At 39.9% G+C, this 288,358-nt stretch overlaps 1 protein-coding gene across 3 annotated transcripts; it reads right to left on the reverse strand.

Annotated features, from left to right (window-relative positions):
- Positions 1-20,083: 20,083 nt before the first annotated feature.
- On the reverse strand, positions 20,084-207,444 carry GLRA2 (glycine receptor alpha 2). 3 transcript variants are annotated; one of them, XM_059050859.2, is made up of 9 exons: positions 206,813-207,444; positions 204,527-204,660; positions 169,169-169,236; positions 160,780-161,003; positions 140,105-140,187; positions 137,277-137,414; positions 135,457-135,671; positions 59,942-60,091; positions 20,084-21,673 (listed from the first exon to the last, which is right to left on the reverse strand). In XM_059050859.2, the coding sequence occupies exons 1-9, from the start codon at positions 206,878-206,880 to the stop codon at positions 21,395-21,397; spliced, it is 1,359 nt and encodes a 452-aa protein (XP_058906842.1). In that variant the 5' UTR covers positions 206,881-207,444; the 3' UTR covers positions 20,084-21,394. The 3 variants fall into 3 exon arrangements, with proteins under 3 accessions (XP_058906842.1, XP_058906841.1, XP_066880125.1); XM_059050858.2 differs by lacking the exon at positions 169,169-169,236 and adding an exon at positions 169,006-169,073 and having other exon boundaries at positions 206,813-207,414; XM_067024024.1 differs by lacking the exon at positions 169,169-169,236 and having other exon boundaries at positions 20,086-21,673; positions 206,813-207,410.
- Between the last annotated feature and the right edge of the window lie 80,914 nt (positions 207,445-288,358).

Consider the following 288,358-nt stretch of genomic DNA (forward strand, 5'->3'; position numbering starts at 1 on the left):
AGGGCCCTGATCTGATTATCTTTGTGAATCATCTTAAGCCCCATTATTTATTGCGTGTGCTGTGACAATGTAATGTAACTTAATGTAATTTAGCCTTTGAAGCTCTTTGTTCTTTGTGAAGAAAGCCATTACAGAATGAAAAAAAGGCCTTTCCGTGGCAGCAATGGAAAACTTACTGGATATATACCCATGAATTTGTATAGCTCTTTGTTTTGTTTGTTTGTTTGTTTCTTTCTGTACGCGGGCCTCTCACTTGTTGTGGCTTCTCCCGTTGCGGAGCACAGGCTCCGGACGCGCAGGCTCAGCGGCCATGGCTCACGGGCCTAGCCGCTCCGCGGCATGTGAGATCTTCCCGGACCGGGGCATGAACCCGCGTCCCCTGCATCGGCAGGCGGACTCTCAACCACTGCGCCACCAGGGAAGCCCTGTACAGCTCTTTTATGCTTTTCAAACTTCAGACCTCACAGCTTTGTGACACAGGACAGGCAGCTTTTACAATCTCCAGTGGGCAGTTGAAGAAAATGAAATACAGAGAAATTCAGTCATGCTGAACTAGAAACCAGACTAGTGACTTCAGTCCACTGTCCTTTTGGTTCCTCTGTGATGCCCCCATGTCTGTGTCAGGAGTTGAGGAATTATGGCAGAATCTACCAAACCTCATGATTGGCTGTTACATGTGAGATTGTTCAATCTGGGTCTGAAGAATTAGTAATTTGAAGAAATCAATTTCTTTTTTTTTTTTTTTTTTTTTTTTTTTTTCCGGTATGCGGGCCTCACACTGTTGTGGCCTCTCCCGTTGCGGAGCGCAGGCTCCGGAAGCACAGGCTCAGTGGCCATGGCTCACGGGCCCAGCCGCTCTGCAGCATGTGGGATCTTCCCGGACCGGGGCACGAACCCGTGTCCCCTGCATTGTCAGGCGGATTCTCAACCACTGCGCCACCAGGGAAGCCCAAGAAATCAATTTCTTAATTTCTTTAAAGTGGCCTTCTTGTGGGCTAATTTTACATGTTAGTTCCCAAAGCCTTATTAGCCTATCACAGGGCTATGTTGTACAGCTGTGTACATGGATCACTACATAACCATATCTGGCAGCTGATACGGTCATACAATGATGATACAATTGCCACAAGATCCAGGTGAGGGTTTTGGCACATTCTAAGCACAGATCTGAGCCCTCTATCTATAGGTGTAAGCCCTTCCTCTTTCCTTCTACTTCAAGACTGGGAAGCTAGCAAGTTTCCCAAATTCTGATGCTCACTGTCTCTTCCTGCCTGGCCATTTTTCTTTTTTTCCTCCCAGTTTTATTGAGATGTAGATGACATACAGCACAATATAGGTTTAAGGTGTACAGCATAGTGATTTAACTTACATCATGAAATGATTACAAGTTTAGTGAACACCCATCATCTCATACAAAGTTAAAGAAATAGAAAATTTTTCCTTGTGATGAAAACTCTAAGAATTTACTCTTAACAACTTCTGTATATAACAGCAGTGTTAATTATATTCATCATGTTGTACATTACATCCCTAGTACTTATCTTATAACTGGAAGTTTGTACCTTTTGACTGCCTTCATCTAGTTCCGCCTCCCCTGCCTGCCCATTTTTCTTACTTCCAGACTCACTCTGCCTGCCTGCCATAAAGTCTCATGCAGATATTCCTTCCCTGGTTTGCCTGTCCACCAAGATTTGTCCTTTCTTCTCTGCTGACTTCTCCTCCTTGTAGGTACCATTTCTTTGTAAGACCTCCCCACCCTTACCTTTCATATGAGCGTCAAGAAGGGCCTTCCATGGTGGCACAGTGGTTAAGTATCCGCCTGCCGATGCAGGGGACATGGGTTTGAGCCCTGGTCTGGAAAGATCCCACATGCTGCGGAGCAACTAAGCCCCGTGTGCCACAACTACTGAGCCTGTGCTCTAGAGCCCACGAGCCACAACTACTGAGCCCGAATGCCATAACTACTGAAGCCCACGCACCTAGAGCCTGTGCTCCACAACAAGAGAAGCCACCGCAATGAGAAGCCCGTGCGCTGCAACGAAGAGTGGCCCCTGCTCGCTGCAACTAGAAAAAGCCCGCACACAGCAACAAAGACCCAGGGCAGCCAAAAATTAATAAATTTTTTAAAAAGTTAAAAAAGAAAAAGATAATTGACCAAACCATGGAGATTTTTTTTTTTTTTTTTTTTTTTTTTTTTTTTGCGGTACGTGGGCCTCTCACCATTGTGGCCTCTCCCGTTGCGGAGCACAGGCTCCGGACGCACAGGCTCAGCGGCCATGGCTCACGGGCCCAGCCACTCCGCGGCATGTGGGATCTTCCCGGATCGGGGCATGAACCCGTGTCCCCTGCATCGGCAGGCGGACTCCCAACCACTGCGCCACCAGGGGAGCCCAACCATGGAGATTTTGATTCTCATGAGGTACAGTCCCATCACTTTTTCTGTCATGCATCCCGTGTATGTAATGCCTTCCCTCATCCTACCCGCTCTTCCAAGCCCTGCTTGAGCCATAGTTTCTTTTTCTTTCTTTCTTTCTTTCTTTTTTTTTTTTGGCCACACTGCACAGCTTGAGGGATCTTAGTTCCCCAACCAGGGCTCGAACGCAGGCTCTCGGCAGTGAAAGTGTGAGTCCTAATCACTGGACCGCCAGGGAATTCCCGAGCCTTACTTTCTATAGTCAGGGTTTCCCTAGCCTTTCTGATATTCCTGTCCTCTAAACACTGCCATGGGATGCTGCAGAAGAGCTCTGAAGAGGGAACCAGAAGTCCTGGATCTAGCCTGACACTTCCAAGGACCCTGTGGCCCTGGGCAAGTCACTTAGTGCTTCGGAGTCTCAGTTTCCATTTCTATAAAATAAGGGCATTTGGCTGATGACCTCAAAGTTCCTTTCCAGACAGAAATTCTCTCAATTTAGGCTTGATTTACACTGATGGGATCCAGCCGAGTTTTGGACTCATGCCCTATTTAGTTTTCCATCAACACCAGAGCAGACTCAGAAAGTCTTGGTTTATTTCCTAGCCGTAAGTACCTAAGGATCCAAATCAGTTGAGCTCTTTAGGGAATAAGTTGTCATGCATTTATTCTTTCTTCAGCATACATCTGAATGTATTAGTTATCTATTGCTGCATAACAAATTGCCTTAGAATGTAGCAGCTTACTACAATTAACATGTATTATTGCACAGTTTCTGTGGGTGAGGAATCTGTGCAGGGCTTAGCTGGATCACCTGCCTCAGAGTCTCTTACAAGGCTGGAATCAAAGTGTTGGCCAGGACTGCAATCAACTCAAGGCTCAACTGGTGGAGGATTTGTTTCCAAGGCCATTTATATGATTGTTGGCAGCCTTCAGTTTCTCATAGGCCTCACAGGTCTGCAGGGCCTGAGTTTCTCACTGGTTGTTGGCCAGTGGCCTCCCTCAGTTCCTTGCCACATAGTCCTCTCCATAGGGCAGTTCAAAACATGGTGGCTTGCTTCTTGAGAGCAAGCAAGCAATAAGAGCCAGAGAGAGCAAGACAGAAATCACAGTGTTTTGTAACCTGGTCCCAGAAGTGACATCCTGTCCCTTTTGCCATATTTTATTTATTAGTGGAGACCAGCAAATAGCCATCTGCTTTTTCCGTTGAACTGTGAGCTACTTGAAAAATCAGACAGATAGGTGAGGCAGATGGGAGGCCCAAATGCAGACATCTCTTGCTTGATGCTGGTTTTCTGTGGATGAAATTAGATGTTCTGCACAAAAATTCTAAAGGAGACCTTTGTCAATTATTTTAAATGGGAAAAAGTACTAGGCATTACAAGTCAACCCACACCCCCAACCAACTAAAGCACATTAAAATGCCCTTATGTGAAGAACAAACTGTCATATCATGAGGTAAAATGCTTAAAACATGGCTTACTTGACACCAAATAATTAATATGATTGTTAACAAGCAGTTGCTTCATCTATAGTCACGTCATTCTTAGTGCCAGCAACATCCTAGCCACAAATCCCCTCTGTTGACACTCTGGAGAACTTCACAGTATCTGTGCATGCTTCTGATCCATCCAAACTTGGTTTATTCTAAATGCCAATTATGTTAGGAGTGAAACTTGAGACATTCCTTGCATGCTCTTTTCTTTAAAAGGTTGTATTGATCTTTTAAGGCATAAATGTAATTTTTTAATACAACCCTCATTCCCCTGAAAAGTATTCAGGTGAAGTTTGGATATTAAAAACCAAGAGACATTTTCCTGAGAAAACATTAACCAAAGATACATTCTGTGTGGTATATACCTGTGTCACTTTTATTGGAAGTAGTGCTGATATTGGAAAATGTGATTTAAATCTGTGGGCGAGCAGGCTCTAAAATTCTGCTCTGTAGAATGGACTTGAGGACACGGGGAGGGGGAAGGGTAAGCTGGGAGAAAGTGAGAGAGTGGCATGGACATATATACACTACCAAATGTAAAATAGCTAGCTAGTGGGAAGCAGCCGCATAGCACAGGGAGATCAGCTCCGTGCTTTGTGACCACCTAGAGGGGTGGGATAGGGAGGGTGGGAGGGAGACGCAAGAGAGAGGGGATATGGGGATATATGTATATGTATAGCTGATTTACTTTGTTGTAAAGCGGAAACTAACACACCATTTTAAAGCAGTTATACTCCAATAAAGATGTTAAAAAAAAAAAAAAGATGGATCAGGCCAGAATTGTAAACTGGAAATAAACTTAAAATAAAATAAAATAAAATTCTGCTCTGTAGAATTATTTAGACTTATCTGTTGAGTCATACTTCATGCCGGAGAACCGTGGGCTTTCCCTGAAGGGAAATGTTGAAAACATTTCCTTTATGGGAAACATTTCTATTAGGTTGAAAGCACATGGCAAGACCAGAGCACAACATGTAATTTTGGAAAATCAGTGGTCCCCGAAGAGAAAGGAGAGAGGAGGGGGCAGGAAAACACTTTCAAACTTCACAATCAGATTCAGTCACTTTTCCTTTCCAGGGAGGGGCTGAGAGAGGCCAGAAGAAATACCCTAGTGAGTTCCCTCCACATATAAAGATAGCCCAGAGTTTGGGAGACAAGACCCTTGCGACAAACCCTGTATTGTAGGTTCTAACTCTTTACGTGCGTGAATCTCACAGTGGCGTTGCAAATCAGGTGTTGCCATCATTATTGCCATCATAGATGGAGGAACTAAGAATGTAAGAGATTAAGCAACCCATCAAAGGAACAGGAACAAATAGGGACAGAGAGTGACACATTTGAGACTTGAACCCAGTCCTACCCGATGCTAAATCCTGTGTTCTTAACCACAGAGTGATAATACCATATTGTTTTGCATACCATGTTTAAGTCTTGATTGTAAGCGGAAGTGGAATGTTGCTGAATTTTTAGCTGATAACATGGTGAAACTAGTAAAAAAATTTTATCCACGTTTCTAGGGTCCATTTTGTTTCTGTCTTTGTCTAGGCCAGAAGTTTTCCTCCTTTGCTTAGGTTATGTTCAGCAGTAGATGGATCTTGTCGTTACAACAGGAATATTTAATTTCAAAACTTTAGAGATCACCCCGCTTTCATCTTTGTCTGATCTCCTTTATACTCTGCAGCCAAAATTATGTTCTGAATTGCAAAATCAATCTTGTTCCTCCCCTGCTTAAAGCCTTATAATGGCATACCATTACTTATAAGAGAAATCCCAAGGTCCTTAGCCAGGCATGCTACTTCATATTTTTCATCCCCGCTTTTCTCTCCAGCCTCATTTCTCATTCCCATTCCAGAATAAGATCCAGCCATTTTAAACTATCTGCAGCTGGCGTAGTTTCTCTATGCAGGAGGATGTAGAACACTAAGAGTTTTCACCGAATGATTTGGTAAAAATATAACCATAGAAACAGATCCCCCAAAGAACTCAAGTACATCTCCAATTTGCCCACCAACTGCCCCAGAGTACCCCTAGTATATTCATAATGAGTTGACTGTTTCTTAAAAAATCCAGAGTCCCCAGTCATCAGTCTCAAAGCTTTTATTGGGTTTAGGGGTGACCAGAGGCTCCCAGCAAAACATTGGATTATGTGTTTGTTCAACCAAATGGGAAAGGTGACTGTCGTCATTGGATTCCTAACAGCTAGGAAAGCAAAGAAGCTGAGAAGGTATAGCTGGAATCAAGAAAAGGCCATCTCCTCAGTGGGGCTAGAAAGGAAAGTTGTAAGTCAGCCTTAATTCTTTTTAAAAAAATTTTTAAATTAAAAAAAAAATTTAACATCTTTATTGGAGTATAATTGCTTTACAATGGTGTGTTAGTTTCTGCTGTATAACAAAGTGAATCAGCTATACATATACATATGTCCCTAGATCTCCTCCCTCTTGCATCTCCCACCTTCCCTATCCCACCCCTCTAGGTGGTCACAAAGCACCAAGCTGATCTCCCTGTGCTATGCGGGTTTAGGGTTCTCTCACCTGCAGTCAACGCACAGGCTGGACGGATCCAGGTCATGGTAACTTCAGGTTGATTTGCAGCCCAGTGTTGCCTTACCGCTTCATTAGCAGCTTGTTAAACCAGTCGCTAAAGCCATGAAGAAAATTCTTGGTAAGAGGGAACCAATGGGAGCATCATGTATTGAATGTCACTTTGATACCTCCCAGGATCCACTAACAGGACTTTTTTTTAAACCTGTCTTGATGTGTGCTGTTCCAATATTTACAGTCTGCAGACCCTTACATGTGAGCCCATTTTAATAACACTGGAGAGGAAAAAAAAATAAAGATCCATCCAAGGCTTTCCTGAAATCAATACCATAATTACATTTTAAACCCTCCAGGTATTAATCTCCTTTCTTTCAGAAAAGCATTCCATTTTCCTAGCATTGGTCTCTTAGAAATAATACTGCTTCTCCATGGCTCTGTTGAATTTTTTTCCCCCTGAGGGAGAAGGAAAAGCAAGCTTTTCCTTTTCACCTTCTTTTCTCCTACAGCCATTCTCTCTTTAAAATCGAATGTTCATTCATGCTCCAAAAAGACTGTGCACAGACAAAGGGCTGATGTGAAAATATTTTATAATGTCAACGGCTTGAATATAAGCTCTTTTCAGTGCTTTCTGACACTCCTTGATTTCATTATTTTTTTAAACAAATATTATGTTTTTTTCCTCTAAAAATAATGCTAATACTATTTGCTGAACACTTGTTACAGGCTAATGGTTGTTCCAAACACTTGACATGAATTGACAGATTTAAATCTCATTAGAACTCTGTAAAATCAGTACTATTTTCACATTAGGGCTCCAATGCATGGAGAGTTTGGAACCTTTGCTCAAAGGCTCACAGCTAGTAAAGGCAGAACAAAGATTTGATCCCAGGCAGTCTCAGTCCAGCACCTGCATGCCCAACCACTAAGCTATATCTGGCTGAATCTGTATGTACCTTACACTGGGCTACGTGCCTAGAGGACTGTAAAAAATTAAACACAGTTGGTGCCTGTACTGGATTGAATAGTGTTCCCCTGAAATTCATGTCCACTTAGAACCTCAGATTGTGACCTTATTTGGAAACTGGATCTTTGTAGTTATAATTAGTTAAGATGAAGTCATACTGACCTATACTCTGAAAACTATAAAACATTGATGAAGGAAATTGAAGATGATACGAAGAAATGGAAAGACATCCCGTGCTCTTGGATTGGAAGAATTAGTATTGCTAAAATAGCCATACTACCCAAAGCAATCTACAGATTTAATGCAATCCCTATCAAAATACCCATGACATTTTTCGCAGAACTAGAACAAATAATTCTAAAATGTTTATGGAACCACAAAAGACCCTAACTTGCCAAAACAATCTTGAGGAAAAAGAAGAAAGCTGGAGGTATCACTCTTCCTGACTTCAGATTATACTACACAGCTACAGTAATCAAAACAGTATGGTACAGGCACAAAAACAGACATATAGATCAGTGGAACAGAGTAGAGAGCCCAGAAATAAACCCAGGCACCTATGGTCAGTTAATCTACTACAAAGGAGGCAAGAATATACAATGGAGAAAAGACAGTTTCTTCAGTCAGTGGTGCTGGGAAAATCAGACAGCTGCATGTAAAAGAATGAAATTAGAACATTCTCTCACACCATATACAAAAATAAACTCAAAATGGATCAAAGACCTAAATGTAAGACTGGAAATAATAAAACTTCTAGAAGAGAACATAGGCAGAACACTCTTTGACATAAATCGTAGCAATATTTTTTGGAGCTGTCTCCTAAGGCAAAAGAAATAAAAGCAAAAATAAACAAATGGGACCCAATTAAACTTCAAAGCTTTTGCACAGCAAAGGAAAGCATCAATGAAACAAAAGGACAATCTACAGGGCTTCCCTGGTGGCTCAGTGGTTGGGAGTCCGCCTGCCAATGCAGGGAACGCGGGTTCATGCCCCGGTCCGGGAAGATCCCATATGCCGCGTAGCGGCTGGTCCCGTGAGCCATGGCTGCTGAGCCTGCGCATCCGGAGCCTGTGCTCCGCAGTGGGAGAGGCCGCAGCGGTGAGAGGCCCGCGTACCGGAAAAAAAAAAAAAAAAAAAGACAATCGACAGAATGCGAGAAAATATTTGCAAATGATATGACCAACAAGGGGTTAATATCCAGAATGTATAAAGAGCCCATACAGCTCAACATCAAAAAAACAACCCAATCAAAAAAATGGGCTGGAGACATTGCCTAGAGTCACACACTAGGACATGGTGAATGGATCTGCCTCTGTGACAGTGGATCAGTCCCTTAACTGTGCTATGTTTCAGTTTCCTTATCCCTAGAATGATGATGGTGATGATGATGATGGTAATGACAGTGGTGATGCTGCTGCTGATGGCAGTGATGATGATGGTTGTCATGCACCACAGGCTAACTCCATGCTAGGGAGTTAGAGGGTTGTGGCGTGGAGGGAGGGAAGGTCAGATCATGTGGCCACAGTGAAGGTTCTGGCTTATTCTCTGAGTAAGATGGGAAGCCATTGGAGGTTTACAGCAGAGTGACATGATCTGATTTATGTCTTGAAAGGAGCTTTCTCGCTACTGTCTTCCTTCTATCTCTCCTGCCTTTCTCACTACCCTGCCCCTAAATCTTTCTCCTCAGAAAGCAGGGATAGCTTAAGAAATGATTATACATTGAGGTAATGAAGCCTTGGTTAGTTCTAATCCTTGCATATGAATGGTCTCCTAGCTCTTGATTCTATCAATTTTGAGGACCTGCAGCTTCTGATGAGGCTTCAGTGTGCGTGAGGACTGACCAAGCTGTCCACTCCATGGCCAACCCTAGGGCCTACCAGAAAAAGGCTGGCATGGCACACACTTCACAAAGAGCACCGCAGAGCTTTGCTCTTCTCTTTGAAGACAAATTCACCTATTTATGAATCATTTATGTCAAAGTAATAATGCACCTTCTAAATGCTGACTTGTGGTCTAAAAACATCTAATACACACTACCCTCAGCTTGGGGGAAACTATATTACTTGTTATTTTTGAGATGCATTTGCACCAACATAGGAATATTCCATCTTTCCTTATGTGGGGACATGTGTGACGATGTGAAGATCATTTCCCCTCCTTCAAAAATGGAAATAAACACCTTCTAAAATGAATTCCACTGGTCTTTTATTCAACTCCAGTATCTTTTGGGCCATTCAATAACACGCGATATTTACTGTCACTGAAGATGTTCTTAATACTATATACACCATTTGAGCTACCTCTCTTAGGCATGTTCAACAGAAATATTCTATTGTACGCTGTCCTTTACCAGTTTATTTTGTTATCCATGAGGGTGGGTCAGTGATACCATGACTTCTTACTTTCCAGGCTTTTATTTTCCTAGACAGTGTGGATATAGTGAAAGGATATAGTCTGAGGAGTTAGGAAGCAAATTATGCCAGATGTTCAACCTCTAATATGATAGGTGGCTTGGGTGAGGTGTCTGATTCATGGACCGTCTGTTTATCTATTGACTCTTTGTGATTGGCCACCTTGGACAATTATTAGAATTGAATGCTGTTGTAGACATCAAAACATGTTGATATGTTGAAAGCACTATATGAATATGAAGTTACGGTGTTATTTTTAATTCTTCTACTTCGTGATCTATGAAGAGTATGCATTACTTGAATCATTCAATCTATACCGAAGGGAAAAAAAAAAGGAAAAAAACCAAACGCAAATTGGTGAAAATAAGAAGTTTAAAGCAGAGGTCTAAACATTAAAAAAGGCTATTTGGCAGATATATGGTTTACATTCATTCCACAAATTGGCTTCAGGCTTAAACTAGGAGATGCAAAAATCCTAAAAAATATTCTGAAGAGGCTTTTCTTTCTTTTCCAGAGCTGTGAATCATATGATATGGAATTTTATGCTGTGCTTTGGTTAGAACCTACTTATTTGATGTTAATGGAGTAAGCAAAATGTAAACTGGTACTCATTTAATCTTTATTGGAAAATCTGCTTTCAGAATTTGGCAGTTCTCTTCAGTGGCATAGATGAGGAGCTTAATGCTAATACTGTTTGCGAGGATTTTTTAAAAATCCACAGCCAGTCTGGTTTGTAGCATCTGTTTCGGACCAAGGTGTTTGAGAATGCCATAAAGAGCCTTAAGCCTTAAGTCATCTCAATCTGTTCTTAAAACCAAGTGGTAGGAATTGAAAAGTGTTTAAAAGACAAATCCCCCAGTAATCCATTATCTGAAAAATGGTAGCAGTAGTTGGTTACTTCTGGTCATTGCCTGGCTAGGAAAAACTTATGTAACTTTGTCAATAGGCACAGCATAGCCTCCTTCACCAGCTTTTTCCCTAGTGATAGTAATAATATTCATTGAGCATCTGAGCTTTGGCAGGCAGTGCAGAAAACCCATGGAACCATAACCATTTTCTTCCAGGAGCTTCCAGTCTAATGAAAGCTGGTAGTAAGTTCTCTATGTCAGAGTCATGATTTTACTCTTGAACTATTTTCTTTCAAATACTTTTGTGAAAGAAAAACGTCCTCAATAAAATCTCCAGTAACATTACATGGGAATTACCTATTTTGCCAGAGTATGTGGTGCTCAAAATCTTTTTGCCGAGATTTTATTTATATAACCCCAATTTAAGAGTTCTTTCCGCTGAATGTGGACTAGAATTACAGAAAAGTCAAGAACCCCTCTTGCCATCCAGGATGCCTTTACCTACTTGAGTGGCTGGCAGATAAGTTTAGAGGTGAATATATATATATATATAAACATCTTTATTGGAGTATAATTGCTTTACAATGGTGTGTTAGTTTCTGCTTTATAACAAAGTGAATCAGTTATACATATACATATGTTCCCATATTTCCTCCCTCCTGCGTCTCTCTCCCTCCCACCCTCCCTATCCCACCCCTCTGGGTGGTCACAAAGCACCGAGCTGATCTTGTGCTATGCGGCTGCTTCCCACTAGCTATCTATTTTACGTTTGGTAGTGTATGTATGTCCATGCCACTCTCTCACTTCGTCACTGCTTACCCTTCCCCCTCCCCATGTCCTCAAGTCCATTCTCTAGTAGGTCTGTGTCTTTACTCCCATCTTGCCCCTAGGTTCTTCATGACCATTTTTTTCCCCTTAGATTCCATATATATGTGTTAGCATATGGTATTTGTTTTTCTCTTTCTGACTTACTTCACTGTGTATGACAGACTCTAAGTCCATCCACCTCACTACAAATAACTCAATTTCATTTCTTTTTAAGGCTGAGTAATATTCCATTGTATATATGTGGCACATCTTCTTTATCCATTCATCTGTTGAGGGACACTTAGGTTGCTTCCATGTCCTGCCTATTGTAAATAGAGCTGCAATGAACATTGTGGTACATGACTCTTTTTTTTTTTTCTTTTAACATGTTTATTTGAGTATAACTGTTTTACAATAGTGTGTTAGTTTCTCCTTTACAACAAAGTGAATCAGTTATACATATACATGTTCCCATATCTCTTCCCTCTTGCGTCACCCTCCCTCCCACCCTCCCTATCCCACCCCTCTAGGTGGTCACAAACCACCTAGCTGATCTCCCTGTGCTATGCGGCAGCTTCCCACTAGCTATCTAATTTACGTTTGGTAGTGTATATATGTCCCTGCCACTCTCTCACTTCGTCACATCTTACCCTTTGCCCTCCCCATTTCCTCAAGTCCATGCTCTAGTAGGTCTGTGTTTTATTCCCGTCCTATCACTAATCTCTTCATGACATTTTTTTTCTCAGATTCCATATATATGTGTTAGCATACAGTATTTGTTTTTCTCCTTCTGACTTACTTCACTCTGTATGACAGACTCCAGGTCTATGCACCTTATTACAAACAACTCAGTTTCATTTCTTTTTATGGCTGAGTAGTATTCCATTGTATATATGTGCCACATCTTCTTTATCCATTCATCTGTCGATGGACACTTAGGTTGCTTCCATGTCCTGGATATCATAAATTGAGCTGCAGTGAACATTTTGGTACATGACTCTTTTTGAATTATGGTTTTCTCAGGGCATATGCCCAGAAGTGTGATTGCAGGGTCGTATGGTAGTTCTATTTGTAGTTTTTTAAGGAACCTCCATACTGTTCTCCATAGTGGCTGTATTAGTTTACATTCCCACCAGCAGTGCAAGAGGGTTCCCTTTTCTCGACACCCTCTCCAGCATTTATTGTTTCTTGAGTTTTTGGTGATGGCCAGTCTGACCGGTGTGAGGTGATATCTCATTGTAGTTTTCATTTGCATTTCTCTAATAATTAATGATATTGAGCATTCTTTCACGTGTTTGTTGGCAACCTGTATATCTTCTTTGGAGAAATGTCGATTTAGGTCTTCTGCCCATTTTTGGATTGGGTTGTTTGTTTTTTCTTGATATTGAGCTGCATGAGTGTCTTGTAAATTTTGGAGATTAATCCTTTGTCAGTTGCTTCATTTGCAACTATTTTCTTCCATTCTTAGGGTTGTCTTTTGTTCTTGTTTATGGTTTCCTTTGCTGTGCAAAAGCTTTTAAGTTTCATTAGGTCCCGTTTGTTTATTTTTGTTTTTATTTCCATTTCTCTAGGAGGTGGGTCAAAAAGTGTCTTGCTGTGATTTATGTCATTGAGTGTTCTGCCTTTGTTTTCCTCTAAGAATTTGATAGTGTCTGGCCTTACATTTAGGTCTTTAATCCATTTTGAGCTTATTTTTGTGTATGGTGTTAGGGAGTGTTCTGATTTCATACTTTTACATGTACCTGTCTGGTTTTCCCAGCACCACTTATTGAAGAGGCTGTCTTTTCTCCATTGTATATTCTTGCCTCTTTTATCAAAGATAAGGTGACCATATGTGCGTGGGTTTATCTCTGGGCTTTCTATCCTGTTCCATTGAGCTATATTTCTGTTTTTGTGCCACTACCATACTGTCTTGATTACTGTAGCTTTGTAGTAGAGTCTGAAGTCAGGGAGCCTGATTCCTCCAGCTCCGTTTTTCTCTCTCAATATTGCTTTCGCTATTCGGGGTCTTTTGTGTTTCCATACAAATTGTGAAATATTTTGTTCTAGTTCTGTGAAAAATGCCAGTGGTAGTTTGATAGGGATTGCATTGAATCTGTAGATTGCTTTGGGTAGTAGAGTCATTTTCACAATGTTGATTCTTCCAATCCAAGAACATGGTATATCTCTCCAACTATTTGTATCATCTTTAATTTCTTTCATCAGTGTCTTATAATTTTTTGCATACAGGTCTTTTGTCTCCTTAGGTAGGTTTATTCCTAGATATTTCATTCTTTTTTGTTGCAGTGGTAAATGGGAATGTTTTCACTTTCAGATTTTTCATCTTTAGTGTATAGGATTGCTAGAGATTTCTGTGCATTAGTTTTGTATCCTGCTTCTTTACCAAATTCATTGATTAGCTCTAGTAGTTTTCTGGTAGCATCTTTAGGATTCTCTATGTATAGTATCATGTCATCTGCAAACAGTGACAGCTTTACTTCTTCTTTTCCGATTTGGATTCCTTTTATTTCTTTTTCTTCTCTGATTGCTGTGGCTAAAACTTCCAAAATTATGTTGAATAAGAGTGGTGAGAGTGGGCAACCTTGTCTTGTTCCTGATCTTAGTGGAAATGGTTTCAGTTTTTCACCATTGAGGATGATGTTGGCTGTGGGTTTGTTATATATGGCCTTTATTATGTTGAGGAAAGTTCCCTCTATGCCTACTTTCTGGAGGGTTTGTATCATAAATGGGTGTTGAATTTTGTTGAAAGCTTTCTCTGCATCTATTGAAATGAGCATATGGTTTTTCTCTTTCAGTTTGTTAATATGGTATATCACATTGATTGATTTGTGTATATTGAAGAATCCTTGCATTCCTGGGATAAACCCCACTTGATCATGGTGTATGATCCTTTTAATGTGCTGTTGGATTCTGTTTGCTAGTATTTTGTCGAGGATTTTTGCATCTATGTTCATCAGTGATATTGGCCTGCAGTTTTCTTTCTTTGTGACATCTTTGTCTTGTTTTGGTATCAGGGTGATGGTGGCCTCATAGAATGAGTTTGGGAGTGATCCTCTCTCTACTATATTTTGGAAGAGTTTGAGAAGTATAGGTGTTAGCTCTTCTCTAAATGTTTGATAGAATTCACCTGTGAAGCCATCTGGTCCTGGGCTTTTGTTTGTTGGAAAATTTTTAATCACAGTTTCAATTTCAGTGCTTGTGATTGGGTCTGTTCATATTTTCTATTTCTTCCTGGTTCAGTCTCGGCAGGTTGTGCATTTCTAAGAATTTGTCCATTTCTTCCAGGTTGTCCATTTTATTGGCATAGAGTTGCTTGTAGTAATCTCTCATGATCCTCTGTATTTCTGCAGTGTCCATTGTTACTTCTCCTTTTTCATTTCTAATTCTACGACTTGAGTCTTCTCCCTTTTTTTCTTGATGAATCTGGCTAATGGTTTATCAATTTTGTTTATCTTCTCAAAAAACCAGCTTTTAGTTTTATTGATTTTTGCTATCGTTTCTTTCATTTCTTTTTCATTTATTTCTGATCTGATCTTTATGATTTCTTTCCTTCAGCTAACTTTGGGGTTTTTTTGTTCTTCTTTCTCTAATTGCTTTAGGTGTAAGGTTAGGTTATTTATTTGAGATGTTTCTTTTTTCTTAAGGTAGGATTGTATTGCTGTAAACTTCCCTCTTAGAACTGCTTTTGCTGCATCCCATAGGTTTTGGGTCATTGTGTCTCCATTGTCATTTGTTTCTAGGTATTTTCTGATTTCCTCTTTAATTTCTTCAGTGATCACTTGGTTATTAAGTAGTGTATTGTTTAGCCTCCATGTGTTTGTATTTTTTACAGATCTTTTCCTGTAATTGATATCTAGTCTCATAATGTTGTGGTCAGAAAAGATACTTGATGCGATTTCAATTTTCTTAAATTTACCAAGGCTTGATTTGTGACCCAAGATATGATCTATCCTGGAGAATGTTCCATGAGCACTTGAGAAAAATGTGTATTCTGTTGTTTTTGGATGGAATGTCCTATAAATATCAATTAAGTCCATCTTGTTTAATGTATCATTTAGAGCTTGTGTTTCCTTATTTATTTTCATTTTGGATGATCTGTCCTTTGGTGAAAGTGGGGTGTTAAAGTCCCCTACTCTGATTGTGCTGCTGTCGATTTCCCCTTTTATGGCTGTTAGTATTTGCCTTATGTATTGAGGTGCTCCTATGTTGTGTGCATAAATATTTACAATTGTTATATCTTCTTCTTGGATTGATCCCTTGATCATTATGTAGTGTCCTTCTTTGTGTGTTGTAATCGTCTTTATTTTAAAGTCTATTTTGTCTGATGCGAGAATTGCTACTCCAGCTTTCTTTTGATTTCCATTTGCATAGAATATCTTTTTCCATCCCCTCACTTTCAGTCTGTATGTGTCCCTAGGTCTGAAGTGGGTCTCTTGTAGACAGCCTATATACGGGTCTTGTTTTTGTATCCATTCAGCCAGTCTATGTGTTTTGGTGGGAGCATTGAGTCCATTTACATTTAAGGTAATTATCGATATGTATGTTCCTATTACCATTTTCTTAATTGTTTTGGGTTTGTTATTGTAGGTCTTTTCCTTCTTTTGTGTTTCTTGCCTAGAAAAGTTCCTTTAGCATTTGTTGTAAAGCTGTTTTGGTGGTGCTGTACTCTCTCAGCTTTTGCTTGTCCGTAAAGGTTTTAATTTCTCCATCAAATTTGAATGAGATCCTTGCTGGATAGCGTAATCTTGGTTGTAGGTTTTTCCCTTTCATCACTTTAAACATGTCCTGCCACTCCCTTCTGGCTTGCAGAGTTTCTGGTGAAAGGTCAGCTGTTAACCTTATGGTGATTCCCTTGTTTGTTATTTGTTGTTTTTCCCTTGCTGTTTTTAATATTTTTTCTTTGTATTTAATTTTTGATAGTTTGATTAATATGTGTCTTGGTGTGTTTCTCCTTGGATTTATCCTGTATGGGACTCTCTGCACTTTCTGGACTTGATTGACTATTTCCCTTCCCATATTAGGGAAGGTTTCAACTATAATCTCTTAAAGTATTTTCTCAGTCCCTTTCTTTTTCTCTTCTTCTTCTGGGACCCCTATAATTTGAATGTTGGTGCGTTTAATGGTGTCCCAGAGGTCTCTAAGACTGTCCTCAATTCTTTTCATTCTTTTTTCTTTATTCTGCTCTGTAGTAGTTATTTCCACTATTTTATGTTCCAGCTCACTTATCTGTTCTTCTGCCTCAGTTATTCTGCTACTGATCCCTTCTAGAGAATTTTTAATTTCATTTATTGTGCTGTTCATCACTGTTTTTTCCCCTTTAGTTCTTCTAGGTCATTGTTAAATGTTTCTTGGATTTTCTCTATTCTATTTCCAAGATTTTGGATCATCTTTACTATCATTATTCTGAATTCTTTTTCAGGTAGACTGCCTATTTCCTCTTCATGTGTTAGGTCTGGTGGGTTTTTGCCTTGCTACTTTATCTGCTATGTGTTTCTCTGTCTTTTCATTTTGCTTAACTTACTATATTTGGGGTCTCCTTTTCCCAGGCTACAGGTTTTTAGTTCCTGTTGTTTTTGGTGTCAGTCCCTAGTGAGTAAGGTTGGTTCAGTGGGCTGTGTAGGCTTCCTGGTGGAGGGGACTAGTGCCTGTGTTCTGGTGGATGAGGCTGGATCTTGTCTTTCTGGTGGGCAGGTCCATGTCTGGTGGTGTGGTTTTGCGTGTCTGTAGCCTTATTATGATTTTAGGCAGCCTCTCTGCTCATGGATGTGGTTGTGTTCCTGTCTTGCTAGTTGTTTGGCATATGATGTCCAGCACTGGAGTTCGCTGGTCATTGAGTGAAGCTGGGTCTTGGCCTTGAGATAGAGATCTGTGGGAGATTTTCGCCGTTTGATATTCCGTGCAGCTGGGAGGTCTCTTGTGGACCAGTGTCTTGAACTTGGCTCTCCGACCTCAGAGGCACAGCCCTGATGCCTGCCTGGAGCACCAAGAGCCTTTCATCTACATGGCTCAGAATAAAAGGGAGAAAAAATGAAAGAAAGAAAAGAAAGGAAGAAAGAAAGAGAGAGAGAGGGAGGGAGGGAGGGAGAGAGAGAGCGAGAAAGAAAAGAAAGGAGATAAAATAGAATAAAATAAAGTAAAATAAAGTTATTAAAAACAAAAAATAATTATTAGGAGAAAATTTTTAGGACTTCCCTGGTGGTGCAGTGGTTGTGAGTACGCCTGCCCATGCAGGGGACACGGGTTCGTGCCCCAGTCCGGGAAGATCCCACCTGCCACGGAGCGAATAGTCCTGTGAGCTATGGCCGCTGAGCCTGTGTGTCCGGAGCCTGTGCTCCACAATGGGAGAGGCCACAACAGTGAGAGGCCCGCGTACCACAAAAAAAAAAGAGAAAATTTTTTTAAAGTAATTTAAAAAAACCCCAAAAACCCAGACAGACAGAACCCTAGGCCAAATGGTAAAAGCAAAGCTATACAGATAAAATCAAACACAGAAGCATACACATACACACTCACAAAAAAAAAAAAAGGGAAAAAAATATATGTATCGTTGCTCCCAAATTCCACCTCCTCAATTTGGGATGATTCGTTGTCTATTCAGGTTTTCCACTGATGCAGGGTACATCAAGTTGATTGTGGAGATTTAATCTGCTGCTCCTGAGGCTGCTGGGAGATATTTCCCTTTCTCTTCTTTGTTCGCACAGCTCCCGGGGTTCAGCTTTGGATTTGGCCCCACCTCTCGGTCTTAGCATTGACACAGAGATCTCCAGGAGAGTTCTCGCCGATTAATATTACATGGCACTGGGAGGTCTCTGTGGTCCAATGTCCTGAAGTCACCTTTCCTACCTCAGAGGTTCAGGCCTGACACCCGGCCGGAGCACCAAGACCCTGTCAGTGACACGGCTCAGAAGAAAAGGGAGAATAAAAGAAAGAAAGAAAAATAAAATAAAGTTATTAAAATTAAAAATATATTAATATAAAAAATTTTAACAGTAAGGGAAAAAAAGGAAGAGAGCAACTCAACCAATAAACAAATCCACCAATGATAACAAGCGCTAAAAACTATGCTAAGATAAACATAAAAATCAGAAACTAGTCAGTCGCATACAGCAAATCCCACGTCTGCGGTTGCCCCCAAAGTCCACTGCCTCAGTTTTCAGATGGTTCGTTTTCTATTCAGGTGTTCCACAGATGCAGGGTAACTAAGTTGTTTGTGGAGATTTAATCCGGTGCTCCTGAGGCTGCACAGAGAAATTTCCCTTTCTCTTCTTTGTTCGCACAGGTCCTGGGGTTCAGCTTTGGATTTGGCCCCGCCTCTGCATGTAGGTCACCTTTGGGCGTCTGTTCTTCGCCCAGACAGGAGGGGGTTGAAGGATAGGCTGATTAGCAGGCTCTGGTTCACTCAGGCCAGGGGGAGGGGGGGGTAAGAATGAGGGGCGAGCCTGTGGCGGCAGAGGCCAGCATGACGTTGCACCAGCCTGAGGCGCGCCATGCGCTCTCCCGGGAAAGCCGTCCCTGGATCACGGTATACACTTTGATTAGACATGATCGTTTACCTTAGGATTTTCCCCCAAGGTGCTGCCCATCCCACCATATGTAGCATCAGGGCTCTTCCTAGGACACTTATGGGGTCAGGCCCATCTTTGGGAGGCATTTTAGCCTCAATTTTAGAGGAAGAGAATTGAGACCAATCAAAGACTTTGCCTTATTTGTTTGGAAAGAAGCAAGCAATAAGACAGAAATAGTGTTTAAGGAAAGAGGCACAAAGCATGGCACTAATCTTGCCAAAGCTAGGAATTGTGTAGCTTCTTACCCAGTGTAGTGCAATTCATAATAATAATAATTTTATTATCATCTGTTAGTTAGTGAGAATTTACGATATGTTACACACCAAGCTAATGGGTTTCCGTGCATTTTTCTCGGTTCATCCTCTTAAAACTCTATGAAATAGGAGCTACGCAGAAAAAACAGGTAACTTATCCAAGATAACCCTGTTGATAGGTGGCCGAGCTAGTCTTTCTATCTCCAAAATTCATGTGTTTAGCCATTCTGTGATATTCTTCTCTATGGAAATGATTCAATATTTGAATCGGTTTAAAAGGCTATAAACATCAACTGAGGAATCCACATCTTCCTGAAAATTTTATGAAGGATACCTTTAGTTAAGGAAAATCTACAAGGGCTAAGATGAGTTATCTCTATTTCACTGAGGTTCTCAGAATTGTTTTTCATCATGGAACTCCATTCCTGACAAGATCAGGATGGATAGGTGGACAGGTTGGTCTTTTAAATTGCTTTTCACTTTGGTATTTTATGATTACGCAGTGCTCTTGGAACTTTTCCATATCTCATATGAAGTATCCAGTATTAGAGTCTGCTCACAGTGACTACTGATACTTCCATGTGTCCATTTCCCTGTTTCTACAATGAGAATAATGTACTCTTTTCTTTCTTCATGGTGATACTATAAGCTACTCTTATATTACAACAAAAATATAATAGATATATAAATGCTTCAAGTTTTTGAGCAATACCAGAAACAAAAATCCAAGTTACCATTGTCATCTAAATTATTTACATTGTAATGCAAAAATGGAAATACTCATAGCTTCTGTGGCACACTTAGCTTTATTGAAATTGAACAAATATTTTTAATAACCCCTTTTACAGCACATGTAAAATTTAATTTTTTCATTATATTTTTTACAGGTTGTCTTTTATCTGAGTAAGCAAAAATACATCTTTTTTTTTTTTTTTTTTTTTTTTTTTTTTTTTTTTTCTTACTTAAAACATGTAGCCAGGATTCAAACCACGTAGCTCTGGTACCAAAAAGGCAATGGGTTATGAAAATCACAGTACCATTTTAAAATTCTTTAAGTTAGTTAAGGATATTTCAAACAATATTCACTTGGATTGACAGTAGAAATCATAGGTCAGTTGAATTAGGACTAATAGTTACACCTAAAATGAGAGCAGAAATGGGAAGTTCAAGCTAATATGAGCTACACCGTTCAGGACACATCATCTCCATAAATACTGTTGCTGAGAGGCTGCGACAGCTAAGTCACACTTGAGTACTTAATTGCATGTAAATATAGCCAACGTGAAAAAAAAATGTAGTGTGCTAACTTGGATCTAAAAGAAAATGGGCATTTATTTTTAAGAGGGCATACGATCAAATCAATATCACAATACACTATTCAAATCCCCAAATTACATCTAGGAAAGAAAAAGAATATTAAAATGCACACCTACACGGACTGTAAAGTATAAACCTGTTCTTTGTGATTGGTATTTATTTTTTGTTGTTGTTTTCTCGATAAGTAGAAATTATTTATGACCCACAAAAGGATTCCTCAGGTGAAACACTAATTACAGACATTGTAAAGAACGTAGCTCAGGAGGCTTGTTTTAAAAACGAGGCAGCATTTTCCTGAAAAAGTTTGGTCCTCAACTCACTATAGGCTAGTCACTATGGTCAGATGGTAAGCATTTTCCTTGTGTGTGTGTGTTTGTGCGCACGCGTGTGTGCACGCACACGTGTATGTTTAAGCTGTCTTTTCAGTACCAGAATTAGTCAAAACCAAACCAAATCAAACCGAACCAAAAGACAAATAGCCCTCAAGTACTTAACTTTGCATATCATGTGTATTTAATGCATCATCTGAAAGAGCAATGCTAAAGACTGTGAAGGGAATTATGCTCACGTGATTCTGCAACACCGTAATTTTGTGCAAACATTTTCCTTCATTGCCCAGATAACTTATCTTTTTTCATGTAGGTGCCAGGAAACCCGCCCCCATGATCCTCCCTCCCCCCTCCCCCAGTCTTCTCCTCTGTCAAAGTGATATAAAGACAATTGCACTGTGTATTTACAAGCACAACAGTTAAGCAAGAAGGTCCCAGGGTCTGAAGAGCACATCTATTTCTTGTGGACATCTTCATGCCGAATGATCTTGTATGTGATCCAGTAAAAGATGTTGAAAATGAGGAAGGCCAATGGGAAGGCAGCTCGAGAAATCGTGTCAATCCTTTTTGCCCGGTCCACAAACTTCTTCTTGATGGCATCTGCATCTTTGGGGGGCTGTGGGAGCTGGCTGGCAGGTGTGGCCTTGACAGCTGTTCCATCTTTCACTTGAAGGCAGTGACCCATCCCGTAACCACTGAAATTAAAACGACTTTCACGAGTCGCATCTTCTTCCTGGAAGAATAAAGACAGGGAAGGCACAGATAGGTTGTCAGTCAAATCAGATGGAAGGTACTTAAAATTCTTCAGAAGTAAAAGGATAAATCACAGTTAACTGGTAGTGTGGAAGGCTTTTGGAATGGGGAGTTGTCTTTCAAGTTCAACTCAATTATTCATGGAACAGATGCAGTTCATTAACTTTTCAGGCTGAGAAATTAAGTGTAAGAATAATGACCCCGTGGCCATTTTAATTAATTAACAAACAGAAATACCTACATTATATTCAGCACTGACTGACGCTCCCAAAATCTAGTTTATTGATCCACAGCTTTGAATAGACTGTTTTAAAGCTAAATCTCCAAATCCCAGTGTTATGCTCTAAATCTAAGAAGAGGACTATTCGTTCATTCACTCACTCATTCATTCGTTCACCCATTCTTTCATTCAACAAAGCATGTACTGAATCTCTGCCTTGTACCTGGCTCTGAGCCAGGAACTTCTAGTATTGTGGCTCATTCATAGCCCAGTTCCTTCCATTAACACTGGCTTTAATGTTTGTGTTAGATCTAAGATTAACCCCTTAAATGTATAACTTTTCCCCTCCAGCCCTCTAGTTCACCTCAGTTATATAGCAGAGATTAAATATTCAGTGTTTGGAGTTGAATATTTCTACCATGGTTAGTTTTTCTAGTGTCAACTTTTTACATTGACTCTTTGGCTATTCATATTTACCATATGAACATATGTCGTTTTAGCTGATGTCAGTGGTTTTTTTGTGTTATTTCTACATGAATTAGATAAAAGAGTGAAACATTGTAACCTTATGGTAAAGAGCAAATACCCTACATAGAGACAAATGTATGGAATTTGGGTGTGTGGTTGGGTTGAAAAGATGGGATTGAAATGACCTGCTTAATAAAAATCTAGTTCTAAATAGCCATCGATTGAATCATCATCTTCTGCAACTAGATTACTGTTTTCTACAATACTGTGCCACCCCTTTGAAACACCAAAGACACTGCACTCTTTATCTTGCTAGAGAAGAATATTATATTAATTAATTTGGTTATATTTTTCCAAAAGACAGTAAAATTTGGTATTAATTTTATTTCATCAAGGTTTATTGCATGTCAGTTGTGCCTTCACACACATAAAAGATATACTGAATGAAGAACTTTTAAAAATTTTATTGGAGTATAGTTGTTTTATAATATTGTGTTAGTTTCAGGTGTACAGCAAAGTGATTCAGTTATACATATCTATATATCTATATTCTTTTTCAGATTCTTTTTCCTTATAGGTTATTACAAGATATTGAGTAGAGTTTCCTGTGCTCTACAGTAGGTCCTTGTTATTTCTCTATCTTATATATAGTACTGTGTGTATCTGTTAATCCCATCTTCCTAATTCATCCCCCCTGCCTGCCACATTTCCCCTTTGGTGACCATAAGTTTGTTTTTGAAATCTGTGAACCTGTTTCTGTTTTATAAATAAGTTCATTTATATCATTTGAATGAAGGACTTTTAACATAACATTAATGTGAGATAGCCCAACTGTAATCCAAATGGTACAGCAAGGACAAATTTAGGTCAGGAAAATCAGGCCAAAGCTCTTCTAATAAAATAACTGTAAAACTACTCCTTTATAAAACCATCTTCCCAGTACTTTTATGTATATGAGATTGTCCTGCACAAGTTGGTTCAGGATACTCTGTCTCATTTGTTAACAAAATGTAATAAGGATTTTTCATTCAACAATTAATTGTTGAGTGTTGAGTCTATGGCGAGCATTTTGCTAGATGCTGGGAGACAGTTGATGAAGTTGGACAAGAGCCCTACCTGCATGGAGCTTTCAGAACCCAGTGGAAGTGGCCAACCTAAAGGCATTCTCATATAGGGAAGCTGGCTAAGAAAACCCAGCCAGACATTAGAGTACTTCCATGTACTCAGCTCTATAAGCTCTATAATGAAGACTTCAATTGGGCTCAGATTCAAAGAGTAAATCTGGTTTCTTTGTCTAAAATGGGAATGATATATTTTATGGGTATAAAAGTTTCAAATATGTGAAGTATTTAAAAATGTGGACTAAACAGATATAGTAATCATTACAGTGTCATTGGAAGACTTATTAGCAAGAATGTTGGAAGACTTATTAGCAAGAATGGAAGCACACAGGTCACTAGGAGGTGGGGACTTGTTAGTCACATGGGTTATAAGCAGTCTTATTCTTCCTGCCTATTACTAACTGGTAATTAGATCTTAACCAGTGTGTGAGAGAAGTAGAAACGGTGTGATTTGGTTTAGTTAAGAGATCCAGACTAGGAATTTGGCTATTTGGGTTCTAGGCCTGGCTCCAAAGGTTATAAGCTGTGCTGATCTGAGGCAAGATATTTATTCTTTCAAAGGCTCAGAGACCTCCTGCCAAAATGTTGAGTCTGGACTAGGTCTGTGGGTCTCAGCTTTGGCTGCTAGGGAACCTTTACAAGTATATGTATGCTTGCCTCCCCTCCCAGCCTCTTCCAGATCAACTGAATCAGAATCTCTGGGAATGAGAGCTGAGAATCCATATTTTTTAAAAACTCCAGTGACTCTAATGCAAAGGGTTGGAAACCAGTGGCCTAGATCAGCTCTAATGTCCAGCTCTAACCTAGCCTATGTTATTAAGTGTAATATAACTTTTCAAGTGGAAACAATCCCTCAAAATACATTTCCTCTTATCTGCCTAAATTTACTGTGCTGTTTTTCCTTTCCATACCTGTAGAATCTTACAAATTGCTGTTCTCACCTCTATAAACACTTAGAAAGTCTTGATTAAGTGTATAGTTCACTGCCTGAGTGAGATAAGATTCTTTTAAATTTCCTGGGTCCCTGAAGAAATAGAAAGAGTAGTTGGCTAGTAACCTGTTTTTAGCACATGAAACAAAAGGAAACCTAAATATACACATCCATGTTTCTTTTCAGACTGACTCATTCATTTAATTTCTATAGTCTTCACATACTGTGAATGGACAGCTGAAGAGATTAACTCATTCAATTAACTAGCAGAAGCAGAATAGAATGATACCAGGTTAGGTTATTATTATGTCGTACATTGCCGTGCAAACTGTGGGCGCTTAATTAACGTTTGTTGAATAATGAACAAAGGGAATTTTAAGAGAGTTTTCTCTCTGCTTGAAAATACTTTCACTATTCATTCAACAGTATTTCAAATTATGCTTCTGAACATAGTTACAACTAATTAAATCAATTCTTTAAAATTGTCCACCACAAAAATAAATCTGTCATAGGTAGAAATTATCCCTTTAATTTTTCATATGCAGGAGATATGAATGCTAGTTTAAGGGTCTTCTAATTTACCGTTATGATTCATTCAATGCATTTTAAATATAGAACCTTAAACTACCCACATCAAAGGGTATAGTCTTGATTCAGAAAACATAATAGCAACCAATTTGAATTTTTGTGTTATAATGAATGACTAATTGCCTTTATAGCAGGTTCAGAATAAAAACGTTATGGTAATGTGTTAAGATTCCTATATGAGGGCAAAGTGGAGATGAGCTTGAGTCATGGATAAACTGAAGCTAAAATAAAGAACAATCTGTAGGCACAGATTAGTTGAATGTATTCACAGGGACAGTCGGTGTAATCCTCTTAGTGAGGAAAGAATTTCAGGCATATATTCTCCATTTCTTCTAATCAGCCAGAAAACCAATTACTTAATTATTGCTACTGACCTGCCATCTTCAGTATCTTTGAGCAGTAAATACTTCTGGCTCGCTCTGTTTTGTTATTCACTGATTAAATTCCCACAGAAAATGAATCATCCAGTCGAAGTTTCAGTACATGCAATTTCTATATCCCACTTTGATAAAATCTCCTTAAACCCTGTCTGCTGTAGAAAGCACTGCCATGGTGCTATGCAATTCATTGGAGACTTATCATCTTATTTTATCTTATCCATCAGTTTTACTTATTGTAAAATTCACCCATTCCTGTGTTTGGAATAACTCTTGTCTAGATGTGAAATTGAACCTAAAGCTCACCAGAATTGCATCGTACTGAATTGTTTAAGCAAATAATTTCAATATAATTAAAGAATGTAGGATTTATACAATGAAAGATTTCAGTGGGACCCATATTTCCAATTTTTCTTTTATGTCCTAGAAAGGAGGAAATAAAAGGACTCCTGTAAACTGGGGTAGGGGAAAACTCTTTCCTTCCCATTTCTCACCCAGATTCTTTGATTGAATCTTTGCCCTTCTACTGGAATAGAAAATGGCTCAGCTGGAACTGAAGTTTGCAGTGAGCTTCAATCAATGCAAGGACATTATGGAGTCTCCAGCCCTCCTTAGGAAACAGTGTGAGTCCAAACACAAGCAGGTTTTCACCAAAAAAGTCCCCTGAGCAAATGAAGCCTGAGTGATGCTTAATGGTAGCCCTGCTTGGGCTTCCTAGCCTTGGTGAGGAGGGATGGTCTTGAGAAATTCTCAATTCCTATGGCCTCAGTTTTCTCCTCTGTATCATGGGGACTTGGGAGTAGATATGAATAATAAATAGATATCATGTATTGATTATAATTATATACCTTGCACTTAAAACCACAGTCAGTCCTATCACCAAACCATCCCTACAAATCACATGGTTTCAGAGGAAATTGAGACTGAGAGAAGTTATGTGGCTTCCTGAAGTTATATTGCTAATAAATGTTGAAGCTGAAATTCAAATCAGGTCTGTCAGATCTCCAAATTGTCTGATTCCAAAGACTCTGGAAGTATTTGGTTTTTATGAATTTGTCCCTATCAAGCCCCAAATGGCTTCCATTCAAGATTATGGAAGAAGAATCCCACTGAAATTTGTAGAACAATAGATCTGAAATAATGTAAACCAAATATAACCCCTTGTTGCTTAATGGCATGTGGTGAAATAAATTAAATCTGTCACAGTGTCATTTTGGGGCAGACAGTGAATAGCATTTTTTCCAAAAGAAAAGCAAATCAGTGGATCATCTCTTTTTCAGTGCAGGATATCATCATGATTGATTTTTGAAGAAGAATGAACTAACTTCTGGTGTTCATTTCTTGAGCACTTGCCATTTGTGTATTCATATTTCCAACAAATGATTCCTTGAGCGCCTATTATGTGCCAAGTATGTGGTGAGGATACAGCAGTGAACAAGGAGATGAAGTCTCTTCTTTTTTGGAGTTTACATTGTAGTGGGGAAAACAGTAACAAATAAAGAAATTATGTGACACACACACAAATACATATTTATACATACACATATACACAGATAAGACACCCCACACATTTGCACATACACACACACACACACATACAGATAATGATGGAGGCTTTGAAGGAAAACAATCAAGGTAAGACACTTAAGAGAGATGAGTGATAGAGAAGTGGATGTTTTAGATTGAGTGGTCAGAAAAGTCCCAAGGACATGCCAGGCACTGTGCCATTTGCCAGGAATCCAGTGGCGAGCAAGACAGATCAGACTCCTGCCTTCAGGTAGTTCCCAACCTTGAGGTGAAGACCAACATTCATAGAAGAATCACATGAGCACGGAATTACTAACTATGATAAGGGCTCTGAAGGAAAATTATAGGGTGTTAGGAGAACATATTAAAGGAGGTCCCGGTCTAATCTGGCTGATAGGAGAAGCTTTTCCCTGGGGAAGTAATATTTCATTAGAGATCTGAAAAATGAGAGGCATTAAAGAGGGCACAGCAGAGTTGGGAGATGTCTGAGATAGGAAGGTTTGCTGCAATTGAGAGATGGTAGGATGGCTTGTGGAATGCAGAAGGAAAGTGGGATGAGACAGAGTTTCAGAAAAGACCAGGGGCTAGATCACATAGGGCCTTGCAAACCTTGGTGTCAGTTTGGAGCTTTATCTTGAGAACCAAGGGAAGGAAAAGATGAATAAGACCTTGGGTTTTGGGGGGTCATACAGAACCAAATACAGAATTATATGAGAGAGATTCTTACGATATGTACAAAGGTTTATTGGAGCTCAGGTGAGCCTGAAGCCTTTAGAGTTGGTGCGGGTATGGATGGTAATACTGCTGAGATATACAAGGCAACGTGCAAATCATCTATGATCCCCCTAATCTGAAAAAGACTCTGTAGCTACCTACCGGTGTTTAGAACTCATTTCCAATTTTCTCTTTTTATTATTATTTAAAATTTTTGCTTCCCAATCATGTTAAAGAATACGTAGACAGGGACTCTGGATTATGATAGCTGATTTCCACTAATGTCTTTACTCAGCAAAGGATAAGCTCCTAGGAGTGTGCCTACCTCATCTCTGTAGCCCTCTTCCCTGGCACAGTGCTGGGCCTATGAGTTATTCAAAACCCGTGCTTGGTAAGATCCTCTTGATTCGGAGAAAAGTCTCAGAAAGGACATGATTCCTGGGGGAAGGGAGGGGACAGCAATTGTCTCCTAGCTGATTTCCCTTTCTTTGCCCCTTGTAGCCCTTTCTGCGGCCTCTGGATCAGTCTTGCCCAAAGAACTTCCATTCTATCCCTTTCACTGCAGACTCACTAGCCTTGGCATTGTAGAGGGGCGGAGGAAACACTGGGATAGAATCTAAAAGGCTCGGATTGAATTCCCTCAGTCCCTCAACATTTTTGCTCTTCTATTTCCTCTTTAAAATGAAGAGATTAGCCATTTGGCCATTTTCTTAGTTTGAGTATAAGAGTATAATGCTGGCTAGTATATTGCCTTGAGACTAATCTCTAGCTGGTTGATATGTTTAAGACATTCTTCCCAACTGCAGACTAGACAGTATGCAAGTAAGGATCTTAAAGTCTTCTTCCTCCTGCTGCCCTCATGCCTTTGCTAGGGTTGGCCTTGTGGGCATGCATACTGTGCCCTCACACGCCCCAGTGCTTAGAAGGGTACTGTACTTGGTTTAATGCTTTGCTGTAGCCATCTTGAAATTCATAATGATTTTTGAACAAGCACCCCACATTTTCATTTTGCACTGGGTCTCACAGATTTTGAAGCCAGCCCTGCTTTCTGCTCCAGTGGAACTAAAGGAATGCCATTGGCCCATTGCTTTCATTCCTGGCTTAATACTTTTCAAGAGTTTCTCATCTCCTTAATGACCACTCCTAAGTTCCTTTGTGACATTCAAGGACCCCCTATGTCCTGTCTTCTACCTGCTTCTCTCATGGGGTTTCATGGTCTTTGGCTTTATTCTTTGCATAGAATACTCCTCACCTCTCTTCACTTGGCGAGCTCCTGCATGTCCTTCAAGATTCTACTCATCCCATTCAGGATGCCTTTTCTTGACCCCTGAGCCTGGGCCTTGGGTTTCTCCTCAGCTCCTGTAGCACTGGGTTGCACGCCCCCAAAATGGAACCTGCTGTCATCATAGTTTACATGTCGGCCTCTTTTATGTGACCTTCAAGTGGAAGGACCCAGTTTTGCATATCTTGATCGCCCCAGTACCTAGAACAATATTTGGCTAAAGCTGCCTATGTTGAATATTATATATAAGGTAAATGCTTCTTAAATGAATGTTGGAAAAAAGTCTTTTGTGATATGAAAAATGCTTTCCTAGCTTATTTATTTTATGGTTTATTTTTGCATATTGAATTTATATAAAATTAGGGCAAACCTAAACTCAACAGTGCCACTCAAGAGCTGAGGTATTTATGATCTATATTTGAAACACTGTCCATTTTTTTTTGGCCCAGTGTTAAGCTAGTGAGCAGCCCAGAGAGTGTGGAGATATGTAAAATTAGATCCATCTTATTAACAATCTTAGCAAAAAAATGCATGCTTCTTTGCAAAAGAAGATAAATAGAAGAGACAAACACTCCAGAATGCAGAGAAATCGTTTTTCATTTATGCATCTATTCGCAAATCAAAATAATAAAGCTAGGTAAATGAAAAGCCAGTATGTATTATATACTTGCAAGTATTTCACCAAATAAATGAGACCTTATCAGTTATTACCCATAGCAAAGACTAAGGAGTATTTGCATAATATTAAGGGTATTTGAATTCATATGCCATCCATTTGGGTTTGGTGAAGAGAGTAAAATTCCTATAAATCTACGGTCATCACCAAATATCAGTTTTAAGTCCTGAAATTTTAATTAATGGAACATTTTTCTTCACAAATGTCTTAAAACAAATCAATACCTGCACTACGGTGCTGTGCACAATGTACACAAAATCATTGCACAAAATCTCTTTCACGAAATCTCTTTCATTGCCTCAATCGCACATGTTATTTTTACAAGCCTCTCTGTGTATATAAAAAGGAAAAAGCCAGCAAGGTTTCTTATTCGGGCCAAAGCTCACCTCCAATAACAGGGGGAAGATATGTGGGCAAGAGAGGACAAACGGAGCTCAGCTATGGTGTGAGCTGGGGTTCCAAAACTGCTGTTGCCCCAGCCCGCAAATGCCTTGCAGGGGTTCGGGCATTGGCAGTTGAGCTGCGCTAAGACTCCTAGTTATCCATGAAAACCCATCTTTCTTTCTCCTTCCATTGGTAGGTCTTTCTTGAGCTCCAGGTTGCTTAACTATGGCACTGTTGACATTTGGGACCAGGTAATTATTTTTGTGGTAGGGAACTATGTTGTATATTTTAGGATATTTGGCAGCATCCCTGGCCTCTACCCACTAGAAGCAAGTAACACACACTTCCCCCACAGTCGTGACCACGAAAAGTGTCTCCGGACATTGCCAGATGTCTCTCGGTGGGCAAAATCGCCCATACTACTTAAGCAGTCCTGCTTTAGCTGCTCACCCATGTGCGCCTGGGGAGGCTGTATTTTCTAGCATCCCTTGCACCTGTGTGGGACCACGCGACACATCTAGTACCAGGAAGTCTAACCAGCTCAATCTCCAAACCAGAATCTAGGTACCTCTTACCAGAGCCTCCACTCTGTGCTGAGCTGAGCCACCTGACAGTGGCGCACCGGAACCCTTTCCACCAGAATTATAGTGATCACCTTCTACCTAATCCCCTGGCTTCTAGACCCTCCCTCCCAACAAGAAGGTCTCTTCTCAATCTAGCACCTAGAGGGATCCTGTCAAAGTGTGAGTCAGGTCAGATCTTCATGAGTTCAAACCTCCAGCGGCTGTCACCTCAGTAAAGTACAAGTCCTTGTGACATCCCCCCTTTACCTCTCAGAGCTCAGCTCTTGCTGCTGTCCCTCTAGTCCCGGTGTCAGCCAGCATTTTCTGTAAAGGGCCAGGTAGTAAGTATCTTAGACATCATGGGCCATCCTGAAATATAGGTCCCTTTAATGCGTATTTTGAATCTAATTTCCTAAAGTGAACTATGTACTTCACTCTATTTTGGACCACACCTCACCTCCAGCACCCTATTTTTTAACAGACTGGAAGTAATTATCTAAAAATAATTGTTTGATTTTTGGCTCAAAATCTATAGAGGAGAAATGTTTTCACTTAACGTCAGCTGCAGTGTTAGGGAGTAGTTGAGAAATCAGTTACATGGTTGTGACGTTTCGATGCCCAGCGGGAAGCAGCGCCTTGCCTATGGAAGCGCTTTCCTGGTAGTCCCTGTCAAATCTGGTCTGGCCAGAATGCTCGGAAGGCACGCTAAATGCTAAGACGCGTGGAGGTGAACACCTTCCAGCTGGAGTGGGAGCTGTTCGATTATGAGCGTAGTTTGCCATCTGTTCAGGGTACAAACAAAGTGAACGTTGAGACTGTCCACACAGTGCAGACCGGAGGGGACAGGTGGTCAGGGGGTGAGCCCACTGCCGAACTAAAAGGCGTAACAGCGGCAGCAACAGCGCATCATGTCAAGCATTCACTTGCTTTCTAACGTGGATGGCTGTGGCTGCCAGATTCTTCAGACCATTATCATGCTTTGATCTCTCTATATAACATACACACTTGGTGTCAAAACGTGGTTACTAAAAAAAAAAAAAAAAAAAAAGTGGTTACTGTGTGAGCTTATCTGTTGTTTACCTGGCACTTCCACTCCTCTAGAAGTGCCTGCCTACAGCTGGGAAGAACTACATTTTCCAGAATTCCCTCCTTGATTAGTTCCAGGTAAGGGTTTGCCAGTGAGAGGAATTTGGGAGATTTGGAAGGTAGAAGGGAAGGAGAGGCCATTATTTTGGGGAGTCTTTGGGAGTCAGATGAGGCTGCTCTGTTAGTCACAGCGCATTACAGACCTTTCTGTGGGCTCCCATTTTATGATTCCACTCTGGAGGCCAGATATGGTAGCTTCTCAGATTTTCCTGTCAATACCTGCTTTTCCCCCCCAGAGCTTCAGCTTAAAGTTCTGTCCTCTGACTATAGCCTTCCGGACCTTCCTTCCCCCAGTTACTCTCATATTTATATACACTGTAATTTCTATAATAACCCCCTTATCCTAGTAGTGTGTATAGTGTCTCTGTTTTCCTGACTAAACCCATCCAGATACAGATATACAGGTAATCCAGGCTTACATGTACAAAGCAGCATCTTGATGCAAGTGACTGTAGTTTTCTTCAATTAAGATTTATTGAGCATCATAATGTACCAAGCATTAGAAAGAAAGAAGGGCACAAAAGACAGAGCCCTGCCCTTGAAGTCAGCGTGGGATTGGCGGAGGGGGTCTAGAACATGTGGACGAGTGGCTCCCAACCAAGAGTGATTTTGCCCCCAGGGGACATGGGGCAACGTCTGGAGACATTTTGGGATGTCACAATGGGGCAGAGGGTGCTATTGGCAACTAGGCGGTAGAGGCCAGGACACTGCTAAACATCCTACAATACACAGGATGGCACCTCACAACAAAGCGTGAATTATGTAGCTTCAAATGTCAATAACGCTGAGGTTGGGAAACCCTGATACAGACAAATGACTCCAATATAATGTGATATCTGCTATGATAAAGGAATGTACAGGCCACGGGATACTATGGGAGAGGTGATGTTAGGCTAGAGTCATTAAAGGAAAGTTAGATGGCACTTTTTTCTGTAATACCATGGAATGCACTGCTTCTGGAAGAATACGTGAATATTACAGATATGTTACAGAAAAGTGAATGTAAAGGCAGTCCTCGTTTGGTTCACTGAGCCTGCATTTTAGTGCAACTACAGAGCAGCTCAAGGACACGTGTCTGTGCCATTTGGCCAGGTGTTTAGTATCTTTTAATCTTCCTGCATCTTTATCAGGGAGGATTTGTTACCAAGGACAGAAACCTGCTCATGACGGCTTAAAAGGGGGAATTTCTTTAGGAAATTACTGTAAAAATATTGTAAGAAAATCTCTTGAGTCACCAAGGGTAGAGAAGCAGTGCCCTGTAAAGGTAAGAAGGCTGGGTTCTAGATCCAGAACTCCTGGTTTCCAGTCTTGTCTCTGTCACTAACCAGTGTGGGAGCTGGATAAGTCACTCAGATCTCTACGTGCCTCAGTCTCCTCTGCAGTAAACAAAGGAGAATAATGGCATCTTCCTTTTAGGGTTTTTGAAAGGATTCAGGGCTTGTATCAGTGCCGGTATATAGTAGGTACTCAGTAAATGTTAGCAACGATGATGATATTGATGGTGGTGTAAACAGGGCTACCAGCCCAGGAACTCCAGTAAGCAAGTCAGCAAATGAGATGATTCACCATCTCTCAGGGCTGTGATTCTCCCCCATTTCTGCTTTTCTCCTTTCAGCTTCCTTTACTTACGCATATTTCAACTGGGCCACCCCAACCTCAACCCTATGGGAACCTTTTCAACTCCCGTCCTTACTACCATTAGAGCTTACTAATTAGAGCACTCTTCATTCAAATTCTTGAAAGAGAGAATGTCACTGATATCCCAGTTTATGGACTGTTGTACTTGAGTCATCGGATAGGAAAAGAGGTAGGAGATACAAACAGGACAGCCTGAGTACAGGGTAGGGGGCAAGGGAACCCTTCCAGGGTGCTGAGTGTTCCTGAAAGCCCACCACATGAGGAACCATAGAAGGAACAAGAGAGGCTGGCCTTGAAAACAGATGAGCGTGGCTCATGTAACAGGTATTTTCAGAAGAGGGAAGAGCATCTGTACTAACGATTCCAAGGTTGCTGATCAAAAACAATCGGTTGATGTTACAGGGAGACAGAGTTCAACTCAACATGCGAAAGAACTTTAAACAACTCTGTGACTGAGCATGGAGCACAACATCTTGGAAGGTAATGAATTCCATGTTACTAGAGATATTCAAGTGTTTGATCATTTCTTGGAGATGTTTGGTATTGATGTAACGTGGGTTAGGGGCCAAGATAACCATTTATATACCTTCTAATTGTGGGAGTCTCTGGTTGCATATGAAAATTGCTAAGGTAAGAAGTCCAGGAGGGAGAACCAAATTGAAGGTGCTGACCCAAGTGCAGGAAAGAGGTATTTAGTAAGCTGTGCCCTGCTACGACCCTCCTTGACCTCCTGGAAGTTGCTGATCACTTAGATCCCATTTTGAGAAATCCTGCTCTAATGTAATCAACCCACAGCAACAGTTTGGTTCAGGTGTATTTTCTCTTTTGATTATTTTTGGCTCATACACTATTTTATGTCCTCATTTCTAAGGGTTTCATTTAAGCAGCAAGTCCCTTGCTGCTGTTATAATGTTGAAAAAGATTCCAATATAGAATATATAAAATATATAATACAGAATAATTTTAAAAACCACAGATAGTAATGGGCAACCTCATATTATGTAAACTAGGCACAGAATGGATGTATTTTTAGAGGTCGACCCAACATGTTTGTGGAGGCCTGTCGCTATGATAGCCACTTTTGACAGCCTAGAGGCTCCACGCCACACTAGTACCCTTCCAAATAGGCACTTCTTTCTTTCTCCTCTTCCCTCCCACTGCTCAGTTTCTGCTGAAAGGAGCTCAGAGGGAGAGGAGTAGACGCTGTTGGCTGTCAAAGGTTGGTGAGCTGTTCATTTCTGCAGGGAGCTCAATAAACTCAAGAACTGAGAACTCAGTCCACAGGATTGGATCTATATTTGGTCTTGCCCTTGATCCCTCCCTCCCTCCCAACTTTGAAGAGACAGTTTAACATCATGATGAAATCACGCAGGTGTGACTTGGAGAAGGCTTAGGAGGGTTGACAGAGGGGCAGTGAGGCGTATCCTGAGGAGAGAGACGTCCCCGGGCCATTACTTCATTGCTTTCCGCAGTTGCAGAACAAACACGTTTTCTCCAGGTGAAAAACTATAAACCTGCTTTCTCTGGCTGATCGTATTTCTTTTGGAATTTGAATGATCCTGATAAGTTAGGTCTTCTCTGTTGAGTGTGGATGGACTGTAGGTTCTGTTTTAAAATTAACAGCAGGCGAACACTGTAAACCATCAGGAGGCACTTTTCCTGTTGCTTCTTCCAAGGACATTCAGAGCAGCAAAGTGAACCAGAAACATAATCTGTGCTCCATTCTTCCGGGTTATTATTTAGTTCTGCAGATCATCTATGCCCCAGCTCTCTTCTACCTTCCCTGCAACCACTTGTTCACTAGTATTTCAACTATAGCTTCTTATAGGCAACTCTTGCAAAAAAAAAAAAAAATAGGGAAAGGAAAATGGGAAAGAATGGAAGGGGGTTTTTTGTTTTGTTTTGCTTTGTTTTCCTTTTCCTTTTCCTTTTTTTTTTCTTTTTTTGTATCTGTACTGCATTTCCAAGATCTCCCCTCCTCTCTGCTTCATTACTATGGTTACCAGATTTAAGATGTCAGACAGAAAGTTGTCTGTAGGCCCAGAGGGAAGATTGATTGCAGTAAACCCAGAAGACAGAGATTGGGCACAATTCAAAAATAATACCGGGATCCGTTGATCTAATTGTCAACCAGTCGAGTTTCTAATTAAGAGAGTGTGCTTGAAGGTATGTAGCACAGGACATGGCATGTAATGGGGACCCTGCCTCCTTTTCCTTTTCAAAGATGCCAACGCAATAGTTATAATCAGAGGCAAAGAAGAAAACTTAAGTGGTGATAAGAAGATACATTTTCATGGAAAACAGATTTAAGTCCTGGGTAGGTGTCTCTTTCCACCCAGTGAGTGCCTCCTTCCTTATAAGGCAGGTGTCACACCCAGCTGAGGACAGTGCAGCTTCCACGCTGCAGACACAGGTTACTTCCTGGTGAGCCCACAGGGCTATGGGCACCACAGTGCTCAGGTGGGGAGTGGGTGGGGCTGGTAAGTCAAGGGCGGGGGGCTCAGTGCATTGTGGTGAGGTGTAGCAGTGCAAGGTCGGCCTCCTGTCCCTGGCATCATAGCAACCAAATAAGGACCCCTGCCACTGGACCCGTGACTGACTCTTAAGAGTATTTGAGAAGGTTTAAGCCAGAAAAGCTCAGGTGAACTTGTTTACCTAACCCGCTCGCTGTACCCTGAAGTCACTTCTTTGCCGTGACCCAAGGTAGGAAACATATTTTCCATTCCCAACCAGGACACACACACACTCCCACACACATGAATATATCTAATAGAAACAAGAGGTTCACAAAGTGGTATTTACTTTTTCAAAGCAGGGTTCACTCTGATATTTTCTAATTTCTTTTTCTAATTTTTATTTTGCAAAGAAGCTGGTGGTGAGCCACTGAACCAACTTGATGACCCACAAGTTGCTCACAGCCCGCAGTTTGAAAAGTAACGTGTTTAATGGCCTTGGTGGGTTTCTTTGCTGTCAGTATCCATTCATCACATCTTTACTGAGCATCTGCTGTATGGTGGGCATGTGCTTGTCATGGGGAAATCTAAAAGAGAGGCTTCCAGATCCACAGGAGAGTCTTGACCAAGAGTCACACGTTCTGTTTAAATGCGTGGCCGCTGTCGTCTGTCATGCTTGAGAAGGCTCTGGGATTTCACAGGGAGTCTGAGAGATGGCCCAAGCCCTAGACTCTACATGTATACAGCTTTTGTTTGATTTTAGCAATAAGGTAGCAGTAAATGCTTCCAAGTCCTCTAGAGCTTCACAGGAGAAGCAACTTTCTGTTACAAGAAATAAGCTCCAGTGGTCAAGGATTCCAAATTCACTTTCCTGGTTATCCATGAACTGACCATTTGCCTCCAGAATAAACATGCAGGTCCTGCTGGCACAGATTGCCAGCCCCTTTATAATCAGGCCGTAACAGACTGTTCGAGTTTCATTTTCCATCATTTCTCATGACATAACCTATGCTTTAGAAACTCTGTTCCCTCAGGGGCCCAAACCTTTCCACACCTCTAGGCCTTTCCATGTCCTATTCTTTGCGTCTAGTGATTCTCTTTGACTTGTCTGCCTGCTGAATGACAAGTCAACCTTCCGTCCTTAGCTTACCTCTGTGTAGCAGTAGCCATGCCTTTTTCCTATTCTTTCCTAAATGCTTGCCTTTATTAGGTTGGAGTTGAATACTATAGGTGTGAGTCTCTTGTACACTAAATGGTGGGCAATGAAATTAGTCAAAATAATACATAGGATCGTTTTCAAGAGTCAGAGGACATTGTACATGAGCATGAGGAGATACGTTTACATCAAGAGCTCAATTATACTATCCCAGGTAGCTGTCCATTCCTTTCCCCACAGATTTGTTGTGTGTTGGGCTAGAAGTCAGATGCCAGTGGGCTGGATCCTTAGGAAGACACAGCTCTGTATGTTTAAGTGCCCCGTGTAAGAAATGGTATGACTTCTGATGACTTAGTGCAGGCTGGTTTCCCACCTTCAGGCCACTGATCTATGAGCCCTGAGTAGAAACCAGCAATTCATTCAACATTTCTCAAGCACCTAGTATGTACCAGACAATGTGACAGGCTCTTCAGATTGAAAGATGAATAATAGCCTTTGCTGTTTAGATTTCTGATGACATTTTCCTGCAGGTTTTTTTAAAAAAAACAGACGAAGGGAAGAGAAAGGAAATATTTGATGAGAGTTGGCTGTGTGCAACGCACCATGGTTCACATGCATAATCTTGCTTCCTCCTAATAGTAATCCTGTGACAAAGGGTTTATTAGACCCTTTTTACAGCTGAAGAAACTAAGACCCAGAGTATAAGAACACGGCTCCACATCACTCAGCAGATATAGTACCAGCCAGGATTTGAATTCAGCCAGCTGAAGGCCTAGCCAAAGCTCATTTCACTATGCCATGATTGTCTCCTATCTCTTTATTTTTATGATTTTAAGAGAAGAGGTGTATATTTTTAAAGAGGACAGGAATTCTTATGGCAGAATTGTTCTAGAAAAGTGTGCTATAATGAAACATGTTGAGGGGCTATTTGGCTGGTATGAAAAAATCTGGCTTTATGACAGGGATTTTTATACATTTTTTTTTTTTTTTCATCAATCTGTCCTCAAAGACTGGAAGTGTGAAAGAGCGTTTGTTGATACTATGATGAATTAAGGCATCTACGGTCTGGCAGCCAGGAACTGGCTGTCTGTATGACATTTAGCAAACCTCAGAAACTCCCTATGGACATATCACAGCCAAACTATCTTAATTCGAAGCATTTTGTTCTTTCCAGAAGTCGTATGACTATTTAGAACAACTGTTTTACTATCATACAGGCGTGCGCAGTTCAATCTTGTTAACCACAGTGAAACTCCTCACCCTGGCATGGATTCTATTGGATGGCATTTCACATTGTCTCCTCCTCACTCGTGTGAACACAGAGCTTAGAGAGGGCGCCTTCTCAGTTAAGGGAAAAGGTGTTGCGTAGGGTTCCCATTTGGCTCTCAATACCAGGTGATAATCCTAGGCCACTGAATAGCTAGTCCAATCCTTTTTTTTTTTTTTTTTTTTTTGCGGTACGCGGGCCTCTCACTGTTGTGGCCTCTCCCGTTGCGGAGCACAGGCTCCGGACGCGCAGGCGCAGCGGCCACGGCTCACGGGCCCAGCCGCTCCGCGGCACGTGGGATCTTCCCGGACCGGGGCACGAAGCCGTGTCCCCTGCATCGGCAGGCGGACTCTCAACCACTGCGCCACCACGGAAGCCCGCTAGTCCTACTCTTCTTAGGAAAAAGAAAACCAACTGACGACAATAAGCAACACGGGATTAAATTATTCTGTATGACTGAAATCTTTCATAATTAAAAATAAAATTACTGAAAAAGAGAGCAGTCATGGTGATGCACTTAGCATTCCTCATCACATGAAAATTAATTTTATTTAGCGCTTTGGGGCATTTTCCTATGCCTTAATAGCGTGCCTTATTTTAGACTGTGCATATTGCAACATGTGTACATTAAAAAAATGGACTGATTTGCACGATGTTCTACAGCAGCATTTCTCAAGCTTCAGTGTGCTTGTGAATCCCCTGGTGGATCCTGTTACAATGCAGATTCTGATGCAGTAGGTCTGGGGTGGGGCCTGAGAGTCTGCATCTCTAACCCGCTCCAGGTGATGCCTGTGCTGCTGGTCAACAGGTGACATTTTAAGAAGTGAGGATCTAGCAAAGTCGTTCTCAAACTTGCCTACGCATTGGAATCAGCTGGTAAAGCTTAAAAAAAAAATATCAAGGGCTTCCCTGGTGGCGCAGTGGTTGAGAGTCTGCCTGCCGATGCAGGGGACGCGGGTTCGAGCCCCGGTCCGGGAGGATCCCACACGCCGCGGAGCGGCTGGGCCTGTGAGCTGTGGCCGCTGAGCCTGCGCGTCCAGAGCCTGTGCTCCGCAACGGGAGCAGGCCACAACAGTGAGAGGCACGCGTACCGCAAAAAAAAAAAAAAAAAAAATCAAGATGTTTTGATCCCCCCCCCCCCCGCCCCCCGCCAAAGATTGCCTTAATTGGTCTGGGGTATGGTCTGGGCGTGCAGAAATCTTCAAAAACTCCCAGGTGACTATACTGTGTAGCCAGGATTGAGAACCTTGCTCTAGTGCATTATCTTGTCTCTAGAAAATATGAGGACTCATTTCTGATGTGACTTTTGTTGCTCTTGAATCAATCCAGCAGCAGACAGAGTGAAATGAAGTGGGAACTATTCAATAACTTAACCTCATCATGTTTACTCTCGTGTCAACTTCTTGAAAAGCAATTAAATTATATGCCCAACAGAATTCATACTCTTGTTACCAGGACAAACAACCATATTTTGGATCCCCCCCTTTTTTTTACTATCTGGTATAAATAGAAGCTTATATAGAATAAAGAGCTAACTTATTAAAGAGGAAATTCCTAATTAAAGGTTTTTCTGGCTCTGTCTTCTTTTGGGTTATACCAGTTCTAATTAATTACTCCTCACCTGAGTAGTATCTTTGTAAGCTGATTGTAATTGTGAAGATAAACTTTTTTTTCTCTCAAAAGCCTCAGCCCTCTGTGTGTCTCTGTCTCTGAGATCAGGGTTTGTTAACCTTGGTACTGTTGACATTTGGACCAGATGGTTCTTTGCCGTGAGTGCTGTGTCCTGTGCTTTATAGGATGCTTAGCAGCATCCCGGCCTCTACTCACTTAATGTCAGTGGCACATACAGTCTCTCCCCCTCACCCCACCAAGTTGAGAGAACCAAGAATGCCTCCAGACATTGCCAGTGTCCCCTGGGGCAAGGGAGAACTAGCCTCTGCTTGAGAACCACTGCTTTAGATTAAAGGACATTTCCATGTCACTGACTCTCGCTTTCACCTTGAACGTCTCAGTGTGGGAAGCTCTCCAGGTTCATCTAATGCAAATGAGAGGTATACTATCAGCAAAATAGGACGAGACCATTTTCTGGTGAGCATTGAACGTCAACTTCAAGAATGGAATTTTCATTACCTATGAAATAGAATACCTAATTCTCTTTTATTTATTCACAATAACACGATGATATTAGAATACCTTACATTTAACATTCCAAGACGAAATGAAGTTTACAAGTGCCACTTCCTCCTTGAGAACAGCCCCTCCTCATCAGCTGGGAGTATTTTCCCTTCCTAGGAATTGCCACGGCTCCGACTATATTATGGTTCTTAACATTCTCTTTTCCATATTAGAAAATTTTTGCATTTAATTTGTTTTCTTATTGATCTCTGAAGCTGCATGGAGCCAGTTTCAGGCAGTTTTCATAGCCTCACCCCCCCTTATCTAAAACATAACTCTGTACAGAGCAAGCATTATAAAAAATATTTGTTAATCAAATGAATTCTAGGGTTGTCCAGCAGCTTAGAGCGAAAACTAAGAAAACGGCCCATTTCTTTATAACAGCTTCAGCGCAAAGCCAGGATCATTTATTTTGTAAATGGTTTGCACTTGCTTTTGATGGCCATTCATCAGTCAGGTGGGAAATAACTCCAGCTTCACTTCAGCGTTTTGTCCTCAAGTGAGTTTATTACAAACAAGAATACTATTGAGAGAAGACAAATTAATATTGTGATTAGTAAACCCACCTCTCTTTAATTTAATGTCAGAGAGGCACCAGACTTCTCTCATTTAGTTTGATCTTTTTATGAGAATCCAGTTCTGTTGAAATAACTACAGCTTGCATCATCGCGAAGAATTCTACAGCAATTAAGAGCTATCCAGTCAAAGGAGAAGGTTTAAGATATCTGCCCTCATAGTCTTTCTCAGACAGTAACAGAGCTGAAGGCACAGGCTTAGATTTCTGGAACATAAAGAGATAGAATTGTATCATGAAACCTGTCAAGTTGTTTGGAAAAACCAGTAGCACAAACATATTTTAGCATTTCCAACTGTACGTTGCAATAGATGGAATGCAGTTGTTTATCTGTAATTTGAAGAAACCACTATTTTGCCACTCACTGCTCTTTCTAGACCCTTAGCCCTCTGTTTTCACACTTTGGGCACAAAAGGTACTCCAGGATCTGTTTGGTATTTGGTGAGGAGGCAGAGGACTGGGTTAAATGGGACCATGATTGTCATCAGTCCTCTGCCCAGAAGGCGTTGCTTTTGTTCTCTCCAGAGCAACCCCGAGACAAGGTATTTGTGTGCAAGTAGTTTATTTGGAAGGTAGCATTAGCGGGAAGCAGGACAGGACAGGGGGGAAGTCAGTAGAGGGGGTGTGAATGATCAGCCGTCACCACTGTTGGCAAGTAGGGCTCAAACCTCTCACAGCCTCAGACTTGGACCTACCAAGGGCTGAGGAAACTGAGTATTTGGCCCCCAACACCCCAGCTCTCATTGGTTGAGAGCCACTCTGGCACTTCTGGCCTGCCTCAAGGATGCATGGAGAGCGCTAGAGTGGTCTGTGGATGCTCTCAGACAGTTGCAGGAAACCACTGCCGTGTGTGGTCGTCAGAATAATGGCCACCAACGATGTCTATGTCCTTATCCCTGGAACCTGTGAATATGTTACTTTCCAGGGCAAAGAGCGTTTGCACGTGGGATTCAGTTAAGGCCCTAGAGATGAAGAGAGGGCCCTGGATTATCCAGGTGAGCCCAATTGAATCCCAAGGCTCTTACAAGTGGAGAATCTTTCCCGGCTGTGGCCAGAGGGATATGTGCCTATGGAAGGAGGGTCAGAGAGATGCAGCGTTGCTGGCTCTCAGGATGGAGAGAGGGGGCTGTAAGTCAGGGAATGTGGGTGGCCTCTAGAAGTTGGAAAAGGCAAGAAATCAGATTCTCCCCTAGAACTTTGTTACATAACAACATGAAGGTGGCCACCGTGTACTGGCCCCCTAGGTTGTTTATTTCTCCATTGTAGGCTGAGACCTGTCAGCTCAAAAGCTTGCTGGCACCAAATGCAAATTTCACACATTGAATAATTTTGTAAATAGCCCAAACAAGCAGATTGTTAGTCCCCTAGAGCCTGCCTGCTTCACACACCTCATATAACTATGCCCGGCATCTGCTGGCCAGTGATAAGGTAGAGCCTGTGGTTAGAAGACCCAAGCCGCTGCTGCCCTTCAGAGCTCTCCAATGGGACCCTGCCTGCATGCTGCTGAATGCCACCACCAAGACAGATAGGCCCCCTCTCGGATTTCCTCGTCCCCGAGAGTCCCCTTGCCTTCGTCCCTCCTCGTCGGTAGTTCCTCGTTGTCAGCCCCTGGTCTGGTGCCTGCCGTGAGGGACTTCCCCCCATCCCCCTGTGCAGTCCTGCCCAAGCCCATCCATACAGCTTGTGGTGTGGTACTGCCACTCGTGAGCACAGTTTCCCCCGATCAGCCCCCGAATCCTGACCACCCCACAAGCCTCCAGAAGCTATGCCACTTTGCCGATACCTGATTTTCACCCAGGGAGGCCCGTATTGCACTTCTGACCGCCAGACTTACAGATGATAAAGTTGTCTTGTTTTAAACCACTAAGTTTGTGGTGATATTATAGCAATGATTAGAAGCATGTGTATGGGGCTTCCCTGGTGGCGCGGTGGTTAAGAATCCGCCTGCCAATGCAAGGGACACGGGTTCAAGCCCTGGTCCGGGAAGATTCCCACATGCCGCGGAGCCACTAAGCCCATGTGCCACAACGACTGAAGCCCGCGCGCCTAGAGCCTGTGCTCTGCAACAAGAGAAGCCACCGCAATGAGAAGCCCGTGCACCGCAACTAGAGAAAGCCCGTGCACAGCAACGAAGACCCAACGCAGCCAAAAATAAATAATTAAATAAAATAAATTTTTTTTTTTTTTTTTTGTGGTATGCGGGCCTCTCACTGTTGTGGCCTCTCCCATTGCGGAACACAGGCTCCGGACGCGCAGGCCTAGCGGCCATGGCTCACGGGCCTAGTTGCTCCGCGGCATGTGGGATCTTCCCGGACCAGGGCACGAACCCGTGTCCCCTGCATCGGTAGGCGGACTCTCAACCACTGCGCCACCAGGGAAGCCCAATAAATATTTTTTAAAAAGGAGAGAAGCATGTGTTACTGCAAATAATTCAAACCACAAAGGCATTTTCATATTTACACTTGTGTAAGGCAAGCTTTGCTAAGGTCACAGTATGTAAGTCAGATTTGGAAAGGTAGTTGCAGCAAAACTACAAAAAGATAAACGTGTATTCATAATAATCTATGCCAATGGGGTGGGGCTTTTAGGTAAGTGTACAATTAAAAGTGTTTAATTAGAAACGCTGAAGCAGCATTTTCCTGACACTGCCTCATTCCAGCCTGGCCATTTCTGTGCAGAGCGACATTCCTACAGTTCCATTCTGATTATAGCATCTTTAAGACCTTTTGTTGGCTCCCACTTTGTGAGTAACTGTAGTCTTTCTTCCTCATTCCTCCATGTCCCCAACACTTGGCCAGACCCAGCTCTTTTTTTTTTTTGCTTTAAGTTCATTATCTGTTTTCATCCTTATGAAAGTATTTCTTAAAATTGAAGTGTGGTTGATTTACAATGCTGTGTTAATTTCTGCTGTATAGCAGAGTGACTCAGTTATACACATATATTTTCTTTTCCATTATGGTTTATCACAGGATATTGAATATAGTTCCCTGTGCTATATAATAGGACCTGGTTGTTTATCCATCCTATATGTAATAGTTTGTATCTGCTAATCCCAAATTCCCACTCCATCTCTCCCCCCCGCCGCCCCTTGGCAGCCACCAGTCTGTTCTCTACGTCTGTGAGTCTGTTTCTGTTCCGTAAATAAGTTCGTTTGTGTCATATTTTAGATTCCACATATAAGTGATATCATATGGTATTTGAGACCCAACTCTTGATGATGACCTGAAAGCATCCTGTTGTTTCTTGCCTCTGAGCCTTTGCATAACTGTTCCCTCAGCCGGAACATCCTCCTCACCCCTTTTTCATCTGTCAAGTTCTTACTCCTGTGTCAAGACCCAGGTGAACAGTAAATTCCCTGGTGCTACTAAGTGGAGGAGATGCTCTCTCCTTGGTCATCACCAAATCTTGCACTTAAACCTCTCATGTGGTACACAGCACTCTGTGTTGAAATCATTTGTCTGGGAGCCTGTCTATCCTAGCAAACAAAACACAAATAGCACCAAAAGGAGACTATTTGATGCAAGTTTTCTTATTTTACTGTTGAATTCCCTTTTAAAAAAATGTATAGCGAAAGTCTCTTAAAAGGGTCTGTGTGCAAAACTAGAACTTCAACTAAGTTTGATAATTAGAGGATCACTGATGTTAAGGACCTGGGGTAACTGTTTTATTGCCAGAAAGGGGTGGGGGGTAACTACTGTATTGGTCACATTTTCATTTATGTAGAAAATGTTCTCTTTTCATTCTCCTTCTTCTCCTCTTGACATTATATCCATTTCTCTACCCTCCTCCTTGGACCATCAAATGAGTCATACTTTTGTCTATTTATCCATTCTTTCTGGCAAAAACCTTACTCTTCACAGGCATGTGACCTGCAGTGAACATAGGGGTGCACATATCTTTTTGAAGTAGTGTTTTCGTTTTCTTTGGACAAATACCCAGAAGTGGAATAATTGGGTCATATGGTAGTTCTATTCTTAGTTTTTTGAGGAGTCTCCATACTGTTTTCCATAGTGGCTGCACTAGTTTTCATTCCCACTAACAGTGTACAAGGGTTCCTTTTTCTTTACATCCTCTCCAACATATGCTATTTCTTTTCTTTTCAATAATAGCCATTCTAACAGGTGTGAGGCGATATCTCATTGTGATTTTGATTTGCATTTCCCTAATAGTTAGTGACGTTGAACATCTTTTCATGTTCCTGTTTGCCATCTGTATATCTTCTTTGGGAAAATGTCTATTGAGAGTCTCTGCCCATTTTTTAATTAGGTTGTTTTTTAATGTATTTTAGATATTAACCCATTATCAGACATATTATTTGCAAATATCCTATCTCCCATTGCACAGGTAGCCTTTTCATTTTGATGATAGTTGTCTTTGCTGTGTAGAAGCTTTTAAATTTGATGTAGTCTCATTTGTTTTTGCTTTTGTTTCCCTTGCCTTTGGATTCGGATCCACCAAAAAAAACTCAGTAAGACTGATGTCAAGGAGCTAACTGCCTATGATTTCTTCCAGGAATTTTATGGATTCAAGTGTTACATTGTAGTCTTTAATTCATTTTGAGTTAATTTTTGTGTATAGTATAAGATAGTGGTCCAGTTTCATCCTTTTGTGTGTGGCTGTCCAGTTTCCCTAACACCATTTATTGAAGAGAGTGTCCCTCCTCCATTGGATGTTCTTTGCTCCTTTGTTAGTTAATTGTCCATATATGTGTGGGTTTATTTTGGGGTGCCCTTTGTGTTCCATTGATCTGTTTTTGTGCCAGTACCATACTGTTTTGACTACTATAGCTTTGTTGTTTAGTTTCAAATCATAGCATGTGATGCCTCCAGCTTTGTTCTTCTTTCTCAAGATTGTTTTGGCTATTTGGGATATTTTTTGGTTCCATACAAGTTTTAGAATTATTTGTTCTAGTTCTGTGAAATATGCCATTGGAATTTTGATTGGGATTGCAATCTGTAGATTGCTTTGGGTAGCATGGACATTTTAACTATTCTCCCAATCCATGAGCATGGAATATCTTTCCATTTATGTCTTCGATTTCTTTCATTAGTGTCTTAAAGTTTTCAGTGCCCAGGTCTTTTCCCTCTGTGGTTAAATTTATTTCTAGGTATTTTATTCTTTTTAATGCAACTGTAAATGGGATAGTTTTCTTAATTTATTTCTGATAGTTTGTTATTAGTGTATAGAAATGCCACAGATTTTTGTATATTGATTTTTGTATTCTGTGACTTTACTGAATTCATTTACTAGTTCTAACAGGTTTTTGGTGGAATCTTTAGGGTTTTCTAAAAAGTGACGGTTTTACTCCTTCCTTTCCAATTTAGATACCTTTTATTTCTTTTCCTTGCCTAATTGATGTGGCTAGGACTATCTTGAATAAAAGTGAGAAGAGTGGGTGATTTTGCTGTCTTAATTTTTTCGAAATTATTTAATTTCTTGTTACCTTTCAGTCCCTCATTATCTCTGGTATTGATTACAAGAACCTTCTCCTCTTCCTCTTGCCTCCTGTCCTGCTCTATTTGGAACATTTTCCATAGTGCCCAACTGGACTTTTTTTTTCATAATGCAAATTTCACCATGGCATCCCCTCCCTACTACACTACTTAAAAACTTAGTGTCTCCCCATGGCCCTGAGGAGGAAGTTCAACCCTCTTAGCATGGCGTGGAGCCTTTCCTTGCCTAGCACCTGTTCACCTCTCCAGCTTCCTGTCTTGTTACTCAACCCTGAGGGAGCCCACGTGTTGGCTTAGTACTGTCTTAGGTGGCTTTTTCTAGAAGGCCCTGAGACAAAGATATGAGTACACGTAGTTTATATGGGAGGTCATCTTGGGAGGCGATCTCAGGAGGCACCAGTAGAGGAGTGGGAAAGTGAGGTGGGGAAAGAAACAATGTCAAAGGTGCATTGGTACAAAGGTTACGGTGTGGGCAACTGGGGCTCAGTGCCCCTTGGAATCCCTGGGAGCCAGTGTAGAACATGCCTCAGAGGGACAAGGAAGTTGGGATATTTAACCCCCACCCCCAGTGGTTACTGATGGAGGGCTGTTCCTGGAGTAAGCCCTCAGTGTTGCCAGCTTGCCCTGCAAAACTTGAGCATGCTTCTGGGGCCTAAGACACCCTCCTCCTCACACCAAGGCAGAGCAGAACTTGTAGTAGGAAGCCACCATTGTATTTAGAAGCAGAGAGTGCCATGGGGATATGGGTGGGGTGTCCACAGTGTTTACCGTAGGGTCTGTATCACAATATGTCATATGTACATAGACTAATAAGCCAACACATTTTCTGTCTCTCCCTGGCCTGTGAGCATCCCAAGGGCAGACTGTGGATGGCTTGTAGAAAGTGTGCAATACATCTACACTGAATCTATGAGTGAATGAATCAATAAAATAGTCTGAAGGTAAGGGAAAGCGAAAATTTTGAAGAGAAGAAAATCAGAGTCAGAAAAATACGACCTAGTAGGAAGGAAGGTAGTAAAGAAAATAGAGATAATGGGAAATAGCCTGAGATGAAAGAAGGAATTGGAGGGAGATACTACAAATACAGGCATTTAATTTGCAAGGCTGCTTCTGCAAGTCACTTTGCATCTTGCAAAAGGGAATTCCATACGGGATGCCCTAAAAGAACAGTTTGTCACAATACCTAACAAAATGGAAGAAGCTGGGAAGAAGAAACAACTGAAAAATATTTCAGGCCTCTATACCCCTGACAAGTATCCGCTCTGTACCTTGGTGGTATAGGGGAATTACAAAGTACAGTGACATTTCTTTTTTCTTGCTGGTTTTCACAGTTAAGTCCAAACTCCTAATCCACACAGGTCTGTGAAAGCCTCATCTAAACCCCTCAGCCTTTAAGACAAAAACCAAACATGCCTCCTGCCTCCCAGGAGAAGCATTTACAACCTCTTCAACATCCTGCTTGCTAAGGAAGCAGTTGTTACCTTAATTAATGACGTATGAAATCCTCTTTAAGCACTTCGTGCAAACATGTGGCAGAATATGGAAAAAATGCTAAATGACAGAAGAGAACATACACTGTTGCACTGTATTCTTCTTGAAAGGAAAAAAAAAAAGCTTCCTTCCAAGGACGAGGAAAAGGGAGACCTGTAGGGATCTTCATTCAAAAAATGTCTTTATAAAGTATTTTCTGTTTGTTAATCTTTCAGTGGCTAGTTTCCCAACGTGGAATCTCTGGGGTTAATGTCCTTGACATGACTATGGACACCGTAGTAGCAAAGGTATGAGGTAATCACGGCATTTTATTACCGAAAGCCGTTTTACGAGTTCTCTGGAGCCTCACTGCTCAAAGTGTGGGTCTCTGGACTAGGAGCATCAGCATCACCTGGCCCGCAAATGTTGGAAAAGTCCCAGGCTCTGACCTACTGAGTCAGCATCTCTTGGGCTGGAGCCCAGGAATCTGTGTGTTGCCTGGACTTCAGGTGATGCTCTTGTGCACCAAAGTTGGGGAAGTACTGATCTAGAGCAGGACGGTCAAGATGGAGTCCATACACCAGCACCACCTGTGAACTGTTCATTGCAGTCTGCAACTGGACAAGTGTACTTGTCATTGGTTATTCTCAATTCCTGTGCTGCTCTACGGAGTGAGGATTCCTAGGCATTCTCCCAGTGTGAGTAACAAACCCACTTTAAGAGTTCCCCACTGGGTTTTCTCTAGAATGAATAAAACTGTTTGTTGCTTGTTTAATGCTGTCCTACTGCCTTCCCTTTCTCTTTAACACCAAACGTGGATGTGTGCACCTATTGAACCACACATGTTCAGGTGTTAATCCTAAAAGTAAGTTTACATTATGACTCTTCACACCAGTGAGCATTCCCTAAATAGGCGTGATAAAGAGCTTAATTTTTTTTTCCTACCCACATACAAGCATCTTCATCTCTCAGAATCAGGATGTTAATTCAGAGTCTGAACCTAGTATTTTCCAGATGGGCCCCTGCCTTACTTCATGCATGAAGCTATGCATAGCATCATAGATCTTCTTTTGGGGGTGGGAGGCACCCACATGAATTGTGTCTTAATGAATGAAGCCAATCAGGTGGAGTTTTCCTTCCTACTCAGTTGAGTGTGCATTTGAATAAATAAATCAATGTTTTGAAGGTAGGCTGTGGAATAGAATTTGCCTTGTTCTAAGGTAAGGGAAAGACAACTGGCCATCACCCAATGGGCCCCACGTGTATGTGAATCAAGCAGGAATTGACTCTGATGTTAGCAGAACCGGAAGTGCTCTCCTGTCTTGGTGGGCGGGTGTTTGCAAGAGTGGCACGATTTACATACAAGAAACAGAAAATCATCTAGAATGTTTCATACTGAGAAGTGTAACCTACCAATGTTCTAAACCAAGGTTTTCTCCACCGTGGAAGTGTCAACATTTAGGGCTGGATAATCCTTTGTCGTGAGCACTGTCCTGTGCACTGTAGGATATTTGGCAGCATCCCTGGCCTCTACCCACTAGGTGCCAGTAGCGTCCCTCCCTTGGCTGTAACAACCAAACTTATCTCCAGACATTGTCAAATGTGCCTTGGTGTGGGGGAGGGCAGAATAGCCCAGGTTGAGAACCACTGCTCTAATCCTTTGGAGAGGAAGACAAAGGTGAGAGACCTGAAAAAGCAAGATTATCAAAGGTTGACCTTACTCTAAATATAGTTCAGTGGGTCCCCCATTTGCTTAGGTCTGTTTGGTCGGTTAGGCTTAGTGGTAGTGACATTTGCATTTCAGCAGCCTTCTTTCAAAGTCCGTTTACATTCTAATTGGGTTGGCAGGGCTTAGTGGGCTCTGTAACTGAGAAAAGTGCCCTTGTACTGACTGGCTGTGGCTAGACTACATCTTATCAGTGGGAGGTAAAATGGAAGAATTCAGCTTACCCTTAATCTTTCTACTCCTCTTGTTTGGACACTGTAGAGTAAGAGTGTGAATTCATTATTTCAACCCTATGATTATAAAAATAGCTGTACCTGGCTGACATCTTGCTGTGGTAATGGGGGAGGGAGCAGGTCGGCAGCCTATTGCTGTATTCTAAGATAGTTGATAACAGATTTTAATCTGTAGACTATGTTCCCCCATACATTGAGCAAAACCTTTATGACCCTGAGTCTACCACATACCTTTGTGGTGCAGAAAGTGGATACTAAAACAAGCAATCACTAAATGTAGAACTTAGCACATACCAGGGCCTACTTTAGGAGCTTTACCCATGGGAACTCATTTTATTCTCACCACAGTCCTATGAGGTGAATACATATTAACTCTATTTACAGATGAGAAAACTGAGACACAGGGAGTTGTTTTTTTTTTTTTTTAAAGTAACCTGCCAGGGTCACAGAGCTGGTAAATTACAGAGCCTCCGTTTGAATGTTGCCAGTTGTAGTAATCTCACAGAATACCAAGCTCAGGGTTACTCTGAGACCATGATACAGTGAGACAAAGCAAGGCCACTTCATAATGTTATCTAAGCACAGATGAAAACAAGGTCACTATGACACCCAGAAAATACTAAACATCTTTCTTTCGGTTAAAATGAGTGACTGCTGCTTCTTTATCAAATATAGTTTTATTTTCACTCTAGTCTGCCCTCCTGTAAATAAGATTTATTGAGATACCTAATCACTGAATTTCCCCTGCTTTGTGACAGCATCCAGTCTAGAGCAAACCTCTGCTTCCGTAGGCTTTCCTCCCACATCGCCCAGTTTAGAGCCCTCTCTTATGTTCCCCTTCACTGCAAAGAGTAGTAAACCCAACTTAACTACCAGCTTGTTCCTGGTGGCCTTTGCTTGAAGGGCATTGACCCGTATTTGTCAGTGTTAAAAAGCTAGAAGTAGTAGCTAATTTTCCAGATGAGTAAATCACTATCAAGAAGATTAATACATCCTAAAAAATGGGCCAAATCCAACGAGGTGAACATTTATAGCAATAAATATAAAGTCCTTTCTTTAGGTTTGAAAAAAATCAAGCACGTAATCAAGAACAGATAACTTGACAGCTAGTTGTATTAATAGGAAAAAAAGACTTGGGAAATGAACAAGCATTAGCAACATCAAAATGAGCCACTCGGGCTTCCCTGGTGGCGCAGTGGTTGAGAATCCGCCTGCCGATGCAGGGGACACGGGTTCGTGCCCCGGTCCGGGAGGATCCCACGTGCTGCGGAGCGGCTGGGCCCGTGAGCCGTGGCCGGTGAGCCTGCGCCTCCGGAGCCTGTGCTCCGCAAAGGGAGAGGCCACAGCACTGAGAGGCCCGCGTACCGCAAAAAAATAAATAAATAAATAAATGAGCCAATCGTAGAATATGACTACTGAAAAGCACTACTATAATTTAATGCTCTATTAAAAAGTGCAGATAAAGAGAGGGGATATTACTGCTTTTCTGTATTACATACTGATCATGTCTGGACTATCACATTCTGTGACTCATACTTCAAGATGTCACTAGCGAACTAGAGAAAGGGTGACCAGTGTGCTGAGGGGCTGTAAGCTGTATCATAGGAAGGACTAGGTCAGTTTAGCTCAGAAACTTTGAGAAGACCTGCCAGCTCACCATCCTTAAGTGTTTGAAAGGATGTCTCCAGGAAGAGAGGAAGGAGACTTTGGTCCTTAAGGAGAAGGAGTGTTGGTCTGACTGGGGACTTTCCAGGACCCCATGGGTGTGAAAAAGCCACTCCCAGGTGACCATTTGCTCTGGGTCCTTGTCTTCTGGCCTTCACCAGCGGGGCTTACGTCCCACTGGAATGGGAAGATCTAAGGGCCTTGGAACATTGAGGAGGAAATAGTGCAGGGCTCTGGACCTCCCGAGTGGAGGGACAGGGCTTCTAAGTTGTTCCCCTCCTGGAGCATTGCACTGGGATTTGAGGCTAAAGCCTGGATAACGATAAAATAGCTACTGTTCTTGTAGGTTTATTCCCCTCCAATAGGTCAATGGGAAGATGATTGGTTAAGAGCAGGATTCAAGTATTTCTAGGCAGAGTGTCCTAAATAATACCCCCCCAATACATTTCAATTTTATATTCTTCTGTAAAACGTACAACAAATGGGTAGAAAGTGACACCTTATGAAAGGAACAAATTACATACTATGCGTGCTTGAAAGAGTGGTATCATTTCTACCCGGTAGGATCAGGAAATTATTATTTTTAAATTGAAGTATAGTTGATTTACAATTTTGTGTTAGTTTCAGGTGTACAGCAAAGTGATTCAGTTATATGTATATATATTTCAGATTACTAGGAAGTTATCTTTTGGGAAATAGACAGTCTATCTAAGAATTAAAGGACAGGTAAATGAAGGGAGGGAAAGGGAAAATTGCAAAAAAAATGAGTACTTTCCCAAGTTACTGTCACGTGAGACATTTTGGTCAGGGCCTCACATTCTCACCCTGTTGTCTAATTAGGTTGAGGCCCCATCTTTTCTTCTGGGGAGGTTGAAGTCTAAACAGTGTGTTCACAACATTCCTTTTGAAAGGCAGCTCATCCTCAGGTGGCCTAGAAGCCATAGCCATGTTCTCAAGCAGCTACAATTTCTGTTTAGTCACTGAAAATAAAGAAGTCAGAGCTCTATGGGTAACTGGAAACGTGAAATCAGACACAATGCCAAAGTCAGGAGTGGTGTGGCCAGATGTAAAGACAGGGCGAGAGAAGCGCAGGTGAGGCTTTAAAGTTCTTATGGGGAAGTTGTTAAACCATCACATGGTGTGAAAAGTTACTGGAGCTGAGGGCATAACATAAAAATAGGATTTTACTACTTAGACCTGGGGCACATCAACTTCTAACAGGCTGGGGTTGGCCCAACCATAGCGATTTGCAAGTTCTGTCAGCGTGATTGTTGCTGAGAAACTCTGCTTTGATAAAATTGGCTGCTTTTTGAGATGTAGAAAAGGTAAAGCAGATACACCTAGTTGCAAATTGCCTGGTCCCCTCCTTGAAAGTGACCCTGTTTCATAACTTGGTGGTTCAATTAACACCAGGCACTCTTCCCATGTAAGTAAATGTAATCTCAGGGCTCTCTCTGTAAACATCTTCCTTGAACAAATCATCAATCATGCCAATGTCACTTTGGGAAGTAATCTGCTCTGGGATTTTCTTACACTGTCTAAAGAATCAGGCTGGATTATGTTGGGGAGGTCAGTTTCCCAATGGGAAATCAGAGATGACTTTTTAATTGGGAATATTGAACATTTTAACATGGTGGCCGTGTTTTTGTTTTTAAACTCAGGCCACAACCTATTAGGGTCTGTGAAAATCGAACGGTTCAAGACCAGCTGGGCTGGAACTAGGGCAAGGTAAGGTCTCAGGTGCAAAATGTAAGGGGGTGCCAAAACCCCAGTACTTCAGATCAATATTTTAATGCAATATTTGAAAAATTCCTTATTAATGCAAAAATCCATGAGGAAAAACTACCAAATTTAAGTAGAAACAAGATCTGACTCTGTACTTGTGTGACTAATCTCGCTTGCCTCACCCTAATCTCATCCCTGTTGGACCAGCCTTAAAAAAACAGGATAGAAAATATTAGGGTGCATTAGAGATGTTTGTTTCAAACGTGTGAGTGGGAGAGAGATACTGGATCAGAATGTAAGATGTAAAATGTGAACTCTGCAGAGCAGCAGCTGAGGTCTGGGACGCTGGAGCCAGGCTGCCTGCGTGTGTGGCTTTGGGTGTTTTACTTAACCTCTCAGGGCTTTCCTCTCCTCATCTGTACAATGGAGATAAGAACACTGCCTTCATTATTGGCAGGATGTCCACTTAATTGATCCCAACAAGGACAGTTTTGATAGTGGAAAGTGGCTCGGACAATCCAGCTCTATAATGTTAATGCTTTTTTATTTTACAGTAATTATCGAACAGTAAGACAATTACAGATTTAAATCATCAAGAAATGACAAAGCCATTCAATCATGAGCATTTAGATGCCCACAGCAAGACTGCTCAGCCTCTATTTTGTTGGTCTCATGTTCACTGAACTTACGATTTTCCCATGTTTTCCACTGACCCCACCAAAGGGTGGCCTAGTGGCTTTCTGGGTTTTGTATGCCATGTCATGGGTCAAGGCTGGTGCCCCAGATGGCCAGCAGGACAGCAGTATCTCATCACTGACAGACCAAAAGAAAGAAAGATTTATCACTAGTCTCTTGTGTCTGAGTGCACTTCATTTTATCAGCAAGCTCCCTTCCAGCTATCTTGGAAAGAGTGTTAGTTATGACATTGCTTCTGGAAAGTTCAAGAACAGAGGCCAGGGATGGTGATGGTTATTTTTTAGATTTCAGCGCGTGTTAAAGTGAGAACTTGTGTACTGCACCTGTGTACCCCCAACCCAGAAGATCACACCATGACGGAAAGCAGATGTATAGAGTGGAGGTCCACCAAACCCATCTGAGTTTATTTTAATGCAACTATTAATAAGTGTTTTGGTTTAAAATGAATAATCCAAGACAAATGCTAAATTACACAGGGCATCAGGAAAATAGGCAGAAACAGGACTTTCTGCAGTAAACTGGGCTGTATGATCACAGTACTCACAGTTGTGGGGACTAAATCAATTCTTGTATGGAAAATATGGTTTATAGTAACCCCTCAATCAGTGTGAGCTCTTGTTACCATTTATTCTAAACATGATTCAGACTCAAAAAAATTGGAAAGTGCTACCTTGGAAAGATGCCATTTCCTAAGGGACAAATAATTGGAAATGCCTCACCCTCCTTTTTTTTTTTTTTTTTTTTTTTCAAAAGTCAATTGTCGATGATAGTAAGAGCCTTGACTGCAAAGGGGCACCTGCTGATTGTTTTAATTAAAGTTTTAAATTTAATCGTAAACTTTAAATTCATAACCACAGACCTCAGATGGGCTCTCCAACTACCTCTGCCTCAGCATTCTGACCCCATCTCTCTCCTTGGAGCAATGGCTTTTTTATTCTCCCAAACTACTATTTAATACTATATCTTTCCTCCTTAAACCTTCTACATTCCTCCTTTCCATCCCATTTTCAGCTGGTAACCTGCCTCATCATCCTTGGAAATGATAGGAGCAATTAGGAGCTCCTACATCGTACCATCATCAAACTACCAGTGGATCAGCACCCATTGTCATTCTCCCATTTTGTCGGTACAGTGGTGTAGCACATGGGCTCTGGAGACACGGCATCACACCTCAGATATTGCTGTGCTACTTTGTGGCGCATGAGCATGGGCAAATTATTTAACCGTGCTTTGGTATCCTCCTCAGTGAACTGACACTAATTTAAGTCATTATTAAAATGGCTGAAATATCTGTCCCCAGGTAAGGCCAACCCTGACCTTGGCTCTGGATTTCACCCTTTCTCATCTTCTAAAGGTGTTTTTTTTTTTTTTTTTTTTTTCCTTGAAATTATGGTGTCCTTTCACTGCAGTGTTGATTTCTCCCTTTTTGCTACAGTATACCTGTTGTCAAACATGTTCATTTTCCATTTTGAAAAATGGTTCCTCCCATGATCCCACATTATCTTCCATGCTATCTTCTAGGCTCCCAGTGGGTTTAATTTATCATTTTTTAGGGGGAACAGGTTTTGAAAGCTCTCTCTCATCTCTTGTATGTAAAATTTTAACTTCAGTTCGCTAGTGATATTGTTACAGGCACTGGAGTTCTCCGTATCAAAGAGCATATTTCTCTCCCAGAATCTGAAACTGAAAGCAAGCGCAAGGCTTCTGGAGTCCTACATGAAATTAAATTATAAACCAGGGCACTGCTTCCCAAATGTGTTGGCACACTGCCATTGCCTGAGGACCTTCAGAAGATACACCTGTGCGCCATTCCGAGACTGGGATTAATGGGTATGGGGTATGGCCAAGGTTTGGGATTTTTGAATCATCTCCAGACTATTCTAATATGCAGGCAAGTTTGGGAACCACTGAACTGGAGATTTCAAGCCATGCATTTCCAAACTCAAACTTCTAGATAATGTAAGTTTTGGGTTTCTGCATTAAAATTAAAGTTGAGACAATGAGATCAGTCTAATTGGATTTATCAGGTTGAAATCAACATGAGTAGGGACCTTATTTACATAAAGACGAGCAATTCATAAAAAAGTCAATCAGTGGTAAATGGGAGTGTTTTCTTAATTTCACTTTCAGATTTTTCATCATTAGTGTATAGGAATGCCAGAGATTTCTGTGCATTAATTTTGTATCCTGCTACTTTACCAAATTCATTGATTAGTTCTAGTAGTTTTCTGGTAGCGTCTTTAGGATTCTCTATGTATAGTATCATGTCATCTGCACAGAGTGACAGCTTTACTTCTTCTTTTCCGATTTGGATTCCTTTTATTTCTTTTTCTTCTCTGATTGCTGTGGCTAAATCTTCCAAAACTATGTTGAATCATAGTGGTGAGAGTGGGCAACCTTGTCTTGTTCCTGATCTTAGTGGAAATGGTTTCAGTTTTTCACCACTGAGGACGATGTTGGCTGTGGGTTTGTCATATATGGACTTTATTATGTTGAGGAAAGTTCTCTCTATGCCTACTTTCTGCAGTGTTTTTATCATAAATGGGTGTTGAATTTTGTTGAAAGCTTTCTCTGCATCTATTGAGATGATCATATGGTTTTTCTCCTTCAATTTGTTAATATGGTGGATCACGTTGATTGATTTGCGTATACTGAAGAATCCTTGCAACACTCCCATTTACCACTGCAACAAAAAGAATAAAATATCTAGGAATAAACCAACCTAGGGAGACAAAAGACCTGTATGCAGAAAATTACAAGACACTGATGAAAGAAATTAAAGATGATACAAATAGATGGAGAGATATACCATGTTCTTGGATTGGAAGAATCAACATTGTGAAAATGACTCTACTACCCAAAGCAATCTACAGATTCAATGCAATCCCTATCAAACTACCACTGGCATTTTTCACAAAACTAGAACAAAAAATGTCACAATATGTATGGAAACACAAAAGACCCCGAATACCCAAAGCAATCTTGAGAACGAAAAACAGAGCTGGAGCAATCAGGCTCCCTGACTTCAGACTCTACTACAAAGCTACAGTAATCAAGACAGTATGGTAGTGGCACAAAAACAGAAATATAGATCAATGGAACAGGATAGAAAGCCCAGAGATAAACCCATGCACATATGGTCACCTTATCTTTGATAAAGGAGGCAAGAATACTACAGTGGAGAAAAGACAGCCTCTTCAATAAGTGGTGCTGGGAAAACTGGACAGGTACATGTAAAAGTATGAGGTTAGAACACTCCCTAACACCATACACAAAAATAAGCTCAAAATGGATTAAAGACCTAAATGTAAGGCCAGACACTATCAAACTCTTAGAGGAAAACATAAGCAGAACACTCTATGACATAAATCACAGCAAGATCCTTTTTGACCCATCTCCTAGAGAAATGGAAATAAAAACAAAAAGAAACAAATGGGACCTAATAAAACTTAAAAGCTTTTGCATAGCAAAGGAAACCATAAACAAGACCAAAAGTCAACCTTCAGAATGGGAGAAAATATTTGCAAATGAAGCAACTGACAAAGGATTAATTTCCAAAATTTACAAGCAGCTCATGCAGCTCAATAACAAAAAGACAAACAACCCAATCCAAAAGTGGGCAGAAGACCTAAATAAACATTTCTCCAAAGAAGATATACAGATTGCCAACAAACACATGAAAGAATGCTCAACATCGTTAATCATTAGAGAAATGCAAATCAAAACTACAATGAGATATCATCTCACACCAGTCAGAATGGCCATGATCAAAAAATGTAGAAACAATAAATGCTGGAGAGGGTGTGGAGAAAAGGGAACCCTCTTGCACTGCTGGTGGGAATGTAAACTGATACAGCCACTATGGAGAACAGTATGGAGGTTCCTCAAAAAACTACAAATAGAACTACCATATGACCCAGCAATCCCACTACTGGGCATATACCCTGAGAAAACCATAATTCCAAAAGAGTCATGTATCAAAATGTTCATTGCAGTTCTATTTACAATAGCCAGGACATGGAAGCAACCTAAGTGTCCATCATCAGATGAATGGTTAAAGAAGATGTGTCACATATATACAGTGGAATATTACTCAGCCATAGAAAGAAACTAAATTGAGTTATTTGTAGTGAGGTGGATGGACCTAGAGTCTGTCATACAGAGTGAAGTAAGTCAGAAAGAGAAAAACAAATACCGTATGCTAACACATATATATGGAATCTAAGAAAAACAAAGTCGTGAAGAACCTAGGGGTAAGATGGGAATGGAGACGCAGACCTAGTGGAGAATGGACTTGATGATGTGGGGAGGGGGACGGGTAGGCTGTGACAAAGTGAGAGAGTGGCATGGACATATATACACTACCAAATGTAGAATAGATAGCTAGTGGGAAGCAGCCGCATAGCACAGGCAGATCAGCTCGGTGCTTTGTGACCACCTAGAGGGGTGGGATAGGGAGGGTGTGAGGGAGGGAGATGCAAGAGGGAAGAGATATGGGAACATGTGTATATGTATAACTGATTCACTTTGTTATAAAGCAGAAACTAACACACCATTGTAAAGCAATTATACTCCAATAAAGATGTTAAAAAAGTCAATCAAAGCAGTCTTGTGAGCAAAGACACGCACACAAATTATCAATGTTGAAAACAACAGGATTTTAAAGTAATTTTGTCAAATGGAATATATATCTCCAATTACAGTTGCTAGATAAAACACAGGGCTCCCAGTTACATTTGAATTTCAGATAAACAACAAATAATTTATTAATATAAGTCTGTTCCATGCAACATCTCAGATGTACTTTTACTAAATATTTATTACATATCTGAAATTCAGGCTTAACTGTGTGCCCTATATATATATATATTTTTTTTTTTTTAAATTTTATTTATTTATGGCTGTGTTGGGTCTTCGTTTCTGTGCGAGGGCTCTCCCTAGTTGTGGCAAGCGGGGGCCACTCTTCATCGCAGTGCGCGGGCCTCTCACTATTGCGGCCTCTCTTGTTACGGAGCACAGACTCCAGACGCGCAGGCTCAGTAATTGTGGCTCACGGGCCCAGCCGCTCTGCGGCATGTGGGATCTTCCCAGACCAGGGCTCGAACCCGTATCCCCTGCATTAGCAGGCAGATTCTCAACCACTGCACCACCAGGGAAGCCCTGCCCTATATATTTTTAAAATTGAAGTATAGTAAATTTACAATTTACTATTTATTTACTATTTATTACAATTTACAATTTAAATTTACAATTTACAATGTGTTAGTTTCAGGTGTATAGCCAAGTGATTCAGTTATATATATGTATATGTATGTGTGTGTGTGTGTGTGTGTGTATTCTTTTTCGCATTCTTTTCCCTTATAGGTTATTACAAGGTATTGAATATAGTTCTCTGTGCTATACAGTAGGTCCTTGTTTGTTATCTATTTTATATATAGTAGTGTGTATGTGTTAATCCCAAACTCCTGATTTATCCCTCTCCCCCCTCTTTCCCCTTTGGTAACCATAGGTTTTTTTTCTATGTCTGTGAGTCTATTTCTGTTTTGTAAATAAGTTCATTCAAATCATTTTTTTTTAGATTCCACATATAAGTGACATCATATGATATTGGTCTTTCTCTGGCTGACTTATTTCACTTAGTGTGATAATCTCTAGGTCCATCCATGTTGTTCCAAATGGCATTATTCCATTCTTTTTTATGGCTGAGTAATATTCCAGTGTGTGTGTGTGTGTGTGTGTGTGTGTGTGTGTGTGTGTGTATGTATGTGTATGTGTGTGTGTATACACCACATCTGTTTTATCCATTCATCTCTCGATGAATTTTATTTGCTAAATGTGACAACTCTGTCCCAATTTTAAAGGACTAACCTGAGCAGTAATTCAGTATAGTAGGATGAATCAGGACAAAAATTAACTTCAGCTTCTTGCTCACTATGTATTGTTCTATTTTCTAAATTACATTGCCTGGTTAACCACCTCGAGCTCTCCCTGACTTTGTCTGCACTCAGGGTCAACTGTACCTTATTCTGCCTCTTCTGCCTTCTCCGGAGCCGCAGAAACTCCTTGTGCTGCCTGGAGACAAAGTTCACTGCTGCATATTCCAGTAAGGCTGCAAACACAAACAGAAGGCACACTGCCATCCAGATGTCAATCGCTTTTACGTAGGAGACCTGAGAGAGAGGGAGAGACAGAGACACCGTGAAAACTTGCAGGGAAACCAGGTTCCTTATGGTGTGAGCAGCAGGATAACCTCATTTCCATTCATCAAGGATTATTTTCTAGGCTTTCCTTAAGAAAGTGCTTAAGCATTTTCCATCCCACTTTGCAGATTCTGGGCAGAGCAGTGAAAGTTACATGCCCCCCTGCCCCAGGCCCTTGTTCCATTTCTCTCAGTATAGCCCACCTGCTCAAGTAGCCTCATCCCTGAGACCAGCTCCAAAGGTGACTACAAGAATTGCCTTCATGAAAAAAAAGAAAGAAAAAACTTTGATGTAAAACAGTGGGTGCTACTCTTGAAACTGCTCATTTCCTTCTATTTTTTCTTACCATTTAAAAACTCATTAAGATAATTCCAAAACTTGGATGAGAAATAAACTATATATGGCTTTGGGTCCTTCAACAACCAATGTGTAATTTCCATTCAGCTTTTGATCCTAACTGATGCAGAAACAAGTTTCTTCTTTTTTTTTTATGAAGTATACAATATTATACAAGTTACAGGTGTATAATATAGTGATTCACAATTTTTAAAGGTTGTACTCCATTTGTAGTTATTTTAAAATGTTGGCTGTATTCCCCTTGTTGTACAATATATCCTTGTAGCTTATTTTGTACATAATAGTTTTTACCTCTTAATCCCCTACCCCTAAATTGCCCCCCTTCTTCCCTTGCCCCACTGGTAACCACTAGTTTGTTCTGTATATCTGTGAGTCTTCTTTTTTGTTATAGTCACTAGTTTGTTGTATTTTTTAGATTCCACACATAAATGATATCATACAGTATTTGTCTTTCTCTGTCCGACTTAGTTGCAAATGGCAAAATTTACTTCTTTTTTATGCTGAGTAGCATTCCATTGTGTGTGTGTGTGTGTGTGTGTGTGTGTGTGTGTGTGTATACACAGCACATCTTCTTTATCCATACATCTATTGATGGACACTTAGGTTGCTTCCATATCTTGGCAATTCTAAATAATGCTGCTATGAACACTGGGGTGCATGTATCTTTTCGAATTAGTGTTTTTGTTTTTTTCAGGTATATACCCAGGAGTGAAATTGCTGGGTCATCTGGTAGTTCTATTTTTAGTTTTTTTAGAAACCTCCATACTGTTTTCCCTAGTGGCTGCACCCCTTTTCTCCACATCCTTGCCAACATTTGTTATCTGTGTTCTTTTTGATGGTAGCCTTACTGACAGGTGTGAGGTGATATCTTACTGTGGTATTTTTTTTTAAAACATCTTTATTGGAGTATAATTGCTTTACAATGGTGTGTTAGTTTCTGCTTTATAACAAAGTGAATCAGTTATACATATTCTTACTGTGGTTTTGATTTGCATTTCCCTGATGATTAGCGATGTTGAACATCTTTTCATGTGCCTATTGGCCAACATTTCTCTTTGGAGAAATGTCTATTCATGTCTTCTGCCCACTTTTTTAATCGAGTTGTTTTTGTTTTTTTTTTTTGATGTTGAGTTGTATAAGCTGTTTATATATTTTGGATATTAACCCCTTATTGATCATATCATTTGCAATTATTTTCTCCCATTCCATAGGTTGTCTTTTCATTTTGCTCATGATTTCCTTTGCTGTGCAAAAACTTTTAAGTTTGATTAGGTCCTACTTGTTTATTTTTGCTTTTATTTCCTTTGCTTTAGGAGACAGATCCAAAAAAAATATTGATGTGATTTATGTCAAACAGTGTCCTTCCATGTTTTCCTCTAGGTTTTTTATGGTTTCTGATCTTATATTTAGGTCTTTAATCCATTTTGAGTTTATTATTGTATATGGTGTAAGCGAGTGTTCTAATTTCATTCTTTTACATATAACTGTCCAGTTTTCCCAGCACCACTTATCAAAGAGACTGTCTTTTCTCCATTATATATTCTTGCCTCCTTTCTTGAAGATTAATGGACCATAAATGTGTGGGTTTTTTTCTGGGCTGTCTATCCTGTTCCATTGATCTGTGTGTCTGTTTTTGTGCCAGTACCATACTGTTTTGTTTACTATAGCTTTGTAGTATAGTCTAAGTCAGGGAGAATGATTCCTTCAGCTCTGTTCTTTCTCCAGATTGTTTTGGCTATTCGGGGTCTTTTGTATTTCCATACAAATTTTACAATTATTCTCATTCTTTGAAAAATTCCGTTGGTATTTTGATAGGGATTTCATTGAATATGTAGATTGCCTTGGGTAGTATCATCATTTTAGCAATATTAATTTTTCCAATCCAAGAACGTGGTATATCTGTACATCTGTTTGTGTCATCTTCAATTTCTTTTATCAGTGTTTTATAGTTTTCTGAGTATAGGTCTTTTACCTCCTTAGGTAGGTTTATTCCTGGGTATTTCATTGTTTTTCATGTGATGATAAATGGGATTGTTTCCTTAATTACTCTTTCTGATATTTTGTTGTTAGTGTATAGAAATGCAACAGATTTCTGTATATTAATTTTTTTATGCAGCAATTTTACCAAATTCATTGATGAGCTCTAGTAATATCAGGTCGCGTCTTTAGGATTTTCTATGTATAGTATCATGTCGTCTGCAAACAGTGACAGTTTTACTTCTTCTTTTCCAATTTGGATTCCTTTTATTTCTTATTTTCTGATTGCAGTGGCTAGGACTTCCAATACCATGTTGAATAAAAGTGGCAAGAATGGGCATCCTTGTCTTGTTCCTGATCTTAGAGGAAATGCTTTCAGCTTTTCACTGTTGAGTATGATGTTAGCTGTGGGTTTGTGATATATGGCTTTTATTGTGTTGAGGTTAAATAGTTTTAAACTATCACAATTCAAGATATTCAACCAAAGTAAAATATCAGGGCTATAGCCTTGGGAAGGTATCTGGTTAAAAAGGAAACTTTTATGACCCTTCAGTGATTGGTTGAGTGCTTTGTACATCTTATTTGATAAAGCAGATTCTGAAAGCAAATACTTTTTACTTGCAATGCAAAGTTCCCTTCATCTCACTCAACTTCCAATTATTTTTTAAAATATGAGGGGGAAAATAATTAGATGAAATTGTAACATTTTGGACCACAGACTGCAAACAATTCTTTATTCAACTGCCTATGTGAATGGGTACTGTCTAGTTCTAATTTTTACGTAGGGTTTCCTGCTTTTTGATAGCTGTCACTGAGTGTTTGCCATCCAGAATTTATGCATTTTACATATATTAATTTTCTAACCATTGTGACAACTGTATTACCCCCATTTTCTGGTGAGGAAACTGGGGTACAGAGTGGTTAAATTATTACCCAAAGTGAGAAAGTTAAAAGGTGGCAGAGCTAAGATTGGAATTGGAACCCAGTCTGACTAGTGAATCTCGTTTCTGGACACACACAAACATACTACTAGGATTATACCTTTTGTATCTTGCATTTCCCTTTGACCTTTATAGTGAGCATTTCCCATGTAATTTAACTTTCTTCTAAATCATAATTTCCAGTGCTTGTATAATTGTCTATACCATCATTAATCATTCTGTATGATAGGATATTTAGGTGATTTTTAGTTTCATTTTATGCTACTATAAATTTGGGAGCTATGAATATTCTCCCCCCCCCCAAATATTTAACTGTATCTCTGATTATTTGTTAGGTCAATTTTTAGACTGGGATTATGGGAGTAAATGCTAAGCAAATATGCCCCTGACTTAGAAAGTTAGTTGGAGCATAGAGGATGTAAAAGCAGAGACTCTAGAATGAGATGCCTGAAGTAAGAAACACTGCTCTGTTCTTGACTCTAACTTTGCCAAATTGTTTAACCTGTCTGTGCTTCCTCTCCTTATCTGTATAAAGGAAAATAATAGTAGCTATTTCATAGAGTTATGTGGATAAAATCACTTAATGTATGCAAAGTGCTTAGAATAGTGTTTGGCACAGAGTAAGTGCTATATAAATGTTTGCAATTATTTGACTACATAAGGGTGTGATTTTGTTAATAGAAAAATCTTGGAAGAGAAAGAAAAATCAACAAGGAAAATAAAAATTGCCCACAGTCCTAATATATTCCAATTATTATTTTTAAGGTTACCACCTGCCTTACACTATTTGTCTCCATCAATCTGAACTACTTGTCAGTCCCACATAGGTTGTGACAAAGTGGTATAGCACCTGGGATGCTTATTCTCAGTCTTTCTGATTAACAGATGACTCAGAATCCTTCATGACTTGGCTTGGATACCAGCTCCTCTGGGAAGCATCCCTAACCTTCCTACTTTTGTTTCATCTGGGTTGGGGGCCACTTTTCCTTGCTCCCTTATGACTCTCTATTGAGCCTGTCTGTTCTTTTTCAGTCCAGCAGCTTCCCTGACCCCACCACTAGACTCACTAGACTGTAAACTTTTTTTTTTTTTCTCTAAGAAAGGTCCTGTGTAGTATTACTCTTTGTATCACCAGCCCAGGACCTGGCAAATAGTGAGTAAACATTAGATATGTGGGATGGATGGATAAATGGATGATTGAATGACAGAAGGAAGGAATGAAGGAAATACCTGGCTATCTTTCCATTTTTGTACTTTAACTTCAACAATTCTTTACTATATAACATTACCCACAATTGCACATATTGGATATTTCTGAGAGTGGACTATTAGTGCATTTAAATTCTCTCAGCTCACCAAGCATTCCTGGAATGTTTCTTTCCTTAATAAGCAATAATTTTCTTGTATTTGCTGTTTTGGAGCAGTCGTATTCTCCTGTAATAATAGAACATTACCAATCACAGCATTCCGGATATATATTATTCAGATGGACTTTGAATGTTTTAAGACCTAATAATGAGAAGAATTTGTCAATGCCTGATAGATGTCCATACCAAAAGCTAAGTCCAGTACAACTCACCATCATTCCTCCCCTTGCTAGTGTTTACAGCACTCAGTCATTTGTAAACCTTTCCCCCCTCTCCTTCTAGCCATCAGCAGGCCAGGCACGTATTTGGCTTCCTTTATAAGCTGCTCATAAACGAATCCTTTCAGTCTCTTAATCATTTTGGTTGGTCTCCGAGTTTCCTCCAAATCATGATTATCTTTCTAGCATTGAAGTGCTGGTATTAACTGCATTATTCACACAGATGTAGGTGGTGTTGTGAGACATCTATTACATATGATGGGATGTCCTTCAGTGCTGGTCTCTCAGGGTTGAAATGCCTTTTAGTTACTTCTATCCAGCTCTGATGTCAGATTCTCTCCCTTTGGCTGCTAATCCTTACATGTTTTTACCTCACATTTTTTCCTGTCACATTATTTTTATGATTCCTGGGCTTACATGAGCCCTTCCTGAACTACGTTACTGCAATCTTGCAAAATAGTTTTCAAATTAATGAAGCTCTCAAAATGCTAGTATGATTCATTTAGTGTTATCTTTCCAGGTATACTTAATTCAGAAACATAAACACTGAGGGCCTACTATGTGGAAGGCACTGTAGTAGGTGCTGGTGGGAGGTGGGGCAGAAGATACAAGAATAACTAAGATGCACATTGATTCTTCCCAGGTCTCCCCAGATGATACTCCAGGGGAACCTGTTCATACTGTGCTCCAGAAAGCATCATTCACATAGGTCAGGGAGCAGCAAATTAGGACCTATGAATCGAATCTGCCCCACCACGTTTTATAAATAGTTTTATTGGAACACAGCCATACTCATTCATTTATATATTGTCCACGGCAGCTTTTACAGTAAAATGGTACAGCTGAGTAGTTGTGACAGAGACCATACGTTCCGGAAACCCTAAAATACCATGTGACCCTTTACAGAAAATGTTTGCCAGCCCCTGACATAGACTGCAGTGTTGTCTGGTTTGTCCTGGGGATGTAAAGCTTGGTGGCCCTGTTTGATGCTTGAGAAAACCACGGTCTAGTGAGGGAGACAGTCAAGTGAACATAAAACTGATACCAAGCAGGTGGTCTCATGTGCCAAAGTAGAGGAAAAACCAAAAGGTGGCTGGAAGATGGGGAGTTCAGTGTCGACAGGGAAAATCAGAAGAGGCTTCGTTCCTGGATGGCATGGCATTTGACTTAGGGCTTGAGGAAAGCCAGGGCTTTGATGGGTGGAAGAAGCTATGAAAGCAAAACTATGAAGATGGGAGAGAATAGGTGGGCTTGAGCATGGTCAACAGGCCAGTGACTGGCATGTGCTGGGTACGGGGGAAGTGCATGCTGGGGTATGGACAGGCAGGCTGGGCCAGCACAACGGCCAGGCAGAGGCATCTGGGTCTCAGGCTGCTTGCAGAGGTAGCTAATTATGGTTTTGTGGTGGGGTATAGATATATAAGTCCTTTTCCAATTAGCTTGAATTTCTTTGTCTCAAAAGCAAGAGTCTTAGCAAAAGGAGACATTTTCCCTCCATATAGAAATTTACCTTCTCTCCTGACACTCTCAACGCGACACAGGGTCAGTTCTCTTCCAAGCTTTCTAACAACATCTCTGAATACTTTGCTGAATCTTCTTCAATTTCTTATCTGTGGTCCTTGAACTCTTTCCTCTTCAATTTTCCCTGTATCTTCAGGTCCTCAGTAAATGCATCCACTCCTATAGTTTCTCTCTCTCTGTGTGTGTATGTGTGTGTGTGTGTGTGTGTGTGTGTGTGTGTGTGTGTCTCCCATAGCAGACATTGGCCAAGTTCTTGTAAATCCCATTTCCTCTTCCTGGGACACCAGTAAACTAGATTTTCCAGTTCAGCTGGATCCCCAGTGGAATGTGGGCAGAAGTAATATACACTGCTTCAGGGCCTCTAAAATCTCCCAAGAGGTCATTAGGACTTAAGCTTTCTGCAGCCACCTTGGGTGTCACTCATCTAAGATGGCAGTGCCATAAGATGGAAGAAGCCTGGATCCCTAAAAGACGCAGGGCCACTCACTTCACAGTGGAATGTAAAGTGAGTGAGAAATAAATTTTTATTGTTTTAAGCCATGGAGATTTCAGGATTTTGTGTTTCCAAGGCTCCCAAACCCATCACTCAGTATGGGATGACCTCCTGACCTCTCACCAGCATTCTTGTGCTAATTATAAAAGGCCCAGTGTGGAGGGGGGGGCGTTGGGGGGGTAGGGGTGGGGTGGATGGGGGTGGGGTGTGGGGTGGTGGTATTACCCTGGTGGTCCAGTGGTAAAGAATCCGCCTTACAATGCAGGGGATGTGGGTGGTTCCATCCCTGGTCAGGGAACTAAGATCCCATGTGCCGCGGGGCAACAGGTTACACTGGGACAGGCCAGGTAGTCAGTGCTACCACCATCCTTCTCTTCCAAGAAAATCTGATTTTCCTGGCGTTAAACAGCAGGTAGTAAGCCCGTGTGCCACAAATACAGAGCCCACGTACCCCGGAGCCTGCGTGCCACAACTAGAGAAGAGAAAACCCACGTGCCACAATGAAAGATCCCGTACCACAACGGAGATCCCATATGCCGCAACTAAGACCTGATACAGCCAAAAATAAATAAATAAAATAAATTTAAAAAAATAAATTAAAAAAATAAAAGGCCTGGGAAATTCCCTAGCGGTCCAGTGGTTAGGAGCCCGCACTTCCACTGCAGGGGGCATGGGTCTGATCCCTGGTCTGGAAACTAAGATCCCACAATGCCGTGCAGCATGGCCAAAAAATATATAAAAAGGCCCACAGTCAGGATTTGCAAAAGCAAAATCATTAAATGCCCCTCCTTCCCATTCACTTCATTTGAATCTTGCTTCCCACCAGCAACACTAGTTTCACCATTAGTTCTTTCTTTGCCTTCACCTCTATTATTCAATCTGTTGCAAAAGCTCAACATTGACTTCTGCAAAGCACTCTTAGGTTTACCCTTTTCTCTGCATTCCAAAGATGTCACCGCAATCCTGGCCATCAACGCTTACACCTGGTTATTATAACAACTTCCTAACTGATCACCCTGTACCCAGTTCCTCCTCGTGGCACTTTATCCTTTTGCTTCTGCCAGATTAAATTTAAACACCAATTCATTTTGCAACACATCTGCTTAAGAACTACTGTGGCTGCCTAGTGTAGACTCTAGTATCCAAGATCTCATACAGCGTGTGTCCATCCTAGTTATTCAGTCATATTCCATTCTTTCCTAACATGAACCTTGTGCTTTGTTTAAGCAGTTCTACTTACCCTGAGGAAGCCCAGTCCATTCCTACTGAGAATCCAAGTCATTCTCAGATGGGTGTGATTTTGCACCACGGGAGACGTTTGGCAATGTCTGGAGATAGTTTTGGTTGTCACAACCAGGGGGAGGTGCTACTCATGTCTAGTTGGTTGAGGTCAGGGATGCTGCTAAACATCCTATAAAGCACAGGACAGTCCCCACAGTGAATAGTTATCCAGCCTGAAATGTCAATAATTCTGAGATTGATAAGCTCTGAGATAGAGAAAGCACCCGCCCCCAACCCAGCTATCCATGCCTGGTTCAGTGGTCCTCACCTGGGGCTGATGTTGCCATGAGAGGACACTTGGCAATGTCTGAAGGTGGTTTTGGTTGTCCCACCTGGGGATGGAGGTTTGGCCACAGGCTTCTAGTGAGTAGAGGCCAGGGATACTGCTAAAAGCCCAACAATGCATACATAAGACAGCCCCCGTGACAAAGAATTATCCAGCCCCAAATGTTAATAGTATTAAGGCTGAGAAATCTCGGTTTACACTCTTCTCCCAGCATAGAAATTCTCCCTCCCTTTTCCTGCTTTCTCTGCTTATGTATTTCCAGGTAATTCCTCAAGGAGTAGCTCAATCCCCATCTCCAGAGTGATGCTTTCTCTGCCTATTCTAGCCCACAGTGGTCTTACCCATCTTTAGGATTTGTAACGCACTGATAGTTAGGATCAGACAGTTGAGTGTTTGCTTCATGTTTGCATGTTTTATCTGCCCAGTTAAAGTATAGGATGCTTGGAGGATAAAGACCCAGGATGTCTTTTGTATCTATCTATACCCCCCAGAACAAGTCTTTGTGCATTGAGTAAATGCCCCATAGTTTCTGTTGACTGACAAGTTATTCAAGCTACATATAAATTCAAATTCCTTTCACAATCACTAAAGGGAAAACATTTATCTCACATCTTTTAAAGCCAATAGCTGATGATATTAAGATTACTCTAGATTTATTTTCACTAAGGGAAAGAAGAATAGTTATTCTGTTGAATTTACGATTCCTGTAGTTTACAAACATATCTGGTGAAACAGTAGAGCCACTCAAGTTGTTCAGGTTTTTGTGGCACTAAATAAACATTTATCTGATATTTGAACAGATCAGTTAGTTGGTGGAGTTTAGCTCATTACTCAGTTACCTTGGCATCATGTTGACATTTCTTAGAGATACTTTTCATTCGTGTTTTTTTTCTTTTTCAACACTATCTAGGTATTTTTGAAAACCTTGGCAGTTTTTCATGAGGAAATTTTTTCATTAATTATATGCTGAGATCAGTTTCAAAATGGAAAATCAAACCATGAATTTATTTACTTTAGTCCCATAATTTGTTTTATCTACATTCAAAGACTACACCATTTCCTGCGTCATGAAGCCAGTTGTTCATGTGTTCGGCCATTTTCTACCCAGTGTTTATCCCCATCATAGAAGAGTGGCTCGTCATTGTATAAGGATTGCCTGAATGTCCTTACAGCTTGGGTGCCCTCTCCATCCCTCATGGGCAAGGCACTCCCATTTGACAATGTGCCAACTAAAATATATCCACATTCCCAGCGCCTAGGCTGACCCCCAGAGAGCTGAGACATTCCTCTAGCAGCCAGTCAAGGAGGATGGGTATCAACACGTATGAAGAGAAGTTCTCTACAGTAGAGAAGAATCGCAAATGACTGTGATAAACCAAGTATTTTTTTAATAGAAAAGAGACAAAATGGAATTTATAGGACAATCTCAAAATACTAAGATATTTTTCTTGCTTTAAGTGGAATGATGTCTCACACCCCCCTGCTTGAGTCAGTGTTTATTTATTCTCAGAGTATACATACAAACCACTGCTAAACCAGAGTAGAAGCTTTTCTGCTCTGTACAGTACAGTTTCTTTTTATCCAATTTACAAGGAAAAATTTTAATTAACCCTGATTAATGCAGCTGTTGAAATGGATACCCGTTGGTCACAGTAGCCTGACTTGTGCTTCCATTACATGGGACAGAGCCTTTGGTAGCTCCAATCAATTCGTCTTTTATTGAGTGCTATGAAGTACACCACCACTCTCTCCATCCTCATTTTATGGGGGAGAAAAATGAGTTTATTAAATGCATGTCTAAATCTTATACAGGTAGTAATCAACAAAGGTGGAAATGAGAATTCTGGCTTTGACTTCTGTTTTGTCTCTTACCTACGTTCAGTCATGGTAAAAATATCATCAGAAAAAATATAAGCAGTCGAATTAATCCTCGTGCCAAAGATTCATGGTGTTGTACAATTTTATCTTTACAATTTCACTGCCAAGGTGGCATTTTTATTGCCTAATTAAAGAGCTCACATCTGCTGTTTAACGGCAGGAAAATCAGATTTCCTTGGAAGAGAAGGATGGTGGCAGCACTGACTACCTGGCCTGTCCCAGTGTAACCACCGCACCCCATTCTCTCTCCATGTCTTACCCTCCTGCTGGGTTCGGGGTAGAGTACTGAATAAACACAACTCTTGTGAGGGTGCTGTTTGTAAAAAGAGCCATTGGGTGGCAGTGCCTCCAAGCCCGGTACCTGCAGGAGCCAACTAGTTACCAACGGCATTCCTTAGATCACAAAGCTTTCATCAGGAAAGGACCCGAACAACCTCAAGGACCAAATAATTTGGGTATTGGGTGGCACACAGGTCTAGTTAGCTGATATTATTTCTTAAGATGAATAAATTTCTCTCCATTATGGTGGTCAGGAAACTGTTCAAAGTTGCTTGCCAAAGCACTCTCTCCGTGTGAGTTTTGTGAGTGGAGAGGTAAGAGAAGGGTAGGACTGCCAGCCCCAGAATGCACGAATAATCCTAGGTGACTGCTAGCCACTGTTAGAGGCATCATAGGGACACCCTAGAGAAAGGCAGCCCCAGGGCTCAGCTTTCTGCAAATATAGGTGTGTGGGGGAGGGAGGCAAGGTGAGGGAGCAGGACTGGTGGGACCTCTTCCCCGTGCTGCGTCTGCCACACGTCTCACCATATTCTTAGCTGATGGACAGGAATACTGTTTCCTTCCATAGTCTACTTCCGGCGGCTGCACCTTCAACGACAAAGGCAGTGCAGTATATTGCTTCTTAGGCAAGGGCAGGAATGAGGAGGGAGTTGGAAGTCAGGAGCAAATTGCCCAACAGTGTAAGAACAACCACGATGAAGAAAAGAGCCAGTTGGATGATACCAGTTTTGGAAAGGCAACCAAAGGCTTTTGGTGGATAATGAGGTGATGCTCCACTTAATAGATATCTGTGTAGTCAGTGTGTGTGTGTGTGTGTGTGTGTGTGTGTGTGTGTGTGAGAGAGAGAGAGAGAGAGAGAGAGAGAGAGAGAGAGAGAGAGAGAGAGAGAGAATCGGAGAATATGAAGACGGGAGAAGGAAGGAAATGATCCAAAGATTCCAGTGTCATGGGGTCATTGAAGGATTGCATAAGACACTTTCGGTAAATCTTAACACTTATTTGGCAGATTGTGGACCCTCAGTCACATTGGTTTGCCAGGAATGAGCTCTTGAAGATATTACATAATTCATAGCTTGCATAATTCAAGGAAATTTTCCCTAGAGGAATACATAAAAAGTAGAATTTGTTGTATTTCATGTTCTGTGCATGCATTAAGACTTTATTAGTATTTTTATATTGCCCTATTTCAAACTCACGCAAGCTAAGTTCACATAACATGGCACCTCGCTGTAGCGAGCACTCCTATATGTCAGGGGGGCTGCGATGTGCTGTTACGAAAGCAAAACAACAAACTCCCATCACCGTCCTCAGTGAAAAGCTTTCAACCACAGAACTCTAGGAGTTGTCTCTGTGATATAGATAAGAAAACTGAGGTTACTCTTTAACTTTACCAAGATCACAGGGCAGAAGAGTGGGTAAGCCGCTCTTCACATCTCCTGTGGCTTGACTCCACCCTCCGTGCTGTTCTGGCTCCCTGACCCCTGAGGGAAACCGTCTCCAGGGAGTGAGTCGGCAGAATTACTCACAGGCTGTGGTTTCACCAGATGACAACATCTGATGTGAAAGAGGTGAGAGAGTGCAGGCAGCGGGCTGGGCGAGCTCGAGACAGCACGGTCACACCTGCAGCCATGGAGCTACTATGAAAAGAAACGTTGAAAAATGAGAGAGAGCCACACTGTCCTTCATTTGCTTTCTCAGCCATGGGTGCTGTTTCCACTTCTTTATTTACTCCCCCACCCACCTCATCGCAGGTTCAAATTTCATTCTTACGAACAAGGAAGGAGAGGAGGAAAGTTTCATAAACACTGTCCAGTGTCGCTCTCTGACCGAGGTTGAGGGAAGGGCCTTGGGGTGGCGGCTGGGGCTTGTGGCGGTGCCAGTGGTTTCCTCCTGCCCTGCATCTGCTGCCCCCCGAGAGGGGGCTGGGTGGGAGGGGAGATCTGGAGAAGCTCAGCGGTCGCCACCTCCTAGACTGGGCTCATTGCCTTATGATTTCCAAATCGGCTGTGCTCCCTGGAGTAGCATGAGGAGGCCAGATCAGGAAGGCAGCACGGGCCAAATCTCTACCCCCCGACCATTTGTGAAACCCTGAACCTTAGCAGAGTGAGCGGGCAGGCCATTGCTGGGTATGTGCGGGCTCTTCGTCACCGCAGAGCAATCACGATGGCGGACTTCTGACGCAAGCGGACTTCTGAGATGCTCGGTGGGATTGGTGAGATAGGTGAGCAATGGACGATCCCGGACGACAAAGGGTGGCAGGCTTGGAAGCCCATTCCAACCTGTAGTGATAGAGAAGCCATTTCCTCAAGGGCACCTGGGATCCTGTGATGACTCTGGGGCACAAAGAGGCTTCCGCGGGTGCTGAGCTTCCCTGCAACGCACCTGAATCCTCTGAGCCCTGGGATGCCACAGCCTGGGCCGGAGGACGGGCGCTCCTTTGGTGGAGGGCAAGAGTGTTTCACAACAGAGATATTAATATCTTTTGAATGGCAGTCAGTGGTAGCCGAGTAGCTTTACCACCCACACCCTGGCCTGTGGCCTGGTTTAGCTTCAGCTCTGCACTTTAATGTTAGCTCATAGTGCAGGCAGCAGGTCAGTGAGGAGGGCTCTGCGGGAGCCACCTTGATAGAAACCTTCCCTCCTTGGCCTGAGACCCTGGGCACTGATGCCTGGGGCATGGCAACCTCAAGCTCCTGAAGTGAATCAGGAGCATCCGACTGTCTCTCATAGCATCCCGAGTGAACCTGAAATGGAAAAATTCCAGGCCCCCATCGTGTTCAAGGTTACATGTGGGGAGAAGAAAACAAGGAAAAGAGCTCCAGGTCAATCAGAGGCCTGGAATTAATGTGGTACAAGAGCCTCTGGCTGGGCTGGTGATCTCACTTTTTGTTACTGTAAATTACCCAAGAGCTGGCCTCCACTGTGTCCATTTCCTGTAGCTGAGCAGCATTTTAATGCAAGTCAGTTCCATGCCTTTCTCCTCACCACAAAAAGCAGAAGCACAAACCACCCACTAATAATTAGCTACTTATTTGCACTAGATATGAGCCTGCAGGAATCTGTTCTTAATTAAAAAGAAATCCTACAGCCTCTTGAATAAAATGACACAAAGAGATAAGCAAGCTCTTTGAAGAAATTAGAAAGGCCGAGCTATCAGGAGGCATTTCTATATTTCAATATGGAAATGTACAGACTGCTAAAAAAAGAACAAAAGATAAATTGTGAATGTGGAAAGATTTGGGTTGGGCTTATTGAGCACCTCAATTTCTAATGCAGCGGTTGCATATATCTGCTTCCGAGAGTTTAGATGAATCCCAGTCCCTTGATGGAAATCAATCCTGTAGCATTACAGAAGCTAAGAAAAGGAGGCAGGGCTGTGATGGAGAGAGCAGTGAGAAGATGCCAGGGATGTGGGTCTTGGCTTTGCCACTGGCTGACTTTGCAAAGGTGGCCACGTCATTTCACCCTTCTGGGCCTCAGTTTCCTTCTTGGAAATATAAAAGGGTTGGATGATCATCTCTAAGGTTTCTGAAAATCTATAACTCAAGGGAAAGAGAAAGTGATGAGGGAGGAAACTAAGTCAGTAGCAGGATGGGGTCCCAATCTCAAGGTGCTCAGGGCCGTGAGTACAAGAAGTGGCCTTCTGGCTCTCTGCTGTGCCTTCTTAACAACCTTCAGTGTCATCCAGTAATGCGTATTCATTGAGCACCTCCGTGTGCCAGGCAGCACCTGCCTAAAATGGTGAATTCCTTGCTTAGAAACAAATTGTATTGATGAAGACATTTACCTGCATAAGACTGTGTGTAGCAGATGTACTGCAAATTCACCAGCAAGTTTAGTGAGAAAGTCTCCTGTAAATCATCAGCAACTCACCTAAAGCTCCTGAACTTTGCTGCTTTTCTGCCTGAGAGTTGCTTTTTGTTGTTGTTTTGGTTTTGGCACCTTAATAACTTTCTCAACTTGCATACAAGGAAGCTTAGAACACTCCAGGGGGACGCCTCTCAACCATAGAGGGATGGGAGTTAGTGGATAAAGACGCCGGATTTCCGGTTACTTGGAGGGATAAATCTGATAAGAATTCTGTATGGTTTCTCAGAGGATCCCCAGCAGGATTGAACCATACTTGCCGTCCATGGTAACTGGCTCAGTAATAGACTTCATTGGCTTTTCTCCTTTCCTTGTTTACACTCCATACTCTCTCACTTGTCCTTCCTGAGGCCCCCTCCCAAATGAACTATCTGCATCCAAATACTTGTTATGGGGTCTGTACTTTACTGAAGCAAATGGCCCAAACCTAAAATTAGATCAGGGAAGGCTGACACAAACGTGATACCTGTCACATCATGCACTGTTTAGAACCAGGATAGCAACCAACTACAGGTCCTCCTGAAAATTCCTTTCCTATTGACAAAAGCCCTGTATCTGGCTGGTTTCCTTGTCATCAGTGAGAATGGAGTGTCAGCACAGTTCAAAAACTAGTCTGGAGAAGTAAGCATCAAATCAATTTGGGATCTATATTACCCCTGTCATTTAACACCCATTACTTCCCTTTTTGCTCTGCACATCTAATTTTTTTTTTTTTTTCTGTATGCGGGCCTCTCACTGCTGTGGCCTCTCCCGTTGCGGAGCACAGGCTCCGGACGCGCAGGCTCAGCGGCCGTGGCTCATGGGCCCAGCCGCTCCGCGGCATGTGGGATCTTCCCGGACAGGGGCACGAACCCGTATCCCCTGCATCGGCAGGCGGACTCTCAACTACTGCACCACCAGGGAAGCCCCACATCTAATTTTAAATTGACAAAATTATAATTGTGTAACTGCAACAGAAACTAATTTCCAGTCTAATACTATGCAAGAGTCATCCCGCATATACCAACGCTCCTTGGGTCAGGGAAATAACGAGAGCAGCTTATTTGTAGAAACATCATAGAAACTGTTCCATACTAGGTTTGAAGTTTGTTAGGAAGATTGAATCACATTTATATTTTGAGCCTAAAAGGATATAGCTATTATGAAGCTACAAATTACTCCTTGTCGGAGAACGGAGGGAACGAAAAGTGCCCACCCACCTGAGAAGGCATCTTGAAACCGAAAAATGAGGGAGGCAGCTCCATATTATTAATGAATCAGTTTATTATAGGGGAACCTACTCACAGGGTGGGATCAGGATCAGGCAGACAACGATCCAGAAGCATTTGCAGCTGCACTCCACCCGGCCAAGGGGCCACTGGGACAATTTTATAGTTAACCTAGGGTATGAGGGTAGGTGTTTGGAAATAGGACTTGCATTCCTAAGTCAAAATTCATGAATGGGTAACTAGTCTAGTGAGTACTGGGAGTAAGTCAGAAAAGATTTTCATCATTATTTGGGGACTAATAGAGCATAGAGGCCACCTGGTCCTAATGATTATTAAACAATATCTATTAGCTACAAAGCCCCTGACAGAGAAGGGCTTTACTGCACAGTACAGTCCTGGGTAGGGTCAGCGAAAGGACACGAGAAACTGTAAGGGCCCAACGTGGCCTCAGTTGTGCTAACAGCCAGACATTCCTGTTGACAGGACATCAATTAAAAATGTTAATAGCAGGGGCTCGTGGTGGGATGAATTGGGAGATTGGGATTGACATATATACACTAATATGTAAAAATAGATAACTAATAAGAACCTGCTGTATAAAAAATTTTTTTTTTAATGTTAATAGCATTACACTAGAAGACCAATAAAGACTTTGTTTTACTAGCGTGTGGTAGGCAGCCTTCTAAAGTGGACCCCAGTTATTCTTGCCTCCCGGTATTCATATTCTTGGGTAACCCCCTCCACTGGACTGTGGGCTGGACCTGGCAACTTGCTTCTAACATGCAATATGGCAAAAGTGAAGGGAGGTTACTTTCATGATGAGGTTATAAAAGATGGAGTTCTGTCTTGCTTGCGCTTTCTTTCTTGCTGGCATCCTCTCTGGCTCTCCTCACTGCTTGCCTCGGTGGAGAGGTTTGCCTGGCAAGGAGCTGAGTGTGGCGTTCGGTCAAAAGTCAGTGAGGGACTGAGGCCTCAGTCCAACAGCCCAGGAGGAACTGAATCTTGCCAACAACTACTTGAGTGAGCTTGAAAGTGGATCCTTTTCTAGTTGGGCCTTCATGTGAGACTGCAGTCCCAGCTTACACCTTGATTTTAGCCTCCTGAGAGACCCTGAAACAGAGGTCTCAGCTCAGTTGTGCCTGGATTCCTGACGCATAGAAACTGTGAGATTAAAATGTTGTTTAAGCCACTGAATTGGGGCGGATGGGAACTTGTCAGGCAACGGTAGATAACTCATATATGGTGTCTTTAGGAGAGAGAAGAGATAAGTTGTTTACTTTGGGCCTCATGAATCTAGAATTTGGTAAGATTTGATGATTTATTTTTGGACTTTTTAAAGAGGAAAGTTTAATTAAGAAAACTTGTAAGAGATCTGTGAGGATAATCAGTATCAGAGAACAAGAACCATAATATATTTTTAAATCTATTCATTCAAATAAGATCCCTACTTAAACATGTGTCAAGTAGCTATTGAAAATCAGTTTACCTATGCTGGAGTCCAGGGGTCGGCCAACTATTGCCCATGGGTTAAATCAGTCTTGCTACCTTCCATTGTAAATAAAGCCATGCCCATTCTTTTACATATTGTCTGTGACTCTCTTATTCTCTACTTAAAGTGGTAGAGTTGAGTAGCTACAACAGGGATCTTACAGCCCAAAAAGCCTAATATATTTACCACCTAGCCCTATACAGAACATTTTTTTAATGAACTCCTGATCTAATCATATATTATAATTCAAAGTAACCACTATCCAAGGCAGTCTGAATTAATAAATTTTCTCTATATTTTGGTTAACATAGAAAATAAAACTGGTTAGTTCATAATCCAAAACGTTCCACTGTAGGGTTTTTATTTCTGGAACTACCTACATTCTCTCTCCATTTTGTGTTTCCAATACAGATATAGGGTCCCAAAATGATTTGCATATTTTTAGCAGTCAGTCAACAAATGATTGTAAACTGTTCCCCATGTATGCGCTGCTGAGAGATACACAAAGATAATTAACATTTGGTTCCTTCCTTTCAGAAACCTGCTTTATAGAGGTAAAGAAAGACAAGAAAATAGATGATGGCCATGTACTCTAGCAATCCTGGGTTGGCGTGGTGGTAAAATCCATTAGCACCAGTGTTGGACTTTGAGGGTCCAAATCAGGTCTTGCCTCTTCCTAGCTGTACACTTTGGGCAAGATACTTAATCTCTCTGTGCCTCAGATTTCTCAGCTGAAAAATGGGGACGATAATGAAGCCCATCTCATATATTTGGTGTAAAGATTGAGATACACGTGAAATAACAAGTGTGTAGTGCTTAGAACTGGGCCCGGTACCTTGCAAATGCTCAAACACGTCAGCTCTCATCACCATGGTGGAGTTGACCCCTTGGACTCACCTCCTGCCATTAGAGTCAATGCCTTGAGTACTGTAAATTAGTTAGATTAATTAATAGTTTCATCCAATTTAGGATCTTCATTAAAGTTAAATGTGGGAGTCAGTCTCGTGTGACTTCTTTCTGGATGGAAGCACTTAAGAGATTTCGAGCACCTGCTGTATCTTGAAATCAGTGCTATCACTGAGGGCTAATTTTCCTGCTACTGGTCTTGTTTTAAAATTACCCTTTGGCCTGAAATGGCTCGATTTTACCTTTAAATCCCAAACCGAATTTTCTGAGAACTGAGAAAAATTATTCCTGTGGAATTTTAGATAGACGGGATGCAAACTATATTCTCTCAAATGCTATTTAGAGAATCATTGATGTTTTTATAATTCATAATTGGATTTGATCTTTTCTATAAACTTTGGTTGAGCTTTATCCAATATTATGACTCACGGTGGTAATATTGAAGGCATTTCGTTTATGAGTAACAGTATGAAAATAATAAATTTGCATAACTTTGCCCAATTTTCTCTAACATTCTGAGGCATGTTGTCATTATGAACAATTAGTATTATGTATGTTGTGTAGGGTACATTGATCTTTCAAAAATATTTCAATGTATAATTCATTCTGTCTCCACATACTATAGTTATGCAGATACTGAATTCAGAGAGCTTGAGAGATTTTCCTAATGTCAAAAAACCAGTTAAGAACAAAGCTAAATTATTCGGCCATAAAAAAAAAAGAAACAAAATTGGGTTATTTTTAGTGAGGTGGACGGACCTAGAGAATGTCATACAGAGTGAAGTAAGTCAGAAAGAGAAAAACAAATACCATATGCTAACATATATATATATGGAATCTAAACAACAACAACAACAAAAAATTGGTTCTGAAGAACCTAGGGGCAGGACAGGAATAAAGACGCAGATGTAGAGAATGGACATGAGGACACGGGGAGGGGGAAGGGTAAGCTGGGACAAAGTGAAAGAGTGGCATAGATATATATACACTACCAAATGTAAAATAGATAGCTAGTGGGAAGCAGCTGCATAGCACAGGGAGATCAGCTTGGTGCTTTGTCCACCTAGAGGGGTGGGATAGGGAGGGTGGGAGGGAGACGCAAGAGGGAGGGGATATGGGGATATATGTATACATATAGCTGATTCACTTTGTTATACAGCAGAAACTAACACACCATTGTAAAGCAATTATACTCCGATAAAGATGTTAAAAAAAAAAAAAAAGAACAAAGCTAGACCTGGAACAGGATTCTTGGTCTAATCTTATTTCCACTGTAACGTCACATATTCATTCTAGTTTTAACACTTGAAATATTTTTATTGTATTGTAATTCTTTCAGCATTTTATTTCCTAGTGTCTTAGATCTAACCATTAATTGGAATATTTGATGAACCAGAATGCTTCCTACAAGATCTATTTCCAGGAAATTTATGCCTCTGGAAAGGGTTTGAACCAGATGTTCACTTAGACCCCTCCCCATTCTTTTATTTGTCTTTGATAATTGATAACAGATTTCTGTCTTATTCACTGTTAAGATGATTTTTGCCATGCAGCAGTGCTGTGGATGGTCAGAGACTGACTATATGACCCCCTCCCCTAATTTGAGGATCTTTTGAGTTCAGTATTTGCCTGGTTGTCCTTGCTAATTCTCCAGTGGTGATTGAATCTATTTAGAGTAGTGTGCAAAGGGTAGATGACAGAATACTAATCATAGAAATTTAGAGCTGAGACAACTTTCTAGATCAACTAATCAAATTCCCTCATTTTTCAGATGAGGAAAGGCAAGGAAAGGGGGAAGATTGTATATGTCTGCCTGCTTTAAACCATGTGGATTCCATGCATTTTGCAAGCATAATTAAGCATGGTGGGGGAGGGGGTATTCAGAAGAGATAAGTAGCCACTAACTCAAGATACAGATTAGCAGGCTCCCATTTGGGGATGAACATATGTCTTGAAAAATTAAGTTGATAGAGTCAGTCACAACTCATAGCAAATTACTTTAATAAAACCAGTACTCAACTTAGACTGGCCTAATTGCCTGGAATTTCTATTGCAGAAGGGAAAAAAAGGACTGAGGAAGTTTCTGAATGTTGGAACCAGAGCAGTGATATGAGATTAGTGGCTTCTTCTGGGGCAGGGTACAGAATAAGGGATGTAGAAAATGCTGGTGATAAACACTGACCGCTTTGCCATTTCTCCTGGTTCACTTGGGCTACTGACCACATCTGAGTACCAATATGGTAGACCGCCAATGTCTGGATGGGAATCATAGGACTTGTTTGGAAGACTACCTACTTGCCAGACACCTCCAGTCTATCCTTAATATTTTCTTCCCAGTGTCTCACCCCCTCTCTCCAGTCTCTTTCTCTAAGAGGAATTCTAAAGAAGGGAAAGTTATGGAAATATTCATCCATTCATTCAACAAATGATTATGAGGCCCTTCTGTGTGCCAAGAGCTGTTGGGTCCTGAGAATACAACAGTGAACAACACATGCTCTCTGTTCTTAAGGACCTTGAATGCCCATTGACAAGTAAATAAGCAATTATAATACAGTGCAAGAATTGTTAAAATAGCAGGAAGTACAGGTTCTAGAGGAGCAGATAGGCAAAGAGCTTATCTGGGCTTAGGGTGTACCTGGTTTGAAAGCATGTCTAGTAAGTTGAGACTTGAAGTGAGCACAAATGGAAGACCTCATACTGTAATTAATGAGGAAGATCTAACTGACATTTTCTGAACTCCCTAAAGAATATGGCTTCTTTGTAAACACCCGCAGAATATTCACCAAAATCAACCAAGTATTAGACTACATAGATGATCTGAATAAATTGCAAAAATTGGAAATAGTACAGCATACATTTCCTCATGATAATATTGCAAAACTAGAAATAACAAGAACAACAAAGCTCAGAAAATAAAAAATCCTTTCTTTCTGGAGGAAAAAGGAATTTCTCATAATCCTTAAATCAAAGAGGAAATACAAACTGAACCTGCGTAGTATCTAGAAACTTGTGATAAAGCTATGTATTACAATTTGTAAGACATAACTAGACCTGTACTCAGAATTTTTATATTAATTAAACAGGAAGAAAATTAAGACTCATAAGAGACTACTTAGTTCAACTTAAACATATATATTTCAAAACCTGGAAGGAATGGGCAATATTGTAGAAAAATACGATTTATTGAAAGTGATCCCAGAAGAAATTTTTTTTTTTTTTTTTCCCCCCCAATACGCGGGCCTCTCACTGTTGTGACCTCTCCCGTTGTGGAGCACAGGCTCCGGACGCGCAGGCTCAGCGGCCACGGCTCATGGGCCCAGCCGCTCCGCGGCACGTGGGATCTTCCCGGACCGGGGCACGAACCCGTGTCCCCTGCATCGGCAGGCGAACTCTCAGCCACTGCGACACCAGGGAAGCCCCCCAGAAGAAATTTTTTTTAAAAATCAAGTAGACCATTTCCCTGGAAGAAATAGAGACATTTCTTCAAGGGCTGCATTCTTCAGCATATAGATAACCATATGATAAGTTAATATGAAGTATTTTAGTATTAGATTTTCTAATAGCAAATTATTGCATTCTTGAATAAAAATCCCACTTGGTCATAACTTATTATTTTTAATGTCTTACTGAATTGTTTGCCACACAGAATTATTGTGTCCATTTTCCTAAGAAAGACTCGTCTGCAGTTATCTTTCATTTCTGTGCGCGCGCACGCGCGTGTGTGTAATCTTTTTGGGGAATTTTGGCATCACTGTTAGGTTTGCTTTATGATTTAGAAGTTTTTCTTTCATACACTAGGTTCTGCAATAGACAAAACAGATGAGAATTATTTACTCTTTCAAGGTATACTAGAAGTCCTCTGTGAAACCATCTGGACCTGTGAAATCTAATATGAAAAACTATAAGGTCATCTACTGATATGCTAAACAGATATTTGTAAAATTCAACATAACTTCTTAATAAAATATTTAATAATATTAATTTTTGGAAAATATGTATGCAAAAACTATGTTTAATGGGGAAACACTGGTAGAATTACAACTAGTATTAGGAACAAAACTGGGATGCCAACATTACCATTATCATGCAACGTTGTACTAGAGGTTGACATTAAAGGATTTAGGCAGAAGAACTTAACTAGAGGTATAAAAATTGTAAAGGTGTTGGTAATCTAACTACTTGTGAATGACAGAACAATCTACCTGGAAAACCCAAGAGAATCAACTGGCAAGTCCACAAGAATTAAGATAATTCAGTAAGGTAGCAAAGTATGAAATTAATATATAGAAATAAAAAAACTTTTATTCATATACAATAAAAATATTTGCAACAGAAAAAGAATAAAATATTTGAGTAAACTTAAAAGGAAATATGTAAGAATGCAAAAGTTGATTTGAACAAATGAAAAAACATTCCATGGACTTGTGTAGGATGGTACAATATCATTTAAGTTTTAATCCTGTTATGGGTTACATTTGTAACTATAATGTTTTCCTGATAAAAAGATGAAATGTTGACCTGTTGAGAGGGATACAAACTTAGGACCTGTGCCTGTGGAAGATGGGGTCAGGGGAGACTTTTTTATTACCTTATACGGGTATTCATGCAAATGCATTACCTGTTCAGAAAATTAAATATTTTTATTAATCAGGTAAAACTAAACACCTAAAGCCTGAACATTCATATATATTTTGCTTGGTGCCTGAAATTCTTACCAGGATAATTTCTCTATTTTTAAATTATTATTCACATCTAAAATACAGGTTTGAAACTGAGTTAGTTTAAGTGAATTGTGTTGTTCATCTTTCTGTGCAGTAATATTTAATTTGAAGTAAATGTGAAAAAATCTGAGCTGAGCTTTCTGGAACTCTGAAATCAAGTTAAATCTGTCCCTTTAAGTAAAATTGTCTTGTTGATCATGAATTTTCATTAATAGGTCTTTGTGTGTGAGTGAGTGTCTGTGTGCGTGTGTGTGCGTGTGTGTGTGTGTGTGCGTGTGTGTGTGTGTGTGTATGCATGCACGAGTGTATGTTTTGTTCTGCTTCATGAATGTTAAAGAGATAGATCTTAGAATGTATAATTCTCTCTCATTTATAACAAGTCAGCAAATGGACTTATAGTGACAAACTAGCGAGTATCCAGGAAAATGATAAATCCCAGATGTCCTGGCACTTCATTTCCTTCTACCTACCCCCTTTCTCAGATATGATATGGAAATTAAAAGTGATAAACTATTTATATTACTATTACGTTTATTTGCACAGAGTTGCAAATTTTAATAAATCATAGACTTAATATTATTCAGCTCAAAAATTATTAGTAATCTCTGAAAATGTACTTAATTCTTAGATTGGATGATATCGATAAGTCTTTTCTATTTTAAAATTAAGTTTTAGCAGAGCTAAATACTTCCTAGAATGTATTATTTTTCTCTTGGCATACTTTTCAACTACAGAGTTTTTCCCAGATGGATTCATTTTTCTGCGCTTTTTTGTTTTGGAATTCAACTTCTCTGATCATCCAGCTTGTCCAGAAACGGACAACTTTTCTTTGATCAATATGAGCCATTCTCTTACATCAAGAATAACAAGAACTAGGACTGCCAATGTATTTATTATCTCATTACAACTAAAATAATGGGAATGACAGTATACTGCCAAGTTTGAAGGTCATATTTGATCCTTTACCATGGCACCTACTTGAACATGCCCTCCTAAATATCATTAAAGGTAAATGAGGCAATTTGAGGTTTTTTTCTTCCACAGATGGAAAATGCTCCTTTCCCAAAGTGTGTAAATCAGTCTCATGAAAGTATTTGTCCATTCATTCATTCATTCCTGTAGCATTTTTGAACATCAGTAAAATACAATGTTATCCACTGTGCTCCCGGCACCATATTAAGGGCTAGAGATAAAAAAAAAAAAAGAATGAGACAGGATCCTGCCATCAAAGAATTTATAGTCTAATAAAAGAAACAAATGCTATGAGCTTTTCATTTCATTACAATCAATGAAATTTGTATCTCTAGCCAGGACCTTCTATTAACTCCATACATGTATATCCAATGCCAGCGAATATTGGTGTCTAACGAACATCTGTGCTAACCTGCTGTACCTGCAGTGTTTCTCACGGTCACGTTGGTTGGTAACTCCATGATTAGGAGGGAGGGGGAAAGAGAACAAAAGCAATACTGGGATGGATTTCAGGGGGAGAGTTTTAGAAGTTCGGAAGAGTTGGGTTCTGGAGGCAGCTCTCATGCACTGCTTTGTAGGCTGGAGGGTGCATAGGGGTGCATGGGGTGCATGGGGGTGGGGAAGGAGGGAGAGAAGGATTCTAAGAAGTGTTGCTCTGTGTTACGAATGTAATTCTCCTTCTGGAGTTTTTAGGGGGTGCAGTAAAGACTAAAACTACAATTTAATTTTACAGCGTAGGACTTGAAATACAACCTTTTTATTGCTTGGCCAGGAGGCAGCCTAACTTTATAAGGGTTATGTAAGTATAGCACTAAGCACAGAGCCTGACATAGAATAAGAATTTAAAATGGGAATTATGTCATTTTTGTTATAGTATTTTTACCTGATGAGGGGGAGAGAAGGGAAAGCTACATAGAGGGTAGACTCCTAAGTTGAATTTTGTAAGCTAAGTAGTTGTTTGTCGAGCAGGTAAGTGGTATGAGTATGAGCTTAGGCTTTGGAATCAGAAAGTCTGGAGCTTCAGGCCTGGTTCAGTCGCTTCATGTTGGCCTTTGGACAAGTTGCCCAATCTCGATGTGACTCAGGTTCCTGGGAATGAAGATGACAGTAACTAATACATAAGGAGATTGTGGGGATCAAATTTGATAACACATGCAAGGTACTTAGAAGAGAGATGAAACACAGTTAAGTTTATCTTATGTTAGCCAATGTTGTTGTAATTATGAATATTTCACCTGCACTAATGGAGCCCAATCGCATGTGGAAAAGGGGAGACGCATCATAGATACATTAATCATTATCATCATCATGAATCATCATCAAGCATTGTTTCTTTGGGGGATTATATTCTAACTTCAAGATTTTGCAGTTAAGATTCCTATAACTGGGACACAAACCTCTGAATTCTAGATGGATTTTGGCAGTTGAACTGTAGAAATAAAACCATGACATCTGGGGGTGGGGGAAAGTGGTTGAAGAAGCAAGCTAGCAACAAAATAACGATGTTCCGCATCTTGGCTGGAACCAGAGACTCATGAAGTCTGGAACCAGAGCCATGGACTCCAGGCCCAGAGGGCTGGCGTTCTCCTGATCCTGCTTTTCTGAGCCATTCACAGGACTTTGATAAATCAAAGGAGAAGAGACAGGAGCAGGAGAGTGCCTAAAGGAACCTTTACATCACCCAAGAGAGCAGGAGTAAATCCACTGAATCCAAGGCACTGCCTAGAGCCGTGGTATCATCTCTGTATGTGTTGGGAGCATACTCCTGCAGGTTCCAAAGGAGGATATTATACTGAGTAGAGAAGTTGAGCCCGTGATGATGACACTCTAGTTTTCTGTTCTTTTCTGCTGCCCCAAGTATTAGATGTTTTTGCCTTCAGATAATTTATGTTTCCCATAAATGCACTAAAGGTTTGATAGTTTCAAGACTTAAATAAATCTACCTGAGTCTTTAAGTCATAGACTAGAGACATTTCAAAGGAATCCTGCTGTCTCCCCCTTGACCACTCCTAGCTTGTTTCTGCCTCAGGGGTGTTACTCTTGCAGGATCTCAGCCTATCTTTCCCTGTCTGGCTTCTTCCATCATTCAAGTCCTGCTCAAATGTCCCCTCCTCAGAGAGGTCTTCTCTGATTATCTAGGTGAGTTACCTTTCCCCACTCTCATATAACAGTTTACTACTCTCCAGTACTTTACTATGCTTCATTTTTCTTAGTATTTACGACTATCTTTGTCTCTATTCTGCTTTCTATTTTTTATTTGCTTGTTTGTTATTCATGTCTCTCATTATAATGTAAGTTCTCTGAGGACAAGAGCTTTTCCTGTCTTTGTTATTTACTCCTGTATCCCCGCTGCCTGGAACAGTACCCAGAACAGAATAGATGCTCATAAATATTTGGCAAATGAATGAATGACTAATAACTACTTTAATATAAAGTCATTCATATTTGACTGACAAAGAAATTGACTTCCCAGCAAGTTCAGGGGCCTGCCCAAGGTCAAAGATGTCATATCTTTCAGAGCACGAACCCTAGTCTTTTGCTTTACTACCCCGTCAAGCACAAACATGTAATTGAGTCACTACCATATGTTAAGCACTGTACAAAGGGCAATTTGGAGACCACATAAAAAAATAGAAGATGTGGATTTGACCCTCAAGGATCTTCCAGTCTAACACTGAATGCACAACATGCACAGCTTTTAGCTGTACACATTTTACCTCATATTGCTTATTCTAGAGAAGTGTTTCTCAGAATAATTAAATTAAATGTGTTTCCCTTTAAATTAAATGTGAAACCTAAAAATAAACTTAAACCGCATATCGGGACTATGCCTCAAACTAATTACAATTAGAATCTGTAGGAGTGGGATGCAACTTTGGTATTTTTTTTTTAAGTCCTCTGTGTGACTAATGTATAGTCCCTGCTTCAAAAGCCATTGCCGGGCTTCCCTGGTGGCGCAGTGGTTGCGAGTCCACCTGCCGATGCAGGGGACGCGGGTTCGTGCCCCGGTCCGGGAGGATCCCACGTGCCGCGGAGCAGCTGGTGCGTCCGGAGCCTGTGCTCCGCAACGGGAAAAGCCACAGCGGTGAGAGGCCCGCGTACCACAAAAAAAAAAAAAAAAAAAAAAAAAAAAAGCCATTGCCATAGCCCAGTGCATCTCAAATGCGAATGTGCACATGAATCACCCGAGGACCTTGTTAAATAGCAGATGGTGATGTGGTAGGTCTGGGGCAGGGCCTGAGAGCTTACTTTCTAAGAAGCTCCCAGGTGATGCCAGTACTGCTGGTCCTTGACCACAGTAGGGAGGTTCCTGAGTGTAGGAAGTGATCTGTGTTAGAAAATAAAGTCTTTGTGTAGTTATGAAATAGATATGTAGAGAGCCATGCTATAACATAGATGGATACATGGCATAGACTCCATATTTCAGAGTGAGGTTCCCTTATATTTGGGAAAAAATTGAAAAACAACAGTATACAAATGCAAGCAACTCAGCCCGTTGTAAAACATACCCCACAAATACTGGGAGCATGTAGAGGGAAGCAATTAAGAAAATATCCTAAACGACAAGGATTTACTGTATAGCACAGGGAACTATATTCAATATCTTGTAATAAACTATACTGGAAAAGAATCTGAAAAAGAATATATATAACTGAATCACTTTGCTCTATGCCTGAAGCTAACACAATATAGTAAATCAACTATAGTTCAATTTTTATAAATTAAAAAAAATAAAATATCCTAAGAATGGAAAATAAGTACCAAGCTATGGAAACCTTCTTCTGGATGGATTCTGGGAATAGAGCAAACCCACAAGTGCAGCTGCAGAAGCTGACTACAGATTCCTCCAGGGAATAGTGGCCATTGAAGAGTCAGGAGGGGTTTATACAGGAACCCTCAGTTTGGATTATTTTCATCAAAAATAACAGGTGTCTCATGGGAATCTGATCTGGTCATCACCTTTCCAGATCTACAGCAGGGAGTAGATCAGGGGAGGCTGAAGAGAAAATGAAGTGAGGCTCAGTCCAGGTGTCCTTGGCCAGAGTACAGGGGGAGAAGGGGTACCCACAACCAAGAGAATAATAGAGAGCCCTGGCAGGCACTCCCCTCCCTGCTCACAGATTCGTCACACAACCCAGCCTGGCTCTTATCTCTCCTGGTTTGTTTTCACCTGACATCTCCTGTTTCCAAAATGAAACTTCAAGATTCTGGGATTGACCTAAGTGGGCACTTAAACTTCCATCTTGCGAGAATTCCCACTGTGCAGGTCGGCCCAGCTCAGTGTTGATATCACACCTGGCTTATTGGCGTCTATCCAAACAGCTGTCTCTCTCCTACATCCCGGAATACCTTGAAAATCCGAGGTACCACATCCTTCATCCCCAAGTATGTTCAGTATCTGTCATGCTTAAGGCACTGAGTATAAATGTAAGCTCACCAGAGGTGGATGCTGCTTTCAGAGACTACAGATGCATTAGGGCTAGAAATGCCCACATGCTCACTATGTATGGAAAGAGAACTTGGTGAGGGAGACCACCTCAAGGACATAAGGATGACTGTCTGCCCTCATTTACATCCCTGACTCCATTTCTGCTCAGGCAGGTTAAGGAGTGACTGGATGACAGCCTTGAGAATGCACGCTAAGCAAAGGTATTTGCCTGTGTTCTAAGTTAGGTTGGTTCTTTGGAGCTTTACATTTCAACCAACCTGATTTTACTGTGGGATATCTGAATACGATAACATGGAGTTACGCTATAATTGTGTGATATATATATAATATAAATGTATATTTTAATATTATATAACAATGCATTTTATATTTTAAATTATATAATAGAATTTTATATTATAATATACAGTATAGTGTCAGGCATCATTTTACTTTGAAATCTCTCAACACACAGATCTTCACATCTAACAAAGCACATTGCTCCCTATCCACAGGTTTGGAATTGCGAAGTGTGGGAAAAACAGTTTTCTGGAATTACAGTTGACCCTTGAACAACGTTGGAAGTTAGGGGTGCCGGCCCTCCATGCAGTCAGAAATCTGAGTACCACTTTACAGTCGGCCCTCCATACCCTTGGTTTTGCATCTGTGGATTCAACCAGCCGTACATCATGTAGTACTTTAATATTTACTATTGGAAAAAAGAAACGTATAAGTGGACCTGTGCGGTTCAAACCCATGTTGTTCAAGGATCAACTGAATTTAAAAGCTACTGCTTGAACTTCATTTATAGGCAAATTCTTCCCTCATGAAATAATACCACTATCACAAATGATTAAGGTCTATGTGTTATTCATATTCAACAGGAGAAGAATAAAGAATATATTCAAGTTTGCACACAGTCATCTCAGAGGTGACATGCTCTACAGTGACTGCTCCACTATGATAGTTAAACTGTTGACACACGTCTTCTGGAATACAGAGTTTTCCTAATATCATTATGTAGATAATCAAAAGGATATAGGAAAAATCCTTCCTTCTACCTTCCTTCTAAGAACACACTTCTCAGTTCCAAAATTCACAGAAAACATATTCTTGTGATTTTTAGTTAAACAGCATAGCACTTATTCCAGATTATAAGTGGACGTTGATGAAGTCACTAAAGCAATAAAATCCCATATCAAAGAGCTCAAGCTTGGAATGTCACAACTGAACTTTCCCTGGCCTTACAAATACAGGCAAATGTGGGTCCTCCTGATGTATCTTTTGAGGATGCAAATGAAAATGAGACCCTTGTGCACTTGGGGGCATTGGGGTGAAGGTGAGATTGTGATTAAATAGAAGGCAAAGAAGTGAGTTGTCTCTATTATAATAAAAGAATGCGGTATACAAGCCACATTTTCTTTTTTTTTTTTTTTTTTTTTTTGGTCCATGCTGAATAGATGGCTACTAGACTTCCTTGGTGCGTGGAAAGGAGCTGGAATCCACTCCTTAGGTTTCAATGCCCAGGCTCCATTAGGGAGGAGGCTGGGAGAAGAGGTTGGAGGTGCTCTCTAATGAGACAGGAGACTTCTTTGTTTTCCCAAAGGTGAAAGGTACAAGAACATTCAGATGTATTTTCCCTTTCTGCCATATTTACTTGATTAACATGTCACTAAAGAACAAAAGAACAGAAGGGAGTAGGGATTTTGTTAATTTTTTTTTTTCCTGCATGGAGCTTAATTTGCAAACCATGAAGAAAAATTGATCCTTTTCTTCTGTCTGCTACTCTGTTGAGGGTGTCCTATGCAGAAAATCAATTTCCTTGTCTCAAGTCAGTTTGCCTAGTTAATTAACTTAGAGGCTTAATGGAGACAAACATGATTAAAACACAGTTTGAGAAAGGTTTCAAAATTGTCATTTATTATATATAATAATATTTCATCAGAGATTTCCCTATAATCATCATGGTGTGTTTAGATTTTGTTTTCCTTGCCTCAGTGTTTGATTAGTTCTTCAAGGTGATTAGTTCAGTAGTCTTGTCATAATCAGAAACTAAAATATTCCGACTATGCTTTAATATGTGCATTATAACATTACCTGAGTTGGAAGATGATGTTTCATATAAATCTATAACTTGCTGTTTTATTTGGCTTCTGTAGAATTCTTGCATTGAACAGTCATTATATATTTGTCAACTAACTAATTCAAAACAACGATAAAGAATTTTTAAGATCAAATTTTTGGGAATCACCAAAAAGTTATCCAGTTATCCAAATGTTTTGGATAACATTTTTTAGCTCTACTTTTTTTTTAGAGTAAGTGATCAAAATCCATGTATACCTGACGAGATAGAGAAGAAGACTTAGGAATATATGTTTGGAATCAGATGAGGCAGGTTGCAGAACTTAAATATTAGGGAGAAACATAACATATTGCATCTTGAACTTTATTTACTTTAAATGTTATTTTAGTCCCTCAGCATTAAAAATAAAGTTTATTTAAAGTTACTTACGTATTTTAAAATTACTAGGCAGTGAACTTACTGTCCTCTAATTTTTGCTAGCTGTTCTGTATCTACACTGTCAAAGCATAGAGCCATTATGTGCTATGTTTTCTCCTTTATAGCTGTAATTTAGTTTTAGTTCTGCAGATAAATAAGGACCACCAATCCTTATACTCTTTTTTTTAAACATCTTTATTGGAGTATAATTGCTTTACAATGGCGTGTTAGTTTCTGCTTTATAACAAAGTGAATCAGTTATACATATACATATGTTCCCATATCTCTTCCCTCTTGCATCTCCCTCTCTCCCACCCTCCCTATCCCACCTCTCTAGGTGGTCACACAGCACCGAGCTGATCTCCCTGTGCTATGCGGCTGCTTCCCACTAGCTATCTATTTTACGTTTGGTAGTGTATATATGTCCATGCCACTCTCTCACTTTGTCACAGCTTACCCTTCCCCCTCCCCATATCCTCAAGTCCATTCTCCACCAGGTCTGTGTCTTTATTCCCATCTTACCCCTGGGTTCTTCATGACATTTTTTCCCTTAGATTCCATATGTATGTGTTAGCATACGGTATTATTTGTTTTTCTCTTTCTGACTTACTTCACTCTGTATGACAGACTCTAGGTCCATCCACCTCACTACAAATAACTCAATTTCGTTTCTCTTTATGGCTGAGTAATATTCCATTGTATATGTGTGCCACAGCTTCTTTATCCATTCATCTGTCGATGGACACTTAGGTTGCTTCCATGTCCTGGCTATTGTAAATAGAGCTGCAATGAACATTGTGGTACATGACTCTTTTTGAATTATGATTTTCTCAGGGTATAGGCCCAGTAGTGGGATTGCTGGGTCGTATGGTAGTTCTATTTGTAGTTTTTAAGGAACCTCCATACTGTTCTCCATAGTGGCTGTATCAATTTACATTCCCACCAGCAGTGCAAGAGGGTTCCCTTTTCTCCACACCCTCTCCAGCATTTATTGTTTGTAGATTTTTTGATGATGGCCATTCTGACTGGTGTGAGATGATATCTCATTGTAGTTTTGATTTGCATTTCTCTAATGATTAATGGTGTTGAGCATTCTTTCATGTGTTTGTTGGCAATCTGTGTATCTTCTTTGGAGAAATGTCTATTTAGATCTTCTGGCCATTTTTGGATTGGGTTGTTTGTTTTTTTGTTATTGAGCTGCATGAGCTGCTTGTAAATTTTGGAGATTAATCCTTTGTCAGTTGCTTCATTTGCAACTATTTTCTCCCATTCTGAGGGTTGTCTTTTGATCTTGTTTATGGTTTCCTTTGCTGTGCAAAAGCTTTTAAGTTTCATTAGGTCCCATTTGTTTATTTTTGTTTTTATTTCCATTTCTCTAGGAGGTGGGTCAAAAAGGATGTTCCTGTGATTTATGTCATAGAGTGTTCTGCCTATGTTTTCCTCTCTGAGTTTGATAGTCTCTGGCCTTACATTTAGGTCTTTAATCCATTTGGAGCTTAGTTTTGTGTATGGTGTTAGGGAGTGTTCTAATCTCATACTTTTACATGTAGCTGTCCAGTTTTCCCAGCACCACTTATTGAAGAGGCTGTCTTTTCTCTACTGTATATTCTTGCCTCCTTTATCAAAGATAAGGTGACCCTATGTGCATGGATTTATCTCTGGTCTTTCTATCCTATTCCATTGATCTATATTTCAGTTTTTGTGCCAGTACCATACTGTCTTGATTACTGTAGCTTTGTAGTATAGTCTGAAGTCAGGGAGCCTGATTCCTCCAGCTCCATTCTTTGTTCTCAAGATTGCTTTGGGTATTCGGGGTCTTTTGTGTTTCCATACAGATTGTGAAATTTTTTGTTCTAGTTCTGTGAAAAATGCCAGTGGTAGTTTAATAGGGATTGCATTGAATCTGTAGATTGCTTTGGGTAGTAGAGTCATTTTCACAATGTTGATTCTTCCAATCCAAGAACATGGTATATCTTGCCATCTACTTGTATCATCTTTAAGTTCTTTCATCAGTGTCTTATAATTTTCTGCATACAGGTCTTTTGTCTCCTTAGGTAGGTTTATTCCTAGATATTTTATTCTTTTTTTTGCCATTGTAAATGGGAGTGTTTTCTTAATTTCACTTTCAAATTTTTCATCATTAGTGTATAGGAATGCCAGAGATTTCTGTGCATTAATTTTGTATCCTGCTACTTTACCAAATTCATTGATTAGTTCTAGTAGTTTTTTGGTAGCATCTTTAGGATTCTCTATGTATAGTATCATGTCATCTGCAAACAGTGACAGCTTTACTTCTTTTCCGATTTGGATTCCTTTTATTTCTTTTGCTTCTCTGATTGCTGTGGCTTAAGCCTCCAAAACTATGTTGAATCATAGTGGTGAGAGTGGGCAACCTTGTCTTGTTCCTGATCTTAGTGGAAATGGTTTCAGTTTTTCACCATTGAGGACGATGTTGGCTGTGGGTTTGTCATATATGGCCTTTATTATGTAGAGGAAAGTTCCCTCTATGCCTACTTTCTGGAAGGTTTTTATTATAAATGGGTGTTGAATTTTGTCGAAAGCTTTCTCTGCATTTATTGAAATGATCATATGGTTTTTCTCCTTCAGTTTGCTAATATGATGTATCACATTGATTGATTTGCATATACTGAAGAATCCTTGCATTCCTGGAATAAACCCCACTTCATCATGGTGTATGATCCTTTTAATGTGCTGTTGGATTCTGTTTGCTAGTATTTTATTGATGATTTTTGCATCTATGTTCAACATTGATATTGGCCTGTAGTTTTCTTTGTGACATCTTTGTCTGGTTTTGGTATCAGGATGATGGTGGCCTCATAGAATGAGTTTGGGAGTGTTCCTCCCTCTGCTATCTGTTGGAAGAGTTTGAGAAGGATAGGTGTTAGCTCTTCTCTAAATGTTTGATAGAATTCACCTGTGAAGCCATCTGGTCCTGGGCTTTTGTTTGTTAGAAGATTTTTATTAACACTTTCAATTTCAGTGCTTGTGGTTGGTCTGTTCATATTTTCTATTTCTTCCTGGTTCAGTCTCGGCATGTTGTGCATTTCTAAGAATTTGCCCATTTCTTCCAGGTTGTCCATTTTATTGGCATAGAGTTGCTTGTAGTAATCTTTCACGATCCTTTGTATTTCTGCAGTGTCAGTTGTTACTTCTCCTTTTTCATTTCTAATTCTATTGATTTGAGTCTTCTCCCTTTTTTTCTTGATGAGTCTGGCTAATGGTTTATCAAGTTTGTTTATCTTCTCAAAGAACCACCTTTTAGTTTTATTGACCTTTGCTATCGTTTCCTTCATTTCTTTTTCATTTATTTCTGATATGATCTTTATGATTTCTTTCCTTTGGCTAACTTTGGGGATTTTTTGTTCTTCTTTCTCCAATTGCTTTAGGTGCAAGGTTAGGTTGTTTATTTGAGATGTTTCCTGTTTCTTAAGGTTGGATTGTATTGCTATAAACTTCCCTCTTAGAACTGCTTTTGCTGCATCCCATAGCATTTGGGTCATCTCGTCTCCATTGTCATTTGTTTGTAGGTATTTTTTGATTTCCTCTTTGATTTCTTCAGTGATCACTTGGTTATTAAGTAGTGTATTGTTTAGCCTCCATGTGTTTGTGTTTTTTACAGATCTTTTCCTGTAATTGATATCTAGTCTCATAGTGTTGTGGTCGGAAAAGATACTTGATACGATTTCAATTTTCTTAAATTTACCAAGGCTTGATTTGTGATCCAAGATATGATCTCTCCTAGAGAATGTTCCACGAGCACTTGAGAAAAATGTGTATTCTGTTGTTTTTGGATGGAATGTCCTATAAATATCAATTAAGTCCATCTTAAAGCTTGTGTTTCCTTGTGTATTTTCATTTTGGATGATCTGTCCTTTGGTGAACGTGGGGTGTTAAAGTCCCCTGCTATGATTGTGTTCCTGTCGATTTCCCCTTTTATGGCTGTTAGTATTTGCCTTATGTATTGAGGTGCTCCTATGCTGGGTGCATAAATATTTACAATTGTTAGATCTTCTTCTTGGATGGATCCCTTGATCATTATGTAGTGTCCTTCTATGTGTGTTGTAATAGTCTTTATTTTAAAGTCTATTTTGTCTGATATGAGAATTGCTACTCCAGCTTTCTTTTGATATCCATTTGCATGGAATATCTTTTTCCATCCCCTCACTTTCAGTCTGTATGTGTCCCTAGGTCTGATGTGGGTCTCCTGTAGGCAGCATATATACGGGTCTTGTTTTTGTATCCATTCAGCCAGTCTGTGTCTTTTGGTGGCTGCATTTAGTCCATGTACATTTAGGGTAATTATCGATATGTAAGTTCCTATTACCATTTTCTTAATTGTTTGGGGTTTGTTATTGTAGGTCTTTTCCTTCTCTTGTGTTTCTTGCCTAGAGAAGTTCCTTCAGCATTTGTTGTAAAGCTGGTTTGGTGGTGCTGAACTCTCTCAGCTTTTGCTTGTCTGTAAAGGTTTTAATTTCTCCATCAAATCTGAATGAGATCCTTGCTGGGGAGAGTAATCTTGACTGTAGGTTTTTCTCCTTCATCACTTTAAATATGTCCTGCCACTCCCGTCTGGCTTGCAGAGTTTCTGCTGAAAGATCAGCTGTTAACCTTATGGGGATTCCCTTGTGTGTTATTTGTTGTTTTTCGCTTGCTGCTTTTAATATGTTTTGTTTGTATTTAATTTTTGATAGTTTGATTAGTATGTGTCTTGGCATGTTTCTCCTTGGATTTATCCCATTTGGGGCTCTGTGCTTCCTGGATTTGATTGACTATTTCCTTTCCCACATTAGGGAAGTTTTCAACTATAATCTCTTCAAATATTTTCTCAGTCCCTTTCTTTTTCTCTTTTTCTTCTGGGACCCCGATAATTCGAATGTTGCTGCATTTAATGTGTCCCGGAGGTCTCTGAGATTGTCCTCAGTTCTTTTCATTCTGTTTTCTTTATTCTGCTCTGTGGTAGTTATTTTATCTTCCAGGTCACTTATCCGTTCTTCTGCCTCAGTTATTCTGCTATTGATCCCTTCTAGAGTATTTTTAATTTCATTTATTGTGTTGTTCATTGTTGTTTGTTTCCTCTTTAGTTCTTCTAGGTCTTTGTTAAATGTTTCTTGTATTTTCTCTATTCTATTTCCAAGATTTTGGATCTTCTTTACTAACATTATTCTGAATTTTTTTTCAGGTAGACTATCTATTTCCTCTTCATGTGTTAGGTCTGGTGGGTTTTTACCTTGCTCCTTCATCTGCTGTGTGTTTCTCTGTCTTCTCATTTTGCTTATCTTACTGTGTCTGGGGTCTCCTTTTTGCAGGCTGCTGGTTCATAGTCCCCGTTGTTTTTGGTGTCTGTCCGCAGTGGCTAAAGTTGATTCAGTGGGTTGTGTAGGCTTCCTGGTGGAGGGCACTAGTGCCTGTTTTCTGGTGGATGAGGCTGGATCTTGTCTTTCTGGTGGTCAGATCCACGTCTGGTGGTGTGTTTTGTGGTGTCTGTGGCCTTTTTATGATTTTAGGCAGCCTCTCTGCTAATGGATGGGGTTGTGTTCCTGTCTTGCTAATTGTTTGGCATCGAGTGTCTAGCACTGTAGCTTGCTGGTTGAGTGGAGCTGGGTCTTGGTGTTGAGATGGAGATCTCTGCGAGATTTTCACCGTTTGATATTCTGTGCAGCTGGGAGGTCTCTTATGGTCCAGTGTCCTGAACTTGGCTCTCCCACCTCAGAGGCACAGCTCTGATGCCTGGCTGGAGCACCAAAAGACTGTCCTCTACACGGCTCACAATAAAATGGAGAAAAAGTAGAAAGAAAGAAAGAAATAGGATAAAATAAAATAAAGTAAGATAAAATAAAGTTATTAAAATAAAAAATAATTATTAAGAAGAAAAATGTTTTAAAAAGTAAAAAAAAAAAAAAAAAAAAAAAAACAAATGGATGGACAGAACCCTAGGACAAATGGTGAAAGCAAAGCTTTTCAGACAAAATCGCACACAGAAGCACACACATACACACTCACAAAAAGAGGAAAAGGGGAAAAAATAATCAATCTTGCTCTCAAAGTCCAGCTCCTGAATTTGGTATGATTCGTTGTGTATTCACATATTCCCCAGATGTAGATATATCACGTTGATTATGGAGATTTAATCCGCTGCTCCTGAGGCTGCTGGGAGAGATTTCCCTTTCTCTTCTTTGTTCGCACAGCTCCCGGGGTTCAGCTTTGGATTTGGACCCGCCTCTGTGTGTAGGTCCCCGGAGGGTGTCTCTTCATTGCTCAGACAGGACGGGGTTAAAGGAGCAGCTGCTTTGGGGGCTCTGGCTCACTCAGGCCTGGGGGAGGGAGGGGCATGGATGCGGGGCGAGCCCGCAGCGGCAGAGGCCGTCATGACGTTGCACCAGCCTGAGGTGCGCCGCGCCTTCTCCCGGGGAAGTTGTCCCTGGATCCCAGGACCCTGGCAGTGGCGGGCTACACAGGCTGTCGGGCGGGGAGGTGTGGAGAGTGACCTGTGCTCGCACACAGGCTTCTTGGTGGCGGCAGCAGCGGCCTTAGTGTCTCATGCCCCTCTCTGGGGTCCGCTCTGATAGCTGCGGCTCGTGCCCGTCTCTGGAGCTCCTTTAAGCGGAGCGCTTTATCCCCTCTCCTCGTGCACCAGGCAACAAGGAGGCAAGGAAAAGTCTCTTGTCTCTTCAGCAGCTCCAGACTTCTCCCGGACTCCCTCCCAGCCAGCCGTGGCGCACTAGCCCCTTCAGGCTGTGTTCACGCTGCCAACCCCAGACCTCTCCCTGGGATCCCACCAAAGCCCGAGCCTCAGCTCCCAGCCTCTGCCCATCCCGGCGAGTGAGCAGACAAGCCTCTCGGGCTGGTGGGTGCCGGTCGGCACCGATCCTGTGTGGGAATCTCTCCACTTTGCCCTGTGGCAAATATATTTCTATCCTATTTGCCCTGTGGCAAATAGGATAGAAAGACCCACCCCTGTGGCTGCGCTCTCCTCCGTGGCTCCAAATCTCCCGCCTCTGCCACCCACAGTCTCCACCCACAAAGGGGCTTCTAGTGTGTGGAAACCTTTCCTCCTTCTTGGCTCCCTCCCACTGGTGCAGGTCCCGTCCCTATTCTTTTGTCTCTGTTTATTCTTTTTTCTTTTGCCCTACCCAGGCACGTGGGGTGTTTCTTGCCTTTTGGGAGGTCTGAGGTCTTCTGCCAGTGTTCAGTGGGTGTTCTGTAGGAGAAGTTCCACGTGTAGATGTATTTCTGATGTATCTGTGGGGAGGAAGGTGATCTCCGCGTCTTACTCTTACACCGTCTTCCTCAACTCCCAATCCTTATACTCTTAAAGTTCATGGTATAGATGTACTACAGTGAGCTTATTCATTCAACTATTCGTGGACATTTGCGTTATGTTCATTCAGTTCTAGAATATCGTAAATAATACTACTGTGAACACTTACATACATGTCTCTGTGTGGACGTATGTCTTATTCTCTTGGGTAAATGCCTAGGAGTGGGATTGTTGTGTTATATGATGTGTCTCTTTAATTTTACCATACACTGCCATATTATTGTCAAACAGGCTTTCACATTTTGCATTCCTACCAGCAACACACGAGCATTTCAGTGACTCCACATTCTCACCAACATTAGGTATAATCAGTCTCATTAACTTTAACTATTCTAGTAGATGTATAATGGTGTCTCATTGTGATTTGATTTTGCATCACCCTAATGACTAATGATGTCAAGCATCTTTTCTGGTGTGTATTGGCCATTTGTGTATCTTCCTTGTGGTGTCTGGTTAAACTTTTTGGCCCATCATGTTATTGATTTGTTTCTCTTGTCATTATTGACTTGTACCACTCTTTTTATATTTCAGACATAAGTTTTCTCTTCAGTTACATGTCTTGCAGATATTTTCTCCCAGTCTATGGCTTGCTTTTTCATTTGCTTAAATGACAATTTAAATTTAATAAGGTCCATGTTAGTATTTTTTATTTTATGGTTTGTGCTTTTTGTGATTTGTCTGAGAGATCTTTGTCTAATCCAATATTTCAGATTTTCTCCTGTGTTTTGTTAAAGCTTAATAATTTAAACTCCTAGATTAGATCTATGGTTATTCAAGATTCATTTCAAGTATCATTTTCCTTGTGACTCTTCGAGGAAGAGTTCATCAAACCTTCCTTCCATACTTTCATAGCACCATATGTACATTTATCTCAGAGTACTTAATTGCATTTATTTAAATGTTTATTTTCCCCACTAGACTGTGAGCTTCAGTGCATAGTGATGAGTCCTACTCATTTATGAATACCAAATGCCTAGAGCATGCCTGATATATAATAGGCCTTCAAATAATACTTGTGAAATGAATGGATGAATGAATAAATGAAAGAATGCAATTATACAATATTAATTCCTTAAATCATATTTTTACAAAGCACTTTTGCATCAGTACTTCATTAACATCTCACAAGAAACCCGTGAGACAGACATTGTGTTACCTCCATGTTTATAAACTATTATTGGTTCTCTAAAGCCTAATGAACTAAGATCAAACTATTTAGCTTGATATTCAAAACTGTCTGTGATATTATTCCCCCCATCCTTTCCAGCTTTGTTTTCTGCTATCCCCTTACACATAGCCGATGGAACAGTTGCCCTGGGCCATGTTCTTCATCTGCGCCCTTGATTTCTGCCTCTTCACATTCATTCATCTCATCCACCTGAAAATTCTCTCCACCCCGTCTCTGCTTGAGAATATCCTACTCATCTCAAAAGCCAATACTTTGATGTACCTTCCCAGGATCTGACCAGGTGAATGACCAGATAAATGTGACTGCTCCTTCCTTTACACAACCACACACCTTCATCTTTTTTACCTTAAGTTAAAAAAAATGGTGGTTGTCCTTAGCTTTAGACCATTTTTCTCTTGGTACCTATCTCCTGGCTGTGGCGTGCTTGCTCTCCTCGATTCGTGGGTTCCCCTTGCTTTGTTGCTGTTCCTCCCTCCAAGTTGCCCTCTTCGGCCTCATATATCCTCAGAGAGTCATGAGATCTGGATTCCAACTCTAGCTCTGTCAAGCACTGGTGGTGGGTCTTGGGCCCTTAATTGTATCCTTTGCAAAGGAGATCTAGTCCTGCCTGCCTTTAAAGACTGCTCTAGAAATTAAATAATACAATGGCTGGGAAAATCACTTGTAAATTTAACATGCCACAGAAATACAAGCTATTATAACTATTATTGAAATCAACGTTTAGCTTGATTCCATGCATCTCTCAGCCCTCACAGTTGAAGACAGATGTATTTGGGAGGAATGTTTTAGGGCAGGTGCACTTATGGCATTTACTTAAAATGGCCCTTAACTCCTGAGCCTCCCTGTGGCCTAGGTGAGCCCTGAACAGCACCTTCTTGTTACTCCCTACATTTTGCTTTATGTTCAGTTAGACGCTTTTGGATCCCTCTGTGCGACACTCAACATCTGTGCACGCTTCCTCCTGACAGGCTTTCTACAGCTAATGTGAAGTGGAATGATGTCTGATTTCGCCTGATTTACTCAAGTTGTTGTAGTTGTGAAACCTGGCCTGAATGTGGCTGTCATTGTCTTTTATGAGGGGCAGGGATCCAGATGGCAGGAAAGGAAAGCTGAAGCCCAGAGTAAACAGTCCCTTCCTGTTTTCAACACCATCAAAGGATTGTACCTCCCCAGGCAAAACTAACTGCGAGATTATCGCAACTGGGCTGCCCACTTTCTTTGACTAATGGACCCTCTCCCCCTTCGGTAAACCTTCCCCTCTGGACTGTTATCACTCTGTCGCCTTTGTCACATGTCTGCCTGCACATCCCAGTTATCTTCTTCCAAACCCTCTGGATTGGTCTGAGATTGAGTCTGGTTCCCCAAATTAAGTGCACCTACTTTCCCGACTCCCTCTCATGGGGAAGGTTCAAGTTAGTTATTTAATGACACGAGGAGAGGCCATGGTTAAAAGCATAGCCTCTGGCGCAAGATTTTCTGAATTCAAATTCCAGCTCTGCCATACTCTCTTTCTGATGATTTCAAGTTATTGAACTTCTCTTGCCTCAGTTTATAAAACTGTAAAATGGGCTACTGAGAGTCCCTACCTCATTTCTTGTTGGATTAAATGAGTCAATTAAACGGTTTAATGAGTTTATCACATAAGGAATTCATTAAAGTGCCCAGTACCAAGTAAGCAGTCAATACAAGTGCTATATGCTAATTAATTGAATTGAACCTAGAACAGAGACATAAAGCACATGGCTTCACACCTTTAACTGTCTATGTTCTAATCTTGTTTTTGCCATTTCTTGGTCACACAATCTAAGTCTAGGTAATTAATCTTTGTAGGCTGAATTTCTTCATCTGTAATAATAGTACCTTCACCATACTGGGTTGTGTTAAGCATTAAATAACATATACGTTAAATGACTTTTAGTACGGTGCTTGGTACATAACAAGCATGCATTTGAATAGAGTACTTTTATTTCTTAGATGACTAGAATTCCTCTTCCTAATTACTTAATCGTGGTCTTCTGGAGCATTGTCCAAATGTCTCCACTTATTCCAGAGGGATGGCTTTCATCGTATATTCGTAAAGTCCGGTCAGAAGGTAGAAGAGCTATTTTTGCATAAACTAGATTTGTGATACTTCTCAACTCACAGAGGATCAACAGAGGTATTGTACAAGGAAGACAAGCAAGGGAACAGGCAAGCAAATGGGCAGTTGAAATTAACCCAGCAAATAAAAGCCCTGTAATTAGTTTTCAAAGCACATCTATCACCTCACACTGCGGGAAAAAATAGCCATCTAATACTGCACCAAGCCCAGCAAGCCCCAGGTGGACTCTGTTCCAAAAGCTGTGATGAGGTCTTGTTCTAGTCTTTCCTTTAGGTTAATTCCAAAGAGGCAAGATAATGGACTGAGAGTTGCGTTTTGTTTGGATCTGTGTTCAAAGCTTTTTTCTTTGAAAAATGACGCTGCCATTTGCACACATACTTGTGTATAGTGTCTAATTATGGGCTCAAAGAAGAAAAGACCCCAAAATAGCGTTTACGGTTATCTCTCCATATTTTTCTCAGTTTTCTATTGCTAAGAGTATAACTTAATTCCTATCCCAGAGGAAGAGACTAGGAAATATAACCCAATAAGAAAATGAATCATGTACAGCCGTCAGGAATGGAGAAGAGAAAGATGAGGGCGTCAATTAAGTGTTCACCTTTACTCTAGTGCAAGAAAAGGAGGAATATTTATTAGACATTTTGATCTGTAGGTAAAAGAGTCTATGGCTCACATCAAGGAAAATATACATCCTCCACCTTGCAGTTACCTTTTATCTACCCAAGCTGAGTAATCAAACCATGGGCAGAGCAGGCATGGAATTTGCTGTTCACCTTTACCTACCTGTGCCATCACTATGGAACACAGAAGTCATATCAGTTGTATAAAATCGGTATTTTTCATTAATGCTCATAGAAGAAAGTTGCTCGGGCCATTTTTATTTACGCCTCCATCAGAATTCTTCACCCGAAGATTAAGGCTTAAGCATTAATATGTTTTCGGAGATTGAACAATGAACACTATTCACAATTCCCATTAAAGTGCTATGATTAGTACTAGAGGTTAGCACTAGAAAGGTATAGGATAAACAAGCAAGCAAGAAATTGCTTTTATCAAACTATAAAGCCAAAAGCCAATTCTGAACTGCATTATCTTCTCCTGTTTATTCCTTTCCCTCAAACCAGCATTTAATTTGACTAGTAAGAATGTTTAAGGACAGCGCAATAGTTTAAACAATTTAGAACCACTCACTTAGGTGGGAAATAAAGTTTATTGTTTGGTAGACCAAGGAACCTTCTAGGTGTTTGGTTTTTTAAAGCATACTAATTAAAAAGGTAAATAAAATCCATCCTCTGAAACCTTATGTCAGCAAAAGAAACACTGTAAGTTAGGATTATAAAATTAATTTACTCTGACTTGATGTCCTGGGCTTTTCTTTATGAGATTTTGGCTCTAGGGAATGCCATACCTCTTTACCTTGCTTGGACTAACAGGCTTTGAATTCACTTTTTTTTCTTCCCCATACAGAATTCTCTATTTTTTTAGAAAGTTTGGAATATTATTTGAAAGAAGGATTTTCCACATGTCTAGCTTGCCTCATTAGTTCACTAAAGTCCATTATCCTCAATTTCTCTATTGCTAAAAATAATTCACTTCCTTTCTTTGATTATCCCACTACTCTGTCAACTCCAGTTTTCCATCAAATAAAGCAGGAGATGTGAGCTCTGATGAGGAGAGGCCCCTGAAAATCAGAAAGAAGAGTGGCATTTGGGCATTATCATGAAGAAACTCTCTGGAAAAAATCTAAAAACTGGAAGGGCTGTCCCAATGGCCACAGAAAGAGAAGGGCAAAGGAGGTCAGGAGTGTAGAGAAAATCCAGTATTTTGGTGACACACCTGGGTAAGCAGAGCCCAGTGGGGGTGACCTGCACCAGAGTAGAGGGCCCGCAGAGCTGTTTCTAGAAGCTGTAGGGGATGGAGAAGTGTATTCCTCGCTTAATGGCTTCCTACTTTTGCTCTGTGTTAAACACACACAGGACCCATACTCCTAACCTCTTTCTCTTCTGAGAAGATTCCTGAATCTACATATTATACTTTCTTATAATCCTGGAAATTAATATTTTTTTTTATTTATTTTTTTTTTTTTTATTTTTTATTTTTTTTTTTTTTTTTTGCGGTATGCGGGCCTCTCACTGTTGTGGTCTCTCCCGCCGCGGAGCACAGGCTCCGGACACACAGGCCCAGCGGCCATGGCCCACGGGCCCAGCCGCTCCGCGGCACGTGGGATCCCCCCGGACCAGGGCACGAACCCGTGTCTCCTGCATCGGCAGGCGGACTCCCAACCACTGCGCCACCAGGGAAGCCCGAAATTAATATTTTTATCACCACTTCCCACCTTCCATTTTTCTAACACCTTGTGACACCTATGCTGTGTAGGCTTTAATAATGGACTTCATGGCAAAGATGTATGATGTCAGCACGTTCCCATTTCATTGATGGAGCTGTCAAGGCACTCCTGACCTTGGCCATGTTGCTACAGGAATGAGAAAGAGCCCTTCGAAGTCAAGGAAGAAAGAGAAGCACAAAAAGCAAGATGACATTCCTGGTATGATTCAGATTTGAGGAAAAATGACTGTCAAACCCAGTACCTGGTGAACTCTCTTATACTCCCACTAGAAGACTCAGTATTCTTTTCCTTACCCTAATTGTATTGTGATAATTACTATCAAGATGGTGTCAATTGGACCCTCCTCTTCTTGAGATGACCCCATGATCTCTAATAACCTGAGCTAATCCCTGCGTGTTTCTCAGGCCTTTTAATTTTCTCTACCCAATCCTTGCTTGGCCTTTTAAAAGAATGCAAAGAGAAGAAACCAGAATTATTAGTTTTCTAATTGCTGTGTAACATACTACCACAAATTCAGTGGCTTTTAAACAACACCCACTTATTAGCTGATTTCTGTAGGTCGGAAGTCAGGCCCAGCATGGCTGGGTTCTCTGCTTAGGGTCTCACAGGCTGAAGTCAAGGTGTCAGTCAGCTCTGTTCTCATCGGGAGCTTGGAGTCCTCTTCCAAGCTCATTCCTATTATTGGCAGAATTCAATTCCTTGTAGTTGTAGGGCTGAGGTACCTGTTTCCTTGATCACTGTCAGCCAGGGGACTCTCTCAGCTCCTTTAGGCAGCCCATACTCCTTCTATTGTGACCTCCTCTATCTTTAAGCCAGAGTTGAATCTTCCTTGTGCTTCAAATCTCTCTAACTTCCTCTTCTGCAACCAGCCAGAGAAAGGTTTCTGCTTCTAAGGGCTCATGTGATTGGATCTGGCCCACCCAGATCATCTCCATATGTTAGGGTCAACTGTGCCATACAGTGTAACACAGTCACAGCAGTGACATCTTGTCACATTCACAGATTCTGGGGGAAAGGGACATGGAGTCTTGGTGGGGAAGGGCATTTTTAGAATTCTGACTACCACACCAGGTCAAAGAGCATATGAAAAAGGGTCCCAGGACTGACTTTCCTTTGAGCCAAATAATTCTCAAAAATCATTTTATTAAAATCCATGATGTAGAAAGTTTTTTTTAAAAAAATAAGCAAAATAAAAATAACTATCTGCTCAGTGGACATATTAATAGCAAGAAATCCATGAAGTTATAACTTGAATTGTGCAAAAGAAAAAAAATCATGACCAAGTGCAAATCATTGCACATTCTTATGTGAGCATTTATGGGAAGGTAACATTCTGATGGCATTGGATAATAAGGGTGTGATTCCCCTCTGAATCTAATGAGTCACAAGAGGAAGGACAGTCAGTCAGCACTGTCCTCTGTCTGCATCGCATCAAATGACTGAGGGGCTTGGTCACTGAATGATCATACCTGGTTGTACCTTGAAATGTCTCTTTCCTGAAAAATTGTTCCTGACATGATGCTGGCACATGCAAAATAGAGATGAAGACTTATTTCTTCCAGTATCAGGAAGAGCAGATTCTCATTAGCAGAAGAACTGCCATGCACCTAGCCTAGACAGATGGACTAATGAGAGGAAAAGCTCATGGCCTTCTTTACGTTACTGACAGAAAGGAAGTGCTCTTACTTAGGCAATTTCTCCCCTGCCACATTTGACTTGTGCTCTCTCGCCACTTGGATATCCTTGAATATATAACCTTTAGAGGAGTGTATTATAGATTTTAGAAATTGATTCTTGTGGAACCCAAGTCCTCATTTTATTAAAGTGCTCCTGGGTTTTGGGCTGCCTGGAAGGGGAGCTGTTCTTTTTCTCCTAAATCTTTTAGTTCCTATTCAGAGCCAGGCTGAACAATTTACAAGTCATGAATGTGTATAATTTGGCTTGGGCCCTCCTAACTCATACACCAATGGAGCCATTAGGCATATGTTGGGTCCTCAAAGCCAAATGGACCAGAAAGAACATTTTCAACAGGCTTCAGTGATCATTTCAGTGGTCATTTCACACAACCAGTTCTGTAGATTCACATCCAATCTCACAGTTTTTGATTGAGTGGTCCAGATCCACATGTGAATGCTTCCTCAGTTCGTTGGATGATGTTTTAGCCTTCTTTTTGATTGAACAGACAGTGAGGGCATAATCTGACCCCCCAAGTAATGTTATCAATAATGCTATCAAGAGCTTGCTGTACACTGCGCATACTCTAAGAGCTTTATATAGGTTAACCCCAATCATCTCCACTATGAGGCAAGTCCTGTCATGATACTCATTATACAGATGACGTGTCAGAGGCATATAAATACAACCAACATCGCATGGCTTGAACCCAAGCATCTTGGCTTCAGAATCTGTGCTCTGAACTACTAAACTATACAGGATTTTATCTCACTTCTGATAATATATGCAGGATAAGAACCCTATCATATAGAATTTTACACTTTAAAAAATGGTCATTTTGAAATCAGTTTTTGAAAACCACCACAGAGAGCTTCTTAAAAGGTAACAGTTGTTACCCCTGAAAAACCTTATTAGATTGGTTTACTAAAATTATGTAGAACTCAACATAGTGTACTCAGATAATCGAGTTAAACTCAAAAATTGTGCTTGAGCAATAACATAACGTACAAAAACTTGGCTCACAAAAGAAGATAATTAAACGACCACTAAGTGTATGAAAAGGTGCTAATCATCGTTAGTCATTAGGGGCACGCAAATTAAAACTACAATGAAGTACCTCTAAATACCATCTGAATGGCCAAAGTGAAAAAGACTGACAATGATGAGTGTTGACACAGATGTGGAACAACTGGAACTCTCATACATTCCTGGGGAAATGTGAATTGTTTCAACTAATTGGCAAAACTGTCAATATGCCCTGGAGCCAAACATATTCATCCCCTGTGGCCCAGCAATGCCATTCATAGATATATTCTTACAGTGAATGAATGTGTATATCCATCAGAAGTTATATATCAAGTGTTCATAGCAGATTTAACACATAATAAACTAAAACCTGGAAGTGATGCCTGTCAATGGGAAAATGGACAACAAAAAGGAACAAATTACAGCTACACAAACGTGGATACATCCCACAGACATTAAATCCTACAAAAGAAGCCAGTTATAAAAGAATACATACTATAAAATTCCATTAATATGAAATTCAAGAAGACGCAAAACTAGTCAATAGTTAAATAAGTAAGAACAGTGGTTACTTCTGGGGAGAGGTGTTGACTGTGAAGGGGAACTAAAACTATCTGGAATACTGGAAATGTTCTCTATCTTGATCTGAAATGTATATACAAGTTAAAATTCATTGGGCAGTACAATGAACATTAGGGCATTTTAACGTATGTATTTTTTCAACTCCAGAAAAAAGGAAAAGATTTCTGCCTGGGAAATTTTTTTTACATATGGTTGAACAGGACATTTTAGCGCTTTTTCATTTCCTTTTCATTTGCATGATACTCCTTTCCTCATGGTGCAATACTTGTTGATTATTTTCCTTATGATGCATTTACCACATAGGTATCTTCCAAACAAAAATGTTGAGTCACTGCAATTTTTCTTCCTTAAAAACGCCTGCTATATTTTGCCTCTGTCTTGGTAAAGCAATAGGCTGCTTTTCTTTTTTTCTTTTTCTTTTTTGACCACAAACACAAATCTTTAAGGAAAACAAACATTTAAAATGTATATCCATTTTAAGGGTGTCACTATACTATGGCCATGCAAAGAGGAAGAAACAATGCAGTGGTAGGGAAAAAGTGTTGTAAAATATTTTCCCAATTAGGAATCAAAATTGAATTTCAGTATTAAAATGCTGTTTGGATCACCAAATATGTGAAATTCACATATAAGATATACTTGTTCTACACATCATGCAAAAACTTTTTTTTTTACTATGGCTATTTTGACATCTGCTGTAGTAGTTCTCTTTATTATCACAAATATTCTGCTAAATAATACAAGTTTTAAAAAGTTATATGAAAACATTCCCATTAAAGATAAAAAGAGCAAATATAGCAAACAAATGGGGGATTATTTAAATAAAATTAAATTCTCAGGTTTAGGTAGATTTCAGTCCTTTTTGTGGATTTTTCAGGCATTTATAAGAGTTTAGAATCTTACGAAGACAACCCAAGTCTCAGAATTGCTAACGATGGGCAGCATTTGAGGAGTAGAAAGCAGAGGGGCACAGGGCCCAGAACTGAGGAGCTGGCTTTAGCAATCATCCCTGGGGCTCCCGTACTGACCCTGAAATAGAAAAGCTATTGCAGTGTCAGTATGAAAAGCTCAAGTTATTGTCACCAAATAACTAAAACCATAAATAATTGCAGTGCAGGAGGGAATTTATTCTAAGAGTGTTAAATCATCTAATTTAAAGAATTAACTGTCGAGGATTTCCTTGCCTCTGATGTGAGATTTCCTCCGATGGGAAATTCCCAATCTTCCTCTAGTTATTCATTCGACAAATACAAATTGAGCACCTGCTTCGTACCAAGCTCTGTGTTATGCTGGGTACACAATGGGTCTCTGCCTTCCTGAAGTGTATGGTCTACAGTGTCGTGTTTCTCAGCATTTGGGACGTGATTCCCATTGAGATTCACCCGGGAAGGGAAGTTTGGGTGACTTCCTGAGAAAGGAGTTTGAAGGAGAAAAGAACTACCTTTTATGGAATACACCATGTGACATTTTATTTATAGAATGTCATGCGAGACCCCACAGCAGCTTGAAGAGGTAGCTATTATAATAACTGGCTTGACCAAGGGCACTTACGTCTGATAAGGGATTCAGATCCAAGGAAATCTGAACCCTGGATATTTTATCCTACTACAAGGGTCTGCCTCACCACCACCCTTCCCAAGGATCCTTGGCAAGCCTTTCTTTTCATAGTCCTCAAACATCAAAGAAACCACATATTAAGTAGCTTTGGTACGCTTTTACCTACACGCTGAAAATGCCAATTCAATAACTCCTTTCCATCTGAGACACAGAGTGCTGGAATTCAAGGGCACTGGATTAGCAATTAGGAGACATGCAACTGAGACCCTACCCTTTTTGTAGTAAAATCTTCTCTAGGTACCACTCTTTCATCCATAAGAGGCAATAATAGGCATCGGCCCTGCTTATGTCTAAAACTTGTTTTGATGATTAAAAAAGTAACAGATTTGAGGACTAAGCATTATGTGAAAATGTATTCTTATTAATAGAGTTAGCCTGTCCTCCAAAACCAGCACAGGTACTGTGTACTTTCCTTTCAATGTTTTAAAGGTTTTTTTCTTTGTTTTCTATGGTTTTTATTTTTGTGGCTCTTAGTTTTGGAGCCACGTGGCAATTGACATTTATGTTCTTCAATATATGTACTATTACATGTGTATCCCTTAAGCTCATGGGACCAATTAAGCACTGTAATTCAGAGTTTTTCAGATTTTATTAAGGTAATGCTGTAACATATACAATGTATTGCATATTACTTCTAGTAGGGCTCAGGGACAACCGTGTAATCAAACACAATATTTCTTTGGCAAGCGGTATGAATATTCACACTAAATGGGATCTGTAGACCCTGTAATGAGCCTCCCATCAGTTCAGGACAGGTTTGCTGCCAAATGAGCTATGGAAAACCTTTTGGTTTTCAGAGCTTTGGGGATTTCAGAGGTGTGGCTAAGGGATTTTGGACCTGTATATTTTCAGAAGTGCTAGCTAGCTATTTACATTTTATATTGTCTGCTCCCCCCTCCCCCAATCTTAGATGCTTTATGGTCATTCTTTTATTTGGTGGGAGCGTTCCTGCTGTCCCCACTGCTGTCCACCCTGGGAGAAACTCCTCTTCCTTGTCTCAGCTCCTCCATGGTTCCCTGCTATCCACAGGGGTGGGTCTCTGGGCGACCATGTACATACATGTAACGATTCCTTTGATGGTAATTGATTTGTCCAGGGTGAACAGACAACCTGAACTCGGGTAATCAGAGTCCTATCCCGGACTCTGCCTATCACAGCTGGTGAAAACAGAGGTGGAGTCCTGTCCCAAAGTGGATGATCCCTTCCTCTGGGAATTTGGAACTGGACCAGAAAGAAAGCAGTCCCTGTTCAGGTGCCTAGAATTACACAAATGAACATCCTGGCATAGTCTATAGCTTGGCTCTGTACCCTGTGCAAATAAGAGACAAGGGGAAGAGAGAGAGAGAGAGAGAGGGAGGGCTGGGTGGGGGGCACGGAGAGAGAGAACAGGACAAATCACATCTCTTATTTAGAGACAGACAAAGAGGTTCCTACTCTTTTTCATCTCTCCAGTCCAGTTTGGATGCCCACGTGCACATCAATTGTTAGATTACATAAGATTTATCAGTTGTTTCAAAATAGGTATCACTTTCAAAAAAAAACTTTAAGAAGTTTAGAATAATTTTAGATTTATAGAAAGTTGCAAGGATAACACAGAGAGGTTCCATATACCCTACACCCCGTTTTCCCTAATGTTAACATCTCACTTTAGTATAGTACATTTGTTGTGCCTAACAAACCAATATGGATACCTTAGTTTTTGCCTTGTTTTTGTTGTTGTTGTTCAAGGATCCAATCCAGGGTACCGTATTATATTTAGCTCCTGTCTCTGCTTAGGTTCCTTTTGGCTTTGACAGTTTCTCAGACTTTTCTTGTTTTTAATGACCTTGACAGTTTTGAGGAGTATTGATTAGGCATTTTGTAGAATTCCCCTCAGTTGGGAACTGTCTGATGTTTTTCTCATAATAAGACCAGGGTTATGGGTTTTAGGAAGGAAGACAACAGAGGTAAAGTTCCCTTCTCATCACATCATATCAAGGGTATATACTGTCAACATGACTCCTCACTGTTGATGTTGACCTTGGTCCTCTGGCTGAGGTAGTGTTTGTCGGCTTTCTCCTCTCCCTTTTTGCCCTTTCCATATTGCCCTCTTTGGAAAGCAGTCACTACACAGAGCCCACACTTAAGAAGTGGGGAATTATGCTGCACCTCCTTGAGGGTAGAATATCTACGTAAATTATTTGGAATTCTTCTGCGTGGGAGATTTGTCTACTATCCCTCAACTATTTTTATCCAATCATTTATTTATATTAGTATGGAGTCCTGGATTTTTTTTTAATAATATCGGTTATAATCCAATACTACTTTATTTTGTTCCTTAAATTGTTCCAACTTTGGCCACTGGGAACTCGTTCAGTTGGCTCCTATGTCCCTTTGACATACCTCTACCGTTAGGAGTTTTTCTTTTCTTTTCTTTTCTTTCTTCCTCTCTTTCTTCTTCCTTCTTTCTTTCTTTCTTTCTTTCTTTCTTTCTTTCTTTCTTTCTTTCTTTCTTTCTTTCTTTCTTTCTCTTTCTCTCTTTCTCTCTCTTTCTTTCTCTCCTCCTTCCCTTACTCCCTCCCTCCCCCCTTCCTTCCTTCTTTCTTTCCTTCCTTCCTTCTTTCTTTCTTTTTCCCAATTTCAGTATGGCCAGGGAAGACCAGGAGCAGTGATTCTACTTGGGCACGAGGAGTACTATCTCTTTGCTCTCAATTCAGACTGATATTTGATCCCCATGATTTAGGGCTAGGAGACATACACAGTACCCAAAACTCCTCCCTAGGAGTTGTTTCCAGTAGAGAACATGAGATACGTATCTCGCATGACTGAGTTAATGTCACATAAACAACAAATTAACAGTTCTCTGGAGGCCCCCCAAAGATTGTGACAGAAATTGTCTTACACTCTGATATTGTGAAGTGTACTTCATATCCTTCTTATAAATATATCTTTCTGTTTCCTTCTGAATAGTGACATGGACTGCAGCCCTCATATTTCTCTTAACTTATTTGCTTATTTGGTGACATTTACTAACAAAAGAAGGTTCCCACTCATAAGCTACCACCTACGTACTCTCACAGACACACAGGTGTTATATAAACAGATCATGCTGATGGATGGTGTCACTATTTGCTCCTTGAAAATCTTCAGTAAATGACTCTGGCCTCCTCTTCTCTCAGCCACCCGTGTTTAGTCAGATTCCATTTTTGCTGTCTGTCTTCATTTTCTCAGTGGACATGACAAAGCCGATTTATAATTCTTCAGTTATTTACTCTCACTGCAGTTCAGAAGGTTCATTTAAATGCTAACTGCTTGGTGTTTTCCTTTAAAGAACTGCTCATAAGCTATGTCTTTGTGAAGCACTATACATTTTACACAATGATTTCCATGGGGATACTAGCCATTGCAAGAGGATTTGACAATCTTTATCAGCTTTCCTGCCTTCTCAGGTTAAACTTGCCAGAGGCAATTTTGTCTGCTGTTGCATAATTAATAGAACACATAAGATTTTTACTCGTTCCCTTAGCTTTATTATTCATTTTAATACTACACTGATTTGATTTTAACCCATTTAAATTATTCCAAATTCCATGCAAAAATGTATTCAAACATAAAGATTAATTCACTTAATTAACCTTTTGATTAGAAAATAAAACCCCAGTACTTATCTATATGGATTTTTCCCTTGAAATAGACTGTGGAGAATTGCAACTTAGAAGCTGTATTTCAAGTGGCTACTAATTACGGTCAAATCTACATGATGGAGGAATTAAAGGAATTAACCCATGCACAATTGCAAGATCCCTTACCAAAACCCTTGTTGAAAAATAAAGGCGCTATGTGGTAACGAGTGAACATTTTCACTCCTTGTCAGTCACCTAGTTTTTAAACTCTTTCTGCGGTACCTCAGTGTCTAATAAGTTCAAATGGTTTGGACTGAAGTGAATGGTTTCTTTTATTAATCCCACAGATATTTTTGCTCTGCTGCTGCGTTCCATCTCTGTGCTAGAAACAGTGGAGATTCAAAGATGAACAACATATAATTATGAGCAATATATAATGCTCACCCTAGAGGTGACAATTGTCTAGTAGAGAAACAAAGAGAAGTCCCGAAACCACCATACTGTAAGGCAGGATGAGATCATGGACCAAAGAGAGGAGCTAAACCGTTTAGAGGAGGAAGACCTTCTTTCTGTCTGAGGGGATTCAAAGGCCTTACATTGCCTTATTTTTCTACCTCACTCCTGAGTATAATTAACATTCCAGATAAACGGGACTACTTACTTCTTCCCCCAGATCTTCACTGCTTACTCATCTCTAATATTTATTTCAGATCTTCCCCTGTCACTTCTGCTTATTGTAATTCTATCTAATCTTCATACATCAACTCCAATATTGCTGCTTCTATTCAATCATTCATTGTTTTTACAAACCACCTATTAAGACATGAATCTCCCTTCTTTGACATCTCATAGGACTTGCCTCTGGTCACCTTTGTAATATACTTTTCAATGTACTTCTCAGCTTCTTCCCACTAGATCACGGGCTTTATTGGAACACAGCCATACTCACTTGTTTATGCATTGTCTACCGCTGCCTTTGCACTGCATCTGCAGAGTTTAGTAGTTGTGACAGACACCTTATGGCCCACAACACTTAAAGTATTTACTATCTGGCCCTTTGCAGACAATATTTGCTGACTCTTATACTAGATTAAAAATTCCTCAAGGGCAGGGACTATCTTACTATTTTTAAACCTACTTAATGCCTAACATAGTAGGTAATATCTTGAATACTTATTGAATTGAGTTGAACTTAATTAAATAACTACGTGATTTAGTGACTGCATCCAAACATTTGTTCTCAGTCTTAGAGTTCATAGACCATGTGTTTAATAAATGCAAACTTCATTGATTAGAACAATTGTACTCTTAGCATTTACAATCTGATGCTGGTTCTGGTAATTATGCAATTATCTAAATTGTCACACTCAATTTATTTACATGTTGTGTCTAATTTTAAAAATAAATCAAAGATTCGAAACCTTGGCAGTGAGTTCTACTCAAGGCCAAGATGGAGTACTAAGGACCAGATTGACCCTCCATCCTGAATCAACTAAAAAAATCTGGACAAAACATGAAAAAGTGGTTTTCAAGGGACTAGACATTAGGCAAAAAGGACATTGATCCCTGAAAGATGGAAAACAAGCAAGGTCAGTCCTGCTATTGCTCTAACTTACTGTCCTAAGAGAGTTTCCAGGTCATGATGCAGAGAGGAGGAACCCAAGCAGAGCCCAACAAACTCCCAAAATTAAAGAGATGGAGCTGAGAATCTGGGGAGTCCACAGTAGCTAGAGTTGACAGGGTAGAGTACCAGAACGGAGAGAGTTGCAGAGAGAGGGAGAAAGAGAGAGAACTTCAGAAGTCTGAAGAGGGTTCCTTTGGACCAGTCAGCAAAGTAGTGATAAGTGCATACATGTGAGGAAGGTAGCTGAGGCTAAGAAAAGAACCAAAACAACAACCAAAAAAAACCAGGAACTTCCCTGGTGGCGCAGTGGTTAAGAATCTGCCTACCAGTGCAGGGGACAGGGGTTCGAGCCCTGGTCCGGGAGGATCCCAAGTGCCGTGGAGCAACTAAGCCCATGAGCCATAACTACCGAGCCTGCACCCAAAGCCCGTGAGCCACAACTACTGAAGCCCACGCATCTAGAGCCCATGCTCTGCAACAAGAGAAGCCACCACAATGAGAAGCCTGCACACTGCAACAAAGGGTAGCCCCGCTCACTGGAACTAGAGAAAGCCTGCACACAGCAACGAAGACCCAACGCAGCCAAAAGAAAAAAAAAAGTCAAACTAGAGGAGAAAGTACTTGGAGTTCTCACAGGGCTGAAAATAGTGCTTGTTGTTCCCACAAGCCAGATTAGAACACCTGATTATTCATGGGGCATTAGACAGTGTATTCAGAAGGGCCTTGCTTAACTAAATTGCTGCTCTGAGCCTACCTAACAAATCTTAAAAGCAAGATCAAAAGGATCAAGTTGTTTCCAAGTAACTTAACTGTGTCTCAGAGCATCTTGATAATTTTTATAGAAAAAGAAAATCCAGCATGCAACAAAGTAAAAAGCACAATGCCTGGCATCTAATACAAAATTACTAGGCATGCAAAGAAGCACAAAGAGACACATAACTGGGAGAAAAATAAACCATTTGAAAACAACCCAGAATTGATACAGTTGTTAGAATTAGCAGATAAGAACATTAAAAGTCATTTTAATTGTATTCACTCTATTCAAAAAGCTGGAGAAAAGACTGAACAGGGTAATAAGAGACATGGAAGAGGTTAAAAAAAAAAAAAAAAAACACCAAAATCAAACTTCTAGAGATGAAAAATATAATGCCTGAGAAGAAAAATATACTGGATTGGGATTAATGGCAGATGATACTTTACAGAAGAAAAGATTAATGTATTTAAAAATATGACAATAGAAACTAAAATCAAATAGAGAAAAGATCACAAGAAGAATAGAGGCTCAGTGAGCTGTGGAACAAGGTCAAGTGGCCTAATATACATGCGATTTAATTCTCTGAAGAGGAGGAGACAGAGAGGGGTACAGAAAATTTATTTGAAAAAGTAATGGATACAGTTTTCCCAAATTTGGTGAAAACTATGCATCTACAAATCTGGGAAGATTGATAAACCCCAAGCACAAGAAAAATTAAGAAAATGACATTGAGGCACATCATAATCACATTGCTCAAAAGTAGGGATTGAAGGAAAATAGTTAAGATGATCAGAGGAAAAAAGACACATTATGTACATAGGAAAAGATAGGATTACAGCAGATTTTTAAATTAGAAACAGTGCAAGTAAGAAGACAATGGAGTAACATCTTTAAAGTACTGATTGGAAAAAAACACCTAGTATTTAATGTTCAGTAAAAATATCTTTCCAAAACAAATGCGAAATAAAAGACTTTTCAGACATACAAAAGCTGAAAGAATCCATCACCAGCAGATTTGCACTCCAAGAAATGTTAAAAAAGTCCCAGAGGCAAAAGAAAAATGATACCAGGTAGAATTATATATCTACCCAAGGAATGAAGCACACTGGGAATGGTAACTCTACAGATGAATATACAAGATATTTTTCAAATTAGTAGAATCATGCAAGAGATAATTGACTGTAGACAAAAATATTATAGAGTTTATAATATAGTTCAAAATAAAAAATATGACAACAGTAGCATAAAAGCTGTATGAGATGAAATGGAAGTTTACTTTTTAGGACTCTTGTACTATATGAGAAGGAATATAATATTAGTTGAAGGTTAGACTTTGATGAGTTGAAGATTTGTATTTTAAACCTTAAAGCAATCACAAAAATAGTACAAAAAGAGTATGGACAACAGGCCGACAAAAGATATAACATACAACACTCTAAGGTACTATATCCAAAAGAAGGGAGTGAAAGAGGGAAAAGGTTAAAGAATAGATGTGACAAATAAAAGATGAATAATAAAATGATAGATTTCAATCTAACCTTATCAATAAGCATAATAAATGTGAATATTCTAAACATCCCAATTAAGAAACCCCTGGATGGGGTTTTCTGCTAAGGGCTAATGGTCTTGAACCTGACAGGTTGGTGGTGTCACAGAAGTGGGGAGGCAGTTACTGTTTCCTGTTGATGCCAGCCATGGGCCGTGGACTCTCCCGCTACTTCTCTGGTTCGGACGAGCACTACTCAATCCACCGTGCTCTGCCGGTAACCCCGAATTGGGAAGTACGCTTTGGCACCCAATGACACAGCTCTTTGACACGTTAGCTACAGGTCAGTGCTGCTTGTGCTCCCAGGGCTTCGTGGGGGAGCCTTTCCATGGTTTCTCACAGCCTTCCTTCCTTACTACTCACGTCTGAGTTACAGATCCCAGACAGTGCTCAGCACACCTACTTCTTCCAATCCTGTGATGTTTTTCTAGGTTCAAGCCACTAGGCCCTCTTTTTTTTGCAGTACGCGGGCCTCTCACTGCTGTGGCCTCACGGGCCCAGCTGCTCCGGCTCCGTGGCATGTGGGATCTTCCCGGACCGGGGCACGAACCCTTGTCCCCTGCATCAGCAGGCGGACTCTCAACCACTGCGCCACCAGGGAAGCCCTATGTTATTCTTAATATGAAAGAGAAAGGGCAATCAGGCAAACATTGTCTCTTCATCAAAATGGTGAACAAAGTTACCAACTGCATGTAATACACAGTGAATGCAATCTGTGCAGCCAAAAGACAGGGCTTACAGAGCCTGGAAAATAACTTATCTCACACTCAAAAGTTTCCACCTATAATTAGCATGGTACAGACAATGTGATGAAACTTAAAATTCTTAGTTCTTCCTCTGGGAGGATTTGAATTGACCGGTGGTTTGCATCTTGGTTCTTCACTTGCTAGCAACATAACTGGGGGCAAATTGCTTAACCTCTTGATGTTTCAGTTTCCCTACCCGTAAATTGGTGATGCGAAGTTGTATCAATACTTATCTCGTATGTTTGCTGTGAGATAACCTACGTAAAGCTTTTAGCACAGTGCTGGTGGGCATGTTGAAGAAACTCGGTAACCGTTAACAACGGGAGGTGGTGTGGCCAAGAGATGAATCATACCAACTCAGACTCAACTGCCTGGATTCAAGTCTAGCTCTGTGGGAACTTGATCTACTTACTTAACCGCTCTGTGCCTTAGTATCCTCCTCTACAAAGCGAGGATAATAATAATATGTAGTTTATAGTGTTGTCATGAAGTGTAAACGCATCTATATTCCGGCAAATGATACACAATGAAAACACTTCCCAAGACAACAAAACTTAGAGCCACAGTTCTCAACCCTGGCTACACATTAAAACCAGCTTTAAAAAATGCTGATACCTGAACCCTACTGCCAGATAGTTTAATTTATCTGTGGTGGAGTATGGGAAAGCTTTAAAATCTCTGCTGATTCGAATGTGCAGCAAAGGTTGAGGCCCCCTGCTTTACTGACACTTCCTTATCAGGCCAATTATGCTCCTGCACTTATTCCTACTCCAATCACAGAACGTCAGGAACCATTGAACACAGTCCCCTTATAATAATAACTACTGAGGGCCTCTTCTATGTAAGTCACTCAGGTCATTCAGAGTTGAACAATACTTGGTCCTCTCCACAAAGAGTTTACAAAACATTAGAGCCAGTACATAGGGCCCTAATCACCAAGCCACAAGTCTGAATGCAATGACTGATATAAGACACAAAGTACCATGGAGGTAAGGAAGAGAGGCCTTTTATATTTGATGGATCCATGAGGGCTTCATGTAAGAAGTGGCATCTACTTCAAGCAGGTCTTGAAAGATTGAAAGTGAATTAACCTCCTAGTCATCAGTTTTCTCATCCCTAATAGGATTGCTGGGACCCCTTCTGCTAACAACACAAAAGTTTTAGATTTTATCAGTTCCTGTGTAGTTTGGAAAATATTTGGATATTCCAGTTTCCTTAAGGCATGGTCAATTTTGGAAAGCAAACTGGGGTCACCCCCTTTTTTTCATTAGGGATGGGAAATGGTTTGCTTTAGGCATATCATGCAGTTTGCTTCAGATTGGAGCTCAGGGCTTCTCAAGTCCTAGATGATGATGCAGTCCAAAGCAATCCTTAAGTTCAGATGCACAGATACTTTTTAATGCCCCATTAAAATCAGAGGAAAACAAAACCCCACTTGGTTCTTGTTAGGTAAAGAAAAGGGGGTATTTTCTGATGATTGGGCCCCTATGGAAGAGTATGGGGGCTTCACCTCTGGCCCAGAGTGGCTGTAGAGAGTTCAGCTGAGGAGAGCTCTGGACGCCTTTATCAGAATTCAAAGAATATATTTGCATCCAAACAAACTGGAGGAGCTGGAAGCGGAAATGGACACTTGCATCGGCACATTGAGAAACCTCCAGATTGGTTGTGATGGTGCTGAGGAAGCAAAACTGAGATAAAAATAGCCTGTCTGGATGCCCTCTCATCTAAGCCATTGCCACTTTGTTATTGTTTCTCTGGTTATATTACTCTATAAAAAATAGCTATCAGAGAAAAATGAATATAACACTATTTGAAACAATCTGTCAGAGAAGTAAAACTTTTTATAAAAATGATATTCTGTTAGACTGACATACTGTAGGTAGCCAGGGTTCTTGGTGGTAAAGAATAACCAGTTAAGGAAAGATGGGCCCCTGGCTATACGGTTTCCCTTTTATTTGTTCTGTCTTCTGGAGAAAAGTTAGATGGATTTTTCTCAGTGACTAGATGTTAGAGATGTATGTATTCATCAATTCAATCAACAAACATTTATTGAGCATATACTACAGGCTAGGTGCTGTTATAGGGAGCAAGCTGGATGAAGATCTTTGCTTCAATGGAGTTCATATTCAAGGTAAAGGAAACAGAGAGTGTAAAATAAAGACAATCCGTAATAGAATTTGATATGAATCAGTGTTGCTCTAAGGTGATAATATACAGTGGGGAAACGAATCAAAAAGTTGAGTTGGGTCACGGTGTGGATGAGGGCATGGGTGAAGGGATAATGGCTAGAACGGGCATTATTGAGAAGATAAGGTTTAAATAAAGACTTGGAAAAGGTAGAGAAGTTAGTCATGTGAATATCTGGGGGCCGAGCATTCCAGGCACAGAGAACAGTCATTGCAAAGGCCCAGGGATGACAGCGTGTACCTGGCATATTCGGAAAACAGCAAGGAAGCCAGTGTGCCTGGAGTAATGAGCAGGAAAGTGGCAGTTAGCTGGCTGCCATCTTGGTGATTGAATAAGTGAGTCGTTTGTCTCTCATCATTCAACAGGCTAGCCTGGCCTTTTTCACATGGTGGTGTTCATAGGGTCCCAAGAGCAGCAAGAGAAAGTGAGCTACAATGTGCAAGCATTTTTCAAGTCTCTGGTTATGTCACATTTGCCATTGTTCCTTCGGCTGAGGCAAGTCACATGGTCAAGTTGACAGTCAACGTGGGAGGGGGCTATTACCCAAAGGGTATGGATACAGAGAAGGGAATTATTACAGCCAGTGTTGTTAAAAGTCTACCCCATTGCCCTTACTTTACTGAATTATAATCTCCTATTTTATGTATACATCAGTCTGTTTCTTCGTGTCTGTATCCTGAGTTTGTAGTACATGCTCCATAATAGTTCATTTTTTCTTCACTGTGTGGCGTTTATAAGAATGAAAGACATTTAGGCTATATGGCCCAGATGGAGTTCCCCATTTTAGTGAAATGGAAAGAGAGTTCAAAATAATCCTGAACCTCAACATGCTATCCCTCTAATATTTATAAGCCTCACCAGGAGGTGAGCAGGAGTGCAGCCTGGGTAGCTTCTCCCACTGGCAGCTCCCAGTAAAAGCTGCCAGCAACATTCTTGAGCTAAAATGCCAATAGTGCTGCAGCTCTGTCCCAAGAGAATTTGCACACATCATCTCTTTGCATATTTTTATCACACAGTCACTACATCAACGACTCTTCAGTTTGCTGTGGCTCAGGAAGTGTCAGAAGGGAAAGTTTATGAAGTTTCCCACGTATGCAGACATCTGGTTGAAGTAAGCAGGCCTGCAGATCAATTTGCCAAAGCTTGGCTTTCTTACTTTTCAATCTTTTATCCAAGAACTCAGTAAAATCCTGATTTCACAAAACAGAATTGTTCCCCACCTCTTTCAGAAATACCGATCTGACCTAGGAAATTCATTCCAACTAGCTGGGGACGTACCTGATTCAAGGAGCATTCATCTTTATTTTTTAGAGTTAAAACAGACATCCCCCTCAAATCCTTACTTCAAAACTTTGGTAGGTATCAGTCTTACTGCTTTCATAGTTTCTCTTGCTGCAGTCTCTAGATAGAAACATTCTTATGGGGAATAAAGCAAGACCAAACATGGCAGGACTCTTTTGTTTTAAATTCCAAGCTGTCCTGGGTTTGGTAGCTTCTTGAAATGGTCCAGCTGGTCTTAGTTGACCAGATGGCTGAAAAGTAAGGCAGAATTTCCTTATATTGGAAATAGGGCATTTCAGTTAATAATGGCTAAAGATCATGCCTCTGGATCTTTGCTCCAAGGAGATGGTTATGGACATGTCAGAGTCACCTGTACACTGCATCCCAACTGTCCCCTATCAATGCTTGCTCTCAGCTCTACAGCCTCTGGGCTGTAGCCACAAATGGGACTCAAGACACACTTAGGAGTGGCTGCGAATCATTTACGTATAATAACAAACACAGTGTAAAGGAAAAGAATTGTTCAACTCCGTTTGGCCACACTCAAAGCCTGCCTGATGTCTCACAGCCTTCTATTCAGTTCATCCTGATATTTTCCTGTGGGTTAGAAAGACGACAATACACCCAGCCTTCAGTCTTTTTTTTTTAAGCTTTTTAAAAGCCAGAGTTTGTTTCTATTTAAATCTTTAAAATGTCCCAAGTCCCAAGGGTTTCCAGGTTTAAGATAATATTACAGTCAGGTGATAACTGTTGGTGATAACTGCCACTAGGGGTTTTATGCGCCGAACTGTTAGAACATTACCAGCAGAACAGCTTCTTGGAGGTTGATAAAGATGTATATTTTAAAAACCAATTTCATAGCTTCAAATGGGAAAGTACCCATGGAACAGATATAATGCCAGTATTCCATTTTTCTTTATTGAGGGAAGAGACTGAACCTCTAAACACCAAACCAAACAAAACCAGACCAAACGAAGCAAAAACCACAAAAAGCTTTGGTTGGCAGGAAGTCAGGGAATTAACTTGGAATCAGTAAACACAAGTTTCTTACTTGAAATGTGTTTAAAATTCGTCAAGCATGTTGGAAACCTGCCCAGATTGTCTTCTAGAAAAGCTTGTTTTATAAGTGTAGCCCAAATATTATGAAGAGCAAAGTCCTCATTGCCTGGAATGACCTTTACCTCCTCCTACTTCACCTTGTTTAGTCTGCTTCATAGATTCAGCTCAGGCCCCCTCCTTCAGGCCATGTTCCTAGCACTGCTCCTTCCTTCTTTGACTCCCTTCCCCTGTTGCTCTTCCCTCCTCCCCCTCCATTTCCACCGCCTCCATTTCATAATGTTAGGCATCCTCATTGATGTCCTTATATTCCACATTGTTTAATTATCACCATTCTGTGTATCTGCCTCTGGCATACCAGATTACAAGCCCCTGAGGCACGGGCAAGGACTGTTTTTTTTTGTTTTTTGTTTTTTTTTTTAATCTTTGATTTCCCCAGCTCCTAGCACAATGAATAGCCCATAGGAGATGCTCAATAAATGTTCGTTGAATAAATGATGGATGAATGAACTGCCAATTAAATTATACCTGGAATACCACTTGACTACAAGGCTTTTCAACACTGTTTATTCATTCACTAACCAACTCTTTACTGAGCACCTCCTATAAGCCAGGTGTTATACTAAGTGGTGGGTAGGTAAACATGGACAAAATCAAGAGTCCTTGCCCTCATAGGGCTAAAACTCTAAAATCAGGTATGTTTATTTTATAAGTATAGTAGTATGGGAATGGGATTTTGACGAAAGCCTCACTCTGGAGGGAGAATCTACACATATGCATGCAGGATGCAGGACTTTCTAGAAGAAATGCTATCTAGAGACCATTATACCCGACACCCTGTATTCTGGAAGACTAGACATTTGAAAAGAATTAATTGAAGTCATGGAATTTGTGGGTGTTGACAGCACTATGGCATTTTCCCTACTCTCCTAGAGGGGGTCGGGAGAAGGTGGTTTACCCCGCTACAGCAAGAGAAAAGCTCTCCTCCACATGTCATACCTGCTGAGCTGCTGAAATTCCAAGTTGCCCTGGAATTGGAGAGCAAAAGAGTTCTTAGGAGAACCTGTCGTGTGTCCTCAGCAGGTTGGGTTTTGTATGAAAATATGAACACTAGTACTTCTTTCTTACCTGGATAAATGCCAAAGGCAGTAGGTAGCTGGAATACCCAAGATGAAAGGGTGAAGGCAGAAGGGTTAACGATTAAGTTGCATTTCCACTATTTAGCATGGCAAGAACACATGTTCTTGGTGGGCCAAATAAGTGGTGTGGGAAATAGCCAGATGTGAATCTTGTAAGCATGCCAACCAGGAGGGCTGTCTAGTTGAGTAAGGAGGCCCTGCAAGTAAGAACCTGTATGGAATATGCTTCTAGGAGGCAATAGCTAAGAGGAGACTGTAAGACATCAGCTAGAGTGCATTATTCATCCAGGGATGGCGTCGTATGTGGGACCCCCAGAAATCTCCAAAGAAATCAAGTTCAATTCACAAGAAAGCTGGCATTTGGAGGCTTGCCATTAGAGAAGGCAAGAGTTAGAATACAACAGTGTGAGTCACATACAACTTTCTTCCATCCACCCTTTTACCCTCAGCCTGGTGAACTCAGCAACAGGAGCTGGGAAGAGAATTGGAAAAGCAAGGGGAGGAACTGTGAAGGCACAGACACTGTACCTACCTCACTGCATACCTTCAAGCCAAAGGGCAGGCCTGAGCTGGGGGCAAGGGATGGAAAGAATATGAAGTTGGGTGTGAGACTGAAGTTTTGCTTCAGGCTAGATGACATTTAAAAAATCTGATAGTGGACTATCATAAAGTATCTATCACCAATATTTTAGGTGTCTATTAAATTGTAAAACACACATTTGTTCATTCTGGGTCTAATGACATAATATGTAGTGACTGAGAATCTATGGAACCTTCCTGAAGTCCCCCAGGGACAGGGTAAACAGAACCAACTGTTTAATGGCAGTGATTGGAGAAAAACAGCCATTGCTTATTTCAGACTCTCTAGAGCTTAACCCATTCAATAAACTGCCTACCTATGAAAAGTACACACATGCATGTATACGCACACATATGATAAACTTTGGCTCATCACATTGGCATCATGACTATAAGCAAATAATGGGCCATCCAAAGAACATGGTGTCTTCTATTCATAAGGCCCTGTATGAGTCTTCTAATACAACCTCCCATCCCATGGAGCAGTCTTTTCTATTACTTATGGATAGGGAAAAATGACCAAATAACCAGAAGGAATTGACTGCCTACCCTGTAAAAAAAACTGAGCTCAACAATATATGCAGATAATGCCCTATTTTGTCCTCATTTAATTTATGAAAGGGGTAGAAAATAATATGTTCATTTCAGAAATGAGGAAACAGGCTTAGAGAGGTTGAGTAAAGTGAAGGCTCTAAGATTTAGGTACAGGCCTGTCTGTGTTTCAGAATATTAAGATACCATCGTGGATATAGTCTTAACTTCCCAAAGTCTACTTGAGAACTTCTGAAAAGGAAGACATACTCCTTTAGAGAAATTCCTTTCTTCTATAGTATATGTCACAGTATTATGATACTATTCCATACATTAGAGCCCTAATAGTTTTCTGGAAAACCTTTACCCATAGATTCTGCTTCAAGCCTACTCTATATCTTCTATGTGGTTTCACATGGGGGAACATGCTTGTTCATTAATTTATTTATTTATCCATCTGGTGAGGATTTATTGATCAATGAGTCTAAGTCATACACTGTTCTAGGTGCTGAAGTTACCATGATAAACAAGACAAAGTTTCTCCCTGAATGGAACATACATCCCATTTAGCCTCTTCCCATAGATCATCTCTCATTTAGTCTACTCATCCTCAGTTCCTTCTTTTTTCCACTGCAAAATAATACTTAAGAAAATATAAGCATTTGTCATCTAAAACAAAGATACAACACACATATACAGATATATTGTAATGATCATATTCACAAATGCAAAAAAAGAAAATCTGAAATATCCAAGACGGTAAAATAAATGATGATTTATTTAGTCTACATCAAATAGACTAATAAGTTACTGCAAATTATAGTCATGATAGATTTTTAATGCCACGCAAAATAGGACATAGTATAGAAATGTATAAAAGTTTGATCTAAGGTTTCTGTGTGTGCATTTGCGGCGATTTGCCTACAAATGCGCGTGGAAAAAACACTCAACAGTTATATACTGGCTGGTTTACGTTAATGATAACTTTCTGTGTTTTCTATTGTATATATAGAGAAGCATGTCTTACTTGTTATAGATTAGGAAGTGCAGTGTGCATGCCTACTCTGTAAAGGGTGTCGCCCTAGGCCCGGGAGCAACTGTACAATCAGTACAGTGAAGCACCTTCTCAGGGATGGCCATGTTTATAAATTAGAATGCGTGTGTATGTGTGTAAGTAATTATTTGTTTTCCGTGACTCATTTTGTATCCCATTTTCCTTTCTTACTGTCATCCATATGAGTCACAACTCCCCACAGTCAGTTGAGAGCCAACCGTGTTTAATAATAGCCTAAGAAAAACACATAGGAAGGTAAACCTGTGATGGCAAAAGGATAACCATGATGAGTTCAGAGCTGAATATAAAATGATTTTTTATTATACGCTCTTTTGGTTTATCTGACTTTCTGACTGCCTCTCATACAAAGATCACTAATCAGTGAACATTTATTTAGCAGTAGTTTTTTAAAAATGAAGTATAGTTGATTTACAATATTGTATTAGTTTCAGGTATACAGCATAGTGATTCTATATATATATATTTTGTTTGTTTGTTTGTTTTTTGGTGTTTTTTTTGCGGTACATGGGCCTCTCACTGTTGTGGCCTCTCCTGTTTCGGAGCGCAGGCTCCGGACGCGCAGGCCCAGCAGCCATGGCTCACAGGCCCAGCCACTCTGCAGCATGTGGGATCTTCCCGGACCGGGGCATGAACCTGTGTCCCCTGCATCGGCAGGCGGACTCTCAACCACTGCACCACCAGGGAAGCCCTCAATATTTTTATAGATTATACTCCATTAAAACTTATTACAAAATTATGGCCAGAATTCCCTGTGAGGTACAATATATCCTTGTTGCTTATCTATTTTATCCATAGTAGTTTGTATCTCTTAATCCCATACCTCTGTCTTCTCCCATCTGCTTCCCTCTCCCCACTGATAACCACTAGTTTGTTCTCTATATCTGTTAGATCGTTTCTGTTTTTCTATATACAGTCATTTTACTTTTAAGATTCCACATTTAAGTGATATCAGACAGTATTTGTCTTTCTCTGTATGACTTATTTCATGAAGCATAATATTCTCTAGCTCCAGCCACATTGCTGCAGATGGCAGAATTTCATTCTTTTATATGGTGAGTAATATTTCATTGTATATTTATACCGCATCTTCTTTATCCATTTGTCTATTGACGGACACTTGGGTTGCTTCCATATCCTGCCTATTGTAAATAGTGCTGCTATGAATATTGGGGTGCATGTATCTTTCTGAATTAGTGTTTTTGATTTTTTCTGGATCTCTACCCAGGAGTGGAATTGCTGGATCATATGGTAGTTCTACTTTTAGTTTTTTTGAGGAATCTCTATATTGTTTTCCCTAGTGGCTGCACAAATTTACATTCCCACCAACAATGTAAAGTGAATCCCTTTTCCCCACATCCTCATCAACCAACATTTGTTATTTGTAGACTTTTTGATGATAGCCATTCTGACAGGTGTGAGGTGATTTTGGTTTTGATTTGCATCTCCCTGATGATTAGTGATGTTGAGAAACTTTTCATGTGCCTGTTGGCCATCTGCATTTCCTCTTTAGAAAAATGTCTATTTAGGTCTTTAGCCTACTTTTTGTTTTGGTTGTTTGCTTTTTGATATTGAGTTGTCTGAGCTATTTATTTATTTTGGATATTAACCCTTTGTCGATCATATCACTTACAAATATTTTCTCCTATTCGGTAAGTTGTCTTTTCGTTTTGTTGATGGTTTCTTTTGCTGTGCAAAAGCTTTTAAGTTTAATTAGGTTCCATTTGTATATTTTTGCTTTTATTTCTTTTGCCTTAGGAGACAGATCCAAAAAAATATTGGTACCCTTTGTCAAAGCGTGTTCTGCCTATGTTCTTTTCTAGGAGTTTTGTGGTTTTAGGTCTTACACTTAGGACTTTAATCCATTTTGAGTTTTGTTGTTGTTGTTGTTGTTGTTGTTGTTGTTGTTTTTGCGGTACGCGGGCCTCTCACTGCTGTGGCCTCTCCCCTTGAGGAGCACAGGCTCCAGATGCACAGGCTCAGTGGCCATGGCTCACGGGCCCAGCCGCTCCACAGCATGTGAGATCTTCCTGGACCGGGGCACAAACCTGTGTCCCTTGCATCGGCAGGCGGACTCTCAACCACTGTGCCACCAGGGAAGGCCCTTGAGTTTATTTTTATATATGATGTGATGAAATGTTCTAATCTCATTCTTTTACATGTAGATGTCCAGTTTTCCCACCACCACTTATAGAAGAGACTGTCTTTTCTCCATTGTATATTCTTGCCTACTTTGTCATAATTGACCATAGGTGTATGGGTTTATTTATGGGCTCTCTAATCTGTTCCATTGATATATGTGTCTGTTTCTGTGCCAGTGCCGTGCTGTTTTGGTTACTGTAGCTTTGTTGTATTATCTGAAGTCAAGGAGGGTGATTTCACAGCTTTGTTTTTATTCATAAGATTGCTTTGGCAATTTGGTGTCTTTTGTGATTCCATATAAATTTTAGGATTATTAGTTCTAGATCTGTGTAAACTATCATGGGTATTTTTATAGGGATTTTTAAAATCTGTAGATTGCTTTGGGTAGTATTGCCATTTTAGCAATAGTAATTCTTCCAATCCAAGAGCATGGGATATCTTTCCATTTCTTTGTATCAACCTCGGTTTCCTTCATCAGTGTTTTATAGTTTTCATAGGATAGGTCTTTTACCTCCTTTGTTAAGTTTTATTTCTAGGTATTTTATTCTTTTTGATGTGATTTAAACAGGATTTTTTTCTTTCTCTTTCTGATAGTCCATTATTAGTGTATAGAAAAGCAACAGATTTCTCTATATTAACCTTGTATTCTACAACTTTTCTGAATTCATTTATTAGTTCTAGTAGTTTTTTGGTGGAGACCTTAGGATTTTCTATATAAAGTACCATGTTATCTGCAAATACTGACAGTTTTACTTCTTCCCTTCCAATTTGGATGCTTATTCTTTCTTTCTCCCTTCCTTCCTTCCTTCCTTCCTTCCTTCCTTCTTTTTTTATTTTTTGTCTGTTTGCTGTTGCTAGGACTTCCAATACTATGTTTAGAAAAGTGGCGAGAGGGACTTCCTTGGTGGTGCAGTGCTTAAGAATCTGCCTGCCAATGCAGGAGAAACAGCTTCCAGCCCTGGTCTGGGAAGATCCCACATGCCGCGGCGGAGGAAGTAAGCCCGTGCTCCACAACTACTTAGTCTGTGCTCTAGAGCCCGCAAGCCACAAGTACTGAGCCCACATGCCTCAACTGCTGAAGCCCACATGCCTAGAGCCTGTGCTTGGCAAGAAGAGAAGCCACTGCAATGAGAAGCCTGTGCACCACAATGATGAGTAACCCCAACTCACCACAACTAGAGAAAGACTGTGCGCAGCAACCAAGACCCAACACAGCCAAAATAAATAAATAAATAAATAAAAAACAAATTTTTTTTTAAGTGGCAAGAGTGGGCATCCTTGTCTTGTTCCTGATTTTAGAAGAAAGACCTTCAGCTTTTCACTGTTGAGTATGTTGTTAGCTATGGTTTTGTCATAAATGGTCTTTATTATATTGAGATATGTTCCCTTTATGTCCACTTTGATGAGAGTTTTTATCATGAATGGGTGTTGAATTTTGTCAAATACTTTTCTTGGGGGTCTCTTGAGATGATCATGTGATTTTTATCCTTCTTTTTGCTAATGTGATGTATCACATTGATTAATTTGCAAATACTGAACTATCCTTGAGTCCCTGGAATAAATCCCAGTTGATCATGGTGTATGATCCTTTTTGTATATTGTTGGCTTTGGTTTGCTAACATTTTGTTGAGGATTTTTGCATCTATGTTCATCAGTGATATTGGCCTGTAATTTTCTTTCTTTGTAGTGTCTTTTTCTGGTTTTGGTATCAGGGTAATGGTGGCTTCATAGACTGAATTTGGAGTGTTCTGTTCACTTCAATTTTTGGGAATATTTTGAGAAGGATAGGTATTAGCTCTTCTTTATATGTTTGGTAGAATTTTCTTGTGAAGCCATCTGGTCCTGGACTTTTGTTTGCTGGGAGTTTTTTAATTACAAATTTATTTTCACTGCTAGTGATTGGTCTTTTCAAATCGTCTGTTTCTTGATTCAGTCTTGGCAGGTGTATGCTTCTAGAAATTTGTCCATTTCTTCGAGGTTGTCCAATTTGTTGGCATATACTGTTTGTAGTATTCTCTTATGATTTTTGTATCTGAGTGGCGTTGGTTGTTATTTCTCTTCTTTCACTTATTATGTTGTTTATTTGGGTCTTCTCTCTTTTCTTCTTGGTGAACCAGGCTAAAGGTTTACCAAGTTTATATTTTCAAAAAAATCAGCTCTTGCTTTCATTGATCTTTTCTTTTCTTACTTTTGGTCTCTATTTTTATTTCCTCTTTGATCTTTATTATTTCCTTCCTTTTGCTGACTTTGGGCTTTTTTGTCCTTTTTCTAATTCCTTTAGGTGGTAGGTTATGCTGTTTATATGAGATTTTTCTTGTTTCTTCAGGAAGGCCTGTATTGCTATAAACTTCCTTCTTAGAACTGCTTTTGCTGCATTCCATAGATTTTGGAAAGTTGTGGTGGAAAGTTGTGTTTCCATTTTCATTTGTCTCAATGTATTTTCATATTTCTTCTTTCATTCCTTTATTGACCCATTGGTTTTTTAGTAGCATGTTTAGTGTCCACGTGTTTGCTCTTTTCTCATTTTTCTTTCTGTAACTGATTTCCAGCTTCACACTGTTGTGGTCAGAAAAGATGCTTGAAATAATTTCTATCCTCTTAAATTTGCTGAGACTTGGTTTGTGGCCTAGCTTGTGATCTGTCCTGGGAAACGTTCCATGTGCACTTGAAAAGAATATGTATTCTGCCATTTAGGGATGGAATTTCCTGTAGGTACTATCAAGTCCCACTGCTATAACATGTCATTTAAGACCACTATTGCCTTATTGATTTTCTATCTGGATGATCTGTCCATTGATGTAAATGGGGCATTTAAGTTCACTGCGAGTATTGTATTATTGTCAATTTCTCCCTTTATTTCTGTTAGTGTTTGCTTTCTATGTTTAGATGCTTCTTTATTGGATGCATATATGGTAATGTGTGTAATATCTTCTTCTTGTATTGATCCCTTTATCATTATATAATTCCCTTCTTTATCTTTTGTTACAGCCTTTGTTTTAAAGTCTATTTTGTCTGGTATGAGTATTGCTACCCCCTGCTTTCTTGTCATTTCCATTTTCATGAAATATCTTTTCCCATTCCCTCTATTTCAGTCTGTGTGTGTCTTTAGTTCTGAAGTGAGTCTTGTAGGCAGCATACAGATAGGTCTTTTTTAAAAAAATACAATCAGCCACCCTATGTCTTTTTTTATTTATAAATTTGTTTTTTAATTTATTTTTGGCTGTGTTGGGTCTTCATTGCTGTGTGTGGGCTTCCTCTAGTTGCAGCGAGTGGGGGCTGCTCTTTGTTGCAGTGCGCAGGCTTCTCATTACGGTGGCTTCTCTTATTGTGGAGCACTGGCTTCAGTAGTTGCAGCACACAGGCTCAGTAGTTGTGGCTCATGGGCTCTAGAGCGCAGGCTCAATAGTTGTGGTGCACAGGTTTAGTTGCTCCGCAGCATGTGGGATCTTCCCGGACCAGGGCTGGAAGCTGTGTCCTCTGCATTGGCAGGCGGATTCTTAACCACCTCGCCACCAGGGAAGTCCCCACCCTATGTATTTTGATTGAAGCATTTAGTCTATTCATATTTAGGGTAATTATTGATAGGTATGAACTGATTGCCATTTTATTACTTGTTTTCTGGTTGTTTTTATAGTTTGTCTCTGTTCATTTCTTCTTTTTGTTTCTTCCCCTGTAGTTTGATGATATTCTTTAGTATGCTTATGTTCCTTTCTTCTTAGTTTTTGTGTATCTGTTGTAGGTTTTCAATTTGTGGTTGTCATGGGGTTCATATATGTTGACCTATAACTATATCTACTTGTTTTAAACTGGTAGTCATTTATGTTCAAACACATTTTAAAAGATCTACATTTTTTAAAACATTTTTATTGGCATATAATTGCTTTACAATGTTGTGTGAGTTTCTGCTGTATAACAAAGTGAACCAGCTATATGTATACATATATCCCCACATCCCCTCCCTCTTGTGTCTCTCTCCCACCCTCCCTATCCTACCCCTTTAGGTGGTCACAAAGCACCAAGTTGATCTCCCTGTGCTATGCAGCTGCTTCCCACTAGCTATCTATATTACATTTGGTAGTGTATATATGTCAATGCTACTCTCTCACTTCGTCCCAGCTTACCCTTCCCCCTCCCCGTATCCTCAAGTCCATTCTCTTCATCTGTGACTTTATTCGTTTCCTGCCCCTTGCTTCATCAGACCTTTTTTTGTTTTCAGATTCCATATACATGTGTTAGCATATGGTATTTGTTTTACTCTTTCTGATTTACTCACTCTGTATGACAGACTCTAGGTCCATCCACCTCACTACAAATAGTTCAATTTCGTTTCTTTTTATGGCTGAGTAATATTCCATTGTATATATGTGCCACATCTTCTTCCTCCATTCATAAAAGATATACATTTTTTTACACCCCTCCCGAAACTTTTGTGGTTTTAATGTCATATTTTACATCTTCATGTTTATCCCTTAACTGTTTATTGTAGTTATAGTTGCTTTTATATTTTTTGTCTTTGAATATTTGTACTGGCTAATTTAAGTGGTAGATCCTTAGTCCTTAGTATATATTTGCCTTTCCTTTTTGGATTTTCCATTTCCTATAGATTCTTACTTTTTTCCATTTAGAGAAGACCCTTTAACATTTCCTTTATGGTAGGTTTAGTATGGGTGAACTCTTTTAGTTTTTGCTTTTCCAAGAAGTTTTTACCTCTCCTTGGATTCTAAATGACAGTCTTGCTGGGTAGTATCCTAGGTTGTAGGTTTTTCCCTTTCGGCACTTTGAATATATCATGCCACTCCCTTCTGACCTGCAAAATTTCTGCAGAAAAATCAGCTGATAGCCTTATGGGGGTTCCCTTGTATATGGCTCTGTTTTTATCTTGCTGCCTTTAAAATTCTCTTTAAGTTTTACCATTTTAATTATGATATGTCTGTCTGGGTTTATACTGTTTGGAACCCTCTGTGCTTCCTGTACCTGGACATTTGTTTCCTTTTTCACCGGTTTGGGAAGTCTTTAGCCATAATTTTCTCAAATACATTTTCAATCCCCTTCTCTCTCTCTTCTCCTTCTGGGACCCCTATAATTTGAATATTGGTGCACTTAATGTTATGCCAGAGATCTCACAAACTGCTCTCATTTTTTCAAATTTGTTTTTCTTTTTGCTTTTCTGATTGGGTGGTTTCCGTTACTCTATTTTCGAGATCACTTATGTGTTCTTCTGTGTCACTTAGTCTGCTATTCATTCCTTCTACTGTGTTTTTTATTTCAGTTATTGAATTCATTATTTCTGATTGGGGTTTTAAAAATATTTTCTTATTCCTTGTTAACATTCTCACTGTGTTCATCTGTTCTTTCCCTAATTCAATTAACATTCTTTTTAGCAATGCTTTGAATTCTTTATATGGTAAGTTATTTATTTCTGTTTAATTATGTATTTTCAGTGGTTTTCTCTTGCTGTTTCAGCTGAGAGTAGCTCCTCTGCCTTATTATTTTGCTTTACTTTCTTTGCCTCTATGAATTTAAATGAAACAGTTATCTATTCCAGTCTGGAAGGGATGTTCATATTATAGACTGTATGTGCCTAATGCCTTTGGTGGGAGAGCAGATTTGATGTGGACATAAGCCAGGTCTTTCCTCAGGATGTGCTGGTAGCTATCACCTTGGTAGGACTTGAGGCTGAAGATGGAGGGGCTAGAGGTGTAACCGGGTGTGGGGTGGGACTTCCCTTCTGCTCAATGGCCATCACTGCCCTCCAAGTTGCTGGAGTAGAAGCCCTGAGGGTTGGGCTTGATATGGCTCTGTTCCCTTTAAGTGTCTGCTTTCCCCTTTCCTAGCACTGGAACCTTTGCCCCAGAGCTGGGGATTGCTAAGGCAAGGGAGGCCCATGTGGGCTCTCGGCTCATTTTTGCCACAGACAGATGTCTGAGCTGTCTCCGATGTGCTGCCAGTACAGGTGCCAGCAGTTATTTCCCTCGATCTGCTCAGATGCAGCCTCGGGTCCAAGTCCCCTTTGTCCCTCACTGCTAATCACTTCCCCCAGTCTCTGCCACCCCTGCACTTTTGTGGAGCTGCACTGCAGGGCAGGCGGGGCCGGTGTGGACTCTCTTTGTATGTTGGGGTAAGCTGTGGTGGAGTGGCCATCATCAGAGTTCTGGGCTGCTTCTGATATGACGTTTGAGTAAGCACCAACACTGGCTAGTGCCGCCTCACCCAGGCTCTGCCCTGGGACTGGGTCATCTCTGCATCCTACGGCCAAGTTTTTTCCCTGGTTGTGGCAGCCCTAGATCCCATACCACACTGAGATGTGGAGTAAGCTTTGTTGGAGCATGCACCGAGGCAGTTGTGGGAAACTTGGCAGCCACTGGAGCAGTCCTCTCACCACCCTCTCTGTCCTGCCCCAGGGGCAAGCCAGTGCACTTGCATGTTCCTCAGGAGCGGAGTCCAGGCTTCCCCCAGCCCTCCTACTAGTCCCAGTGGTCCTTCAAGCAGCCAAGGGGGCTTGTCTTCCCTGTGTAGGATGCCAGGACTGGGGCTTCCAATTGTGGTTCTCACTGCTCACTCCCCAAGGCAGGCGTCTGTTCATGTGTTCTCCCTTTTCCTCTGAGTCCCCTCCCAGGGGCATAGGTCCTGGCCTGATTGCTTTTCTTTCCTTCCTACCCAATTCCATATGTATCTTTCTTATAGCCTTGGTTGTACAGGAGTCTTTCTGCCAGTTTCCAGTTAGTTTTCAATGAGAATTGTTCCACATGTAGATGTATTTTTAATGTGTTCATGGGGGGAGGTGACTTCCATATCTTCCTATTCTACCATCTTGATTGATCTCCTTTTTAACAATAGTCTTGACCATGCTGTAAAATCACAATGGCTAATAAGAATGAATAACAAATTTGTAAAAAAACTCAAGCTCTCATTTTGAAAATAAATGACTATTCTTTTGTCAGCAATGAGTAGTTGGAGGCGAAATGTCTTATGTTTTCACATTATCTGCTTGCAGTGTGCCACCAGTACTTTAGCTGTCTAGTAAAATGTGAAATATATTTGTGTGTCCTAGTGTTTAATGGCATGGCATTACAGTGATAGCAGTAGCTAATAAATAACGGGATATAATCAAATGAACCTGTTTGGAAGGAGGCACAGAGGGGATTAGAATTTCTATTAGGCAATATTGATTTGTGATTATGTAGCTGAAAAAAAATGCTGTTACCATTTTTGACATCTGTATTCCAACAGAAAAATGACACAGGTATTTCGTACTATTTGTTATTCTAGAAAGTAAAAAAGTATCAGATCTATTCCTTTCTCTATTAGCATACAAAATCTAATATTTATCTTTGGAGGCATGGAACTTGAAAAATTTGTATAACTATTTTCCTGCTATTCAACCCGACTCCATTATAGCCACAGGCCTCTTCCATACGTCATCTTATCTTCCAACATAGGAGGTAATGTGGAGCATTATATAACATTTCTCATCATGTCAGTTACAGCACAACTGAACATAAGCCCAAGCCAGCCAAGATAGGGGATTACATCTCAGTTATTTTCTGGAACTGAGTTTTGAAGGGACTGGTAAACCAGTAAGAGACAGTGTATACTGAATACTAAATTGAACTCATATTCCTGGAAGATTGAGGCTAATGGCTCAATGTACTCAGTGAAAGGGGGAAATACACATAGGCACATTTGGGGGTACTGGGGCATTTCACAAGCAGAACATTTATCATTACTTGCTTAAGCAATATTTATAAATGCAGAGGGCTGCTCTTACATAAAAATAGATTATGCAGCCATTATGATTTCTTATTCAGGGTGCTACAAAATGTCTTTCTGTCCCCAATATCCACTCCACACTTCTCTGTCGACGTGCCACAATAGCCAGAATTTTCACCATCTTCAGTGAGTCTACCGCTCTTCTCTAGGTAACTGTGTCACTCAAAATAGTAGCGTTATTAGCCATGAAGGTAAATTGAGGCATAGCAAACATCCATGTGTCTGATTTGATGCACCCTCATACTGCACCTTTATTTCTTATGTATACTCATTGCATATGGCTTTACTGTGTAAATTTGCAGGAGCTTAAGTCAATCTTTTATTACTGTAAATGACTTCACTGAGCATGTGAATCACAATAGCCTCCCCAGTAACTATTTGACAATACAAGTTGCATCAATCTTACTCCAGTTTTCCTGCAAGCTTCATGCCTCATAAACAACATGAGGTCAGAAATACTCAAGGGCTTCTTAGAATCCCTGAGACATGTTTCTGCCTCCACTCATCCCTCTTCTCTCTCAACCCTGCATCTCCTTCCCCCAATTGATCTCATTATGAAGATCCCCCAGGTCCTCAGAGCTCTAACTCTCAGACTCAGCTTTCCATTCTTTTCTTACTGCGTTTGCATCTCCAACAGTGCCGCAGGGTAGCAAACATTTCTGTCTTCACAGAATTCTCCAGCCTGTAAGACCTTTGACAGACCTCTCAGGTCACTTGTTGGCAAGTGAGGAGATTTCTTACCTTTGGCAGAGATGCCCTGGAGCCTGAACTCTGGGTGGTCATCGTTAAGACTGTCGTGATGCCCAGTGCAACTCTGGCAGGGGCTGCATCCATGTTTATCCAAAAAGAGACCCAGGACAAGATGACTATCAACAGACTGGGGATGTACATCTGGATCAAGTAATATCCCATCTGGCGTTCCAGGTGAAACTTAACTTCGATGCAGGTAAACTTTCCTGGAAACAAGAAGCGATGATTTAAAATCCAATTTGAATTTATCTTTCCCATTCCAGCCTCCCACTCCCTTTATTAAAAAGGAGCGTTAAAGATGGACTTGAAAGATTGCACAAAACGCTAACACTACACACCCAATTCAACTCTTTTCCAACTCAACCCATAATGGAAATGACTGTGAGAACGAGTGATCTAAAGAGTCACTGGACCAAAACCATGTGGCGTATATAATTTTCACATCTGTGCTTGTTGCAGCCTGATTACTTAAACAGAGCTTCAGAATTTTCTAGACTATCCATTGGAAAGAAAATATGCATGTTTTGTGGGGGTTATAGTATGTAATATATAGGATATAATATATAACCTACAGCATATATGTATAGCATATACTACACAGCATATAATATATAACATATAATATGAAATAGTTGAAACCATTCCTTCCTAAGTAGTAGAGTTCACATGGGGCTCCTAAAGGATTTGGATAATTGTGTATCTGTCTTTGTGTTACCAATAGCAAAAGAAAAATATACATTTGTAGAAACCATGAATACAATCTAGTCACTGTAAAACTTTCATAACCTCCTGGGTAATTGCTTGAGCACGTTTAGAATATTCCTAAAATCTGTTTACAGTGTTGCATTGCCTATAAAATAGAGTGCATATAAAGATGTTAAAACTTGTAACATACTATTAAGAGACAGATGTTCCTGCCCCTTACGACTTTCCTTCCTCTTTAATTGGCTTGGAGTTAGAAGGTAATTTGGCTTAGCTCATACAGATTATGAGATAGGGTTGGCTTTTTCTTGGCCAGGAAGAACACCTTAGAGTCAGGTTTTAGTTATTTCATAGGAAGCATTGTTGACTTCTGGAACAAGCGTTCATGGACAAGAGCAGTCACTGAACAAACCATCATGTCTCGACTGCCTCTCCTTGATCAGCTGTGTGGCATCAAAGACGAGGATGTTCATAGGAAAAGATATCAACTTTACTGGGCGGGCATAATCTTCCAGGGAACAACAGATGCCCACTTGTTGCTACTACCTCACATTCTCCCCCCGGCCCATGTGTCTGTCAGCACCACTGACAACGCATGACTTTAGAGCCAGCTGACTCCCCGCAAGTTGATTTTCATGCACGCTGTCTATAGCACTAGAGAGTACAACAGCTGTATTTCTGGGTTTGCAGAGACCTATGTTATTATTTCTGTCTTCCACTAAGGCAGAGAGTGCAAATTGACCTGAGGAGCTAACGTCAAGAATGGATGCTGGGAGTGGGCCAGAATTCATACACTTCCTGCACCATTTACAAGGTCTCATACACTTTTCCTCGGACTCATTTGATAGTAGATGGTCAGCAAGAGAAGAGCAAGAGATCCCCAAATCTCTTTCCTTCTCTCTCTCTTTTGGAAAAATTATCTGTTGGGCTCCCTGACCTGTTCGAAAGGATATAGGCACCTTATGTGTTGAGGGGATTTTGAGCCAAGCCCAGGACAGTGCCTTGTAGCTCCACTTTCTTGCTAAATATGCAGCAATTAAGGTGATGGGATATATACTCCAAGCTGCAGATGGAGCCCACGTGGGTTTAGCAGCTCGAAGGTAACTTACCAGTGTTGTAGTGCTTTGTGCAGTAGCCGAGCTCCTTCTCTTCTTTCAAAATGAACTGAGGCAGGGTCAATCCTTCAGCAACTTGAACTGGACCATCACTTAACCACTCAAATATCAGGTCATTCATCGTGTACCCAACTGGAGTAAACAAATCATAGTGAAAAATTGAATGCATCTTTCCAAGAAAGCTTGAAAGTCTAGCCATGTAAAGAAACAAACAAGGAAATCATCTAAAGCGACATGCTCAATCAATTCAAGAGCATTTTTTAAATAAAAGAGCTGCAATCATCATGACAGCTACATGTCATTGGAGCCAAAGAAATGGAAGACAGCAAGCTATTTCTGAATGATTTTTTTTTCTGTGTAACGGGAGAATGGAATTTATAAAGTCCATTTTTCTTCTGCCCACTCTATCCACTAAATGTTTCTGAAGAACAAACAAGTAAACAAACAAAAATCCTTTGAAGATTGTCTTTACTTTAAAGAGCTGTGTCTGTGGATATCCATTAAGACAATGCAGTTCACAGCACCAGTCTTAGTATTTCAAATGAAAAGCATTCCTTTTTTTTAAAGAAAAAGAGAATGGATTTATCACAGGCCTGCTTAAAATATTTCCATTGCAAACTTGGCCCCTCTCCTAGGGTCTATTAGCTTTGTTTTGAAAAAGTTTGTGTTCAAGTCCTTATGGTCAATCCTCAGTTACTTTAGCAAGCGGAGAAGACTATAGGCAGGTAGTAACCTAAGAGGAAGCTGTGGGATATGCAAATCAAGCATATTCATTTGTGCTAGTGTCTTGCTAAAGGGGCCCACACATCACAATGATTAATATGAAGTAAAACAGATTCTCTGTTATATAGAGTCATATTGCTATATGACTTTTGAACCATCCAGAGTAAGATTGTTATCAGTTTAGTAAACCAAAGTTAGCTCTTAGTCTCCAAGCTCCTGCTAACTAGGTCATTATGTCAAGGGCTTCTGGGTTTTTTACACCCTGGAAATGAAGGCTACTCTTTTTTCAGGCATCAGTTCTCTCCCTTCTTTCTTTATTTGTGATATTTGAACTCTAAAAGGAGATTGAGGAGGACAAGGGTTATTATTTGAGGTTTTGGCTGGCCAGTAACCTCAGCAAGTTTATGAAGTTTATAGATTCTTATTCTTGTTTACTGCAAGAGAGTGACTCACCAAAGCTACCCAGAAATCAATGGCAAAGTTAATTGGAATCTACTTTCCTCTTTCTCTGGGCCACCTTTTCCATTCAAAGCCAGAAAATAAAAACAAGCAAGGAATCACAAAGGGGACTTCGTATAAGCATTGATGGTCCACAAAGAGAATGGCCAACCCTATCTCTTCCACATCCATGCGGCATGAACCCTTCTTGGGTATCTCCACCAAATACTAGAAGCTTGCCAAACACCCCCTATTCGTGTCTGGTCAGCTTCTTGCTGACCACTACAATAATAGTCCTTGTAAGCCACCCGGAAACCCCAGCAGGGAGCAAACAGAAAAGGTAAAGATATGGGGAAGGAGGACGTAATGTGAGGGTAGAAAAGTAAAGAGCAATTCCCACCCTTCACAGTCAAAGTCAGTGGTAAACGCATCACTGCTTCTTTGATTTCATTATTTCTAGGTCCTGCAAGGACCAAGCATATTTTCTAATTGGAGTTTTTAAGCCTTGGAGGAGCCTCAGATGACAGCTATGGTTGCTGTTTTATAGAGAAACTAAGTGTTGGGTTGAGTCAGGGGAGAGTGGGAGCGGTAGAGAAGTCACAAAGAAGGAATCATTATGTAGGAAAAAGTTTTTCTTAACTGTCTTCTCAAGAGAAGGGGCATCAGGGAAAAGATGAATACATAAAGCCTATTGTAAACCAGAAATTCTCATTTTATTCCTGACAACTTCTTCAAACAGAGATGTTTCATTATTTTGTTTATTTCTGTAGGAAGTTTCAAGGGAAAGCTACAGTGATTTTAAAAGATCAGAAGGAAACCCTGTCACTGCCTCTTTTTAAATAATAGTTGATATATCTTTTTACATTTGTTATTTTTCTAAACCAAGAAGTTAAAAGTATTTTCTTGCCCCTGCCTCATTAAATCTCCTAACACCCCTGTAGGTCAGTAGCACTTATTATTCTCTGCATTTTACAAACAGAGAAACTGACAGAGCAAGCCAGAAAAAATTTCATGTCTCCTGTCTAAAAATCCCATTACCTTGGAGGCATCAGCAACTTATGGCACATGTCAAAGATTTCAGTGGCATCAGGGCCATGGCATAGAGGGGACAAAGTAGTAGCATTTTTCTCTTCCCTTCACCAGGCCTTTGGCTATCCATTGCCCATCTAAGGGAGATGCCTTTATTCCTTATCATCTCATGCCCCTCATTTTTGCATCCTCCTCTGGCTGAGGCCCCTGCGTCTTGTCCTCAAATCAATTATCCCTTCCTGCCAAAATTCCTTTGGGGTGAAGGTCTATACAAGCATAAGATAGAAGGAAATACAGCTTTCTGACTAGAATGTGATTCATTATAGAGGTTAAATGACTAATAATCTTAATTTTCCCAGGAGACATTTACATTTCAAAGAAAAGCTTACTAAAGCAGGCTCGTTTTTTGAGGAAGGGCAAGTTATTTGGCATTTTACCTTGAAAAATGGTCTTCGCTCTATTGGATATAAGACACGCACACACACTTTTGCTTGTCCTTCCCTTAAGGACCTCGGGAGTTGTTAAGTAGCTAGAGAATGAGTCTTACAGGTTTTTTCTCCTTAATGACACATTGAAAGAACCAGGTCATTGGTTAAAACAAGCAGGTGGTCATTTCAGTAGTAGTGACTTACAACTCTCCAGCTGCATTGTACATGTCTGGACATCCATTGGAAAATTCTTCAAGTCCATGGGACAGGATAAAGTCAAGGTGAGCCTTAGCAGAGAAAAAAAAAATTTTAAACAACTTTTTAATTTTTGAGGTCTGGTTCTTGAGAAGCAAACCAAAAACACACTTGGCATTAAGCAGAGTGACACAGATTCAAGTAATGAAGTCTCAGCTCTCACTCAAGACAATGCTTTCTAATTTTCAAATGAACAGTAAGCCGTCATTGGTAAATTTTTAAAGTACTTTAGAATTTTGCTGTAACCCCTTACTCTCCATTTCCCGTCTTCCAGCCTGTGAGTCTCATCTCCCCAGTGGCACTGGTCTCAAGTTTATTCTAGAATCAAGAAGAGCACTGAGGAATAGTGTAACAAGAACCGTGGGCTCTTCTTACACACACGGATGTCCAAAAGACGTAAAGTTTATACTGCTTTAGAATTGGACAGGTGGGCTTTGCTTCAAGGACAATAAATGATGTGATAAGTATAATTGGTTGTGATAAATATTAGTTCTCCTTCCATCAGGTGGGCAAATACTTCAATATCTTTTCATTTGCTATCTACATGGATAGGTCAGTTGTACATTGTAGCATTCATTCTAGAATTTTGACAAATCTGGAGCAGGTAATCCTTGATCAAAAAAAAAAAAAAAAAAAAAACCAAAACCATTTGAGGATGGTGGCTTGTATAAATACATAGTCTTCTCCTCTCTGCACCCTGGGGGGACTACTATGCTCCCCCTTTCCTTAATTTTCCAAGCTCCAGCCAGCTCTGATCAAGTCTTTTATCAGGATATTGATTAAGCCACCACCTCTTTTCTACTATTTACTTTTTTAGTCCTCAAGGAAATGGTACACACCTCTTGCTCTTCAGTTTTTCTATACCTCAGAGATTCAAGGGAGGAAATTAAGGTTAGAATCAGCAGACCTGTGTTCCCTCTCAAGTACTGCCTCCAACTGTTTCTGTCCCCAAAGCAAAACCTTAAACTCAATAAACACGCATCCTCACCAAATGATGGGGTAGGATCAAATGATGCTTATTGCCATCTAGCTCTAATACTAGAATCCATGTTATTCTGAAGTTCACTGCTCCAAGTTCTGTTCATTTTCCCTCAAACAGCTGTTCTACCCATAGACCCTTCTGACTCTTACACCATTACCTAAACTCTCCCTTTCTGTCATCCTCTCCCCTCCTGGTTCCCTTCTCTTTCCTTTCTCAGCTTCATGTTATACCTTCTATACAAGCCAAGACAAAATTTTAAAAAGAGTGGCCCAGTTATTTTAAAGAAAGAAAAGATTTGGGATTTGAAGTGAGGTTAGACAAAGAATCCATGCTGACAATCTTGAAAATCATCAAAATACAACAGTGACTGGGAAAAGCAAGATACAAAACAGTGCAGTATAATCTCAATTATGTAAATATGTTTTCAATATTGGAAGTAAACACAACACTATATTAAGAGTAGATATTTCTGGTTGGTGGGATGATTAATATATATATTTTTTACTCTGTTCATTCTGCATTATCTATATTGACAAGTGTAGGCTATTCTAAGATGTCCGTCTTTATGTAATTAAACATGCCTTTCTTTAAACAATAGCTGAAGGGTAAAATTATTAAATTATGTTTTATTCAATAATGTTTTGCTATATTATAATTATATTATTATTATTAAAATTTTGCCACAAACATACAGTATTTCACCTTCATTGATAAATAAATTACCTACCTTCTCTGAGCTATTCTGAGAACACAGATACCATGTTTCTAAATGAAAAACAACAGTTTTGGGTTCTAAACATCTGAGTTAAAATAACGTTTTAGACAGGAAAAATAATTTTTGTCAGTTGTGGAGTTCATTTAGAGATAGCAGTATAAATATAGTTAAAGATATTTAAATTTCTTCCCAGCATAAAGACTTTTTTTTGAGATTTTATTTTACTGAGATCGATGCCATGAACACTTTAAAGGAAGGGAAGAGTAAAAGAATCAAAATGAAAATCTCTAGTAATCAAAAAATTTTTTAAATTTGACACTTTTTTAAGGGAGGGAAATCTCAAAAGGGTCTGTGGGTTTCAAACTGTTACTAACACAGTAAGAATCTATTTATTCTTTTCTATTTTTTTAAAGAGGAAATATTTACATCAAACAAAAATATGTCCATCATATAAAAATAATCAGAGGGCATGTGTATAGTTTAAGTGAATCAAAACTAGAAAACCTGGAAATTTCATTATGATTTTGAAAAGTTTACTTTTGAGAAATTAGAAAATAATAATAGCAAAAATGAATACAGCTTAAAAACATGCAACAGGAAATTCAGTTGTATTTTGTTTGCTGTTGGAAACAACCCAATTTTAGTATTCTTAATCATAGGTTTGCTGAATACAGTTCTTCTGTGAAGTGAACTTTTCACATTTATTTAGGGGGAAGAGGCTTCAGACATGATATTTCTGCCTTTGTGGCAGATCTAACGATCCTATAGGGCCCCAGAATTCTTGGGGTCAAAACTATTAACAGCCATGGAAAACCTCACTGAGAGAATTCCCAATGAGCATGAAACTCTCTCTGAATCTTGTCTCAGCTGAGAACTCAGTGGGAATTTCCCTTCTTCCTTATTTATTTTTCTAATTTCCTTTCTAGGTAGGTTTTGTATGGGAACTCAATGGGTGCCAATAGCAAGGAGGCAAGTTAACAGCTCCCCACCTTGCTAAATCACGTCATCCGCTGAGCAAATGGGAAGTGATTGGAAAGATCTAATCAGTTCTTTCATGGCCAACAGATCCCATAATTCATGGTGTCTAGTGTACCACACATCTGCAGGCCTAAAACTCAGACTTGCCTTTTACTTATTTTTTTCCTTTTCATTGAAGTATATATTAAACACAGTAAAAATACACAAATCTTAAGTTACAGCATGATACCTTTTTGCATCTATACCCACCTGTTTAACAAGCACCCAGACCAGATTTAGAATATTCCCATCACCCAAGAACATTCCCAAGTTCTCTCTTCTCAGTCAAGAACCTTCAAAAGTAACCACCACTGCTTTTTTTAAAAGCTTTTTTTAAATTTAAAAACATGAGTTTTGGGGAAAGAACGAGATGATATTATTTGTACAGAGATGCAGAAATTGCACCAAAGAAGATTGACACAAACAACATATACTAAAATGTGAACTATTTTTATCCCCTTTACTCTGGCTCTCCTTCTTTTTCTGTGGGGCGGTCTTACAGAATTAAGTATTTTTTTTCAGATGACTTAATCTTTTTTTTTAAACATCTTTATTGGAGTATAATTGCTTTACAATGGTGTGTTAGTTTCTGCTTTATAACAAAGTGAATCAGTTATACATATACATATGTTCCCATATCTCTTTTCTCTTGCGACTCCCTCCCTGCCACCCTCCCTATCCCACCCCTCTAGGTGGTCACAAACCACCGAGCTAATCTGCCTGTGCTATGCGGCTGCTTCCCACTAGCTATCTATTTTATGTTTGGTAGTGTATATATGTCCATGCCACTCTCTCACTTTGTCACAGCTTACCCTTCCCCCTCCCCATATCCTCAAGTCCGTTCTCCACTAGGTCTGTGTCTTTATTCCCGTCTTACCCCTACGTTCTTCATGACATTTCCCCCCTTAGATTCCATATGTATGTGTTAGCAAACGGTATTTGTTTTTCTCTTTCTGACTTACTTCACTCTGTATGACAGACTCTAGGTCCATCCACCTCACTACAAATAACTCAATTTCGTTTCTTTTTATGGCTGAGTAATATACCATTGTATATATGTGCCACATCTTCTTTATCCACTCATCCAATGATGGACACTTAGGTTGCTTCCATGTCCTGGCTATTGTAAATAGAGCTGCAATGAACATTTTGGTACATGACTCTTTTTGAATTATGGTTTTCTCAGGGTATATGCCCAGTAGTGGGATTGCTGGGTCGTATGGTAGTTCTATTTGTAGTTTTTTAAGGAACCTCCGTACTGTTCTCCATAGTGGCTGTACCAACTCACATTCCCACAGCCAGTGCAAGAGTATTCTCTTTTCTCCACACCCTCTCCAGCATTTGTTGTTTCTAGATTTTTTGATGATGGCCATTCTGACCGGTGTGAGATGATATCTCATGGTAGTTTTGATTTGCATTTCTCTAATGATTAATGATGTTGAGCATTCTTTCATGTGTTTGTTGGCAATCTGTATATCTTCTTTGGAGAAATGTCTACTTAGGTCTTCTGGCCATTTTTGGATTGGGTTGTTGTTTTTTTGTTATTGAGCTGCATGAGCTGCTTGTAAATTTTGGAGATTAATCCTTTTTCAGTTGCTTCATTTGCAACTATTTTCTCCCATTCTGAGGGTTGTCTTTTGATCTTGTTTATGATTTCCTTTGCTGTGCAAAAGCTTTTAAGTTTCATTAGGTCCCATTTGTTTATATTTGTTTTTATTTCCATTTCTCTAGGAGGTGGGTCAAAAAGGATCTTGCTGTGATTTATGTCATAGAGTGTTTGGCCTAGGTTTTCCTCTAAGAGTTTGATAGTTTCTGGCCTTATATTTAGGTCTTTAATCCATTTTGAGCTTATTTTTGTATATGGTGTTAGGGAGTGTTCTAATCTCATACTTTTACATGTACCTGTCCAGTTTTCCCAGCACCACTTATTGAAGAGGCTGTCTTTTCTCCACTCTATATTCTTGCCTCCTTTATCAAATATAAGGTGACCATATGTGTGTGGGTTTATCTCTGGGCTTTCTATCCTGTTCCCTTGATCTATATTTCTGTTTTTGTGCCAGTACCATACTGTCTTGATTACTGTAGCTTTGTAGTAGAGTCTGAAGTCAGGGAGCCTGATTCCTCCAGCTCCATTTTCCGTTCTCAAGATTGCTTAGGCTATTCGGGGTCTTTTGTGTTTCCATACAAATTGTGAAATTTTTTGTTCTAGTTCTGTGAAAAATGCCATTGGTAGTTTGATAGGGATTGCACTGAATCTGTAGATTGCTTTGAGTAGTAGAGTCATTTTCACGATGTTGATTCTTCCAATCCAAGAACATGGTATATCTCTCCATCTATTTGTATCATCTTTAATTTCTTTCATCAGTGTCTTATAATTTTCTGCATACAAGTCTTTTGTCTCCCTAGGTAGGTTTATTTCCAGATATTTTATTCTTTGTGTTGCAGTGGTAAATGGGAGTGTTTTCTTAATTTCACTTTCAGATTTTTCATCATTAGTGTATAGGAATGCCAGAGATTTCTGTGCATTAGTTTTGTATCCTGCTACTTTACCAAATTCATTGATTAGCTCTAGTAGTTTTCTGGTAGCACCTTTAGGATTCTCTATGTATAGTATCATGTCATCTGCAAACAGTGACAGCTTTACTTCTTCTTTTCCAATTTCTTTTTCTTCTCTCATTGCTGTGGCTAAAACTTCCAAAACTATGTTGAGTAGTAGTGGTGAGAATGGGCAACCTTGTCTTGTTCCTAATCTTAGTGGAAATGATTTCAGTTTTTCACCATTGAGGACGATGTTGGCTGTGGGTTTGCCATATATGGCCTTCATTCTGTTGAGGAAAGTTCCCTCTAGGCCTACATTCTGGAGGGTTTGTATCATAAATGGGTGTTGAATTTTGTCAAAAGCTTTCTCTGCATCTATTGAGACGATCATATGGTTTTTCTCCTTCAGTTTGTTAATATGGTGTATCACATTGATTGATTTGCGTATATTGAAGAATCCTTGCATTCCTGGAATAAACCCCACTTGATCATGGTGTATGATCCTTTTAATGGGCTGTTGGATTCTGTTTGCTAGTATTTTGTTGATGATTTTTGCATCTATGTTCATCAGTGATATTGGCCTGTAGTTTTCCTTCTTTGTGACATCTTTGTCTGGTTTTGGTATCGGGGTGATGGTGGCCTCATAGAGTGAATTTGGGAGTGTCCCTCCCTCTGCTATATTTTGGAAGGGTGTGAGAAGGATAGGTGTTAGCTCTTCTCTAAATGTTTGATAGTATTCGCCTGTGAAGCCATCTGGTCCTGGGCTTTTGTTTGTTGGAAGATTATGAATCACAGATCTCAATTTCAGTGCTTGTGATTGGTCTGTTCATATTTTCTATTTCTTCCTGGTTCAGTCTTGGCAGGTTGTGCATTTCTAAGAATTTGCCCATTTCTTCCAGGTTGTCCATTTTATTGGCATGGAGTTGCTTGTAGAAATCTCTCATGATCTTTTGTATTTCTGCAGTGTCAGTTGTTACTTCTCCTTTTTCATTTCTAATTCTATTGATATGAGTCTTCTCCCTTTTTTTCTTGATGAGTCTGGCTAATGGTTTTTCAATTTTGTTTATCTTCTCAAAGAACCACCTTTTAGTTTTATTGACCTTTGCTATTGTTTCCTTCATTTCTTTTTCATTTATTTCTGATCTGATCTTTATGATTTCTTTCCTTTGGCTACCTTTTGGGTTTTTTTTGTTCTTCGTTCTTTAGTTGCTTTAGGTGCAAGGTTAGGTTGTTCATTTGAGATGTTTCCTGTTTCTCAAGGTAGGATTGTATTGCTATAAACTTCCCTCTTAGAACTGCTTTTGCTGCATCCCATAGCTTTTGGGTCATCGCGTCTCCATTGTCATTTGTTTCTAGGTATTTTTTGATTTCCTGTTTGATTTCTTCAGTGATCACTTGGTTATAAGTAGTGTATTGTTTAGCCTCCATGTGTTTTGTATTTTTTACAGATCTTTTCCTGTAATTGATATCTAGTCTCATAGCATTGTGGTCGGAAAAGATACTTCATATGATTTCAATTTTCTTAAATTTACCAAGGCTTGATTTGTGATCCAAGATATGATCTATCCTGGAGAATGTTCCATGAGCACTTGAGAAAAATGTGTATTCTGTTGTTTTTGGATGGAATGTCCTATAAATATCAATTAAGTCCATCTTGTTTAATGTATTATTTAAAGCTTGTGTTTCCTTGTGTATTTTCATTTTGGATGATCTGCCCATTGGTGAAAGTGGGGTGTAAAAATCTCCTACTATGATTGTGTTCCTGTCGATTTCCCCTTTTATGGCTGTTAGTATTTGCCTTATGTATTGAGGTGCTCCTATGTTGGGTGCATAAACAGTTTAAAAGACTGATAGATGCAGACATTGTAAACTGAGTTAATGTTATAATTTTTTAAATCAAATATATTTTTAAATTTACTTATTTCTCTCTTATGCAAGGTTCTTGCCTTATGCAAAAACCACAAAGGCTACAACTCTCTCTTTTTCACCATCTAAAATAATGCCTTGAACAGATTAGGTATTCAATAAATATTTGTTGAGCAAATTAATGAATCTTCATCCTCAAGCTCTGTGGGAGAACTTAAGGCTTTTATTCAGCAGAAATGGGAAAGGACAAAGGATTTAGGAGAGAAGAAGGGTCATCTGAGCCCATGGGGTGTTGCCAAATACCCAAGACTGGCAAAAGAGGCCAGAAAACCGGCCTGGCCATTTCTGTAAGTTGCTAGTGTTTCTAGTGGGAACTAGAAATAAGGCAAAACAAGCTGAAAGAAAGCCCGGAAGCCCTGTCCACCTGTCCTTGAGCATTGCTCAGGTAGCTGGGTCTATGGCCAGGACTGTTCTCCTATTGCTAGAAGCATGCGAACTAATCACTTAACTTTATAACGTCTTGGTGGACGGGAGGTTCCTTGACTCACAAAGCAACTCCTCATTCATAAGGCACTCAGTATTAGAAGTGGAAGTCCATTCCCAGCAAAAGATTATTGAGGGCAAAAAAGGCACTTGAAGAGAAAACTAATTTTCAGGTGGAATTACAAATTGTCATTAGGGATCTTCCTGCTTAAAGCAAAGATTGCCAATATTCTCTTTTGAGAGAGTGAATTCTGATGGTTATAGTAGTCTGTCTTGTTTGGAAAGGAAGGGTAAGGGGATGCTTCTGTGTTTCAGGAAAAGCAAGAGTCTCGGGTATATTGCTGCTGTTCCTCTGTCAGAGACCATGCTTAGCACACTCTGTGTAGCACACTGCAAACCCTAGCAGTACACAGAAATATCAGAGGGGATAGAACCTATGGTGTTCTTTTAGGATTAAAATACTTAATAAGGAAAGATAAAAATTCAAGTGATGTCGATAGTATTGATAATCATTCTCTGAGCACCTGCTGTAGGTCAGGTGCTCTCATTATTTTTCAGTCATGTAGTACCATCCCACAAGGCACACAGCATTCTCCCTGTCTTTGAGATAAGCACATTGGAGCTCAGAGAGGTTAAGCCGTTTTCCCAAAGTCACAAAACCAGTAAGCAACCAAAGTTAGATTTGAACCCAACTTTAATTGATGTCAAAGTTTATTATTTTGCACTCTACCACGTTTCCTCCTTAGAAAAAGAATCTGTTATCATCCTCTTTTGTCTGTGAAGCTAGCAGAATAGGTTGTAGACCTTTCATTTTTTCTTCAGGCATCCAGGCTTCCCATGACTTTTCTGCAGGCATCCAGGCTTCCCATGACTTTTCCTTTTAAAAACTTCTCCAGCTTCTCCTGGCCACCTCACAGAGGAGAAGCACCATTGACTGGGGATCCAGGGACCTGGGTGGTGGACCAGGCTTACAGAGAACGAGCAATTTGACCTTAACTAAATCTCTGGGCCTCATTCTTCACCCACGACCTCATCCTGCTCAAAATTTCTATGATTCTAAACTGTAAGTGACGGTGACCAGCATGACGATTTTCTCTTATGGGTGAATTTCCACTCTTGAATATGATGAAAGCCTTAAGTCCAAATAATAATGCTTCTTAAAGTTGGAACTTTCTGGCAGTCTGGGTATATAGGTGAGATATTTGTTGCCCCCATAGGGCTTTGTCATCCAACATCCTAGAATGCTATCCACTCTTTCTCCAAGAACGTAAGGACAGCCTTACTGTACAATGTAGGTCTGTTGACGCTTTCCTCTCAAGTGTACCTGGCAATCTCTAAACCATGTGACATTCTAATGTCAGGGAGATTTGACAGGATGCATCATGTATTGAACAAGAGTGTCCTCCTAACCTACCTAGACCTTAAGTGAAATTAGCGTGGGGCAAGTTAGAAGACAAGTTAAATGTACATCACTTATTTTTTTTCTAAGATTTTTTTGACGTGGACCATTTTTTTAAGTCTTTATTGAATTTGTTACAATATTGCTTCTGTTCTATGTTTTGGTTTTTAGGCCACGAGGCGTGTGGGATCTTAGCTCCCCAACCAGGGATCGAACCTGCACCCCCTACATTAGAAGGCAAAGTCTTAAGCACTGGACCACCAGGAAAGTCCCAAATGTGCATCATTTATACAACTCGCACATATGGGGAGAGGGAGGGAAGAGTTAGAGGAGTCACTGGATTAAAAGACCCCACCAGGCTGGTTGTCTGATCAAGATCTCCTTTAGCAGCACCATGGGTTTCAAATTCTGGTGGGCGTAAGTGTCATCTGAAGGGCTTGGTAGGAATGCAGGTTTTCAGGCCCTCCTGAGAAGCAGCTCAGGTAAACTGATGCTGGTCTTGTGGAGCACATTTTAAGAAGCTCTACTTCAGCATGTCCCAAGGGAGGACTTTTATTTACTGTCCCTGTGATGGACTAAAAGAAGAAAAATTTGAAAGGGAAATAGGAAGGGAATGAGAAAGGGGTCTGTGATTTTTCAGTAGCTCTAGCACTCTCTTTGCAAAATATGACTTTCTACTTGAAACCAGGTCCGGACAATGAGGCCCAAGTAGACTTCTAAGTGATTGGACCGGGGGTAGTGAGACAAGGGGGGTTAATCACGAGCCTCAGTCACCATGGAGTGGCATGCTGGTAAGGTCAAGGCAGTAAAAACAAGGTCAGTTCATTGGCAACCAAGAATATGGTGGGTGTGGCTAGAAAATTGGGAAGGCTGCTAAGAGGGGTGGAAGGTACAGCAGAGAGGAACCCAGACCAGATGCTTATTAACACACACGAGTGTGCAAAGGTGGACAGTGGAACTCTACTCAGGGCGCTGTCTCTGGTCTCTGACTAGAAAAATCAGCCACCGAGAAATTTCAAAGGAAATTGGGGTGGTGGCTGCAGTATTCACTGGATGAACCCCAACTAGAAATTTACAAAAGCTCCTGGTACTGAGCAGGGAGGAGGTCAGAGCGTGGAGGAAGACCAGCTCCAGGTCTTTAGTGAGGAGGGATTCGTGTTAAAGAGAACTCCGCCTGGGCTGTAAATCTACTACATCCATTTAGCAATTTTTGGCAAGCATTTATTGAGCGTCATGCTTATCAGACACTTGAAACAAGAGTTTCTCTCTTGAAGGAGATCATAGTTTAACATTACTAAGATATTAATATATATGTGTATATATGTGTGTGTGTACATACATATATTCTTTTAATGGAGTCTATCCCAATAGTTCTGCGTTTATTATTCAACTTTTTAAAGTTGTTTTCAAATTCTCATTTAAAGAATCCTTCCAGATTATGTAAATCAGACATAGCTGAACTAAATCAAGTAAAAGGCTTTTCATTACTCCCTTGGATCCTAGATAAGCGCTCACACTGATTGGGTAGAGCAGATAACCTACCCCTCCAGACCTAGATCCTGAGAGGGCCCTTTGGGTCTCTCAGGGAAGTATGACTTGCAATAATCATTTGATGATCCTAAATCAAAACTCAAGGTACCACGAAAGGATATTTGTCCACAGAGAACAAAAGTAATTGGTCCAAGTTTGGCTTGGCATGCAACGCATGAAATGTGGCTGCGCTTTTTTATATAAGTAAAGGTTGAAAATTGATGGCTGCCAAGTATAATGAGCTAATAGACACTTAGCTAAAGGCTTCCATGACTATTAAGATGCAAATCTAAGGAGAGTATAGTGTTTCAAGTACCGTTAGTCATTTCCTCCTTTTTGTATATGAGCTGATAGATTCTCAGGTTCCCTACCGATATCCCTGAGAGCAGACTTTGATACTGAGAGTATCAAACAGAAGGATGAACCTAGGTGGATAACAGGGCTCAGAACCCTGTGGCTAGGACACCGGAGAGAAATCATTTTTCCAACATCGTCTAGGGCTGAAACTAAACCCCAGGTTGGTCGTAAGCTGTGCAGTTAGACTCTATCCCCTTAGTTAATTCCAAATAAATAGGAAACCTGTTTTTCCATGTTGACCTTGGGATTTTCAGGAGATGAATGGCAACACTGCTAGTTCATCAGCTGTTCTACCCCTCTCCCCTGACTAAAATGCCAGTGGCTGACTAGGAAGGTCCATGTTTACCAAACATTATAAAGGCATCACAGAAAATACCCATATGCATTGAGCAGTACTAGCCGGGAAGGACAGAAATACAATATCTGCTCCCATCTGTGCCTGGTCCCTTCAGAAAATGTGCACACATATGGTGGGCCCATGTTAATTAAGTCCAAATATGGATTGGATTCAACTTGGAGAGCGACTGATCAATCTGCAGCTAGAACTTTTCCAAATGTTTTGATATTTCCTGAACGAAAATGTTTTGAAGGTGGTGAATGGGAGAGGGCTAAATGGAACACCATCAGGAAGCAGAGCTCAAATTGTCAAAGATTCATATAACCAATTCTGCCCACAGTTTAGTTACATTTTAAATTTCAGTCATTTCACAGCTAGTATTTATTTATACAACCAAATATTCATGAAGATAAAATGTTAGTAGCCTGCACATTAAAATAAGGACAACTGACTTGTCCACGTTCACTCTATTGCCTCAGTTCACAGCTATTTAATGGTGACACTGAGGTGAAAAAAGAGGGAATAGCGCTGTATAGCAAGCAATGTTTTATTGGGGATTATTTTACTTTTGGTGAAAGAGAAAAAGAACAAGTGTGAACTTGTGAACTGCAGATATGGTTTTAAGAAAACCAAAGTAACTTTTCATCTGCTGACAGCTGAGAGCAAAATTGTGTTACTTTGCTGGTGTTTTGCCGTACTAAGACTTCCACTGTCGTAACTGGCGGAGAGTTGCTGGCCACTGTTTCTGGTGGCAGAGGTTGGAGAGAGAACGGAGTCTCGGTCAGATGGTAGGATGGTCCATTCTTGATCAGATAACACTTTGAAACCAAGCACAATTCCTTAGTTGACTCTTAACAAGCAGCTAAAGAGGGGGCCCAAGACATTAGCTGAAAAAAAGATGTAACTGTCACTTCTGCTAGGAGCCATATACCTCCCAAAGGAAGGAAACGCAAGGCACAGAGAGTAGTCATATGCTTGGGACTCATGGACGGTGAGTGGAGTGTGAGTGTAACAGGTACTGAGTAGGGGAATGTCCGTGTGTACGGGTTAGGAAGAATGGGGAGAACCGTCTCGCCGCTCCCCTCCCCTTATTCTACGGCCACCCAAGGGGGATTATGACATTCACTGAACAGTTAGTATGAATCGGGGACTGAGAGAAACCGCACATCAAAGAAAAATTAAGTGACTTCTCATGGTCACTTAGTAAGATTGGATTTGAACCCAAGTCCTGCTGAACTTCAGAACTGACATCTGCCCCACTCCCATAGTGTTCTCTTTAATCCCTTAGCTCACTTGTTGCTTTCTATCTTTCATCTAACTGCTCAGATTTAGCAAAATACCCCCACTAAAACGAAACATCAGATAAAACATTTGTTCTGTTGTCCTTGGAAAGGGGTGATCAATCCCATATGGGACGGCCTTGCTCTGAGTGTGTGTCACGTTGTAGAGCTTCACATAATTATATATGTCCTTAATTGTCTTTCAATGACTGTCCAATGATAAATGTTGTATCAGATGTTGGTTTGTAATTTTAAATGCCACAGGCAAGGATAGACTTATTGGAAAGACTGTTGAGCTTTGAGGATAGACGATCTTTTCCCATTTTAAAACGGAGTGTCTTTCCTTTGAATTATGTGCTATGAGAATGCACTAAAGTATTTCATGCGTTTCATAAGAGCCATGGTGATATTATTTGTGTTTATCTGGGGATTAATGCCATCCAGGGAGCCTCTGAAAAGCAGCACCGTGGACCAGGCAGAAGCCCACGTCAGCATAAGGTGAGCAGGGAAATTCAGGTGATTAATAATGGCAGACTAGCCCTCGAACTCTGTTGGCGCAAATCTACCACGTGATTTCCTTTGGTCTTACATATCCAGTTAATAATTATCCTAGCCAACCATCTTTGTATAATTCTCTGAAAGTATATAAACCCATAATTCATGAACACATTCTAAAATAATATCTCATGGATACTCCTGCTGGTTGAATCAGAGGGTACAAATGATCTAATTTGCGATAGGGAAATTTCTCAACAGGGAGCTCAGTATTAAGTATTTGTCACGGTGTAAGCTATATGTTGAGTATAAGGCTGCCTCTTAAACAACAAGTAGTCCAACCTTCCCTACCCCCCTCCAAAATCAGTTCCTGTCCTCAGATATTCAGTTTGGGAGAAAAAGGTTCAAAGATCCCAAAGTAGTTCGAGATAGGCACTTTACAATTCAGAATCTCCTCTTGCTGACTCCCAAACCCTAAGGGACATGAAGGACCCACTCTTATTTCCTCATCCAGAAGGAATTTTGCGGCTTGGGAAAGAGGAGATCATTTTGAGACTCATTATAGACTTATGACGGAGCTAGAAGGAGCCTCAGACTTCATCTCATCTCCTGGTTCAATCTCATTTTATAGTAAGGAAACCGAGGCTCAGAATGATAAACTGATGGGGTTAGAGAAGCTGGTCTTTGAGCCTAGAGGATACAGTAAATGATGGAAGGAGGTGTGGCGCTCCTGATGCCCTAAGCGACCTTCTTGGTATTCTGTTCTTTGCACCATCACCTTCAGAGCAAACTCTAATGAATGTTAATGCAGTGAGAAGTTACCTCTCCAAATGGAGAAAAACCTACTGGTTGCTATTGCTAGTCCAATCAGGCAAGCAGTCAAGGAAAAGTGGTCATGGCGCCTGCCATGTATTTCATTGCATAACCCCCTTTTTTCCCTTCAAACAAGGGTAAAATCCTTACTCTGTTGTGTTTGAACCAGTATTATGCCCTTGAGTGTATGTGTATTTCTGAACCCAATCAGGAGCTCAGTAGAGCTTTCCAGCACTTTAAGAGAGTCTGTCATGTACAGAACACACTTTCTAGACTTTAAAGCTTCTACCCTCAGACGCATCTTTCTTGAGGACCACTGTCCCAAAGTGCCCCCTCCGCACCACTTAACTCAGCTCCCGCTGAAGCCACCGGCATATATGCATGCCAGCACCTCCCACCCTCCCAACCTTGCTTGCCCTAGGAAGAAGGGAATCGTGGTTTCCATGGCATTTTCCAGCACTTCTCTGAAGCCTCATTGCTTAATTCTGATGTGGGCGCTTATGTTACAGTCATTAATTACTGCATTAAGTCAAGTCCCAAATCTAATGAGGATTTGGACAGAGATTTGGAAAATGAGAATGTAATTTCGCCTGGATTATAGGATATAAAGATAAACATGGTCCAGATATGCACAGAGAGAAGAAATCACAGCTTTGCATAGCTGCCTTCTAATGGAAAATATGGGCTTACGTGTCTCATCACAATTGAGAGTAACACAGTCAAAGTATCACCATTGGTAACATTTAGGCAGGTCTCAGTTCACTGTGCATTCTATTTTCACCTCTGACATCTAATTAAAGAATGTTCTTTTTTCCTATGCCATAAAAATCGTTCTATAGCTAAAGTTAGAATCTTTGAAGTTCTTGCATCAGGCTGTAGGATGAGTCAAGGGTGGGAGGCTATGTTAGAAAAGTTGGCCTTTTATGTGTGTGGATAGAGTTGGTCATTAGACAGGATTATTTGGGGAGCTCTGTTGGATGTCTGTCTAGAAATCTACACCCCACCTACTCTCAGTGGTGCCTGTAATCTATCATCAGAGTTAGAAGGCATGTCAATCCCTAAGAGTTCTGTATGACAACTCAGCTACTACTGGGATGTTGGAACACTGAATCATCAACACCCGTAATTATGAATTCAATCAAAAGGAATTCACAAGTAAATCACCTATAACACCATAAAGGAATAAGTCTCAGGTCAGATAAAGTTTGATGATGAGGAGCACAGATATCTTGGTGATGCGGGGTGCTGTTGTGGAGGATCAATCCCATAACTCTTTATTGTTTGGAGAACTCTATGCAGTTGGCAGGTAGCATAGGGCCCCTAGGTACCTGGTCAGTAAAATAAAAGACACTGAAGGCAAACAATAATGTCCGGAGATCGTAGGGATCTATCCTGGTCAGTTTACTCTTTGTCTTAAAGACGGGGACAGAAAGCACAATCATGAAATTACAAGGAAATACCAAGGGCCCTAGAGTACAGGGCAATGCCACTTTTGACTGTCTATGCATATAGCATATAGTGTATTCTACTAAAGCTCTTAACCAAATCATCTCTTTCTGAAAGCTGAGGAAATAGAGGTTCAGGGAGAGAACAAATTTTCCCTAGGTCACACAGCTAGTTCTGAGGCCAGGGACCCTAGCCCAAGGGTGTTAGACTCTAAAACCCCAGTTTGCTATAGTATCAGAAGGAACCAGGATAACATTCAACCTCATAAGGTTCAGAGTAGGCGCCCTGAACCATACAGCGAACTGAAAACTGCAAGATGAAGAACATCTTGGTGCTGATTTTACACGCTGTAAAATTAAACCAGCAACATAGTTTTGGTGACTAAACATATGCCCACTAACTCTGGTGGGATGAAAATGTATTTCATTTTCAAAAATGAAACAAAAACAGTGAGGTAATCCCTCCATCCTTCTAAAAATGGTAGCCATTTGTTGATCATGTTAACAAATGTGGGGAAAAGCAACTGATTTAACTTGTAGCAAATATGATTTAAGTTATATAAGGAGGAATTTCTGCACAATGTTAGAGTAACTTATTATAAGATCCAAAGAGAGAATATAAAATCTCCTCTGAAGGTCTTTAAAAATAGAATAAGTTCTCAACAGGTTGCCTGAAGATAAGGAGTTGACTTAATAACTTTAATGGGTCTTATCAGCCCTTTGATCCCTGGGATAGTAAAAGTTTTCAGAAAGTAGATATGCTATATAAGCTATACATGCTGTATAAAACTGTCAAATGAGCTTCCTATTTGAAGGTCAATTGTGGCATCTTGAATTTAAACCGTCTTTTTAGACATTTGCGAAATTTTAAGATACTTTATATTCTCATCTTAAATTTTACCTTCTTCCTCCACTAGTCCTTTGCACATTGAGTCCCCAAAAGGTTGGTTCAAAAATGACGTGTGTTTGGTATTGTATTTGTCTGTGTCTCTGGATTTGAGTTGGAGTAAATGAAGAATTAATGTGGGGTAGGAGATGATAGCTCTGAAATAGAAGTCAAGAGCTTTGATTCTTGTCCTAGCTTTCCTATTTATGGGCTGCATTATTTTAGCTCATTTAACTTTTTAAGGAAGTCACTTCCTCATCAGTAAAACAAGGATATTTTGCCCTGTAATACCTTCAATTAAAAAAAAATCCTATGCTTCTACAAAAGTCAGAGTTTTGGCAGAAAAGTCGCAGAAGCAGTGGGAGGTAAGGGAAAAAAACAAATATTAGCAATGACATTGTGGACGTATGAGACCGGCTGCTCCTCTTTACAAATGCTCACCCTCTCCTTTTCTCTTTCATATTGCACACCATAGGTCATGATGCCCTCACTTCTACTACAATTCATTATACTCGGTTCAGTAAATATTGTTTGAGCGCTAATATGTATTATACTCAAGGCTCACCTCGTTATTCCACTGTGGATTCAGGCCTTTTAAAGTAATATGAATTTAGAATTTGACCGTCTCTGAAGAGGGTATACAAAGCAAGATGTGTGTCCTTGTTTACACTTTGGTCAAGAACAGTCAATACTTAATGGAGTGGGTCAAGAAAAAACTTGAAAACAGAGTAAGATCAAACATATGAGGGAAGTGAATAATCAAAAAAGTAATCAGAGGATAAGTGGACAGAAATAGATTTGACACTTGCATCATCAGAGACTATGTCCTGCATCACTGGACAGAAATTTTCTAACACTGAGCTAAGACCTTTGGTTCCTATTTAAAACATGTGTTTAAATTTTACTCAGGTGCCTCGGGTGTTTGAATCTGCAGAACATGTATGGATTTCTGGTCTATTGTCACTCCCCTTTTTAAACCTTTGTCTTCTGGCAAACAGATATATTACCTCTTGGGAAGTGTGATCTCTTGCTTGTTGTGAAGTCAATGGGCTGCATAGTTCTCTTTGTGTTTTGTTTGGCCATCAAAGCCCTGGGCTTCGCTTTCCATGCAGCGTTAATTCTACCTCTGCTCCTACAAAGCTAAGAAAGCATAGAATTTTTCCTGGCTGAAATGCTACCATCCATTTGCTTTAGGTTTTAGGAAAATTCAAATACAAAAACATAACCACAGAACATTTTTTTTTTAATGTGGACCAGTGTTGAAGTAATTATTAAAATGCGTCAGGTGGAGGCAATTCATGAGTTTATCTTTGGTACTTCTGTTGTATGCCTTCCTTCTAACTTTCTTAACTCTCCTCGTCCTATCTGATTTTTCCTCTCAGGCGTCCGACATGCTCTTTCTCACTATTCTTCACACACATTAAACCTACTATCAGAAAGAAAATTTCATATCAGCTCTTCATGGCTTAGTATGAATTGAGGATAGCGTATTCCCTCTCCTGGGGGCATTTGCATTGTGAACCTGAGAGTTGAGGGAAAGTCCTTCCTAATGGAATGTCAGCAAGGACTTTCCAGCCCCTTTAAGACACAAGAGACTGTACTTTATACTTGAGCTGGACCTGCAGCCGGGCATATATTAGCACTAATTCCTCCTTACCCTCTAGTTAAATTGAGTCCAGTGACTCAAGTAAACAGGAGTGTGGGTGCCGACCCCCAAATTCTAACAATATTTGAGTCACAGAATTCGTTTGCAAAGTTAGAGCCACTTTTCTTTTCCTTGTTCCCTATTTATTCCTACTACTCAATTTATCTTATGTCTGCTGCCTTGTTAGACTGGAGCCCTTCCAGGACAGAGACCACATTTTACTCAGCTTTGGATCTCTAGGCCCAGCATAATGTCTGGCTCATTGAAAACCCTTCCAGGCAAGTAGTTAGTTTCCTGCACTTCAAATCTGCCAAGAGCTGTGTTTCCCTAAAATGGCGTGCCCAGTTCTCCTACACCAAGGGTCTTTCCCCTGATTTCATAGAATACCCACGGTGAAGGAAAAGTGTAAACCAGCCTGCCACAGGACAAACTCCACCCAACGCCAAACAATTGTTGGGGTATTTCAGAGCCTGCTGGGAACTGGAGATAGAAGAATTGCCTCTGGATCGAATCTTGGGGACATTATATTCTTCATAGTTCTAGAATGGAAGGGCCTTTATAGAACAGAAGGAAAAAAAAAAAACACCTGTTTTTTTCGGCAGTGCATGATGCCAGGTATTTACTAGAGCAAATGCCACCCAAGGCCCAGAGGGTTAGCTGGAGCAGCTGATACCCTGTGCTGCTTTTTATAACTCTCCTTCCCAGCACCATGCTCTATATATGTCCCATTTCATCAGGTCACATCAACTTAGGTTGTGCCCAATACTGCGTCTTACACCAAATGCATCACCATGTGGAATATTCTGTGTTTCCTTAAAAATTTTTATAAAAATAAATGTAAAATTTCTTAAAAATAAAGTGGAGGAAGTTTCCCTGGTTCTTTGTGGAAGCGGTGACTTTGCCACTTTTTACAAATGAGCAGCCTCTTTCCTTCCAAAAGACATTGCAACTATCTGCCATCAGCAAGCTGTGAAATTACTAGGTTAAGAATGGAATACACAGTACAGACCTAAATTGTATATAGAGTTGTGAAATACAGTTTTGGTGGTGGTGAGTCTGCAAACTTGTGAAAATCATTTGCAAAGACACTAGCTGTCTTTTTTTTTTTTTTCCTTTTTGGTAATAAGATTGGAGAGAAAGGGGGAATTCTCTAAAGTATCTTTAAAATGTCAATATTTATTCAATGTATTCGATTTCTCTCATATACAATACACTGTCTTGGCCCTTTGGAAGGGGTTACAAAAGATGCAAAATCTGAATATCTTGGCTTTAAAGAGCTTATTATTTAGAAAGAATGTTAACTTAAAAATGCAAACAGCCATCATTTCATTTATTGAGAACATACTCTGTGTCATGAACTGTGGCTAGTATTTTTATTTACTCTATATCAGGGGTTGGCAAACTATGGCCAAAGAGCTAAATCTAGTCTACCACCTGTTTCTGTAAATAAAGTTTTATTGAAACATGGCCACACCTAATTGTTTGCATATTGTTTATGGCTGTTTTGTGCTATAATGGCAGAGTTGAGTAGCTCTGACAGAGTTGAGACAGTCTGACCGGCAAAGCTAAAATACTTTCCACTTGCCCTTTACAGAAAATATTTGCTGACCTCTGCTGTATATAATTCATTCTCACAAGAATACTCTGAGATAAATATGGTGTTTCCCATTTTCCAATTAAGGTAACTGAAGGTTATAGCTTATGTAACTTAGTAAGTGGCAGAGCTTCAGTTTAATTCTAGGTTTGTCTGATTCCAAAAGTCTATGTTCTTATGCTATATTTGTGTACAGAAGTAGCCAAAATATGGGGTAGGAAGAAGTCAGAGACTTACAGATTCATAGAGAAACTATTATTAGAGTTCCAAAAAGGGAGTGATTATTTTGATTGTAGGGTAATAAATATTCTGGAGAAGATCATATTTGAATAAAAAAGCAAAAATGCATTTGAGAAATTTTCTATCCCAAGCTCAAGCCCAAGAAAAGTTAACAGATCAAGATCACATGTTTAGTTAGAAGTAGATCTGGGATTAGAACCAGTTTTCCATTCACTGAGCTCAAAGTATGCTGTCAGTGACAATACTGAGCCATTGAATCTTTGTGTGTGTGTGTGTGTGTGTGTGTGTGTGTGTGTGTGTGTGTTTAAATGCTATAGAATGGCATAATTATTTGAAATGAGAATTTGTATGTTATGCTCAGTGGTAAATGAACTAAAGGGCATGCACTTCCTTTATTGAACCAATCAAAAACATATTTGTGGGGCTTCCCTGGTGGCGCAGTGATTGAGAATCCACCTGCCAATGCAGGGGACACAGGTTCGAGCCCTGGTCCGGGAAGATCCCACATGCCATGGAGCAACTAAGCCCGTGAGCCACAACTACTGAGCCTGCGCTCTAGAGCCCGCGAGCCACAACTACTGAGCCTGCACACGTAGAGCCCGTGCTTTGCAACAAGAGAAGCCACCGCAATGAGAAGTCCACACACCACCAAGAAGAGTACCCCCCGCTCACTGCAACTAGAGAAAGCCCGTGCCCAGCACCGAAGACCCAACGCAGCCAAAAATAAATCAATAAAATAAACAAATAAATTAAAACATATCTGTGCAGATATTTATATGATACCATCACCTACCCACCATCCTACCAAATATATTTTGGTTACGGAGAATTACACTTTTGAGACCATGGGAACCACTGGCACTCTCACCAACTTTAAGTTTAAATAATAAACAAGAGACCACAAAGGATAATATTCATATACATCTTGCCCTGCAGAATCATGCAGCTCTAGGTCAGGAGAAAAATGCAGAAGGGAGCAGGGGGCAGCCGAAGGAAGCTTACCTGATACTGTAGAGCACTTTGCCATTTTTTGAAATGCGAAGCAACTTGTTGTCGGTGGTGACATCATGGAAGTTGGCCCCCTTCTCATTGGCAAAGAACAAATCTGGTTTCCAAATGGAGTCCAGCATCGATGGGTCCAAGTCCAGAGAATCATCAGGGTACTCGCTATAAGCCAGCCTTGAATCATTCCACTGTTGTCTCAGAAAAATATTCACTCGGTAGTCCTACAGAAACGCCATACGTAAGAGTTACTTCTTGCCCACTCTGGCATATTTTCCCCTCACTCTTCCGCCTGATTCGATGCATGCAGTGTTGGTATCTGAGTAAACCCAGCTGTGTGTATCTTGGTCAAAGTAAACCACTCAGTTCTATTAGCAGTGGGAACAGAGGCGAGAAGGAAAGAAGACTTGACCAAACCAGAACACTAATGGAACAAGTTGAGCTGGTTGAATTTTTGTTTCATTTAATCATTCTGGGAGGAAATAATACTAACTCAATTTGATTTTGCTGTAGAAAAAGGTAATGATAAGTACAGGAGTCAGTCTGTGATGGCAGATTGTCAAATAAAACCAATTCATTTTCCAAATCAGAAATGACATGATCTCTATTTTCAATCTGCTCAGATGCTCTGGGCAGAAGAAAACCCACTCTGTAATTTTGGTAGTAGAAATCTTATCATGAAACTCTGACGTGATGGGGCAATATTTTTTAAATTTATCAACATAAATATTAATATGGTTCATGTTGACAAGATAATTCCCTTACAGGTACTTACTTTTGAAATTCTTAAATATTTTATCATTTCTCTGAATGGGTTGTATCTACAGTAGTCAACTGGATGCTTCATCAAAACCGAAATCTTTTTCATGTTTTCCTGATCTGAGCACCTTTTGATAAAGGTGTTCCTCCCTGTGGGAGCCTCAGGTACACCCTCTCATTCCCACTTGGCATGGGAATTTTCTTCTGTGCTAATCAATCAGCTTGGGACAGTAACTTCTCTTCAGAGGATTTCTACTCAAAGGTCTTTAGGTTCATGGAAACTGTTGCTTCGCTTGACAGAGCAGACCCAATAAAGGCTTCAACAGTATTCCCTAGTCAAGTCAATACTTCAACAGTATTCCCTAGTTCAGAGCTAACAGTTGTCCACATCTGCCACTGTGGTCATTGAGGGTGATACATACTCATCCCATCTTACTCTCTTTCCTTTTCCTTTTTCACCTCCATTTGCTTTGTCTCCACATCTTTGTTTGGGCACCTGGATTTTGAGTCATTGTTTACTTTTCTCTAACAGTGACCAACATGTCCTTGGTTTGCCTGAGAACTTTCCCGTTTTAGCCTCAGGTAAAAATGAAACTTTCAGGGAACCCACTCAGTCCTAGGCAAAACTCAGATGGTTGGTTACTCTATAAGGTACGATGGAGACCACCTCGGGTTGGTCGGTTTTGGTTAATCCCTTTAGAGCCAAAAGAAAATCTGTTAGTAAGTTATAAAGATCAGGGTGTATGGAAGAGAGCTTCAAATCCAGTTCCTTCTGCTTATGACTAAACTCTCTAAATTACCATGACTTTCCCCCCGCAAATACAGCCATCCTGATGATCAGGCTGATAGAGTATTTTGGAAGTGGCAGTTCTTAGAAAGAGTGCCCACTGTGGGTTTAAAGAATGCTAATAATCAAGTAGTTACTAACTTCTGAAAATCAGTCATCAGAACCCAGCTTATTAGGAAAAGCTGAAATATTAAAAGAAATAACTGTACAACATAAGGACTTTCTGACTTGGAAAATTTTATCAGCTGACTTTTATTTGGGATTATACCAGGCTTGCACAGCAAATTCCCAGACCTAAGAGGGTGCTGTTGTGAGGCCAGCCAGGCTTCCATCCCATTCTGTTTGCTCACTGGCTGCCCCCTCCTTCCATGAGTGAGCCAAGAGAATGGCAGAACCTCAAAGTTCTCCCCATCACATATTTTGCATTTTGGGGATTGTCCAAAGGGACCAGAGGATAGTAACTGGAAAGAGATGACCAGTTCAGTGTTTCATTGGCAGCAGGAGTGACTGGAACCTTTGGAGTTTTGTGTGAGTAAAGAGTGGGAATGTGTGATTTGTAGAAAATCAAAACAGGGGCCTATTGAAAATATAATAATCCAATTTGCATATAAATAGGCACTGGATAGATCAACTGTGAGATTTTCTTAAGGTTTCCTGAAGGAAAAAAATGCAGTGTCTCCACTGTGTGACATCTACCCCTTTTATTTCCCTTAGGGTGAGAACCAATTATCCTTCATAAAATTTTGTGTGTGGGGGTCTATGAGCTTGTTTCAGTAGGAAAGAAGAGGATGTCATCTCTTAGCCAATTCTGGAGGTAGAAAAACTCTAAGTATAAGAAGTAATGACAGCTGGAAATAACAGGGGAGAATGGGTTAAATTTCTTAGGCCATTGGGAGGCCATTGAGGCCCCCGACCCAGGAAGGAAACATAGAATGGGAGAGGCCATGAGATGCCAGATAGCGAGCACTGGGCAGAATCACCAAGACAACATCGTCGCAGTGCTCCTTTGAACCTGAGAATGATTTAAAGATGCATTTTGAGAGACTCTAGAGAATATTACATTAGTGACATACAATATGAAAACACTGACCTTTTAAAAAAAATAATCTCAATATAAAACTTCCCAGCTAATGTATTAATACATCTTTTTAAAAAGTCTTTCCCACAAGTATTCTTCTCCAGTGTTTCCTGCTTTTCTATTTTGAATTTTATATATTTAAAATAATAAAATAGGTTCTCTCAATATCAGAACTTTAAAAAGAGCACTGAACCTATCTTATTACAACAGAACCATTAAATATCTAACAGTTAATTTAAAATAAATTAATTAGCCTATTTGCAGGCAAGAATAAGTGGAAAACTTAGAGGAGAAAATACATTTTACTCCACAATGACAGGAATTATATGAAACAAGACTTTTATTAGATATTTTGGGAGTGTTTGTTCTTTATAATGTATAGGAATTAAAGTTTTCCATAATTTTGTTCATGATGCTATACATGATTCCAAAATAAATGGCAACCCTTAAAATCTTTAAGAATAGAAAAGGACTCTATATCCCCAAGGATATAGAGAAGTAGATAGCCAAAGAAAACATTTTCCGGGGCTGTACCTCTGTAATTCTTTCAGTTCGCTCTCATTTTCAATGTAGGGTACAAATTTGATGCATGATTTATCTATGCATCACCTCTGTTTATTTACAGATAGGTTTGTTCTCTCAAGATATTCCAAACCACAGGAGATAGTTATATTGCTCTGTAGCCTTTATTTGTCTTTATTTTTGCTTCTAGGTTTAATGAAATATTAAAGAAGTAAATATTAAGAGACAAGCTTACGTGTAGACTGAATTTTCTTTTATACTACCTTCTCTCTCCAGAGACAGAGTCTACTTCAAATAAATGACGTATTTCCTTGTATTAAAATTTGTTTTCCTATGATTGACTCTCTGGGTACTAGATTAGGTAATAGAAACATTCAAATTAAAAAGTGTGTGTGTATGTGTATATATTATATATATGTGTGTATATATATATGTGTGTGTATGTGTGCACATGTGTATAAATACATAGACATCTTTTATTTTTCAAAAGCAGTGTGTAAGTCGTAGAATCTTTATTATATTCTTAACACGGTTAATACAAGTACCTATATTCCATACTATTATTTCATATCAAATTTAGAATTTCTAAAGTTTTACTTTTCTTGGTACCTTCTAATTCTATGCCCATTGCCACAAAGATTGTTTCCTTAAATTGAATTATTTTGTTACTATTATATTTAGTGTAGCATTTGTGCATAGAGATTGCCACTCTGTCTCATAAATATTGTTATTAAACTTTACTACTGCTCTCTTTTTATAGGTATATATTTTTCAATCCAGTTATGTTATAAAGTTATTAGAGACAAAGATATGCTTTGTGGATTTCCCACAGACCTATATGGCACTTTAGTTTTAACTTCTAGCTACACTGCAGTGAAGTTTTCATCATCTTGAGTCTGTGCTAGCTTTGAATATGGGAAATTAGCTTTGAATTTGAAATTATGGGGGGGGGTGCAGTTGCTTTATGATGAATCCAGGTTTTAACATTGCATTGTTAATTTAGAGACCATGGACACCTTATATCTCAGATTAACAAAATGTTAGGTAGATTCTTCTTTCTCCCTTAAAAAGTCAGAAATAAGGAATGTAGCTACCTGCTATTCCTGGTAAGTTAGCATCTCCTTAGGAGTTGCTTATGCACGTATAGAATGAAAGGGAGCCTGTAATGTCATTTCAGCAGTTACAGCGTAGCCTGCATTCTCCTAAGGGGCTGTCTACACCTTATCCAGTTCTTTAGGAAAGTGATTTCAGATCGGAGATAAAAACAACTCTTCCCCCTGTAGCGGGAACCAGCAGAGCACGTGGAATTTGGGGAAGAGTTTGGGCAGCTGGAATCATATTCTGGAGATGCTCTCCAAGTGGATACGTTTTGTACCCTTTCAGCTCTTTCTACCCCCTTCCCCCTATTGCAGTCTCTCAATACTAAATGAGGAAAGTGTCTGAGTCTGCTGCTGTAGCATGGGTAGTGTTCCAGCACCCATAGGTCCAAATCACACTCTATTCACCCACATCCTTCCAGGCAGTCATTTGGAAGCTTTGAGGAGACTATCTCTTCTCCATTTTCTGATGGCCCAACCTTGGGGACAGCTGTATGCAGATGGCATGCAAATACTCTTGACCTTTACTGACATTATAGATATTCCCAAACTATGCCTTTATAGTAGGAAGGAGGCGGTTGCAAATATACTCCTCCTCCTGTAAATTCACTTGCCATCACTAGCTAAAGGAAAAGGGGAAAGAAAGAAAAGGAAATGGTAAACTGACGTTCCAAAACCGAAAGGTAACCTGTCTCATCATACATCCCTTACTGGTCTTCTGAGTCTTTTGGAATCATAAGAAAAAAAAAAAAATTGTTCCACTGAATACTTTTAACACAGGGTCAGCTAATAATGAACATCACCAGCTCCCTGTGACTCTTAATGAACAGAAGTACATATTTTGAAATAATGTGCATGATCATAATTATCCATAAAAATATTCCTTAGAATAACACAAATATATTGTCCTGTGAGCACAGTCTTTAAACACTAACATACCAAAGGAGTAAGAGGCAATACTGTGTCTGTAAGTGAGCCTAATCTTGGTGGGCAGTTAGTACCAACAGTAATTTAGTGGGATTTCATCAAACGTAAGAGGGCAGACTGGATAGAACCAAAGGAAAGCCATATCACATTCTTAAAACAGATAATTATTGCCTCTTATTTAGAAACAAACATCCAAACTAAATTCTTCAATAATGCTGTCAAGGGTCGTGGGATAAGAGTGGGACATGAGGGAAGAGAGGGAAATCAACATGCTGAGAAACTCAAAATTCTGAGACATCGTTGGAAAAAAACCATTCCAGAAAACATAGAGAAAGCAAAATTATTATCCCCCCCCCATAGCACTAATCAACGTCCTCAATGACTACATATATTACTGTGCATAAAACCTAAGGGTCTGATGTCTTGACTCCAACTAAAGACAGTTCAAGAAAGAATCTGTTTCTGTTTAACTTTTTTGACCATTTTTTTGAGTCACATTTTGTGAGAATATTCGTGGATGGTAGAATCTCAGGGTTTTGGTAAGGGAAGCTCGGGCTGTGATGACACTCTGTGGGTACATCAGGTAGATCCCCAGGCAGGGCCTAAGGAGTCTGGGAAAGTAAGGAAAGTAAGACCTTTTCAAGGTGGAGCAATTCTCATGTTCTTATGAGCCCCTGAATAATGTCCATTTTAAATAGTGATGCCTTAGATCCCGGAGTTGGCAACCTATGGCTTGTGGGCCAAATTTGGCCATAGCCTGTGTTTATAAGTAGATTTTTTTTGGAGCACAGCCACACCCATTTGCTTACTATTGTTTATGGCTGCTTTTATGCCAAAAGGGCAGAATTAAGTAGTTGTGACAGACTGTCTGGTCCTCAAAGTCTTAAGTATTTACTGTCTGGCTTTTTAGAGAAAAATTTGCCAGTCCCTACCCTACATGACATGATTTATTCTTTGATTTAAGCATGGCAGAGTTTCAAAAAACATTTTTTTTTTAGTTTCACACAAAAGCCATAATTGAAGAAAATAAAAGATATTTTTTAAAAGCCAAATTCAGTTTGTCATTACATCAGAAGCCAAGAAATACAATAAAAGAAGCACAATACACATCATTCGTCTGATCATGCGATTCAATACGTCTCATACAGCAAAATAGACGGGCCGTCGGTATTACACTTGGACAACGATTTCCAAATTTTCGCATAGGAAACATGACAAAGGACCCTTAATAAGTGGCCAAGAAGCACCTAAGCAGCCCATTTATTAACCACCTTCAGTAGCTCTTAAAGACACAGGAAAACAAGGATATCCATCGTTTCCATTTTCATCTCCTTAAATGTTTAGCTTTTTCTTGCATTAATGAACGCTGAAAAGGTGCACATTTACATTTGTGATTGAGAGTAAAATGCAATGAGGAGATTTAATCAAAGCAACTTAAGGGTCTAATTAATGCAATCAGCGTTAGGTCGTGCAAATATTGTCATTGAATGCCATCGTGTAAAGCTGGTGATAGTGATTGGGGCGGCTGGAAGATTTGCCCCTCTGTTACCAGGATAAAACCAGGAGGGGAGAGACAGAAACTGAATGCCAAGTACAGAGTTGGAGTCTTCTTTCCATGTTCAGTTTTTCTTATGAGTCATTTAAGAACCTGATCAAAACTACCCTGTTTGGGTAGAATTCTTAATGCACTACATACTGTCACAGCCCCGAAGTCTTGTTTCTGGACAATGCTGTGTCAGAATAATATTAAAACGGGTAGTGGAGTTGCATTATGTCTGACTTGCCAGTGGAAAGGAGTGATAAGAGGTAAATTATTCTTTTCTAACCTCAGGGACACCAAAAAGTCCAGTAATTTGTTAAACACAATCTTGGTAGCCTAAAAGCGAGAATTCATAAACACAGGGGAACACTATTTTTTACTTCTCAATGGCATTATGCCCATTATTTCACTTCTTGAGTGTTTCTAGGACATTGGCCACCGTAGTGTATAGTCAAGCTCAACTATAGTTTATTTTGATCTCATCCAATAATATGGCTGTATACTTTACATAGTACTGAAAATTTGAACCAGCCAATTGACTTAGGACTTAAATTGTATGGGGGCCAAGAAAATGTTTTACCCAAAATGTAATCTCCACACAATAGCCTAGCACTGTAAGCCTACTGATCTAATGGGCTGTGTCACAGGCAACAACACCATCTTGACGTCGAAAAGGAATCTTGGTGGATTTTACAGTACCTGATATCTTTTTCATGTATGTGAAACATGTCTGCTCTTAGAGTGTGATGGGTTTTTATTAGTTTTTTATGTTTATGGGTTTTTTTTTTTTGGAAAAGCCATGCATGTGATGTAAGTGCTTCAGACTTGGAACAACTTTCTATTGCCACCAAAATTGTGTGTGTGTGTGTGTGTTCATTGTAAGGTCAGCTCCTTGGCGTATATCTTAAATCAGCGGTCCCCAACCTTTTTGGCACCAGGGACCAGTTTCGTGGAAGACAATTTTTCCATGGACCGGGGGCGGGGGCGGGGGGAGGGGGATGGTTGGCTGGTTCAGGTGGTAATGCGGGCGATGGGGAGCAGCAGGTGAAACTTCGCTCGCTAGCCCGCGGCTCACCTCTGCTGTGCGGCCCGCTTTCTAACAGGCCTCGGACCGGTAACAGTGCGAGGCCAGGGGGTTGGAGAGCCCTGTCTTAAATGTAGCGTGTCTGAGGATTGATTATGTTAAAACTTCCCATTATATGAAAAATATCTCCCAAACTTTGAAATTTGTATTTCGGAAACATTGGAGATGCAAATATTTAAATATCCTCAATTATAAACCATGCTTAATACTGATAATTCTACCTAAATCTAACCGAACATCACGTGTTTCCAAAATTTCTCTGGCATGATGGATAAAAGATTATTGAATTTTAAACAAATAACTAATTGTTTTCTAGAGGGGAATGAACTTGGAAATTGGCACTCAGTAAATGTCCTACAAATATACAACAGTACTCTTTGATCGCATATCCCATTCCTTCACACGATGGCTTCAGTGCTCAGTCCCACTCACCATTGTAGTTTCTGCTATTGACCCAAAGCTGTTGATAAATATGTTGCAGGTAACATTTACAGGAGGCCCTGCAAGTTGAACAATAAATAGAAAATTTGACAGGTTGTGTTCATGGCATAATCAAGTCACGTTTTTCTCTTGCCAGTGGCGTTGTAGCACTTACCATGGTGGTTTCTGTGACTGATCCAAAACTGTTGATAAAAATATTGCAAGTAACGTTTACTGGAGGACCTGCAGAACGCAATAAGAATGTTGCAATACACATTGAAGCAAAAATACAGCTCCATCAACATCTGTGCAAATGACTAGAGATGTAAATAAAATTAAAATGATGGTGAGATTGCAAAGAAAAAAAAAAAGTTTTACCCAGAGAGGTTAAACAACAGTGATAGCATTCCCACTAGCATTTCCAGTAATGACAGTTATGCAATGATAACTTACCCTGAAGAGTTTTGGATTTGGAAAATATAAGCTGAAGACTATTAAACGGAATTCATTGTCAATAGTTGCTGTCAAAATTGCCTTTTGGGTGGGTGGCTTTCTTTGACCTCAGGCTCATCAACATTGTAGATGTCAACAGTAGGCGCCCATGGTGATGAAATAGCCCACGTTTATGAGTTCAAATGGAGCTGCGTTTTGAACTGTGAATGGGTCAGGAATCCACCTCCTTTCATGTGATACCCTTTAAATCAGTGGATCTAGTTTGATTCTCTTGATACCTCTGAATTTACCCTATTCCTTCTTTATATCCTGTGACCCCTCCAATGAAAAAGGATGCCCAGAAATACAAAGTCAAAGAAAATTAGCTCATTTTAAGAACCAAACACAGCAGTGTCACTTAATGTCCAGATTGTTGCCTCAGTAAATATACTGTAAAGAAAGATTTATTAATCCTAGACGCACTGTGAACAAAGAGCCTACTTTTTCCTCCAGAGACGGAGGGACTAACTCTCTTTCCTCTTGCCCTCTGTCTCTCAACCAAGCACTAACCAGGCCTGACTCTGCTTAGCTTCAGAGATCAGGTATAATCAGGCGTGCTCAAGGGGTATGGCCATAGACTCTTTGCCCTTTGACAACAGATAAATCACTTTCCGATGACTTCCAGTTTCATGTTATGCTGAGCAATATGTTTATTGCCCTCACGTAGTTTGCCCATAATGCTTTCTGAGATAAGAAATGGTTCATACTGCCATGAACTGTCTATTCACTCACTGCTTTCCCCTGTGGAAATTTGTGTCTTTTCACTTGACAGAGGCTCAGCAACCTAGTGCAAACTACACCCCAGTTGGCGATTTGATCAATTTCATTATATTGAATGGCCTTTGCATTCCTGGGATAAATCTCTATTGGCCATGATGTATAATCCTTTTACTTCACTGTTGGATTTGTTTTGATACTATTTTGTTGTGGATTTTTGCATATATATCCACAAAGGTTATTTGTCTGTGATTTTATTTTCTTGTGGTGTATTTATCTGCCTTTGGTGTCAAGGTAATGTTGACCTCATTAGGAGAGTTTGAGAAAGATTGGTGTTAATTCTTCCTTACATGTTTGTAAGAGTTCACCAGTGAAGCCATCTGGTCCTGAACTTCATTGGAAGGCTTTTGATGATTCAGTCAATTTCTTTGTTATAAGTCTGAGATTTTTGTATTTCATCTTGAGTCAGTTTAGGTAATTTCTGTATTTCTAGGTATTTGTCCATTTTATCTAGGTTACCTAATTTGTTTACAATCTTCTCTTATAATTCCTTTTTTACTTCTGTAAGGTCAGTAGTAATGCCCCCACTTTCATTTCTGATTTTAATTACTTGAGTCTTCTTTTTTTTCTTTGTCAGTCTAGCTAAAGTTTTATAATTTTTGTTGATCTTTTAAGAGAGCCAACTTTTGGTTTTGTTGTTCTCTAATTGCTTTTCTATTTTCTTTTTTATTTTTGTCTACTTTGATCTTTATTATTTATTTCCTCTGCTAGCTTTGGGTTTAGTTTGCTCTTCTTTTTCTAGTTCCTCAAGGTGTAATATTAGGTTATTGATTTGAGATCTTTCTTCTTTTTTAATGCAGGCATTTACATTATAAATTTCCCTCTGAGCACTGCTATCACTGCATCCCATAAGTTTTGGTATGTTGTTTTTGTTTTCATTCTTCTTTAATTTCCCTTTCACTTTTCAGCTCCAGAACTTCTGTTTGGTTCCTTTTTATAATTTCTAGCTCTTTATTGGTATTCTCATTTTATTCTTACATCAATTTCCTGATTTCCTTTTATTCTTTGTCCTTGTTTTCCTTTAGATCTTTAAGCATATTTAAGGCAGTTATTTTAAAGGATTTATCTAGAAAGTCCAATGTCAGGACTTCCTCAGGGATGATTTCTATTTACTTTTTATCTTCAAATAGGACATACTTTCCTGTTTCTTTGTATGCTTTGTGATATTTGTTGATAATCAGACATTTGAGTGTTTTAACTGACAACTCGGGGAAAGTAAGGGAAAAGGGGGAAATTAGATTCTCCCCCTTTGTCCAGAGTTTGCTGGATGTTTTTATTGTTGAAAGCTATTGTAGGCCATCTATTTGGTGATAGATGTAGTGAACCATTTTTGGAAAGACTATTTTCCTACACTATTTTTGGAAAGACTATGTTCCTTCTTGTGTGTGGCCTTTATAGTCTCTGTTTCTCAGCTTGTGTTCAACTAGGGTTTCGATAGAAATTTTCTTGAATGCCAAGGGCTAAAAAAAATCTACCAAACAAGCAAACAAAAAATACCTTTCCCAGTTTTTATGGATTGTTTCTGTTCTGGGGCACTTCTTCAATACTTAGCCATTCTTGAACTGAACCTAGCGATCAGCCCAAGGTGAAATCTTAGGATCTTCTCAGGTCTTTTCTGAGCATGCATCTTGCCCTGAGAATGCATATGGCTTTCTAAACGTTCCTGCCTGCATCCATGGCTGATTTTGAATTTCATAATTTCCCTAAGAAACTCTCCTCAGCTTTTGCTCTCAGGCCTTAGATGGTCTATTGTATGTTTCAACTGTAATCTTTTACCCATGCATCTGAAGGTTTTTAGTGTTTCTTGCAGTGTTTTTGATCAATACCTACTGCTTTTCTATCCTGAGTTCCACCACGTTAGGTGGAACAAAGATGAGCATTGTTATGGGCTGAATTGTGTCCCTTCAAGAAATTTATTTGTTGGAGTGCTAACCACCAGTACCTCAGAATGTAACTGCATTTGGAGAGAAGGTCTTTAAAGAGGTGATTAAGGTTAAATGAGGTCATAAATGTAGTTCTTAATCTGACACAAATAGGGTCCTTAAAAGAAGAGGAGAAAAGAGACATCAGGGATGTGTGTGCACAGAGAAAAGACCATAAGAGGACACAGTGAGAAGGTGGCCACCCGCAAGCCAGGGAGACAGTCCTTGGGAGAAACCAATACTGCTATCACATAGGTCTTGGACTTCTAGCCTAAAGAGTTGTGAGAAAGTAAATTTCTATTGTTTAAGTCACCTAGTCTGTGGTATTTTGTTATGACAGTCTTAGCAAACTGATACAAGTGCTTTGCATCTGTCCTTCTGGTAGCACACAGACAGGTTAGAATAGACAGACAAAATAATTTGTGAATAATGTTTGCTTTGCCTCCTCCAGAACGAGGGACCAGGGTTCCACACTGGGAATGTAGGCTGCCACTGATTCAAAACCAAAACCACTACTGAGGAGGGGATGGGACAAGGACAAGTAAAGACACCACAAAACTTTCCTGCCATTTTGAAGTTAGCTTTTTCTTGATTCAGTAGTTTCTTGGTTGCTGTAGACCTATGACTATTTTCCAGAATTTTGACCAAGTTATTTCTTACAGTTTATACTTACTTTCTGATGTTTCTGTGTGGGGAACAACAGCTTGGAGATGCCTACTCTGCCATTTTGTTGATGTCAACCTTTTCCTCTGCAAAATTTTAATACAGTCATGTGAATTTTGGTACTTCTAAAGGAGAATAAAGTATGTGTTGTTGTTTCCCAACTTTATTTGACCTTAGGAGATTTTTTGTTTTTTTGAAATAGACCATCTTTTTTTTTTTTTTTTTTTTAATTGAAGTATAGTTGATTTACAATGTTGTGTTAGTTTCTGGTGTGCAGCAAAGTGATTCAGTTATACATATATATTCTTTTTCATATTCTTTTCCATATGGTTTATTACAGGATATTGAATATAGTTCCCTGTGCTATAAAATAGCATCTTGTTGTTTATCCATTCTCTATCTGATAGTTTGCATCTGCTAGTCCCAAACTCCTAATCCAACACACCCCTGCCCCCCTTCCTCTTTGGCAACCACAAGTCTGTTCTCTATGTAAAATAGATCATCCTTGTTGTTTATCCATTCTCTATCTGATAGTTTGCATCTGCTAGTCCCAAACTCCTAATCCAACACACCCCTGCCCCCCTTCCTCTTTGGCAACCACAAGTCTGTTCTCTATGTAAAATAGATCATCCTTTTCATGGAGTACATTTCAAAGATGGCAGGCATTCTTCAAAACATAGTTTTGAAAATGCTGATCTACATTAATTCATTTATTAAGTCAATTAACAAATTCTTCTTGAGCAATAAATATATTCGATGATAATAATATAACTATAAGAACTAAAGGCTATTATAGCGGTATTATCATACCCTGTGATCCTGCCAAGGAGGGAATATTTTATTGGGGGCTGCAGGGTAGGTGCCTGGGATGAGGAGGTAATGGAAGAGGAACAAAGAATCAGTAAAGATCAGCTTAACCTTTCGCAGTTATCTATCTAAGACTCTCAATTTACGTAATGATCCTGTAGTCTAGGAATGTAATTCAGGGATGAAAGTCACAAACTCTGCTTGTAATCAGATTTGATAAATGTATTAATTCCTAGATGAGTTCTCTTAAAAACTCAGTGGCCTAGATGACAGGTCAGCAACATTTTTTTGTAAAGAGCCAGATGGTAACTATTTTAGGCTTTGTGGATCACAAGGTCTCTGTTACAATTACTCAATTCTGTCTTTGTAGTGAAAGTAGCCATAGACAGTATATAAATAAATGAGTGTGGCTGTGTTAGTGTAAAACTTTACTTACAAAACTGATGGTGGACTAGATTTGGCCATGGGTCAAGTTTGCTGGGCCCTGCTCTGGACTCTTAGAGTCAGAGGTTGGAGAACAACAGAAATGGTTCTGGAATTCCATAATCTTTCCATATCTTGAAGTGAGGACTGGCCATGGACATGGAGGAGCATAGGGATTGTCTGTAGGTCTATCTACAGTGAGCTTGATACTGTGCTTTGTGGCATGAATAAAATCCACTTTAGCAGAAACGGTGGATGGGAAATGATATCCTTTGGGCCAGCTGCACTATAGTGGGCCCAGGTGAAAACCATGAATTTCCAGTCAGACCACTATGCTATCACAAGAGCTAGGAGGCACTATGGAAGAGAAATGTGGCCAGGACAGATAATGTGGACAACAAATATGTGACTCGTTAATTATATTTAATATGACTCAGGCTCGCTCATAAAAATGAATCAATGGTAAGAGCATTCTGTATCTTGCATATTTAAAACCTGGAACTGATTTTTTTAACATCTTTATTGGAGTATAAATGCTTTACAATGGTGTGTTAGTTTCTGCTTTATAACAAAGTGAATCAGTTATACATATACATATGTTCCCATATCTCTTCCCTCTTGCAACTCCCTCCCTCCCACCTTCCCTTTCCCACCCCTCTAGGTGGTCAAAAAGCACCGAGCTGATCTCCCTGTGCCATGTGGCTGCTTCCCACTAGCTATCTATTTTATGTTTGGTAGTATATATATGTCCATGCGACTCTCTCACTTTGTCACAGCTTACCCTTCCCCCTCCCCATATCCTCAAGTCCATTCTCCACTAGGTCTGTGTCTTTATTCCTGTCTTACCCCTAGGTTCTTCATGACTTTTTTTTCTTAAATTCCATATATATGTGTTAGCATACAGTATTTGTTTTTCTCTTTCTGACTTACTTCACTCTGTATGACAGACTCTAGGTCCATCCACCTCACTACAAATAACTCAATTTCGTTTCTTTCTATGGATGAGTAATAGTCCATTGTATATATGTGCCACATCTTCTTTATCCATTCATCCGATGATGGACACTTAGGTTGCTTCCATCTCCTGGCTATTGTAAATAGAGCTGCAATGAACATTTTGGTACATGACTCTTTTTGAATTATGGTTTTCTCTGGGTATAGGCCCAGTAGTGGGATTGCTGGGTCATATGGTAGTTGTATTTTTAGCTTTTTAAGGAACATCCATACTGTTCTCCATAGTGGCTGTATCCATTTACATTCCCACCAGCAGTGCAAGAGTGTTCCCTTTTCTCCACAGCCTCTCCAGCATTTATTGTTTCTAGATTTTTTGATGATGGCCATTCTGACTGGTGTGAGATGATATCTCATTGTAGTTTTGATTTGCATTTCTCTAATGATTAATGATGTTGAGCATTCTTTCATGTATGTTTTGGCAATCTGTATACCTTCTTTGGAGAAATGTCTATTTAGGTCTTCTGCCCATTTTTGGATTGGGTTGTTTGTTTTTTTGTTATTGAGCTGCACGAGCTGCTTGTAAATTTTGGAGATTAATCCTTTGTCAGTTGCTTCATTTGCAACTATTTTCTCCCATTCTGCGGGTTGTCTTTTGGTCTTGTTTATGGTTTCCTTTGCTGTGCAAAAGCTTTTAAGTTTCATTAGGTCCCATTTGTTTATTTTTGTTTTTATTTCCATTTCTCTAGGAGGTGGGTCAAAAAGGATCTTGCTGTGATTTATGTCATAGAGTGTTCTGCCTATGTTTTCCTCTAAGAGTTTGATAGTTTCTGGCCTTACATTTAGGTCTTTAATCTATTTTGAGCTTATTTTTGTATATGGTGTTAGGGAGTGTTCTAATCTCATTCTTTTACATGTAGCTGTCCAGTTTTCCCAGCACCACTTATTGAAGAGGCTGTCTTTTCTCCACTGTATATTCTTGCCTCCTTTATCAAAGATAAGGTGACCATATGTGCATGGGTTTATCTCTGGACTTTCTATCCTGTTGCATTGATGTGTATTTCTGTTTTTGTGCCAGTACCATACTGTCTTGATTACTGTAGCTTTGTAGTATAGTCTGAAGTCAGGGAGCCTGATTCCTCCAGCTGCATTTTTCGTTCTCAAGATTGCTTTGGCTATTCAGAGTCTTTCGTGTTTCCATACAAATTGTGAAATTTTTTGTGGAACTGATTTTTATAACTTCTACCATGGTAATGAAAATTTTATCTATTATTCATAGTGACTGAATTAAAATAAGCTTATATATATTTGTATTGACCAAAGCTTTCTAAATTAACAATAAATACTATTTTTTAAAGCTTTGTGAAGGATTCTATTTAAAAATAATCACCAGAGACAAATACTGCATGACGTCACTTATTTGTGAAATCTAAAAGAGCCAGAGTAATAGGAACAGAGATTAGAATGGTGGTTACCAGGGGCTGGGGGGTGGGGGAAATGGGGGAAATGTTGGTCAAAGGGTACACACTTACAGTTATAAGATGAATAAGTTCTGGGGATCTAATGTACAGCATGGTGGCTATAGTTCTCAATACTGTATTATATACTTGGAAGTTGCTAAGTGAGTGAATCATAAATGTTCTTACCACAAAAAAGAATTTGTAATTATGTGACATGATAGAGGTGTTAGGTATTGCTACATGGTAATAATTTTGTAATATGTAAGTGTGTAGCTCAACACATTGTACACCTTAAATTTACACATTTGACATTGCTATATGTCAATTATATCTCAATAAAGCTTGAAAACATTTAAATGAGGGCTGCAGCAAAGATAAAAAAAATAAGCACTAGGAAGGAGTAGAGATTCTGTGTAACACCAAAACAACTAGTCACTATTCATTAGTTTTGCCTCAGTTATGTTATTTTCCAACATCATTTTAGGGCAAAAGACTTGAGAGCAGAGGACATTCTTTGAGTTCTAAGATGAAAATTATTTTTTCTCTCTTGTCACAAATAGACAAGAATGACATTTTGATTTTGCATTTTATTCCTTGTAAATAATTTATTAAGTCCTCAAGTATCACAGCTGATTGAGTGTGGGGCCCCTGGATGGGAATGGTATAGTAACTATATGTGCTTGATTTATACAGAAATTAAATTTCTTTTGGAATAAGAAGATATTTATCTCGCAGGAAGATTCTCACCATTAGCTCAAGAGATAAAGTGAGAAAATAAAGCACATAGAGAAATCAAGAAGATGTATAGTTAAGGGTCAGAGACTTGCTGTTTCAACATGGGGAAGCACTGTTTCTTGTGATGGCTTCCTCTGTTGCATGGCACTTTGACTTGATGCCCATGAAAGAGAGAGTCTTGGAAGATGAGAGGGTTGTAAAGGGAGGGAATGGCTTTTCATGGTGGCACTTCCTTTGTGAGTGGTGATTTGAAGCATGTAATCTCAAAGAATGGAGAAAGTTGTGTTTTTTTTAATGTCATGATATTAATTAGAAATGGTCACACAAACTAACCCATTGCATTTAAAAAATCTTCTTGAAAATTCACCACTAATGAGTTATATACTATTGATTCTTCTGCCCAACACATAGTCAAAACGATTTTATCAGTCCTACTACATTCAGTTTAGTTGCTGACATCCAGGTCTGTGCAGAGGGCAAACTATTCAGATAAGTCAAAAAGGTTGGATATTTACTGATTCCCACAGCCTGATGCAGCAAACCATTTGCTTTGGACCAGCCATGCTGATAAAATGATAAAACTGCCAGACAAAGCAATTAATTAGCCACTTAGGTAGCTTGAATACAGAGAACCAAATGGCAGATTCTGTGAGTCCTTCCCACTAATGGCTGCCACTTGTCAGCTGCTCTCACACAAGGATGCGTGAATGGACAGATGTGCACACGGCTCATCAGATCCATGTCAGAGGGGTTTGAGAGTGCTGGCAAGTTTCTTTCTTTGCATGCTGTGGATTTCTCCATGATTTAAAAAGAAGGGAAAAGACAGGGGCCATTATCTTATGCAAGATGATCACTTTTTTTTAACATCTTTATTGGAGTATAATTGCTTTACAGTGGTGTGTTAGTTTCTGCTTTACAATAAAGTGAATCAGTTATACATATACATATGTTCCCATATCTCTTCCCTCTTGCATCTCCCTCCCTCCCACCCACCCTATCCCACCCCTCCAGGTGGTCACAAAGCACCGAGCTGAAACTGGGTGCTATTAATAATTACACAAGAACGCCAGGCATAAACCAGTACTGTCCTGAGAAACCTGGACTTTGGGTCATACTACTCAAAGATATGTTTGAAGTATGGTAACTACCAGTCTGTCTTATTTTTGCCACTAGCTCTGCTTATTATTACCTGTGAATTTTAAGCAGATTATAGAAACTCTCTGGGTCTGTTAATTCTTCTGTAAAATAGGAATAATGACGGTTGCCTTGATGTTAATTGTGGGAATTGGTAGTAATGTATGGAAAGCCCATGATAGTAAAATAAATTGCAGCTTATTTATAGTAATAGTAGTAGTATTACTATCATTATTACAAATTCATTGGATTGTCAGAGTATGCCTCTGCAGGAGGTATGTACCTCCTTTAAACCCATCTTAATATAGAGTAAACTGAAATGTTGAGACTACAACTTAGATTTCCCAACTTTTTCTATGCTAAGCTTTACCTGAAATAATGCCCATCTCATCCAGTTTCCTTTCTCTTCTCTCCATAAATTGTTTTTTCTCAGCTCTGTAGAAATTTTTAGCAGGATCCAACCACCTTGTATAACTTTCTTGCTTTCAGGAATTCTGCATAAACATTCTTCATGTATGGACAGCCACGTAGCACCATGGGTTTGAGATCATTGCTGGTAGCTTCTTTATTTAAAATAGGGTTTCTCAGGGACTTCCCTGGTGGCTCAGTGGTTAAGAATCCACCTGCCAATGCAGGGGACACGGGTTCGAGCCCTGGTCCGGGAAGATCCCACAACTACTGAGCCTGCATTCTAAAGCCCGCGAGCCACAACTACTGAGCCCGCGTGCCACAATTACTGAAGCCCGTGCGCCTAGAGCCCATGCTCAGCAACAAGAGAAGCCACCGCAATGAGAAGCCCGTGCACCGCAACGAAGAGTAGCCCCCGCTCACCACAGCTAGAGAAAGCCCGCGCGCAGCAACAAAGACCCAATGCAGCCAAAAATAAATAATTTTTTAAAAAATAAATAAATAAAAAATAAAATAAAATAGGGTTTCTCAACCTAAGGACTACTGGCATTTGGGGCCAGATCATTCTTTATTGTGGGAGTTTGTCTTTTGAGTTGTAGGTTGTGGAGCGGCATCCTTGGTCTCTAGTCACTAGATACCAATAGCACCCCACCTCCCACAGCCCCTGCTGTGACAACCAAAAACACGTTCAGACATTGCCAAGTGCCCCCTGGGGGACAAAAATCACTCCTGGTTGAGAACTACTAAATTATAAATAGCACGTAAAAATACAGGGTGAGTGGAAAGGCAACTTAACAAGGATTACATGTTATGTAACAATGAAATGCGCTTCAGAGTATTCTTCTGCTTAGCCAAACAAATGCTAGGGTCATGTTCAAATATTTTTGGTCATATGACTTTCTGATAAGAAAGTCATCTCTCTTATGTATTTCAGCACAGAATGTGGATTTTTAAACATATTTAAACATACTTTGGATGAGTAAATGGCAGTATTATGGAATTTGTACTCCTTTGTTTGGTTTGTTCATCAAGAAATTAAATTTGGTGCCTCTTTGCAGGCATTTGCTGAATTCTGTGCATTTCCATCTTATATCTCTTCAGTCATTCATTCAGTCAGCAAGCATTTATTGAGTACCCATTATGTGCCTGGTCTTGTACTAATTATCATTTACAATTAGATGGTGAATTGTGGGACAAAATATAAGAAAATCAGGCATTAAGGACAAGTCAGAAACAATTTGCTGGAAAGCCCTTCGCTCATTCTGCAAGAAATGTCAGATGAAACAAAAAGTGTGTGCCCAACCCAGCACCACAGAGAGGGCATTTTTGTTAAGCCTCTTTCTAATAAAAGCAGACTGCTGCTTTTTTTGTTGTTTGCAGAGTCATAGTGACCTTAGTGAGCAGTTTATGTTCTGGGAGATTTACGGCTCTTTGTTTGTGGTGACAAGATTCATTTCCTATTTTAAAGATCTCAGAGACTAAGTGGAAACCTTCATGTTGGGAATAATTTGTAAGTGTAATCTACATATAGTTCTATTTATGCTATAATAAAATGTCCTCAGATGGAGAATTGCTGGAAAACATGAGATTCTTACCATCTTGGGATTGGGGTGGATAATAAATAAAGGCCCACTTAGCCTTAGACGAAGACGATTTTAAATGCCATTTGGAATTAGTTTTGAAATGAAGAGATCTGAGAATTTCTCATGAACCCAAATGATATTTCCTTTCATTTTAGCAAGTAACAAAAATAGGATTAAAGATGACTTTCTCTCATGTTAATTGAATCCTCTACTACTTTACTAAATGAATAGCAAGCAAGTTCATCAACGTGTTAGGGCCTGACAAATTGAAAATAGATTTGTTTTGCATTAGTAATTTTTAAAGAGGGAACTATGCTGGTTTTGAGGTTATAATAATGAAATTGGTGGGTGCAATTCACACACATATACAGTGAATTTTCCCATGATTCTTCCTACTTGAATGTCATCTTTCTTGGAACTTCCAGAGCCCTATAATCCTTGCCATGTTGTAGTATAGTCATTTTTTTCATGTTTGTCTAATTCTGTCTAGTATGTTCTAGACAGCATGCTCAGATCTGATTCCCTGTAGCGTTTCCTAAGGCATTTATATAGTACTAAGCACATAGTAGGCATTCAATAAATGCTCTGTGAATGCTGTTGATCAGAATATAAGCCTTTTTGTGTAAGTAAATGCCAGGCGCATGCCAAGAAATCTGGGCATTTCCATTCTATTTCAGAGCAACTTTCAATACAAGGCATTTTAACCCCCTCACTTGCCTCCATCCCTTCAGCTTCAAAGAGGAGTTCATTCAAAAAGTCCTTCATTTAAATCAATTATTTCATCTCAGCCTGTGAAATAGAAAGTGCATTCCGTTTGCTCTCTTTGCAAAGCACTCAACAAGAATGATAAAATTCTGACAAAAACATGACAGTCACCGATGAGCAGCATTACCACATGGCCCTTTGAAACTACTACTGAACTGCCATGTTTGAGGTGGGGGTCGGGAAACTTCTTGACTGTTGTCCTCCCTCCTGACATTATCCCTCACCAGTGCAGCACAGAATAAAGGGAAAAATCATAAACTTCAGAGCTAGAAATGGATTTAAAACCTGTCTCTGCTTTGTACTATTTTCTGGGCTCTAGCTTCCTCATCTATAAAAGAAGAAATATCTTCGTCTAATTCACAGGTTCATTGGGAGGACAGAATGTGGCAATGTGTGTGAAATGCCACCTATTTCTTTTCTCTTACCATCTCCTTCCCCTATCAAGGAAGGATCTTCCTCCTAAACCTTGAGATTTTCCCTTTATTTAGCAATTAGATGTACTTTTCTCAAGCATCATATCTCTGCTCTACATTTTATTATGCTCACCCTTACTCACAGTGTTGAGAAAAATACCTGGATTTTAAATAGGCTCTAGCAAAAAAGAAGAGATCTCCTTATCGGAGAAGGAGTGTATTATTGAATCTAGCGATCATGAGTATAGGGAAAAATTGTGCTTCAAGGGAAAACTCTGGATTGTCTATAGTACACCCCTCCATGTCATCTGACTCTCATTCTGTGGGAGCTATTTTATAACTCTTTAAATTGTATAACTCATAGCAACGGGAGATATCTCTTGCTTAGAGACATGCAAATCCTGCCGTGTCCTGTCCCACAGAGGTTCAAGTGACTGCCCTCCCCCACCGCGAAGAGGCTGGTCTTGCCTCTATTTGTACATTCAGGCCAATAGTCTTGATCTATAAATGTGTCTGTTTCGTAGATTTTCTTCTGAACTGGTTATGCCATCTGCCTGGTTCCCTCATTGATGAATGAGTTAAATAAAATTTAACACGTATTCATTTTATATCTGCATGAGAGTCGTGATTTTATTTTTTATTTTTTGAAAATTATCTTTTAATGTGAGTTGTTAGAAGAAATTATTACCCTTTGGAACTGTTAGACTCAGAGCCAGGCTGTGGAAGCTTAAAGACCTAAATCCTGTTCAAGGCCATGACAGTGCCGGGCAACCCAGCACTTCCAGTTCCGCAGTCAAAAGAGATCTTACAGCACCGTGTCTGCCAGTGAATAGTACCTAAGCTCTCACATCCCTCCTCTGTTCGTCTGTGGCTTCCGCAAATGGGAGCCTGTTTCCTCATTAGGCATTCTGCACCATTTCTCAGAGGGTAGGAAGGTCACCATTGCACTGGGAGGAAACAGAAGTTTTCTATGTCAGCAAGATAGCTAAAAATAGAAACCAGAGTTCCTAACATGCATTCTTCTCTACTCACAACTAGGACAGCCACTTCCCTGCTGCAGAGGGAAACCCTGAAATCATGGTGCTTGTTGCATTTTCGTGTGCTCACATCTGACGGATAGGCCCCTTGCGTTTATGTAGCATAGGCTTCCATCTCTCTTATCTCATGCTACACTAGCCAGATTTGTAACTCAGTTTAATTAAAAGGACATTTACTGGACTTCTTCTGTATATTAGGTGCTTACTTAGTTTGGGCTACCCTCGAGTCAAGGATTCAGGTGAGGGTAGTTTATTAAGGAGGTGAATAATACACCAGTTGGGAAGTGGGGAGGAGATACAGGGTGGGGAAAGAAGCCAAGAAAAGGTGCTGTAGCGAGTCTATTATCCATCCCCCAAAATCACATGAAGATTTATCCCATAAGTAACTCTGGAAGACACACTCTTCTGAGCTATTCTGCCCAAGGGGAGAAGGAGCTGGGGTATTTTATATCAACACCCAGCTGTCGTTAGATGGGAGTATTCTCAGGGGACATCAATTCATCTTCCCTTCTGGTCGGCCGCAAGGGTGGGCAAAGTGGCTTAGGTCAGAGAAAGCCCTCAAGCGAAGAAATGCAAGTGCTAGTGTTTGGAAGTCAGATGGTGCAGTGATGTGGTAACGGATCGGGGATATGGGTTGGGTGCCGCCAGTGGTGTCTCTGTGGTGCTGGGAATACCAAAATGTAGCCGATCCTTGAATTCAATAAACTCACAGTTTGCCATGGCAGAAAGACATGAATTAGACTAATTATGATGTAATATGATAATAAGCCTAACATTTTAAGGGAACGTAGCAGAGGAAGCAATGGATCGTCCATGGGAAAAGGAGAAAGGGAAAGGAGAGGAGAGATTCTTTGTAGGGATGTTGATGAATTTCTTTACATACAGAGGAGGGGTGGGAGAGAGATGGCTCTCTTTTATAAAAAGTACATATCACTAGGCAAAGTGTAATCAGCAATTGAAAGTTTTACCTGCATATTGATCTTTGTATGGTATATCTTCCTTGAAATTCGAAGGTCCCCCCCAAGTTTGCATCGTTCTAGATTTTTTAAAGTTGTGCAGAAACATTCCTATCCCTGGATTTTAATATCGTGGATTTCCACCTCCATCTCAGTGTGACAGGATCTCTGATGCTGAGCTGAGTAGAGCTGTCCTTCCAAGAGTCACGACGCTAAGTGGCCTCCTCGCACTTAGCACTGCTGAGTCTATACTTAAAGTGGAGAATGCCCTTCTCCTCTGAGACGCCATCGCTTCCTGTGGGCTCATGACAATGGGCACACTATCACCTTGAAGACATGGGAGTTTGAATGCTTTGCTAAAGAAACAGAATGGGGTTTGTACTCATAATCCTTTCATATTAGAGAGAAGATTTGTTGAGGCTTTTAAAAGGCTCTAATTTTGTGTGTAGTACCAAACACAATAGAGCAGCGTTGTAGCAAAGGAAATCCTTTGAGGAGAAATGGCCCCATTTTCAAGCCCTCAGGAAATGGAGGGAGCGTGTTCCTCAAGTTAAAAGGCAAGAATCTTTCTCAGAGAGTCTTCTTTCTGGGGATTAGCCTGGGTCAACGCATACCTCTCCACATGTTCCCTACTGGACACTGGTAGCCCGCCTAGACCACTGCAAGGAAGAGGGCGGTGGGTGTGTGTGCAGGCTCCAGCCCCAGAGAGCCTGGATTTGACCCGCTGCTCTGCCTCTCACAGCTGTGCCGAGTGTAAGGATTCTGAGTATTAGTTTGTAGATTTAGAAAAAGGGAATTGGTAACAGGAGTGCTCATCAATTTTGTCGGGAATGAATGAGATCATGCATGGAACACACCTAACATGTTGCTTGCCACATCACGAGGCACGCGTTCTCTCTGTAAACCCCACCTACACTTCTTGTCCTCACTCATTTTCTATCTCTTCCTTATACTTTAGCCATCATCAACTCCCCTTACTCAGAAATCCTAGTTTCCGTGACATCATTCCCTATGTAGCTGCATGTTTTGTTTTGTTTTTTTGCGGTACGCGGGCCTCTCACCGTTGTGGCCTCTCCCGTTGCGGAGCACAGGCTCCGGACGCGCAGGCTCAGCGGCCACGGCTCACGGGCCCGGCCGCTCCGCGGCACGTGGGATCCTCCCGGACCCGGGCACAAACCCGTGTCCCCTGCATCGGCAGGTGGACTCTCGACCACTGCGCCACCAGGGAAGCCCTGAAGCTTCATGTTTACATAGACAAGAGTTGGCTTGTGTTGCTCAGACTTGTTTTCTGTGTGCTATTTCATTTGCTCTGCAAGATGTCACGTTGCTAAGGGACGGGGGTTGTCTGATATTGCTTTCAGCAAGTTCCCAAAGCCCCTGTAAGTTAGGCACATCATAAGTGTTTCTCCCCAATACTTTGTGATTCATTTGTACCTTGCTACAAAGTAAACTTGACATTGTTCATAAGCACTAAGTACTTCCTGTGCTTAAGAAACAACCACCTACAGTATTTCAGAGAGCAGTCTCAATTCTTAAAGGATGCTACCCCAGCAAGCAAGCAGCACTCAAAACCTTTTCTCCTCTGTTCCCTTGGCAGGCGTGGACTCCTCATGTATGGTGGAAAGTAATCATAAGGAGAATCAAATTGCAAACTTCAGGTTTCAGACTTAGCGTTTTCTCCCACTATGCCTAAATGACTGAGATTATTAAATGAAAACATTTCCTGGAGCCCAGATAATAAAGTGCACTAGGAAGCAGACTATAGGACTAGAGAAAATGCCAGATGGAAGGGCATGCTTTTGGTATGTCATAGTCAGCATTTTCCTGGAATATATTTAAATGCATCACACGTTTGTTCTGAAAGAAGATGTAAGAAAATGACTAGAAAATGCCATTAGTCAGAGACAAAAATCACAGAATGTGTAACCCATGAAGGTAGCAGTTGCTGTATCCCATCTCCTTTCCTCAGCCACTGACTGCCTCCCCACACACCAGACGCCCCCCGGAACCCCGCCTCCAAAACGGTCTACAAGCTGGTTCCAATACATTCCAAGCACAAAGCTGTCGGGTGATTGGAGAGAAATCAGCTTGCTCATTCATTTAATTATTCATCAAACATTTATGGGGGATTCATAAAGTGCTCGAGTCTGAGGATGCAAATTTGAATAATAATAAACAGATTCTGAAGCAAAATGCTCCAAAGGCTCTTGCAGGCCTCCAGACTCACAGCCCCTAGCATAGCTCTGTAATTAAGAAACAGATACAAGTGTAACTCATGAACTTGGTGTACAACAACACAAATCTTCCAGGCCTTTACTCTTGGTAACAGGCTGGATGCCTGCCAGACTGCCTGGGATTGAAAGCTAGCTGTGCATCCTTACTACCCATATAACCATGAGCAAACACATCAGCTCTCTTTTCTCAGTTTCTTTATCTATAAAGCAGGGATAATAATAACATGCATGCACTTCTCTGTAAGGTTATTGGGAGGAGTAAATGAATGAATATGCAAAGTACTTAGAAGAATGCTTGACACATGGTAACGACTCAAATAATATAAACAAATAATGTTATCGTTATTAATGCTTTCTGAGTTGCTACAATTAAAATGGTGTGAACTATATGGATGGATGCGGTGAGGAATAAAGAGTTGGCCGAGAAGGCAAATGATGGATAACTTGGACCCTGAGCCCCTTTTCTTCCCCTCATCTTCTGTTTGAGTGTTGCATCTGATACCTTCTGGCTTCATCTTCTGGGTCTTACATTTAAAAAATTCTCACTACTCAATAAGCCTGCTGAGAAGTGTATTTTAGTAGAAAACTCTGTTTTATAATGTGTTTAAATTTTACAAATGTTTCCTGAATGTCTGGGCGATCTGTCCTGATGGTAAAGAAGGCCATCAAGACAAAGCATCAAGAGCCTAGTGCCCTTTTTCAACTTCATGCTGACTGTACTCAGGACCAACCAGCCTAGGCGGTGGTGGTGACCCCTCTGTGGCAGACGACAGGGCACTGCTTCACCAAGAAAATGGAGGCCATTTCATACAAAACCAGAACCAAAAACCTTTCTTCCCTCAAACTTTGTGAACTGATATCTGATCTCCCTTTTTCTCCCTGGCATTAGTCTTTTTTTTAAACACCTTTATTGGAGTATAATTGCTTTACAATGGTGTGTTAGTTTCTGCTTTACAACAAAGTGAATCAGCTATACGTATACATATATCCCCATATCTCCTCCCTCTTGCATCTCCCTCCCACCCTCCCTATCCCACCCCTCTAGGTGGTCACAAAGCACCGAGCTGATCTCCCTGTGCTCTGCCGCTGCTTCCCACTAGCTATCGATTTTACGTTTGGTAGTGTATGTATGTCCATGCCACTCTCTCACTTCGTCCCAGCTTACCCTTCCCCCTCCCCGTGTCCTCAAGTCCGTTCTCTACGTCTGTGTCTTTATTCCCGTCCTGCCCCTGGGTTCTTCAGAACCTTTTCTTCTGTTTTAGAATCCATATATATGTGTTAGCATACGGCATTTGTAGTGAGGTGGATGGACCTAGAGTCTGTCATACAGAGTGAAGTAGGTCAGAAAGAGAAAAACAAATACTATATGCTGGCATTAGTCTTTTAAATGAGAAGTCTACACACTCACTTTCCCCTACTTTCTCCAATCTCATTCATTCTACAAGCAACTACAATCTGGGCTTTGGTCTCAGTGCTCTAGAGATATCGCCCTCGCTAAGGTCAAAAATGTCCCACTGACCAAACCCAATTGCCCACTTCCTTGCCTCTTTCTAGTCAACATCCCTGCTGCACTTGGCAGGTTTGATTTCCTCATCCCCAAAGCTCTCTCTTCCCTTGACATCAATGGCTACATCTTTTCCTGCTTCTCTTCCGGCTGTTGTGACCACTCGTTCGTATTCCTTGTTGAGTCCTTCTCTCCCCCCATTCCATCAGTGTTCATGTTCATGGGAGTCTCATCCTTACTCCTCTCTCTCTTCATTCTGCACATTTGCACTGAGTGATCTTAGTTAACACTCTCATGATTGGATGACTCCCATTCCTACATTTCTAGCCCTGATATCTCTTTTTGGCTCCAGATTAACATTTTCAACAGCAGATTAGACATCTCTATGTGGATGTGTGGCGGTCATCTCAAAAACATGCCCAAAGCTGAGCTCATTATCTTCCTCAGCATCTTCTTCCTCTAACGTCTCCTCTTTGAGTAAATGAGAACACCGTCTGCTCAGTTGCTTAACCTGGAACCTTGAGTCAAACATTACTCTTTCTCTTGTACCCTCTATATCTTGTCTGATGCAATTTGACTTGAACTTATCTTGTTAATTTAGCCTCTCCTTTCTAATCCCACAGCGTAAGCCTGAACTGTCGTCATTTCTCTCTTGTGGGTGATTGCGATGATTCCCTGATACCCCCATCTTTCTAGCATATCCTTCTAAAGGCATTTTGAGTTATCTTCTTAGAATCCACATCTAAGCATGCCCCTTCTCTGCTTAAAAACCTCGATTTGACTTCCTGTTACCTATGGTTAGATCTTAATGCCTTAATAGTAAGCTTAACACTCTAGCCCTAACTAACTTTATTCTCTAGCCTCATTTTCTATGACTTCCATCCTTTTACTTCCTTCAGTTATACTCATGTTCTGTTATCCCCCCCAAATAATCAAATTCTTTCCAGACATGCGAGTTCCCTACCTGAAGTCTCCCTTTCCATTCCTTGGACACCTATGCATCTCTCAAGACCCAATTACAACATCACCTTTTATATGAAGCCTAGAGCTACTTCTTTTTCTCTTCTGCAGATTGAGCTCTCACATGTTAAAGGCTCCAGAGAAATATAAACATTATCGTTAGTAGTAGCTACCTTAGTTGGGCCTTCCAGGCTTTATAAAGATTTTTGGTGCATTGTTTCATAATCTGGGAGAATCCTGTAACTTGAGAACCACTTTGCAAGTTTTGATGAAGATGGAAGATAAGGCTCAAAAGGGCAATTCTAGAGGAGAATCAGTTTTGATCAAGATGGAAGATAAGGCTCAAAAGGAGAATTCTAGAGGAGAATCAGTTTTGATGAAGATGGAAGATAAGGCTCAAAAGGGCAATTCTAGAGGAGAATCAACCACAGGCTTGCTGGTTGGAAGGAGTTAAATGCTGTAACCATCAAGTAAATCTGATATTACTTTAGCAGTTGGAAATTACTGGTAATTCAGGTATATCCAAAATTAACATTTGGGTGTATTGATTTTATTCACTAAGCATTTCATGCACTGAAGAGGAGAGTTGCCTCAGGCCAGTGGATTCTATCTGGGTAACCTTAATGCCACCATAATCCCTGTTCAGTATTGGGCATGGAAAATAAAGCTTTTTAGACATGGGATGTTGGTCCTGAAATAGTAGCAAAGTAGGGGGGCTGGGATAGAAAGGCTGGAGGTTAGAAAGCTGGTAGGTTAACAATTTGCCTTTTAATTCTCCTCTACTTGGTGCCTAGCACAGTGACATATGCATAATAAATGCTTGATATGTATCTATATGTGAATGAATCCACTCATCTCATTCAACATTAAACATTGATTAAACTCCTACAGAGACAGGAAGTACACAAAACCCTGCAACTTTGAAGATAGATTAGAATCATGCTGTAATAGAAAGGGGGGCCATCGATGTTAAAAATCCCTTCAGTAAAGTATTGCAGATCGAGAATGAGTGTCATTGTCAGCATTCTCTAAATGATGGCCTACATTCCTCCCCATCTTAGGCGTCATGTATCTGGAGAGCTAGTGTTGCTCTAAGTCCTGTCAGCGAACAAGATGACTTTTTCTTCCCCCTAAATAACAAGAATGGTAAACAAAATTACAGCTGTTTTCTATTATGAGAAATGTGTAAGGAGTGAAATGAGATCAGACATGGCAAAAGACTTTGTGCATTTTGAAAGAATCACAAATAGTAGATAATAATTTATTATTTTAGTTCAATTGCTCACACCCACCTTTGCATTAGTACAGATTCTGTGATTAATGATTGGTGTTATACATTTTTTTTTTTTTTTTTTTGCAGTACACGGGCCTCTCACTGTCGTGGCCTCTCCCGTTGCGGAGCACAGGCTCCGGATGCGCAGGCTCAGCGGCCATGGCTCACGGGCCCAGCCGCTCTGCGGCACGCGGGATCCTCCCCGACCGGGGCACGAACCCGTATCCCCTGCATTGGCAGGCAGACTCTCAACCGGTGTGCCACCAGGGAAGCCCTGTACACTTTTATATTCACCTGATGCGTATTTATTGGCTTCTACCTACTGTCAGGTGTTTGAAGGTACAATGAAGAATGAGATAAGTCCAATCTCTGGCCTCCTTGGACTGGTCTAGGAGGGAAAGGGACAGGGAAGCAGCCAATCACAAGAGAGCTTGTAGACTGAGCATGTAGGAGAGGATGGGCTTAGTAGTGTAAGGGAAGTTTTCTAGAGGAAATGGTATTGAGACCGAAGTCTGTAGCATGAGTAGGAATTCGGCTGGTGAAAAGGAAGGCATGGTGAAGGGAAATGAAAGTGCAAAGCACCAGAATAAAAGGTTTGAGAACAGAAAACAGGGCACTGAAGTTGGAACAGAGTGGGAGGGCATGGCGGGGCATGGGGAGTGGTGATGTTGAAGAGGACGATATTGAGGCTCCCCCCCTCAAGTTCCTTGGATCTTACTTACCATTTTGTGCCTCTCACCTCAGTATGCTTTCTTCTTTTTAATTGACATATAGTTGGTGTAAAATATTATATAAGTTACAGGTGTACAATATAGGGATCCACAATTTTTAAAGATTATACTCTGTTTATAGTTATTATAAAATGCTGGCTGTGTTCCTCGTGTTGTACAATATATCCTTGTAGCTTGTTTATTTTATATCTAGTAGTTCGTACCTCTCAATCCCCCACCCCTATATTGCCCCTCCCCACTTCCCTCATCCTACTGGCAACCACGAGTTTGTTCTCTAGGTCTGTGAGTCTGCTTCTTTTTTTGTTATATTCCCTAGTTTGTTGTGTTTCTTAGATTCCACATATAAGTGATACCAAACAGTATTTGCCTTTCCCTGCCTGACTTATCTCAGTTAGCACAATACCCTCCAGGTCCATCCATGTTGCTGCAGATGGCAAAATTCCATGCTTTTGCTTCCAGTAGCCAGAACATGTGTATTTTCACAGAGGACTGTCCCAGAGCTATTGGAACTCACTTTACCCACCTGAGAAGAGATAGAAGCGTGTGGGAATTTACTCTCCCTACCGTGCCCCCCATGCATACCTTGAGGGCCGTCTTTACCCAATAACTAACAGAGGGGGTATGAAAAGTCAGCTCTCTTGCCTCCATTCAGACAGCTCTGGGGTGTGTCTTACGCTCCAGAGTTCCCCGGGGGGGTCAGATCGAACTCACCCACTGTTGGACTTTGCTTGAGATCACACCCTTACTGGGCTTTCCCCCCACGTCCTTCTCTGATTTCATCACTCTTTTATGTCTCCCTTGCTCACTTATCCATAATAAATCACTTGCACACAGCATCTGCTTCTCAGAAACCCAACCTCAGACAGATGTAGTCAAAAACCTAACCGGGACAACCCCAGTAAGCCATGTGTAGGTGTATAGACTTTATCCGGAAGTGATGAGAAGTCCCAGGAGAGTTTCAAGAGTCATGAGGGGCCTAGAAATTCAAGGATACTAGTATTCGAGCTCTTCACTCCCTTGGGTGACAGCTCAGCTTGATTTTCCTGTGCATTCAGATAAAGACATAACCAATCAGGCACCCGGAGCAGCTGCACTATGGATTTTCTAAAAAAAAGTATAGGAGTTTATTTCTGATCTCAGCTTTCCTGAAGCATCTATTTATTATCCACTCTATATTTCTTTGCTTTCTTTCCACCTGCCACATCCCCCCTCAGAAGTCAGTAACTTTTTTCAGAGGCGTTATTCTGCAGTTTATGTGGCATTTTGCACGATGTCACTGATGGACACTTTTTGTTAATACCCTCAACTGCTTTGCTTCATCACTGAAGCAGATAATTTATTCTGACATGTATATGGAAAGTTAGACACCGAGGGGATACCTGCTTTCTTGGGACTTTACATATGCAGTTATTATGGCACATTATTGGCACCTGCTTCCAGATTGTTATATAATAATTATGCTCTCTCAATGTACGGAGGAGTGAGAAAGGTCCCAAGGTGAAGGACTCATAACAGTCATGGACGCTTCACATGTTCATCCACTTCTACTGAGTTCTGCAAAGACTCCTTCGCGCAAGCTATATTGCTGTTAATCGTACACTGACATCTCTTAAATGAACTCAGTTGGGGCAGCTGGGTACTATAGCAGACTTTTCACCCAGGGGCTCACAGAAGCCCAGTTTCCAGTAGAAGGAAAATAAAAAATGTGCCTGTCATTATGCTATTCGCAGAGTCTTGTTGACAAGTAAAAATGCGGAATTTTTTCCTTGAGATAAGTGTATTCTCTTGCTGAGGAAGTCCTTTTTTTAATGGGCTTTGGGATATTTGCCCCAAGTCAGAAATTTATACCTTTTGCTGAAAGCCCTGCATGTTACACACTTGGTTGGCATCATGAGATGTATGGAACAAGAAGCCGCCTGCTGAGTTTTAAGTGGGAATATTTGCTCAGAAGAGTAGAATAAAGGATGAGCTTAAATGAGGCGTATGTGCACGATAAACAACTGTGAATATTGGAAATGTAGGTGCTTGGGGGAAATAAAAGGAATACGTATCCCAGACTGTGGGTAATTCCTCCTATTTTTGGAGAGCTAGAGAAAACATGTCTGATGATATAGGATTAGTCTGGCAAGGGTCAGGTCACGTATGCCACTGGTCACAGAGAGGTCACGAACTGCAGAAAATATAATAGGAATATTCCAGAGAAAATAAATACTGAATAGCATAGCAACCTTGTTGGTAACAAGCTATGACCTCAAATTTTAGAGAAAACAAGCAGAGTGGCATTTTCTCTATAAAAAATATTCCTGAAAAAAAATTTGGTGCCAGGGTTTCCTATTCACAAGGCATGGCATTGGGCCTGTGTGACATTTCTTTTCAAACAGAGATGATCTCTTCTTAAATTTTTATATTTTGAGAAGACACTATATGCTTCATTTTAAAATCAAATCTCAGAAAATGCTGGGGAAACTGTTATCCTCTTATTCATATTCCATGACTTCTATAACTAAAGATTCAGCAAAGCCATCTCCCCATCTGCCAGTATGATGCCACTGTCTGCCTCCTAGAAATGCAGAAGCCTCAGTGATAGTGGAAGCAAATGATAACAAGGAATCTGAGTCAGGCACCCAGGCTCTATGATACAAAGTCTGAAGACAGAGTAAGCAAACCGTGTGCGTGCTAAATCACTTCTTTATAGTTAATCTTCACTCAGTTCCTCTTCAAGGTCCAGTATATGCCAACCCTCAACTACCAGAAAAGCTTCAACATCGGTATTCCATTATCTGTGGGTTGTACAGTGGAATATCAGCAACGCCAGTGCCATCACATGGATACTTTGAAGCAATGTTTCAAATAAAGGACTTGTTTGATACAGAATGTGTAGTGGCCCCGTCATCAATGTGTCTTCATCTACTGTGTGAGATATAGTTGACCCTTGAACCATGTGGGTTTGAACTATACAGGTCTACTTACATGCAAATTTTTTTTCAGTAAATACCTGCTAGTACTATACAATCTGCTCCATGTTTGGTTGAATGCACCCATGCAGAACTGTGAGTACCAGAGGGCCTGTCGTAAAGTTATACACGGGTTTTCAATTGCTGGGATTCGGTGCCTCAACACCCGCATTGTTCAAGGGTCGAGTATAAATGACGTGGGTCAGGAGCCATTAAGGCTAAGGTAGCTTTAGTATTTCCCTACCCCCTACTTTGTTCTCTATACTTTACTAAGGCCCTAGAGTAAGAAACAGGAAGAAAAAATCGTACTTGCTTATTTAATAAACTCAGAGAAAGTATGAAGGAAGAACTAGTAATAAACAAGTTTTACATACAGGTAACTCTTTTCCCAAGACATTTAGTGATATTTCAAAGACATTTCTCTTTCTGCATCCATCTTCATAGAAAACAGTTTTCAATAGGTTTTCCTGGGAATTTATATATCTAACTATATGAAATATCAATTTTGAGCAGACCAACTTAGAATATATTTTAATACTAATAAGTGGGGAGTTCCCTGGTGGCACAGTGGTTAAGAATCTGCCTGCCAATGCAGGGGACATGGTTTCGATCCCCGGTCTGGGAAGATCCCACATGCTGCAGAGCGACTAAGCCCGTGAGCCACAACTACTGAGCCCATGTGCCACAACTACTGAAGCCCGTGCACCTAGAGCCCGTGCTCTGCAGCAAGAGGAGCCGCTGCAGTGAGAAGCCCGTGCACTGCAACGGAGAGTAGCCCCCGCTCAATGCAACTAGAGAAAGCCCACGTGCAGCAATGAAGACCAAACGCAGCCCAAAATAAATAAATTTATTTTAAAAATACTAATAAGTGAAGACCTTAACCTTAAATCTACACATGTTATTTGAGATAAATATTGCACACTTTGAATTATCAAATGAAGGTTTTTTTAGTATGGATTCAAATTTTTTAAAATTTCAAGGAAGTGATAGGGAAAAACATTCTCAACAAACAGTTGAATGGAAATTGTATGAGATTTCTCCGTCTTGGAAAACTGCCCGAAAGAGAATGGCAATCCAAAAGGAAATTTTCCATACGGGCATGCAACTTTGTCCTATTCTGCTAAAAAATGTCTTTAGTTCAGGGTTAAAGGTCATTTGTTTAAGCGTGTATTTATCACTCAGCATTCACGAATCATAAAGACTAAAACAGAAGGTGATGATCAGATCAAAGTATTTTGCTGTACTGACATGTTTTTTCTTTTGTCTTCAATGTTTGTTTTTTCAAAATGCCACTGTTTGCTTATTTATTCATGTAAATGAAGCAGGAGATAAATAGCCTGCAATGATAATCTAACTTGTAGAGTAATTCTCTTGTGGCATCAGCATGCTAATGTTGACCATGTGTCAAAATGAAAGCCACATTTACTGAATGCTGGGGCCTTCCCACTCTTAGGAATATTATCTTTCTAGCAGATCATCGTATTTTACGTGTATGTAGGTTTCCCATCATCACCTGTTTTCATGGCAAAAAAATTTTTTTAGGTTTATGGATTTTACCAAGACCACATTTTCCAAAGTGTATTCCATGAAACACCAGTTCCCCAGAGTGTTACTCATTTAAGGAATCTATGATCTAATAAGTAGAGGATAAGCCCGTGTGTAAAAGAAGTTCTTAAATTACCTATTTATTTGTATATTTTTACTGCAGGTTTTCTCAAAACATTTTAATATGCTAACGAATATTGGGAGTCTCTTGGAGGCTGTTTTGCAGAATTTCCATTCTTATTTCACATTTTAAACCTTATATCTGAGAACATCTCATGGGACTAGCGTTTCGAGAAACATCTTTGGCCAGATGCTGAACTGAAGAAACACGGTAGCTACTTTTCCTAGATGCAGCCTCTGCACATGAATTTGCTACCTCTGAACCTTTCAACAACAAGACAAAAATAGTGAATGGCTGATTTCTTCAGTAATCCCCTCATACGTTTCCAGAGTCTTCCAGAGAATAATGATCATCCTTGAAATATTGGGAGTTGAAATAAGATATCAGCAACTGCTAAGAATTCTGGTTAGAATTAATCATTTCTCAGAGACCAATTCTCTAGGAAGATTGGATGCATCCAAGCTCTTCTGTGGGTGAATCAATAATTTACAAAAGGACATACTCAAAGATGTTAGACTATAAAGACTAGGAACTATCAAAGTTGGACCTAGGCATCTTGGTCCAAGTCCTTTATTTTGGAGATGACAAGAATTAATCCCAAAGAGGTTAGGTGGCATGCTCTAGGTCACAGCTGGCAAAAGTGTAGTTAAAACAAGGCCTCATGAGTCTCAGTTTAGATTTTTTTTTTTCTTGTAGGATCTCCCCCCGCCTTTATTTGGTAAGGCAATGCTGGCCCGCAGTATCTTGAGAAAAACACTCTAAGGAAGATATTATTCTTCAGATACAGGAGGAAAAATTTCTCATTCTAGTCCTGTAGTTCTTAAACTATAGGGAGTAATGAAATCAGTAAAGTCAGTGTTTTCAGATCCCATCATTCAGTGTTTCTGGAGAGGTAGAGCTGGAGAAATGTGGGGCCCAGATATGTGCCTTTTTAACAGGACTCAGGCTCTAAAGCAGGTATTCCGAAAAGCGTGATTTGAGAAACACATCTGGTTGGTTGCCAGTTTAGTTTAGCATTAAATCCTAAGTCCTTTGACTTGGCGTACTCTGTACAACGTTCAAGTATGAAAGACACAATTAATTCAAAGGAAGAAGTAGAAGATGAGAAATCCATTGCGAGCAATGCAGTATATGTGTAAATTATCCTGAATTATATCATCTAACTGGAGTTGTTACAGTGTGGTTTGCCAAATGTGTGTATCCTTCACTTTTCAGAGACATGGAGGTTCAAAGCTAAATAAACAGACCCCTTGCTTTCTGAATACATTTGAGGCGGAGGGGCACAAAGAATGCTATTTCTAAGAGAAAGCCCGATAAAAGAAATCTCAGCTGCCTTGTTGGGCCTGAATTGGTTCTTAGAAATCAACATCTTGAAGTATTTAAATGTAAATAAATCAGAAGAAGATAGATTATATTATCGTCTACGTATACTTGGGTTTTAAAAGTGAAAGAAAAATTAGGTGGTAAAGTGGTTCTGAGGTTTTCCTAAAGTAGCAGAATTGCCACGATGAGTAGCTGTATTTCAGGGGCAGTAATCAAACCAACCAAGGAGTGGGAAACAAGCAACTCTCCCTTAGACCTGCCATTTCCTCAGGATGCACATTACTCTGCCCCTGGGCTTCATGTTCTTCTAACCCCCCCACCCAGTCCTTTTTTCTTCTAACACTTCTACTTCAGCTCTGTATAGACAGAAGAGCACGGAGGAAAGACTGTGTGTGCTGCCCCAAGAGACTTGGCATTAAGTCTTGTGTTCAAATCTAAGTCCACAACCCATCCCAGCATGGGGAGCCTGGAGGGTATTGACTGTGGGGCAAACACAACAATATTAGCAAACATATTAACATATTAAATCAGATAGAAAGGAAGCTACATTAATTATTTTCGGATATTCCGCAGGAAGATCTCTCCCTTCTCCCTTCCCGCCCTCCCTCCCCGCCCCCACCCCCGTCCATTGGTTGCACATCTTTCAGTTGTCTGCTTAGGAAACAGAACTACCACGTTCCACTATCTTCCTCTCTCTTCTCTGCATTTGGAGGTATCATTTATCTATTGGGAGAGTATATCCAGATGATATCCCGTTCTCACTTTCCTGCTTTCCCAAGACTGATAAAGGATTATCAGTTTGGGAGCTGTCTGCTCGACCAGGTTGAAGGGTGGCTTTGCTCATAAGTTGACTTTGTGCTGATTATCTTCCATTTCCCCCCAGAGACTCTCCTCTTTTCTGTTCTTCTCTGTGCTCCGGGAAGCTGACCTTCCGGGTTTGTATCATTGAGCTCCCTTGCCCTCAGGCTTCGAGCTAGATTTGGCCAAGGAGAGGTTCCCGCAAGGAAATGGAATGCAGGAGGAGAGTGAGGTCAGAATATTTATTCCCTAGCCTCCTCCCTGCTAGGCCAGCACAGATTGATTCCATTGCTCCATAGATCTCATTAGGTGGCCTCTCTCTAGAGCCACTTTCTCTAGGTTCTGGCAGCTACTCCCTCCATTGCCTCTTCAGGTTTACTGCCGGCAGTCCCAGAGTACTACATTCTCCCTTTAGAGATTGGTTTTTTCCAAACCCTCCCACACCCTGTTGCAGTGTGTCATTTCTTTCCTGCAAAGATCCTGGATGGTACAGCATTAAACTTACAAATTATGTTCCAGTTTTTACTGAAGTGAGAACTGACATTTAAAAGCTTAAATTTCTGTTTACCACTGTATACTTAGCAAGGAACATGGTGCCTGGCATATAGATACTGCTCACTTCTTATTTATTAAATGAATAAACAAATGAATTGTGTGTTTAGATTCAAATATAAAGATGGAAAACGTTTACATGTAATTTTTTGGTGCTCACATATGTGCTCCCTTGCTGCAAATTTATTCTATTGCTTTGACAATGCATGGGCAAGTGTAGCTTATTTTTCCTCAAGAAAGTATGAGCCACCTCCTGATAGAAAAAAAAGAAGAAATAGAAAAATAGAAAACAAGACTTATCCAGTCACATTCATGATAATTGCCTATTGAGTTTCTGCATTTTGACTCGATCCAGGATTTTAGTTTTCCCTCTTGGATGGACATGTTCATGAAACAGAGCCATCGTTTGGTGTACTCATGTATTATACTTCCTAAAGGAGTGCTGAGTGCATAATCCAGGGCATGAGTCAGAGACGGTGTCCAGTTTCCCTCTCGTACTTGCCCCATGACCACATTTGGTTGGCTAGCCAGACCAGACTCCAAAATGGAAATCTAGTGACTTTATTCTTACAGGTCCTTCACACTTAAGAATACCAGTTAGAGACCTATTCCTTTTGCTCATGTCCTTCCTTTAATGGGCTTCACATGGCTAAAAGTGTCTGCAGTCAGTCACAAGTGTTCAGAGTAACCCTCTCAAGAAAGAAGTCAATGAGGAATATGCTGCATCCTACAGTCGAGACAGCCTCTTAGGTGTTAACTCCGAGGAGAACACAGAATGCTTCCAAAGACCTTGTTATGAGGCTTAATCAACAATATTTTTGGGCTTCCCTGGTGGCGCAGTGGTTGAGAGTCCGCCTGCCGATGCAGCGGGACACGGGTTCGTGCCCCGGTCCGGGAGGATCCCACGTGCCGCGGAGCGACTGGGCCCGTGAGCCGTGGCTGCTGAGCCTGTGCGTCCGGAGCCTGTGCTCCGCAATGGGAGAGGCCACAACAGTGAGAGGCCCGCGTACCGCAAAAGAAAAAAAAATTTCATTTTTAAGACCCTGTTCCAAAAGTGTCTGATCCAACACACCAAGAAAAATACCCAACACCACCAAGAACAAGCTAATAACCATTTTTTCTCTAAGCCTGATGGTGCCAGCTGGACACATTATAACGTCTACTCTCTAAGTACCGAGATACCCTGATATATATGCCATTATTTTTTTAAATGAAGTCTCAGATTATCAGCAAAATGACTGAATTGTTCTTCACCATGGGGAGTAACAGAAAGCACTATAGAACTCAGGATAAAATGTTTAGGCTCTTTTAATAATGAAAATTAAAGATATGAAATCACCCAGAATCAAGCGAGGAACAATACATTCTCAAAAACTAAATTATGGGTTTCCATTTCCAGTGCTCTTAACCTGCAGTGTTGTAGAGACTAAATGTTCTCCTTAAAATACGTATTCTAAAATAGAAAATCAATTCATGTTTGTGCAGTGACCCTTGCAACTGCAGTAACTGGACAAGAAAATACATCAGAAATGACAGTCATATATCTTCCATTAAATTTAGAGCCCTTTCTAGAACCAAGCGAAATTGGTTCTATGTCTTTTACTTGGCTCATTTCAAAAATGAGTCTAAGCCTCCCTGGTGGCGCAGTGGCTGAGAGTCCGCCTGCCGATGCAGGGGTCACGGGTTCATGCCCCTGTCCGGGAAGATCCGCGGCTGGGCCCGTCAGCCATGGCCGCTGAGCCTGGGCATCCGGAGCCTGTGCTCCACAACGGGAGAGGCCACAACAGTGAGAGGCCCGCGTACTGCAAAAAAAAAAAAAAAAAAAAAAAAAAACAAGAACAAAACAAAACGAACAAAAAAAATGAGTCTAAGAAAATAATCAGGGATAAGATTTGAATGGAAAAAGATAATTCCTTCCCACAAATGGCTCCCTTTTTGTCTCATATTTAGGAATATGAAATAGCCCTTTCAGGTTGGAAATCTTCCTACCAGACTAATAAAGGAGAACCCACCGAGACATGTGACATCTACATCCTGGTTACTGTGGTAAGGCTCTAAAATGCTAGAACTTCTTTGACTCGTTTTTTTCCATTAAAAAAAATTCGAACAACTTTAAGGACCCAATCACCATGAAGGCTAAGCTTTGAGAAAACATAGTCAGTGTCAGTTATCAAAGAGAAATAGAAGACTACTAATAATAATTCAAATTATTTGTAATAATTTTAATAGTTGGAAACAAATCATTCAGATGTATGATCTCATTTGATGCTCAGAACAACGCAAATGAGGTGGGCAAAGTCAGAAGAAAACCTGAGTCATGGAGAGGTGGAGACATCTTTTCTCCAAAGTGGCTGAACCAGGACATGAACCTGGGTTTTCTGGATCCAAGTCCAAGGCCCCTCCCACTCTACTACTCTGTCACCATGGAATGGAAGACGTACTCCAATAAATGAACTTATCCTTTGGAATAGACTTTACCAGAGTGTGTTAGAATGCTGTAGATGCCTCCTTCTTGATGTTACCTCAAATCCCTGACAAGCAACGTGCAGGCCCATCGAAGCAGCCTAGTATATACAAATATGTTGGTTGGTATACATACAGTACACAAAAGCTAAAATAAATTGCGACACAGCCAGTGGATTTTGGATATTCACAAATCTTCATCAACATCATCCCTGAACAAAACTGTCATACATAAATTTCTCTTTGATACACCCAGCTTTTCCTTTCAATAATCATTTCCCCCCTTTTATCTCCTATTGTCTTACTCTATATAAAATGCCTGTACCCTTTCAGGTGCCTGAAGGTTTCCACTACTTTCTGCACTCAAGTCAAATACTTCTGCAAACAAAAAAAACTTCTGAGACTTGTAAGCATTCTGTTCTTTTTCTCAGAACCCATGGTAATATCTGATGCCCGCATCTGCCAGAGTGATCAAAGAAATGATCACACTAGGGCTACATTATCACCAACTGAGAGAATCACTCTTTCCAAGTGTCTCTGCTAGACATTTGTGCTCAAGTCATCCCTCCAGGGATTGGTAAGCACAACACATGAGCTTGAGCTCCACTTGGCTACAGACAAGAAACTTTCCAAGGGGAGAAACATGAAGACCTCTAGTTTTCTGGACGTGGATCTGTTTCTTACTTATATCTGAAACACCTTTTGAGCTGATAACTCCTTGGAAAATAAACGAAATCATACTGCATGCAAATGTAGGTTTTAATATCACACATCAGGCTTTAAAATTTAGGTCTCCGGATATGGAAAAAAGATTAGTGTGCATGGCCTGCACCAAGAAGTGGAGGGAATAATTATCTCCTGGCATTATCTATTCCAGATCCTATCCCCAAATGAGTGTTCTGGTGAAATGTATTTATTCACATTGGGATGAAACTTAGGATATAACTCTAAGTTAATTTTCTTTTCAAAGAAAATTTCATTAAAATAGATAAAGGCTTTTTATTCAAAGAGAGAGAATCAGAACTAATGCGTTTTGCCCACATTTGAGCATTTCATTTGGCTTCTTTAAAAGCTTACTGTCTAAAGTGGCATTTTCAAGATACAATAATACTGACAAAGGAATATCTGATAGGATGATGGAATAACACTATGATGAATCAACAGACAACGAGACAAATCACCCAAGTGGGGAAGGAGGCTTCTCTGTTGACATAGAATCAACATTTACCGTGGTTTCAGAAACAGGTAATTGTGAATGGACATAGCTTGTGTTTTTAATCTGAACTGAGGATTTTGAAAATTTATGTTTGGATCAGGTCTGACCCAAGTCTCTCTGGCTCTCATAGATGGAATGCAATTGGCAACTCTGACTCATGACTTTGTTTATACACTTGTGCTTCAGCACATCAGAAAAGCTATTTTTTCCCTATAGTTTCTAAGAATGACTCTCAATTACAGAGTCTAAGTCTGAATCATTTCTGGTTCCCTTTTCTAGCTTACATCCATCTTCCTTCTTGTATATATGCCCATTATGACATTTTTCAGAGCCCATCAGGGATATGGAATAGACATGAAATATTTTACTGACTTGAAAGGATGCAGGAAGAATTCCTTCCAATAAGAAAAACTGTGCATATACATTTCTTTTCCCTTGCCAATGCATGGCAGCAGGGAAACCAGAGAAATGTGCTAATATTTAATAAGGCTTCTAGAAAAGCCATAGCCTTTATCTCAACAGCCCATATATGGCTCTTGCTTATATTCTTGTGATCAAATTTTGCCCTTTTGTCTTCTTATTAATCACCATTATTGTTATTTTCAATATCATCGTCATCATCATCACCATGTTTATTGTTATCATAGTCAGTTTGGTGTTTGGCATTTACAGGGAGCCTATCACTATTCCAGATACAATCACATTTCCTAATCACCTTTCATTTCTACCTACTCTATAAAATTTCTCATTGATACATTGCTAATCAACTTCAGTAAGTACTATAGTCTTCCTAGCCTCTTTGCTGTTACAAGTTCCCTATTATCTCTTTCTTTTATTTCTTTCTCCTCAGCTCAGCTAAAATCATCTTTGCTAGCCACTACGACCACTGGTTCATCCCTCAAAAGTTCCCACCCCTTCTCAATATCTCGTAATAACCTCTAATGGAATATAATCTGCAAAAAAAACCCACCCTGAGTCAGTATGCTGTACACCTGAAACTATATATAATATTGTATATAAACTATATATATAAATAAGGTACCTCCCTGCCCTCTCAGATGCGGTGCGGGGGTGAGTTGATAAAACATAAATATGCAAAAGAACTATATTAGACATATAAAGTTTCATGGGAACACCAAGGAGGAAAAATCGTTTTAGTCTAAAATAATGGGGAATGTTTTACATCTAGGAAAAGCCAAGATCCTCACAGTAAAGAGAATTGCGAGAGCTGTTAGGTAATTGATCTGATATAAATGGTCCATGTAAGTAAAAGTTGTGAAAGAATATCAGGGTTCATTGAATCAGAGAGTTAAGGGAAGAGGGAGACAAAAGTCAGTAAAGTTCATTAATGTTAGAGTCTTAAATTATATTCACCCATTTCCCTTTTATAAGTCTTTAAAACATCCTGTACTCAGGTCTTTAGGACAGATCTCAAAAACATGGCCATGCTTTGCTGTGCTTGATATTCTCCTCATTTATTTATTCTTTAGAATCATGAGAAATGTTATTTCCAAAGAGTGACATCCCCAGAAGAACCAGAAAAAAAAGCTGTGTGTGGAAATTATTGCTCATTCTATGTGGTCACTTAAGGTAGCATTGACAACATGGGTGTTTGTTTTATTACTCTTTGCACTTTTCTTCCCTTTTAAAAAATTATCTCTAGAAAATAATGAATAATAGCTGCTATTAAACAAGATGCTCATAAACTTGAAACAATTTTCCATCTCTGGTCCTTCTCTATGAAGCTTTCCGTGAATAGCTTAATAGGAAAGCATCTCTGCTTTTGTTGGAATCCTGTAGTATTTTATCTATACTTCCTAATGTTCCTTAACCATTAACTACTTAACTATTTCTTCCTAGTATTATATATTATCATATAAGTATTCATGTAACATCTACTCTCTCCAATGAAATTTTTGATGGTAGCATCCAAACCTGTTTCAACTCGCAAGTTTTCAAAGCATGCAGTAGTTAGTATCCTGCATGTAGTTCAGACTTAAAAGTTATTGAATGGCTCAGTGAATAAATGTACAAGTGAGCAGGTCCATTGAAAAAGCTGACTCTCGAATACTTACTCATAGGATTTTATTTCAAATATTGACTTCCGGTGACCACAAAATTAATATGAAATTGGGCAAACATGAAAACTGTTTTCAGCAAAATCAAGCTTTTGAACTAAGTTCTGTTGTCTCTTTTGGAAATACTCTTTAAGTCAAAAACATCTGTTTGGTCAAAATTCTGACATGTTTCTTTATGAAATAAATGTGCCCTTAGCTGGGTATATTCAGAGGTGCAGCATTTAAAGAAGAAAGGAATTTTGAATTTAGTTTTCATGCTCATATTTGCCAATAATAAAAATTAATCAAACCTCAAGGAAAGCAATCCAATTAAATAGCTAATAAGCAAAACCAAAGCGATGCATGAATTATGACATAATACCTAGAATATTATAGATTTAGCCTTTTATAAAATATAAGCACTTCACAATGCATTATTTTAAGTTAAATTACCAGATAAAATGCATTTATTTAAAATATGTATCTAAAAATTAAAACATCAACAACAATTCAATTAATAATTAATTGGTTCTTTCTTATTTCAGTATTTTTCTGATTCAGAGTAAAAATAAATTAAATAGATAAAAGGTAATTTCTAAAAAGTAATTTCTATTAATGACATTTTTGTAATGTTAAACATACAAAAACACCAAACTTTTTGGTTTGTTTCTAATTGAACAAAGAAAGTATCCACCATCTTTGACGTACGCACGTTACGATTCTGTGATCTTCTTTGTTAACTTCAGATAAATAATTTCAAATAAAGAATTAGAATGTTTAAACAAGAGGAAACCAAAACTTTGTAATATATTCAGTTAGAGCCTTTCCTCACAAGGTTTAAAAATGAGAGAGGCCTGAAAGTGTATAAAAGGGCATGTTATATATTGAGATGTAAACTTCATTTTGGGAGTACGTATTTAAAACCCAAACCAAAGATTTTGGTGTAACGATTCATACAAATCAAGTCCATCATTTGTTCTTGTATTCATTTCCAGTCCCACTCCCACTTAAGATAACATAGGAAATGTGGCAATAATCTCTGTCGTTAGTTTTCTTTGTGGAACATAACACAAATGAGGAAAGTTTTTGAAAGTGGCAAGCAACGTGTAAAATTTAAGCTATTAAATCAACTAGTTCAAAAGAATGCCAAAATGAAATGAATACTATGCTTGTTGTTTTCATTTTATAATAAAAAGCCCTGAAAATTTTTGTTCGGAGTATTCAAACATCTAGATTTCCCACAGGCTTAGTTAACATAAGTTTCAGTGAAACCTACCTTTAAAATTTGGCCTGATTCTTGCGTCATATCCTGATGTCCTTCCCATTAATTTGTCCAAGAAATCTGAAGGAGATAGGGTCTGCGAAGGTTGTTTTCCAGACCTGGAGTCATGGTCTTTGCAGAAAGCTGCCCTAAACACATCATTAACTCTTTTAGCAACAATTACATTCTTATCACCTGAGAACTAATGCTCACAGAATGTTTGACATCATGTTTTGTAAATATATTTGATATGTCAAGAAGAAGAAAAGGAAAAGTATAAACTCTTTGGTCAACTTCCTAACTTGTACATGGTCTAGAGTTAACTTTAAGTGATGAAAGGTATAAATCCTGAGTCATATCTCCTAAGTTACCAAACTTTGCCATAAGATGTTTAAGATGATACAACATTCATAGCTTTAGGTTGTAGCTCTTACGGATATATAAAGCTGTTTCTTTCTAGTGTCATCAGAGAAATGAAGATAATTTCTAAAATTTATGTGATTGTCTTAAATTATTTCCCCATGACTTCCAAAACATTCTTCCAGCATTTCGGCCCTTAATATGTCCTCTACTTTTTATAAACAATATATAATAAGATGGGCAGAACAAAGTAAATCATGAACTAAGTATCCCATTGCTTATTTTGTCACCTGCTAGATGGTATTCCAGCTTTCAGCTATTAATAATTTCCAATGTGTTTTCTAAAAGAAAATCTGCACTTGGAAATTTAACTTCATTTTAAAATAGGTCAACAATGAGCATGTCTGTACTTCTATTATTTTATCAGCTGTTATTTATATATTAGCATTAAACTGTTGACTCTCTAGCAAAGTATTCATGAAAAAGAACTTCTAAAGCATTTTGTCTTTTGCATTATCAAAAACTCTGAATGGTAACTGGAAAATTTCTCAGACTTTCATTTTCCTTAAACGACTTATGAAAAGAGCATATATGGTTTGTAGTGAAATGAATTCTTTGACAATACATAGTCGTTGACTGAATGTTGATTTCTTCCATAAAGTATATATTTTTCAAGCCTTCTTTTCAGTATTTTAACAAATAATATTGTTAATTCTTATCACTAGGAAAATACCACATTCTCGCCGGTTTTTCAAAGGAGTAATATTAAATATGAGTACAAAGATGATATAAACATTTGGTAAGAGTTAAAAATTGATACAATCACCTAGAAATACTCACATTCCCATATGCAGATTCATCTGATTAATCAAGTATTATTTGATTATAATGGTGATGGTGGTGGTGATGAAGATGATGATGATGGTGATTCTAATAAAACCCAGCCTACAATTTCTCTTAATCATAGTAGGAGGTGTGAACCTGAAAGGAACATAGTGGGTTTTCCCAGTACTCATAGCATTATTGCTATATGTTCCATTTCTCTTGGTTCTGTGAAAAAATACCATAAAATTTGGTGAAAATTAAATGAAGAGTCCTACACTTTGTTGTATGAACATCTCTTATCTCTATCTTGTCTTAGAACCTCTTAGCCATTAGGATGGCTATTTCACTTACTGGTAATAATCTGGTATTTTGAGGTATCAATTGATTAGACGATTTGTAAATTAAGTAGAAAATGCAAGCATGCAAATAATGACTTCTCACTTTTTAAAATTATGCATAGTCCATTTCTCATGCATGCATGAATACAAAGATGTCATATTAATTCAGTTTTGATAGGCAATACATTTCTAAATATATTGAACAGTAGACTACAGTGGTAAAATGAGATTTTAAATGTTTTTGGTATTTCAAGAAATTTCCTGAATTGTAGTTCTCATAGTATGCATCTAGTTGCTGAAATACAATAGAAGTCCCAAGTTAGCTAAGAATTTGGGTTCTTTTATATTTTACATAAAATGAACATGCTCCTGGCAAAGTAATTCAATCACTTCCACCATATGAAAAGCACTGCATTCAGTAATCCCTTTAAATGACTTCCAGAAGAATTTGAAAGCAAAAAAAGAAAAAAAAATCACCATTATATAGAAATGTAAAGAGCATGCAACTCATCAGAGTATCTTAATATCACATTGGCTGTGAAAATACGTTGAAATGCACAGAGTGGGTTTATGCATCATAAAACTTGCCTTTGTGAAAATTTACCACCTTCCCACCATAATTCAGCTTTTTAAAAGAACAAAAGAACTCTAACTCTCCTTTATAAAATTAACCGAATGTGGCCCGGGGCATAGAGAAATAGATAAAAATTGCATGACACGTTCTCTTTCAAACAGTTTTCTTGTGGAAAATATCAACATGCAAAGTCGTTTCACCTACCTGAAGTGGTTTGTCTCTAAGAAAAATGCAAACAAGGCTGTCAAAATGTTCACTAGCTGCCGGTTCATTCCTGTATCTGTGATGCTTGTGGAAAATATTCCCGAAATGATTCCAGAAAGAAGCTAGGACAAAGTATCTATTTATTGTCCAGACTCAAAATCTGGCAGGAATCTAGTTTCCTTGAAAATCAAAAAGAGATTTGGGTTTGTACAGTTTGCTGAGAAAAAACAAAAAGTGCCAGTACCGGGCATCATGGTCAGGTCAAACGGGGGCTTAGGACCATCAGTTAACCTAGGAAAGACAAAGCCTTAGAACTGATGGATCGCCCAGCTGCTTTTCCTGAAGAATAAAGATGCTGCTACCTTAATCGCATCACCATGCAAAGGGGGCTGGTGACAATGCCACGCTGGAAGTCGGGTTGCTGTAGCTTTTGTTTTAGGTCCTTTCTCTTTAGCAAATCCCTTTTCTCTAGAAAATGTTCCCTTTTTAAAAGAAGTTGTAGATGAGGGAGAAGAAAGGACTCTGCGTGCTGGAGTGGGTAGGAAGAAGAGGGCAAAATTGCTGAAATCCTGTGCTGGAATGAGGGCTACAGAAAGACGGAGACGTGATCTTACCGAGCCTATAAATTTCAGCACTCGGACAGCTCCTAGCTCTGAAGTGCGCATGTTTCCTTTTTCAGTCGCTTGGGGCGGGGGTCGGGGAGAGGCATTCCAGAAGGGACATTCCTGCTATTCCAAGGCAAAGAGTGACTGGCCGTTCCGCGCGAAGGGGTGCTGAAGGGGTGCGGTGATGACCAGGGAAGAGCAGAGGTCAGGGATGGAGAGGGTGAAGAAGGCTAGGGGCTGAGCTCCTGGAAATGCGAGTCTGTCGGTGGGTGGGCGGGACGGGAGTTTGAAGCAGAAAAGAGAAGGGAAATGAGGTCTAGGCGTGGGAAAAGAAAATTGGGCGAAGCAGAGAACAGGATCTAGAGTATTGAAATTATAATAGGGGAGTGGGTAGTCTACTCGTTATCAGTGAAAGCTAGAGGCAAAAGAGGAATCCTGTGCTGAAGAGGAGGGGACATTTCATTGGCATAGAGAAGCGCATATGCAGAAAATGGTTCATGAGGATCGATCATTTAATTTAGAAGCCCTTTATACCTTCCTCGCCCCTTGAGTGTTCTCGTTTGATTTTAGCTGCCGGTTCCCAAAGGATCTCTCTACTTCTTCACTAGGGAAAGCCCCTTCTCTGAGCTTTCTTCAGCGGCTCAAAATCCTTTGGGCATCCTCTTCAAGTCACGGATTTGTAGAGGAGGAAAAATACAATGGGCCGGCAGGGGGCAGTAGCAATCTTTTCTTGCCCTGGTTAAAGGTTAGAGAGTAAGGCTCGGAGTAAGAGCTGGAGCAAGGAAGGGTGAGACTGCAGGTGGAGTTTCATCTGCCCATTCCAGATGTTAATCACCAGGGAGGAGTCATGTAATAACGTGTAAATGTTCTCCTAAATTGGCTAAAGAGACAGAAAATAGTGAAAGTTTATAAATCCTGTACAAAAGCATGACAGGTAACCTTGCTATTTCAAATTAAACTTACAAATGTTGTTATTAATAAAAAAAAAGAGGAAGGGTAGATAGTTCAGTGTAAGTAATTATCAGCTCTGGCAAGGGGGAATGAAAAATGCATGTTCTGCCATGAGCTGGGTGTGTAACCTACTTTTTGTCTGTAAAACGTACCTTGTTTGTCACCTTGGCACTCCACTGCAGATCTTAATTTTAAAACAAAATAAAATGATTAATTTTCAGTCCATAAATGACTAATATGCCCATGGATAAGTTTAAATATTATGGCAGAGTAACAAAGAATTCTATGCTTTTAAAAAGTAGATTCTGAGAAAAAATGCATGTTCTTTTCATCTTTTAATCTTAACATAAATCACCTGAAGAGCTTGTTGAACTGCAGATTCTGATCTGGTAGGTCTGAGGTGGTGCCTGAGATTCTGCATTTCTAACAAGTTCCTAGCTGAGGTTGTTTCTGCTGGTCCACCGATCACACGTCAAGTAGCAATGGTCTGTATGCCCTTTTATCAGAAATTTATCCCACCGAGACAGTGAGAATATAGGACCTTTCTTTAGATGAAAAGAAGCAGTGCCCAAGTATTCTGCTTACATACAAAATCAATTCTTTGGAAGTGTTCTTTTAACTCCCAAAGCCCAGAAAAAGTGATTCAATTTAAAAGGAAAGCAGTATGGTGTAGGGTGAGACATCCCTGGACTGCAGCTTTGAATCTGTTCGCTTCCGAATTCATCCACATGGAAACTCTAGACCTGATTTTATCCCTGCAGTCCTGACCCAAAAAAGAAAATCAGTTCTTGGAAATATATTTCTTCAATTGGTGCTATGGAAAACTCATACAAGATTTTTTTGTGCTCAAGATTCTTTCCAAAAGAGAAAATACATATGTAAAAGTATATGAAAAAGATTTGTCCTAAAATTTTTTGAGGTTGTAATGATGCTTAAAGTAATACAGTCTTTGCAAGTCATTTCTTTCAACAGCAGAGTTTTGTTATTAAACAAGAGTAGGGTGAGTAGGGAAACCTGTGACAAAGGGCGACTCTGGCTAGCAGTATGAGATCAAAGCACGTATTATTGTAGAGTTGTAAGGAACTTTAGAGAGGATCTAGTGTAACCTCCTCATCTTACTTCTCAGCTCTCCTCAATTTGGATTCCAGCTCCGTCAATCTACAGAAACAGCCCTCACTAAGTCTGCCAATGAATTCCTTGTAACTAAGGCCGAAAGATATTTTTGCTGTTGTCATCTTACTTGACATTTACATGGCACTTAACATCATCGATCTCTTTTCCCTTCTTTTATTTAAATTTATTTTTATTTTATTGTGGAAAGAACACTTAACTTGAAATCTACTCTCTCAACAGATTTTTAAGTGTAAGATACAATGTTGTTAACTATAGGCTCAATATTGTACAGTGCATCTCTAGAACTTACTCATCTTGCATCACTGAAACTATACCCACTGATTAGCAGCTCCTCATTTCCCCCTCTCTTCTGTCCCTAAGAGCCACCATTCTGCTCTCTTGAAGGGCTTTCTTCCCTCGACCCTGTGACACAGTACACTCCTGGCTTGCCTCCTATTCTGTCTCCTTGGCAGCCATATCCTCCTCTACCTGGCTTGTAAAAGTTGGATTTTCTAAAGTCTGTATTCAAGGTCCTCTTATCTTCTCATACTACACTCTCTTAGACAATATTATACACATCTGTAACTTGCATTTTCCTTTTATGCAGATGACACACAAATATATATTTCTGTCTAGACCTGCACATCCTAAACAATTCCTGTTGAATGTCTCAAAGGCTCCACAAAGTCCACAGGTCAAAACCAAACTTTTAATACTTCCTTCAAATCCTGTTTCTTTTTTGCTATGCCTGTTTCATTATCACCAACCAAAAGTCAAGGCATCAACGCTAAGACTCCTTCTCCAACGCCTACCATATTCAGTTCCCTACGAACTCTATTGATTTTCTCTCACATATTTACCAAGTCTGTCCACTTCTGTCCCTCTCAGCCTCCATGACCCTAGTTGAGCTACCCTGATCTCTTGCTCGTACTGCAGCAATAGTTACCCAAGTCCTCTACCTGCACCAACAGCAGATCCTCCTCCACCTCATGATTCCACTCCATTCACAACGACTGTTCAGAAATCAAAATCTGATCACGTCATACCCTCTGAGTAACATGACGACTTTCCGCTGATCTTTAGGTGGAACAAGAAAACTACTTAACATGATCTAAAAGTTCCACGTGGTCTGGCCTATGCCTACGTTGTCTTTCCTCTCATTCCCTACTCATCTCATTCCTTCTCCTCTACCCACACCGGCCTTTTTTTAGTCCCTCGTGCTGGCCGTCTTGCTTAATCCCAGAGAGTGCTCATGCCTCCCATCTTGTCTTGTTAACATCAGCTTATTTTTCAAATCTCTTCTCAAGTGTTATTTTCTCAAGAAGGACTTTCCTGACCTGCACACCTCTATCTATTACAGGCTCCCTTACTACTCAGCAACTCTGATTCAAAGAGCTTGTCACCATTGCACATATACATGTGTATGATTAATTACTTAGATAATGAGCTTTGTAATGGACAGGGGCAGCATCTGGTTTTGTCTACCATGGTATATCCATCCATTCAGTGTTAATAACAGGAATCATAATGGTATTGATGGTGATGATAATGTAATTTTTTGAATGCACCCAGAAGTGCTGCTTTAAAAAACCAGTATACTTACATACGTATCATTCTGTCAAAAATTACTTGTTAATCAGTTTAAATCTAAAAAAAAATTACTTGTTAGGGAATTAACAAGTTGAGAACTATGATGATTTGAAAGGAATCCCAGCTCACTGGCTCAGGAGTCTATAGCATGAGATGAAAATACAACTAGGAGACTATTAATCTGATGTCCTTAATCCAGGTACCACCTCTAACACTGATCAGTTATATGACCATGGGCAAGTCATTTAATACCACTGAGCCTCATTGTCATAATATATAAAATACAGATGATGATATTGCTACAAAAAATACAGAATGCTCTTGAAAGTCTTATCACATCACAGCTGACTGTGTGTTTTACGCTCGTAATCTCAGTTCTGAGCATCTGTTCACTGCTACAATTCATGTTTTCACTGTCCCTTGGACAATTCCACTTTCAAAGGCAGTAAGTCTCAGGAGCTTGGAAAAGCTCTTATTTGCAATGCAATAGAATCCTGAAGTTGAATCCACCTAAGCTTCTAATTCACTGAATCACAGCTGGTTGAGGCACGCGGCACCCTTGTTTTGTACTCTTCTCAGAAACATGAGAAGATTCTGACCCATCCTATAACATCATAAAGATTTGGTCTATATGATGCCACATATTAAAGAATTCTAAGTAGATGTAAACAAATAGACATTCCTTATGAACATCAGAATCGTTTGAACATCAGTATCATTTACTGACACTGATAAATCTCTAACATATACATAATGCTTTGTAGTTTTCAAAATACCCATACTATGTAGTAGGCAGAACAATGATTAATCACTATGTTTTTTCCAGTGAGGAATTTAAAGCTCATGTAAGTTGATCAATTCTCCCAAGTCCACATGATTATTAAGTGACAAAGTCGTACTTTCTATATTTCCTCTCCAGGGAACAGACTTATTTCTCATCATATGTATGACTGATATTTTTCAAGTCACGGAGAAGCTACTATATACCCACACTATTTTTAGTAACTATGTTTATGAGTCCATTGTAGTAAGTGCCCCTTTGTTGATGGAATTTTGGTCTCCATTAAATTCATATGCACAAATGACAAATGGAAGCCCCATTTGTTTTTTACAAATTTATTTATTTATTTTTGGCTGCGTTGGGTCTTTGCTGCTGTGCGCGGGCTTTCTCTAGTTGAGGTGAGCAGGGCTACTCTTTGTTGCAGCGCGAGGGCTTCTCATTGTGGTGGCTTCTCTTGTTGCAGAACATGGGCTCTAGGCGCACGGGCTTCAGTAGTTGTGGCACGTGGGCTCAGTAGTTGTGGCACACGGGCTCTAGAGTGCAGGCTCAGTAGTTGTGGCGCACGGGCTGAGTTGCCCCGTGGCATGTGGGATCCTCCCGGACCAGGGTTCGAACCTGTGTCCCCTGCATTGGCAGGCAGATTCTTAACCACTGTGCCACCAGGGAAGTCCCCAAAGCCCATTATTAAGAGTCTCAAAGTCAATTTCCTTGGGAAAAGAGTTGAAAGATGTCTAATATCCTGCATCAGGTCACCTCATGAACTCTTACGGGTCTTCCTGAAGAGAGATGGCCTCCTCTTATATGGGCATTCCTTCTTCCACTGAAAAGATGAAGTAGAGATTAAGAAAGGACTTATTAATTTATAATTGACACCAGCTGAGAAGTAGAGGTTTAGGTAGAGAGGGCAAGAAGTTGTTTTACCAAATCTTTAGTTGCTTGAGGACGCTTCCTCACAGAGAATGATAAACCCAATTTCATCGTGATAAAATGTTCTGAATTACATTCTTCTGCCTCCAACAGACCCTCTTCTCACTCTAGGGCCCTAGGTTAGAATGGATTTCTGAGTGAGAAAACCCTCTGACGTGAGGCTGCATGTCATTATGATATTTGTTAAAATGTGTAGCTTGTGAGATTAATGATTAGTGATTGCCATTTTTGACTATATGTAATATCTCAGGTATCAGGTAGAGTCTATCTCTTAAATCCTAGATCTCTAAGCTACCACTACAGAGTCAACAATTGACTCTCAACCTTCATGGCCACTCACTGGTCCATATGTCCTTTATCTCCTTGCAGTGGTTATATTGGAAATAAAGGGCACATTATGGAGCCCACTCCATTGGGTTAAATAAATTGATAGGAGGACAGGAATTTGATTTAATTAATTAATTAATTAATTTTTGGCTGTGTTGGGTCTTCATTGCTGCGCACGGGCTTTCTCTAGTTGCGGTGAGCGGGGGCTACTCTTCATTACGGTGAGCGGCCTTCTCACTGTGGTGGCTTCTCTTGTGGAGCTTGGGATCTAGGCACACGGGCTTCAGTAGTTGTGGCACGTAGGCTCAGTAGTTGTAGCTCACAGGCTCTAGAGCGCAGGCTCAGTAGTTGTGGAGCACAGGCTTAGTTGCTCCATGGCATGTGGGATCTTCCCGGACCACGGCTCGAACCTGTGTCCCCTACATTGGCAGGCAGATTCTTAACCACTGCACCCCCAGGGAAGCCCCAGGACAGGAATTTTAAAAGGGAGGTAAAAAATGTAGTTCCCACATTTTGATTTGTGCAGGCTGCTGCAAGCACTAGTACTGATGAATTTAAAGCAGTTTTTAATGGCCAGCGTTGTCTACAGAGCAAGGATGCCTAAAGAGCTGCTGTCACCCTGCATTTATTCTCTAATTTTTAGAAATCTAGCTTGCTTCTCTCTTCTTTATCTTGTGGAATGAATAAAGATGCTCAGCATGCCGAGAGGCAAGCTTCAAGGCCGTGAAGTGTAAATGTGAAATCACTGCTCTTCCGGGTTCCATGCAGACAATTGGATGTCTGTCCAGAGCATTTCTGGATTAAATGACTTAGATGTCAGAAAAATCATTTTAGGATTGGAATTCTTCTGCTTATTAGTGCTCAATGTTCATAGACCACAAATGTGTCCAGCACTTGAAACAATTTCTATTTCCAGTGATGATTCATACAAGTGATTGCTTCTCTGTTGGCTAACGTGAGAAATGCAGCATTTCTTTTCATAAACATCAAGTAGGCAAACAATAATTTGGAGGATAAATCAAATATAATCCTACTCGGATGTATTGGAAAGGTTCCTTCTTTGCCACAATTCTCAAAATGAAAATAACGAATAACAGTAAGATTGCTGCAGTATCACTTGTCTTAGAATCTACTAGGTTTGGTTCTACAACTGACACGAAAACCGCCTCAACATCACCTGAGTTATCATGATACTCTTGCTGAAATTTTCTTCTGGAGAGTTCTCAGATTTTAAATTTTTATTATTGACTTGATAAGTTTGTCCCCCCCCCATATAAAATGCCTCTTCTTGATTCACAGAAGACTAAAAAGAAGCTGATTTTGAAAGAGTGAGTGAATTATTTTAAGTTGGACAATAGCAATAGTTTTATATTTGCAAGTAAGCTAGCACTTGGTAGTTGAAGTGGAGTTCCACTCACTGTATTCACTGACAACATTTTTATTATTGTTGTAAAGCATAGCATAGACACTAATGGGAAAGGACGTAGGTAATCAACAGTCCTGTCAATCAACCAGTCAACAAATATTGATTGAGCATTTACTATATACAAAGTACTGTGTATTTCTCTGAAGATGAGGCAAAGTAATATAAGACATTATTTCTGCCCTCTAGGGACTTATGATCTATATGTGAAGGTAAGAAAAATGAATATTATGGGATCAGGACTCTCGGTCAGGGTATCATCTGGGAAGGTCAGCTTACTGACAGCCAAGAGCTTCAAAATGTGGCATTCACCTATGGATTCTTCACCATTTAAACTCTGGTTCTTAGCTTGGCAGCTTCACAAAATTAATCTTGTCTGTGCCCCAAATATGTTACTAATCAAGGATGTGACATACCAACTATATGTCATATAAACCTGAAATATAAACCAGAATGAAAATGTAGCTATCAGGCTGCCAAGTAACCCATGTGGACTGAATGATGTGTAAGCTTCTTCGGTGCATTCTACCTAGGAAGGTTTCGTGATAAACATGAAGTTAGAGTTAGAGTCAACCATCTGACCATATGGTTGGAATGTGAAAAAGTTGAGTAGAACCTATCTCAAATAGACTGACAGAGCCATCTCCAGCTTCATAATACCCATTATGAACATTTATATTATGTGTTCTTATTATTCACTCCTTGGATTGGAATTTGAGTTAGCTCTCAGACCTCTCTCTTTGATGCTCTATTTCTAATTAAACTTCACTGCTAATTATTACCTTAAATTGCTTTTTGAAAATGGTGTATTATGAAGTATTGGATATTTATAAAAATATATATCTGGAATATTTATAAAATATACATAATAATGATAAAACCAATTTCTATGTAACCACACATAGCATAGGACATAGAAAATAACCCACACTTCTGAAGCCCCCAAATGCTAATATACTAATCTCATCATTTTCTTGCTTTGTTTTATTATTCTAACACACACATACACACATACTGTTTAGTTTCTCATGTTTTAACCTGTACATAAATTGAGTGAGATTGTTTGTATTCTTCTGTGACTTGTTTTGTTTGGTCCATATTATATTGTTGCCATGTAGCAAGAAGTCATTCATTTTCATACTGTGTTGCTCCGTTCTCTGAGCATGCCACAATTTATTCATCCATTCCACTGTTGATAGATGGGCTTTTGGGTTGTTTCCAGGTTTTTTACTATGATAAATAATGCTGCATAATATTCTTGTACCTTTCTTCTCTTGTACATGTGCATGTTTAGAGGAAGAATTACTGAATCCTAAGGTATGCAAAGCTTCATTTTATTAGATGATGCCGAGTTGTTTCTTACAGTGTACTAATAATTTACACTCTCACCATAGTGGAGAAAGGGTTTAGTTTCTTTATATACTCACCAACAGTTGGCATTGTCAGACTTCTTAATTTTTGCCAATCTAGAGAATGTTAAATAGCATCTCATGGTTTCAGTTTGTATTTATCTAATTACTAATGAGCCTGAGTACCTTTTCAATATGTTTACTGACCATTTGTGTTATGTCTGTGAAACATCTGTTTATTTCTTTTGAAAACTATTCAATTAGATTTTTCCTTTTCCTTATTTTTGTGTAAAACTATTTTATAGCAATCTTTTGCTAGTTATATATGTTACAAATATCTTTTCCCAGTTTGTGGCTTTTAACTTTCTTTATCGTATTATTAAAATAAATTTACTAATTTTTCCCTTACGATTTTTGCTACTTTTGTCTTGTAATATAAGTATCAGTATTTCAGTTATGAAGATGTGTTCTTCTATTATCTTCAAAGTCTTTAACATCATTCACATTTAAACGATTAATACCTAGAGCAAATGTTGTCTATTTTAATTGTCTGTGTGAGTGTCATGCACTTTTAGTTGTTAATTCATAGGTGTAGGTCATGTATGAAAACAGGAACCAGGTGCTGTCCTTCTATGAATTTGGAAATTAAAATGCCCTATAATATCAGCATAACACATTAGAGCCTAATTTTGCAAAGGCACTTCAAAGAGATAAAATGGCTCCTAATCAAAAAACACCTAAGTGTTCTTCTGGTAATGTGTGGCTGTATAATAAAGTACCCCCAAACTTTTATGGTTTAAAACAACTATTTGTCTCTCAAGGTCTGTACGTGGAGTGGGTTCATCTGGACATTCTTGTTTGGGGTCTCTCAAGCTGTTGTATGGAAGCTGAGGCTTGAGTCATCTGAGGGCTTATTTGGGTCAGACTTCCAGGTGGCTTACTTGCCTGACTGGTATTGATATTACTTGTTGGGTATTGGATGTGAACTCATCTGGGACAGTCAACAAGCAGACCTACACATGGCCTTTCCCTGGGACTTGGGCTTCATACAACATGGTGCCTTGGGTTCCGAGAAGGTGTGTCTCAACAGTGAGCATTCCAAGAGAGTAAGGAAAATACTGCTGCAAGGATTCTTATGACCTAGTCTTGGGAGTCATGCTGTGTCACTTCTGCTACATTTTACTGGTTACACATGGCCAGCTCCATTTCAGTGTGGAAGGGAATTTCTCTAGGGTGTGAATACTAGAGGATATGGTTCATTGGGCAGTTGTCTTTGAAGATTAACTATAGCAACTATGTCAAAGGATTGTCATTATTAATGTTTACAGAGACTGTTGTGTCATCTTCCAGTTCAAGCAATAAAGAAGAGTAGATAGACTGAAAAAAACCTCTCAAGACAAAACACCTAAACTTTGTGGATAAAATATGTTTTTAAAAACAAAGTTGAATTGGCCATGAACTAAGAGAAATTCTCAGAGACTCGAAACAAGAGAGCATGAATCCAGACTAAAATTCAAGTACTAAAGACAGGAGTTACCCTAGAGTATCTCTTTATCCCCCAAGATTTATGACTTCGGTTTTTTGTTTGTTTGGTTTTTTGTGGGTTTTGTTTGTTTGTTTGTTTGCAGTACGTGGGCCTCTCACTGTAGTGGCATCTCCCGTTGCGGAGCACAGGCTCCGGACGCGCAGGCTCAGCGGCCATGGCTCACGGGCCCAGCCGCTCCCTGGCATGTGGGATCTTCCCAGACTGGGACACGAACCCGTATCCCTTGAATCGGCAGGCGGACTCTCAACCACTGCGCCACCAGGGAAGCCCTATGACTTCGGTTTTAATGGCAGCTTGGTGGGATGGGGGAGGGAGAATGAGAGAGAAGGCCTAGAGCCCAGACAAGGTGGGTGTTCTATTTGGAGACCCTCTGTATAAACCACAGAAAAGGAGAGATAACACAGAAGCATTTGCCTACCCAAAACTTGACTCTAAATGGAACTAAAACATGTCTGAGAATTTGTAACCACAGGAAAACATCATATGGGCTTGTGATCCTAAATCTATAATCCAAATACCTCAAACCAAGAATTTATTTAAAGTTGTTCTGAGTTGGTGACTTCACGTATCTCTGGTGGAAGCAATGCTCATCCACTTGGGAGAAACAAATTTCAACACACACTTCAACGTTTTCTTTCAGCTGAAGTTATAATGGATATGATTTGCAAATATAAATCTCAGAACATTTGACAAAACAAGGCCTCCAAAAGTAAGAGCCGGGAGAAGCAATGAATAATAAAGGCAGATACCCAAACACTTCAGATATTAAAATTATCAGACTTAGAATAAATATATTAATTATGTTTCACAATTACAGAAGCAAAGAATGAGTGAGAAATAAGTGACTCAAAAAGAACCAAATATAGTACCTAGAAATTAAAAGTATAATAATTTATATTTACAAGTCAATGAGCTATTTAAAATCATATTAGATATAGCATATAAGATTACTGGAAGAGTGACCAAAGATATTATCTGGAAAAATAGCACAAAGAGACAAAGAATTTGAAAACATGAAAGAGAGGTTAAGAAACATAGAGGATAGAGAGAGTAGATCTAACACATGACAAGTAGGAGTTTCAAAGAAATAATAGATTTCAGGAGTGGTGATTTGTGAAGAAGCAATGACTAAAATTTTTCAGAATTGATGAAAAACTTGAAGCATCAGCATCAGAAATTCAAATGAAATCCAAGCAGAATAAATGAAAAAACTATGACACCTAAATAAATTGTACTGAAAGTGAAACTGAAGACACTCAAGACAAAGAAAAGACCTTGAGATCAGTCAGAAATCAATTTTTAAAAAATTACTAAGTGACCACAATTAGACTGACAACTGAATTCTCAGCAATAATAAGAGGACAGGAAGATAATGAAGTTAATTATTCAATATACTGAGGGAATATAGCTGCCAATCTAGAATTATATATCTGCAAAGTTCTTTTAAAAACAAAAACAAGAGTGAAATAAATATATTTCCAAACAAAACTGAGACTGTTTACTGACAATGGAAATGTCAAGAGAGGAATAAAAGAGAAATAAAATTTAGAGTGAAAGACTATTTCAAGAAAACAGAAAATGACTCCAGAAGGAAGGTATAAGATGCAACTAAAAGTAGTGAACATAGATATTGCTATACAAATGGGTAAATATGAATAAATAATAATGGTATATATTAATTTCAGACAAAAGTAAGTTTTCTTTTTGTTTTTTTGCGGTTTTTTTTTTTTGCAGTACACGGGCTTCTCACTGTTGTAGCATCTCCCATTGTGGAGCACAGTCTCCGGACGCGCAGGCTCAGCGGCCATGGCTCACAGGCCTAGCCGCTCCGCGGCACGTGGGATCCTCCCGGACCGGGGCACGAACCCGTGTCCCCTGCATCGGCAAGCGGACTCTCAACCACTGTGCCAACAGGGAAGCCCCAAAAGTAAGTTTTAAGTAGAAAAAAATCTTACTAGAGACAGCCAGGATTAGTACCCAGATCATCTGGATTAAAGCTATACTGTGACATCACATTGGAATAGAGCAGAAAGAAAAATTAAGTAGGATGAAGATGAGCAGAGAGAATAATAGAAGAAGTAGAAGGTCAGAGGGGCATCCTGACAAGTTGTTAAATGCTAAAAAAAAAAAAGTTAAATAGGATTAACATAGTTAACTGACTATGTTAATAGGTTTAACATATTCATCAAAGGTTTCTCTCCTCCTCCTCTTCCTCATCCTTCCCCTTCCTCCCTTCCCCCTCTTCCTCTTCCTTCTTCTTCTCCCTCTCTTCCTCCCCCCCTCTCTCTTAGCTCCAGGTTCTCAGAGACCAAGATGCTAGAATTAGTTCACTTCATATAAGAACATTAAAGGACAATGTAATTGTTGCCCTCAAGAGTATAATGTCCATTTTCTAAAATATGCCAAAGATGCGTATCTCCATCTTTCAGGACAGCCGTATAGGGTCCATGGGTCTAGGATACATAAATGATGGGAATTCCTGCCAAATGGTTGACTGTTGCACCAGGCAAGGAAAAATGGATGGAATCTCTATTAACAGAGCCTTTAAAAAAAAGTGTGGGTCTGTCATAAACCTACTTATTTCCCTCCAGGTTTGTGCATCTATGGCACATGATATTGAGAATTGAGAAGATGTATATCCAAGTTCTAGTCCCTGCTTACTAGCTCTACAGTCATAGACAGATTACTAGCTCTCTGAGCTCCAGTTTCCCTTCAGTAAAATGGGAGATGTATCACCTTCCTTGTCTACCACCCCTGGTGGTAGCAAGGATCCAATGACATGGGTAGAGGGCTATATCAACTTCGAGGACTCCAATAAATGTAAACTATTGTTATTCTTGAATAAATGCTTTCATTATCACAGTCACATGAGGCCATTTATATAATAGCTTCCTTAATCATTTACTTAATTCTAAGGAGAGGATTATAATTTGTATTCAACATTTCACATTAATTTAAGAAAATAGAAAAAAGAGATGTATTTTTCAGTGATGATGGATAGTATATGCAAAACATATATGGATGAAGAAAACAAGATGCTTTTATTTTTCAGATGGGAAATTATCATATGAGCTTCTGGAAAGAAAACCTAATTCAACTTTTATGTTCCTAACTTTATTAATAAAAAGTATGTTGAGTCATCATGCCAAATGACTTGGATAAATTGCTAAATGTGAATGAGGGGAGAATTAAATTGACACAAAGGAAAGGGTTTCTTGTCAGAGAAAAATTTTTGAAGGGAGCTGAAGATTATTTATTTACATTTTTTAATTCTTAAAACTGATTCTTTTTTTAAAAAACTGATTCTTTTTATTTACTAAAAGACATAGGTTTGAAAATGAAATTGTTGTTGTCCTTACCATAAATGGAAAACCTATACTACTACTACCAATAAATAAAAATAAATGCAATGAACAGCAATATGATTAAAATCTAGCTGTATACTGTTGCCCACTCCCTCTTTATTTTTTTTTCCTAGAAAGAGGAAGGAAATGCTTCCATGTTTTTCTTTTTTTAAAAAATTGAGGTATAGTTTTTTACACTCCCTCTTTATTAAAAGAGAAGATTAGCAAGGATTGAAGACATGCTAAAAACATAATCTTCCCTTTTAGCATGTCTTCAATCCTTGGAGATACTTTAATGTAAACATTAGACCGACTCTGTGGAAAAATAGAGTTGTGTTTGCTTCTTGACCAGTGCACCAAGAAATGTAATCAGCTAAAGAGATGGAAACAATTGAGTAACCATTCATCTTTCTCCTTTTAAGGAAATCTATTTTTGTTACGGCTTGCAATGCTTTCAAGATAAGGCTAAATTATATTGTAAAACTAAATCAGTTTTTAAGTAAATACTAGACAAATCTAGTTACACAGGCTCCCATCATATAATTGAAAATAAGCTTTTCTATTTATTTATAGGATACCATAAAGAAATGGTAAATGCAATTCTCAATGCCATGTATACAAAGTCACACTGATACAGATAAGAATGACAATGAAATATGAATAATGGATGATGAATCATTTTCTTGGGTCTCCAGAAGCCACTTAAAAATTAAGATGAAACGATGCCATTATTAATCTTTTGTTACATAAGGACATTGAAGACAATCTTAGTGTGGACTTCAGACCCCTTGATTCCATTATGTTGACTAGACCCATTATCCCCAGGGGCATGTCCTTTCACCATGGAGTCACAGCTTCTTGCACCAGGATTGCATACCCCTTCTACTTTCCAGTTCTGTTTGGCAATCCATTCTCTTCCTAGCATCTTCTCAAGAATCTATAGGGCCCTTGGGCACTCTCTTATCCCTGTATGTCCCTCCAGCCTCTGGAGACTGGTCAATGGGCTACACAAATTAGGCTTTATTGACCAGTTGATTTCCAGTCGACTTCAGCCAATAGGAGGCACCAGCAGGAGATCAGAGTTGGGAAGGAAAGAGTTGGAATATTTATTCCATCACCTCCCTCCCAGCTGAGCAGAAATTTCCTAGGAGCTTTTTTTTTTTCTATTGAAAGCCAAATTCAAAGAGACTGAAAATAAATGGGTGGTTTACAGCAACTTGGGAGAGAGGAAAATGGGGAATGATTGCTAATGCATATGGGGCTTTGGTGAGTGATAAAAATATTCTTGAGTTGGATAGTGGTGATAGTTGAAAGCCTTACAGATATAATAAGACCATTTATATGTGTGTATCAAAAGGGTGAATTTTATGATGGGTGAATTATACCTCAATTGAAAACAGATAGAAAATATACAATGGAATATTTTTTTCAACATCTTTATTGGAGTATAATTGCTTTACAATGGTGTGTTAGTTTCTGCTTTATAACAAAGAGAATCAGTTATACATATACATATGTTCCCATATCTCTTCCCTGTTGCATCTCCCTCCCTCCCACTATCCCTATCCCACCACTCTAGATGGTCACAAGGCACCGAGCTGATCTCCCTGTGCTGTGCGGCTGCTTCCGACCAGCTATCTGTTTTATGTTTGGTAGTGTATATATGTCCATGTCACTCTCTCACTTTGTCACAGCTTACCCTTCCCCCTCCCCATATCCTCAAGTCCATTCTCCACTCGGTCTGTGTCTTTATTCCCATCTTACCCCTAGGTTCGTCATGACATTTTTTTTCTTAGATTCCATATATGTGTGTTAGCATACGGTATTTGTCTTTCTCTTTCTGACTTACTTCACTCTGTATGACAGACTCTAGGTCCATCCACCTCACTACAAATAACTCAATTTCGTTTCTTTTTATGGCTGAGTAATATACCATTGTATATATGTGCCACATCTTCTTTATCCATTCATCCGTTGATGGATACTTAGGTTGCTTCCATCTCCTGGCTATTGTGAATAGAGCTGCAATGAACATTTTGGTACATGACTCTGTTTTTTTTTTTTTTTTTTTTATTCACCATGGTTTGGCAATTTATAACCCACTGCCAAATTCAGCCTTCTGCTTGTTTTAGTAAATAAAATTTTACTTGAACACAGTAATAGTCATTTGTTTATTACTGTCCATGGCTGCTTTGGAGTTACTAGGACAGGTTTTAGTAGTTACGAAAGAGACCATCTGATCCACTTAGCTTAAATATTTACTGTCTGACCCATTACAGAAAGATAATTGCTGACCCCTGGTCTACACTACCAAAACTTGTGTTTGATAAGATTTACTTCGAAAATCTGTGAATTTATTAAGAAAAAAAGTTTTAAAATAAATAATATATCCATTTTTGTTTTATTTTTATTTGAGGTATAGTTAATTTACAATGTTATATTAGTTTTAGATGTACAGCATAGTGATTCGGTATTTTTACAGATTATACTCCATTAAAAATTATTGCAAGACAATGGCTATAATTCATTCTGCTATACATATATCCTTGTTGCTTATCTATTTTATACATAATAGTCTGTATCTTTTTTTTTCCTTACAATTGAAGGATAGAGTCTTTTTTTTTGAACATCTTTATTTGAGTATAACTGTTTTACAATAGTGTGTTAGTTTCTCCTTTACAACAAAGTGAATCAGTTATACATATACATATATTCCCATATCTCTTCCCTCTTGTGTCACCCTCCCTCCCACCCTCCCTATCCCACCCCTCTAGGTGGTCACAAAGCACAGAGGTGAACTCCCTGTGCTATGCGGCAGCTTCCCACTAGCTATCTAATTTACATTTGGTAGTGTGTATATGTCCCTGCCACTCTCTCACTTCATCACCGCTTACCCTTCCCCCTCCCCATATCCTCAAGTCCATGCTCTAGTAGGTCTGTGTTTTATTCCTGTCCTACCACTAATCTCCTCATGAAATTTTTTTTCTTAGATTCCATATATATGTGTTAGCATACGGTATTTGTCTTTCTCCTTCTGACTTACTTCACTCTGTATGACAGACTCCAGGTCTATCCACCTCATTACAAATAACTCAGTTTCATTTCTTTTTAGGGCTGAGTAATATTCCATTGTATATATGTGTCACATCTTCTTTATCCATTCATCTGTTGATGGACACTTAGGTTGCTTCCATGTCCTGGCTATCATAAATAGAGCTGCAATAAACATTTTGGTACATGACTCTTTTTGAGTTATGGTTTTCTCAGGGTATATGCCCAGTAGTGGGATTGCTGGGTCCTATGGTAGTTCTATTTGTAGTTTTTAAAGGAACCTCTATACTGTTCTCCATAGTGGCTGTACCAACTCACATTCCCACCAGCAGTGCAAGAGTGTTCCTTTTCTCCACACCCTCTCCAGCATTTATTGTTTCTAGATTTTTTGATGACGGCCATTCTGACCGGTGTGAGATGATATCTCATTGTAGTTTTGATTTGCATTTCTCTAATGATTAGTGATGTTGAGCATCCTTTCATGTGTTTGTTGGCAATCTGTATATCTTCTTTGGAGAAATGTCTATTTAGGTCTTCTGCCCATTTTTGGATTGGGTTGTTTGTTTTTTGTTATTGAGCTGCATGAGCTGCTTGTAAATTTTGGAGATTAATCCTTTGTCACTTGCTTCATTTGCAAATATTTTCTCACATTCTGAGGGTTGTCTTTTGGTTTTGTTTATGGTTTCCTTTGCTGTGCAAAAGCTTTTAAGTTTCATGAGGTCCCATTTGTTTGTTTGGGTTTTTATTTCCATTTCTCTAGGATGTGGGTCAAAAAGGATCTTGCTGTGATATATGTCATAGAGTGTTCTGCCTGTGTTTTCCTGTAAGAGTTTGATAGTGTCTGGCCTTACATTTAGGTCTTTAATCCATTTTGAGCTTATTTTTGTGTATGGTGTTAGGAAGTGTTCCAATCTCATACTTATACATGTACCTGTCCAGTTTTCCCAGCACCACTTATTGAAGAGGCTGTCCTTTCTCCACTCTACATTCCTGCCTGCTTTATCAAAGATAAGGTGACCATATGTGCGGGGGTTTATCTCTGGGCTTTCTATCCTGTTCCATTGATCTGTATTTCTGTTTTTGTGCCAGTACCATACTGACTTGATTACTGTAGCTTTGTAGTATAGTCTGAAGTCAGGGAGCTTGATTCCTCCAGCTCCATTTTTCGTTCTCAAGATTGCTTTGGCTATTCGGGGTCTTTGGTGTTTCCATACAAATTGTGAAATTTTTTGTTCTAGTTCTTTGAACAATGCTAGTGGTAGTTTGATAGGGATTGCATTGAATCATAGATTGCTTTGCGTAGTAGTTATTTTCACAATGTTGATTCTTCCAATCCAAGAACATGGTATATCTCTCCATCTATTTGTATCATCTTTAATTTCTTCCATCAGTGTCTTATCGTTTTCTGCATACAGATCTTTTGTCTCCGTAGGTAGGTTTATTCCTAGGTATTTTATTCTTTGTGTTGCAGTAGTAAATGGCAGTGTTTCCTTAATTTCTCTTTCAGATTTTCATCATTTGTGTATAGGATTGCAAGAGATTTCTGTGCATTAATTTTGTATCCTGCTTCTTTACCAAATTCATTGATTAGCTCTAGTAGTTTTCTGGTAGCATCCTTAGGATTCTCTATGTATAGTATCATGTCATCTGCAAACAGTGACAGCTTTACTTCTTCTTTTCCGATTTGGATTCCTTTCATTTCTTTTTCTTCCCTGATTGCTGTGGCTAGAACTTTCAAAACCATGTTGAATAAGGGTGGTGAGAGTGGGCAACCTTGTCTTGTTCCTGATCTTAGTGGAAATGGTTTCAGTTTTTCACCATTGAGAGCAATGCTGGCTGTGGGTTTGTCATATATGGCCTTTATTATGTTGAGGAAAGTTCCCTCTATGCCTACTTTCTGCAGGGTTTTTATCATAAATGGGTGTTGAATGTTGTCAAAAGCTTTCTCTGCATCTATTGAGATGATCATATAGTTTTTATCCTTCAATTTGTTAATATGGTGTATCACATTGATTGATTTGCATATGTTGAAGAATCCTTGCATTCCTGGAATAAACCCCACTTGATCATGTTGTATGATCCTTTTAATGTGCTGTTGGATTCTGTTTGCTAGTATTTTGTTGAGAACTTTTGCATCTATGTTCATCAGTGATATTGCCCTGTAGTCTTCTTTCTTTGTGATGTCTTTGTCTGGTTTTGGTATCAGGGTGATGGTGGTGGCCTCCTAGAATGAGTTTGGGAGTGTTCCTCCCTCTGCTGTCTTTTGGAAGAGATTGAGAAGGATAGGTGTCAGCTCTTCTCTAAATGCTTGATAGAATTCACCTGTGAAGCCATCTGGTCCTGGACTTTTGTTTGTTGGAAGATTCTTAATCACAGTTTCAATTTCAGTGCTTGTGATTGGTCTGTTCATATTTTCTATTTCTTCCTGGTTCATTCTCGGCAGGTTGTGCATTTCTAAGAATTTGTCCATTTCTTCCAGGTTGTCCATTTTATTGGCATACGGTTGCTTGTAGTAATCTCTCATGATCGTTTGTATTTCTGCAGTGTCAGTTGTTACTTCTCCTTTTTCATTTCTAATTCTACGATTTGAGTCTTCTCCCTTTTTTTCTTGATGAGTCTGGCTAATGGTTTATCAATTTTGTTTATCTTCTCAAAGAACCAGCTTTTAGTTTTATTGATCTTTGTTATTGTTTCCTGCATTTCTTTTTCATTTATTTCTGATCTGATCTTTATGGTTTCTTTCCTTCTGCTAACTTTGGGGTTTTTTTGTTCTTCTTTCTCTAATTGCTTTAGGTGCAAGGTTAGGCTGTTTATTCAAGATGTTTCCTGTTTCTTAAGGTAGGATTGTATTGCTATAAACTTCCCTTTTAGAACTGCTTTGGCTGCATCCCATAGGTTTTCAGTCATCGTGTCTCCATTGTCATTTGTTTCTAGGTATTTTTAAATTTCCTCTTTGATTTCTTCAGTGATCACTTTGTTATTAACTAGTGTGTTGTTTAGCCTCCATGTGTTTGTATTTTTTACAGAGCTTTTCCTATAATTGATATCGAGTCTCACAGCATTGTGGTCAGAAAAGATACTTGATACAATTTCAATTTTCTTAAATTTACGAAGGCTTGATTTGTGACCCAAGATGTGATCTATCCTGGAGAGTGTTCCATGAGCACTTGACAAAAATGTGTATTCTGTTGTTTTTGGATGGAATGTCCTATAAATATCAATTAAGTCCATCTTGTTTAATGTATCCTTTAAAACTTGTGTTTCCTTATTAGTTTTCGTTTTGGATGATCTTTCCTTTGGTGAAAGTGGGGTGTTAAAGTCCCCTGCTATGAATGTGTTCCTGTCAATTTCCCTCTTTTATCGCTCTCAGTATTTGCCTTATGTATTGATGTGCTCCTATGTTGGGTGCATAAATATTTTCAATTGTTATAACTTCTTCTTGGATTGATCCCTTGATCATTATGTAGTGTCCTTCTTCGTCTCTTGTTATAGTCTTTATTTTAAAGTCTATTTTGTCTGATATGAGAATTGCTACTCCAGCTTTCTTTTGATTTTCATTTGCATGGAATATCTTTTTCCATCCCCTCACTTTCCATCTGTATGTGTCCCTAGGTCTGAAGTGGGTGTCTTGTAGACAGCATATATACGGGTCTTGTTTTTGTATCCATTCAGCCAGTCTGTGTCTTTTGGTGGGAGCATTTAATCCGTTTACATTTAAGGTAATTATCAATATTTACGTTCCTATTCCCATTTTCTTAATTGTTTTGGGTATGTTATTGTAGGTCTTTTCCTTCTGTTGTGTTTCTTGCCTAGAGAAGTTCCTTTATCATTTGTTGTAAAGCTGGTTTGGTGTTGCTGAACTCTCTCAGCTTTTCCTTGTCTGTAAAGGTTTCAATTTCTCCATCAAATCTGAATGACATCCTTGCTGGATAGAGTAATCTTGGTTGCAGATTTTTCTCCTTCATCACTTTAAATATGTCCTGCCACTCCCTTCTGGCTTTCAGAGTTTCTGCTGAAAGATCAGCTCTTAACCTTATGGGGATTCCCTTGTGTGTTATTTGTTGTTTTTCCCTTGCTGCTTTTAATGTTTTCTTTGTATTTAATTTTTGATACTTTGATTAATATGTGTCTTGGCGTGCTTCTCCTTGGATTTATCCTGTATGGGACTCTGTGCTTTTGGACTTGATTAACTATTTCCTTTCCCACATTAGGGAAGTTTTCAACTATAATCTCTTCAAATATTTTCTCAGTCCCTTTCTTTTTCTGTTCTTCTTCTACGACCCCTATAATTCGAATGTTGGTGCATTTAATGTTGTCCCAGAAGTCTCTGAGTCTGTCCTCAGTTCTTTTCATTCTTTTTTCTTTATTCTGCTCTTCAGTAGTTATTTCCACGATTTTATCTTCCAGGTCACTTATCCGTTCTTCTGCCTCAGTTATTCTGCTATTGATCCCTTCTAGAGAATTTTTAATTTCATTTATTGTGTTGTTTATCACTGTTGGTTTGCTCTTTAGTTCTTCCAGGTCCTTGTTAAACATTTCTTGTATTTTCTCCATTCTATTTCCAAGATTTTGGATCATCATTAGTATCATTATTCTGAATTCTTTTTCAGGTAGACTGCCTATTTCCTCTTCATTTGTTAGGTCTGGTAGTTTTAATTTTGCTCCTTCATCTGCTGTGTGTTTTTCTGTCTTCTCATTTTGCTTATCTTACTGTGTTTGGGGTTTCCTTTTTTCAGGCTGCAGGTTCTTAGATCCTGTTGTTTTTGGTGTCTGTCCCCAGTGGCTAAAGTTGGTTCAGTGGGTTGTGTAGGCTTCCTGGTGGAGGGGACAAGTGCCTGTGTTCTGGTGGATGAGGCTGGATCTTGTCTTTCTGATGGGCAGGTCCATGTCTGGTGGTGTGTTTTGGGGTGTCTGTGGCCTTATTATGATGTTAGGCAGCCTCTCTGCTAATGGGTGGGGTTGTGTTCCTGTCTTGCTAGTTGTTTGGCGTAGGGTGTCCAGCACTGTAGCTTGCTGGTTGTTGAGTGAAGCTGGGTGTTGGTGTTGAGATGATGATCTCTGGAAAATTTTCGCAGTTTGATATCACATGGAGCTGGGAGATCTCTTGTGGATCAGTGTCCTGAAGTTGGCTCTCCCACCTCAGAGGCACAGCCCTGATGGCTGGCTGGAGCACCAGGAGCCTTTCATCCGCACGGCTCAAAATAAAAGGGAGAAAAAGTAGAAAGAAAGAAAGAAAGAGAGAGAGGGAGGGAGGGAGGGAGGGAGGAAGGAAGGAAGGAAGGAAGAAAGAAAGAAAAGAAAAGAAAGATAAAATAAAGTTATTAAAATAAAAAATAATTATTAAGAAAAAAAAATTTTAATTAAAAAAAACGGACGGACAGAACCCTAGGACAAATGGTGAAAGCAAAGCTATACAGACAAAATCTCACGCAGAAGCACACACATACACACTCACAGAAAGAGGAAAATGGGACAAAATAATAGATCTTGCTCTCAAAGTCCACCTCCTCAATTTGGGATGGTTCGTTTTCTATTCAGGTATTTCACAGATGCAGGTACATCAAGTTGATTGTGGAGCTTTAATCCGCTGCTCCTGAGGCTGCTGGGAGAGATTTCCCTTTCTCTTCTTGGTTCACACAGCTCCTGGGATTCAGCTTTGGATGTGGCCCCGCCTCTGCGTGTAGGTCGCCTGAGGGCGTCTGCTCTTCATGCAGACAGGACGGGGTTAAAGGAGCAGCTGATTCGGGGGCTCTACCTCACTCAGGCCAGGGAGAGGGAGGGGTGCGGATGCGGGGCGAGCCTGCAGCGGCAGAGGTTGCACCAGCCAGAGGCGTGCCGTGTGTTCTCCGGGGGAAGTTGTCCCTGGATCGTGGGACCCTGGCAGTGGCGGGCTGCACAGGGTCCCAGGAGGGGAGGTGTGGATAGTGACCTGTGCTCGCACACAGGCTTCTTGGTGGCGGCAGCAGCAGCCTTAATGTCTCATGTCCTTCTCTGGGGTCCACGCTAATAGCCGCGGCTCGCGCCCGTCTCTGGAGCTCCTTTAAGCAGCGCTCTTAATCCCCTCTCCTTGTGCCCCAGGAAACAAAGAGGCAAGAAAAAGTCTCTTGTCTCTTCAGCAGCTCCAGACTTCTCCCGGACTCCCTCCCAGCTAGCCGTGGCGCACTAGCCCCTTCAGGCTGTGTTCACGCCGCCAACCCCAGTCCTCTCCCTGCCATCTGACCGAAGCCTGAGCCTCAGCTCCCAGCCCTCGCCCTCCCCGGCAGGTGAGCAGACAAGCCTCTGAGGCTGGTGAGTGCCGGTCAGCACCGATCCTCTTCGGAAATCTCTCCTCTTTGCCCTCCGCACCCTATGGCTGTGCGCTCCTCCACGGCTCCGAAGCTCCCCGCGTCCGGCACCCGCAGTCTCCACCCGTGAAGGGGCTTATAGTGTGTGGAAACCTTTCCTCCTTCACAGCTCCCTCCCACTGGTGCAGGTCCCGTCCCTATTGTTTTGTCTCTGTTTATTTTTTCTTTTGCCCTACCCAGGTACGTGGGGAGTTTCTTGCCTTTTGGGAGGTCTGAGGTTTCTGCCAGTGTTCAGTGTGTGTTCTGTAGGAGTTGTTCCACGTGTAGATGTATGTCTGATGTACCTGTGGGGAGGAAGGTGATCTCCATGTCTTACTCTTCTGCCATCTTCCACAACCCCTCTACAATGGAATATTATTTGGCCATAAAGAAGAATGAAATCTTATCACTTGCAACAACATGGATGGTCCTCGAGGGCATTTTGCTACATGAAATAAGTCAGACAAAGACACATACCATATGCTCTCACTTATATGTGGAATTTAAAAAAAAAACAAAACAAGCTCATGGATACAGAGAACAGATTGGTGGTTGCCAGAGGTTGGGGTCTGTGAGGGGGTCAAAATAGGTGAAGGGGGTCAAAAGGTACAAACTTCCAGTTATAAAATAAATAAGTCATGGGGATATAAGGTACAGCATGGTGACTGTAGTTAACAATAATGTGTTGCATATTTGCCAGTAATACTATATTGCAAGTTGCTAAGAGAGTAGATCTTAAAAATTCTCACCACAGGAAAAAAATATTATGACCATGTATGGTAACAAATGTTAAGTACCCTTACTGTGGTCATCATTTCACAATGTATACAAATATTGAATCATGATGTTGGACACCTGAAACTAGTATAGTTGTATGTTAAGTATACCTCAATAGAAAATGGATAGAAAAGTAGCAAACCAAACGTTTGTAGCACAAAACAAAAATTATGGATAAACAAAAAAGGAAAGAAACATTAAAAACTAAAATCATAACATAAAAAATACAAATAAAAATGTATCATTTATATCAATTAAAGTACATAGAAAAGACACACACACACACACACACACACCCCACAGAGTTCCTGGAAGGTGGGGCTCTCTTACAGCTATAGTCCTTTCCAGTTTTTAGTTATGGATCCATTATTGTGCCTTCAGGCCTAAGATGGTAACAGCTCCCTGCTGTTGTTGTTATTCTAATTGACTTCCTTTGATCCTGACCACAGGCCTTTGTAAATAGCCCTTTTAGTAAACCCTCTTCAATTAACTCATTTGAGTACACCCTCTGTTCCCAGCCAGGATGCTTTCACATACAAGCCACCATTGCCCATGAGATCAAGTTCAAACTCTTCTCTCTGACCTTTAACTCCCTTTCATTTTCTTCTTTACCTCTGTTTTGCAAGGTGTGACTCAACTTTACTTTCTCTTCTTCCTTATCAGCTCTAGCACATGTTTTCTGTGTTCTGTTATAACTTTGCCCTTGGTTTTAAATTCTTTTTTTTTTTTTTTTTTTGTGGTACGAGGGCCTCTCACTGTTGTAGCCTCTCCTGTTGTGGAGCACAGGCTCCGGATGTACAGGCTCAGCAGCCATGGCTCACAGGCCCAGCCGCTCCGTGGCATGTGGGATCTTCCCAGACTGGGGCACGAACCTGTGTCCCCTGGCATCAGCAGGCGAATTCTCAACCACTGCGCCACCAGGGAAGCCCTTAAATTCTTATATAGTTATTTAGTTAAATGTAAGACATATTTCACCTAAAGATGACACAGAAATCCATTCTTTATACTTCTCATAGCTTTTAGTCCAGGAAGAGGCACTAATTAGGAGCAAGATTTGAAATTTCAACTCATTATTTCTTGATTTGCTTCTCTTCCTTTCTAGCCTTTTTTAAAAACATCTTTATTGGAATATAATTGCTTTACAATGGTGTGTTAGTTTCTGCTTTATAACAAAGTGAATCAGCTATACGTATACATATATCCCCATATCCCCTCCCTCTTGTGTCTACCTCCCACCCTCCCTATCCCACCCCTCTAGGTGGTCACAAAGTACCTAGCTGATCTCCCTGTGCTATGCGGCTCCTTCCCACTAGCTATCTATTTTACATTTAGTAGTGAATATATGTCCATGCCCCTCTCTCACTTCGTCCCAGCTTACCTTTCCCCCTCCCCATGTCCCCCGTGTCCATTCTCTACATCTGCGTCCTTATTCCTGTCCTGCCCCTAGGTTCTTCAGAACCATTTTTTTTTAGTTCCATATATATGTGTTAGCATATGGTATTTGTTTTTCTCTTTCTGACTTACTTCACACTAGCCTTCCTTATTTTCTTCCAGTCTTAGCCCATGCCTTTATCGCTATTTTTCTCCTGGACCCAATTCTTATAACCCTTTAAGTCCTGAGCATCCCTTTATAAAGCCACTAAATTGGATTATTGATGACAAACCAAAGGACTCTGAGTTTATGAGTCTGAAAGTCCTTTGCTCTCTCAATATAATAAAGTCTGTATTTTTCACCCTTCAGGGCACAACACAGAGCTCATATTAAACTTTTTTTTTTTTTTTGGCTGATCAAAGAAAGGAGGTCAATTTACTTGGAAAGTGCTTTCATGTTTACTTAAACTAAACACCGTTGTTAGTTCTTACACTGTATTTTTTAAAATTCAAGTGAAAGATGCTCAAGGGTCATATAGTACATGAGGCTGTTGAACCAGGGAGGATGAAGATGAGACTGGAATGGATTTTTCGAACCATATTCCACTTTGGCTTTATACTTCAGTTTATTACAGTAATGTCTCCTTTTGTACCCCTGAGGGCCAGCTTATGTTCTTCAAGATATGGCAAGAACACATTCGGTGGAGGATCATAGAGAGAGGGAGGTCCAATTTTATTTTCCTGGTAATAAGCTTAAGAGGCACCACTCTATACCCCTCTTTAGGGAGGAGTGAGAGCAGTGGCAGGTAACTAAGCCCCATGGAGTCTGGGGAGGGGGGCATTCTGGGGCCACCCCAATTATGGATGGCATGGCAATTGTTTCTCATGTCATCTCCGCAGCATTTGTAGTAGCTTGAGCCTTGAACTCCAGAGTTGTGTTTGAATCCTTGTTCGGTCATTTACTAGAACCAGGCATGCTGTATGAAACCAGGTTTCTGGAGGAATTCTAGCTTTGGTGACCTTGAAATCCTGGATTCATTCAACAGATATTTTATTGAGTGCCTACTGTGTTCCAGGCTCTATTTTGGGCATGGGGGATATTAAAAATGGAAGTAATATGGAGTCCCTAACCTCATCGAATTTACCATGACTTTGCAGGCTGGCCTCCTCTCCAGCCATCAGTTGACCCTAAAAGGGCTAGATGGCACATTGCCTGCCTGTGTCCATAGGCAATCATGCAAAATGCACTAATTAAATGTCTCCATAATGACTGTGTGCTTCAGGAATGGCCTTGTGCCAATGCCTTAAAAAGACTGTGCTCTAAATGCCACTCTTGTCCTGCAGCTAATGGATAAAGTGACCACAGCATATGCCTAGAATTGATTGTTTTCTTTGGATTTAATCAAGCACTCCTCCCCTCCTCCCCTGAAAATGTTAATGCTTTCTCTCTACTACAGCCACTATACCTTAACATGAAAAGAATTAAATTTTCCCCTCTGATTTTTAATTATCCCCTGACAGCTTTGGGAAATGGCATGGGTAACACAAATCAGAAGTGCCAGTTGGTCTTGGAATGCATCCTGCATGCTTTTGAAACAGATTTTCTGAGTTATGTTTTGAACAAACGTTAACGTTAATTTGTGTTTTCTTAACAGACACGAAGAGATGAGCAGAAAAGGTAAAAAGGTCCTTCACAAATGTGATGGTGTGACAGGAGGACTTTCAAGGATCAACAATACCACGAAGGTAACTGGCCAGCAGAAAGGGAAGAGGTCATGTAATATTTCTTAAGAATGTCTTTCCAGGTGACGTAAGCTAAGCTGTACAACAGACATTTCCTCGACTGAGGTCCCATTTATATCAGTGCTTCTCTAAGTATAGTTGGGAATTGACTTATTTTTAAAAAGGAAATTTCTAGTCTAAAAGTTTCTGAATGCTAACTCTCAATTTCTGTACTCTTTTTTTCATCACAGACCAGTAATGAAAAACTAGGCCTGGTCCACTTTGATGAGCCCTGTTCTATATAAAAAATAGGCAGCACCTTTTAATGGGCAGACATTATGGAAAATATTTTATAAATATCATAATTTAGTCTTTACAACAATCCTGTGTGGCAGTTCTTCTTTTCTGTTTTGCAGATGGAAAATGAGGTTTAGAGAGTTTAGGTTATAGGCTGAAAGTCACAAAATCAATCACTGGTGGAATGTTTCTTCCTGACTCACATCTGTCCACCACCATCTTTCTTTAAGGATCAGCACATAGCAATGTTGGATAGTTTGTAATATGCAGGGTTATTGATAGATAATGACATCAGGAAGGATCGGGTCCAATAGGCCAAGGTCATAAATTAATACTGGAAGCAAAAGACCAGGAGAACCGGCTGAGGCATGAGTCAGGTACTGGGTCATTGAAGATAAGAATGATTGAAACTGAGTTGGTTGCCAGGCTATGGAGTGTTCCTCATAAGCAACTACCCCAGTAAAAAACTGGAAAAAAGGATTTCCCTTTTGTTAAGCATCCCTTTTTCCTAAAGCATCCAAAGATTTTCTTATTAACAGCTGTCATCTGATTCTTCTATCACTTTCCAATGTACTATCTGGATCTCACTATAACTCAGTGGTCCTGATTCTTTTAAGGCGATAAGGTCATCACCGTCTATCCATAACACTTTACATGGCAAAGGGAAGTACACATCCTTTCGTGCCACTTGAGGCTCAACTGGAGGGTCTTTATCCTCAGGGAGACCAAATAGTGTACTTTCCAGGGTCAACAAATGCAAGAACTTTTCTCCTCTTCATCAGAACATCCTCTTTAGAGAGAAACAATGGAACTAGGAGTAGATCACCCCCTAAGGCTGGGAGGTGGCCACAGAGTGATTACTAAGCTATTTGCAGGAAAACAAGAGGACTTCACCAGGGAATTAGCACCTAGGGAGACCCACTGGAGACAAAATGTAGTGTCTTAGGGCTGGATCAGTCCCCTGAGAGCAGGGAACCTTGAAGCTAATAATAGAAACTCACATTGCCAGCTAAAGTAAGAAGAAGAAATGCAAGATGGAAAATGATATAGGAGAAGCTGAAGAAAGTGCATTGTCAAAGTAGGGATGCCAGACAAAAGAGAGGAGCCACGGCAAAAGAGTCTCTGAGCAGGGGAAGGTAGTAGGTCAAATGTGATAGACCAGGCCAAAGCATGTCCAAGCCCCAGGGATAAGTATTACATTCAAATTATAGAAAATACAGAAAGGCACTCACAGACACACACACACATCACAGGAAATCAGTCACCCATATTCCCACAATCCAGAGATGCTTATTTCAGCATGTTTTCTATACGTTATTTGACATGGAGGGTAAGCAAAGCCCAATCAAGCTGGTTCCTTGACTGTGTTCTGAGTAGTGTGTGTGTTGGAGAGAAAGAGAGATGTTGAGGCCAGGACTCTGCAAATAGGGGCAGCTAATCCAGTTCTGAAAAATAGTGATAATGCTGCAGATGGCCAAGGCATCGTGGGATTTCTGACCCAGAGAGATCTTGAAACTCATCCAGTTGGTGATTTTAAAAGTCTGTTTTTCAGAGCTGTATAGGTTCAGCACAGATGTCTCACGGGCTGTCTGGGGCAGAATGGGGAAGGGTTGAGTGTAGAGCAAAGTGGTTGGGTTATAGACCCCCAACCTGGCTTCAACCCAGTGGCTCTTGGATATATTCCTTTCTGGTTAAGATACCATTTGAAGAAAGGATTCTGCTACTCTTAAAAGAGGAAGATAAAAATGATTGAAAGCCAAGTAATCATTTTGCAGATAAGGAAACTGAAATCCAAAGAGATGAGAGGACATTTAGAAGATCCCATGGCCAGGTATGGTAGCTATAAGGAGCATTCTTGATTCCCTAGCCCCTCTATGACATTGACCTTGAAATCAGCTGTGTACTTTAATAATCTGCTCTAGAATAGGCTTCCTCTTACTCAGAAAACCTCTGGTCTTGGCTCAGGATTATACAGCAGTATGGTGCTATACTGTCCCTGTTTTGCCAGGTCTGAGAGGTTGGCCTGGGTGTAGGACTTTGAGTGCTGAAACTGAGAAAGTCCCAGTCATCCTATCAGAAAGCCCCTGATTCCCAGATGTTTCTTTAGTAATCACTCTGTTTTTGTTGCTGGAATCCTGAGTAAGTTTCTGTCTTTAGAGTCTCACTGAGTCCTTCAACTGTTGGAGTCCTGTCTTTGAGCCCAGCCTTCTCAATTCTGCCTGCTGACCCCAAGGTTTCTGATTCTTACCTGTGTAGATGCATCCTGTCTGCTTGCTTCTGTCTGTCATGGACAACACCCTCTTTCCAGCCTTGATTTTTTTTTTTCCCTCTGGGATCTGATCTCATGGAATCATGGAAGAGGTCACTGAGTGTCACTTGCTGTCCATGCAGATTGCAATAACTGCCGGCTCTTTTCCTAGTCAGTCCTGCCAAACTTCTCATACATTCTGGAAGGTCCTAGACCCACATTCAGACTTTCATCAGAGCTTCTTTCCATCAGCTTTTCTCTTCACTACTGACAGTTTTGGAAAACATTGTATCTTGGCGGGTAGAGGTCAACTATATATTTTATCCACCATGCAGTCCATGGCCTGAGTGCCTGGACCTATCAAGTTAGCAGGGGATAATTTTTTTAACTCCATTTATCAAGCAGCTAGAAAGAGTCTCTTTAGACCACTGCTGATCGGTATATCTAAATTATTCTCACCACTTAGTTTTCCCTTAAGAAGACCTGGTACGTATCATCCAAGGAGGGTTTTGTTAAGTAACTCGAGCATGGAATTTTAGCATCTTATTTGATGAGAACTCTGCCAAAGTGCTCCTGTTACTTCACTCAGCATTTGGCCTGTGGCGAGAACCTTGTGGCCTCTGCTCTGCTCATCAGCCCACTCAAATCTATTCTAGGCTTACTTGGTAGATTCTGATCTGAACTATTTTTCCGAGTCCCAGACATGTTCTTTTTCAAAAACAAAAAACTGGTTTGGCTCAATTCCGTGTCTCTCCTGCTCTCTCCAGCTGCAGCAATGGTACTCAGACCTCTGTGCTCAAGGGATGCGATTAGAGATATGAAATGGCGTTGAAATTCACGGCATAGAGCGTTCAAGTTCAGTGAGCATGGGAAAGAAAGATCATGGTGCTTTTCTTTCCATTCAGTGAACACTGAGTTATATTTTTTCCCCTTCATCTTTAGTTCCTTTGGAGGGGAAAAAATCACTTTACTTCCTACCAAACTTAAATAGTGAGACAGACATCAGTGATGCTGTAAACATGCTATGGGGAAGAAAATCTTAGTAGCTACATCAGTGGAAGAAATACTGGAAGAGGAAGTGCCCTGGTAATTTTGGAATAGAACTTAGGATTGTAGCTCATAGCACACAGTCTTGGGACTCATCAGTTACCAACATCTTTTTCTACAGATGAGGAAAGTGAGACTCAAATCAGAGTGGTGGTTCTCCACTCTGGCTGCACATGAAATCTATCTGGGAGCTTTAGAAAATAGGGGTGCCTGGGCCCCATCTCCAGAGCCAACCTGATTGGTCAGGGATGGAGCCTGGCCTTCATGATTTTTTATTATTAATTTTAAAATTTTTGATTAAAGTATACTTGACATATGATATTATATTAGTTTCAGATGTACAACAATTCACAATATTGTGAATTGATCACAATAAGTCTAGTAACCGTCTGTCACCATACAAAGTTATTACGGTATTACTGACTATATTCCTTTTGCTGTGAATTACATCCTTATGACTTATTTTGTGACTGAAAGTTTGTACCTCTTAATCCTCTTCACCTATTTTCCCCAACCCCTACCCACTTCCCCTCTGGCAACCACCAGTTTGTTCTCTGTATCTATGAGTCTGTTTATATTTTGTTTTGTTTGTTTATTTGTTTTTTAGATTCCACATGTAAGTAAAATCACACGGTATTTGTCTTTGTATGTCTGAATTATTTCACTTAGCATACTACCCTCTAGGTCCATCCATGTTGTTGCAAATGGCAAGATTTCATTCTTTTTTGTGGCTAATATTCCATTCTGTGTATATACCACATCTTCTTTATCCGTTCACCTGTTGATGGACATTTAGGTTGTTTCCATGTCTTGACTATTGTGAATAGTGCTGCTATGAATATAGGGGTGCATGTATCTTTTTGAATTATAGTTAGTTTTCATTTTCTTCAGATAAATGCCCAGAAGTGGAACTGCTGGATTATATGGTAGTTCTGTTTTTAATTTTTTTTAACATCTTTATTGGAGTATAACTGTTTTACAATAGTGTGTTAGTTTCTGCTTTGCAACAAAGTGAATCAGTTATACATATACATATGTTCCCATATCTCTTCCCTCTTGAGTCTCCCTCCCTCCGACCCTCCCTATCCCACCCCTCTAGGTGGTCACAAACCACCTAGCTGATCTCCCTGTGCTATGCAGCTGCTTCCCACTAGCTATCTATTTTACATTTGGTAGTGTATATATGTCCATGCCACTCTCTCACTTCGTCACAGCTTACCCTTCCCCATATCCTCAAGTCCATGCTCTTGCAGGTCTGTTTTTAATTTTTTGAGGAGCTACCATACTGTTCTCCATAGTGGATGCACCAATTTACATTCCCACCAACAGTGTAGGAGGGTTCCCTTTTCTCCACACCCTCTCCAGCACTTGTTATTTCTTGTCTTTTTGATAATAGCCATTCCGACAGGTGTGAGGTGATATTTCATTGTGGTTTTGATTTGCATTTCCCTGATGATTACTGATGTTGAGAATCTTTTCATCTGTTTGCTGGCAATCTGTATGTCTTCCATACCACCCTGCATCTACTGCATTGATCAATGATTTTTATCCTTCACTTTGTTAATGTGATGTATTGTGTTGATTGATTTGTGGATATTGAATCACACTGATGGCTTTAAAAAAGACTCCCGCCAGTGGTTTTCACAGACAGCCAATGTCCAGTGTCAGAATAGAGTAGAACAAGGCCACGTGAGTCCCAGATCAGAGATGGGTCCATTGCCCCCATGCTGCCACCTTGCAGAATGCTGGCTGTTGGCATTGCAGAGAACACTGAAAACACTGAAAGTAGGTGAGCCATAGCCACACAGGAGAGGGAAAGGGATTCAGCCAGGAATTGAGTAAGAGGGAGAATGCTAGTTCCATGTAAGTCAACTGCAAGCATTTCTGGGAGCCACAGGACACACAAGGACATGCTGACTTGCTACATAACTCAGCTTGGACTTCAGTAGGGTCTTACCCTGATTGTGATACCCTCTGGAAAGAGATAGTAATAATTCAGCAAATGCAGTAATGCTAGACCTCCTTCAGGAGGCACATGCTTGGAATCCTCTTCCTTTCCAGAGGATTCAAGGAATCAGAACATTCCTGTCAACTGCTTAAGTCAGCAGGTCATTCATTAAGCCCCTCTTTTACCACCCTACCACTCTGTACCTGCTAGACTAAGTAAGCATCACTGAAGTAACTATGAATGGGACTGTATTTGGAGATAGCATCTTTAAAGAGGTAATTAAGGTTAAATGAGATCATTGGGGTTGGCCATAGTCCAATATGAGTTGTGTCCCTAGAAGAAGAGAACATTAGGACACTGACATGCACAGAAGAAAGACCATGTCAAGACACAGGGAGAAGGTGACAGTCTACAAGTCAAGGAAAGAGGCCCTCAGAAGAAACTATCCCTGCTGACAACTTAATCTTGGACTTCTGCCTTTCAGAAATGTGAGGAAATAAATTTCTGTTGTTTAAGCCTCTTAGATCGTGGTACTAACAAACTAATGCAACTACAGTATCCATGCCTGGATGGTAAATAGGACATGGCCCCAGACTCCAAATCACTCAGAGTCTAGCCACTTGTCGTAATCCACTGGAGGCACTTTTCTCCAGGGAGGGAGCAGTGTAATTGTGAATGACGCTGTGACTAAATCTGGAATTCTGGAACTTCCTGCAAGAATGGGGCAAGGGAGAAAAAGTGCTGGATCTTGGGCCAAAGCCAAGTGGAACATAAAGGTAGCCAAGCCAGAACAAGGCACCAGGAGGGGTGCCAACTCACAGAATTACAAGCAAAACAGGGAGGGGTTGTGGTGGAGGAGAAACAAGCCAAATGATCCAGCCAAGAAGAGGACCAGGTCACAAAGGCAAATGTTTAAAAAGCAAAGCCCAGGCAGAAGACAATGGGAAAGGGATCATGAGGACTGATTTCTGGAGCCATAGCCCACCTGAGACCCAGTTGGCTGTAACATATAGCTTTAAAAAGCTGAAACTCGAGACCTTCAAGATGGCGGAGGAGTGAGATGTGGAGATCACCTTCCTCCCCACAAATACATCAGAGATACATCTACATGTGGAACAACTCCTACAGAACACCCCCTGAATGCTGGCAGAAGACCTCAGACCTCCCAAAATGCAAGAAACTCCCCAGGTACCCGGGTAGGGCAAAAGAAAAAAGAATAAACACAGACAAAGAATAGGGACGAGACCTGCACCAGTGGGAGGGAGCTGTGAAGAAGGAAAGGTTTCCACACACTAGAAGCCCCTTCACGGGTGGAGACTGCAGGTGGTGGAGGGGGGAGCTTTGGAGCTGCAGAGGAGAGCACAGCCACAGGGGTGCGGAGGGCAAAGCGGAGAGATTCCTGCACAGAGGATTGGTGCCGACCAGCACTCACCAGCCTGAGAGGCTTGTCTGCTCACCCACTGGGGCGGGCGGGGGCTGGGAGCTGAGGCTTGGGCTTCGGAGGTCAGATCACAGGGAGAGGACTGGGGTTGGCAGCGTGAACACAGCCTGAAGGGGGCCAGTGCGCCACGGCTAGCCAGGAGGGAGTCCGGGAAAAAGTCTGGACCTGCCTAAGAGGCAAGAGACCATTGTTTCAGGGTGCTTGAGGAGAGGGGATTCAGACCATCGCCTAAAGGAGCTCCAGAGACAGGCGCGAGCCGCGGCAATCAGCACGGACCCCAGAGTCAGGCATGAGACGCTAAGGTTGCTGCTGCCGCCACCAAGAAGCCTGTGTGCGAGCACAGGTCACTCTCCACACCGCCCCTCCTGGGAGCCTGTGCAGCCCACCACTGCCAGGGTCCCGGGATCCAGGGACAACTGGGAGAACGCGCGGCACGCCTCAGGCCGGTGCAATGTCACACTGGCCTCTGCCACCGCAGGCTCACCCCGCATCTGTACCCCTCCCTCGCCGTGGCCTGAGTGAGCCAGAGCCCCTGAATCAGCTGCTCCTTTAACTCTGTCCTTTCTGAGCAAAGAGCAGATGCCCTCAGGTGACCTACACACAGAGGCGGGGCCACATCCAAAGCTGAAGCCCGCGGGCTGTGCGAACAAAGAAGAGAAAGGGAAATCTCTCCCAGCAGCCTCGGGAGCAGTGGATTAAATCTCCACAATCACCTTGATGTACCCTGCATCTCTGGAATACCTGAATAGACAGCAAATCATCCCAAATTGAGGAGGTGGACTTTGGGAGCAACTGTAGACTTGGGGTTTGCCTTCTGCATCTAATTTGTTTCTGGTTTTATGTTTATCTTAGTTGAGTATTTACAGTTTATTATCATTGCTAGATTTGCTTAATGATTTGGTTGCTCTCTTCCTTTTTTTATATATATATAAATATATATATATTTTTTCCTTTTTCTGTTTTTGTGAGTGTGTATATGTATGCTTCTTTGTGTGATTCTGTCTGTATAGCTTTGCTTTTGTCATTTGTCCTAGGCTTCTGTCTGTCCATTTATTTTTTTGTACAGGTTTTAGCACTTGTTATCATTGGTGTATTTGTTTTTTGGTTTGGTTTCTCTTCTTTCTGTCTTTTTTTAATTACTTTTTATTTTTTTTATTTTAATAACTTTATTTTAGTTAATTTTATTTATTTATTTATTCCTTCCTTCCTTCCTTCCTTCCTTCCTTCCTTCTTTCTCTCTCTTTCTTTTCTTTCTTCCTTCCTTCCTTCCTTTCTTTCTTTCTTCCTTCTTTTCTACCTTTTCTTCTGAGCCATGTGGCTGACAGGGTGTTGGTGCTCCAGCTGGGAGTCAGGCCTGTGCCTTGAAGGTGGGAGAGCCAAGTTCAGGACATTGGTCCACCAGACACCTCCTGGCTCCATGTAATATCAAACAGCAAAAGCTCTCCCAGAGATCTCCATCTCAATGCCAAGACCCAGCTCCACTCAAGGGCCAGCAAGCTACACTGCTGGACACTCCATGCCAAACAACGAGCAAGACAGGAACACAACACCACCCATTAGCAGAGAGGCTGCCTAAAATCATAGTAAGGTCAAAGACACCCCAAAACACCACCGGACGCAGTCCTGCCCACTAGAAAGACAAGATCCAGCCTCATCCACCAGAACACAGGAACTAGTCCCCTCCACCAGGAAACCTACACAACCCACTAAACCAACCTTAGCCACTGGGGGCAGACACCAAAAACAACAGGAACTATGAACCTGAAGCCTGTGAAAAGGAGAGCCCAAACACAGTAAGTTAAGCAAAATGAGAAGACAGAGAAACACACAGCAGATGAAGGAGCAAGGTAAAAACCGACCAGACCAAACAAATGAAGAAGAAATAGGCAGTCTACCTGAAAAAGAATTCAGAGTAATGACAGTAAAGATGATCTAAAATCTTGGAAATAGAATAGAGAAAATACAGGAAATGTTTAACAAGGACCTAGAAGAACTAAAGAGCAAACAAACAATGATGAACAACAGAATAAATGAAATTAAAAATTCTCTAGATGGAATCAATAGCAGAATAACTGGGGCAGTAAACGGGTAAGTTACCTGGAAGATAAAATAGTGGAAATAACTACCACAGAGAAGAATAAAGAAAAAAGAATGAAAAGAATTGAGGACAGTCTCAGAGACCTCTGGGACAACATTAAACACACCAACATTCGAATTACAGGGGTCCCAGAAGAAGAAGAGAAAAAGAAAGGGACTGAGAAAATATTTAAAGAGATTATAGTTGAAAACTTCCCTAATATGGGAAAGGAAGTAGTCAATCAAGTCCAGGAAGCACAGAGAGTCCCATACAGGATAAATCCAAGGAGAAACAGGCCAAGACACATATTAATCAAACTATCAAAAATTAAATACAAAGAAAAAATATTAAAAGCAGCAAGGGAAAAGCAACAAATAACATACAAGGGAATCCCCATAAGGTTAAGAGCTTATCTTTCAGCAGAAACTCTGCAAGCCAGAAGGGAGTGGCAGGACATGTTTAAAGTGATGAAAGGGAAAAACCTACAACCAAGATTACTCTACCCAGCAAGTATCTCATTCAGATTCAACGGAGAAGTTAAAACATTTGCACACAAGCAAAAACTAAGAGGATTCAGCACCACCACAGCAGTTTACAACAAATGCTAAAGGAACTTCTCTAGGCAGGAAACACAAGAGAAGGAAAAGACCTACAATAACATACCCAAAACAATTAAGAAAATGGTAATAAGAACATACATATTAATAATTACTTTAAATGTAAATGGATTAAGTGCTCCAACCAAAAGACATAGACTGGCTGAATGGATACAAAAACAAGACCCGTATATATGCTGTCTACACGAGACCCACTTCAGACCTAGGGACACATACAGACTGAAAGTGAGGGGACGAAAAAAGATATTCCATGCAAATGGAAATCAAAAGAAAGCTGGAGTAGCAATTCTCATATCAGAAAAAATAGGCTTTAAAATAAAGACAATTACAAGAGGCAAAGAAGGACACTACATAATGATCAAGGGATCAGTCCAAGAAGAAGATATAACAGTTGTAAATATTTATGCACCCAACATAGGAGCACCTCAATACATAAGGCAAATGCTAACAGCCATAAAAGGGGAAATCGACAGGAACACAATCATAGTAGGGGACTTCAACACCTCACTTTCACCAATAGACAGATCATCCAAAATGAAAATAAATAAGGAAACACAAGCTCTAAATTATACTTTAAACACGATGGACTTAATTGATAGGACATTCCATCCCCAAACAACAGAATACACTTTCTTCTCAAGTGCTCATGGAACATTCTCCAGGATAGATCATATCTTGCATCAAAAATCAAGCCATGGTAAATTTAAGAAAATTGAAATTGTATCAAATATCTTCTCTGAACACAACGCTATGAGACTAGATATCAATTACAGGGGAAAATCTGTAAAAAATGCAAACACACGGAGGCTAAACAATACACTACTTAATAACCAAGAGATCACTGAAAAATCAAAGAGGAAATTAAAAAATACCTAGAAAGAAATGACAATGAAAACATGACGACCCAGAACCTATGGGATGCAGCAAAGCAGCTCTAAATAGGGAAGTTTATAGCAATACAATCCTACATCAATATACAAGAAATATCTCAAACAATGTATCCTTACATCTAAAGCAATTAGCAGAAGAAGACCAAAAAAACCCCAAAGTTAGCAGAAGGAAAGAAGTCATAAAGATCAGATCAGAAATAAATGAAAAAGCAACGAAGGAAACAATAGCAAAGATCAATGAAACTAAAAGACGGTTCTTTGAGACGATAAACAAAATTGTTAAACCATTACCCAGACTCATCAAGAAAACAAGGGAGAAGACTCAAATCAATAGAATTAGAAACAAAAAAGGAGAAGTAACAAATGACACTGCAGAAATACAAAAGATCATGAGAGATTACTACAAGGAACTCTATGCCAATAAAATGGACAACGTGGAAGAAATGGACAAATTCGTAGAAATGCACAACCTGCCAAGAATGAACCAGGACGAAATAGAAAATATGAACAGACCAATCACAAGTACTGAAATTGAGACTGTGATTAATGATCTTCCAACAAACAAAAGCCCAGGACCCGATGGCTTCACAGGCGAATTCTACCAAGCATTTAGAGAAGAGCTAACACCTATCCTTCTCAGACTCTTCCAAAATATAACAGAGGGAGGAACACTCCCAAACTCATTCTACGAGGCCACCATCATGCTGATACCCAAACCAGACAAAGATGTCACAAAGAAAGAAAACTACAGGCCAATATCACTGAGGAACATAGATGCAAAAATCTTCAAGAAAACACTAGCAGGGCTTCCTTGGTGGCGCAGTGGTTGAGAGTCCGCCTGCCGATGCAGGGCACACTGGTTCGTGCCCTGGTCCGGAAAGATCCGACATGCCACGGATCGGCTAGGCCCGTGAGCCATGGCCACTGAGCCTGCGCGTCCAGGGCCTGTGCTCCACAGTGGGAGAGGCCACCACAGTGAGAGGCCCACGTACTGCAAAAGAAAAAAAAAGGAAAAGAAAACACTAGCAAACAGAATCCAACAGCACATTAAAAGGACCATATACCATGATCAAGTGGGGTTTATCCCAGGAATGCAAGGATTTTTCAATATACGCAAATCAAACAATGTGATACACCATATGAAGGATAAAAACCATATGATCATCTCAATAGATGCAGAAAAAGCTTTCGACAAAATTCAACACCCATTTATGATAAAAAAAACCCTCCAGAGAGTAGGTATAGAGGGAACTTACCTAAACATAATAAAGGCCATATATGACAAACCCACTGCCACCATCGTTCTCAGTGGTGAAAAACTGAAACCATTTCCTCTAAGATCAGGAACAAGACAAGGCTGTCCACTCTCACTGCTGTTATTCAACATAGTTTTGGAAGTTTTAGCCACAGCAGTCAGGTAAGAAAAAGAAATAAAAGGAATGCAAATCGGAAAAGAAGTAAAGCTGTCACTGTTTGCAGATGACATGATACTATACATAAAGAATCCTAAAGATGCCACCAGAAAACTACTAGAACTAATCAATGAATTTGGTAAAGTAGCAGGATACAAAATTAATGCATGGAAATCTCTTGCATTCCTATACACTAATGATAAAAAATATGAAAGTGAAATTAAGAAAACACTCCCATTTACCACTGCAACAAAAAAATAAAATACCTAGGAATAAACCTACCTAAGGAGACAAAAGACTGGTATACAGCTCAGTGCTGTATGACCACCTACAGGGGTGGGATAGGGAGGGTGGGAGGGCAATGCAGGAGGGAGGAATTATGGGGGTATATGTATATGGAAAGCTGATTCCCTTTGTTATAAAGTAGAAACTAACACAACACTGTAAAGCAATTATACTCCAGTAAAGATGTTAAAAAAAAAAAGCTTAAACTCACTTTCGTTTCATGCTCTTTTATCTGTATAAAAGCCACTGTTGAAATTTAATTCTGGCATCCCCATTAAAATATGGTTGAGTGACAGAGTGTTCATAAGAGTGTCATGTTGGGTTCCTCAGAAGCAGATGCTGAGAGGAAGATTCTGGAATATAGTAGCTTTTAATAGTAGGGAAGATAAATCTCTCCTTATTTTCTACCTTCTCAAAAACATTCTTGGCAATTTTGCATACTTTGTTTTCTTATGTGCGTTCTTAAATCATTTTAAATTTAAAAAGAAAGCCTGTTTTGTTTCTGATTGAAATTGTATGAAATTGATATATTTATTTGGAAAGGATTGACGCTTTTATTATATTACGACTTTCTGTCCAGGAGCATGGTGTGTCTCTACATTTATTCAGGCCTTATTTTATGTTGCTCAATAAAATTTATAGCTCTCTCAAATAAATCTTACACTTTCTTTGTTAAATTTTTCCCTATGTATTTTGTAACTTTTGTCTCTATTGTTAATGGGATGTGTATGGTATTTTTTTCCCATTTTCATTTCTATCTGGTTTCTACCAGTAAATGAATTGATCTTTAAAGAGTAACTGGTACCTTAATAATTATTTTACTTGTAATCTAATAATTTACTTTTAATTGTGCCTGAACGTTTTTCTAGGAAACCACTGTATCATTTGCAAATCAGGATAATATGGCTCTCTTCCAATATTTACATAGCTTCTTTACTTTTTAAGGTGTATTGCATTAGCTAGAACTCGGAAGAAGTGAAAATAGCATCTCTTTCTTGAGCGAGCATAAGCTACTGGCTAGTGTTCACGTAATTGTGACAGCAGGTACTTTGTCATCCCTTCTATGGTCTGTCGTATTCACGGTGATATTGCAGAGTCAGAGCGGCTCCCTGGGCAGAGCTACATGGAATCAGAGGGGTTTTAAGAGACACATTTTGACAGAGTTCTTCTGCCCAGCTGTGAGGTTGAGTGGGGCGGGTTGTGAAGTACATCTCAGGGGTAGATTGTCCCACGCAATTGGTTTGGTTTTTTTTTAAATTATTTTAAACAGCTTTATTGAGGTATAGCTGACATACAATAAGAGCAGAAGTTTTTAATTTTGGTGAAGTCAAATTTATCTAATTTTTATTTTATGAATTGTGTTTTTGGTGTGATATCTATGAAATCTTTGCTTAACCCATGCTCACATAGATTTTTCTAGTATATTTTCTTCTAGCACTTTCATAGTTTTAGATTTTTTGTTTAGCTCTATGCTCTATTCTGTGTGAATTTAGGGGTATGGTGTGAGGCATGGTTCAAAGTTCATGTATTTGCATATGGATATCCAATTGTTTCAGCAACTTTTGTTGAAAAAGATCATCCTTCTTCTGCTGAATTGCCTTTGCACCTCTGTTGGAAATCAGTTGTCTGTATGTGAGTCTATTTCTTGAGTCTGTATTCTTTTTCATTGAGTTTTTTTCTGGTTTTGCTCATACCACATTGTCTTGATTAGTATCGTTTTATAATAAGACTTGAGTAGCCACACGTTTAAAAACTAAGAAAATTTGAACTTTTTACTTGTTAGGTCTGGTCAAAATGCCCCCTCTTTAAACAGAATGGAGTGAAAACACTCCCAGCAACATATGTAGGGTTGATGGAAAGCTAGAGGCTCAGTCAGCCCCTCCCTCCCTATGTGTAAGGACTGTGCTGCAGGCCTGATGTTTACGAGGCCCAGGACCATATCTCACACCCTCCTCTTTCCTCAAAGACAAAACCCGCTTCCCATAACTGGGCCCATGTGGATCCACGCGCTGAGAATTGTAAATGACTGCACGTAGCTCGTTTTCCTCGTCTTACTCTTACAAGGCATTCCTTTTAATGCTTTAGAAATAAATAGCTGGGGTGCCATTCCCTTCACCTTCACCTTTTTGCTTCCCGGTTTTGAAATCACTGGGCAAGCTCAAAGCAGCCAAGATCAAGTTGCCCTGGTTATTGGATAATTTCTCTCTTCCATCTTGACCCCTCATCTTCCCCTTCACATCATCTTTCCATGAGGTACATATTTATTTGAGTGCCTTTGGCTCGATGCTCTCTAGAGCAAGCAGCTGTACTGTCTTTCTCTTCTGTGTGCTAAGACACCTGTAATAATTATCAGCCTAAAATTAACCCAATCCCTCAGATGCACACTGTTTGGTTGCCCCTCAAAGCTTTTTGTTTTTCCTGGCTGGTCCTCACTGGAATGGCATTGTACTAACCTAAATTTAACACATGTATAATGAGAAGATTTCGCCTCATTTTTATAGGACTTTGATGCTCTGGTATTTTGAACCAGCCAGGCTGTGATAGCTCAAGTTGCCTAGTAACCAGCCAAAGACCAGCACCAGAGTGAAACCCAGAGAAGCCACATTCTGTAATAAAGAAAAGCAACAGCCAGGAGCAAGCATGTCCAGGGTCACGGCTGGGCTGAATCCACACTCCTTTGAGGATGCGGCTGACACGTCTTTGGTTAAGCTGCTCAAATCCTCCGTCTGTAAAATGGGCCTGACACTTGACAGCGGGTCCATCTGTCACATATTGTGAGGATTAATAAAGAATTTGTAAAATAGTTTGAATCCTTCCGACTAAATGCACTTGGGGAATATGTTGGATTTATAACAATTTGGTGCTCCCATGCAGATAATTTTGGGAAGCAGGATCAGCTCAATCTCTGATTTCCAAGATTCTAAAGCAAATACAGTATTATCAACCTCTCTGCCTGCCTTCTAGCTGAGATGACTGTTAGGACACATCTCAAGGATGGAAAGTAGTAATAAATACATTGAAAACTGAGGGAAAACATATCCAAGTATTCAAAAACAATCGGAGTTATGATGTCTGAGGTCGATCCACAAATGTGGGGTTTACTCATATTTAATTTGGCTAATCTTAGAGAAGTCTGTCACTTCAAAGAGTGGAAACTCAAGATAAAGGTGTATAGTGCCATGATAGACTATAAAATGGCTTCATTTGGGTTTCAGTCACTGCTCTCAATGCCAAGGGGGAATTTTGGGTGGTCCCCTGAGCCAGCATGCCTTACCTGGGGTTCAAGCCGCTCTCCTCCCCCTGCAATCTGGGCATCTCATTTTTCCCCCTCACCATCACCCCAGGTAGACCTTGGGTGCTGGTTTATTTCTTCTCCCTGCAAACACGCTGAAGTCCTCACAGCTGCAAACATCAAAGCTCACAAACTTCTGCCCTTTAATTTGTTTTCATTGTTCTCTTGAATGATCTGAAACAAAGTTATCCTGGAAACCCCCAGCTCAAGTCCTCCTTTGGATTGCTTTATTTCCCAGGCCCACGTTGGTCATAAAGCCCCTGATGTATCACTAGGCATCAAGAAGAACTGGTTTCAAATCCTTTCTCTGTTGTTTTCTGTGCATACTTAAGGCAAATTACTTCATCTCTCTCAATCTTAGATTATCAGCTATAAAACAGATCATAATATACTCAAAAGTTGTTGAGAAGATTAAATAAGGATATATGTGTATAATAAATGTGGACACATATATATCCTTATATGTGTATGTATGTGTAAGGATAATATAGGTATAGATGCAGAAATAGACATATATGGTCAGATATCTATATAGATGCACAGTCAGAAATTTCTTAGGTACTCAATGCTCAGTAAGCTCGTTATCAAGTACATTCTCTCTCTGCCCTTTTTCTAGTTTTCATACCAATCATGACAGCTTTTCTAGAGGCTAGAGTTGGACCTAACAAAATCCATGTTTAAATGTGTTCCTTTAGAGGACATTTAAAACCAGGTTAAAAAGTAAAACATGTTGTCCACTAGCCTACATTATAATTTTCTACAGTGTTTAGAGAATCCGGCCACTTTGTCTGTTCCTCCACTCCATGTAGAGATCATTTGTTAATCACAGTGCAAAAAGCATGATTATGAAACAAGGCAAAAAAACCACCTATTAAAAAAAAAGGAAGCATGTCTTGGTCGTTTCTTAAGGGGACAAGTTTTTATTGTTTTATAGAGAATATTTTAAAGTGGTGTTTACCTGTTATAAGAGAAAAACATCAAAACCCACAATCCTGGAGAGAGAAACCACCACAATGAAAATCCTCAAGGGCTTCTGGGCCATTTGCGCCTTCTCTCTGGGCATTAGGGAACGCGTTGTATGGAGACGCATGATTGCCTTGGCTAAATCTGATCCACCAGCAAGGACTCCGAAAGACATTCATTTAATCACTTGTCCTGAAACCACTGCTGAAATTGCAGACAGCTGAAGTGACAGGAAACCAAGTCCCCGCATTTAGCGTGAGAGACGAGGAGAAATCATACACAGCGTTGATTAAAAGCCAGGTGCTGTGGCAGCCCTCATCCTCAGAACACCAGGAAAATTCTAAACACTGCCCTGACCCATGTTAGTTTTCTTCTAACACAGCAAGTGCTGGAAATTCCACTCTGTTTCCCCAAAAACCCCATCTGGGTGCTTCTATGAGGGCAGGTGATTCCCGAAGCCCCATAACTCCAATGACACTGGACTTTTAAGATGTATTCTTTTCAAAAAAAAGCAGAACAGGAGTCTTCTGCTACCGTTCTGGTTTGCCCAGGACTTACCCAGCTTTAGCAGGGAAAGTCCTTAGTCCTGGGAAAACACAGAACAAGCTTTCTAATAAATATAGCCAGGGTGGAAAATGTCACATGACCACCAACTTCTTTAAGCAGAACAAGACTCTGACTTGTTCAATTTAGGAAAATCCAGAAAAAAGTTGCGGTTAACCGACAATCCTAATGCCATCCAAGATCTGCTCTTTGTTTTCCAGTTTGATAGTTACACTTATTTTTGAGGCAGGAACCCCTTTCAAAACTGATGAAAGCTGTGGAACCTCTTCCCAGAAAAATCTATGTATATTCACATTATATTGAAATATAACATAGGTAAAGCATACTAATCAAAAGGTCATAGCTTGATAACTTTTTAGAAACTGAACAGACCCATATCAATAGCACCCAGATCAAAAATAGAGCATTACCAATAAGAAAAAAAATAGGGCATTACCATCACCCCCATAGGACCTCTGTTTCCCCTTTCAGTCACTAGCCCAGCAAGGGTAAATGTTACTGCAACTTCTAACACCTTAGTGTTTGCCTGCTTTTGAATTTCATGTAAATGAAGTCATCTAGTATGCACACTTTAATATTTGGCTTCTTACAATTCAACATTATTTTTGTGAGAGCAGACCACATTATTATGTGTAGTTGCAGTTCATTAATTCCCATTGGATTAACAAACCACATTTATTTATGCATTACATTGTTAGGTCATTTTTTTTTAATTAATTAATTAATTTATTTGAAGTATAGTTGACTTACAATGTTGTGTTAGTTTCAGGTGTACAGCATAGTGATTCAGTTATATATATATATATATATATATATATATATATATAAATCTATGCTTTTTCCGATTCTTTTCCATCATAAGTTATTACAAGATTTTCAATATAGTTCTCTGTGCTATACAGTAAGTCCTTATTGGTTATCTATTTTATACATATATATCAGTGTATATATGTTAATCCCAAACTCCTAATTTATCTCTCCTCCCCTCTCTTTCCCCTCTGGTAGCCATAAGTTTGTTTTCTAAGTCTGTGAATCGATTTCTGTTTTGTAAATAAGTTCATTAGTATCATTTTTTTAGATTTGGACTATTGTGACTAGTATTACTACAAACATTTTCGTGCATGTCTTTGGGTGAACAAATATGTGCATTTCTGTTGGATATAAACCAAAAAGTAGAATGGCTGGGTCCTGAAATACACGTATGTTCAGCCTTAGTAGATACTGGTTTTTTGTTTATTTTTAAATTTACATACAGTGAAATTCACTTTCATTTTGTTGTGAAGTTCTGTGAGTCTCGACAGATGCATACAGTCTTGTAACCACCACCATAATCAGGATTAAACAGTAAAAAATCCCCCCAAATTCCCTCATTCTGCCCCTTTATAGTCAACCCCTAACCTACACTTTTCCCTGACAAACCACTGATCACTCTCTATAGTTTTGCTTTTTTTTAAATAAATGGAATTATGTAGTATGTAACCTCTTTTAGATTGTTTTATTTAGAACAACGTATTTGAGGTTCACTTACGTTCTTTATATATACTTAGTTCAATCCTTTTTATTACTGAATAGCATTCCATTGTTTGGATCACAATTTGTTAGTTCATCCATCTATTGACTTTTTTTTCTCTTTAAGGCTTCTGTAAACATTCACATACAGGTTTTGTTTTTTGGTTTTTGTGGGTTCTTTTTTTTTTTGGCTGCATTGGGTCTTCATTGCCGCACGTGGGCTTTGTATAAGTGCAGCGAGCGGTGGCTACTCTTCGTTACATTGCATAGGCTTCTCATTGTGGTGGCTTCTCATTGTGGGGCACGGGCTCTAGGTGTGCAGCCTTCAGTAGTTGCAGCACACAGGCTCAGTAGTTGCAGCGCGCGGGCCCTAGAGCACGCCACCTTCAATAGTTGCAGCATGTGGACTCAGTAGTTGCGACGCACGGGCTCTAGGGCTCATGAGCTTCAATAGTTGCGGCATGCAAACTCAGTAGTTGTGGTGCACAGGCTTAGTTGCTCCGCGGCATGTGGGATCTTCCCGGACCGGGGCACGAACCCGTATCCCCTGCATCGGCAGGCAGGCTCTCAACCACTGCACCACCAGGGAAGCCCCACACAGGTTTGTATGTGAATGTAAGTTTCATTTCTCTAGGATAATCACTTAGGAATGTTGGTTTATTTGGTGCTCTGTTGACCTTTATGAGAAACTGCCAATTTTTTTTCTGGAATGACTGTCCCATTTTGAGTTCCCATCAGGAACATATTAGAGTTCCAGTTGCTCTGCATCCTCATCAGCACTTGGTATTGTCAGGTTATTTTATAAGCCATACGGATACTTGTGTGGTGATTTCTTATTTTGGCTTTCATGTACATTTCCCTAATGATTAATGTTGTTGAACATACTTTTGTGTGTTTACTTTCAGTTCTCAGATAGTTACTTTATGTGTTTTGTCCAGGGTTTTTTAGTTGTAATTAGTGGGAGGATAGGGTGAATTGTGCTTCCTCCATCTCATCCAGATCCAGAAGTCCTCAGTATCTTTTGAATTTATTATATGCCTCAGAGAATGTGCTTTCTGTTGGTCTCACAACCAGCACAGCAAATAAATGGAGCATTAACAGCATGAGGACTCCAGATGATGTAAATGCATTTCAACGAAATCCATCTCCTTTGAATCACGTCTGCCAGTTTGTTGAGGGCCCGGTGTTCTGCATGATATGCTCCTGCAAAATTCAAATGGACAAAAGAACTAGTGTGAATTAATTGAAAATACAGCCCACACTTTTGTGACTGTCACCCCCATTTTGCTGCCCACAGAAGCAAATTCACCCATTCCTCTTGAGTTATGGTATTTTAAACTGCTGTCATAGAAAGTAACTGGATCTGCTTGGATGCTTTCTCTCTTTTCCACAGTTTTATTGTAATGACCTCAAGTTTGATTTGACCCAGTAGTTCTCAAGGTAGGGAAGCAGGCTTTCCCCTGCTTCTCAGTTATGCTGCCTTAACAACAGAATTGGTAGGCATGGGTCATGATGGTGACAACACATCTGTCAAACTGGAGCTGGTCTCAAAGCATACTATTTCTAGTATAGCCAAAGGTTAAGATGCCCAAATATTGATATCCATTCTCGCTTATTAGGCAGGATTACTTGAACCCGCGCGTAATCCTGCATGTCAGGTGTTTTGAATGTGGCTCCATGAACTCATCCAGGCCATGAGGATAGTGCTCTTCAAAGAGTGGTCTGCGGACCCGCAGCATCAGCCTCACCTGGGAGCCTGTTAGAAGTCTCAGTGTTGAGGCAACCCCTTCTGAATCAGATCGCTGGTGTTGGGCACAGGAATCTGGATCTTAACAAGTTTTCCACGGGATTCTTATGCATTCTGAAGTTCAAAAACCACTGCTTACTCATTTATACTTATCACAAAGCTGAATTTAAAAGTTGGGAAGAGGAAATGAGATGCCTCTCCCAATATTTTCAAATTTCTGAGTGTTGGTTTATTACTCCTTTAGGACCAGACTTCCCTAAACCTAAAAAAAGAACTAAAATGACTTCGATAGTAACCGTGAACAAAACTGCCAGCTCACAGGAGAGCGTGTGGCCCTCCTTTTACAATCATAGGTGGCAAAATATTATTGTGGAATGCAGGTAAAAATACAACCCGAGTTTTGAACGATTTTAGAGGAAATGCCCACCATAAAGTAATTTTCCATGAAGACAGTTTCTTATTTTCCTTACGATTCATGTTTTAAAAACTAGTATTCAGAAAACAGGCAAAGCTATTGGTGGTGTGTTTCCCTCAGGAAAGAAATCATTTTCTGAGCATAAAACCAGGGCAGAGTGAGCGTGTTTTAGAGTAATTCGGACTATCTTCTCAGTCTTGAGCCCTGTTAAAGGGATTCTGAGAGCTGAAATCAAGCAGAGGTGACCCGGGAAGCTGGCAACCAAAGACAAAAGCAGTCTTCTAAATTGGTCTCGAATTGGTCAGATGCTGTTAATAAATATTTAATGGCTGCTTATTATGTGCAGAATGTGTGCTTCGTGCTGAAGCCGGCCATCATTATACCGAATGGAAAGTATGCTAAGCTAGCCTTAGAAAATGTCCACCAAAACCCATGTAGGCAATAGAAGGTGATGAAGTTTTTGTCTTCCCCTCTGTATTCTCCTTCCACTCCTCTGCCACCTCCCCGTCCCTTATCAAGGTATGTTTTCTTCTATAGGAAGCTGATAGTACCGATTTAGCATCAGGGGCACAGAACTTTCATTGTTTCTTTGTTTCATCCAGCCGTGAAGCTTCACCCTCCCCCCTCCCAGTTAATACAAAAAAACATGCATTTTGCACACTGATGAACTGAAATCCGAGGGGCAAAGTGTGGACATGAGCTAAAAGATATTATTATCCAGAAGGAATTTGGTTTTTGGAGAATTGTCTGTCCCTACTGTTGAAACTTTAAGCAAAAGATACATATCATATAATACTTGTATCTGTTTTTCCAATTAATTTCTCTAGGAAAAAAATTCAGTAGAAGTGAATTAGTCATCACATCTTCTCTCTTGATCTTGGCACTGGAGCTCAGGTGCATCCGCAGTTTTAGTCCTCACTCTGCCCCACCTGGACTTCAATTGCAGCTTATTGACAAAGAGGTATTGACTGTTTAACCAGAACTGCAGAGAGATGTTTGGCACATTTCACGTGCTGCCTCTGGAGGATTCGTAGCTGGCTACTCATCTTCGTACAGCTTCAATCTCAGGCACGTGAGTGGCCGGAGAAAGAGTCAGAAGATTATCTGAAAAGTGAGGGTGCTGACTAATGCATTAACTGCACACTGCCTCCCGGGAACACCTAGGGAAGTAAAAAGCAGGACAAAGGCATGCTTGGGGAGAGACTCAATGGCCAGGTGCCTGGGCTCCCTTGATTTCTCATCATATTCCTTCTAGGTGCTGTGCTTCCCTTCTGTTTGAAAAGAAGTTGTGGTGGTAAAGGATTTTTCAGAAAGAGGAAGGAAACAATCACTTGATATCAGCAAAAGGGTTTTTTCTTTGGTTGTAAAGGGTTTTGTTCATTTTCCTTTAACATCCCAGACATCCGTCCCAGGTTCTGCCCGAGCAATTGTGCAGTGTAGTCAGGGGTCAGCAGTGGCTCCTGTTGCTGAAGGATTTGGAAAGTCCATTTGCAGACATTAATTCACGATGGGAGAGGAGCCAGCTTTGCATGTCTTAGATGGGAGTTTCCTAATCCTTAGGAGTTTGAGGACCCCTTTATACTAGCAGAAAAATTTCCAAGTCATGTAATTTTACCTGTTTCTAGTATTAGTTGATTGAGCAAATACTTGTACTAGGAAAAGAAGTGGCTATTGTTTCAAAAACAGTTTTATATGATTATTTGATGAATCAAAAGACCTGAAGACCTTTGAAAGTAGCAGTTCATACATAAGAAGATCTACTATTATTCATTATGCAGCCAATACTTGGTGAGCAGAGTTCCTGCGTGTCCACAGTGCAAGGATTTGAAACCAGTGACTTAGACAGTGAATGCTATTAAATAAACGAATGAATAAATACAAAAAAATAAATAACTGGGGGAAAAACAAACCTGGATTTATTAGTAAAACAGAAAGAAGCAGATCTCTTTGCTGAGTCTGAAATTACAGTTACTTTGGTTGGTGAATGGGAAATTATTTTGTGATAATTCTTGTTACTGCTCTGAACATCTGTGATGAATTTAGGGGTACTTCTTGCTTTGGGGTAAACAAACTGTGTTAGTAGAGCAATCAGATAAGTCTGCTTTAGAGGTAGATTGTAATTATTAACATGGGTTTTAAAGATGGTTTTATCTTCGGGGATTCAGGAATACAGACCATGCTAACATTCATGGCTTTGAGATGTAACATTGCCAGGATGGATAGGAATGTCCCAAGTGCCCTTAGCAAGGATGGAAAGTAACTGGATGCCTCCTACTATACCACCTCTAGTGTTGATGGCTTGATGATCACCTGTAAGGTGAGGAAAACACCTGTTTAAAGAGGGATGTCGACTCCTCACGCAGCGGTGTTACAGCTAAGAGCAGGCTCGTGACTGCTACTTCTCTGTCTCCCCATTCAACTCTGAATCATGGATCTCCATCTGGGATCTCTGAGGGTGATGATGGGGCTTCAAGTGCCATTAAATGGACTTTTGAGCTAAGAATAAAGCATCACCTGAATCTTATCTTGGTTCATCCCTTCTCTTCTCCTTGAAGTCCTCAAGGTCACTGTGCCCACAATGGACAATGGCACGGGAAGAGAGGCTTTATTTCTTTTCAGTGAGCCTGGGCCTGAAACTCCAATGCAGACCTTTCTCGGCAACTGGACAAGAATCCATGGCTTAGACCCGGGGCGGGGGGTGAGAGCTCAACCCGCCGCTAATCCCAAAGCCCACTTTCCAATTTTACCATCCTTATGGAAACTGTATTAGAAATATAAGGGTAGGATTTAGAACATCCGAGTGTATGTGAGATAGAAAAGAAGCAAAGGAAGCCAGAGCCCAAGGCCGGATTCTGCTCCACAGAGGCAAGACAAACAGAGAAATACACCCGTGTATTTGACCCTCTAACACACAGGATGAAACACACACTGAAGTATTAGAGTCCGAACCACTCAGATTGGCAACACGTGCTTTGGGGAGGACCTAGAAAATGGGTGGGCAGAGGAAGAGATCTCCTTTCTCTGTATTACCAGTGGAGCTCATTCTAGAAGACCACTGTCCATTTATGAACTCTGCCCTGGAGGATACAGAACTTTGGAAATCTTCACACAATGAAATTTTTTGGCAGATGAAATTCTGCTCACAATCCTCTTGGCACAAGAAGCTGCATGGAAACAGTATTTGACTTCCTGAAGCAGAAAAATAATCAGGCTCATGCTGACGTTTGATGAATTAAGTGAACTGAAGTATGAAGTTTGACAAATTTGTTCATGGAGTTTCCTTCAATCAAGAGGAGAAACAAAATCCATAGGAAGTAAATCTTTGCTTCATCTCCTACTGCTGTTTTTGAAAGAATTATGGAGACTTTTTCTTTTTTTGCAGAAAGCCAATGAATTGCTTGATTTTATAAAAAGTGGACCAAAGCAGTATCTAATTCTAAGGAAACAAGAATGTTCTAGAACAGTGCTGCCCAATAGTCTGTACTCTCCAATGTGGTACCAGCAGCCACATGTGGTTATTGAACATCTGAAATGTGACAGTGTGGCTGAGGCATTGAATGTTTAATCTTATTTAATTTTAAATAGCCACATGTGTCTAGAGACTACCATATTGGAAAGCACAGTTCTAGAAGAACTGTTTCATTCATGGGTGCTATATTTTTATTAAATATATCATAGACATAAGAGATTATATAATATATACAGTTTAAATGATATTAAAATAATTTACATACCCTCCAACCCTTCCTAAGAAAGAGAATATTACCTAAACCTCTAAGGTTCCCCAAGTGCCCTTGCCTGATCCTTTTGTATCCCATCCCACCCCCAGAGGTAACTACTAGCCTAAATTTTGTGTTCATCATTCCCTTAGTTTTTTGGTATGATTTTACCAAAATTTGTGTATATTCCTAAATAAAATTTTGTTTCACTTCACATGTTTTGAGACATTTGATAAACAGAATTGTACTGTGTGCATTCTTTGGTGACTTGCTTCTGTAAACAATATTATGTTTAACAGTCACCCATTATTCATGCATAGAGCTGTATGTCATTTTCACTGCTCTTATTAATACACTAACATACTTTATTTAATGGAAGCACAGACTAGGTATTCTTTTGTGCTGTGCTCCAGTATATTAGTGCACTACAGTTTTTTCATCCATTCTCCAGTCTATGGTAATAGTGTTGTTTCTATTCTCCTGCTATTACAAATACTCAGAATATTTTTCACATGTTCGTAGGGTCAGATAAGAGAGACCCTCTTTAGGGTACATGCCTGGGAGTCAAACTGCTAGGTAAGAACGGTACACATATGTTTGCTTTACGAGGTCATCCTAGGTTGTTTTTCAAAGTGGCTGTACCGATTTATACACTCACCAGTAGTTCAAGAAGTGGTTGGTTCTCCGTATTCCGGCAATAATCATCTTTGTCAGACATTTTCATTTTTGTGTATCTGGTAGGCATAAAGTACCATTTCATTGTATCCTTAATTAGCATACCCAGATTATTAATGGGATCAGGGATATTTTCAGTCTTATAGCTTTTCTTTTGAAATGGCTGCTTGTTTTCTTTTTTTCACTAATTTGTGGGATTTTAAAAATATTCTGGATGTGAATCCTTTGCCAGTCGTGTACTGCAAATATCTTCTCCCTATTTGTGGCTTTCCAATGTGTCATTTTATTTCATGGTGTATTTATTAAACAGTAATTCTTAACTTTAACGTACTTAAATTTAGCATATGTTTTCTTTGCTTGTGCATTTGTTATCTTTAAAAAAAATTCTCCCCACTCAGAGGTTGTAACATCTTTCTCTTATATTTTCTTCTTTATGTTTTAGTTTTGTGTTTGTCTTTAAGTCTTTTATCCATCTGTAGTTGATTTTATGATAAAAAATGGGAATACAAATTCATTTCTTTCCATAGGTATAACTATTCATTCTAGTATTAGTTATTGAATAGATGGGTTATTTACTCACTGATCTCCCATGCCAACTCTTGTTTATACCGGCCAGTTCTAGGCCCTCTCTTTTCATGTATCTTTCATCTCTCTTTATCTTTTCCAGCATCTTTTCATCTCTCTTGTGTATATGTGGGCACAATTCCAGACCCTCCCTTATGTTCCGTTAGTCTGTTTGTCTAACCCTGAGACAATACTGCCACCTCTTAATTACTATAATGTTGAAATAAGGCAGTCAGACAGAAAATAATAACCAATCTATGCTTCCGTGTACTTTAAAACTCAAAGCAGAATGCTTCACATTCTCTCCAGTGAGGCACAGAGAAGAGCAGGAGGTGAAATCATAGAAGTGCTGGCTGGGACAGATCATGGAGTGATATGGAAGCCACTGGAAGATTTTCAGCAAAGGAGCAACATGACCTGGCTTATGTCTTCAAAGTATCGCTCTGGAGCTTAATTGAGAATAGACCTTTGTGAGGCAAGAGTAGAAGCAGGGAGACCAGTGCAACAATCCAGGTGAGAGAAGATAGCAGATGAGACCAGAGTGGAGGCAGTAAAAGTAGTGACATGTGGTTGGATTCCAGGTATATTATGAAGACCAAGCTGATCATATTTGCTAATGAATCCATTGTGAGGCATAAGAGAGGCATCAAAAGAAGAAGACAGGTATCAAGAATGATACATTAATAACAAAGAATGAAGTAATGCCATTTGCAGCAACAGGGATGGACCTAGAGATGATCATACTAAGTGAAGTAAGTCAGACAGAGAAAGACACATATCATACGATATCGCTTATATGTAGAACCTTAAAATGATACAAATGAACTTATTTACCAAACAGAAACAGACTCACAGACTTAGAAAACAAACTTACGGTTACCAAAAGGGAGTGGGGGGGTTAAATGAGGCATTTGGGATTAACATATACACACTAGTATGTATAAAATAAACAACAAGGACCTACTGTATAGCACAGGGAACTCTACTCCGTATCTTGTAATAACCTGTAATGGAAAAGAATCTGAAAGAGAATATATATATATATTATATATATATATATATATATATAATATATATATAACTGAATCACTTTGCTGTACACCTGAAACTAGCACAACATTGTAAATTAACTATACTTCAGTTTTTAAAAAAAGAATGATACATTAAGATTTCTGGCTGAGCAATCATAAGGATAGATTATGTAGTGTCTAGGACATATATAATGTATATATGACATATATGGAATATGTGTAAAGTACACACACACACATAGTGCCTAGTACAGGTTTGGGACATGGTATGTATATGTGTTTAATAAATAGTCCCTCTCTCTCCCTCATGGGGCATGGACATAAAGGACAACCTAGTTCAGACTCTAATATCCTATCGTTCCTTAAAGCTAGAGATACCCTCACACTCAAGTGGTGACCCTGGGTGATGCTTGCCTGATAATGTAGTGAAGATGGAAGAGTGATGTCTATAAGCCTTGATACTTAGCCATCTGATAGGCAATAACAATGATGCCCATCTTGGGAAATAATCAGAGTAAACGAGAGTTGCTGTAACGATGTGGCTTCCAAGAGGACATTTTTTTAAGACCAAGAGCTATTTTAGCATGATCCTGAGGGTGAAAGCTTACAGTAGAGAGCTTTGAGATTTCTGTGTTATCTGGATATAAATAGAACATTTGAGCCCCTTGGAAGAAAGCTTAGGTATTTACCAAGATGACCATTATTTTCTGCTGCTGCTGACCAGTGAAATGCTTTCCAAATGGTTTTCTGATTGCATCAGCCCTTTAAGATGGATGTTTTGATATGACCTCGTTGACTAGGTGACTTTCAGAGATGACACACCTCATTACCAGCATGACACAGTGTCTCCCCACACCTCAGTCTGCAAAGCCAGGACCAGCCACTGCTTTTCAGGTTAACATTATGAACACCAAATTAATGCGTGGTTGCTACAGAAACCATGTTTTCTCCTTTCTTGGGTTTATAATAGATGTCTAACCAAAAGACTTGGTCAAGAACTGCATCCCTTTAGGCCACTCTCATGCCTTCTGTACCTAACATCACTCATATCCCTGAGGACTCATATAATTATGCCCAAATTCTACTCTCTGTTCTGTTGGGTTAATTGCTAATATAAGGTCAGCAACATTGTGTTCTTGACTTGGTGTTCTTTGTAAGACATAAAAAAAAAAAAATACAGGGCAATAAGCAGCAGTTAACATTGACTAGCTTGAAACAAAACCAGGAACAAGGTGATGCAAAGTATGCAAGAGATGCTTTAATGTGCTTTCAAGATTCTTTTCCATTTGCATCATCAGTCAAGTACAGCAGTTATTTTTATATTGTCATGACTCTAGCTTTTGAAACTTGTAAAAGTAGTATAAAGATAGATCAGGGTACAAAACAAAAGGGGTCCCTGTCACCCACACTTTTTTTTTCTTTGCCTGTCAGGTTGTTTTTTTTTTTACGCATTTATGACACATCTTTATTAATTTTTTCATTATTTCTAAGCTATGTGGTTTGTCTGTGAGTTTTTTCAAATTGTCACAAATCTCCAAAAATTTTTCCAATATATTTATTGAACAAAATCTGCATGTAAGTGGCTCTACATTAACAGAAGTAATCCGTAGCCATTACTTAGAAAATACTTTAGTTAGACTTGGTACTCAGAGTAAGTATCAGGTATTATACAATTTATTGCACTCCCTTATGGGGAGGGGGAAGGGTAAGCTGGGACGAAGTGAGAGAGTGGCATGGACATATATACACTACCAAACGTAGGGTGGATAGCTAGTGGGAAGCAGCCGCATAGCACAGGGAGATCATCTAGGTGGTTTGTGACCACCTAGAGGGGTGGGAGGGAGGGAGGCGCAAGAGAGAAGAGATATGGGAACATATGTATATGTATAACTGATTCACTTTGTTATAAAGCAGAAACTAACACACCATTGTAAAGCAATTATACTCCAATAAAGATGTTTAAAAAAAAAAAGAAATCATAGGATCCCAGCATAGACCAACAAGAAGTAACTCTCAAATATGTTTTTAGCCTGGCTGTCAGAGCAGCAAACAAAAGTAGAAGAGGATTCCTTATAGTCAGGTTTTTTTAAAACATCTTTATTGGAGTATAATTGCTTTACAATGTTGTGTTAGTTTCTGCTGTATAACAAAGTGAGTCAGCTATATGTATACATATATCCCCATATCCTCTCCCTCTTGCATCTCCTTCCCAACCTCCCTATCCCAGCCCTCTAGGTGGTCACAAGCACTGGGCTGATCTCCCTGTGCTATGCAGCTGCTTCCGACTAGATAACTGTTTTACATTTGGTAGTATATATATGTCTATGCTACTCTCTCACTTTGTCCCAGCTTACCCTTCCCCTTCCCTGTGTCCTCAAGTCCATTCTCTACATCTCCATCTTTATTCCTGCCCTGCCCCTACGTTCTTCAGAACCTTTTTTTTGTTTAGATTCCATGTATATGTGTTAGCATACGGTATTTGTTTTTCTCTTTCTGACTGACTTCACTCTGTATGACAGACTCTAGGTCCACCCACCTTGCTACAAATAACTCAATTTCATTTCTTTTAATGGCTGAGTAATATTCCATTGTATATATGTGCCACATCTTCTTTATCCATTCATCTGTCGATGGACACTTAGGTTGCTTCCGTGTCCTGGCTATTGTAAATAGAGCTGCAATGAACATTTTGGTACCTGACTCTTTTTGAATTATGGTCTTCTCAGGGTACATGCCCAGTAGTGGGATTGCTGGGTCGTATGGTAGTTCTATTTGTAGTTTTCTAAGGAACCTCCATACTGTTCTCCATAGTGGCTGTATCAATTTATGTTCCCACCAACAGTGCAAGAGGGTTCCCTTTTCTCCACACCCTCTCCAGCATTTATTGTTTCTAGATTTTTTGATGATGGCCATTCTGACCAGTGTGAGGTGATAGCTCATTATAGTTTTGATTTGCATTTCTCTAATGATTAACGATGTTGAGCATTCTTTCATGTGTTTGTTGGCAATCTGTATATCTTCTTTGGCGAAATGTCGATTTAGGTCTTCTGCCCATTTTTGGATTGGGTTGTTTGTTTTTTTGTTATTGAGCTGCATGAGCTGCTTGTAAATTTTGGAGAGTAATCCTTTGTCAGTTGCTGCATTTGCAAATATTTTCTCCCATTCTGAGGGTTGTGTTTTTGTCTTGTTTATGGTTTCCATTGCTGTGCAAAAGCTTTTAAGTTTCATTAGGTCCCATTTGTTTATTTTTGTTTTTATTTCCATTTCTCTAGGAGGTGGGTCAAAAAGGATGTTCCTGTGATTTATGTCATAGAGGGTTCTGCCTATGTTTTCCTCTAAGAATTTGATAGTGTCTGGTCTTACTTTTAGGTGTTTAATCCATTTTGAGATTATTTTTGTGTATGGTGTCAAGAAGTGTGCTAATTTCATTCTTTTACATGTAGCTTTCCAGTTTTCCCAGCACCACTTATTGAAGAGGCTGTCTTTTCTTCATTGTATATTCTTGCCTCCTTTATCAAAAATACTGTGACCATATGTGCGTGGGTTTATCTCTGCTCTTTCTATCCTGTTCCATTGATCTGTATTTCTGGTTTTGTGCCAGTACCATACTGTCTTGATTACTGTAGCTTTGTAGTATAGTCTGAAGTCAGGGAGCCTGATTCCTCCAGCTCTGTTTTTCTTCCTCAAGATTGCTTTGACTGGGCTTCCCTGGTGGCGCAGGGGTTGAGAGTCCGCCTGCCGATGCAGGAGACACGGGTTCGTGCCCTGGTCCGGGAGGATCCCACGTGCCGCGGAGCGGCTAGGCCCGTGGGCCATGGCCGCTGGGCCTGTGCGTCCGGAGCCTGTGCTCCGCGGCGGGAGGGGCCACAGCAGTGAGAGGCCCGCATACCGAAAAAAAAAAAAAAAAGATTGCTTTGACTATTTGGGGTCTTTTGTGTTTCCATACAGATTGTGAAATTTTTTGTTCTAGTTCTGTGAAAAATGCCATTGGTAGTTTGGTAGGGATTGTATTGAATCTGTAGATTGCTTTGGGTAGTGTAGTCATTTTCACAATGTTGATTCTTCCAATCCAAGAACACCCACACTTTTTTGATGCAGTAAGACATTATGGAGTTCTTATGCGTAAAAAGGCAATTGTGCCAGACTCTAGGAAGTATAAAGAGATAACAAATGGCCCCCACCATTAAGGAGTATATTATCATGGGGAGATAGAGTTAGAAGCCAATGGTTTTAAAGACAGCAAAGGCCCATGATCACTTCCAGGGGGCATTTTGGTAGTGAATAAGAGTTGAATGCTATAGACAGATAATAATACAAATTCAGATTTATTGCATGGTTCTAGTTCTGTGTTCCATATAACATCTCATTTAATCTTTACTACAAACCTATGAAGTAGGATATCATTTTTATCACCATTTTACAGTCAGGGAAAGTAAAGTACAGTCAGGTTAAGTAAATTCCACAAGGCATACAGGTAGCAAGTGGTACAGTCAGGATCTGGAAGCATCCAAGCAGTCCTCCTTCAGAATCTGCATTACAACCTCTGCATTGTTCTGCCATTCTGATGTCTAGATGGGAAAATCAACTTTACCACTTACTGTAGTAACAAATTGTGGGTGAAAAGAGAGAACTTTTTATTTTGTGCCCTGGTCTGTCTGTGTACTACTTTTACAAATTTGGAAAGCAGGAGTCATGATAATGTAAAAATAGCTGCTTTTTGACTCATCTGGTAATGGTAAAAGGATCTTAAATCACGTTCAGGTAGCTCTTTCATGCTCCATATTGGAAGAGGGTTGCCTATTGGTTTACAAATGTTTATTGCATGCTTCAAACTTTAAATGCATTGTCTTAGGAAGAATGCCAAATTAAAAACACTTAAGGTTGCTGACTCCATAGTGGCAGATAACCGGATGGACAGCAGAATTTGGAATTAGTGGTATATCTTTAGCTGCTCTAAGACTTAGTTTGTTCTCTTGTAAAAGGAGAATAATACTATCTACCTTATAGGGTCTTTGTAAGTATTAAATGAGCTATTGAGAATAAAATGCTTAACTTTATGCCTAGTACATAAAAATATACTCCATGATAATGACAATGGTGATGGTGATGGTGATGATGATAAAACCCTCTCTGCTGATGACATGCTCGATTTTAGAACCTTAAATTTTTAGGACACTTAGCTGAGATGTCCTATGTCTTATACTTAAGAATATAATATTTATGACTAGAAATTGTCCTTCAGTGAGCTCTTCTGTGGTCCATTACTGACTTCTACATACTCATCTTTGCCATCTCTCTGAGACCTTATAAAAGCATTTGAAAGAAATTTTTACCAATTTCCCTATAACCAGAGTGGACTTGAGCAAAACTGGGTAAGAAGATTTTTTCTTAGATGAAAGTTCCTTCACCTCCCACTCCCCCCATTGCCCGGACATTAGAATTTGCAGAACATGATTCTGAACAATCTTGTGAACAGATGAGAACATTCCCAGAGTTGAAAGAAATAGTGTGATCATGTTGCCTGTAAGTGGAATATCTCACCTAATTCATTATACATACTGTGCATACATCTACTTCCAGTCTGTATTGTCCACTGTAACCAGGCACACTGAATTTCAATAAATAATTCCCTGGGCATTCTTTATCTAAATAAATTTATAATTGTGTTCACTGAGCATTATGTATTCTTTGTGGTTAGAGATGAGACATCAAGAAAGGCTTCTTTGGATTCTGGAATTCCTTCCATTCACTATCACAGGAAGTATGCTCTCAGATTTTAGAATACTAATTGAAAGTTAAAGCACATTTTAAGAAGTCTGGAATGTATAATTAAACCAAATGGTTAGTCCTACTTGCTATTGTGTGCATATATAAGCATTTTAATTGTATTCAATTCTATAAAATAGAAACATTTAGTTGCTTTTTTTTTTCTTTCAGCTTTCCAAAGCAATATTTACGGGAGTGGGCTAAAACGAAGACTTATAAATAGGACCAAATTCATTGAATTGGAAGAAAAATTCACCACTATGAGGGTATGTATGTGTGTGTGTTGTTTTTATGCCCATGCATTGTAATCACTCTTCAGGCCCTGAAATGATAAGAGTATTTTTTGTGGATCTCATGTAATTCATTTACAGTCACAGCATGAAGGAAAATCTCTCCTGATCAACATATTAGAGTATATAGTGGGAGAAGTAGCATAGCTTTAATTTTAGTAATGAAGATTGGGTGATTTTCTATATTTTAATCTTTTTTTCCCGCATAGGCCTCACTTCCCCTGCCAGTAAACCTCCATTGTTAAAATGTGAAAGAGCTCAAGTGACCAGCAGCTGAATTTTCACTCTAAATTGCTAGCTTGCATGAACTGCCAGCTGCCAATATCAAGCGTTTATCCCTGTCTCGTGACTCACCATTGACCTCAGTGAGATAAACCATCGGGTGTGGGCCTAATATTGACTTATCCCTGGCTTTGGGGTGTTCAGTAAATACCAAGGGCTTAGTGAAGGCTAGGAGAGGCCACCCGGGTATTAATTAGGTCAGTAGGTGAAAAGTGGAATCCAGCAACATAGATCAGAAATAAAGCCAGGAGACCCATTGGAAGCTAGTCTGGAAACAAACAAACAAACAAAAAAAACGTCCTGGGTATAGCAATATTAAATCTGATTCAGTTAAAGAAGGTTTTAAATGATGATGCCTCAGTGGTGTAAAAACTGAGAGCAAACTCTCTCCCCGATATTCAGCACTCAGCACACTTCCTTCTAAGCACCCAGTAAATCTCTGGAGGATAATTGAAAGAATGAACGTGAATGTTGAAAGCCCAATTTAGTGTTACATCCGCTGCTTTGCCTCTCTATTTTCCTGCATGCCTACTTCTATCTTCTTTCTTATGTTCTCTCTCTCTGTCTCTCCCTGTCTCTCTCTCTGTCTCTCTCTCTCGACTGATAGTCTCTCCTGCCTCATCCATGTGACATGACCATATCATGACTCAACTTCTGAGTTAATATCAACTCTATTGCAAAGACCAACCCAAATGGAACCAAATTTCTTAGTACGAATTCCAAATAATCTGTGCCCCACCTTCTCAAGAACTACTGGAGTCAACTTAACATAAAAATGCATAGACATTTGAATCCAGGCTAGTCAGAAGGAATTTCAATTGTGGTCAATTTAAATTGTGAGACTATAACAGGAATAAAATAAAGAAATGAAATAGTCACTGTAACTGACATGTAAATTTACCTGGTAGGCAAGATAGTTAGGAAACACTATAGATCATAAAACTGTCACCACCTAATAGAAGAAATTGTCATTTTTTAAAAACCAGGTCTTATCATAATGCTTGACACATAGTAGGTACTCAGTAAACATTTGTCAGATGACTGAAAGAAGGTAAACAGTTTCACAGAGAAAATGTAACATTACATGCACACAGAAACACATTCATACAAATAAGATACAAGTCAGTGTGAGTATTTTTCACCCAACTAGCAACACAATAGGGGCTACTTCAACCACATCTCTGTACAAAATACGGATATCTTTACTGTAAGGATTCTGATACAAGCTGAGAGGTAACATGAGACAGTAGTTCAGAGAAGGCTTTAGTCCTACTTACAACTTTGGCTATATATAGCAGAAATGGATTCAAGTGGACCAAACTAGTATAAACTAAAAAGCCACTACTTATTATTAAGATACAATAACCTGGGGCTTCCGTGGTGGCACAGTAGTTAAGAATCCGCCTGCCAATGCAGGGGACATGGGTTCGAGCCCTGGTCTGGGAAGAGACCACATGCCACGGAGCAACTAAGCCAATGAGCCACAACTCCTGAGCCTGCGCTCTAGAGCCCGTGAGCCACAACTGCTGAAGCCCGCATGCCTAGAACCCATGCTCCACAACAAGAGAAACCGCCACAGTGAGAAGCCCATGCACTGCGAAGAAGGGTAGCCCCTGCTCGCTGCAACTAGAGAAAGCCCATGCACAGCAACAAAGATCCAACGCAGCCAAAAAAAAAAAAAAAAAAAAAAAAAGATACAATAACATGGACCCCAAAGGCCTTGGGAAGAGATTAGAATGAGGGCTTAAGACACCATTTGCATTCTATCCCTTTCTCATCTCTGCATCACTCTACAAGCCTTCCTCATTTCTTTCTCTTTTTCTCTAAGTTTCTTTTTTTAAAAATATTTGGTTGCGCCAGGTCTTAGTTATAGCAGGTAGGCTCCTTAGTTGTGGCTCGCTGGCTTCTTAGTTGCAGCACATGGGCTCCTTTAGTTGCAGCAGGCGGGCTCCTTAGTTGCAGAAGGTGGGCCCCTTAGTGTGGCATGCAAACTCTTAGTTGCAGCATGCATGTGGGATCTAGTTCCCCGACCAGGGATCGAACCTGGGCTCCCTGTACTGGGAGCACCGAGTCTCATCCACTGCACTACCAGGGAAGTCCATTTCTCAAAGTTTCCTTCTCCCCTTCTCCTGGGATTCCCTGCTCTTTAATCTGCATGGTGAAAAACAGGATCACACCACCATTCATGGATTCATATTGCCTTCTTTTAAGTAAGCAGTCCTGATGGAAACTGGAATCTCAGTTCAAATTCCAAATTTTCAGGGAAGGTCCTCTATTTTGTCCAGTCTGAGTCACACATTCAAGTCTGGACTAATTGACTGTGCACAGGAAGCCAAGGCCATATCACAGAGAATGGTTGCCAGGGTACTGCTCTTACCTTTTGGGTGGGACTGGGGTGATGTCCTGAAGAAAGATTCTACTGTAGCGAAGATATTATTGAATTCATTGCTTTGAGGGGATCTAACACTTAACACAAGGCTAGAAGCAAGAGATCCTAGAATTATTGGTGGATAACCTAGACCATCTCTTGTAAGTATACCCCTTCCAAAACATGATTTTGGCCAAAGCTGCATATCAGTACAAAAATAAGCTTTCCAATGGGCATCTGATATGTATATACTTGGTGTTGTTAATAGTAATGAAACCCATATGCTCTTGCTTTCAGATGACTATGTGGAAAGTTTAAATAAATCTTTTTTTTTTTTGAAAATTAAAGAACCTGGCTTGTATTCTCACTTAGATTAAAAAGTCATCCTACCTTTATTTTTTTCTAATTTTTATTGGAGTATAGTTGGTTTACAATGTTGTGTTCGTTTTTGCTGTATAGCAAAGTGAATCAGTTATACATATACATATATTCACTCTATTTTAGATTCTTTTCCAATATAGGCCGTTACAGAGTATTGAGTAGAGTTCCCTGTGCTATACAGTAGGTCCTTATTAGTTATCTATTTTATATATAGTAGTGTGTATATGTCAACCCCAATCTCCCAATGTATCCCTCCCCCTTCCCTCCCCCCGTACTGGTAACCATGAGATTGTTTTCTACATCTGTGACTTTGTTTTGTAAATAAGTTCATTTCATCCTACCTTTAAATGGAAATGGGCCTCAGATGGTCTTGAGCACAGAGTCCAAATTTTTCTCAGAAAAGAACTTAAAGTCTGTCCTGAGTCCTGCATGAGAACACAGAGATCCCATCCGCTCCCCAAATAAACAGATTATAGGATATAGGAGAGATAGTTTGACCTTGGAAGCTTTACAGGGAAGTGTTAGGGTCAACTGCCATGAGCGCCATAGCACCCGTCTGGCGCTGAGGAATGTCTGGGTCACAGGTAAGGGAGAGAAAACATGTGATGACATCAGATTTCCAAGTATCTTTCCCTTGAAAGCATGCATGACATAGGCGTTCATCAGCTTATAATAACCAAGAGACAACAATTGCGTGTAGTGGGGCCAGAATGCAGGGTTCTTAGGATAGGAATGAGTCCCCTATCCCCAAGTATTAAAACATTCAAAGCTGGTCCATTCTTACCATGGGTAACACAGAATTTTCAGGGAGGTCTAGACTTATCTGTTTCCCCCTTCCTCTTTCTTCACAGCCAAAAACAAACTGGATAGAATGGTTAAACAAAAGTCACATTCATGCACTGGGAGGAGAGAAGGTTATATAACAACTTGCTCCTTTGTCCAGTTCCCACCAAACATATAAAATTTCCAGAAATGTTTCACTCTCTGCTTGTTGTAGTGAAATTTCCAATAGCATGAGGCACAGTACTAAACACAGGCCAGTAGACTCAGGCTGAGACCTAGCAGACCCTCGGAGGAAGAAATGATTAATAGTATCAGAGTGACAACCTTGAGGGACTGATCTCCTATCTCTGAGACAACAATAATCTAACTTTACAGAACAAACAGCACCACTAGACTGGGACTTGAGCCATTTTAGTGCATTCTGAAGAAGCGCAGGAACTAAAAGAACAGCTTCAGAATCGCAGTCAGGAAACATGCCAGTAAGACAATGGTTGGAGTGCACTTGGCAGGCTTTAGGGAAACGCCAGCTGAATCCAATATGTTCATTACACAATGCAAGAGAAATCTGAGCAAGTGGAAACCCAGCTGAAGCAAATGTAGCTGGAAAGCAGTAATAAAAAAACAATCAGGAAATGGGGCAAATGTGGTTAGAAAGCAGTACTAAACATCAGTCAGGGAACTTGGGGATTTCTTAGGGCTTGTGAACCAAATAAAAGAGACTGGAATATATAGGGCAGTGGTTCTCAAACTTGGTCCCTGGAGGAGCAGCATCAGTCTGCCAACTTGTTAGCAATGCAATTTCTTAGCCTTGCCCCAGTCTCGCTGAATCAGAAACTCTGGGGAGGGAGCTCAGAAAGTTGTGATTTAACAAGTACCCCAAGTGAATGGTTATGAAGAGGCATTTATATAGTTCACTTGATTTGTCATTGGTGATGACAAATTCAGGGAGTAGTTGGGATAGAAACCAGACGCTGATGAGTTGAAAACTGTACCAGCCATTAGTGCTATTCTCTGTATGTTTCCACCTCTCAGTCTCCCAGGATCCTGGTGAGATTGCACTTCTTGACCCCACTGTGGTCACCAGCTGACTAGTTTGGGCCAATAAGCTGTGAGGGGAAGTCACGTGTATCCCTTTAGGGTTGAATATTTCATGATAACCTTCAGAGATTTTTCCCTCCATCACAGCAACCACCAAGTTTCATAGTGTGATCCTTCATTTGGATGGAGCCAGAAGTGAGGAGACCTGCATAAAAGAAAGTGAATCTTTCCCATCATAAAAAAAGAGGTATTTATTAAGCATGGAGGGAGAAACATTATATATTTGTCATGTATCGATGGGAGAAGAAACAAAAATGTTTGAATAAATGTACTCTGAGCATATTCCCTAGAGTTCTGATTTTCAAAAGCCAGGTCATGACACATTACTGGGTCGTGAAATACATCTGAGTCACTGATCAGCATTTAGAAAAGTTGATTAGAAAATATCTATTGAACTTAAGGTATTTTCTCCTCGAAATCTTCTTTTCAGTCATCTGTCTTTGTGTAAATGTATGTATGTGTGTGTGCAATTGGGATGTAAAAATTATTTATTACCTTGGATAGAGATCAAAATGTTGCAAAACCCACTTCTCTAAGACAGTGATTCTTTTTTTAAAAATTTATTTTATTGAAGTATAGTTGATTTACAATGTTGTGTTAATTTCTGCTGTACAGCAAATTGATTCAGTTATACATATATATGTATGCATATATATATATATATATATATATACACACATTCGTTTTCATAATCTTTTCCATTATGGTTTATCACAGGATATTGAATGCTGTTCCCTGTGCTAAACAGTAGGACCTTGTTATTTATCCATCCTATATATAATAGTTTGCATTTGCTAATCCCAAACTCCCAATCCATCCCTCCTCCATCCCCCTCCCCCTTCTCTATGACTAAGACAGTGATTCTTAAACTTTAGTGTACATAGAAAGTACCCAGGCGTGTTGAAGACGGACGAATTTCCAGGCCCCAGACAGAGAATGTGGTACGCTAGACCTGAGGTGGACCTAAGAATCTGCATTTTAACCAGTGTGCCAGCTGATTCTGATTCAAGTTGTCTGTAGATCCACTTCGAGCAAGTTTCTAGGGTAGACATTGTAACTGATATTAATGATAAAAATTTAATAATTCACATTAAATATTTTTGAGCCCCAATTAAGGCTAGGCTAAAGGTTGTAGAGTTTATAAAGTTCAATTACACATGGATCCTTCCCTCAAAGACATAAACAAATTTAAAGAAGCAGTCTTTATTGTTGGGCCTGCCTGATTTGGGAAGTCTACAAAAGACAAAAAGGGTAAAATATCCCTGGGGATATTATTTGCCACTTACAATCCAGTTGGTAAGGGAAAACATATGGGGGAAATCAGAATCTCTGATAGCACATATAGTGCCTTTGTGAGTAGTAAAAAGGGGTACCTATTCTGGGCAAATGCATTAGGAAAACACACACCTAATGGGTGGACCATCTAGAAAGAGTTGCCCCTTCCTCCATATTAATGTAGGCTCAGGCCAGCACCATGGTTCTGTGTGGTAGATTGCAGCAAGGGCCCCAAAGTGTTCTTTTCTACCCACACTCTTTGGTACTGCTCTCCCACACGAATTCTAGACTGTTGTTAAGACTTGATTTAGCCAATGGGACATCTGCAAACATGATGCAAGCAGAGATTTGAAAAGGGCTTATACTTTGGAGTTTGCCCTCTTGCTGTTCTCAGTAACTTTTCTTACCATGCAAACAGTCCATCCAGGTTAGCCAGATGGATGGTGAGAGTCTATAAAGGGAGAGGTCTCAGTCATCCCAGCCATCTGAGCTGAGGCCATCCTAAACAAGCCAGCTCCAGCCCATTCATCAGCTGACTATAGATGAAAAAGCAAGCTAGCCAAGATCAACCAAGCCTAGAAGAACCACCCAACTGAGCCCAACCCATATTGCCAACCCATAATAATGAGCAAAAAAAAAGGTTATTGTTTTAAGCCACCAAGATTTGAGGTATTTGGGTGTTTGGCAAAGGCTAATGCAACACTTAGCCAGTAAACTCTGACTGGAAACAGTCCTTATTCAAGCCCCCAAGCCCAATAATCTGTACAGGACACAAGCTGCACCATTAAACATGGCAGCCTGAGGTGCAAAGTATGTTAAGCCAGATTAAGCTGTAAAGGCTGCAAGGTTACCACCAATAAATTTCTGCCTGGTAGAGTAGTTGGATTCTGACTGTCTGGTCTTATAGGAGAGAGTGAAATGACTCAAGAAGAGCCTGCTGAGCTGGGACATTAGATGGTCTAATGATAAGATCAGACTCAGTGAATGCATTATAGATTGTACATCATCACAAAAATTCCAGATTGACTGTTGTAATGAAGGCAGTCATTGTACACACATGGCCTCTTAGGTGTAAGGATTGCTTTGAGCATTTTTATTAAGAAAAGTATGCATTTTAGAAGATATAATTACTTCAATATTTTATTATCCATCTGTATCCTGTGCAAAACCATTCTTCAAATGTGTTCCTATGTAACAGAGCAGCAGGAAACAGCCAGACAAGCTCCAGTGACAATTTCCCCTCCCTCTCTACATGTTATCATGCCATCAAATATGAAGGGAAAAAACTGGAATCTCTCTCCCATATTTTCTTAAATGTGGAAAGTTTTCATTTTCCTTTTAAAATCTGGAACAGTTTCCTTTCATGATATCCACAAATACCTGCATTGATCACAGAAAAAGGAAAATCATATCCCTGCACAGTCCCCTGTGTGCAGAAATGAAGTCTGAGCAGGCTGGTTTATCATTCTAAAGTGGGAGTAGACAACTGTTGAATTAGAGATGAGTTGCATGCATAGAAAATGACAAGACACAGAAATGCCCACAGCACAAGGGCAGCACCTTGTACACCTATTGAGGATGGGAGGAATCCCAGAACAACCCTGAGAGCAATCAGCAATGCTGGTGTTCTTTAATGGGGTCCATGGATACACCATAGCTGGGATGCAGAATCACTGGGATTAAGCGCAACAATTCATGTGAACGAATGTGTGTGCTTTTACCTGTGGAGAGGGTTCAGTTGCTTTCATCAGATTCCTAAAGGGATCTTTGTCCTCACTACCCTTCCCCAAGAGTTAAAAACCACTACAGTAACGGAATCTTAATTTGTGAGCGTCTCACTTCATTAGAGGCTGACTTGGTTTTCTTTCTTTTTTTTCTTCCTTTTCTTTTCTTTGACAGCTTTATTGAGGTATAATTGATGCACAAAAAAATGCTCATGTTTAAGGTATACAATTTGATGAGTTTAGACATATGCATCCACCCATGATACTATCCCCACAATCAAGGGAATAACCATATCTATCACCTCCAGAAGTTTCCTTGTATCCCTTGTGTGTGTGTGTGTGTGTGTGTGTGTGTGTGTGTGTGTGTGTGTGTGTGGTAAGAACATTTAACATGAGATCTACCCTCTTAAGAAATTTTTAGGGCACAACACCATGTTGTTAACTATAGACAGTATGCTGTACATCAGATCTCTAAAACTTATTCATCTTTCATACCTGAAATTTAATACCTATTGAATAACAACAACTTATGGGGAGCTCTTGTTCAACTGTTTTTCTTTTGAAACCAGACCCTGATTGTCCTTTACACAGAAGTACTTTGCACTCCATATGTAACATGAATCTTTTCTTTCCCTTGACTTTCCCCTGCTCTACCATTCTCACACAACAAAATTAAGATGTTGCTGTTTTTTCATCATGCAACGCAATCTACTTTTTCACTGTGTATGTATAAAACCGAGTTATTGCAACCCTTGTTGGTTCTCAGGTGATCCCATTTCAGGGACATCTACAGTAGTTTGTGATTCTCCCACAGAATTTCAAATTAGCTGGAAATATATGGAAAAAACATTTTCCAGGCAATGAAATGAAGCTATGGGCTAAAATTGACCAGACTACCTCATTTATTAGCTGTGTAACTTGGACCATTGCTTACCATCTATAGTTTTTTCCTTATAAAATGAAGATGGTAATGATCACTAGCTAAGTGTATTGTTGAAGCATTAAATAAGGCAATCTTTTAAAATTGAAATATAGTTGGTTTACAATGTTGTATTAGTTATTGGTGTACAGCAGAGTGATTCAGTTATATATATACACACACATATATGTATATGTTCTTTTTCAGGTTCTTTTCTGTTATAGGTTATTATAAGATATTGAATATAGTTCCCTGTCCTGTACAGTAGGACCTTGTTGTTTATCTATTTTATATATAGTAGTGTATATTTATTAATCCCAAACTCCTAATTTATCCCTCCATCAGTTTCCCCTTTGATAACCATAAGTTTGTTTTCTATGTCTGTGAGTCTGTTTCTATTTGGTAAATAAGTTCATTTGTATCATATTTTAGATTCCACGTATAAGTGATATCATATATTTGTCTTTCTCTGTCTGACTTACTTCACTTGGTATGTTAATCTCTAGGCCCATCCATGTTGCTGCAAATGGCATTATTTTATTCTTTTTTAAAAATAATTTTTAATTGGAGTATAGTTGATTTATAATGTTGTATTAGTTTCTGTTGAACAGCAAAATGAGTCAGTTATACATATACATATGTCCATTCATTTTTCAGATTCTTTTCTCATAGAGGTCATTACAGAGTATTGAGTAGAGTTCCCTGTGATTTACAGTAGGTTCTTATTAGTTATCTATTTTATATATAATAGTGTATATTAGTTATCTATTTTATATATATAGTAGTGTGTATATGTCAATCCCAATCTCCTAATTTATCCCCCCTACCTTTCCCTCTTGGTAACCATAAGTTTATTTTCTACATCTGTGACTCTATTTCTGTTTTGTAAATACGTTCATTTGTACCACTTTTTTAAATGACTGAGCAATCTTTTAAAACACAGAGCAGAGTACCTAGAACATAATAAGTCTTCAATAAATACTGGCTGTTAGGATTAGAAATAGCCTACCTCAGCACTTTTTGGTTTATGTTTCCCACATACCGTTTACATCAAGCCAGGAACACAGAGCCTCTGAGTCAAAAAGAAGAAAAAGGACTGTAATCACATTGTGATCTGTAGTGTCACGACTAGTACTTAAATGAGAATAGAGTCTATGTATTACACTCTCAGCCTTATGTTTGTTCAAGATACTACGATACCACGTCTGTTGAAGGTGCCCTTCTGAGCCTGCTCCGCGCTACTGTGGCTTTCTATCACCATCAATCAGGGCAACACATGTTAATTAAGCACTTTACTGTTTTTGCACATGATTTATTAGGTCTCTTTTCGTTAATGTGTTTGATCAAAAAGAAAAGTAATTAAGTGGGGAACAATGGTGGCAAGACATACGCGGCATCAATTATTAAAAATAAAAGTTCTTAGGATGAGAGCCTGATCATTCATCCTTAAGCCATCTGTGGTGTGGGACTCAGCTGACAGCAAACCATCTGAACAATTACTACCTCTAATTCTTAGATTCACTGTTAATTTTTTAAGAGTGTTAAAGGGAAATATATTTTGATATTTACAATCAAAATACCAGTAGCTGGCAAAGGAAGACTGGCATTGTACAATCTTCTCTTTATCCCTTAATCATAGAAAATCAGTAAAACTCTCCGGTCAAAAACCTGTGATTTGTCCTTTAAATATCAATAATACAACTTTGTAAGATAGACATCTCAGAAAATAATGACTGCACAAATTTAATGGGGAAAAACACATTTTTAAGAGAAAAAAATACCCACTATTTCTTCCTTGAATAACTTGTTTTTCTAATAGAAGGAATCATTAGAAGTTAGAAGGCAACCCCAGAGGTCATTGTGTGGATCCCTCATTTTTCCAGGCAGGGTTATAAGCAAAATCTCCTCGAATTTCTTCTAGCCTTTTCAATAAAAGCACCCAAAGGTGGAGACTATTATTCAGGTATTATGATTAATCCTGCTATTCTGATGAATCTATAAAATGAAAATCATCATCTCCTACCCTCAAGAGATATTTAAGAGGCTATGGGTTCTCAATATCTCAAAGCCAATGAGTTTTAATTATTGGAGTCAATTTATTGACACTTAAGGAGTCACCATCAATTATGTTTGCAACAGGGTAGGGTATAAATACACAAATAAATTGGATGCCACTGCCAGGGAATATTCAGATATGGCAAGAATTCAGCCTTAGACTATAAGAATAATGTATCTTACTATAATGATGAAGCTAATTTTCTACTTTGCAATTTATTACTATCTTTCATTTTGAGACTGTTTTTAAGCTTCAGTATTCTACTTTATGTTAGAAAACTTTTGTATTTGAAGGCCCTTATTTTAAAAAATGGGCCAGATGTGAAAGTGGCATGGCCATATGCAAACTGGAATATGACCTGCTGAATGGAAGGTAAAAATCTTGACTTAAGGTTGAAAATAATATAGGATATACTTTGATTTGTAGAAGGATCTCTATGAAAATATTAATGGTTGTGACTCTTAATAATTATAAATTATATTTATAAATTTTTGTGTTCTTCCTTACTTTTCAAATCAAATTCTACATTAAAAGTACGTTGATTCTGAAATTAGATCAAGATCTGTTTTTAAAAACAGATTTTATGAAGGTAAAACAGTAATAAATTAAAAATAGTAGAAACCTCACTATTTTTTAATTTCAGTTTTTGGTGTAGGTAGATTTTTAGATATTCCTGATTTAACATTAATAGTAGGATATTGTACCAAAAATGGAAGTAGCCTTAAAAAGCATCTACATTTCCCAAAGTAAGTTCCATAGAACATTAATCTTTTGAAATGGTCTTTATATAAAGGGTTCCACAATCAAATAAGTTTGGTGAATACTGCTCTCCATATTCAGACGCTCCACGTAAAGAATTCAAGAAGCTTGCCTCTAATGAAACCTGTTTAAGTGTACTTAACTGCAATATCTGCATACCTCATTTAACCACAGATAGCGATTTTCCATATAACTTCAATTAACATCCTGTCACACTTTGAGAAATGTTAATCTAGATTAATCCTCTCAAGAAGGAAACTTATTCAGAGAGCTATTGCCCAAGGTCCAACAGCTAGTTAATGGCGGCATTGGCTTTGGAACTCAGATATTCTGACTCCCTACCGAGTGCTCAGTTTTATTAAACCCAAGTGTTCAACATCTTTACTTAAAGATGAAGAGGGGCCTAGTCCTCCTTCCATATCCATCCAACAGTCCTTTCCTCACCTCAAGGAAACAGAGCAGGGAAGATTCCTTCTGACGTTTCCTTCCAAGATTCAAGTCAACCTAATGCTGTGATACATCCACATGTCTTAGAACGTTTGGATGATTTTAAGCAGACTTGAATCGTTCATCAACTGAACCACTTAAGCAGGAAAATCCTGCCTCACCCTTTGCTACTACCATTCCTGCAATTTGAAGTGCTCCTTTTCCCCCCAATAACCTTGAAGTAAAAGATGTTTTGTCTTTAAACACGAATGCCTCTTGAAGGCCATTTATGTCACACTTCAGGAGTGTTTTCTCATTACCTGAGGAATCGTGAGAGAGTGAAAATCTCTCTCCATCTGGGGACTGAAATGGAATCCATGTTCAAAGCAGTTACTGCTTATCTCTACTAGTTCTATTTTCTTATTGTACATAGCTTAAATGATTGGACATGCAGGCCCATCACATCAGCACACCTCTGATTTGGAGTGTTTGCACAGTGATAGTAAATTATTTGTTGTTCATTTACTGTCTAAAAATCCAGACCTTCCCATATATCCTTCATTGTCTGGTTACTTTCTTCTTCTTGTTTACTTTTTCTTCCTTTTTAATATTCTAAGACATTTAAGGAACAGTTAGCACCTCTGAGCGACAGTATGGCTCCACTCCTTATGCTGTGGTGTGTGGAAGAGCAGTTCAGCCATTGCTTTGGGGGTTGTTTTAGAAATACAGAATCTGGGGCTTCCCTGGGGCGCAGTGGTTACGAGTCTGCCTGCCAATGCAGGGGACACAGGTTCAAGCCCTGGTCTGGGAAGATCCCACATGCCGCGGAGCAACTAAGCCTGTGTGCCACAACTACTGAGCCTGTGCTCTAGAGGCCACGAGCCACAACTACTAAGCCCACATGCCACAACTACTGAAGCCTGCATGCCTAGAGCCTGTGCTCCGCAACAAGAGAAGCCACCGCAATGAGAAGCCCGCACACCGCAACCAAGAGTAGCCCCTGCTCGCCGCAACTAGAGAAAGCCTGCGCGCAGCGACAAAGACTCAACACAGCCAAAAATAAAATAAATAAATTTATAAAAAGAAGAAATACAGAATCTCTGAAAAGATGCTCAACATCACTAATTATTAGAGAAATGCAAATCAAAAACTACAATGAGGTATCACCTCACACCAGTCAGAATGGCCATCATCAAAAAATCTACAAGCAATAAATGCTGCAGAGGGTTTGGAGAAAAGGGAACCCTATTGTACTGTTGATGGGAATGTAAATTGATACAGCCACTATGGAGAACAGTTTGGAGGTTCCTTAAAAAACTGAAAATAGAGCTACCATATGACCCAGCAATCCCACTAGTGGGCATATACCCTGAGAAAACCATAATTCAAAAGGACACATGTACCCCAGTGTTCACTGCAGCACTATTTACAATAGCCAGGACGTGGAAACAACCTAAATGTCCAACGATAGATGAATGGCTAAGGAAGATGTGGTACATATATGCAATGGAATATTACTCAGGCTTAAAAAGGAACGAAATTGGGTCACTTGCAGAGTTGTGGATGGACCTAGAGTCTGTCATACAGAGTGAAGTAAGCCAGAAAGAGAAAAAGAAATATGGTATATTAATGCATATATGTGGAATCTAGAAAAATGGTACAGATGAACGTATTTGTAGGGCAGGAATAGAGACGTAGATGTATAGAATGGATATATGGACAACTGGGAAAAGGGGAGTGTGGGACGAATTGGGAGATTAGGTGTGACATACATACACTACCATGTGCAAAATAGCTAGCTAGTGGGAACCTGCTGTATAGCGCAGGGAGCTCAGCTCGGTGCTCTGTGATGGCCTAGATGGGTGGCATGGGGCATGGGGTGGGAGGGAGGTGCAAGAGGGAGGGGATATATGTATACATATAGCTGATTCACTTCATTGTACAGCAGAAACTAATACAACATTGTAAAGCAATTATACTCCAATAAAAAATAAAGAAATACAGAATCTCAGGCCCCACCCAGACCTACTGAGTCAGACTCTGCATTTTAACGTGATCCTCATGGGATTGTGTGCACCTTAATATCAGGAAAGCACTGGTCTAGGGTATATTCCAACACAAGGAATTAATTTGGGAGGCAGAAGCTGGAAAGAATTATGTTTACTCACTAACTCCTTCTGAACTCAAGCATTCTTTTTGGTTCTGAAATAGACACCAATGCTAATATATTAGGTGTGTGAGCTTTTAAGTCTGTGAAACAGAAACAAACTTGGAGACTTTCTGAAACATTTGAAAGGAAGCATTAAAATACAGGCCACTGTGACTTAATTTAGTCAATTTCGCTTTGATGTAAAATAAGCGAACAGGCAGCTTCCTTTCCCGCTCTGAACTGACAACGCAGCAGCACAGATCAGCATCAACCAGAGCTAAGGAGGGGAGTGGATAGAATAAATGCAGCCCTCTCATTTCCGCCTGCGGAACCATCCTGGGTGAGGCGTTAGCCTGCACAGCAGAGATGTAGTCAGTCCCCTGGCTTTCTTCTGTCCAGGCATGTCCGCTCTGTATTTCCCTGCCACTATCTTCTTGGGACTAATGGGGAAAAGGGAATCAAGTCTTTAACACTTCCTTGATTTTAACAAAAGCCTCCCCAAAGTGCGATTTTCCTCAGGATACCAAGAAGTGGTGTGTGTGACTGTATTCTAATCTTACTTGATAAGGCCGCGATTGATTTCTTTTTCCATGCATTTTAAACATTTTTATTGGAGTATAATTGCTCTACAATGTTGTGTTAGCTTCTGCTGCACAACAAAGTGAATCAGCTATATATACACATACATCCCCATATCCCCTCCCTCTTGCATCTCCCTCCCACCCTCCCTGTCCCAGCCCTCTAGGTGCTCACAAAGCGCCGAGCTGATCTCCCTGTGCTATGCGGTTACTTCCCACCAGCCATCCATTTTACATTGGGTAGTGTATATATGTCAATCCTACTCTCTCACTTCATCCCAGCTTACCCTTCCCTCTCCCCATGTCCTCAAGGCCACTCTCTACATCTGCGTCTTTATTCCTGTCCTGCACCTAGGTTCTTCAGAACCATTTTTTTTTAGATCCCATATATATGTGTCAGCATAGAGTATTTGTTTTTCTCTTTCTGACTTACTTCACTCTGTATGACAGACTGTAGGTCCATCCACCTCACTACAAATAACTCAATTTCATTTCTTTTAATGGCTGAGTAATATTCCACTGTATATATGTGCCACATCTTCTTTAACCATTCATCTGTCGATGGACACTTAGGTTGCTTCCATGTCCTGGCTATTGTAAATAGAGCTGCAATGAACATTGTGGTACATGACTCTTTTTGCATTATGGTTTTCTCAGGGTATATGCCTAGTAGTGGGATTGCTGGGTCATATGGTAGTTCTATTTTTAGTTTTTTAAGGAACTTCCATACTGTTCTCCATAGTGGCTGTATCAATTTACATTCCCACCAACAGTGCAAGAGGGTTCCCTTTTCTCTACACCCTCTCCAGCATTTATTGTTTCTAGAGTTTTTGATGATGGCCATTCTGACCGGTGTGAGGTGATACCTCATTGTGGTTTTCATTTGCATTTCTCTAATGATTAGTGATGTTGAGCGTCCTTTCATGTGTTTGCTGGCAATCTGTATGTCTTCCATACCACCCTGAACGTGCCCTATCTCATCTTTCCATGCATTTTGAAGTGCTGTATCTTAGCAGTAGCTTTCTCTAAGGAACTTTACACAAGCAGCTCATTACACCATGAAAAACACCCCTGGAAGGTAAAGATCAATATGTATTATGCTCAATCTTAGAGCAGTTGGAGGCAATGCATAGAGAGAGCTAAACGTGGTGAGTTGAATTTCAGACTACTAGCTCTTAGCTCTATACCCTATGTAGTGGTGTCCCTAGACTCCATTTTTTAGAAATAAGGAAAACTAACTTCCTAGTTTCATTAGGTTTGCTGTTAGGTAGTCCTAACGATCCTCTCAGCGTATAATAAGGAAGTAGATAGATGCCAAGAAGCCGTGAAGATGCATCTTAGTCAATACAAATTGCAGGGGTAATGAATAGCTAAATTTCCAAGCTATTGGTACCATGCATGCTGATGGCTCTGTTATTTGGCTCTTAATTACTTAATTGTTAATTAACTTTTCACCAGCTCATCTGTGGTCAATGGACGTTCCTGCACTTTCAAGTCTACATCTAGTGTGGGGATTCTGAATATTCCTGCTGAGGGGTTATGCCTTAGCCAGAGATCACAATCCAGGGTTAAACATCCAAACTCAAGCAGGCAAGGAAATTTGAGGCAGAAATTAGGTGTAGGTTGCCTGGCATGGAATACAATCTAGAATACAAGTCTGGAATAAAACAGTAGGCATTGATATATTTCTCAAGGACAAGCACTTGGGCCCATTTTTATTTGAATTTGAAATCCATGGGTATATATCCCACCAGAATGTCCAGGGATCTGTCCAAACTAAACAAAATTGTGATAAGGTAAAATGGAGAATGTGACCCTCCTTCCATAAAGCATATTTTTACTTTACCTCTGAAGTCTTCATCTAAAGAAGAGATTAATTGGTGGAATTCACTCTTATTGAGATCAAGAACTAGCAAAGAATTTGAAGCAAAGAGGCTTTTGGTTACCTTCAGTACATGTCATCCAAGCAACTGCCAAGTCTGACTGTATTTAAAGCAAGCCTTACTGAAAGTAGAGGACACTTGAGTGAGACCTCATTTTTCCCACACCTAGGATAGGATATCAGCCTTCCCAAATACAGATATTTTTTCGATACAATAGCTGGTATAGTTAAGTATGTTCAAATTATGCTTTGCCCAAGGCATTTAAAAGCATGCAAGAGAATTGCAGTTATATGCCAATAGCTTTGAAAATATGCATGATTGGAATAGTTTTCAAAGAAAACAAAAATTATTAACTCTGACCCAAGTACAGTTAGAAAGACTGAGTAGACCATAAAAGAATTTTTTTTTAATTATGAAAATTATCCCTTCCCCTGCAAAAGCCATTATGCCCAGCTAGTTCTACGGAACAGTGCTATCATATCTTTAAAGAAAAGATAATCTGTGTTCTATGTAAACTGTTCCAAAAAAAGAAAAAGATAAAAGTCCAAATTTATTTCTAAGAGACTAAGCTAACTGACATGCTAATCAGATGACAGCCCTATTGCCCAAAAGAAAACTATTGACAAATCTTATTTATGAATAATACTGCAAACATTAGCAAATTGAATATTAAAGTGGATTCTAAAAGAATAATACAGCACACATCAGAAATACAAGGATAATGCAACATCAGGAAACAATTTACCAATGAAAGAGAAAAAAGCCATATCATCATTTTAATAGGTTTATGTGCTAAAATTAAACAGAAATTCATGATAAGATTATTAGTAAGTGATGAATAAAAAAGTGTCTCTTTAACGGGAGCAAGGATATTTATCAAGGACCAAGAACAAACTTCTTACTAAGTAGTAAAATAGAGACATTCCCATTAAAAACAGGATCAAGACAATGATCCCTACCATCAAACAATTTTTCAGTATCTTGCTGGGCAGTAAGTAAGAAACACTCATTCAGTTATCAAAATCAGTGTTGAAAACAAACATCGCTTTTAGTCAAGCAAGTGGATTATTGAGCCTTACCTAGTCAAATTTTATCCTCAGAAATTTTTGCCAAATCATTTCTCAACTATATTGCTCATTAACTAAGAGAAATTCTCTTTCACCTGTGATGGGCACACAGTATCATTGTCCTATGCGATTTTCCAGATGTTTCTCTGAAATTGTGCTGACACTCTGGTTCTATCTTGTCCTGACATGTAGACTATGATTGTCTTTTATTTGTCAAAGAAATCTACCATCAGAGAGTTGAAAAACCTAACCTCACACTCTCCTATTGCTTTCTACCTCCCATAGTTTCAGAAATAGCAATATCCCTCATGTTACAAAGCAGGTTTTATATATTTGATCCATCACTCTGAATTGTAGTGGCTCTGATTTAGACGCAAAGCTACTAGCCCAACTGCAACAGGGAACCGGTTTAGCAAATCACCGTTCACCCTGAAGGAATAAAGACATATTCTTAGCAGTGACAAATTAACAGAGCAAATACATTAGGCTCAACGTTTACATGAGTAATGTCTATGGAGTTCTAATTAGAAACATATTAATGAGGAATGTTGAATATATTACACTTGGAGTGAAAGAGCTATTTTGAGAACTTTGCTTTTCTTTAAAGGTCACTTTTATATTTATAATCTCTGTTGAGCTTATGTTTTATATTCTTCTATGAATCACAGTATATTAGAGATGAGGATGGCCTTATTTCAAGTACTTTGTGTTTGTATTGATGTCAACAGGCTATGCTTTCTTAGCCTAGCAAAGCATGTGGAATTAGTAGGGACGGTGGCATTTACAAGCCAAGATGGCAAGGTGGATGGGTTCACTGTAATTTTCCTATCTAGCGACATTGAGAAATTATCCATAAGGATGAATATATTTTGTTTTACCTTGAGGCCTTACATTTAATTTGAGGAAAGAAGACAAAAAATCACAATGGCCTTGATCAGGAAAAAGAAAAGTTATAATCTCCTGAAAGGTTGTGCAAAACAAACCATTCATGCTCTCGAAGTATGTGGATCTGAACTAGCTTCTTTTTTAACTTTTTCTTGTGAGGGAATTACAGATAGACCTGCAGTTTTAAAGAATGATTTAGAGATATCCTATGTACCTTTTATTCAGTTTCACTCAATAACATCTTGTAAAACCAAAATACAATATCACAACCGGCGTATTTCCCTAGTTTTTACTTGTACTCATTTGTGTGTGTGTGTCGGGGTGTGTGTGTGTATGTGTGTTCGTTTAGTTCCATGCAAGTTTATCACATGGGTAGGTTTCTCTATCCACCACTATAGCCAACATCCTGAACAGTTCCATTACCACAAGGATCTTCTGTATTGCCCTTTTCAAAGCACAACTCCCTCCCACCTGCTCTCTTGTTTCCCTGTCCTTAAGCCCTGGCAATCACTAATCTCTTCTCCATTTATACACTTTTTTTCATGTCAAGAATGTTATATAAATGGAATCCTATAGCATGTAGCCTTTGGGGATTTGCTTTTTTTCCTCCGCGTAATTCTCAGGAGATTCGTCCAAGTTGTTGCACGTTATCCATAGTCTCTTATTTTTACTGCTAAGTAAAATTCTGTGGTGTGGATGTAGCATAGTGTGTTTTACTATTCACACATTGAAGGACATCTGTGTTGTTTCCAGGTTGGGGTTATTCTGAACAGAGCTGCTTTGAATATTTGTGCACAGGTTTTGTAGGAACTTACGTTTCCATTTCTCTTGATTAAATGCCCAAGAATGCAATTGCTGAGTCTTACGATGACTGCAGGTTTAGTTGTACAAGAAACTACCAAACTGTTTCCCAGAGTGGTTCTACCATTGTACATTCCCACCGGTAGTGCATGACTGATTCTATTGTTTCTCCACATCCTTGCCAGCACTTCGTGTGTCACTATGTTTTATTTTAGCCAACCTGATTGTAATGGAATGTACTCTTAATCCAGGGCTTCTCATCCTCAACACTGCTGACAATGTTGCATAGGATAATTCTGTGGTGTTGGGTGGGGGGGAGGGGCTCTGCTACGCATTGAAGGATGTTGAGCCTCATCCCTGACCTCTATCTGCCGGTAGCTCCCTGCCCCCACTGGGACAACCAAAAATGTCTTTAGGTATTGCTAAATGTCCCTTTGGGGACAAAATTTTCCCCTCTTAAGAATCACTGTAATCCATCATGACATTTTAAATCTGAGCAAAACGAGATCACTAATGCTCATTTATCTCCTCCTCTGGGCTCTTTCCTGTTTTGGGAAATTAAAACCTTTTCTTAACCACCCACTTCCCTCCTCTTTTCCAACCAAACTCCTCAGCTCCTCACCCAGATCCATAAGATGATAAGCCTGCTCCGATGACTTTCTAGACTAAGACCAAAGTGAAATTGCTTTCATATGATTTTAGCTATTAAGTCTTGGCCAGACTGTAAACTCTCAAATGATCTCCACTAGCTATGAATGTGCCTGCTCCAGCTTGTCTATAAGATGCTAATCTCATGAAGGAGAAAATTCAGAACATTCATGAGACGAGAAAGGAGAGGAAAATCTGGACAATGGGCTTTGGTAAACGGGGGGCTGGGGCAGATCAGAATGCATCCAGGCTGTGACAGATAATGTTCTAGTTGGGAAAAGCTAGAGCTCCAGTGGCTGTGCCTGTGGCGTTCTACCTCTAAGCATACACTCTCCCCATCACTTCAGGTATATGTCAAAACACTAATTCCCCCACTTCTCAGCCTATTAAAATGCTTCTCATCTTCCAAAGCTCAGATCAAGTGCTGTCTCTTCTTTAACACCTTCTCTAATCCTCCCAGCTGGAACAAAATCATCTTTCCCCTGGATTCTGCCAACATTTATCTCCACCTTGATCATGGCTAGGATTTATATCATTCTGAACATACTTCGGTTGTGTGTGCATCTTTCTCCATAGTGAGATGGACAGCTTCTTGAATTTTATTTATCAGTGGCTTAAAGACCAGAGCAAGAGTGCCTGTACAGGGGTACAGTAGAGTACATAGAAGGCTGAAGGGGAAAAGATGGAGAAGCAACTGGCAGCTGAAAGACAATGGAAGAAAGGGTGATTTCCAAGTCAGCATTTTTAGGGGGCTTTGGGGCTAAGCCCGTCTTGGAATTTGAATCCAAGTAATCTCTGGGACTGGGGGAAAAACTGTTTACTGTGAAATAAGGGCAAAAGATCTTCTGGGTCAATGGCTCTCAAAATGAATCACTTGTAAGGCTCCTTAAAATACAAATTGCTGGAAATTTTGATTTGGTGTCTGGAATGAGCCTGAGAATATGCATCTTTAACAGCTTTCTAGGTGCTACTGATGCTGGTAGTCTAGCACCACACTTGGAGAACCACTGTTCTAGCGCCGGCTGTGTTGATGGCATGGGCTTACCATCGAGGTTCCAACACAGCCTGTGGAGGTCAGCCCAGCTGCACTGCAATGGAGAGCTGTTGGGGGAAGGACTTGAATAGGGAGACCAAATTGGGTAGCACCTCCTCTTTGCTCAGACAGGTCTAGAATCTCCCCATGAGCATGGGCTCTGGATCTCTTTTCATGACTTTAGCTAGACAAACATTCAAAGAGACATTCGTAGTCATCTTTGTATCTCTCAAATGCTTCGCATGGGTAGGTAGAGGACACTCAACAAATGCTCATTAAATTTAAAAAAAAAAAGGATGGATGAACTTAATATCCTTTTAGTCCTTCCGTGTTCCTTACACAGAGAAGTTAGTTGCCCAGTAAAAGTTTGTTGATCTTCCGGCTGCTGCTGCTGCTGCCATAATATCCTTCTCAATCTGATGCTAAACAAGGTG

Source organism: Kogia breviceps, chromosome X, assembly GCF_026419965.1.
Source record: "Kogia breviceps isolate mKogBre1 chromosome X, mKogBre1 haplotype 1, whole genome shotgun sequence".
NCBI classification, from domain to species: domain Eukaryota; kingdom Metazoa; phylum Chordata; class Mammalia; order Artiodactyla; family Physeteridae; genus Kogia; species Kogia breviceps.

Coding starts and splice junctions, on each gene's coding strand:
- GLRA2 (XM_059050859.2), bottom strand. CDS start 206,880: ATGAACCGGCAGCTAGTGAACATTTTGACAGCCTTGTTTGCATTTTTC. Junction 169,237..204,526: donor AATCAGGCCAAATTTTAAAG/GTAGGTTTCACT, acceptor TGCGTTCTGCAG/GTCCTCCAGTAAACGTTACT. Junction 135,672..137,276: donor CACAAAGCACTACAACACTG/GTAAGTTACCTT, acceptor TCTTGTTTCCAG/GAAAGTTTACCTGCATCGAA.